This window comes from Mirounga angustirostris, unplaced genomic scaffold (assembly GCF_029215605.1).
Source record: "Mirounga angustirostris isolate CCGP_5_RB_7025 unplaced genomic scaffold, mMirAng1.0.hap1 SCAF_4, whole genome shotgun sequence".
In the NCBI taxonomy this organism is placed as follows: Eukaryota; Metazoa; Chordata; class Mammalia; order Carnivora; family Phocidae; genus Mirounga; species Mirounga angustirostris.
This window is the reverse complement of record NW_026991712.1, coordinates 236,060-503,985: the sequence shown is the minus strand read 5'-3', so window position 1 is coordinate 503,985 and position 267,926 is coordinate 236,060. Positions and strand designations below refer to the sequence as shown.

At 56.7% G+C, this 267,926-nt stretch overlaps 17 protein-coding genes across 70 annotated transcripts; 6 read left to right on the top strand and 11 right to left on the bottom strand.

Annotated features, from left to right (window-relative positions):
• The first annotated feature begins 1,088 nt into the window (after nt 1-1,088).
• ADCK5 (aarF domain containing kinase 5) lies at nt 1,089-23,247 on the top strand. 5 transcript variants are annotated; one of them, XM_064587676.1, is made up of 16 exons: nt 2,006-2,107; nt 8,770-8,831; nt 13,426-13,532; nt 14,439-14,588; nt 20,646-20,721; nt 20,855-21,055; nt 21,138-21,278; nt 21,365-21,478; nt 21,580-21,711; nt 21,780-21,863; nt 21,956-22,037; nt 22,111-22,189; nt 22,261-22,352; nt 22,426-22,678; nt 22,763-22,879; nt 22,996-23,247. In XM_064587676.1, the coding sequence occupies exons 2-16, from the start codon at nt 8,799-8,801 to the stop codon at nt 23,099-23,101; spliced, it is 1,767 nt and encodes a 588-aa protein (XP_064443746.1). In that variant the 5' UTR covers nt 2,006-2,107; nt 8,770-8,798; the 3' UTR covers nt 23,102-23,247. The 5 variants fall into 5 exon arrangements, with proteins under 5 accessions (XP_064443745.1, XP_064443748.1, XP_064443747.1 ...); XM_064587675.1 differs by lacking the exons at nt 2,006-2,107; nt 8,770-8,831 and adding an exon at nt 1,089-1,208; XM_045895678.3 differs by lacking the exon at nt 8,770-8,831 and having other exon boundaries at nt 1,842-2,107.
• Nucleotides 23,248-23,257: 10 nt separating this feature from the next.
• On the bottom strand, nt 23,258-37,668 carry CPSF1 (cleavage and polyadenylation specific factor 1). 6 transcript variants are annotated; one of them, XM_064587667.1, is made up of 38 exons: nt 37,512-37,668; nt 37,261-37,419; nt 31,325-31,352; nt 31,090-31,232; nt 30,925-31,005; nt 30,687-30,838; nt 30,461-30,607; nt 30,206-30,345; nt 30,025-30,150; nt 29,859-29,952; nt 29,684-29,771; nt 29,487-29,609; nt 29,345-29,396; nt 29,144-29,238; nt 29,004-29,078; nt 28,581-28,661; nt 28,417-28,506; nt 28,118-28,228; nt 27,842-27,983; nt 27,592-27,770; nt 27,374-27,510; nt 27,114-27,288; nt 26,822-27,028; nt 26,653-26,742; nt 26,419-26,562; nt 26,196-26,348; nt 25,405-25,521; nt 25,232-25,322; nt 25,077-25,161; nt 24,866-25,007; nt 24,629-24,781; nt 24,381-24,557; nt 24,237-24,303; nt 24,112-24,159; nt 23,884-24,039; nt 23,682-23,811; nt 23,471-23,609; nt 23,258-23,392 (listed from the first exon to the last, which is right to left on the bottom strand). In XM_064587667.1, the coding sequence occupies exons 2-38, from the start codon at nt 37,402-37,404 to the stop codon at nt 23,345-23,347; spliced, it is 4,350 nt and encodes a 1,449-aa protein (XP_064443737.1). In that variant the 5' UTR covers nt 37,405-37,419; nt 37,512-37,668; the 3' UTR covers nt 23,258-23,344. The 6 variants fall into 6 exon arrangements, with proteins under 6 accessions (XP_064443737.1, XP_064443738.1, XP_064443739.1 ...); XM_064587668.1 differs by having other exon boundaries at nt 30,025-30,135; XM_064587669.1 differs by lacking the exons at nt 37,261-37,419; nt 37,512-37,668 and adding an exon at nt 32,654-35,139 and having other exon boundaries at nt 31,090-31,147.
• Nucleotides 37,669-40,431: 2,763 nt separating this feature from the next.
• Nucleotides 40,432-44,895, bottom strand: SLC39A4 (solute carrier family 39 member 4). The gene is made up of 12 exons (XM_045895675.2): nt 44,704-44,895; nt 43,933-44,217; nt 43,294-43,489; nt 43,026-43,177; nt 42,765-42,936; nt 42,209-42,381; nt 41,893-42,030; nt 41,713-41,820; nt 41,465-41,519; nt 41,173-41,325; nt 40,870-41,057; nt 40,432-40,778 (listed from the first exon to the last, which is right to left on the bottom strand). The coding sequence occupies exons 1-12, from the start codon at nt 44,893-44,895 to the stop codon at nt 40,650-40,652; spliced, it is 1,941 nt and encodes a 646-aa protein (XP_045751631.1). The 3' UTR covers nt 40,432-40,649.
• Nucleotides 44,896-49,163: 4,268 nt separating this feature from the next.
• VPS28 (VPS28 subunit of ESCRT-I) lies at nt 49,164-54,728 on the bottom strand. 2 transcript variants are annotated; one of them, XM_045895673.3, is made up of 10 exons: nt 54,592-54,728; nt 52,071-52,137; nt 51,451-51,479; nt 51,312-51,349; nt 50,990-51,079; nt 50,536-50,641; nt 50,331-50,432; nt 49,770-49,823; nt 49,571-49,662; nt 49,164-49,482 (listed from the first exon to the last, which is right to left on the bottom strand). In XM_045895673.3, the coding sequence occupies exons 2-10, from the start codon at nt 52,105-52,107 to the stop codon at nt 49,365-49,367; spliced, it is 666 nt and encodes a 221-aa protein (XP_045751629.1). In that variant the 5' UTR covers nt 52,108-52,137; nt 54,592-54,728; the 3' UTR covers nt 49,164-49,364. The 2 variants fall into 2 exon arrangements, with proteins under 2 accessions (XP_045751629.1, XP_045751630.1); XM_045895674.3 differs by having other exon boundaries at nt 51,171-51,349; nt 54,592-54,698.
• A 220-nt stretch (nt 54,729-54,948) lies between these two features.
• Nucleotides 54,949-68,205, bottom strand: TONSL (tonsoku like, DNA repair protein). 4 transcript variants are annotated; one of them, XM_064587671.1, is made up of 26 exons: nt 68,129-68,205; nt 67,932-68,027; nt 67,571-67,713; nt 66,354-66,537; nt 65,865-65,994; nt 65,490-65,661; nt 65,288-65,402; nt 64,686-64,831; nt 64,438-64,590; nt 64,089-64,214; nt 63,787-63,967; nt 62,239-62,321; nt 62,048-62,137; nt 61,681-61,753; nt 61,441-61,604; nt 61,229-61,352; nt 60,362-61,086; nt 60,190-60,266; nt 59,635-59,788; nt 59,471-59,549; nt 58,632-58,933; nt 58,296-58,467; nt 57,401-57,576; nt 56,809-56,882; nt 56,201-56,334; nt 54,949-55,200 (listed from the first exon to the last, which is right to left on the bottom strand). In XM_064587671.1, the coding sequence occupies exons 1-26, from the start codon at nt 68,151-68,153 to the stop codon at nt 55,025-55,027; spliced, it is 4,074 nt and encodes a 1,357-aa protein (XP_064443741.1). In that variant the 5' UTR covers nt 68,154-68,205; the 3' UTR covers nt 54,949-55,024. The 4 variants fall into 4 exon arrangements, with proteins under 4 accessions (XP_064443741.1, XP_045751628.1, XP_064443742.1 ...); XM_045895672.3 differs by having other exon boundaries at nt 54,971-55,262; XM_064587672.1 differs by lacking the exon at nt 67,571-67,713 and having other exon boundaries at nt 54,971-55,262; nt 68,129-68,167.
• A 3,656-nt stretch (nt 68,206-71,861) lies between these two features.
• On the bottom strand, nt 71,862-84,185 carry ZFTRAF1 (zinc finger TRAF-type containing 1). The gene is made up of 4 exons (XM_045895664.2): nt 83,676-84,185; nt 75,149-75,387; nt 74,224-74,435; nt 71,862-72,628 (listed from the first exon to the last, which is right to left on the bottom strand). The coding sequence occupies exons 1-4, from the start codon at nt 84,033-84,035 to the stop codon at nt 72,237-72,239; spliced, it is 1,203 nt and encodes a 400-aa protein (XP_045751620.1). The 5' UTR covers nt 84,036-84,185; the 3' UTR covers nt 71,862-72,236.
• A 1,006-nt stretch (nt 84,186-85,191) lies between these two features.
• Nucleotides 85,192-88,357, bottom strand: TMEM276 (transmembrane protein 276). Of its 4 annotated transcripts, none has more exons than XM_045895671.3 (3): nt 88,226-88,357; nt 86,203-86,485; nt 85,192-85,997 (listed from the first exon to the last, which is right to left on the bottom strand). In XM_045895671.3, the coding sequence occupies exons 2-3, from the start codon at nt 86,293-86,295 to the stop codon at nt 85,512-85,514; spliced, it is 579 nt and encodes a 192-aa protein (XP_045751627.1). In that variant the 5' UTR covers nt 86,296-86,485; nt 88,226-88,357; the 3' UTR covers nt 85,192-85,511. The 4 variants fall into 4 exon arrangements, with proteins under 4 accessions (XP_045751627.1, XP_045751626.1, XP_045751625.1 ...); XM_045895670.3 differs by lacking the exon at nt 88,226-88,357 and adding an exon at nt 87,589-87,727; XM_045895669.3 differs by lacking the exon at nt 88,226-88,357 and adding an exon at nt 86,626-86,983.
• KIFC2 (kinesin family member C2) lies at nt 87,888-95,218 on the top strand. 4 transcript variants are annotated; one of them, XM_045895663.3, is made up of 18 exons: nt 87,888-88,022; nt 88,260-88,338; nt 88,513-88,673; nt 88,794-88,932; nt 89,097-89,221; nt 89,305-89,370; nt 89,459-89,587; nt 90,002-90,079; nt 90,196-90,310; nt 90,388-90,497; nt 90,911-91,019; nt 91,108-91,265; nt 93,060-93,164; nt 93,246-93,367; nt 93,460-93,583; nt 93,709-93,838; nt 93,940-94,196; nt 94,280-95,214. In XM_045895663.3, the coding sequence occupies exons 1-18, from the start codon at nt 87,924-87,926 to the stop codon at nt 94,532-94,534; spliced, it is 2,361 nt and encodes a 786-aa protein (XP_045751619.1). In that variant the 5' UTR covers nt 87,888-87,923; the 3' UTR covers nt 94,535-95,214. The 4 variants fall into 4 exon arrangements, 3 of the variants coding, with proteins under 3 accessions (XP_045751619.1, XP_064443714.1, XP_064443713.1); XR_010410464.1 differs by lacking the exon at nt 93,709-93,838 and having other exon boundaries at nt 93,460-93,682; nt 94,280-95,218; XM_064587644.1 differs by lacking the exons at nt 90,911-91,019; nt 91,108-91,265 and having other exon boundaries at nt 94,280-95,215.
• Nucleotides 95,219-98,981, bottom strand: FOXH1 (forkhead box H1). Its single transcript, XM_045895666.3, has 3 exons — nt 96,682-98,981; nt 96,248-96,352; nt 95,219-96,159 (listed from the first exon to the last, which is right to left on the bottom strand). The coding sequence occupies exons 1-3, from the start codon at nt 96,853-96,855 to the stop codon at nt 95,356-95,358; spliced, it is 1,083 nt and encodes a 360-aa protein (XP_045751622.1). The 5' UTR covers nt 96,856-98,981; the 3' UTR covers nt 95,219-95,355.
• Nucleotides 98,982-99,122: 141 nt separating this feature from the next.
• PPP1R16A (protein phosphatase 1 regulatory subunit 16A) lies at nt 99,123-135,089 on the top strand. 2 transcript variants are annotated; one of them, XM_045895654.3, is made up of 11 exons: nt 99,123-99,271; nt 128,954-130,024; nt 131,323-131,393; nt 131,476-131,621; nt 132,721-132,824; nt 132,890-133,014; nt 133,102-133,227; nt 133,325-133,400; nt 133,476-133,605; nt 133,769-133,934; nt 134,154-135,089. In XM_045895654.3, the coding sequence occupies exons 2-11, from the start codon at nt 129,766-129,768 to the stop codon at nt 134,529-134,531; spliced, it is 1,581 nt and encodes a 526-aa protein (XP_045751610.1). In that variant the 5' UTR covers nt 99,123-99,271; nt 128,954-129,765; the 3' UTR covers nt 134,532-135,089. The 2 variants fall into 2 exon arrangements, with proteins under 2 accessions (XP_045751610.1, XP_045751611.1); XM_045895655.3 differs by having other exon boundaries at nt 99,124-99,271; nt 134,157-135,080.
• Nucleotides 135,090-135,660: 571 nt separating this feature from the next.
• GPT (glutamic--pyruvic transaminase) lies at nt 135,661-139,920 on the top strand. 2 transcript variants are annotated; one of them, XM_045895657.3, is made up of 11 exons: nt 135,661-136,931; nt 137,071-137,160; nt 137,234-137,342; nt 137,514-137,647; nt 137,796-138,039; nt 138,192-138,271; nt 138,367-138,503; nt 138,604-138,778; nt 138,859-139,014; nt 139,175-139,287; nt 139,359-139,648. In XM_045895657.3, exons 1-11 carry the CDS (start codon nt 136,770-136,772, stop codon nt 139,447-139,449), a joined length of 1,491 nt encoding a protein of 496 aa, XP_045751613.1. In that variant the 5' UTR covers nt 135,661-136,769; the 3' UTR covers nt 139,450-139,648. The 2 variants fall into 2 exon arrangements, with proteins under 2 accessions (XP_045751613.1, XP_054368370.1); XM_054512395.2 differs by lacking the exon at nt 139,175-139,287 and having other exon boundaries at nt 136,654-136,931; nt 139,359-139,920.
• A 1,212-nt stretch (nt 139,921-141,132) lies between these two features.
• MFSD3 (major facilitator superfamily domain containing 3) lies at nt 141,133-143,370 on the top strand. Its single transcript, XM_045895659.3, has 5 exons — nt 141,133-142,216; nt 142,524-142,671; nt 142,756-142,880; nt 142,948-143,057; nt 143,155-143,370. The coding sequence occupies exons 1-5, from the start codon at nt 141,535-141,537 to the stop codon at nt 143,326-143,328; spliced, it is 1,239 nt and encodes a 412-aa protein (XP_045751615.1). The 5' UTR covers nt 141,133-141,534; the 3' UTR covers nt 143,329-143,370.
• A 60-nt stretch (nt 143,371-143,430) lies between these two features.
• Nucleotides 143,431-150,057, bottom strand: RECQL4 (RecQ like helicase 4). Of its 3 annotated transcripts, XM_064587635.1 has the most exons (21): nt 149,706-150,057; nt 149,608-149,641; nt 149,423-149,523; nt 149,111-149,254; nt 148,228-148,805; nt 148,037-148,136; nt 147,839-147,965; nt 147,600-147,710; nt 147,367-147,498; nt 147,190-147,282; nt 146,974-147,110; nt 146,441-146,524; nt 146,184-146,363; nt 145,928-146,107; nt 145,008-145,854; nt 144,798-144,927; nt 144,547-144,716; nt 144,287-144,467; nt 144,057-144,204; nt 143,861-143,969; nt 143,431-143,770 (listed from the first exon to the last, which is right to left on the bottom strand). In XM_064587635.1, exons 1-21 carry the CDS (start codon nt 149,787-149,789, stop codon nt 143,646-143,648), a joined length of 3,795 nt encoding a protein of 1,264 aa, XP_064443705.1. In that variant the 5' UTR covers nt 149,790-150,057; the 3' UTR covers nt 143,431-143,645. The 3 variants fall into 3 exon arrangements, with proteins under 3 accessions (XP_064443705.1, XP_064443706.1, XP_064443707.1); XM_064587636.1 differs by lacking the exons at nt 149,111-149,254; nt 149,423-149,523; nt 149,608-149,641; nt 149,706-150,057 and adding an exon at nt 148,951-149,091; XM_064587637.1 differs by lacking the exons at nt 147,600-147,710; nt 147,839-147,965; nt 148,037-148,136; ... (3 more) ...; nt 149,608-149,641; nt 149,706-150,057 and having other exon boundaries at nt 145,008-145,290; nt 145,372-145,634; nt 145,713-145,854; nt 147,367-147,494.
• On the top strand, nt 149,976-155,666 carry LRRC14 (leucine rich repeat containing 14). 24 transcript variants are annotated; one of them, XM_064587658.1, is made up of 6 exons: nt 149,976-150,041; nt 150,449-150,585; nt 150,701-150,746; nt 151,841-152,061; nt 152,253-152,837; nt 152,929-155,666. In XM_064587658.1, exons 4-6 carry the CDS (start codon nt 151,850-151,852, stop codon nt 153,494-153,496), a joined length of 1,365 nt encoding a protein of 454 aa, XP_064443728.1. In that variant the 5' UTR covers nt 149,976-150,041; nt 150,449-150,585; nt 150,701-150,746; nt 151,841-151,849; the 3' UTR covers nt 153,497-155,666. The 24 variants fall into 24 exon arrangements, with proteins under 24 accessions (XP_064443728.1, XP_045751604.1, XP_064443724.1 ...); XM_045895648.3 differs by having other exon boundaries at nt 152,236-152,837; XM_064587654.1 differs by having other exon boundaries at nt 151,708-152,061.
• Nucleotides 154,534-159,443, bottom strand: LRRC24 (leucine rich repeat containing 24). Of its 3 annotated transcripts, none has more exons than XM_064587647.1 (5): nt 159,133-159,269; nt 156,848-157,130; nt 156,409-156,687; nt 156,112-156,280; nt 154,534-155,462 (listed from the first exon to the last, which is right to left on the bottom strand). In XM_064587647.1, exons 2-5 carry the CDS (start codon nt 157,013-157,015, stop codon nt 154,534-154,536), a joined length of 1,545 nt encoding a protein of 514 aa, XP_064443717.1. In that variant the 5' UTR covers nt 157,016-157,130; nt 159,133-159,269. The 3 variants fall into 3 exon arrangements, with proteins under 3 accessions (XP_064443717.1, XP_064443716.1, XP_064443715.1); XM_064587646.1 differs by having other exon boundaries at nt 156,848-157,180; nt 159,133-159,267; XM_064587645.1 differs by having other exon boundaries at nt 156,409-157,096; nt 159,133-159,443.
• CUNH8orf82 (chromosome unknown C8orf82 homolog) lies at nt 159,406-161,114 on the bottom strand. Its single transcript, XM_045895660.3, has 3 exons — nt 160,913-161,114; nt 160,258-160,306; nt 159,406-159,994 (listed from the first exon to the last, which is right to left on the bottom strand). The coding sequence occupies exons 1-3, from the start codon at nt 161,072-161,074 to the stop codon at nt 159,552-159,554; spliced, it is 654 nt and encodes a 217-aa protein (XP_045751616.1). The 5' UTR covers nt 161,075-161,114; the 3' UTR covers nt 159,406-159,551.
• A 725-nt stretch (nt 161,115-161,839) lies between these two features.
• On the bottom strand, nt 161,840-254,153 carry ARHGAP39 (Rho GTPase activating protein 39). Of its 6 annotated transcripts, XM_064587639.1 has the most exons (13): nt 253,182-253,317; nt 241,634-241,710; nt 215,268-215,433; nt 197,962-198,396; nt 188,548-188,631; nt 180,138-181,491; nt 178,125-178,686; nt 169,741-169,833; nt 166,374-166,447; nt 164,896-165,095; nt 164,077-164,168; nt 163,472-163,641; nt 161,840-163,390 (listed from the first exon to the last, which is right to left on the bottom strand). In XM_064587639.1, exons 3-13 carry the CDS (start codon nt 215,345-215,347, stop codon nt 163,196-163,198), a joined length of 3,339 nt encoding a protein of 1,112 aa, XP_064443709.1. In that variant the 5' UTR covers nt 215,348-215,433; nt 241,634-241,710; nt 253,182-253,317; the 3' UTR covers nt 161,840-163,195. The 6 variants fall into 6 exon arrangements, 5 of the variants coding, with proteins under 5 accessions (XP_064443709.1, XP_045751592.1, XP_064443708.1 ...); XM_045895636.3 differs by lacking the exons at nt 241,634-241,710; nt 253,182-253,317 and adding an exon at nt 253,659-254,153; XM_064587638.1 differs by lacking the exon at nt 241,634-241,710 and having other exon boundaries at nt 253,182-253,321.
• Nucleotides 254,154-267,926: the final 13,773 nt, after the last annotated feature.

The window sequence follows — 267,926 nt, the reverse complement described above, 5'->3', positions numbered from 1 at the left end:
ATTTTATTTATTTATTTGAGAGAGACAGAGATAGCGAGAGCATGAATGCGGAGGAGAGGGAGAAGCAGTCTCTCTGCTGAGCAGGGAGCCCAACGCAGGGGTCGAGCCCAGGACCCTCAGGACACTTAATACTGAGCCACCCAGGCGCCCCACACTTCCTTTTTAAGAAACAACAGTTTAGTAGATTCATGGGCTTGGGAACACAGGGGTGCTGGGAGATTTGGGAGATGTACTTGGGAGTGGGGGACTGACTGGGCAGCACTGCAGTGGACTGTGTCTGGGGTTTGCATGGACCAGGAATAGTGGTCACTTGGGGGAAGGTTTTCTTGGTGCTCCTGGGGCCCGGCCATCTCAGTTTTGGGGAACTGACTTCACATAGCACCACCAGGGGTAGATGCCCCCCCTTCAGTCCAGGGGCCTGTACCTGGGACAGGAGCCCCAGTCAGTACTAGGGTCCTTTGATGTGGCAGTAGAACAGAGTCCATTCCTTTGTGAGTTTGGGGAGAGGGAACCGGCTGTACTTTTTCCCAAAAGTGGACAAGAAAGCCCCTCCCCCGTTCCCAGCCCCAGGCAGGTGGCCCAGGCTTTCAGCAGTGTCTGTGTCTGGGCTCATGCTGCCATTCTCAGCCTTGCTGGTGTCACCTCCCAGACACTTTAGAAGCATTGTTATGTGGCCTACACTATCTCCTGGACTGGTTTCAATAAACATTATGGGGCTAGGTGAGGAGGCTCAATGTATGCAACTGGGAACATTCCAGAAAGCCTGGCCTTGGGAGGGGCTCAAGGTCCACTGTCAGGCCCTAGCCCGGACTCCAGGGACAGGGCTGTGAAGATAAGGCAGGCAAAAAAACAGTGAGGACAGCCGTCTGCATTCAGCCAGAGTATGGAGCCCAGCTTCTGTTACAAGGCGGGTGATGGGAACAAGGTGATTCTGGGCACTGAGCTGTAGCCGAAGAGGCCTGGGGTGGTGCGTTTCACGACAGGAGACGCTGGCTTCACCTGGGCCCGGCGTAAGGGACAATCTGCAGGGACCACTGGGCTGCCCTTGCGGGAGCAGGAGAAACCACGTGGGCAGGGAGGAGCCGAGTGGGGGCGGGGGGGCCATGCGGGACCAAAGGAACCTGGAGGGAGGGTGGGGAGGAGCTGACAGGAGAGCTGCCGGGTGGGACCAGCCTGAGTGGAGAAAGCTCCTGGGGCAGCCCACGCAGGTGGGGGACTTGGCAAGTGCGGAGTGGGGGACACGAGGCCCAGGGCTGCCGCAAGAGGGCCCCTGCAGACCGCGGCCCGACCCCCAGGGGCGGGGCTCCTGGAGGGAGGGGCCCGCAGGGGCGCGGCGCCGAGCGAGCGCGGGGGCCGATGCCGGAAGGAGGCTGAGCAGGCTGGGGTTCCGGGGAGCGGAGAGAACCCGGAGCGGGCGGTGCTCCCCTGGCCGGTGAGAGAAGTAGAGACGGGGGCTTGGCGCGGGCGGGGAGGGCCTCCGAGAGGAGCGGACGGGTCCTGCCCTGCCGCCCGGGCGGGCTGGCAGGCCCGTGCGGGGGAGGAAGCCTTCCCGTGGGTCTCGCCGGCCCTGTGAGCACCACTCAGGGCGTCGCTCCCGACGGTCCGCCTTCCACGACGCCCGGCACACAGCAGGCCCACAGTATCCCCGGCTTCGACCCGGGAACAAGGAGCTCGGACCTCGTTTTGTAGCGCGGAAAGCGAGCCGCGAAGCAGGGAAAGAGATTCACCCTAGCCGGCGGCTCCTAAGTGTTGAGCCCCTCCCCGCCGCACCGGTCCGGCTCCAGCTCTCAGAGCAGTGTCCCGCCGGCCACCCTCCCTCCCGCGTCCGCCCATGCTCTGAGCTTGCATTCGGCGGGAGCAGCCCCGGAGTCGCCCGGCGGAGCCGACGCGGCGCGCTGCCCTAGCCCTAAAGCTAGGCTGCGGCGGCCGCCAGGGGGCGCTGCGCCAGCGCGGACGCGGGCACGCTCGGGCGTGGCCTCCGGGGGCGCGCGTGCGCACTGAGCCCCCGCCCCGCAGGGGCTGCTGGGCCGGGAGACGGGGGCGTGCGGCCGGCGGGCGCCGGAGCGGGAGCGGGAGCGGCGCGGCGGCCTGGAGGATGTGGCGGCCGGTGAGTTCGCAGCCCGGCGTGGCCGGGCGCCGCCCCCACGGCCCCGTCAGCGCCCGTCGGAGCCCCGGGGCCGCCCCGAGCCGCCCCGTCCGGGGCCGCGTCCGGGGCCGCGCCAGGGGCCGGCGGCGCTCTTGGGCGCGGGCGTCCGGTTCTTCGCGGAGGCGACCCAGGCCCTGACCGTCGAGCCTCCCTGCCGCACGCGTGCGGAGGCCCCTGCTGCCGGCTCGCTCTGCCCTGGTCTCCGGCGCGCCGCACGTCACCCTGGCGGACACCTGCGGCCGGGCGTCCGAGCCGAGGAAGGACTGGGGCGTGGGGGCGGCGGCCTGGGGCCGGGCTCCCGCCTGCGGCCCCGGAAACCTGCCCGATCCTGCGCTGTCCTCCCAGCCCCTGGAAGGGGTCCTGCTCCTCCCGTTGTTTCTCAGCGGGGCCTCCCGTGTTGGTGTATCTGCACTTAGGATCAGCGCTCTTTTTTTTTTAAGATTTTACCTATTTAGGGCGCCTGGGTGGCTCAGTCGGTTAAGCGACTGCCTTCGGCTCAGGTCATGATCCCGGAGCCCCGGGATCGAGTCCCGCGTCGGGCTCCCTGCTCGGCAGGGAGTCTGCTTCTCCCTCTGCCCCTCCTCCCTCTCATGCTCTCTATCTCATTCTCTCTCTCAAATAAATAAATAAAATCTTAAAAAAAAAAAAAAGATTTTACCTATTTATTTGACAGAGAGAGAGACACAGCAAGAGAGGGAACACAGGCAGGGGGGAATGGAAGAGGGCGACGCAGGCTTCCCGCCGAGCAGGGAGCCCGACGCGGGGCTCGATCCCGGGATCCTGGGACCATGACCCGAGCCGAAGGCAGACGCTTAACGACTGAGCCACCCGGGCGCCCCAGGATCAGACCCTTTTAAACCTGGGGTCATAACCACTGACCCCGCTCTCACCCACTCTGGCCCCAGGAATCCATCCTTTTCGTCATAGGGTTTAGAGCTGAAGAGACTGAGAGGGTTTATCAGCATTTTCAACTTGGAGCTTTCTACAGGGCTTGTATTTTTCTAGTAAGCCTAGCCTTGTAGGGTTAGATATGAACAATATGGATGCGTTTCTTTTTTTTTTTTTAATTTAGATTTAATTAACATATAGCATATTATTGGTTTCAGAGGTAGAGGTCAGTGATTCATCAGTCTTATACAACACTCGGTGCTGATTCCATCACGTGCCCTCCTTCATGCCCATCCCCCAGGTACCCCATCCCCTGGCCCCCCCTCCCCTCCAGCAACCCTGTTCGTTTCCTGAGATTAAGAGTCTCTTATGGTTTGTCTCCCTCTCTGGTTTTCTTGTTTCCTTTTTCCCTCCCTTCCCCTATGATCCTCTGTTTTGTTTCTTAAATTCCACATATTGGTGAGATCATATGATAATTGTCCTTCTCTGCTTGACTTATTTCACTTATCATAATACCCTCCAGTTCCATCCACATCGTTGCAAATGGTAGGTGTTCATCCTTTCTGACGGCTGCATAATACTCCATTGTATATATGGACCACATCTTCTTTATCCATTCATCTGTCGATGGACATCTTGGCTCTTTCCACAGTTTGGCTATTGTGGACATTGCTGCTATAAACATCGGGGTGCACGTACCCCTTCGGATCCCTACATTTGTATCTTTGGGGTAAATACCAAGTAGTGCAATTGCTGGGTTGTAGGGTAGCTCTATTTTCAACTTTCTGAGGCGCCTCCATACTGTTTTCCAGAGTGGCTGCACCAGCTTGCATTCCCACCAACAGTGTAGGAGGGTTCCCCTTTCTCCGCATCCTCGCCAACATCTGTCGTTTCCTGACTTGTTAATTTTAGCCATCCTGACTGGTGTGAGGTGGTATCTCATTGAGGTTTTGATTTGTATTTCCCTGATGGCAAGTGATGTGGAGCTCTTTTTCATGTGTCTGTTGTCCATTTGGATGTGTTCTTTGGAGAAGTATTTGTTCATGTCTTCTGCCTGTTTCTTCACTGGATTCTTTGTTCTTTGGGTGTTGAGTTTGAGAAGTTCTTTATAGATCTCGGATACTAGCCTTTTATCTGATAAGACATTTGCATAGGGGCACCTGGGTGGCCCAGTTAAGTGGCTGCCTTCGGCACAGGCATGATCCCAGGGTCCCGGGATCGAGCCCCATGTCAGGCTCCCTGCTCAGTGGGGAGCCTGCTTCTCTCTCTCTCTCCCTCTGCCTGCCTCTCTGCCTACTTGTGCTTTGTGCTCTGTATCAAAATAAATAAATAAATAAAATCTTCAAAAAAAAAAACTGGGGAAAAAAAAAGACACTTGCAAATATCTTCTCCCCTTCCGTGGGTTGCCTTTTAGTTTTGTCGACTGTTTCCTTTGCTGTGCAAAAGCTTTTTATCTTGATGAAGTCCCAGTAGTTCATTTTTGCCCTTGCTTCCCTTGCCTTTGGAGACGTGTCTAGCAAGAAGTGGCTGCGGCCAAGGCCAAAGAGGTTACTGCCTGTGTTCTGTAGGATTCATGGATTCCTGTCTCACATTGAGGTCTTTCATCCATTTTGAGTTTATTTTTGTGTGTGGTGTAAGGAAATGGTCCAGTTTCATTCTTCTGCATGTGGCTATCCAATGTTCCCAACACCATTTGTTGAAGACACTGTCTTTGTTCCATTGGACATTCTTTCCTGCTTTGCCAAAGATGAGTTGACCATAGAGTTGAGTGTCCATTTCTGGGCTCTCTAGTCTGTTCCATTGATCCATGTGCCTGTTTTTGTGCCAGTACCAGACTGTCTTGATGATGACAGCTTTGTAATAGAGCTGGAAGTCCGGAATTGTGATGCCGCCGGCTTTGCTTTTCTTTTTCAACATTCCTCTGGCTATTTGGGGTCTTTTCTGGTTCCATACAAATTTTAGGATTATTTGTTCCATTTCTTTGAAAAAAGGGGATGGTATTTTGATGGGAATTGCATTGAATGTGTAGATTGCTCTGGGTAGCATAGACATTTTCACAATCTTTGTTCTTCCAATCCAGGAGCATGGAACGTTTTTCCATTTCCTTGTGTCTTTCTCAATTTCTTTCATGAATGTTCTATAGTTTTCTGAGTACAGATTCTTTACGTCTTTGGTTAGATTTATTCTCAGGTATCTTATGGTTTGGGGTGCAATTGTAAATGGGATCGATTCCTTAATTTCTCTTTTTTCTGTGTCATTGTTAGTGTATAAAATGCAGCTGATTTCTGTGCATTGACTTAATATCCTGCTACGTTGCTGAATTCCTGTATGAGTTCTGGAAGTTCTGAGTGGAGTCTTTTGGGTTTTCAACTTAGGTGCAGATGCATTTCTGTTCATTTTTGTGACTTGCAATGAGCCTGCCTTCCACAAGGGTGTTTTATGGATCGAGATGCGGCAGAGGCAGTGTGAGAGCCAGGCAGACAGGCGCTGAATTGGCCTTTAGCTCAGCACTTTACAGCTCACAAAGTGTCTGCACATATTCGGGTCACTTAATCCTCCCAACCGCCCTAAGGAGTGGGCAGGCAGGTTTTAGCTTCTGATGAGGAGCTGCTCACATCTGGTAAGTGGAGCAGAGCCCAGTAAGCCTCTGAGACCTGACTGGTGCCAAGAGGGTCATAGACCCTTGGAAAAGAAAAGGGCAGGGTATTCATGGTCCTCTAGGCCACCTCTCGTGGGCCCAGATTCCTAGGCTCACTTCCTACCTGTGGGAACATTTCTGTGCCTTGGATTCCTCTCCTGTTTAAGTACACAGGGTGGTTGACCCTGCCAGGAAACAGGCGTGGTTCTTGTCACCTCTGTAGTTCTTCTGGCTTGGGCCTCATCATGAGATGCAGCGGGTGCTCCTTAGTGCTGTGGGCTGGGTTGCCTGCAATGACCTTTCAACCCCTAATGTGCTCTAGCTAATCGACAGGGTGGCAGGGAAGCGGGTAGCTCGGCCTGTTGGTGACCTTTGTAATGTCTATTTGAGTCTCACTACTCAGAGCCTTTTTTCCCTCCCTGCTTTATAGGTTGTTAGCTGAGTTCCAGATGAGCGCTCTGTTTCCGCAGGTGGGCTGTGCACACACTCTAAGAAAGCATGAGAAGGGGGCGCATGGGGGGCTCAGTCGTTAAGCGTCTGCCTTCGGCTCAGGTCATGATCCCGGAGTCCCGGGATGGAGCCCCGCATCGGGCTCCCTGCTCCGCGGGAAGCCTGCTTCTCCCTCCCCCACTCCCCCTGCTTGTGTTCCCTCTCTCGCTGTCTCTCTCTCTCTCTCAAATAAATAAATAAAATCTTAAAAAAAATAAAATATAGTGACTTGGGGCTCGTGGTTGGCTCAGTCGGTGAAGCATCTGCCTTCGGCTCAGGTCATGATCCCGGGGTCCTGGGATCGAGCCCCGCGTCGGGCTCCCTGCTCTGCGGGAAGCCTGCTTCTCCCTCTCCCACTCCCCCTGCTTGTGTTCCCTCTCTCGCTCTGTCTTTCTCTGTCAAATAAATAAAATCTTTTAAAAAAAAGCATGAGAGACTGGGGTAGAGAAGGCCCATTTCATCTCGTCCAAACTGGAAGGCTTTGAGGTGGTGGGTGCAGAGACAAGTGTAGGCTAGGGCTGTCCCAGGCAAGCCAGGGCATGTAGTCCTCCTGGTGAGAAGGCACTGGTGCCTGGGGGAGCAGCCTGGCGATCCACAGCTCTCTCTTTGCCTGTTTGCTGGCATGTTCTGGTGCTTAAGCTCTGGGTGTGATTTGAGTTATATGTAATGTGCTGGAAATTGCCCTGGACTGGTTCCTGGAAGATTTGGCTACAAGTTCTGTCCCATATTTATAGTCATCTGACTTCTTTGGGCCTCGGGGATGTCTCTTGGATGATGGGGATAGTTTGAGGAGCACTGGCCATCCCAGACTGGAAGGAGCCAGGTCTTGAATGGGCCTGTGGACTGTGGTGGGGGCTTTGGAGTTGTCAGCATGAGGCCTCATCCTTGGAGTCCTGTGCAGAGCCAGCCTGCTGCAAGGGCTGCTGCCATCTCTTACCTGACTGTGGCCTTCTTCATATTGCTCACCTAGCATCCAGGGTTGGGCCGTGTGGGGTTCTGGTTCATTCTGTCACCATTTATCTCAATTCAGCAAGCCTTCATGGAGTTCCTGCTTTATCTAACAAGCACCGCACTAGATCCTAGAAGCACAGAGATGATTGAGAGGTGGACCCTGCACAGTCTGGTGGGGGAGCAGAGACTAACAGTCACACTCCGGTGTGATAAGGATAGTGGGAGAGGCGTGTACCACTTGCAGAGGCGGATGGGGGGGTGAGAGACAGGACTGGGGGATTAGGGTCTGGCGAAGGGCATTGCAGGCACCTGGGCCTGGTGCTGTGTGGGCTGTCCAGGTTCTACCAGAGGGACCTTTGTTATGGGAGTGTGAGTGGAGAGTCACTCACCGCTGGGGAATGAATTGGGGAATGATGAGATGCAGCCCGAGTCCTTACTGCTGCAACGGCATCTGAGAAAGCAGAAACGTACTGGGGAGCTGCGGCCAGGGGCGGTTACCTTTCTGGCCTTGCCCCCTCTGAGGCTTGGGTACAGCCAGGGCCTTGTGCTTTAGTGTAAAATAATTCAGAGTTAGCATGCTCCTCTGTGAAAGAACACGAGTGTAGCCCCTCCTGCTCAGCCCTCATGGGCATCTGGAGGGTCTGGGGCTCTTGTGATGCTGGGTTTAGCCTGCAGTCTTGGGGCAGCCATGCCTGGGCTCTGATACTTACATTCCCTGCCATCCCTTGCTTTGGCCTTGGTGCTCGCAGGCTCCGATTCATGAGGCCTTTCTGCTCCTCCAGTTTATTGGCTAGAATAGCTCATAAATCTTTCCTTTCCTTTTTCCTTTCCATTTTCCTTTCCTTTTTCCTTTCCTTTCAATGCTAATGTCTCCGAATAATCATTGTCTGTCAGCTTTGGCCATTTTCCTTCTTTGTCTGCGGTGGTGGTGCTTCTGAATCCATGAACACCACTGGAACTTTGCAGCAAACCTTGCTGTCCTTTCACTCGCTCCTGCCCTTCTGCTCCTGTTAAGTGAAGCATTTCTTCATATTCTATATGTAACCTATCTCCAAGTTTTATGTTGGAATTAGTCTCTTTTATCTTCTGGACTAAGTGCTATTTTTTTTCTCCTGAAAAAGCTGTGGGAAGCTGATGATCTGTTAACATAAATAGTTCAATTTATCTAGCAAGTATGTACTTCTTCATGTTAGGTGGAGCGGACTCCTGGGGGCAGGGCTGTTGGCAGGAGAGTAAGGGCATGGGGACCAGCAGGTGGCATGGCACAGTGAGCAGGAGGGCTGTGGAGAGTAGCTGCTCCTTGACCCCAGAATGACCTCAGCATGCCCATCTGCCTGGTCTGTCGTGTGGGCTGGGCGCAGTGCGGAGGGCTTTGCAAATGTTCGCTTGACCCATACATGAACAGTACAGTGGTCCTTGTTTTATAGACAGTGAAACTGAGGTGCAGGGAGGGAGGTAGCTTGCTCTCACTGCACAGCTAGTACTTGCTGGAGCCTGCAATCCAATTCCAGGCTCAGCAGTCTGTGTTCATAGTCTGCCCCCTCTCAGCCTTGAGTCTACCTGAGTCTCTAGGGCAGGGCCATCCTGGGCACTGTCTGGTGTTGGGCAGTGTCCCTGACCTCCACCCGTTCAATGCTAAGAGCACCCCTTTTCCCAGGTTGTGACAACTAAGAGTGTCTCCAGACAATGCCAGATGTCCTGGGCACACGGTTGCCCCTGGTGAGTACCCCTGCCCTGCCCTGCCCTAGCTGCCTCATCTTCAAAATGCCACCTTCCTAGGATATGGAGAAGAAGGAACCCTCTTACACTGCTGGTGGGAATGCAAGCTGATGTAGCCACTCTGGAGAACAGTATGGAGGTTCCTCAAAAAGTTAAAAATAGAGCTGCCCTACGACCCAGCAATTGCACTACTAGCTATTTATCCAAAAAATAGAAAAACACTAATTCGAAGGGATACACGTACCTCTTGGTTTATAGCACCACTATCAACAAGAGCCCAACTATGGAAGCAGTCCAAGTGTCCATCTACTGATGATGGATGAAGAGGTGGTATATATACAATGGAATATTATTCAGCCATCAAAAGGAATGAAATCTTGGTATTTGCAACAACATGGATGGAGCTAAAAGAGTAATAATGCTAAGCAAAGCAAGTCAGAGAAAGACAAATACCATATGATGTTGCTCATATGTGGAATTTAAGAAACAAATGAGCAAAGGAAAAAACAAGAGACAAAGCAAGAAACAGACTCTTAAATATAGTGAATGGATGGTCCCCAGAGGGGAGGAGGATGGAAGGATGGGAAACAGGTGGTGGGGATCAAGGAGTGCACTTGTGATGAGCACCAGGGGATGTGTGTGAGTGTTGAATCACTGTATGTTAACTATGCTGGAAGTAAAATAAAAACTTAAAATAGGGGCGCCTGGGTGGCTCAGTTGGTTGACCATCTGACTTGATTTTGGCTCAGGTCATAATCTCAGAGTGGTGAGATCGAGCCCCATGTCAGGCTCTGTGCTGGGCATGGATCCTGCTTAAGATTCTTTCCCTCTCCCTCTGCCCCTTCCACACCCTCCCTCTTTCTCTCCCTCTCAAAAACAAACAAAAAACAACAAAAAACCAAAAACAACTTAAAAATGCATGACAATAATATAAAAGGAAGTAGTAAAGTATTTGCAGTAGTAAAGTGTAGTAAAGTGTAGTAAAGTATTTGCAACTGGGGGAGGCAGTAAAAGTAATTATCTATATTAAACTATATTAGGTAAGGGATTCACAGTTTAGTCATTTATGTAACTTTATAAAGCTTTGTATGTGATTGCAAATTTATAAAGGAAACAATAGGATAATAAAACAGCGCCACCTTCCTGACTGGGACTTGGAAGAGCATAGCAGATGCCTGCCACTCTGATCATGAGAACGTTCAAATACAGGGACAAGCTGACAGAATGGTCCTACATAGTTAACTGTCCCGATACCCACCACCTAGATCCACCCATTATGAATATCTGCTCTAGTTGTTCCTATTTCTGTTTGAAACCATGCATTTTGTTGTCATTGGACCATTTGAAAGTAAGTTGCAGACTTTTTTTTTAAAGATTTTTTATTTATTTATTTGACAGAGAGAGAGACAGCGAGAGAGGGAACACAAGCAGGGGGAGTGGGAGAGGGAGAAGCAGGCTTCCCGCGGAGCAGGGAGCCCGATGCGGGGCTAGATCCCAGGACCCTGGGATCATGACCTGAGCCGAAGGCAGACGTTTAACGACTGAGCACCCCAGGCGCCCATAAGTTGCAGACATTTTGACACAATCTCTAAACATGTCAACATGCATCCCCTAAACATCATTCTCACTTAACTTAATCGTGCCTAGGAGTGTGAACAGTAATTCCTGAATGTCTGTTGTATTCCGACTAGCTTGTTGTCCCAGGACTGTGTTTATAGGAGCTTTCCTGCCGCTTGAGGTGCGCCTGGGTGTCTTGTCTGTCTAGCCTCCCAGTCTACAACAGTCTTCCCACTTTTTTCCTGTGATTGTTTTTTAACTTATTGTTATAAAAAATTGCAAATATTGGAGTGCCTGGGTGGCTCAGTTGGCTAAGTGTCCGATTCTTTTTTTTTTTGAGAGAGAACTCGCACAAGTGGGGGGAGGGACAGAGGGAGCTGGAGAAGCAGACTCCCCGCTGAGCAGCGAGCCCGACTTGGGACTCATCCCAGGACTCCCGGGATCATGACCCGAGCTGAAGGTAGTAAGCGTCTAATTCTTGATTTCGGCTCAGGTCATGATCTAAGGGTCATGGGATCGAGTCCCATGTCGGGCTCCTCGCTCAGTGGGGAGTCTCCTTGTCTCCCTCTGCTTGCTCTCTCTCTCTCAAATAAATAAATCTTTAAAAAATTTTGCAAATATTTATTTTTAAAGGTTTTATTTATTGATTTGACAGAGACACAGCGAGAGAGGGAACACAAGCAGGGGGAGTGCGAGAGGGAGAAGCAGGCTTCCCGCGGAGCAGGGAGCCGATTCGGGGCTTGATCCTAGGACCCCAGGATCACGACCCGAGCTGAAGGCAGACGCTTAATGCCTGAGCCACCCAGGCATCCCTGCAAATATTTATAGAGCAGAGAATTGATTAACGGCTGTGCCCAGCACCAGTGTTCCCAACTCATGAATCCTAATGACTTTCCGAAGGGGCCAGGCTGTTTAGAGGATGCCCCGCACCCTGGAGCCACTTGTTGGACTTGCTCAGGGCCACTGACCGTGAGTGCTGAGCTCCACTGGCTGGCGGCTGGTGGCTGTTGTCAGTTCTTACTCAGCGGGCTTGCAGTCTCCTTGAGGTCAGAATCACAGCACAGCCCTCACTGGCCAGAGTTCCAGGCAGCCGGTGTGTGACGCATCGAAGCACTCCCTGGCTCTCAGGCACCAGCCTTGGGCCATCTTGCCAGTTCCTCACACTTGCCTTGAATCCACTGGGCTCCATCACCCAGCACCCTCCTCCTGGACTGACCTCCCCAGAGTAGTGCCCCCTCCCTGCAGGAAAACCCCAGGGCCCCTCGGGATGCTCTGCCTGACTCCAGCTCACTTCGCTGCCCACTCTTTTTGGACAACCCCCCACCTATGAGCATACAGTATGTTTTCCAGCCTTTCACATAGGCCTCTCCCCAGAAATGCCCTGTGCTCTCCTGGCTTCAGGCCTCTACTGAGTCCACATTCTCTGTATAGAAGACCCTCTCTGGTGTTCACGTGGAAGTCCTACTCCCTGCCAGGTGGCAGGATCCTCCCTCCCTCGTGCTCCATGCTGTCCCTGTGTCTTCTTGGCTTTGTCTGCATCTGTCTGTGGCCCCTGGTTGCATACACAGGGCATCTCTGGCAGCGTTTGTGTGATGGGTATGTGTGGTAGAAGGTTGGAATCGGGTGAGTACAGGAAGGGAGGGGGCTGAAGGCCTTGAAGAGAATAGGCAGGGGCCGGACGGAGCCTGGACAGAGATGCATCTGAGGCGAGTGTATGGTGTGGGCTGGGCTTTCCTTCCTGGCGCACCTGCTTGTTGTCACAAGCCCTTGGGATCCCAGTGTGGAACCAGCCGTGCTGCAGGCACTCTCTAATGTTCTGAGCAACTATCCCCCAGATACCTGTGGTCACAGATGCCCATCCTCTGGGCTTCCTCTTCTGCTGCTGAGCCTCAGCATAGCTGTGTGCATGTGGCCAAGTCAGGTTGCGCGGGCCAGAGGGCTGGGCCTGGGGGCGGGGGGGCTGTGCTATCCTGCTCTCTTGCACAGAAAGCCTAGGGGCTCTTCCTGCCACTGGTCCTCACCTCCTGTCTGCCTGCGCTGCCTTTCTCGCCTCTGGGGGGTTTCCTTGAGGATCTGTGCTCGCTGTGTGTGGCCTTGCTGAGCAGAGGTTTTCTGTCAGCCTGTGTTCTCCTCTTGGGACAATAGGTCATGGACCTTTTCCTTTGACTTTTGTGTTGTTTTGCAGTCCTTGAGATTGTCTTCAGGGCTGTGTGTTTTGGCCAGAAAATGATTGGAAAGTCAGTCCTTTATTTGGTCCAGGGTTCACGATAAAAATGTTAACATCTGTGCCATGGGTCATGACGAACTATGCATAACTTTTTTTTCCCTAAAAAGAGAGTTTGCAGTTGGCAGTTTGTGGTTGAGGAACTCTTAAGACCCCATAATTCAAATAAGATTGGGAGACCAGGGTCGTCAGTAAGTGTAGGAGAGCCATGATGTTTCTGTGGTCACTGGAGTGACCAGCGCGCTGTGCCGTCCCCGCGGTACGTCTTCCACTTGGCCTTCCCCGCCCTCCTCCAGGTCTCCGCCGCTGGGGTCCTAGCAGGCGTTCTCAGAACGACCACTGACACAGCGTCCCTTTTACTGCCTCTGGTCTTCCACCCGAGAGCGACATCTTTCTGATTGTGTGATTAAGCATTATTGATCATTCCTTTGGAAATTCAGAATGACTTCCTGAGGCTGCTGGTTAGTGGGCTGAGCAACAGACAAATAGTGAGAGGTCCCAGGGCCCGGAGGAGAGGGGCCGGAAGGGATGCACAGCGGTGGGCGCTTCTAATGACCTGTCGTGGTGCCTCGAGGCAGAAGCTCCTGCTGCAAACGGGGTAGGCTTGCCTTCTCTCGCGTCATTCTTGGATCTCGGCCTTGCTCTCCAGAGGTGGCATTGTCCCTGCGTTCCTGAACCAAACATGTAGGCCTGGCCCCGAGCACAGGCCTGCGAGTGCTGACAGGCGCTGATGGCATATTTGGGTACCGGGAGGTACGGCTTGCCCCTCGGCTCCGGGCCTGTGTGACCCTGTGCCTTTTGCTCCCTTTGCAGTCACAGCTCTGCAGCTTCCACTCTGCCCTGCTGCACAGCAGGCGGAACCCCTGGCGGTGCCCCCCTGCCCTCCCCAGGAGAAACCTCAGGGTCCTGCCCACAAATTGGTGAGTTCTCCACAGCCCCGGGTGCCCTGTAGGGCCCGTGCCTCCTGCCAGGCAGGGATGGAAGACCTCTCTTGTGGGGCGCAAGGCTGGACTTCCTGTGCTTCCACCCCCAAGACAGATGCATCTGCTCCTCCGTGTGGTGGCCTGGGGTTGGTAGCCCCCTGCCCCCGCCAGGGACTGGCGCCCCTGGGCCAGGACTCCCCGACAGCAGCAGCATGAGCACACCGAGGCTAGACCCGTGAAGAAGGGTGGGACCGCTGTGGATGGGGCCAAAACAAGGGGGGGAAGTAGCAAGACCTGGACGTAGGAGGGTTCCAGGCCTGAGGCCAGTGGGCAAGACAGCGAGGGAGTGAGGTGGGGAGCGTCAGGAGGCTCGACTCAGGCCTGGCGGGCCGCAGTGAGTTACCCAAGCATGCACTCGCTGCCTGGTGACCTTGGGGCAGGCGTGTGACTAGATGCCAGGCTCCCGTTGGGCTCTCCCTTCGTCCCCGTCACCTGTGCACCTTGCGCAGCTCTGCCGTCCTGGCCCTTGGCAGTTCACTTGGGTGACTGCTTGTAACTCCGTATGGCATAGGAGGCCCTCGTCCGGTGAGGGTCTCAGCTCTGCCCGTGAGCTGCTTCCCGTGAGGCCAAAGAGCTGCTTTCTTTGCTCACTGGCCCCTTGGAGCCTGGCATCCAAGGTATCTGTGGGGCCCGGGCAAGGTGACTTGGAACACGCTAGTGACCGCTCGGGCCTCTGGAACCGGTGTTGCCTGCAGGGGCTTCTGGTAGAGGTGCAGCTCCCTGGGGTGGGCCAGGTTCTGGCTGAGAGTGCCCCTCGGGCTGTGGGCAGCAGAGGCCCGCAGGGCCCCGGCCCGGTGGGCAGACGGGAAGTGACCCGCACCATCCACCTCTGTCTCCCTCCAGGTCCTTCAGATCCCGGCCCCTATGGAGGAAGGCGCTCTCTGCCACGGTGCTGGGGGTACCCCTGCTACTTGGGGCCCGCTATTTCACAGCAGAGCCTCAGGAGAAGAGAAGGATGAGGCTCGTAGTGGACGGCGTGGGGCGCTTCAGCAGGTAGAAGGAGCGGGGGCACGGTGCGCTTTCTCCCCTGCCCAGGCCTGTCCTGAGATGTGTGGAGCCGGAGCTGGGGCTGGGAGGGGCTGCGAGGGGCCGCAGGGTTTTGCTTGAAACTTCCAAGCTGCCTTCCAGACATTCCAGGACGGCCAGGTCCACGTAGTCGTAGTGCCAACGAGCACACCAGACGTGGCCTCTTAAAGACCCTTCAGATCACCCTCGGCCAGTGGAGGGAGGAGGGCTGGTCAGGCTTCTGCCAGCTGGTGGGCAGACGGGAAGCTGCTTCCTCCTCTTCCTCTTTCTTCTCGCCTCCACTCCCCCAAGGAGAGTTGGCATCCAGAGGGCTCTGGGGCTCAGAGGGGAGGGCTGCCATCCCTCCTCCAGTCCCAGTGGACTGGTCTAGAGATGGATAGTGTCTGGTCATTAATATTAAGGGTGCCTTAAACTGAAGGCCCTTTTCATACTCCCTTATCTACCAGTGCAAGATTCTGGGGGGTAGGGGTGATCTTCCTGTTGGAGGAATCCTACAGCCAAGAAATCCTGAGAACCAGCTCTTGGCTTTGAGTGAAACCTCAGTCTACCCAAACGCACTGTTGGGCTGGACTGGGGGGTGCACGTGGTTGCCCAGGGAGGTGGTTCAGCCTCCTGGCTTGAGGAGGCTGCGGGGTCAGGGGCTGCAGCTCCGAGCACCTGCAGCCTCTCAAACCTGGGTCCATCTCTCAGGGGGAGGCTTAGGACTACTAAGGCCTTCAGGCACTTAGCCAGAAACTTCCCTGAAATTTATGCTGGTGGAGGCCATGGTCGGGTGGATGGCTGAATGCTTGACCACTTCCTGCTATGAGGACACGACAGCCTGGTCACTTCTTAGCTCCTTGATGGCGGCCCCGCCCCTGCGCACCTGTCTCCCTCGGTGGTCAGGTTTGCCTAAAGCACCTCGTTGCCCTCCTGGGCAGGTTCTGGGTAGTGAGTTCTCTGTCCTGTAGGGTTGTCCAGTCTCCCAGTCCTGAGGTGGATGAAGGCAGAGCCTGGAGTGGGCTCTGTCTTTTCTTCTGTGGCTCTCCACTGTGTGGGACTGGTGGGGATGGTCCCCATGCGGCCTGCTTCCGAAATGCACACTTGGCATGTCTGGGCCTGTCTCGCTGTCCGCTTCACACGTGCTGCGGTCTCCCAGTGTCAGATGCCCCATCGCAGGCACGCCTGCCTTCTCGGCTTCCTTCCTGAGAAAATGTATTTTCACAGCTTGCTTTCGGAGGCTGAGCTGGGATTGGAGGGAGGCAGCTACAACTATTCTTTTCCCAACATGTTCTTGTCAGCTGTAAACCCCAGCCATTGCAGGACAGGCAGGCTGGGCACAGGGTGACCACAGGGCCTCCAGAGTCAGGGTCAGTGTATGTGCGGGAGCCCAAGGACGGAGCACAGGTGGGGAGCACGTCGGGGCTGGCTCTACCAAGGGAGTCGGGAGCTCGTTCTGTTGTAGGAGAGCGATCAGAACACATCACGTGTGTGTGAAGGCTCAGAGATGGGCGGTAGGAAGTCTGCATCAAGTCCTTGCTTTCTTACCCCGCCCCTTACTGAATTTTAACTTCTCAGAAACCTGTGGGCTTTTTTTTTTTTTTTTGAACACCGTTTCACATGTCCAGAAAAGTTGTAGGAATTAGACAAATGAGTTGTCAGTGTGTTCCATTGTCCCTGCAAACTGGGGTGTATTTCCTAAACAAGGACATCGTCCATAAGCACCATCAGGACATGGGTGTGTTATGAGCCTCTGACTACCTAAACTCATCCACCTGTCACCAAGCATCCCAGCAAATAACCTTTTTAGCACAAGGATCCCGTACCAGGCCCATCTCTAATTTCCTGCCACCTAGAACAGTGCCCCCGTGTCTCCTTGGCTCTTAGGGCTAAACTTGAGGTCAGGCATGGTCCCCAGACCCCCATGTCCGCCCAGGGCTATCAGTTTCAATGGTTCCCTAGGACAAATCACAGAACTCAGGAAAGTCCCGTACTCTGGATTAAGGTGTTATCATAGCAAAAAAGATACAAATCAGAATGAACCCAAGGAAGAGATGCACAGGGTGAGGCCCGGGAGAGCCCCAAATTCAGAGTTTCCATGCCCTCAGAGACCTGTGACACCCTTACTCCTGCCCTGTCGCTGACATGCCACGGTGCCGTCCGGGCATTCTGTGAGCTTCAGTGTGCACGGTTTCCACGGGAGTCTCCTTCTAGGCGTGATTGAATCGTTGGCCTCCGACTGAGCTGCCTCCAGTCTCCCTCCCTCCCCCGGCTGGGCTGACCTCTGGCGATCTGAGCACATCATCAGCATGCACTGCCCGGGCCCATCACCCATCCCAGACACTCCTGTCACTCGGGAGATCGCAGGCCTTCAGAGGCCACCTGCCGGGAGCTGGGGCAAAGGCTGGGCCTTTCTGGCTGAAGTTAATTCTTCACTACACGTGACCTTGACACACTGGGAGGCTTATAAACCGGCGAGGGTCAGCAGACTGTGGCCAAACGTGGCTGCTGCCCGTTTGATAAATAAGCTTTCTTGGACCTGGTCTTGTCCGTTGTGCACGTTACCTGGGCTGCTCTCACTGCGACAGCAGAGGGGAGGCCATATGGCTCAGAAAGCCCAAAATCTTTACCGTCTGGCTTCGTAAAGAAAAATGTTGCTGCCCCCTTTTGTAGAAGGCCCCCCATTTGGGTTTCTCTGAGGTTTGCTCGTGGTTGGATTCAGTTGGTGCATTTTGTCATGTTCTGCGCCCGCGGGGCGGTGCGCGGCTTGTCCGGGTCCCTTGTCTTGGAGTGACATTGGGGTCGGTTCCCGTTGCCCTTCTGCCCACTGGCTCAGCAGCCCCCAGGACTCCTTCGGTGAGTTAATTCTTACTGGGGCCCCACATGGTGGTTTTTCTAGTTCAGCTGTGCCACATCTGTTAGTTGCCCTTGTACTATAAGAAAACTTTCTCGGGGCGCCTGGGTGGCTCAGTGGTTAAGCGTCTGCCTTCGGCTCAGGTCATGATCCCAGGGTCCTGGGATCGAGCCCCAAGTTGGGCTCTCTGCTCAGCGGAAAACCTGCTTCTCCCTCTGCCTCTCTCTCTCTGTCTCTCATGAATAAATAAAATCTTTAAAAAAAAAAAAAAAGAAAACTTTCTCTTCTCCCCATTTATTTGTATCAGTCTCGACTTAAGGATTTATTATTTATTTATTTATTTATTTTTTTAAAAGATTTTATTTATTTATTTGACAGAGAGAGAGATAGTGAGAGCAGGAACACAGCAGGGGGAGCAGAAGAGGGAGAAGCAGGCTTCCCGCCGAGCAGGGAGCCCAATGAGGGGCTCTATCCCAGGACCCTGGGACCATGACCTGAGCCAAAGGCAGACGCTTAACGACTGAGCCACCCAGGCGCCCCTGGATTTTTTATTTGATTGTATGGATTGCTCTCTGTTGATGTCGGTTATTTTGTTGTTGTTTTTGTGGGTTTAGCCTTTGTGATCCTTTTTTTTATTTCCAAGATTTTATTTAAATTCCAGTTAACATACAATGTAATACTACTTTCAGGTGTAGATCCTTTTATCTCTAACATTTTATTGTAAAAAATTTCAAACAGCGGAGTTGGAAACACTGTATAGTGAACCTAGATTTTGCCATTACATCTTCAAATAGTTGTTTTAACTCCCACCCCGAGTCCTCTTGCAGTGTCTCCATCTCTGGAGCATTTTATTCCTTCTTTTTTTTTTTTTTTTTAAAGATTTTTTATTTATTTATTTTGACAGAGAGACACAGCGAGAGAGGGAGCACAAGCAGGGGGAGCGGGAGAGGGAGAGGCAGCCTTCCCGCGGAGCAGGGAGCCCGATGCGGGGCTCGATCCCAGGACCCTGGGATCATGACCTGAGCCGAAGGCAGACGCTTAACGACTGAGCCACCCAGGCGCCCCCATTTTATTCCTTCTTGCATGGAGATGCTCCAGGCTCATCTTGTTCTTTCCCAGGCCTGGATTCAGCCATTCTCCTGGGAGCCTGGTTCCTTGGAACATAGAAGGGTCTTTTTTTTTTTTTTTTTTTTTAAGATTTTTTATTTATTTGACAGAGACACAGCGAGAGAGGGAACACAAGCAGGGGGAATGGGAGAGGGAGAAGCAGGCTTCCCGCCGAGCAGGGAGCCCGATGCGGGGCTCGATCCCAGGACCCTGGGATCATGACCTGAGCTGAAGGCAGACGCTTAACGACTGAGCCACCCAGGTGCCCCAATCAATTGCATTTCCTTTTTTTTTTCTTTTTTTAAGATTTCATTTATTAGAGAGAGAGAGAGCACAAGCAGGGGAGGGAAGAGTAGAGGGAGAAACAGACTCTCCACTGCGCCAGGAGCCCGATGCAGGGCTCGATCTCAGGACCCCGGGATCATGACCTGAGCCGAAGGCAGACCCTTAACGACTGAGCCACTGCCCCCGGAGGAAGGGTCTTAAGGACCAGGGCGTGGATGTTGGTGTGCTCACTGCTCTGGGCGGTCTGCTCCCAGGCCCTTCCGTAGACTAGAGCGAGGGGCTGTTTGGACGTGTGGCTGTGCACACGCACACGCACACGTGTCCATCTCTGTGTCTAGCCGTACACACCACACCTTGTACACACAGATACTTCCCAGGACAGAGATCATTCTCATTTACTCTCTTCTCCAGCTGGAAGAATCTTGGCTTCCCTTGTCCATAATTTAGTGACTTATTTGATCAGTCACCGAGTGTAGCAACCACCCCCGCCCCTTTGCAGACCTTGCATTCCCTTTTGGACTGAATTATTCAGGAAGGAGGGAAGCCCCCCTCCCCCGCTTTGTATCTCTAGGGAGCTCAGAGAATTCCTGTGTCCTTGCTCACCCTGCCAACCATGCGCTCTGTTCTTCACAGAGTCCTGTCTGTTCCCTGGGTCCGGCTGGGGGTGAGTGGGACAGAGCCCTTCATTTGTGGAGTGCAGCGCGGCTCGCGTAAGGCGCGCTCGCGTAAGGCGCGCTCGCGTAAGGCGCGCTCGCGTAAGGCGCGCTCGCGTAAGGCGCGCTCGCGTAAGGCGCGCTCGCGTAAGGCGCGCTCGCGTAAGGCGCGCTCGCGTAAGGCGCGCTCGCGTAAGGCGCGCTCGCGTAAGGCGCGCTCGCGTAAGGCGCGCTCGCGTAAGGCGCGCTCGCGTAAGGCGCGCTCGCGTAAGGCGCAGGCCGCCCTCTGACTCTGCTCGGGCATGCTCGGTCACCGCGACTGCGGGGGTAGCATATACCCTAGCAGGGAGGCAAACCGGTCCAGAACCCAGCAGCCCTTTCCTTCCTGCCCTTCAACTCTGACCCTCCTGTGCCGGAGGTGGGAGGCAGAAGTTAGAGGTTTGGCTTGACCAGGGGCCCCAGTCCCCTCAGGGCTTCTTCCTTGAGGAACAGGAGCCCTACACCCCTCCCATGAAGGTTTGAGGGTCTGCGGTCTGTGATGCTGGAGGCTGGACTCAGCCCTGGTTCCTTCCCTCTCCAGACCCAGGGCGGCCTGTCCATAGCCTGGGCCACGGGGAGTGAGTACCCTTGCCAACGTAGGGAGGGGCCCGGGTCCCCAGGACCGTGGAGAGCACCAGGAGCCCTGCTGTCCACGGACACATGGAGAGCGCCTGGGGGCTCGGCGGGGCGCGCGGTGCAGAGGGGCCTGGGGCGAGGGCATGTCTGAGCATGGGAGCTGGTGACAGCCGCCCGCTCATTAGCCATCAGCGCTGCACAGGTCTCAGGTGCTATAAGAGCAGTGAGAAAGAAGCCCGGTCTTTCGGGCCGGAGCGCCCCCCCACCAGCTCCCGCCCCTCCCGTCTGTGCTGGGTGCTCGTTGGCGCACGTTCGGGCACAGGGGTGGCGTAGAGCGGGAGCTGAGACTGCCCTGCTGGCAGTGTTAAGAGCAAGGGGGCCACACCAGAGCCTGTCCTCTCCCTCCTGGTCCAGCCTGGGAGCCCAGCAGCCCCTGCCGCACGCTCGCTCCGGGCCGGTGGTTTGGCGCGGGGGTGGGACGGCTCTGAGGTGCCGTGCCTGCCAAGGGCTGAAGGCAGCCTCTGCCAACAGGTCTCTGAGGATAGGCCTACAGATCTCCCTGGACTACTGGTGGTGTGCAAACGTCGTCCTGCACGGGGTGGAAGAGGTTTGTCCCTGCATCCTAGCCACAGCGGGAGAAGAGGGGGGACGGTGACACGCTCGATGAGGGTGGGTGCTGGGGGCACTAAGGAGGTGCCTGCCCACCCGCCCCCATCCCTTCCCTCCATGCCTATGGTCAGAACAGCCCGGGGTACTTGGAGGTGATGTCTGCATGTCACCAGCGGGCGGCTGATGCCCTGGTCGCCGGGGCCATCAGCAATGGGGGCCTCTACGTGAAGCTGGGCCAGGGGCTGTGCTCCTTCAACCACCTGCTGCCCCCGGAGTATATCAGGACTCTGCGTGTGCTGGAGGACAGGGCCCTCACGCGCAGGTTCCAGGAGGTGAGCCCTGCACTTGGGCTGGGGGCTCTGGCAGCGCCTCCCCCCCTTCCCGCTCCCCGCTCCAAGAACCCTCTCCTGCCAGGTGGACGAGCTGTTCCTCGAGGACTTCCAGGCCCTGCCCCACAAGCTCTTTCAGGAGTTCGACTATCAGCCCATCGCCGCCGCGAGCCTGGCCCAGGTGCACCGAGCCAAGCTGCACGACGGCACGGAGGTGGCCGTCAAGGTGCGTGGGGGCCCACTCTGCACCGCAGCGGGGTCTGGGGCGGTGCTGGCAGCCCTGGGTCCTCCCTGCACCCTCGCCCAACGCAGGTGCAGTACATCGATCTGCGGGACCGCTTTCATGGCGACATCCACACCCTGGAGCTCCTGCTCCAGCTCATCGAGTTCATGCACCCCAGCTTCGGCTTCAGCTGGGTCCTCCAGGTAAGCGCTGCCCAGAGGCTGGAGCAAGCAGGGTCTGCATGTTATGAGCTGGGGTGGCCTGGTCCCCAACCTCGACCCCCAGCTGCCCGTGTGGCCCCCAGGACCTGAAGGGCACCCTGGCCCAGGAGCTGGACTTCGAGAACGAGGGCCGAAATGCCGAGCGCTGTGCCCGGGAGCTGCAGCACTTGCGCTATATCGTGGTCCCCCGCGTGCACTGGGACACGTCCAGCAAGGTGGGCTGGGCCCCCTCCTGGGTGGGAACGCGCAGCCCTGCTGAGCTCAGCCACTTGCTCTCTCCCAGCGTGTGCTGACGGCTGAATTCTGCGAGGGCTGCAAGGTCAGCGATGTGGAGGCCATCAAGTGCATGGGGCTGGCAGTGAAGGATGTGAGTGCCTGTGCATGAGTGTGTGGGCGTGGGCGGGCACGTGTGCGCCCCAAGCACAGGGTGACGGTGGCCCGGTCCCGTTCTCTCCGCAGATCGCAGAGAAGCTCATCCAGGCTTTTGCGGAGCAGATATTTTATACAGGCTTCATCCACTCAGACCCCCACCCTGGCAATGGTAGGAAAAGTCCCCGGGGGTGGGGGTGGGAGTCGGGGGACAGGGGACACGAGCCGACACGCTGTGTCCCTAGTTCTGGTGCGGAAAGGCCCTGACGGGAAGGCCCAGCTGGTGCTGCTGGACCACGGGCTCTACCAGTTTCTGGACAGGAAGTAAGCCGGGGAGCCTGGAGGGGCTGCGGGGCAGGGCCTGGTCCCTGGGCCTTATCGCCGGCCTCCCGCAGGGACCGCTCAGCCCTGTGCCAGCTGTGGAGGGCCATCGTTCTCAGGGACGACACCGCCATGAGGACACACGCAGAGGCGCTCGGGGTGCGAGGTGAGGCCGGGGTGTGCGGCGTGGGGGCTTGTGGGGCCCGCGGTCCTGGCTCACCGCCCGCCCCGCGCCCCAGACTACTTGCTCTTCTCCGAGGTGCTCATGCAGCGGCCCGTGCGCCTGGGGCAGCTGTGGGGCTCCCACCTGCTCAGCCGGGAGGAGGCGGCCTACATGCAGACCATGGCGCAGGAGCACTTTGAGGGCATCATGGGGGTGCTCAAGGCCCTGCCGCGGCCCATGCTGCTCGTGCTGCGCAATATCAACACCGTGCGTGCCATCAACGCCGCGCTGGGCACCCCCGTGGACCGCTACTTCCTCATGGCCAAGAGGTGGGTGCGGGCTGGCGGGATGCCGGGGGGTGGGAAGCGGCGGCGGGCGTGGGCCTGGGCCGGGCTGACCGTGTGTCTGTGCAGTGCGGTCAGGGGCTGGAGCCGCCTGGCAGGTGCCGCCTACCAGAGCCTCTACGGTGGCAGCCTCCTGCGCCACATCAGGGTCATCTGGGAGACGTTCAAGTTCGAAGTGGCCCTGAGGTGAGGGGAGGAGGGAGGGGAGGAGGGAGGGGAGGGGAGGGGGCGGGGCAGGCACCCAGCGCAGGCGGTTGAGACCTGCCCCGCACCAACCTGTGACCCCTCTGGCCTCCCACCAGGCTGGAGACCCTATCTATGCGGCTCACTGCCCTCCTGGTCCGGCTCTTGGTCCACCTGGGCCTCCTGCCTGAGACCCGGGGGCTCTCTGAGTACCTGGAGACCTAGGGAGCCCCGGGGGCAAGAGGACCTCCGAGCTCAGCTGCGTCGGACCCACAGAGCTGGCCAGGGCTGGAAGTGCACATGCCCCGGGACCTGGGGCGCGAAGCGGTTGGGGGCGGGGGGAAACCGTGGGGCTCTGAGGCCGACAATGACCACAAGCTCTTCTCAAAGCAAACATCTCCTCGTGTTTTGTACAAAAAGGGGTGGGGGCAGCGCACGGGGGGGGGGGCGGGGGGGGCATCCGGGAGCCTAGAAGTGGGCGGTGACGCGGTCAGTCTCCAACAGGTCGTCCAGGATCTGCAGGGGGAGGGGCTGGTGAGCGGGGGTAGGCCAGGTGGGAAGGGGTGGGCCCCGCGGGGCAGGCCGGGGGCTCACAATGTCTGGGGTGGTGCCGATCTTCTTGGCCAGTTCGCTGCGCTCCATGGTGCTCAGGTACAGATAGCGGTTGAGCAGCTCCCCATCCAGAACGTTCCGCACGGCGTTCTGCAGGATGCGCCGGTCCACGTGCAGCATCCTGGGGAGACACGCAGGCTGTGTAGGGCAGCGGGGGCGGGACGCGGGACGCGGGGCGGGGCCGCACACTCACCGGAAGGCCCTGGGGTTGAGGCCCGCATGGTGGGGCAGCATGGTGGTCAGCGCGTTCTGCAGCATCAGCAGCCGCCGGTACGTCTTCTCCTGCATGGGCAGCAGGAGCCCGATGCCACCGTCCAGCGTGGCTGCAGGAGGCACCGTGTAAGCGAGGCTGACCACCCCGCCCCGCATGCCCGCCCGTCCCGCCCGGGACTCACCAAACCAGGTGATGTGCTTGTTTTCCCACACCACCGACTTCTTGCTCGGTCCCTCCGCAGCGCCGCGGCACGGCGTCCTCCAGAACGTGTTCACGTGGGCACCCACGTGGAAGTCCGCCCGCCGGAGCAGGCGCATGCCCCCGAAGCTCTCTTTGGCTGGGCCAGAGGGAGCTCAAGTCATTGCCTGCCCGGCGCCAGCCCCCGCGCAGGGGAAGGGGGAACACTCACCTTCTGGCAGGTACATGTACACCATGAGGTTGCGGTCCCGGTCAGACACTGAGAAGCAGAGCCCAGGGTCAGCCGGGCCACCCCTCACGTCTCTGAGCCCCGGGACCCCCAGGCCCTGCGCTCACCCAGGAAGCCCAGCTGGGCGTTGTCCACCATGAAGTCCACGCTGTACACTTCCAGGGGCTTGGCATCCTGGGGACGGGGGACGGACGTCAAGGCCAGCCCGCGGCCAGCACCCACCCAGCACGGGGTCTAGGCTGCATGGGTACCCGGGACACGAGGCTCAGCGTCTTGCTCTCCTCCTGGTAGCGCAGCAGCGAGATGCTCTTCATGACGTCCGCCGCCAGGATGAAGTTCTTGACGCTAATCATCTGGTGGATGTAGAGCTGGGTGTCGATGAAGGCCATGCCCGTCAGCTCGCTGGCCCGCAGGCTCCACAGGAAGATCTAGGGGGACAGAAGCAGTGGGTGACAACGGGCAGGCAGGGGCAGGCCCCGGGGTGAGCAGGAGGGCTCACCTTCTGACCGATGGCGGACACCAGGTGGCCGTTGCAGTGGCAGAGGGCGGTCACAGGCCCCTTCTGCTCCTTCTCATACAGGACTTTGAACTTGTTCTTGGTCAGGGGCTGGCCAGGCTCAGGCACCACCTCGATCACATCCATGATCAGGATCTGCCGGGGAAGGAGGGTGGGTGATGTGCAGGGCAAGGGCCGGGGCGGCCGGGCACTGCCCATCCCCGCCAGCCGGCCCCTTACCCGCCCTCGGCACGTGACCTCCTCCCCCTGCATGAGGCAGGTCCCGGCAGCCACGTAGCCCTTGAGGCCTGACACCGTCTCCTCGCTGCGCAGCGACACGGTCTTCATGCAGGTCACGTGCTCCCACTCCTCCAGCTCGATCCTGCACGAGGCAGAGTGAGGATGCCGCCTCCTGGCTGGCCGCCAGTCCCCAGCCAGACCCCAGCCTCACCTGGCGTTGGGGATGGCCTCCCAGCTGACCGGGGAGATGAGCTGGATGGAGAAGGCCTCCTGCTGGGGGTGGATGTATCGGTCGTCTGCAAGGACACGGGCTGGTGGTCAGGGCGGGCAGCCTCGCCAGCAAGCCCCACTCTGGGCATCACGCACCTCTCTCGATGGTCTCGAACTCCTTCTCCTCGCCTGTCATGCGCGGGATGCGGGTGCACGGCATGTTGGTGCTGGTGGCCACCACATACACCTGGGGGAGAGGAGCGCGTCACGGGCGTGCGGGAGGCCACACCAGAGAGAGGGTCCCTGGCCCTGAAAGGACGGGGTCAGACCTTGGACTCCACGTGGTAAGCCACGTAGTGGGCAGTGCAGCGCAGGGGGATCTTCCTGACAGGCCACGGGGCATCGTAGGACAAGTAGGCAGGCAGGACACTGATCCTCAGCTCACCCTGGTGCGTGGGGGACAGGGGCCGGTGAGGCCTGGTATCCGCCAAGGGCAGGGCAGGCAAACCTGGGCTTCCGAGGGCTCCGCGAGGCCAGCCCTCAGCTCTACTGGAACCGGGGTGTGCAAGGGACTGAGCCGTGCAGTCCCGTGCTTCACGGCCTTCCCGTCCCTTCTCTCAGGCTCACCCGGGGCTGGCATGCTGGCCACAGACATGGTCTGGGCCCAGAGGAAGCTGGAGGCTGCAGGCGAAAAGTTACCCACACACTGACCAGGCCAGAGTCTGCAGACAGACGAGGGGACCCCTACTGGCCCCCCGGCTGCTGCCCTTCGCCCGTAGTTCTAAGAGCATCAGCACCTACAGAGCACTTGCCACATTCTCATCACGAGTCCTCACACTGACCTCACAGATGAGAAAACGGGGCTCAGAGAGGGTGAGCACCCGGCCCAGAGTCACACAGCTCCTGAAGGGCAGAGCAGTGACTGGAACCGGCCCCGCAAACAGGCGCCCTCAGGGGCTGCGGCCGCCACGCCCGCCTGCCCTGTCCTCCAAGCCTTCCCAGTGTCTCACCTCTTTGACCTTGGCCTCGTCCACCTGTTAGACACCCAGCAGGGTCCCCAGCGCCTCCTCCTGACCCAGGCAGGGCAACACGGGGCACATGAGCCTTGGGGTCTCCCTACCTGTCTGTTGAAATACAGGAAGCCACGGGGACAGTTGACATTGTGGAACGGGGCAAAGGAGTCAATGGGACCGTCGATGCCCATGGGGTGCAGCCGCAGGGCCCCCCGGCCAGTGACCAAGAGCCAGTGAGGCGAGGGGCCACAGATGAACACCTGAGGGCAGGCACTGTGAGGTGAGGCCCCATCTGCCCCACCCCGGGCCCCCCCAGAGCCGCCTGCCTACCCCCGAGTAGCCATAGATGTCCTCGAAGTACCGGAACCGGGCCACGCGGCCCCGGGCACCAGCCCCCTCCTCGGCACCGCTGCCTTCCGCTTTCTTCTTGGACGGCTTTGGCTTCTTCTCACGGAAGTTGATGTTGTGAGGAACCTGGAGGGGGGGGTGCGCCATGAGGGCCGGGTCTTGCCCCCAACCCCGTTCCACATCCACCCCACGCCCGGCTCAGCCCCGTCACTGCACCTTCTTGAAACGGACTTTGAGGTTTCCCTGGCCGAGCTGGGAGTCGTGCGGGAAGGCCTCGTAGATGAGCAGCTCCTGGTCCACGTGCACCTGGGGGGCAGCGCAGGGTCACCAGGGAAGTGGGGGCACCCGGCCGGGCCGCCGCGGGGAACAAAGGGTCCACACTCACCAGCAGGTAGGGCCTGCTCTGGCGGCTCCCCAGGGCCACCAGCAGCACCTCCTTGACAAGGGGCAGCTCCCCCTGGCGCGTGGCCTCCTCCTTTCGGGCCTCGCCCTGCGTGGTGGGCTGACCAAAGGAGCTGTCCACCAGGACCCGCTGCCCCACAGGAAAGTTCTTCACCAGGAACACCAGCCGCCAGTCAGGGAGCTGGTATATCTGTGTGGGGAGTGGGGTTAGCGGCTACAGGAGGCCACAGGAAGCCGGGGACAGGGAGCTGCACCGGGCACAGGGCCCCACGCACCTCCATGGTTCCGTTTTCCCGCACCAGCAGGCACCAGTGGGTGGGCTCGGCCCGGAACGGGGTGGGGTCCCGGTCCGCAGGGGGCTGGCTGTTCCTGCGGGCCTCCTCCTTGCTGGGGCTGAAGAGGGAGCCCGAGTCCCCATACAGCATCTCCTCCTCGTCATCCACGGTGGGGCTAGAGGCCGGGGCCGGCACACAGGTCATGCGGGGCCTGCCACAGGCCCCCTGGCCCAGCCCGTGCCCTGACTGCCCCCACGTACCTGGTCTCCGAGCCCTGGCCCTCCGCCTCGGAGCCACTGCGGCCCCCCAGCTCATCGCGGGCCCCGCCCAGGCGGCTCTCCGTAGTGAACATGCTGCTGACATCTCGGTACACACACAGTGTGATCACCTTGGACTGCTACAGGGACAGGGACGGGCTCAGCACCGGGCGGAGGGGAAGGGGGAGGGCCAGAGGCTGCGGGCACGGCCGGGTGCTCACATGGTGCAGCGGGGGCTTGTGCAGCGCCAGGCGGTGGTGACGGCCCCCATACGAATCGTTCTTGAGCAGGAACATGGTGACCTGGCCCTCGGCGCTCATAATGACCACGTAGGGGTCAGCCACGGCACACTGCACGATGGGGGAGCCCAGGTCCACGGGGATGAAGTGTAGCTGGTTCACTGTGGGCACAGGACGTCAGCACTGGGTGGTCAGCACCCACCACCCTTGCCCGCCCGCCGCCTGCGCCCACCTCCTTCCAGCAAGCGGATGCCGAGCGGCGACACCTGCACGATGTAGCGATTGTCCCCAATGTTGCCAGCAAAGACAGTGGGGCCCTGTGTGGCAAAGCCACTGGTGTCCAGCTCCATGATCTCCTGCCCTGTCTGCAGGATCTGCAGGCGATGGGAGAGTGAGGCACACCCCCCCGGCGGCAGGACCCCCCCCCCCCACCACGGCCAGACCACGCCCCCAGCGGCGGGACCCTCCCCCCCCCCCCCCCCCCCCCGGCCGGACCCCCGCCCCATACCATGGTGGAGTCTTCCCGGCTCAGGATGAGGAAGCCATGTCTTCGTCCATCATCGTCTGCCTCGAGGGCACTGGGCTCCTGCTCTGCCCCCTCCCCCTTGGTGGTCTCCTCCTGTGACAGGAGGAAGAGCAGTGATGACACCACCCAGGCGGGGGTGCCTGCCCCAAACAGCCCGGCCGAGCCCTGTCCTGGGCCCCACCACCTCCAGGCCACCCCCAAGCTCGGGCTGAGCCCACATGGAGGGCAGCACTGGTCACCGCCCCACTTGGGGCCTCCCGGCCAGTCTAGGCTCCACCTACTTGCTCCTTTCGCACGGGGGCAATGACTGTCCACATGTCGTAGCAGCCGGGAAGTTCAAAGGTCGTCACCACCTGGGGCCGGATGCTCTTCTGGAATGACAAGGGGGGTGTCCGTCCACCCAGGTCCCACCAGGAGGCACCCCCCCTCCCCCACCCCCACGTACCTGGAGCACCGACAGGGCCCCATTCTTCCCATAGCCAGAGCACACCACGATCTCCAGGTCTGGCTCGGGGCTGTTCTGAAACTGCCCGGGTCTGAGAGTAAGGGCAGGCCCCCGCGGCCGCCCGCCCCCCATCTCCCTGCCCGGGTCCGAGAGGAAGGGCAGGCCCCCGCGGCCCCCCGCCCCCCATCTCCCTGCCCGGGTCCGAGAGGAAGGGCAGGCCCCCGCGGCCCCCCGCCCCCCATCTCCCTGCCCGGGTCCGAGAGGAAGGGCAGGCCCCCGCGGCCGCCTGCCCCCCATCTCCCTGGCCGGGTCCAAGAGGAAGGGCAGGCCCCCGCGGCCCCCCGCCCCCCATCTCCCTGCCCGGGTCCAAGAGGAAGGGCAGGCTCCCGTGGCCCCTGCCCCCATCTCTCCACCCGAGGGCACCTCTTCAGAGAGGAAGGCAGGCTCGCCCATGGCAGCGTTGGCACAGGGTCCGATGTTGAGGATGCTGTCACAGACCTGCGGACAGCCGTGCTCAGGCAGGCCAGCCAGGGCGGGAGGCCCCCCCCGGGCCCCAACCTCACCTCAAAAGAGTAAGTGGCTAGCTGCGTGCCTGACTGGGCCTCGCTGCCGTATACTTCAATCTCGTCCACCTCGTCCTGCGGCACCGACTTGCCCCCTGCGGCAGACACAGACCTCGTGAGCCCCCCCCCAGCTGCCCGGCCCCCAGGCCTAACCCGACCAGCCCCTGCCTGCCCCCTCCGGCCCTGGTTCTCCGTCCTCACCTGACCAGCCCACTGTGGAGTCCACTCGCTTCTTCTTCGAGGGAGGCTCCTCCTGGGGGGAGGGGCGGGGGGGCAGTGAGCAGCCCTCCGAGGCAGCCCGCCGCACAAGGGGCTCGTGTCCCAACAGGCCCCAGGCACCCACCTTGTCGGCAGCCTCTCGGACGGCACTAGCTGGGGGCTCCTGCAGCTTCTCCGTGTACTTGAGGAGGAGCGAGTTGCCCAGGCGCGAGCCGAGGAACAGGTACCCGGGCTCCATGGTGACCATCTGAAGACGGTGGGTGCTGAGGGTGCAGCCAGGCCCACCCCCAGGCCGCTCCCCCCACCCCTCCTTCAACTCACGCTGGTGGTGAGGACGCTGGCGGCGGCCTTGTCGAAGTGGAAGGCGCGGACGCTGCGCATGCCGTCCGTGATGAGGGTCAGCACGTAGCTGCGGGAGGGGGAGCGCTGAGCTGGGGCGAGGCCGGGGGGCAAGGGGGGGAGGGCAGGGGGCTCACCGAAGGGGGGGGAGACGCACATCTCACCGCCCTTGAGGGAGATGACCATCTTGTCGTAGGAGATGAACGCCGCCTGTGCGCAGTCGAGGGTGATCCTCACGCCCTCCTGGGTGCCTGTGTGGGACACAGTCAGATCCACGGCCCCCACCGCCGCTGCCCCTCGGCCCCGCCCCTACCCACACTCACGGAGGGGAAAGGCGGTGGTGCCGGTGGTGAGGCCGTTGAGAGCCACACCATACGGGGGGACGCTCTGGTTCAGGTACAGCAGCGAGTTGACCGCGAAGACCACCACCCCACCTGGAGAGGGACAGGCTGGTGGGCGGGGCTCCGCAGCCTCGCACTGCGCCCCTCACCCCCACGGACTCACCTATGGGCTTGGGCACCGCGAGGGCCTGGGTGCAGTCGAAGGGGAGGCTGGTGAGGGACCAGATGACCGGGTGGACCTTCTGTGTGATGTTCAGGGAAATGGCCACGATGGAGCAGGTGTCCTGCCGCACAGCCACCCGTCTGGGGACAGACAGGCAGGTCAACCAGGGCTGGGTGGCCTGGTCCCTCCCCCACCCGCCCGCCGGAGCCCCAGCCCAGGCCTTGGCAGCTTCAGCCCACGGCACCGGGGCCTCACCCCGGCCAGGTCTGGTTGGGCTCGAAGAGGATGAGCAGGGTGGGCTCGTAGTAGCCATGCAGGAACTGCAGGTCCACGATGTTGAGCAGCTTCTCGTCCAAGCCCCGCACGTCGATGATGTAGCTGGGCAGGAAGCTGGACCTCTGCCTGGGGGCAACAGGCTTCAGTGGGCAGAGGAAGCAGGGAACTCCGGCTCAGAGAGCCCCTCCCCCGCCGCAGTACTCACCCCTCCCCCATTAGCCCCTCGTGCTCCTCGGCCAAGCTCTCCCTGCGGAAGGGCAGCACCACCAGGCGCGTGCCGTAGATGAGCATGGCTGCACAGCGTCCGTCGGGGTCCACCCGCACCCGCGGCGTGTGCACGTTCTGCACAAACCCATCCTGGGGGCAGAGGGCATCATTAGGCAGGCCTGGGGATGGGAGGCCCAAGGGGAGCAGGGGGGCTGGGGGGGGGGGCCTGGCCCTACCCGCAGCTCGGGCTCCTCAAAGTAGTGCAGAGACAGGGTCTTCAGGTCGTGGGTGCCCGGGTCATACTCCACCACCGACAGCTGGAAGGCAGCAGGTCAGAGCTGGGGCCCACCCACGGCCCGGCAGGCCCCCCACTGACTCCCACCTCCAGGCCCATCGCCTACCTTGGCGTCCTTAAAGCTCAGGAGCAGGGCATCCCGCTTGGCCCCCACCAGCTGCACACTGGCCATAGACATGACGTTGCCGAAGAAGGAGAAGGAAGCCACCAGCTCCAGCTTCTCCCGGTGTTCCCGGTGGGCCTTTCCCTCTGGGGAACAGGCCGGGGGGTCCAGGTTTGGGCCCACGCTCCAGCCCCCACAGTCCCAGGCCCATGGCCAGGGCAGCCACCCCTGTGCTCACCTGTGCTCCTGTCGTTCTTGCTTGGTGCCTGGGAGGAGAAGGGGAAGGTGAGCAGTGAAGCCACACACCTGGCAGCCCCACCTCACGGGGAGACAGGGAGAAAAGACCATGCAGGGCCGGCCCCGCCCAAACCCTCACTGCGGTGCAGACCACGCTTCCAGGACTTCTAGAGACAGCCGTGCACAGCCCAACCCAACGCACACAAACACGCTCGCACCCTGGGTCCCCAACGTGGCCACAGGGCTTCTCAGAGAGCCCCCGCTCATGGCTTCCCCAACAGTCCACCCACTAGCGCGCACGGGTAGGGAGGGGGCGCAGGGGGGCAGAGGGAGAGAGAATCTCAAGCAGACTCCGCACTGAGCACAGAGCCGACACGGGGCTCAATCTCAAGACCCTGAGATCATGACCTGAGCCGCAATCAGGAGTTGGACACTCAACCGACTGAGCCTCCCAGGTGCCCCGTAAGAGTTTTAATAATGAGAAAAAAGATCATTTTTAATAATACACTTGTGCTATGGGGAAAACATCTGAAAAGAGCTGCTTGAGAAAAGCCATATAATTAACTCATTACAGAAAAAGCATTTTATACGTCAATACCTACTTCACAACAACCACGGAAACTCCAGAGCCAGAGGACTTCACCAGGAAATTCTACCAGATGTTTCAGAAATGATGACTAACTTAAAAAACACCAAAGAAAACCAAAATGAAACAAAAAATCCCACTAGTCCCAGGCTGATGGCACCTCAGGAGGTGTAGGCCCCCGACACGGATCGTGCACGTGGGACAGGAAGTCGAAGCCGACAACTCGCGGTATCTGCAAATGAGCCGGCGACGTGTAAAAATGGTACTACATCACAAACCAAGTCATTCCAGGAATGCAAAATTAGTTTAGCACAAGGACACCCACATTATCAAGGCTAAGAACAAAAATATATTGTTTCGATAGATACAAAAAAGCATAGGATAGGGGCACCTGGGTGGCTCAGGTCATGGTCCCAGGGTCCTGGGATCGAGCCCCGCATCGGGCTCCCTGCTCGGCGGGGAGTCTGCTTCTCCCTCTGCTGCTCCCCCTGCTTGTGCGCTCTCTGTTAAATAAATAAATATCTTTGAAAAAGAAGAAAGTTGAGGTCACAACATTGATGTTGGAGAAACCAGATCTTAAAGCAAAAAGTACTGGAGATAAAATGGGACATTTCATGACAGAAATGTCAGTTCAAAAGTAAAACATTATTCTAAATTTGTCCTCTATATACTTAATAACACAGCTTTAAAATATGCACGTATACACAAAAAATTCTCGATAGTCCTATAGAGCAAGTGTCCTACCTTGTTCATCTTTAAAGTTACTGGGGATATGCTTCCTTTTGGGCTCTTCCATGTAAATTTGAGAATCAGATTATTAAATCTAATGGGAAACCTACTGCATCTTTGAAAGACCCGAGGAGAGTGGACATCTCTACAATATTGAGATTTTCCATCCATAACCATGATCTATTTTCTATTTACTTGGGATTTCCATTAATTTCAATGAAGTGCTATGTATTTTTCCTCCCAAAGGTCACAGGGCCTTTCCCACTGCCCAGCTGCCCCAGGCCACACAGCTTCTCTGCTCTGCAAACAGCACACCCTGCCTCTGACTGAGCTGCCCTTGCTGCCCACCTCACCCAGAGGACTGGGGTCCCAGGCACACTGCCCGGCCCCCACACATCCCCACCCGCTTCGTGCTCTATGCCTTCCCCACTCCTGTCACCAGAGGTGAGCTGTTCCCTACTGCAGCCACCCACACGGGATTCCACGGGGCGGATTCAAGACAGCCTCAAGACGGGGCCCGTCACCCCTCTCCTGGGTCGGAACCGCTGGCATGCGCCCAGGGCCTGGCCTTATGAGGACTGGCAGCTTTCCCCTTCGTCTCCAGAGCTGCCACATAAGAAGCCCAACTACTTCGAGGCCACCATGCTGCCAGGAAAACCAAGCCAGCCACGTGGGGAGAGGAGGGGAGAGGGATGGAGAGATGCCACCCAGCTGAAGCCCAGACCTCCCAGAGCACAGGCCAGGGACCTCCTCGGTCCATGGGGTGCCCTGTCCAAACTCCCAAAACACTCACAGACGCACGCACCCACAACACCAGGCTGCTGTTCTAGCAGGACCAGGCTGACCCCGAACGCCCTCCAGCTGCCCCCCATCAGCTCCATCTCCCGCCCCACATACTTCCTCTGACTCGAGAGTTGGTCAACTTTCCTACAATGAGCCAAAGAGCAAATATCTGACTTCAGCTCAGCAGCCACGTGCAGTCAGTTTGGAATTTTTACAACTCTCTGAAGATGTCCAAAGCCCCCTGGATTTCGGTGGGCTGGGAGGGGTTGTGACCACGCTGCTACCGTGCTCACATCTTTTAAGAATCCTGTTTTCCCGCCAGTTACCGCTCCATCTCTTTGATTCCCTTGGCACAAGTCTTTCTGGAGATGTTCACCGTTACCCATTCTCTTTCTCCAGTGGGCTCTCAACCCTGCAGGCCCCCGTCCCCACCCCCCAGTCAAGAGTCACCAGGGCCTCCAGGTCTTGTGCCTCACTTGAGGCTGAGCAGCCTGGGACGCAGCGTCAGGCCCCCAGTTCGCTGCCTTCCCTGGATCTGGGCTCTCCTCCCGCCTCCCTGGCCGTGCCTCCTACGACTCTTCTTGGCCTCTTCCCTTCTTCCCAACGTCTCAACGCTGGGGAACCCCACGCCCCAGGCGGCCATCTTCTGGGTGATCCCAACCAGCTTCAGAGTCTAAAGAGCCCAACTTCAGCTCCAGACCCTGCTCCTCAACACAACTCCTTCCGCAGCTCTCCCTCAACCTCACAGTGGGCTGTGGAATCAGCACCATGGTTAGGTCTGTGGCGGCTGGAGTCCAAGACCACCTCCCAGAATTCACGCCCCGTGCGGCCGCGCACACTGGGCCAGGGCTGGTCCAGATGAGCTGTACCAGGTGGCCGAAGTGGTAGAACGCCATGTCCACCTCGGGTGAGGAAGACACGTGGCTTCTTGGTGCCTTGTTCTTTCTCACTCAGCCTCCTTCCAACAGTGGTGAGAGCGAGAAGCAGAAACTCCAACCCCGACAGAGCCTTCGGAGGGTGGCAGCCCCACCAACCTCTAACTGCAACCTCCTGAGAGCTTGTGCAGAGCCACCCCACTAAACCACTCCTGGCTTCCCGACCCTCAGACCCTGGGAGATACATCTATTGTTTAGGCCTCTACGTTTTGGGACGCATGCCTGGGTGGCTCAGTCAGTCAAACGCCTGCTTTGGGCTCAGGTCATGATCCCAGGGTCCTGGGATCGCGCCCCGCATCGGGCTCCCTGCTTCTCCCTCTCCCTCTGCCCCCACCCTGTTCATTCCCTCTCTCTGACAAATAAAATTTAAAAAAGAATCTTTAAGAAAAAAAGCTTCTAAGTTTTGGGGTACCTTGTCATGCAGCAACAAAGTAACTAATATGATGTCCAAAAAGGAGCTCCTACTCCCATTCCCCTGTTCTACCTTCTCCATATCAGGTCACAGCAACTCCACCCCTCCTGGCTACTCAGACCCAAACCGGGCCCCAGCAAAACCTTGGCTCCTCCTGCCTTCGCGTCCCACATCCTGTCCATCCTGAACTTGACTGCTTCCCACCACCTCCACGGCCTGATGCTCCTGACTGGTCTCCCTTCAGGCCCCCCTCCCACCTCCCTACCGCTTCTTCCACACAGCAGCCAGAGAGACTGACCCTTGTGAAACGTAAGTCAGGTCACTCCTTAACTCCACCTCTGAGTTAGCATTCAATCCCTACAAGCCTAAGAGGTCACCAGGCTGATACCTGGCCCCCACCTCGTCACCCCTCTGACCTTCTGTCCTCTCCTCTCCCCCCCCTTTTTTTTAAGTAATCTCTACGATCAATGTGGGGCTTGAATCCACGACCCCAGATCAAGAGTCGCATGCTCTTCGGACTGAGACAGCCAGAAGCCCCTTGTCACTCCCCTCTTCCTCAGGGCCTGTTGGCTGATCCTTTCCTTTTTTTTTTTTTTTTTTTTGAAAGAGAGAGAAAGGGGGAGAGAGAGAGAGTGGGTGTTGGGAGGGGCAGAGGGAAAGAATCCCAAGCAGACTCCATACCCAGCACGGAGCCCGACAACGTGGGGCTACATCTCACGACCCTGAGATCATGACCTGAGCGGAGATCAAGAGTCTGGCTGCTCCACCGACTGAGCCACCAGCTTCTTGAGCTGGTTCTTGAGCACCAGCCCCGACTGCCCTAACACCTTCACCTGCCTGGAAGCTTCACCTGACCCCCACAAGCCTCTCTCCAGCACCTCGCCCTTGCCTGCTCAAAACTCAACTTTGCACGGAGGCAAGATCTAACAGCCTCCTGCTCCCCTCTTCCCCATTCTGCTCTGCTGGTTTCCACGGCACTTCGTGGCTGGCTGCGTCTGGTCTGTCACCCCTGGAACAGGGGCGCCGCGAGCGCAGCTCTCTCTGCCTGCAGTGCTCACCAGCATCTCCTCACGAGGCCCCTGCACGAACACACACGTCTGTGGAGAAAACGAGTGAGCGAACGCCAGTGTTCATGCGGACGCTGAGCTTCCGATCTGTCTCTTAAGGTTCCCTGGTATCGGCGGAGGAGGAACTTTAGAGGCAGACAGACTGAGAAACCAGCTGTCTACTGCATCCAGCAGAGATGCGCATACAAGGTGGAGACCGGTGCGTTCACTTAAGTAATCGCTCCCGCCAAGGCGGGGCTCAAACTCAGCCCGAGATCGAGAGTCGCACGCTCTTCCAAGTGAACCAGCCAGGCGCCCCCACTTTTATTTGCAAGCCCTCGTTTTCAGCTCTGGCTGAAAGTCTGACAAAAGCCAAACACCTCAGAACTGCATTATCACAGGGCGCCTGGGTGGCTCAGTCGGTTAAGCGACTGCCTTCGGCTCAGGTCATGATCCTGGAGCCCCGGGATCGAGTCCCGCATCGGGCTCCCTGCTCGGCAGGGAGTCTGCTTCTCCCTCTGACCCTCCTCCCTCTCATGCTATCCTTCTCTCTCCCTCTCAATAAATAAAATCTTTTAAAAAATAAATAAGGCGCCTGGGTGGCTCAGTCGGTTAAGCGACTGCCTTCGGCTCAGGTCATGATCCTGGAGTCCCGGGATCGAGTCCCGCATCGGGCTCCCTGCTCAGCGAGGAGCCTGCGTCTCCCTCTGACCCTCCCCCCTCTCATGTGCTCTCTCTCATTCTCTCTCTCAAATAAATAAATGAAATCTTTAAAAAAAAAAAAAGAACTGCATTATCACAAAAGCTCGCCAGGATTTTTTTAACGGCACACGTTCAGTCCCGAAGCTCTCGCCTACGACCCCAGCTTCTCCTGCTCTGCTTTCTTCACCGCGAATGGTCCGCACGGCAGTCGGCGCAGTTAACGCGCACACACGCACGTGTCCCGACGTCGGCGCCCCCGGCCCCGTCCGCCCGCGGCATCGCCCCCGCCCCCAGCGGTGGCGGCCCCCGCCGCACGCCCTCTCCGCCCTCTCCGCGTGCGGCCGCGCCGCGCCGGTCCTGCTCCCCCGGCGGCCTCCACGCCCGTCCTCGGGCCTGGAGCAGCCCCGCCCGCCCGCCCGGCTCTCGCACGAGGCCGTCCCGGACCCGTCATCGCCCGGGCAGCGCAAGCGCCCCTGCGTCTCCGCTGCGACGGGCTCGTCACGCGCCAGGGCCCCGCCCGCCCGGGCCGTCGTCCCGCCGACGGGCGGCCGCCCCACCCCGGAGCGGCCGCGCGGGGGCCCGCGGGAAAACGCCGCCTCCCGCCCCCACGTGCCCGGCGGCCGAGCCGCGCTCCACCCGCCGGCGGACAGGCGCGCTCCCCGCCTGGCGCTCCCGCATCCCCGCCCGCCGCCGCGCCGCTCCCAGCCGCGCACAGCAGGTGCCGGCCCGCCGGCGAGCGCCCACCTCGGCGTCGCGGTTGAGGCGGTACACGTAGAGCTGCGACGTGCCGGCCACCACGAGGTTGCGCTCGCTGTTGCTGAAGAAGTTGCAGTACATGGAGAACTCCAGGCCGGTGGGCGGATGCGCCTGCTTGTACACGGCGTACATGGCGCCGGGCCGGGGCTGCGGGGGCCGGCGGCCACAGGATGAGCGGGCCGCCGCGCACGACCCCGGCCCGGCGCCCCCTCCCCGGCCGTGCGCGCGCGCCCGCCCACCTGGCAGTTGGAGCGGCTCGCGGGGGGACGGGACGGCGGCGGACAAGGCCCGGGCGGCCCCGGAAGCTGCGCACCGGAGTTCCGGGCGCCCGCGCCCGCGCCTGCGCCGCGCCGCCTCGGCGGCGGCGGCGGGAGGGGCAACAGCGACCCCTGGTGGCCGGGGGTGGCGGGGCGGCCTCGCGGCTCTGCGTCCAGAGGCCCGAAATCCCGAGCTCCGTCGAAACCCAGGAACCCGGCAGCGGGTGGAGAGCGGGGCGGGGGGCCCGGGGCTTAGGGCCTCCGGGCCTGGGCTGGGCTGGGCTGGGCTGGGGGCCGCCGGTCCGGGGTGGGCGGGTCACAAGGAGGGTCTCGGCCGCAAGAAGAGGTGTCGTCCGCGCTCCAAACCCGCGTGGGCGAGGCGCCGTGCCGGATGCTGGCGGGCGCGGGGAGGGAACGGACGCCCCGGGGCGGACACGCGCCAGATGACGCTCCCGGCAAGGGCCGCTAGTGTGGAGGATTGCCCGGCGAGTCCGAGTCCGGGGTCGGGACAGCTTCCTGGGGAGCAGGTTTGCGGGTCGTCGTCCCTCTGGGACGTGAGCGCTGGCCCCAGGGACGCGATTTTGCCCTTCTCGACCCCTTTGCCCTCCCCAGGCCTAGCACAGCTGTCCACTTCGGAGATTGGAGCCAGGACCAAGCACGGCTAACAGACCTCTCCTCGCTTGGCAGGTATTTTTGCCCCAGGTACTCCCGCACAGACCTGGGACTTAGAAATGGAATCATAAGAAATAAAATAAGGGAGAAAGTGTAGTCACACCCAAGAAAATGGCACGGAAATACATGTTCATGTTGCATCCATATCTGCCCCCTTGCTCCTGTCAGCAACAAGGCTCCAAGTCTGGACCCTTGGGCAGTGGTCAAAGGAATCATTGGATGCCCAGGCAGGTGTGTGACCCCTGAGCCACACCACAGCCCTTTAAAGGTCAGAAAAACTGTGACCAGGACTATGAGAACCGGCTGGAGGGGACAGCAGGGACAGAGCTGGGGCCCCAGTCAGGACACTAACTCTTGGGGTCTCTCTCAGAGGGACACAGTCATGGTGTGCACATCATAGGGCATCTGTGATGATTGAAAAAATCGGTGCCCACAGAACCCTCGGACTGAAGCTTGGCACACGGCAAATGCCCTAACAAATGAACACGAGCTCGTCTGTGGGACAGAGGTGGTCAGTGCAGAGAGGGCTTTAGATACTGAGGGAGCACAGCCCTGGGGAGCATAGCAGTGGATAGGATGAGGGGGGAGGAGAAGGTGGGCAGAGGGGGCAGGAGGTTGCTAGGTCGGCAGGGGGAACACAGCGGTGAGCCTGCCTGGTAGATCTACTCTCTCAATGGGAGATGAAGGTGGGGGCCTGTCAGCAGAGGTAGAGGCTTGAAGTTGCTGGGGAGGGACAGTGATGGGCAAGAAGATGGTCCAAGGCTGGGGAGGAGGAGGTTGGGGAGTGCCGGTACACACCCTGGCAACTCAGGCTTTCAGTTCCTCCTCCAGAAAGGCCTGGGCCTCTTCTGACTCTCCCCCTCCTCCTTGCCCGCCAAAGGCCAGTGTTCTCCCTCATACCCTGAAGCTTGGGCCCTGTGGCTAGTGGACACTACAGTCCAGGCCACGCTCACACTCTTCATATTCCTCTGGGACAGCACCTTCCTTCTGTGCCAAGAGGCCATCTTTATGTGCTCAGTGTCATAGACCAGATTTAGGAGGGAGGTGGTAATTCTCACACCTCTCTCTTGTGGAGTTTGTGAAGCTTCTTGGAGAATCAGTACCTCTTGGAGAGGCTGGAGTATCTGTCTACCTGTGTCAGGACAGGGAGCTCTCAGATATGGCCCTTCCTGCCCAATTTGCCACAGATTACTGCATGCAGCACCCACCTCCCTCCAGCACAAGTGGACCCATGGAGCATAACATGGGGCTGACTTCCACTCTCCCACTTTTGTGTCTGTGTATTGGGTAAACGACAGGCTGAACCTGATATCCCCTGGAACCCTCCCTCTTTGTGCTCTTTCCTCTTACCTCTTTTCTGCTCCCTGGAGAATGCATTTAATGGCTGGAGCTCTGGCAGCCATTTTGGACCATGAAGGGTGTTATGGATTGAATTGTGTCCCCCAAAAAGATATGTTGGAAACCTAACCCCCAGTACCTCAGAATGTGACTTTTATTTGGAAATAGGATCATTACAGATGGTATTAGTTAAGATGAGGGCATACTGGATTAGGGTGAGCTGGTAATCCAGTAGGACTGGTGTCCTCATAAGAAGAGAAGAGACACACGAGAGAAGGTCATAAGACAGAGGGAGACACTGGACTTTTCCTGCCACAAGACACGGAACACTTGGGCCCAGTCAGTAAAGTCTCATGTGACAAATTCTGCCTACAGAGCTGAGAAGGAACACAGCTTACTGACACCTTGATTTCAGACTTCTGCCTCCAGAACTGTGAGAAAATTAATTTTTGTCATTTTAAGGCACCCAGTTTGTGGTGGGCTGTGCGACATCCCCAGGAGACTACCAGGGGACTCTGAGAATGAACACCTCTGGCAGGGACAGTGGAGGCCCAGGCCCCACGGACTGTGGGCTGCCACATACTCTGGTCTGACTGGCTCTAGGCCTGTTTTTCATGAGAGAGTAACAAGCCCTCATCTGTGTGAGCAGATTTTGGTCTGCCGTTGTGGTCTTTCTGCTAGGAGCAAGTCAGATTCCTGATTGGAGACCAGGTCCCACCTGCTATGTGCAGACCCTGCCCTATTTCCCTGACTCCACTCCCCAGGCAGGGATTCCAGCTTACAGAGGAGGGACTGGGGCTGGCTGCCTGCAGGTTCCTTAACACAGCTCTCCTGGCCCCTCATCAGAGCCCCAGGGGGAGAGAGAGAGACTGCCCCCCCTTTCTTGGTGGGAGACTCTTCCCTAACAGCAAGGAGAGCAGCTGGGCTCCAAGGACAAGAATGTCTTTATTGAAGCGGGATGCTGGGGCTTGTGGGAGGGAGACTCTCAAAGGCCTGGGGCTCTCTGGGTAGAGAGAGAGGCTGGCAGGTGCAAGGGGCTGAGAGAGCCCAGGGCCAGCAGCCAGCAGCCAGGGCCTGGCGGGCGGGCGGGCGGGCGGGGGGGGGGGGGCATCAGAGGGTGATGTTGTCCTCATACAGGGACAGCAGCAGCAGGACGGTCCAGCCGCCCAGCAGGCCCATGTTGTGCAGCAGGAAGAGAAGCCAGGGCCGCTGGTCCCGCACGTGCAGCATGGCCGGGAGCTGAGGAAGGGGTAGGCACTGGGTCAGCCGCCAGCTCCAGGCCCTGCTCAGCTCACCCCCAGGGCAGCCGACTCCTGCCCTCCGCCCTGACCATGTCGCAGAGCGCCACGTAGAGGAAGAGGCCGGTGGCCACCGCCAGGATCCAGGCCTCGCTGTCCTCGCCGACGTCGACGGCGAGCGCCACGTAGAGGCCGACGAAGGCCGTCAGCGCGGAGGCCAAGTTGAGCAGCAACGCCCGGCGCACCGACAGCCCCGCGTGCAGCAGGGCCGCGAAATCCCCTGGCGCGGGTGGGGCGGGCGGGGCGGGGTCAGGCCGAGCGCCCCGCCCACACCCGGGCAGGCCCCGCCCACACCCGGGCAGCCCCTGCGTCGGGCCGTAGCCCGCGCAGCTCACCTAGTTCGTGCGGCACCTCGTGGCAGAACACGGCCAGCGAGGTGGCCAGCCCGGTCTTCCAGGAGGACACGAAGGCGGCGCCCACGGCCAGCCCGTCGGCGAAGTTGTGCAGGGCGTCACCCAGCGTGATCACGTAGGGCAGCAGCCTCAGCTCTGCGGGCGCGGTGGCCGTGGGTCGGCGCCGGCCTTATCCCCCACCTAGGCGCCCCTGGCCCCCTGCCCCTGGCCCGCGCTGGCGCTCCGCACCTGATCCGTGGCCCCTAATTTTTCTGGGGCTTCCCTCAGGGCTCACCTCGGCTCAGTCTCCGGGGCTCCGAGCTCAGCAGCTCTGGGCTCTCCTCCGCCACCTGGAGAGGGGGTCCACGTGGATGAGCCCCTGGGCAGGGAGGTGAGGAGGGCGAGGAGGAACTGGGTCCCCTGACCAGCATCAGAGGCCAGGGACAAAAGCCCTGGGGTGGGGGCAGGGGGCAGGAAGGGGTCCTTGGGTTGGGTGGGGGGAGCTCCATGTGGGATGGGGACGTTGAGGAAGGGCCAGCTCACCAGGTCTGTGCGCGAGCCTTCGCGGGGCTGCTTAGGTGGCCGCAGCTCACTGGGCGCCAGCTGCAGGGACACCCCATGGCTGTGGCTGCAGGGCCCCTCCTTTGAGTCCTGTGGGGACAGTGGCTCAGGGCCCGCCACGCCTCTGCCCCATCCACCCACCACACCCAGCCCCCACCTGACCTCCGGGTCCAGGGGCAGCAAGAGATTAAAGATGTTCTCAAACAGGAAGAAGGTGTAGAGGCCACCCAACATGGCCACAAGGCGCCAGGTGGCCTGTGGGCCAAGGCCCTCCCCGCTGTGGGAGTGCAGCCCCAGCACCTGGGGGGACAAGGGGGCTGAAAAGGGTGCCTTAAGGCCTCCTCCCACCCTTTCATTCCCCACCCCCCCGGGGCCAGGAAGAGACGTTAGGGGGACAGGAGGGGCTCCGGGAGGAAGGGCCTGGAAGGACTGGGCAGGGAGCTCCTGGCTGGGGAGGGAGGGGAAGGCTGAGGCTGACTTTGGGTGTCAAGTGTAGGATAGCATCACCCGTGAGTGCGCCCACGGCCATGCTCAGGAAGGTCTGGATGATGTAGTGGGAGGCAGTGCTGTAGCTGGCACAGCCCAGAAGCAGGAGGCCGAAAATCGCACAGAGACAGATGAGCAGTGTGGCTAGCGAGCTGTAGAGATACCCTGGGGAGGAAGCCAGGTGACGAGCTGAGCTGAGAGCCTCTCTCTCAACCTCAGTCCCCGACCCCTGCCTCCCAGGGGAGGGAGTCCGGGGGGGGGGTCCAGGAGTGAGCAGAAGCTCCCCAGGGATGCAGGTGGCCAGGTTCGGGCCAGACCTCTGCTGACGCTAACCCTTGAGGCTCCATTCCCTTCCCACCTGGGCCCTCCCACCTCTACTCCCATGCCGCTCTCCCTTGCCAGCCCTGGTCCAGCTTTCCCCACCCCTGCCCTGGCCCACCCCTGCCCTGGCCCTGTGGCCATTCTCTCCTCCCTATGAGGTGCCACCTCTGTGCCACCGCACCCATGGGCACAGCTAGGCGGGCACTACTGGGGAGGCAGGCACTCACTCTCCGCCTGGCTGAGCTGGTCCTGCGTGGGGGGCCTGGGCCGGGGGCTGCAGGCCCCACTCAGTTGCTGCTGGAGCAGGGCAGGGCTCAGTTGAGCCCAGGACTCTGGAGTCACCCCGGCCTGCTCAGACAGCCCATACACGGCCATCACTTCCCCGGCACTCAGGCATACCTGGGGGGTGGTAGCACAGGGGTTCAGGGACCTGAGCAGATCCATGGGACCCCACCTCTCCCCAGGACTATGGTGCAGGGGCTGCTCACTGTGTCCCACAGGCTGGAGCTGCTGTTCGGGGTGGCAAGGGGCACAGGGCCCTGGTGGTTGGCCCTGTTTCTCAGATGACCGTGGTCACTGTGGTCACTGTGTGCCTCAGCCACTCTGCCTATCCCCAGGCGCCACATCAAGGCCTCCAGCTCTGGCAGGGAGGACAGAATCACAAAGTCTGTATGGGCTCCAGGCCTGCCTTCCCCAGGGACATGGAGGCTGGGGACTCAGGGCACTGCCCGCTCTCTGGCCCAGCCGAGGCCTCACCAGCCAGTGTGATGTTGGGAGTCTCGCCGCTGTGCTGCCGGAACACAAAGTCTACAAAGTACTGGGGGGTCGGCAGGGCACGGAAACAGGACCCACTGATGACATGGTCCAACAGGGCGGCCAGTACCGGGCCAGGGCTGCTGGGAGCTCCTGCCCCTTCTGCCTCCTCCAGCAGCTGAGGCAGGTCCACACAGGCCTGGGGGAGGAGCCAGGGCTCAGCCTTGCCGCAGTGTGGCCTTCCTGGTCTCCAGGTCTGCCATCACCCCTGGTGTCCCCTGAGTGCCACTGACCCCAAGACCTGCCCCAACCTGGCCGCAGACCAGCCTTCCCAGAACACCACCACCTACTTCTGCCAGCCCTAAGACCTGGGCCTGATCCCTCCCTGTGGTCCCAGGATTCTTCTCAGCCCCTGTCTGATGAGCCCCCCGCTCCCAAGTCCCTGCCCTAAGTGGTGGTGGACATCCATTTGTGATCCGTCAGCCTAGCCTAGCTTCCCGAGTATATCCGCAGACTCCCCCAGGTACCCCAGGAGACTTCAAGGGATGTCCTGCCCACTACAACCAGTCCCAGTCCACGAAGTGGTCTCCCTTCCCCACTGATCCCCTTAGGCCCTTCTGGCCAGCCTACCCAGCCCCTCACCTGCTGGGCAGCAGGCCAGCCAGCAGCCTGGGCCTGAATCCTTTGCAGCAGCCTGCTCAAGCCTGGTGTCAGGGCCTTGGGGCCCTCCAGCAGGGTCAAGAGATGGTCAGCACGAGTGGCCCAGCGGCCAGCCCGGACGTCCGTGCAGGTGCCCTTGGGGTCGCTGAGGTAGAGGGCAGCAGCAGCACTGAGGCGGGCGATGTATCTGTGCTCTAGGGCTGGCCCCCCAGGGAGCCCTGGCTTCTCGGGCCTGCCCAGGGCCAGGGCATCATCCACAGATGGGCACTGTGGGCAGAGACAGGTGGGCAGGAGCCAGGGACCGGCGGTCAGGAAGCTGCCTGCTTCCCTCTGGGGTCCACACACACCGGTCTTGCCCTCCCCCTCTCTCACCCACCCCTGCATCATCGCTCTCTCACATGCCCCCTCCCCCATTACACATGCACACAGAGAGCTCCGGGCAGTGGTCCCTCTATCCCAGGGTGGCTTCTTCCTGGAACCACTGCCAGTCTGATGGCCTGGGGGCTGCCGGGGGAGGGGGCTGCCCTGAGATCCTGGAGCTGTACGTGCCCAGCACAGCCCCCAACCCTGGGAGCGCAGGCCTGCCTGAATTCCAAGCGGAGGAGGGTGGGCTCAGGCCCGCAGGCAGGGCCTGGGTGCTTGGCCACCCAGCCTCACCTTGACCCGCCTCCTGGAGTTTGCCCAGGGCGCTTTGCTTCCAGCCCTGGGGTGGAGCGGGCCCAGGCTGGGGGACCCACCGGGTGGGGCAGTTACCTTTCCACACGGCCCATTGGCGCAGTGCACACGGTCCGCCAGTGTATTTAACAGGCTGCCCAGTGCCACACGGTCCAGAGCACCCTGGCCTGAGGACAGCAAGGTCAGCAGATGGGGAGGCTGAGCTGCCATCGCGGTCACCAGCAGCAAAGCCGGCAGCAGCCCCAGCTTGAGTCGGACCAGGACCGGCATGCTGAGCCCCCCCCACCGCGCGCACTCTGTGCCCTGGGGAGGCCGCTCGGCAGCCTAGGGCCAGACTGGGGCTGGGCTCTGACCCGCCCGCACAAAGAGGACCTCTCCCAGGTATTTCCTGCAGGGCTCTGTGATTGGCTGCCCGAGGCGCCTCAGGTTAACCATTCCAGCAGCAGATCCTCCCCGTGGTTGGAGCCGTTGCCTGTGGGGGGCGAGGACGGGGCCCCTTCTCCTGGAAGGGCGGCCTGGGCATCTGCTAGCTCGCCTGTGGCGCCCTAGAGCTGCGGGGCGGGGCCGCCTTCTCCACTCCCGAGGGGCGACCGTCTCTCTAGGGGCTGCTGCCAACAAGGGGGCCCTGGGGCAGACGTGCAGGGATACCACCCCAGCCCTACAAGGCCCCATCCCCAACATTCCGCCTGATAGGCCCTGAACACGCCCCTGTCCCACTGCCCTCCCAGCCCCTTCCCTGCTTGGCTTCCTTGGCTCAGGCAGCTTAGACACCTGCACCCCACCCCTAGCCTTTGAGGCTCCAGTTGGGGGTGGGGAGGTGGGGCCCTCTCCTCCCAGGCCCGGGCTGTGGTGTCCCATGTTGGGGATTGGATTCTGAGGGAACTGAAAAGGTGCTGGCTGAGTCACACTATCCTTCCCAAACCCCCCAGGGAAAATTCCTGAGGAAATGGCCAAAGCCCCATGACAAATGGGGAACCTGGGCCTTCTGCTTGCTGCCACTGGGCAAGGGTCTCTCAGGCTATCTGGGCAGGAGCCCAAGCTTTAGACCCAGAATCTTGAGGGAGGGCTGTGACTCCCAGTTCTGCACCTGCCCCTCCCTGTTGACTTCCTCTCTGGCCTTTGAACCCCTTGGCTTATCTCTGCCTAGTTGGCAGTTGGGGGGGGAGGGCCGACCCCTCCTGGAGGGAGTATGTGGGCGTCCCCTTCCCCACCTGGTGCAGCCGAACACTGACCCTGAGCCCTGTGAGGTGTGGTTGGGGTGGGAGAGAAGCTCCAGGGCCGCTGGGAGCCTAGACCTGAGGACTCTGTCCCCAGAGTCCTGTGGTGCCCAGGGCAGGGCATCATGCTGAGCACAGCGTCCTGTGTCTGAGGTCACCTCACCCACACACATGCTAGAGGGTGCCACAGCTGGACTGCGTGGCACTCTGATGTCCCTGGGTCCTAAGAGGGAGCTGGGCCAGAGGAGATAGGAACAGCCTGCCAGGGATTTAGAGGATTCTTGGAGCTCTGAGTCAACAAGGAGGGAAGCTGGAGAGTTTTGGGCACAGTTCTGAAGACTAGAGGCCCAAACTGGCCTCTTTCCTACCCCACCGCACAGGGACCGCTGGGCTGCCTGGAGCTCAGTCTGGACCTCGCTGCTGGCTCAGGCCACCCACTGCCCAGCCTGTTAGCTTCTGGGCAAAGATCTCAGACCAGCCATCCAGCCTGGCCTTCCTGGGTCCCTGGGCTGACTGGCAGACCTGCCTGAGCCCTTGAGGGCCTAGCATGCTGCTTGCACTCCCCTCGGCAGTCCCTTTGACCTCAGTAAGCGCAATGCTGGCCCCCATTCCTTTGCTTCCTGTCCCCCCCCCCCCCAGAGAGCGTGTCACCAGCTCCCCAACATCTGACTGCGTCCTACGTGGTGTTGCACCATCTCCTGTGTCCCTCGGCCCCTCCTGCATCGTCCTATCACCCAACCACACTGCAGTCACTCCTGTCTCCAAACACAGCCTCATCCACAGCAGCATTATTCACAACCTCTACAACACAGGAATACCCCAGGTGTCCACCGAAGGATGGATGGATAAACAAAATGTGGTCTCTGCATACAATGGGATATTATTCAGCCTTAAAAAGGAAGGAAATTTCTGGATGCCTGGCTGGCTCAGTTGGTAGAGCCTGTAATTCTTGATCTCAGAGTCATGAATTCAAGTTCCACGTTAGGCATGGCACTTAAAAAAAGGAAGGAAATTTTGATACATGCACAACATTGAGAAATATGCCAACCACAAAAAAGACAAATCCTGTATGATTCCACTCATATGAGGCACCTAGTCAAAACCTAGGGGCAGAAAGTAGGATGATGGTTGCCAGGGGCTGGGGGAGGGAGAATGGGGAGTCAGTGTTTACTGGGGACAGTTTCCGTTTGGGAGAACGGAAAGAGCTCTGGAGTTGGATGTGATGGTGGCCACATGACATTGTGAATGTACTTAATGCTGCTGAGCTTTAAAATGGTTAAAACAGGGCGCCTGGGTGGCTCAGTCGTTAAGCGTCTGCCTTAGGCTCGGGTCATGATCCTGGGATCCTGAGATGGGCTGCATCGGGCTCCCTGCTCTGTGGGGAGCCTGCTTCTCCCTCTCCCACTCCCCCTGCTTGTGTTCCCTCTCTCGCTTGTGTCTCTCTCTGTCAAATAAATAAATAAAATCTTTTTTAAAAAAAATGGTTAAAACAGTTGGGGCTCTTGGCTGGCTCTGTTGGTGGGCCTGCAGCTCTTGATCTCAGGGTTGTGAGTTCAAGCTCCACATTAGGCGTAGACATGACTTAAAAACAAAATCTTCCAAAAAAGTGTTTAAGATAGCAAATTTCATGTTACATTTTATTACAATTAAAAAAAAAATAGACCAAAAGAACCCTCCCTGCCCCTTCAGCTGCCACTGACAGCAGGATTTGGGGTGTCTAGTACTGGCAGTCTCTTCTAGGCTCCCCTGAAGCCTCCCCTCCTCGCCTCCAATCTGGTCAAGGTCCCCGAGAGCTCCACAGGCCAGACTCGGTGGAGCTCTTCCTCATCTCAGCTGGCCCTGGACCCCCTTGCTCCTCCACTGTCTAGGGTCTCTCTGGGTTTCCTGGGCCTTACCCACCCCTTCTTTGGCTCCTTTGCTGGTCTTTCTATTCCCAACCTGCAAGTGTGATGGTGCCGGTCCTTGGGCCTCTTGGCTAGAATTCCTGGAACCTATGATGGCGGTTTTTTGCCCTGGAGATGCCAAGCGTTTGTCTTCCCTCCAGAACTCCCGCCTCTGATGTCCAGCCACCCACCTGACAACTCCCCTTAACCAGCTGGCCCAAGTCAGACCAGGCCTATGCAAACAACTCTGGCCACTCCCTCACAGAGCCTGTTCCCTGCAGGTGTCCACATGTCAATAGGACCTCCCCCAGCGGCTGTTCTGGTGCTAGGCCGGGTATTCCCAGCCCAGTGCATTCAGCCCAGGGGCAAACGCCGTGGGTGCAACACGCCCCTCACAACAGTCCACACCCAGAACCCCAGGGCCCCTCTCCGCCTGTCGCTGACCCTGCCCCCCACGCCCACCAGTCGCCTGTCTCTGCTGTCTTTCTCTCATAAGACCCAAGGGACGTGCACACCTCTGCTCTGGGGCCCCTGCTGGCACCCGGGGCTCCAGGGACAAACCCAAGGCCTCCCCACCCCTCTCTTCCTGGCCTGATCTGCTGTCCTTGACCACCCCATGTGAAACAGCACCTCCCCACTGGCAGCCTCCAACCTTACCACCACCTGAAATACTACAATGTCACAGACATCTAGCAACGCTACTAGGAAAAGAAACGCTCCAACGGAGCTCCGGCAGGTTCCTCATCCCATGCCATGGCTGCTAAGACGTGAAACACGCATTTCAGAATCCGGAGCCTTGGTCTTGCGGTTTGCTGCCCGCCCATGAGGACGCGGACTGATGTGACACTGCGGGCGGCGGCTGCCTGCAGAGCAGGTAACCAGCTTTGGCCTTGGAACACCCATGTCCTCACCTGCAGACTGCACTTCCCCCGCCAGCCCCTGGGCAAGACTGGCCCAAGGGCTCCCGGGGAACCAGCATGGCCTTGCTCCCGAGGGAGGGACACCCTCTTCCGTGGGCAGGACGAACTGCCTCCCCCATCTGTTGTCTACTGGGGCCCTGGTGAGCCACCAGGAGGACCGGGCCCTGCGCTGGCCTGTGGTGCCCCCAGGGCAGGGAGAGGGAGGTGGGGCAGCAGAGCAGCCTCCCTATCCAGCCGGCTGGGCCCCTAGGTGCCTAGAGTTCTCAGACGAGGGGTGGGGAGGTGGATGTGATAGGCAGCTTCCTCTGTGGTCAGATTCAAGCCTTACCTGGCCCAGGTGAAGGCTTCAGTGCCCACCAGGGAGGCTGCTGGCCCTAAACCGGTGCTCAGACCCTGATGAATGGGCTGCGTGTTCAGGGCCTGTGTGCTCTGGTGAGGCAGGATCCCACCCGAGGCCCAGAAGGAAGGCAAACAGGCAGGGCGGGCCTAGCTGGGAGAAAGCAGCCCACAGCAGCAGGGGGGGTCAGAAAGTGTCTTTATTCCGGGGAGGGCAGGGAGGAGGCTCCAGGGTTGGGACACCATGGACAGACACACACGGAGCTGCTATGGACGGCGGGACACACGCAGACCGTCCGGGGGTCAGGCATGCAGCGCACCTGCAGCCTTCTACTGGGCCCGCCTGAGAGCCCTCCTCCCCAGACACCCGGGACAGGGAGGCCTCAGGCATGCAGGAAGCGGTTGAAGGCGTTGTAGGCCGACTCCAGGTCAAAGAGCATCTGGCGCACCTGGGAGTCATCCAGCTCATCAGAGGCCGACATGCCGCTCAGGGTCTGCAGCCTGTGGGAGCACGGTGCTGAGGTGTGCACAGGGGAAGGGCTTCTAGGTCCTTGACAGGGGAGTGAAGGATCAGGGCAGGGATACTCACCACTGGCTGACAGTCTGGCGGCCCTCGAAGTCAGGCGGCAGGTGACTCATGCGGTGCATCGTCTCCATCAGCTCCCGCAGGTCAGGCTGGATCTGTGGACAGGATGCTGGGCTTCCTACGCCAGGAGCCCTCCCCTCTCTATTGCTGCTCCCACCTCCGAGCCACCCTTCCATCCCTCTGTCCCCACCAGGAGCCACACCTCATCCATGGCACGGATCTCCAGGCGCAGTTTGTCCATCACTGTGATGAAGAGCTGGGGACGAGTGTGTGTGTGAGGTGCCACAGACAGAGCCCAGGGGCCAAGGGTGGGGAACCCTCGCAGCCCACAAGCCTGGTTCCTCTGCAGGCCCAGGCCCAGGCCGGCCCCCACCCAGTCCCCATCTGGCCTCAAGAACCCACTGCCTCCCTCCTCAGCCTCTCTCCTCAGCGGTCTGGTCACTTGGGTCCCTGCTGCACCCGTCCCCACAGCCTGTGAGGTCCTCCACATGCCCCCCGGCCCGCAGGGAGGCTGCTGGAGTCCTGCTTTTTGGCTCCGCCTCCTGGGGCTGTGTGAGCACGGGAGCCTCTCCTGGATGCTGCCCTGGGAGAAGGGCCTGCCCACCCCCTTCATTCCCAGCTATGGAGACCCCTGCCCGATGGGTCTGAGTGCTCTGCGGCTCTGGGAGCCCCAGGCTTCTGTGTACGCGTGTGGCCACAGCAGGGGGCATGGGCCCTCCTGGCCACCAACCCCCCACGGGTGCCCGGAGGCTGTGGGGCGCACCGAGACTACGTCGGCAATGCAGCGGTTCAGGTTGCCCTTGTCATCCTTAATGGTGATAGGTCGGTCCTCCTTGATCCTCTCCATGGCGAGTGGGCAGTCCAGCTGAGGGGGCGGAGATGCCGTGGGTACTGGGCCTCACAGGCCTGGCCCCTTCGCTACAGCACCCACCCCGCCCACCTCCTGCTCCCTCAGCCTGCTCACTCACACGGAACTTGCGGCAGAATTCATCAATGGAGCTGATTTCTGCGCCCTGAACCTGCCGGAAGGCGGCTTTGTACTGGACCAGGAGCCGGGAACAGGCTGCAGTGTACCTAGAGAGAGGGATGCCCTGCGCACCAGGCCAGCCCCGTCCACAGATCTGCTCTCCCACGGCCCACCCAGACACAGGCAGCCTCCTGGAGGGCCGAGTGGCAGACCAGAGATGGGCCACTGAAGGCTGAGGCTCCCCCAGGGGTCTCGGTAAGAGAGCTTGGGAGGAGAGCAAGCAGAAGGGAGAGGGGTGGCCAAAATATGGCTGCCACACTGACGTTGTCGAACCATGTGAGTCCCCAGGCCCCAGACCCCTGCTCTTGCTTCCTACTGAGCGCCCGGGCCCTGGAGGGCAGAAACAAGCCTCCAAGGACTGGTGCTTGTGACTGGTGCAAGGACGGAGGGCTCACTCGTTGGGGCTGACGCAGTCCTTGATATATGCCTTCTCCAGAGCCTGCATTGTCTTCACAACTGCAAACAGCTCCGCCATGTTGTCATACCTGAGGGTAGTGAGTCCATCAGGCCACGGCTGTGAGGGCCCCCGAAGCCCACGGTGCCCGCTGTCCCAGGGTGAGGCTATCTTTGACCTGCCTGGCAGAGGCTCCTTGGGAACTGTTTCCCCGGCCTGACCCCATGTCCTCCTGACCTCAGTGTGGGGGTGGTTTAGCGGCTGGGGGAAGCTACTCAGGGGGGGCTGGTGGGCACAGCGTGTGTGTTGGGGGCTGGACTCACTTCTCCCGCTCCCGGGCATTCTTGTACAGCTTCACTTCCTGTTGGAGACAGGGCAGTGTGTCAGCCAGCAGGAGCAGGGTGGGGCTCACACAGGGTTTGCTATCGGCCAGTGCTGGCCAGGTGGGCGTCCGCCACTCACCTCATAGAGCTCGGGCTTGTTTCCAGGTGCTGCAACAGAGCAGAGAGCTAGCAGGCTGGCCACAACAGCGACCCCAGGGGGCTTGTCCACTGGCCCCGGCCCCAGCCCCATTTCAGCAGCCCACCCAAGGCCTCACCCTGTGAAACATCCCAAAGAGCCCAGAGGGAGCTGGAGGATGGGGTTCTAATCTCGGCACCCCACCAATTTGTGGGCGGGGGACCCAAGCAGAAGATAAGCCTCTGAGGCCGGGAGGCCACACCTGGCTCCCCCATTCCACGGCTGCTCCTCAGCTATCTCACTCTACAGCAGGGTGACCACACCTTGCTTCGGGCACAGGTGACATCTGTCACATGCTTTGTGACCTTTCCCCTGGCTTGACTCCAGGATGCCCAGGACCCCCTGAGATTCCAACCACGCTAAAGTTGTTATCTCTGTGCCCAGCTGGCCCCACCTGGAGGTCCTCTCTGGGTCCCCTGGTGATGAAATGCACCAGACCCCAGCTGCCCACTGAGGCTGCACGGGGGAGACACTTACAGACTTCCCCACAACTCCTGGCCTCTGCAGCAGGGGCTGAAAGCTTGGCCCTTTGGGTCCCTGGGCCCACCTTGGGCCACACTCACCTCCCATGCCCGGAGTGGCTGGGATCCCGTGAAACATCCTGCAGGCTCAGGTGGCCACAGCAAAGACCTAAGGAGTAGAGCCAGCGCGAACTCAAAGGTGACCCTTAACACTCCTGGGCCTCACGAAGAGTTTCCCTGCCCTCAGCAGTCAGATGAGAAATACTTGAGATAGGGAAACAGAAGAATTCCATGAAGAACTGCTTTTCTGCTCCTTTTCCTGCTCTATTCTTTTTTTTTTTTAAGATTTTATTTATTTGAGAGAGAGGGAGAGCGAGAGAACATGAGCAAGGCAGAGAGTGAGAGAGAAGCAGACTCCCTGCTGAGCAGGGAGCCCAATGTGGGGCTCGATCCCAGGGCCCCAAGATCATGACCTGAGCCAAAGGCAGATGCTTAACTGACTAAGCCACCCAGGTGCCCAGTCCTGCTCTATTCTTGCTAGGATCTGCACCCGCACCTTGCACATACCTTATAGTACAAATAACGTATGTCCTCATTGTAAAGGTCAAGGAATTATTGATTTCTTTGCAGTCTTCCAGCACGGTAGATAATTCTAAGGAGTGGCTGGGTGAGGCTGTCCTGTGCATATCTCAGGCAACTGACTCTAGACATTTTGATGCCAAGACCCCCTGGTTCCAGGGTATAATTCATTTATGGAGAACACCTATCTTTGTTCTGACCAGTTCCTGGATACCTGAGAGGACACATACACCAGACCCCAATCCTCGATAAAAACCCCAGACCCCAAGCAAAGGAGAGACTCACTTTTCTTTCCTGAGTTTCCTAGATGCTCCATCTGCTATATTCTATTACTTATGCTATTCAATAAACTCTGCTCTCACTTCCTCCTGGCTCGTTTGATTTCCTAACCCATGTGAAGGCAAGGACCCTCTTGGCTGGTCGTGCAGGGCCCCCTCTGGGTCCTCAGACCTGGCTGGCCTGCATGCTAGTGATGAACACACAGGGCAGTATATGCAGCTCCGCCCTAGAGACTGTCAGGAGGAAGTGGGTCCCGCCGGGCATCTCAGGAGAACAGAGCAGCGGCAGTGAGGGGTCAGGGCTCCCTGAAGGCGCTGTGAGCCAGGAGAAAGGTGAGAAGGTGGCAGCTATCAGAAGAGCTGGGGAGGAGCACTTGGGCAGAGAGAAAAGCACACATAACTCAAGGCCTTTACAGAGAAACGCAGGGAGAGGAACAGACAAGTGGGGGAGAGGGCTTTCTGAACGAAGGTGGAGAGACTGGATCAAAGGACACAGCCCGTACAGGTCAGGAGAGGAAGTTTTATAGTAATACAGCAGAAACTACTGATGGCTAAAGACAAGCTCCTGAGGCTCCCAGCCAGGCAGTGGGCTGAGAAAGAACAGAAGGCATGAGGCCCCTGGGAGGGTCTTGCCCACTCAGGAAGCTGATGCACTGGCTGGAGCCAGTTCCAGACATGCTTTGGACATGAAACCACCAGACCCACTTAAGTATTTGAAACGGGACATTAATTAAAAAGGAATCAAGGGGCGCTTGGGTGACTCAGTTGTTGGGCGTCTCCCTTCGGCTCAGGTCATGATCCTGGGATCCTGAGATGGGCCGCATCGGGCTCCCTGCTCTGCGGGAAGCCTGCTTCTCCCTCTCCCACTCCCCCTGCTTGTGTTCCCTCTCTCGCTGTGTCTCTCTCTGTCAAATAAATAAAATCTTTAAAATTTTTAAAAAACTAAAAAGGAATCAAGAACAATACCCCTGTGTCTGGGCCAATGACCAGTAAGGGGGCCTGAGCTGGAGAAGAGGGAAGAGGAGCAGGCTAGTAAGAAAGCGCGCGCTGGTGCTGATGTGTGGGGTGGGAGCGGCTCCACAGACGTCCAGGGAGGTGTGCGGGGGCAGCTGAAGTTAGAGGGGCCCAGGCTAGCAGGGCTGAGCCATGACACTGGGGCTGGGCGGGTCACACACGGGACGGTTAATAGGGGAACGATGAGAAAACAGTCCGGGCGGGAGCCCTAGGATACCCAGGGAGCAGAGGCTGGGAAAGGGCAATGCGGTCCAAGCTAAGGAGCGCGTCTCCGCGAGGGAGGGACGCTGTCCGGGAAGGCAGATGAGGGACGAGAGCCCACCGGGTGGCGGCAGGTAGGCTGTTCGGCCACCCTCCCCGGGCTTCCAGGACCGGCCTGAAAAGAGCGGAGGCGCGGAGCAAGCGCTCGTAGTTGTACGGGGACTCCACTAGGTCGCGAAAACCAGTGTCCCCTGGCTGCATGTCACAAGCCGGACTCTGACCCGAAAAGTGAGCTTCTCGGCAACGCCCACGTTTGATCGTGTAGATGCCGCAGGCCCAAGCGGGCAAGGAGGCGCCCCGAGTGCGGCACACCCCGGGAGCCCGTCCTGCGCGGGACCCGGACGCCGGGGAGGACCCCCACATGAGGGACGCACAGGAAGGCCCTATGCGGCGCGAGGACGCCCGCGGACCGAACCCAGCGCCGCCTCTCCCCGTTCGGCTCGGCCGGCCCTTTCTCGGCCCCCCGCCCCACCCCCACCGACCCAGGGTACCTGGGCTGGCTCGGCCGGTCTGGGAGACGGCGCCGCGCTGCGGCGCTCCGGATCGACCGCTCGGCGCGCCCCTTCACGTCCTGCGCCTGCGCCCACACGCCCCGCTCCCGCAATCTGCGCTCGATCCCCAAGGTCTGCGTCTGAGCCCGCCTCGCCCCCAATCGACGGCCGCCGGACGTCCACGCCTGCGCGCGCCGGAAACGGCCGGGCCCCGCCCGTGGCCCCGCCCCCGAGCGGCGCCGGGGGCACAGCCCGCGAGGCGGGAAGACTCCGACGGGGAAGGCGTGGCCTCCTCCCACGGGGCCGCTAAGTGGCCGGAAGTGGCCTCCATTCCCGTGCGCGCTCAGCTTCCCACAGCAGGGCGACCCCCCGTTCCCCGCCTCCCACCCACCCTCCAGGCAGCAGCGGCGGCGGCGGCGGTGGCAGCGTCCATTTATTTGAGGCGGGGGGGGCGGGGGCCCGGGCAGCGCCGGCCGCTCACAGGCGCCTGAAGAAGAGCTTGGGCCCTCGGTCCAGGGTGCAGGCGCCGGGGCCCGGCCGGCCGGACAGCAGCCGGCGCAGGGCCGCCCGGTCCTCGGGGCAGAGGCGCCTGCTGCACAGCTGTAGCTCCTGCACGAGCGCCGCGATCCGGTCCCAGAGGCCCAGGCGCAGGGGGCCCTGCACCGCGCAGCCTGCGGAGGGAGGCGGGAGCGGGCCTCAGCGGCTGCAAGCCTCCAGGGCTCCCACGCCCGTGCCCGAGCTCTGCGCCGGGGCGGCCCTCGGGGGCCCCGCGGGCTACAGCGCGGTGCGAGGCCCACAGACGCTCCAGAAGGGGCCGGGGGCCCCCGTCGGAGCCGGCGGGCGGCAGGACGGACACTGGCCAGAACGCGCTGCAGTGCCCTCCGTGCCACTCTGTAGGACAGTGCCTGGGCCTCTCCATCCAGAGTGGACAGAGTAGGGGTGCCTGCGGGTCTCAAGAGGGCACTGAGCGGTCCCGGCCTGAGCTCCAGGGAGCCAGGGGAGGGGATGGGGACAGACGCAGCTGTGTGCAGGTCCCCCACCAGCCTGCCTTCACGGGTGGGGGGTGAGGAGCAGGAAGAACCCAGGGGTTCCCTGTGTGCACACCCACTCCCGGTCCTTGTCCTCCTGGAGGGCAGAGCCTGGTACTCCCCTGCCCCAGGCCCGAGCTGGATGTGCCAGGCTACTGGGTGGCCAGTTCACCGAATCAGTGTCTCCTGGGGTCATCCTCAAGACCGCTGTGCCTGGGTGTGGCCAGATGGGACCAAGCGAAGACACCACAGGCTGGGAGCTAGATCCCTTGGTGGCAAGCTTTTGGCATCCTGACCTTGAACTCCCTCCTCTCGCCAACGGTAATTAGGAAATCCTCGTGAAAGGGGGTCCCCAGCCACTATGGTCTCAGGGTCAGGCTGAACAGGTTAAAAGCAGAGATCCCATGTTCCTCCCGCCCCACTGTTTTAGGAGCTGGGCTCACACCCCTTCCAGTCACACTGGTCACTGTCCCCCACTGTGTCAACCTCAGGGGACCCAGCCCACCCTTGCCATCTGGCTGGTGGCAGTGACAGCCCGTACAAAGGAGGCACCTGGGCCTCAGGTAGGTACCCAAGCTCACCTGACAGGCCAAGGAAGCTGAGGCCTTGGGGCCGCATCTGGAGGGCAGACAGAAGCTCCTCCAGGCCAACACAACTAATCTCAGGGTTGGCAGACAGGTCCAGTGAAGTGAGTGAGGGGCAATAAGGAAGGCATCTGAAATAACAGGGGAAGAAGTGATCAGCCTCCAGGGAGGGAGGCCCCCAACACTAGAGAGAGCTGCCCCAGACAAACCACAGCTCTGGGAGCCATAGGCCAGGCCCCACAGCAACGCCCCACCCCGCCCCGGGACATGGGTACAAGTACTTCCCCAGGGCTAGCTGGACACTGCCAAGGCCCAGGCCTGGCATGCCCGCCTGGCTTGAGTGCCCAACACTCCCAAGAGCCAGGTGAGGCTGGAGGATCATGAGTGGCCCTTGTATGGGTTGTTGCACAAAGGGTGATGGGAAAGGCTCTCAGGAGCCTCAGGCGTGTGGGAAGAAGGACAGAAGGAGGCAGGGTTGAAGCTGGAAGGAGCTAGGTCCTGGGACACACTTGGGGGAGAAGCTGGTACTCCTGCCTGACCTAGCTCCCGCAGGGTGCTGAGCCTTGAGACCAGACCCCCTTCAGAATGGCGTAGGAATGGATTACCTGCTCAGGTCTCTCACTGCCTTGTCACCCAGGTGGTTTGCAGACAAGCTCAAGTGAGCTAGAGCACAGCCTTCCTAGACAGAGCAGAGGCCCAAGGGGGCCTGGGTTGAGTGGGGTGCCTGTCCTCCCTGCCTCCCAGCAGAGGCCCCATACCCAGGTCAGATACCTTCCTTCATCCTTGGGAACAAGAGGGCAAAGTTTGCCCGACCCCCAATGCACCAGAGGGGAGCAGTATCCCTTCAATTTGCAGATCAAAAGGAAACACCTCCCCTTCCAGGTATAAGTCACACTTGGCATGTGAAAATCACAGGGACCAGCCCCACATGGAAGAGCCAAGGGAGAGAGCCCTGGGAGCCCTGGCAAGACCTTGGGACCTGCCTGGGGCAGGGATGCTGCCCTGGGTCCCGGGCACTTTTGCTGCTGGCCAGGAATTCACAGCTTGCGGCAGGCAGCTCTCCCACAGCCGTTCTTTCTGAATGTGCAACCCCCTTCCTAGGCCACTCCCACCCCTGCCCGGTGTCAGCTGTGGGACTGGAGGCTGGATGGCCCGGGGTTGCTTTGCTTTGGCAACCCCCCTCAACCACAGACATACCTTGGTCAGGTATCTGACCACAGGCCCCACGAGGCCCAAGTCACTCTTGCTGGCTGCCACGGAGCTAAGCTCCAGGCGCTGGAGGGTGTGGGCAGGCAGGTTCTGTAGGGCGTGGGCCAGGGCAGCGGTGCCCAGGCTGTTGTAGGACAGGGACAGTGTCTTCAGGTGCCTGGCATCTGTACAGGGGACCAGAACCTCTGTCAGCCACACATGACCACCACCTCAGCCCAGCTGCAGTCCTAGGCCCAACACCCTCACAACCCCCCTGGGGAAGCTATCATCCCTGAGATTTTGTGCACGCGGAACTGGGGTAGCTCCTGCCCAGAGTGTCCCAGGCGAGGAGGGGGCAGGGCCAGACTTCTGAGCCCAACTACTCCCCACCATCCCTGGGCCACCTGCCTCTCCGCACCTGAGACAGGACGGGTAACCTGAGACAGGCCCTGGGCCGGGATGTCTGTGCACGATGGGGTGGGGGGTGGGGAATACCATCTGCTGCCCAACCCCAGCTTCTCCCCCACTGTGCGCTCACATCCCTGAGCTCCACTTCCTGGCCCACCACCTCTGCAGAAAGCCACCCTGGAGGACTCCCAGTTCCCAGTTTCTCAGTACTGGGGCTGAGGTTCTCTGCAGCCTCGGTGTGTCTATGGTGGAATCATCTAAGGCAAACAGAACACTCAGCTGGTGAGAACAGGGGTCCTGCGACAGTGGCCCACGGCACGTCCTAGGGGAATGCCCCTGAGCCCAGGCAGGCCCAGCACGTCCAGCAACGTGCTCCTAGACAGCAGGCCTGGTGCCCCGGGGACCCCTCTGGCACAAGGCTCTCTGTGCCCCTGGATGTGCCCTTCTGACAACTGGAACCCTGGGGGCTAGGATGTGGACATGTCCATCAGCTCACCTTGGAAGGCACTACCTAGGGCTCCCTGGTGGCTCAGGAAGAAGCTGGGGCCAAAGCCACAGGCTTGGAGATGCAAGGTACTGAGTGAGGGGCAGGCCTGCAGGATGAATGCCAGGGCCTGGCCACAGCCATCCCCGAGGGGGTTCATGCTTAAGTCCAGCTCCTGCAAGTTCTGTGGAAGACACGGGCCCCTCTGGAAGATCTGGTCTCCTTGCCGTCCCAGAGCTGGGCAGTGGCCAGCACTCCCAACTGCACCTTCCCACCCAATGATGGGCCAAATGTAAATGTTCTGATGCCGCCCTAGGGCCGGCCTGCTGCTCCCCATGCTTCTTCTACCTGCAAGATGGTCTGCCCCTGGAGGCCTGTGGCAAGCTGGCGCAGGCCTTCGGGGCCCAGGTGATTAGAAGAGAGATCTAGGAGGATCAGGCTGGGCATGGTGCCCAGAGCGGCCAGCAGCTCAGCAGCACATCCGTCCCCCAGCCGGTTCCCTGCCAGGTGCAGCTCCCGGAGTGCTTCGTGCAGCTTGAGGGCCCGCAGCAGTGGGGTGAGCTGGGTCTGACGCAGGGCCAGGGAGCAGGCACTGAACGAGGGGCCAGAGCCCTGGCAGTCCATGGCCTGCAGCACCTGCTGGTGCTCCTCTGGAGGGGGGATGGGTGTCACCAGAGCCAGAACCTGCTGTTCTGCCCTGTGAATCCTGGCGGTCCCACCAAACATGCCCCCCTCACTCCTGAGCCCTGGGACACCCACCAGAGGTGCTACAGAGCCCACTCCCACAAGCCTGGAGACCCAGCACTGTGGGAGGCCCAAGGCATGGCTGGTGGGTGGGGATGACCACTCTCTGCCTTGTCAGGCCCTCCTGGGCAGGGCCCAAACCTCTGCCAGCCACCCCCACATCCCACAGTGCCCACGTCAGGCTTCTCTGGAAAGCCACCCCAGGCCTAGCCTCCGGGGGCTCTGGTGATTACGCTGTCCCACCACCAACAGGACCAATCTTCCCCCCCCCCCGCCACCCACATGTGTGGGCACCGGGTAGAGGAGGAAAACCTGAGGCCAGCTGCAAAGGGAGCATGCCTCACTGGCTACCTGGGGCTCGGGGACGTGAGGCCCCAGACCCGAGAGTGGCACAGGAACATGCTCCTCTGCCCAGGCCACTTCGAGCTCTCTTGGGCCCCTACCTTGCTCCAGGCTCTGGCAGGCCCTGCGGTAGCGGTCAGTCAGTGGGGGGAGATCCCATGAAGTGACTTCAGCCAACACCTGCAAAGCACCACCAGTAAGCAGCCCAGGGGCACCCAGTGCTGGGGCACTCTCTGTGCTTGGGGCCCAGGCTCCTGCCGCTCACCTCCTCGTTGCTCTGCAGCACATCGGGAATGGGGTCCTGTGGAGCCAGCAAGGCCCCCTCCTTTCGCAAGACGAGCCTCGGCAACAGCCCACAGGCCTGACAGTAGCGCTCGGCAGCCTGCTCAGCTAGCCAGGCCACAGAGTGGGTCTCCCTGCTGCAGGGACAGAGGGCAAGCAGAGCTGGCCAGGACCTTGCCCACGCTGAAGAAAGGCCGCCCTCCTCCTGCCGTCCCTGCTCTGGGTCTACGGATCCTTTATCTGGCACCTCCCCTCCTCCTGCCCCTGCTCAGGACATGCCCACGCCCCCAGCAGCCTGACATACTTGCAGCTCTTCTAGGCTTTTCCTAGGGCCCACAGGGCCTGACCTAACCCCTCCAGGGCCCTGCCTATGCGTATGCAGGGCACCCTTACCCTGCTCTCTGACCTCCCCCAGCCAGCAGCGGTGACACATCCAGTCCGAGTGAGTCCTTGTTACCCATGCCAACTGATACGCAAACTCGAGGGTTCTCCCAGGGGCACAAGGGGAACGGGGACTTGGAGGGCAGGTGCTGCTTACCTGTGTGGGACGGGAATGAGGAAGAGACTATCCTGCACTCTCACTCGCACCCGGATGGGAGGAGGCAAAGACGGACCCTGGTGGGTGAGGGCAGGGGGGCGACAGGCTGAGTCAGAAAACGCAGTCGTCTGCCCTCACCACCCCACTGCTCCCACCTGAGGGGTGCACCCACCGAGGGCTGGCCTGCCGCTGGGCTGTCCCCACTGGGCCCCGAGGCCCTGGAGATGTCAGGGCTCCTTGGAGGGTCTGTGGCTGAGCTGCTGTCTCCCCCTGCCCTGCCCGGTGCATTCCAACTCCTGAGACGGGGCAGCTGGCTCTGCCTGGTCCGGGCCCGGAGCCGGCCGGGGCTCCTGCTGCTGCCTGACCCCGAGCCACCGTGACCGGTGCTGTCCCCACTGCCCTGGGGGTGGGGCAGATAGCCATCCTGGCGGCTGTGGGTCAATGGGGAGTCGTCCTCCAGCCAGTCCCCAACCAGACACTCCTCCTCGGGGATAAGCGCAGCTCGGTGCAGGGGGGGCTCACCCGAGCCCCAGGGCAGGCCGGGCCCAAGGCGGCTGATCTGGGCCCCACCCACACCTCGGATGGCCACCTCCCTGTTGCTGGTGGAGCCAGGCACCCTGGCTTTGGCCTGTTGTGCGGGGACACGATGCCGGGGCCTCTTGTGGGCGGGCTGGGGGGGGCCCGGGTAGTCCTCACCCTCTGAGCTGCTGCTGCTGGCCAGCTTGTGTCTGGTCCTCCGAGGCCTGGCCGCAGCTGGAACCGCCTGCCCTGGGGAGACGCCGGCACAGGCCTGAGAGGTCTCTGGGGGTCCTGGGCAGGGGCTCGAGGGAGGAGAGATCTCAGGGTCGAACAGATGGTCGCGTGGAAGGGTGTGGGAGGCCAGGGAGCTGTGGGGGGCTGTGGAGAGACGGAATCTAGCATGACGCAGCGCCCAGCACTGTCCCAGCCACCCATGCTAAAATGCCCCCGAGAAGCAGGGCCTAGGGCACTCTCAGGCCAGGGACAGGCGCCCCCAGGAGCAGAAGAGGCCTCCACTTGCCTTGGCCTGAGGCGGCCGCCCTGAGCAGCCTCTCCATGGCGCCAGCCTTCTCTCGGGTCTCGCTGTCCAGATCCTTGCCGTACAGCTTCACCCACTGCTGCAGCGTCTCCAGCGGGCTGTGCCCCTGTGTGGCCGCCAGCTGAGTGCGGCCGGCAGGGCACCGCACCCCCCGCCACAGCCTGAGCCCGCCTGGCCCTTGCCCCCCCACTCACCTTCATGGTGCGGAGCGTGACAGACGCTCCCCGTTCAATGAGCAGTTCAGCTACCTCAAAGTGACCACAGTGGAGGGCGTCGTGCAGGGGAGTGATGCCCTCACAGCCCTGGCCACCTGGGTCATCAACAGCAGCCCCGTGGTCCAGCAGGAAGCGCACAATGTCTGCGGGCCAGGGGACACAGACTAGCTCCCAGGCCTTGTCGGCCCTCTCCTTGGTGTGGCCCTGCCCTGTACTCACCCAGATGCCCATAGTTGCAGGCCTCATGCAGAGGCGTCCAGCCACAGTAGTCCCGAGGGTTCAGAGGGTGGCCCTGCGACCAAGGACGAGAAAGAGCCCAGCCTCACCGTGGGGCTGAGGCTCCAGGAGGACCAGGGCCTGGGTCTCAAAGCCCAGAATGGGCCCACAAGCCCAGGTCCCAGCAGAGAGAGAGATGGTCGGCACACAAGACGCATCATCTCAGGGAGGCCCCCGTAGGGGCTTGTGCAGGGCTGGTGCACCCTCCAGCCCCCATGCCCTGTGCTACCCCCTTGTGGGGGACCACATACCCCAGGACAAAGTCCCTGCTATGGCCCACACGGTACCTAGAATGAGACGGCAGGCCCACCTGTCTTACGAGGTCCCGGACACGACCCAGACGGCCCTCGATGCAAGCTCGGTGCAGCAGGGTCTCCCCAACGTCATTGCGCCGGTTCCACTGTGGATAGTTGCCCCAGGACAGGGAGCAGAGGTGTGAAGGGACCAGGCAGTCCCAGCAAGCATGGGGGGGCCCACACAATGCCCCCACACCGTCCTCACCTTATTTACCCTCTGCTGGCCTAGGCAGCCCTGCAGCTCCTCATCCTCCTCCAGCTGCTGGGACCAGGCCTCAGCATCACCCTCTGGAACAGAGCCGAGCCCACTCCAGGTAAGCCAAGCCCCGGTGCCCCCTGCCCCCAGGGTCCCCAACCTTCCAGACCTGGAGGATGGAGGTCCGGTGCCAATTGCCATCCCACTCCCTGCCCTGCCTGTGGCTGTCCCTGCCCGCAGTCCCTTTGCCCGCGGGGGATGCACCTGACCTTTCTGCCCACCTGACCCCTGTCCATCAAGCGCTGACCTCTCACCCCATGCTTAGACCCTGCTCTGGATCTTCCCACCCCGGACGTCTGTTCCCCTCGTGGGAAGCATCTTTGTCGGACTAAGTCATGGTCACATTACAAACAGTTCATCCTGTGAGCCCAGGTGCCTTCCACCTGTACGGCCCCGGCCTTCCCATCTGCACCTGCCTCCAGCTCACTCACTGCCTGACCCCAGTCCTTTCTCCTGTGCCTCTGGTCCTTGCTAGAACCTTCTTCTCCTTCGTGAACTCCTCTTACTGCGAGCGCCTGTTGAGTGGTGTCACCTGAAGCTCCTGCTTTGGTCCTGACTCTCCCGTGGCTCCCTACACCTGCTCACCAGTGACACCCAGCCTAACCCCCTCTCAGGTATGGCACAGACTGCCCACAGCCCTTGGCTTCTCCCAGAGAGGTTCTGGAAGCCGCCCGAGTTCAAAACTGAAATGATTCCTCCTGGCCTCAAGGACAGGTTTCCACCCCCCACCTCTCAGCCAGAAGCCAGCTGCCTGCCTGCACCACCACCTGGCCCGCCTCTGCCCCTAGGGTCCCAGCCCCAGCCTGCTCAAGCCTACCCCTCGCATCCACCTTCCACAGGGTGGACCACGAAGCCTGTGCGTGGCAGCCCACATGCTATCTGCACGCCCATCTTGCCTGCCCTGTGCCTCCCTCTCATGGTGCCATTTCTCCAGGTCTGACCCCGGGTCTCCTCCCCTCGCAGGTGCGCACTAGCCTTCCCATCACTTGCTCCTTCAGGAAGGTTCCAGGGCTGCCCCAGCCTCTCCACACACAGCCCTCTTGCATCTACCAGTACTGAACGCCCTCCCTGCGTGGGGCTGGATCCTCCTGTCACACGCCAGCGAGCAGCCCCCACGAGGGCTCCCCCCTTGCCTGCCCCAGCCAAGGGCTCAGCCCCAGCTGGCACCAGGGCGGAAGGGCCGGGGGGAAGGCGGGGGGGGGGGGGGGGAGGGGGGAAGGGCTAGTGGGGAAGGGCAGGAGGCAAAGGGGGGGAAGGGCGGGGGGGGGAAGGGGGGGAGGACCAGGGAGGAAGGGGGGGAAGGGCGGGGAGGGAAGGGGCAGGGGGAAGGGCCGGGGCGGGGGAGGACCAGGGGGGAAGAGGGGTAAGGGCGGGGAGGGGGAAGGGTGAGGGGGGAGGACCAGGGGGGAAGGGGGGAAGGGCAGGGGGGGAGGGCTAGTGGGGAAGGGCTGCAGGGGCGTCTGCTGGCGCAGCAGCCAAGGCAGCGATCGGCCTCACCACTCTCTGAGAGCTCCACATCGCTGGCCTCTGGAGTGTCCCCACCCCCCTCCTTCTCTTCCTCATCGTCCTCCTCCTGGTCTCTGGGCACACTCAGCTCCTGCAGTCGGGCCGCGGTGTCAGGAGCCTCCTGGGGCTGCAGCCTTAGTTGCACGGTGTGGAGGTGCTGTAAGACCTGCCTCTGAGGAGCAGGGGAACCCCGGCTCAGGGCCCCAGGGCCAGCAGACCCCCGAGTGGGGGAAGTTGGGGGTGGGCAGCGAGGACAGGAGGACTGCAGGGAATCGCCGCATGGGCTTTCGTACCTGCAGCTGGGGCCGCTGGGCCTGCTGGGCACAGCTGAGAGCCTTCTGGAAGCAGGGGGCCAGAAGCTCGTAGCCGTCACCGGCCTCCTCTCGGGACAGGGCGATGTTTAACCAGGTCTTGGCCTCCTGCAGCAAGAGGAGGAAGGATGAGCGTTGTGGCGACCGCCCACCCCACTGAACTGGCCCCAGCCAGGGCCAGGTCCCCACTGTCACCCACGTGGAACAGCCCTGCAAAGAGGATGCTTGTCCGTGCCCACCACTCGAGGGTGGCCGTCCTGAGGCAGAGCTGCGGGGACCTCCTTAGAGCCCCTCTGCACCCTGGGTAGGGCTGGGCACCATCACTGCTCACCTCCAGAGCGTCGCCACCACGCAGCCTCAGCTCCTGTTCATAGTGGGACACAGCCCGGCGGTGGTCCTTCATGTCTCCCCAGGTGGTGGCCAGGGACACGTGGATGACGGCCAGCTCGGGCCCTGGCCGGCCCAGCAGCTCTGCGAAATGCAGCTGTGGAGGCACACAGCGAGGCCAGCGCTGCCTTGCACCTTTGCCAGCCAGGGTGTCCCCGACCCTTTCCTCCCACCTTGGCAGGGGACGCACACCTGCTTCTGGTAGGCCTCAGCCGCCTTGGGGAAGTCGCCTGCCTTGGAGAACAGGTCCCCCAGCTGCTCACAGATGCCCATGGCAACCTGAGGGTCACTGCCCTCGGACTTCTGCAGCTCCTGCTGCAGCCGGACCACGGCCAGCACTGCAGACAAGGGCCTCACGTGAAGGCAGGCACAGCGCACTTCCAACCTGACTGCCCCTTAGGTGGGCCAGCCACCCTCTCCACGCCCCGCTTGTCCCTTGGTAAGAGGGGTTAGTAAGAAAATGCACCCCACAGGGTCGTGAGATCAGGAAAACGAATAAATGACAACTGAAAGCAGCGCCTGGCCTGCAAGGGAAGCTACATCTGGCGCCCCCTCTCTCACCCTCTTATGCAAGGCTGTTGTCTCCACTTTGCCAATGAAGATCCTGCTCACGTATAAATGCCCAGCTGGGCTCCTGACCACCTCGTGCCCCTCTGACACACTGTGCTGAAGCCTCACAGAAAAGTGGGGCTCACTTCCCAACAAGAAGGGGGGGCAGGAAAAGGCTCCACACTGATGCTGCCACCTCCCCACCCCTTCTGGGGGACTTTGGCCCCTCAGGTCCCCAGACTCACCGTATTTGAGGGTCCGGCAGACTGCCGCCTTCTGCAAAGGCTTTTGGAAGCCCAGCCGGTAGGCTTTCTTCAGGGCTCTTTTGGCAGCCAAAAAATCGCCCAGGTCTTGGAGGATCTGGGGGGGAAGGGAAGGTGAGACCTGCAGACTCCGCAGAGCCCGAGCCCCTCAGGGGATTAAGCCCAGAGCTGTGAGGGTGGGCACCTGTGAGATGAGCACGCAGCACTCGCTCTCCATCAGCTCCTTCCTCAGGAGGCGTGCACACTCTCGGGCCCCCTCCAGGCAGCGCATGGCTTGGGAGTGCTGCCCTCGGCGCCAGTGGATGGCACCCAGGTTGTAGCGGGCACGGAACAGGTCCTCGTAGAGGTGGTTCTGCCTGCGGGTGGTGACAGGTGCTCAGAGTGCCCCTGGGGTAGCACAGAGAGCACTGGAAGTGCTGACATGCAGCTGCTCCTTCCCCAACACCGACGTGCTCTAGCCCTGCAGGGGCGCCTCGCTGGAGGAGACTGACTGGGTGGGGGAGGGCAGATGGGTAGTGCACTCTCACGAGGCCCCTTCCTCTGGGGACGGAGGCCTTACTCGGCCAGGAAGATGCTCTTCCGGAAGTAGTCATTGCATGGCACCACCTGCCGCAGGCTTTCGAAAGTGAGGCCCAGGTTGAGGTAGAGTCTGGTCCTCATCTCGCTCAGTTCTCGCCGGGCCAATGTCCCTAGAAGATGGCCCCCCCACATCAGTGGCCTGGGGGGCATCACGCCCACTTGGGGTATCCAGCTCTGGGTCTGTGCAGCCTCTCCCCAACCTGTCTCACACTGCGGGGGCCCAGGGGTCCTGCTGTAGACAGAGCACAAACGGACACAGAGCAGACAACGCCCAGACCTGAGGTTGTGAGGAACACGGGCCACGCATCTCCTCACGGGAGGCTTTATGGACAGATTTCAGCCTTATAAAGGGAGGGCCCAGACCAGTGGAACCTGCCGTGCACACCGGACAGGCTGTGGGGCTACAGCCTCCTTGGCCAGCAGGTCTGGAACCAGAGGCTGGGGAAGGCAGGCCTCCACGACCACTCACCCTGCAGCTTCTCGTCCACAATAGCCAAGCTCTTCTCAAAGGCAGTCTGCGCCTGCAGCAAGCTGTCCTGCGACTGGCAGTGGTCATAGATGTCCAGGTAGGTGCGGCCAAGGGTGGCCCAGGCCCTCTGCACCTCAGTGTGATTGGACAGAGAATGGGCCTGCTCCAAGTAGCAATGCTGGTGCTAGGGCGCAAAGGAATGGCTACTGTGAGCCAACCTCCCCCACCGCAAGCCAATCTCTTACGTACCCCAACTCCAGGAGGTCCCTACCTTTGCCCAGGAGAGTCCCCTACTCCCCCAAGTCCCCACAGAGCAGGCCAAAGCCAGGCTGCACATGTCCCATCTCTTCCATGCCAAGGGCCGCCTGTGGGGATGGTGGTGCCCCACTCCAACCCACCAACATCATCATGAGAAAGAGACGAGTGGGAGATAGCTGGGCTGCTGCAGCCCCACTAGCCAGGGCCAGAGCAGGCCCTCTGTGGACAGTGGGCCCAACTCCCCAGCCGGCCCACAAACACAGCCCAAGTGTTGTGTTCACTAATGGTTGCTGGGCCCAGGCCCCTAGGACAGGCTATGATGTGCCTACCCAAGGACCAGACTACAATCCCCCGTCACAGGGCTGTCTGAAGAAGAGGCCATGTCCAGGCGTGTCCTCCTTTAGCCAGAGGTCAGACACTGAAGACTGGGCTTCCCTCCTCAAAAAGGGACCAGCAGGGGCGCCTGGGTGGCTCAGTTAGTTAAGCGACTGCCTTTGGCTCGGGTCATGATCCCAGAGTCCTGGGATCGAGTCCCGCATCGGGCTCCCGGCTCGCGGGGAGCCTGCTTCTCCCTCTGACCCTATCCCCTCTCACGCTGTTTCTCTCTCTCTCTGTCAAATAAATAAATAAACAAAATCTTTAAAAAAAAAAAAAAGAAAAAGGGACCAGCAGGGGCGCCTGGGTGGCTCAGTTAGTTAAGCGACTGCCTTTGGCTCGGGTCATGATCCCAGAGTCCTGGGATCGAGTCCCGCATCGGGCTCCCGGCTCGCGGGGAGCCTGCTTCTCCTTCTGACCCTATCCCCTCTCACGCTGTTTCTCTGTCTCTCTGTCAAATAAACAAACAAACAAAATCTTTAAAAAAAAAAGAAAGAAAGAAAAAGGGACCGGCAGGAGGCGTGGGCCCTGCAGGGCTGGATGTGGTTACAAGGGCGCTGGGGGTGGGGGTGGGCTCCGCCCACCTTCAGGGCGGCCGAGTAATCCTCCAGCTCAGCCAGTCGCTCTCCGATCTTGCGGTGGGCCACGGCACAGCCCAGGGGGTCGTCGACGCTCTCCAGCAGCTGGAGCTCATGCTGGTGCTCTCGCAGGGCCTCTGCGTAGCGACCTGGCCGGGCGGGCACGGCAGGCCTCAGCCCGGGCCGGGCAGGCAGCCGGGGGCTGCGCGGGAGAGCGCGGCTGTGCGCGGCCCTGGGCGGCTCGCTCAGCAAGGTTCCCGCCCCCTCCGCCGGTCCCCGTCCCTCCGCCCCCGAGTGCCCCCCGACCTCCAACACCCCAGCTCTCCCGGCCCTGGACCGCAGCCTGGACCAGGCGCGGGGCACGCACCATGGCTGGCCAGGAGCTCCCCCAGCTGGTGGCAGAGGACCGCCTCGTCGCGCAGCTGCCCGCTCCTCTGGGCCTTGGCCTTGGCCTTGCTCAGCTCTGCAGAGAGAGAGAGAGAGAGAGACGAAGCCGGAGGCTGAGCCCCTTCGCTCGGGCGGGCCAAACCCGCTCCCGGTCCCGCACGCGGCCGGGACACTCACGGCGAAGCTCGCGCTCCACGTTCATGCTCAAGCAGCCGCGCGCGGGGATCCGGACTTCCCGCGCTCCCGCCGCGGCCCCGCCCAGGCCCGCCCCTGCCGGGCGGAGCATCCCGGGACGTGTAGTCCAGCTGCCCGGAGCATCCTGGGAGCTGTAGTCCGGGTGGCGTTCAGTGGGGAAGGGCGGCGAGAGAGCGACGGGAGGACCCGCACCTCCCCAGACTCCTGGGGCCGCGTGGGAGTTGAGCCCCACCCCACGCTCCTCCCCGGCCCCGCAGCCGCCTTTGGGGTGGGGTCTCCTGGGCTTGTGCCCGCGTGCTGCCGCTAACCTCACACACACGCCCCCACACACACACATGCAAAACCTACCTACACCTGCGACTTTACCTGGGGGACGCACCGCCTCCGTATAAAAGGAGATGAACTCTTGAGTACTTGGCTGGGTGCACGGAATCAAATACGCCCCTTTCCACAGAGCCTGTGGAACAACCGCGAATGCAGCCACAGAGCCGTCACGCTCGCGGACACAAATCCGCAGTGCTTGGCGCGGGAGAAGGGGGTGGACGTGTTTTCCAAACCGAACAGAGCAAGGTACTTCTTCCTCACCTTGTGGGCTTGGTGCACCCAGGCCGCAGACCTCTACGTGCCTGTCGTGTCTCCACGGCTTCGAGAACCAAACACCTGCCATGCCTTGGAGATTTCAGTCCCCACTGGGTGCCAAGGCTGGTGTCCAAAGGCCCCAGAGGAGGGCCGGGAAGGGTGGGATGGTGGATGCATTTATTTTCTGTGGAAATCGAAACAAACCCAATAGGGTAGAAACCCTGAGGCAGTGCATGGACCGTAAGGCCTGTGGTGGAGGGAATGACGTAGAGGGTAGATGGGTCTCTGGGTCCAGGGAAGACTGCCCAGGGCCAGTGACCAGGCTTCAGGGATGGGGGCAAAGCCAAGCCTGAGGAAGTGCAGGAGATGGGAAGTTGGACCCAGGTAACCCTCTTCTCTTGGAAGGATAAAGTGCTCTGCGGGTCCCTAGTTTGGTCTGGGAGTGGGGAGCAGAACAGGAAGGCCCTGAAACCGAGAGGGCTGCTTGGAGGGCCTGCTGGTGGAGTGTGAAAAGCACAGTGAGGGGCAAGGTGGAGATGGGGCAGGGGTGGGAGAGCAAGGCCACAGAAGTAGAGACGGGCTCAGCTCAACAGGCCAAGGGCGGAGGGAGTCTCCCCAGAGCTGCTGGGAGCATTCGGCATTCACAAGACAGCCAGAGAGGACCCCACTTCGCTATGCCTCAGTCTTCGCACCGGTCAGGCAAGGATGTGTATATGGGGCATCCCGAGCAGGGGCTGTGGGGTGAGGGGCCCAGCCAGGGCAGCTCCTGACTCCTGTCCAGGATGCTAGCAGAGCCCAGGGAAACGCATCCATGAGGCTGGCTTCTCACATAAGGAAACACAGACAAAACATGGTTTGGAATTTTTTTGAAACTATAGTTACATACAGAAAATATCCAAAGAGAACACAGACCACAATAGTGACATGTAAGTCATTTCCCACGGTGATAAAAACACCTCTCACTTTACTCTTTAAAAAATTATTTTTATTATTTTTGTAAATGTCTCACTTGGGTGAACTGAGGGATGTAGTGCCCGTAGGGGAGTGGTAATGGCAGGGAGTAGAGGGGCCAGCTTGGTCTGTGCCCCCAGGACTCCCCCACATCTGTTGGGGTTCTTCCCCCACTCTCTCTAGGTCAGGATGCCAAGATGGCAAGGGGTCCTGGAGACAGACCATGGGTGTTTTCTCCTTTCTAGCAACGTGGATGGGATCAGGGGACGCCCCCGTGAGATGCCACAGGAGGTTTGTGGCACCAGCTCCCAGGAGTGGCTGAAACATACCACAATCTCCCAGGGTACCTGTCTCCACCAGGCTGTAAGACTCAGCTGCTGAGGTGACTGTCACGGGGTGGGGGCTGTGCTGGGGACAGCGATGCTGGGATGTGTTACCACTCCTCTTGGGCATCCCCAGACACATGCCCTTACAAGGAGGGCCTTGTGTGGGTGCCACCCTGCCCCCCCATGCCCTTGGGCTGCCAGAAATAGTGGGCTATATGCCCACAGCACCCAGGAACCCTTGGTGTGCAGAGCCCAGCCCATCTGCCACCCCCATCCGCAAGGACTGCTAGACCTAGGACTGCAGAGACAGGGCTGAGAAGGCCCAGCCACATACCTGACCTGCGTAGAGATCTGCTGCCTCCCACCCTGCCCCAGCTAGGAGAGCCTTTGGGCGCCACCCCTCTGCTGGCTCAAATCTCTCACACATGCACCCAAACACAGGCAAGCCTGCCCTGGCCTGGCTCCTCCACCACATGGTCCTCTGAAATCCAGACACTCTACAGAGACAGTGTCCATCCCCAAGAGATGCTGAGATGCAATGACGCAGCCCTATCCCCTCTACACACGAGACCTGGCACATGGCTATCTGAATGTCATCCTGTGCCTGCCGGGTGGGGGGCAGCCCTCGAGGGCAGTGGGACTCTTGCCAGGGTGTGCCCCCAAGGATGTGCTGGGGGCTGGGTGGCATCTTTGTGGAGGGTAGGAAAGCAAGCATAGCACCTCTGGGTGCCCTCAGTGGCCAGGCACAGATGGCCTTGCAGGAGGGGTTCCCCCATAAGCCCCGCACCCTAGGCTGGAAACAGGAAGCTAACCAGTCTTCTCAATATAACAAAGCCAGCTGCCCTGGGGGGAGAATTGGCTCAGACGGCTGCCTGGGCTCAGCACTGGGATGAGGCGTCACTCTACCCCAGGCCTCCCTGCCTCCATTTCTCAGCTCCCAGCTTGAGGGCTGGGAGAGGGAGGGACCACAGAGCAAGGCCAGGCCTGCAGCTCTGCACTCTTGCTGCCAGGGCTCCCCAGCATGCTGAGCCTACAGGGCCCGGGAAATGGGGGGCTAGGTCGGGAGGGGGGCGGGAGTGGCAGGGACTGCTCTGAAGCATCGGGTAGGCCAGGCCGGAGGCAAAGGAAACGGTTCTTTGGTATTTAAGGAACAGAAACCTATCGCAAAAGAGCCGTGTCTCCTAAGCAAAGTGGGGGGGGGGGGGGGGCGGCCAAGCTTTCCCCTTTCCAGCAGCTCTGAGGGTCCCAGGGGCCTCCAGGCAGGGCTCCTTCCCCAGCTGTGAGGCCCACACACTGAGGCCTGCTCACTGCAGGCCAGGGTCATGGAGGCAGCGAAGTTGAGGCTTGAAGAGCTCCCTCCAGCGAGAAACCAGGTTGCCCAAGGACTGACCTCTGTGGGGGGCCCCCCCAGACACAGGGCCAGCAGCATGGGGGATGGCCAGCCCACTCAAACCCTCCCCCAGCCAGGCTAGCTTATCACCAGCAGCCCCCACCCACAGCTTCCCTCACAGGCTGGGGATGCTGTGCCCTCAAGGCTGAATACACAAAATAGATTTTCTCTTGCTAAATTTCATAACTTATAGAAGAGCCTGTAAAGAGTTTAATTTTTTTCCTGGGAAGAGACAGAATTTCACCCTGCATTCCGAAGCATCTGCTGAGCCTGGGTGGCCAAGTCCTGCCCCTCTGGGGCAGCTGGTGGGGTGGGGGGTGCGCTGGGGCCGCTGCAAGACCCCGGCTCTGGTGGTGGGTGTACATGGAGGTGTAGTGACAAGGACCTTTGGGCTCTGACCCCCAGGCCAAATCAAAGCTCCCCCAATGTCCAATCGCAGCTACGCCTTTCCCTCAAACAAAACAGAAAGTAGGAAACAAGGGTGCCTTTTTAATTGCAATCAAATATGCCGTCTGAAGTCAGCGTGCTCCCCGAGCCCGGCCCAGGGGCCGAGCACGGCCCAGAGCAGACGGTGCGCCCCACTGCGCCACTGGGGGCCAGGGCGTGGCCACTGGGCTTAGCCCCATGGTGTCCCTGAGCCACCGTTTCCTCTGCAGGTGGCCCAGCCTCCGGTGTCTGGGACAGGGGAGGCGGGGCAGAGGGCGAGGCGTGAGCACTCACGCCTTCGCACACGCATGCAGACTTTCCCAACGTTCGCATTCACTCCTCCTCCTCCGTTGCTCAGATGGTCACACATCACGGCGAAGCCGCCGCTGGGCAGGCGTGGGCAGCACAGCAGAGCCGCCTACTTCTGTATCTGGAACAGGAAGAGCCGCAGGTTGATGTTCTTGGCGGCCAGCAGCTTGTTGCACTCCACGGAGTCGACGATGGGCAGTGGCACGTAGTCCGTCTCGTTGCTCTCGTTGGTGAAGACAAAGTGGTAGATGACCGGGCTGATCTTCACATCATCATAGGGACCCTTGAGCAGCAGGAAGGAGCACTCCAGGGGCGCCGTGACCTTGCTCTTGAGGAGAAGCTGGAAGGAGAGCGTGCGCTTGCATGACAGGTTGGGGTTACGCTCCGAGTCGTTCACGCGCGCCTTCAGGACCCACGTCTGGTTCAGCACCGTGAACCTCGGCGTCTCGTAGTACAGGCGTGTGATGAAGTCGTCCGTGCGGTACGGCCGAAACTGGACCTCTGTGGAGACAGACAGGCCGGGAAGAGCCGGCAGTCAGTGTGGGCGGGGCCGGGGGCGGCGCCTTCCAGAGGCCGAGCGAGGACAAAGGCTCAGCCGGGGAGGAAGGCAACTTACCAGGAGGACACAGCGTGCTCTACTGGTCACAAGGCTAATCAAACGCAATTATGGCAAATGGAGGCGTACTCAAGCTTGGGGGAAAGAACTACAAACAGAAGTAACACGCATTAGCTGCAGGGAGTCCGGAGGCTGAAGGAAGTGAGCGCCCGACCCTCGACCCTCGCTGGCCTCCCTCTTTGCCCCGCCCCCAGGGCCCAGCCCAGGCAGAGGGAGGCCCACCCAAGGGGCGTGGGTAAGCAGACACACAGACAGGATGCGTTCTGAGAACAAGTGCACTTTATTGGTTCTGATACAGAGCTGCCAGAAAAGCCGGCGGGCGGGCGGGCGGCACGTAGCCTGCGTGGGGCGCAAGGCAGAGCGCTGGCGTGTGGCCCAGTGCTGGGCTCCTGTCACACAGTTCTCTCAGCACAGCCCGGGGCCCACGGCCCCCGAGTCCCTCCACGGAGGTGGCCAGTCCTTCCTGCGTGGACGGGGGTCCCTGCCCGGCCACCGCCACCATCATGATGCCTCGGCCCGCCCAGACCCACGAGGCCTGGCCTGGACTGTTTGTGCCATGGCGCCCAGCAGGGCAGCTGAGGCTGCAACTAACCAGGGGCCACGACCTTCTGCTGCTGAGGCTGTGGGGCCCTTCGCTCTCAGGCCTGTGCAGGCCCACACCTAGCCAGGCCTAGTCCAGGCAGCATGGCGTGACTGGTTGCCTGTGACCGCCCTTGATGCTCTGAGCCGGCTGCCTGGTGTGGGCTGAGCAGTAGAGGGCCGTAGTCTCCCTGAGTGGCCCCAGTGTCAGCAGGTGCTTCTTGCTGTTCTCTGTATCTGGACCAGGCCCTGGCCTGGTTCCTGCTCCCCAGCATGTCCAAAAGCAGTGGCAGTGGCCAGGCGAGCCCATGAGATCCAGCGGGCCTGAGCGTGGTCCAGCCTGCCCGTCCCTGGGCGTCCACTCCCAGCTCTGCATTTTGAGCTGAGCACCCTCAGCTCATTCAGGAGCCCTGCCCCTGAGCATCTTCTTGATGGCCTCAGGAGACCCGTGGCCACTGCAGTAACTGCCTGCAGGCAGGACCGGATGTGCTGAGTGCTCTTCTTGCCTTTGGCTCCGCAGGGCAGGCCCCTAGCCGCTGGGCCCTCCAAGACACACCCACCTTCCGCTTAGACACTGACTGTCCCAAGGGCTGTGCAGCCCCACGCAGTAGGATGCCACCTTGTTAGGGTGGCAGGCCCAGGGAGGGGAGGACAGGTGAGAGGGCCTCTGAGAGCCATGCAGGTGCCCCCGGGGTCCTGCCCCGGCCCCTCCCCTGCTTGGCCTCTGGCACGTCTTCTCCCCCAAGGTGTCCTCCCATTCACCAAAAGCTTGTCCACAGCCTGGCCTTCCAGCATGGCCTGTGCCCACTGCTCAGAGCGCACTGCTCCCCAGGCTCCCAGCCGCCGCCCACCCCCCCGCCCCCAGCCTGTGTGGCATGCAGTGGGTGGCGGGGCGCCTCACCTGTGTAACCGATCTTCTCAAAGCTGAGCAGGCTAAAGATGCTGTTGTAGAGCTGCATCTCCTTGCGGTGGCTCTGGTCCATCTCGTCTAGGATCTCCATCAGCTCGTTGCCCGTCTTGGTTGGGTGGGCACACGCAGCCTCATGCACCGTCAGCTCGTGGAAGGGGCCATGCCACGGGCAGCCGATGCGCTTATATTTGCACTGGGTCACCCTGGGGAGGAGGCGAGCACCGTGGTCACAGCCTGCGCCCTGTGGGAGGTGGCTCTGCCCAGCCCTGCTCATACAAATTACACCTTGAAGGACATATCCACTTGTGCCAGCCCCCAGGAAGGGGTCGGAGTGTGTGGGAGAGACTGAGAAAAAAGGAGCACATGAGAGCTGTGAATATACATGCCACCTACACCCTTTGCTGGGAGGACTCTCTTGCTTGGCAACAGTGGCCACTGACCATGGTCTTGGACCCTATGCAGCTTCGCTCTGTGTGAGGTTCGCTGGCCTGACCACTGGCAGACAGCAGGGCCAGCCAGCAGGGACTGGGTTATTAGGGTGTCCATGCAGCTTCACGCTGAGCTCCCAGAGCTGGCCAAGGACAGAGAGCCTCTAAGAGGTCCCCATGCAGCCAGAGAACCTGGGAGAGCCAGGGTGATGTCCAAACAGCCAATGGGTCCAGATCACAGCCCCCTGCCCTCTGTGGGGCCCACCCCTGCTCCCCTCCAGGGCCTGGGCCCCGAGCAGCTTCACCCTGGCCCATTCCCTCCAGGTTGTCACTGGGCTATGTGTGCAGAACCCAGGGCCAGGGCAACAAAGACCAACCAGAATATCCCACATTCTGGGGCCTCGCCTGCACCAGGGTGGCCTCCACCCCATCCTGGGCCCCACACATGTGGCTGAACCTCCGGCGGGCAGGCCGGCCCAGGAGGTTACCTGTCCTGGCACTCCTCTTTCTGGTGCCTCTCCAGGAGGGAGCGGGGAAACTGGCGCAGGCAGAAGCCACACTCGGAGGGCAGCTCGCTCACGGCTTTCTCCACAGCCAGGTTGCGGCAGCAGAGGCTCTTACTGATCTCACAACGACAGTTAGGGCATGTGGCCTGCTCCTCCTTCAGCCGGGCATCTGCTAGTAGGTGGATAAAACAGCCAGCGCACATCAAGTGACCGTTAGTACACTGCGAAGAAGGAAAGGGAGATGAGCTCACAGACCTGCAGGACGTGCACACGCGCACCACCAGCCTGCCCCGCTGGCTCCAGCTGCAGAAGGGCCTGCTGGCCAGGAGAGGCAAACAGAGCCACTGCTCAGGAGGAACGGGCCTTTCCCGTGGAACATGGCAAAGACGTGGCCAATGGGGCTCCTGTGGAGAGGCAGGTGACTCCAAGGGAGCCCTTGGTGGCTTGCAGAGGTGACAGACCTCCACTGAGGGAGGCCCACAAGCGGTGACTGGTTCGGCCACGCTGGGGCTTGGAGCCTTTTCCCATCCCAGGGGCCAGGGACTGTGTCAGGGGTCCCCCAGAGGCCCTGACTTCGGGACACCTACAGGAACACAGACTCTTGTCTGAGTACGGCAGCAGCACTTAACCAGAAGCTGCTGAGTAGGAGCAGACACTGCTCCCCCGTGCTGGGGGCCTGGCCCCTCCACTCCAGCCCAGGTGAGAAGGCAGCTGCCACCACCCAGTGAGCCTGGCGTCGCATGGGGACCTTCCTGCAGGCTACTGGCATCGAGCTGGGGTGGGTAGGGAGACCCAGCTGGCCTGGGACAAGGGTGTGTGGGCATGGTGTACGCCTGGACGAGAGAACGGGGGCTACCGGCAGGACACACTGCTGACCTGGGTCAGTAGGAGGCAGGCCCCCTTCCTTTGGGAGCCTGCAGATCTGAGGCCCAGACACTGCCTGTGGGCAACGTGCCCATGCTGGGAGTCCATGCGCACGCAGACAGCGGGCCTCTGGTTCCACAGGCACATCCTGAGTGCCCTCGTGGTGCCGTTCAGGGAAGTACACAGGCTGTGGGCCCGGCCCTCCAGGGGTAGGAGAGACCCACCGAGATACAAGAGCAAAGACTTGAGCTGAGCGTCCCCTCGGGCAGACACAGATCCCCAGGCCTGGCCCTGGCTGGTAAGAACCTGCAGGGGCAGAGGTCAGGGAACGCTGTGGGGCGCATGTGGGGGTTCTGCTGAGGGTAGCTGGATTTCCACTTGGAGACTCTCCTGCAGCCAGCTGAGGGTGAGCGGGCAGATGACACTGTCACAGGCCTCGCCAGCAGCCGGCCTGGGCTCCCCAGCCGGGGCAAACCTCCAGAAAGCCACTGGGCCACAAGCTTCCCCCGAGGTCCAGGGCACTTCTGAGGGCGGCTGCAGTGCAGTAGAGGCCTGGCCACACCCACACACATGGGATCCTCGGTCAACACCAGCTGCCATCCCATCATTTCAGGGGTCTGTGCACCCTGAGCTGAGGAGCTATGGGAGGCCAAGGGAGCTCTTGGCACCTGTGTGCCGGGCCTGGGGGCTAGTGAGTGATGGGACTTACGTGCTAAGGACCAGTGCAGGTGGGAGGGCTGGGGACAAAGGCCTCATTTACAGAATCCATGTCCACACAAACACCACAGACTATCTGTGCTAAAAATCTCCATTTCTAAGTCAGGCCAAAAATTAAAATGTGCAAGAGGAGGAAGGGGAGCTGGCTGGGCTCAGGTTTGGAGGAAAAGGGCCTGGCAGGGGTGGGCCAGTGCCAGCTTTGGACACATGGGCTGGCAGGGGTGGGGACTCCCAGAAGCAGCTGGGATGAGCTGAGGCCTGCTCACAAGAACAGCAGGCTACCCTGTCCACCCCCAGGGGTCAATGGAGAAGCCAGAGATGCGGTGGGTGAAGGGGAGGGCAGGGGACACAGACACCACAGGCCCCCTCCACTCGGTGGGAGGCAGAGACCAAGGGCCCAGGGCATGTGTTTAATCACAGCCCCCGCCAGGGGCCTGAGCCCGGCAGAGACCTGGCTTCGCCAAACCACAGCCCCCAAGAGAAGACTGCTGCAGCTTGCAGAGGCATAGAAGGACGGTGCTCAGGCTCACTAACGACTGAGTCACGGGAGGAGGAAACTTCAGGGTGCCCCCTGGACCCCACAACTTCAGGGTGCCCCCACAACCACTGCCTGGCACCTCCAACGAGGATGCCTGGCTGGACACCAAGGCCCTTTACTTTCAGGGCCTGCAGGATGCCAACCCTGGGACCCAGGGCCTGGGGGCCCCACACCACAGACTCTGGTTCTCGATGCCTTCTGGTGAGAGGCTACCTGGGCAGGGCCCAGCTCTGCAGCCACCACTCGCCTGAGCAGAACAGCAACAGAACTCACCTGGCTTCTCTTCTATCTCAAGGTGGCCCAGCCAGGGTGTGGGGTTAAGGGTGAGAGACTTGGATGGAGTCCTAGAGCCCCCTGAGGAACACCAAGGTTGCCAAGTACATGACACCTACCTCCCAGCACTGCCCTGAAAGTCCACTACTCTGGTGCAGGGGGTGACCTGCATACCCTTCCCAGCAGGTCTCTTCTAGAGCCTGTGGGCTGCAGGAACATCCAAGCTAGCTCTCACCCCCTTCCTCCTGGAGCTTTTAGATGCAACACAGGCTTCGGTGATAGGACGCCATGGAGAAGCCGTACTGACCCTTGCCGTCCTCTGGGGAAAGGCAGGGTCACTGCCCCTTAGGCCCCAACAGCTCAGTTGTGAGACGGAAGACAGTGAGCCAGCAAGATGCTGCAGAGTGCTACAGGCCCAGCCAAGGGACAAGCGGACATCCACATGCGGCCAGCACCTCACCAGTTACCCGAGGGGTGTTCTTGGGTAAAAACCAGGTGCTGGTCTGGGCCCAGATGACATCCAGCCCAGGTGGTCTGTCCACAGCAGGGTGGATCACCATGCTCCAGAGCCCTCCCCGCTATCCAGGTCCTCCTCGACCTCCTGAGCAAGACTCCGACTCCACATGCAGGCCTGGCCAACTGGTAACGCAGACTTAGCCTCCTCAGCGGCCGGGCTGGACTGTACCTACCCTGACTTGCCCGGCCGGAACCTGGCTCCCAGAGGGCTCTACACAATGCCAGCTGCAGGCCAAGCCTCCAATGGACAGCTAGGGCAAGCCAGAATGCCCCACTCCACATGCTAGAGCCAAGCCCCCAAGAACCTGGGTACCCCAAGCAGCAGCTCCTGCAGCGCTCACCCAGGCTGCCAGGAAGATTCTGCTGGTAGGAGGAGCAGGAAGGAGGAGCAGGAAGAGGGGCACCCCAATTCAGAACATTGTAGGGCTTCCCAGGACAGATGCTGGCTCAATCTCTAGCCTACAGGTCACCAGCAGCATGACCCTGGGCTTCTTGCTTTCTTCTCTGGGCCTCACTTTCCTCAGGCACAGAAAGTGACAAAAGACAGGACTGGCCTCATCATGTGCTGAAGAGATGGGGTGGGACACGTATGACAGCATGGCTCAGCCCCCAGCACATGACAGGAACAGAAGAAACACCCACCATGGCTACCACACAGCAGAGCCTGGCCAGCCCCTCACATGGCCCCCACCTGCAGAGCCTCGGAAAGGACTCCTGGCACAAGCATGTGATTTCAGCAAAAGCTCCTCCCTCACCCCGGGAGGCCCCAGCCCCACCCAAGCCACAGCAATATCCCCCAAGCCCCTCCGCAAATGGCCCAGGAGCGGACATTTGTACCTGCCCTCTCAGGACACCACCCAGCAACCTCTCCCTCTACCTGGCCACAGGCAGCCCACGTGCACCCAGGCCAGCGTCCCGCCTGGGCTAAGGGGAAGCTGAATGTACCGTCCAAACTCATGGGGAGGAGCCCTGACTCCAGGCCTTGGGCTGTAAAAGCACCTTAGAAAATACCACCCCCCCCCAACTCCTGGAAACCAAGCCTTGGTCAATAGGCCTTTTAGGCCCTCTTTTAAGCCTGAAGTACATGGTCCCCTCAAACGCTGGGGGCTCCAGGAAGGCTTGGCACCTAGGCCCATGTGAGCAGCCCACCCTCCAAAGGACAGCTAGGGCACTAACCCCAAAACTGCTGCTCAGCCCAGCTGGAGGTCCCTCTCACCATGCTCATGAGAGCTGCAGGGCACCCCACGTCCCTGATGTTTGGCCTGAGGTCTCCTCAATCTCTTTATTCGAGGGAACTAAGAGATCTTGCCGTGTCCAAGAAATGCAGCTTTACAGCCAGGACTCTAACACGCCACCGGGTTTTGGGTTTGAAGTCCTGGACCAACAGCTCCTGATATCACACCTCAAGAGTCAGGACTCGGGGGGGAACCAGTCATTCCCATAGCCAGGTTCTTGTTCAGAATGTAGATACTCCGGATTGAAAGGCAACTCAAATGACAAGTAACCACCACAAAAAAATACAGCTTCTCATGTAGCCAGAGTTCAGAAACTTTCTCCTCTCTATGCTCTTGTTTTGGAGCTCTATTCTGCCACCTTTCTTACCTCAAAGCAAGAGCCAGGAGCTAGGGAAGAGGATCCCAGGCCAGCTGGGTGGGCAGCCTCATGGGGGATTCCCTAAACATCACTTTGAACAGAGCCTGCAGCACCAGGCATGCTGACAACCACTGGGGGCTCCCCAAGGCCTGCGACCACACTGGCTGGGGCCTGGGCAAAGATGGGCCCACCCCTGCTTCCTAGGCCTTTTACCAACATGACTGCCAATCACGTAACCAGTTTCCTGGGCCTCAGCCGAGTCCTGGTGGAGACAGGAGACCTCAGGGGTGAGAAGCACAGCAAGACATACCCAGCCCTCCCACAGGGCAGAAACTGGCAAGAGCCCCAGTCAAGTGAGGACAAACGTCCTGTCGCAGGGAGAGAGGATGGCCACAGCATGGGGCCACTGCCTCTGTGGGGCCTAGAAAAAAAGGAGGAGTAGGGAGAGGGCACCCTGGGAGGAGGGGGTGTGCTGCTGGCAGGCCACAAAGCCACTCAGGGGCAGCATCCTGTGACACCCCCCTGACTACTCCTTCCCGACGGGGGGGCGGGGGTCACAGGAACTCTTCTGGCTGAGTGTGGTGAGGGGTGGCGGAGCTAGGTCGCCCTCCCTCCAGACGCCGGTCCACAGCTCAGGGCCTCAGCTGACGTCAGCGGGGTCCTACCAGGTATATCACATGGACAACACATTGGGCCTTGTGTGAAAGGCTGGGGGAGAGCCCGGGAAGATCGGGCTGCAGTTTCAATGTTCCAGGCACCACCAAGGCTATTTCCTCCAGAAAAGGCACTCAGACACACAGGGCGGGAGGGAGTGGGGGGCAGGTCACACTGCCCTGGTGCGACAGTTCTGCATGTACGGCAGATGCCCTGTTGCCCACCCTGCATGAGTATCCCTGCTCCAACTCCAGCCCTCCTGCCCCCACCTGCCTGCCCCAGTGGCTGCCTGGGACTCTGGAAAGTGGCCCCATACCCTGCAGGGCCGGTCATCAAGGCCACACCCAACACCCGCACAAAGAACATCAAAGCTAGCACCTGCTGTACCCACTCCGTCCCTGACCTGACCTAACTTAAAGTAGGCCGTGGTGAAAACCATTTGCATGACTGCCTTGCTCTTACACAAAAGCAAGTCCCAGCCCAGGTGTGTGTGGCTTGACGAGCTAGATGTGTGGGAGAGCCAGCTATGTGGGGCCAGGGGCTCAGACTCAGAAACAGGTGGGTAAGTCTGTGCAAGTGAGCTCTGCCCGCCACCACCGCTCCCCTGGTGGCATGGAGGTGGGGTCTGGTGGCCAAAGGGCAAGCTCTCAAGTCACCATGAACTCAGCCAACTCCAGGGGCCCATGGAGCTGTCCCCCACAGCCTCAGCCAGGCACAGCGCACAGGGCTCACCATGGCCCCTGGCTATTCTCCTCACCCCAGAGCTGGGCACCATCTGAGACAATCCCCAGACACAAGCCGTGTGTCCTGGTGGGGTCAGGAGAAATGCTGCTGGTAGAAACAGAGAACGGAACACATCACAGGCCTGAGAGCAGCCCACCAGAAACGGCCAGTCAACACAGCTCACCAAAGAAGGCCCTCAAAAATGGAGGGGCTGAGCCCAGGCCAAGAGGTGATGGCCAGTAGTGGGCCCCAACCAGGGACACACAGAAAGCTGTGTGCCTGCCTGTTTCGAGACAGCGTGTGTAGGGCCTAGGCCATTCATCACCAAATCCTCCTGGGAGTAAACCCAGCTCAGATGGGACCAGGCAATGGCACAGGAAGGGCTCCAGGCCCATCCCAACCACTACCCTCAATGTCCCCATCCAGGGTGGTATGCAGTAGGGAGCCACCCAGAAACCGTCCCTCCTTTCTCCGGCTCATCCCTCGGGCCCTCCTGGGCACGGCTATGTATCCAAGCAAGGTATGCCCCCACCCACGGCACGGCTTCCAGCAGCCAAAGCAAGTGTTAACCCCTGGAAGGACTCTAGTCAAACTTTCTAGAGTCCAGAGCTCTGCTACTGATCACATGTTCTAGAGCTTTCTCCAGGCCTCCAGAGATGAGAGGGAAACAACTCCCTATCAAGGCCTGGCTGTCACTTTGGGAAGAATGGAGGTGGAGCAGGGGGGCCAGTACCAGAGCCTACAGCTTAGCATCATGGGCTCTCCTTGCTTAGCAGGCCTGTTTCCAGGGAGGCTGCTACGCACAGCCCATTAGGCAATGGGGAGGGCCACAGGTCAGGGCTGTCTCAGCTCCTTCACTGTCTCTGTCACAGCTGCTTAGCTGCCTGCCTCCAGCCCGCCTAGGACAGAGCTCAGCTCCCAGCGCAGTGTGGGCCGGTTTGAACCAGCCAGGCTCACAGGCCCCAGCACAGTGGTTCTGGCCAGAGGCAGAGCTTTGGGTCTGCGCTGAGTGGACCAGGAGGCAGCACCATGTGGTCTGTTATGTCATCATGCCAGGTCCAGGTCTAGCCCACTCACAGGAGAGACCCCCAAATTCCCCTGGGAACCTCCCCCCCACCCATTGGTGGCTTGGCTTTTTAGGGCTTTCATTTAAGACCCAAGGAAGGAAGAATTCCTCCACCTGAGAGGATCAAAAGATCATGGGCAAGGGAAAAAGGGGCTGGAAAGGGCCCAACTCTAAGGGGTACCCCCAAGGCTGAGGGGCTATGGGAAGCACTCCCCCAATTGGGTCAGAAGACCTATGGTATTCCTGAGCTAGGGCCTCTCGCCAGGATAGGCTGAGAGGCAGTACCCTCCACCCAAAGAACTCAACCCACTTCCCTGCCAATGCCTTCTCTTTCCTCTCTGCACAGCAGGGTCCTCCTAAGCTACCTCATGCCAAAGCAGGAAAAGACTTGGAGATCTAGAGGCTGGGGAAATGGCAACCCAGATTAGCCTCGTGCTGCTTACTACAAAAATGGCCCTCTCACCCATGGCCCCCAATTTGAGTAATAGCAGAAAAACAAGGCCCCATCAGCTATGACCAGCTCCTGTAAGTGCAAAGAAAGATGACAGAGAACCCGTTCCATTCCTCACAGGGCTTCTTGGAAGAAGGGGTATCAAAGTCAGAGTGGGGAGGAGGTACTGAGGTGGAGAGAGACAGGTGAACAAAGAAGGCAGCACACTGCAAACTGACCTGGGCCAGAGTGTGGCCCCTGCTGCTATGTGATGCACATGGAAGATCCACCTGGGCCAAGGACCCTCTCTGATGGCCGTGGCTGGCTAAGGACTGAGTCCAGCCACCACTCAGGATCCTCACATGGAAAAAGGAGGGTGGAGTGCTGGTAGCCTAAGAAGCCAGGCCTGGTGTGGGTAAGGTGGGATGGGGTGGGAGTCTAACTCAGGGCATAGCATGTCTAGAAAGCACAGCATGCGGTCAGGCTGGGAAGAGAGAAGGGAGCCAGACTGGGGCTTCATGCAGCTGGTTCATCCAGACCGGGAATGAGGGGAAGGGAGAGAGGAGGGAAAAGACGTGATCCCGTCCTTTCAGTGTTCTTCCAAAATAAAACGGAAAGAGAATTCTTTCAATTGGGAGATAGAAGATATACAAGAGAAGCTTGAAGACAGCTTTTGGGGGTGTGGCTGCTAAAAAAATAGAGAATAAGGGCTTGAGTGAATAGGAAACACCAGGGTCTCCGAGTCCAGGGAGCTCAAGAATGAGGGGAGCCGACTCTGAGGAGTGTGTGGGGGGGCATCTGTCACCAGCTTTCTTGGGGGTCAACTTGAAAGGGTGGGCTGGGGAGTGTTGAGGTCGGGCGGCGGGGAAGGCTGAAAAATAAAGAAGCGGAAAGATTCGGATCGAGAAACAAGGGAAGTCAGAACAAGAAACTGATTATGAGTAGGAAATAAAGTCCTGAGAGGAGGAGAATGAAAAGCTTCCGAACAGACGCCAGGAGTCCCGACTACTGGGCCCCGGAGCTCAGACCTGGCTTCCGAGGGCACGCGGTGCCCGAGGTGGGGGGGGGGGGGGAGGGGGGGCGGCCGCGGCGGGGCTGGAGCCGGGCTGGGTCGGGGTCGGGCCGGCGGCCCTACCTGGTACACGGAGGCCTTAGGCAGATCCAGGCAGACGGTGCAGCACAGCACCGAGTAGAGCCGCTCCTCCAGCTTCCCGCTGCCCGCCGCCGCCGCCGCCGCCGCCGCCTCGGCCGCCTCGGCCGCCCGCAGCCGCTTCTTGGGCGGCGCGTCTGGGTCGCCGGCCGCCTCCTGCAGCTGCCGGGCGCCGGCCAGGCCCGCCTCGTCCGGAAGCCCGGGCCCCGCCGCCTCGCCCAGCGCCGCTGCCGCCGCCGGCCCCGCGGCCGACCCCGGCCCGGCCCCGACCCCGGCCCCAGCCGGCACGGCGCCGGCGGGCCCTGCAGCCGGCCCGCCGCCGCCGGCCTCCTCCGCGCCGGACATCACGGCCGGTCGGCCCGGCGGGCGGGTGCCGGCGCGCACCCGCGGCTGGAGGTTAGGGGCGCCGCGCGCTCCCGCCGCCCTCTCGCTGCCGCCGCGACCCCGCAACCCCGCTCCCTGCGCCGCCGCCTCAGTGGGCCCGGCCCGCGCGTCGCCCCGAAGCTGCCGCGGCCACCGACCCCGGCGCGGCCGCCATCTTTGTTTTCGCTGCGCGCTCCCCCTGCCGCCGCCACCGCCCCCTCGGTCTCCCAGTCACGTGATCATGTGGGACCAATGGGAGCACCGCTCAGGACTAGACGGTACGTCCGTCAGACCCAATGGGCGCGCAAGGACGCCCAAGGGCCCGCCCCTGCAGGAAGTGGGCAGGAAGGGGGCGGGGCCCAGGGCAACCAGCGGAGGGGCGCGCGCCAGGGGCGGGGAAATCCTGGGGTTGGGGGCGTGCGCGCCGCTTCCGGTCCGTCAAGGGTGCGGCCCACAAGCTGAAGGCCACTCGGATGGTGGGCATTCCTGGGCGCCCCCACGTCGGGTGTGCTTGCGCCTTTGTCCTCCAACACAGGTTTGCGTGCACGCCAGGAGAGAAACCCTGCCGCCCACTCCTGTCCTCTTGCGTGGGACCAGGTGTGCTTCCACGGCACCCAAGCATAGCTACTCCCCGAGAAAGGGCTCCGGACCCCGAATTTAAACCACCGTCCTGCCTAATCCCGGGGTTGGAAACTGAAGAGGGGTCCACTGCGGAAAGTGAGGGTCTTGGAAAATCAGGACTTGCCTTGCATAGGCCTGAGGGCAAATGAGTACATGTCAAGTCAGCTCTGAGAGGGAATATTAATTTCTGAGGACAGCTGTAATACAGGTATAGTACAGTCCTCCTCTGTCTCCACCCCAACCGGCAGCCGGTGAAGGTCACTGTCCTGGAGGGCCACCTGCCAGGCTGTATAAGGATATTCAGAGCTCGACCATGTCACAGGGTCCAGGACTAGGTCTTCTCAGTCTAGGGGCCCTCCTGACAAGGGTGCCATTAGGCGGTCAGGCTGAGTGAGGCCCCAGGGCTAGTTTCAGGACATCCCTTTTTTTTGCACAAGGAAACCAGTTGCTGCGCTGGAGCTTTAGAAAGCTCAGTGGAGGACCCTTCGATCCCTTTCAAGAATGGGCAGATTCCATATTCCTGCTGTATCCCTAAGGTTTATTGGAGACCAAGCCTCTCTCTGGACCCAAAACCACAGCCCGACCAGCATCAGGCCCCAGCATGTGCCTGGGGCCCCATCTCCTTCATTCTGGTCTAGGCGAGTGCCCACACTCAGCCAGAGGGATAGTGCCCAGACTCAGGGACCTGAGCATCCTGACCAAGGCATCCATCACCCTGCAGCAAGCTCTCTTTGGGAGGCAAGAGAGTCCATCCTAGGGGAAGAGGCCCAAAGGAGCAGGCCTGTGGGAGTGGGACGTGTAGCCAGGGCAGAAGCCCCACCTTGCTGTCTCCAAACATCACTCCCACTGCAGGCGCTGTGTGTGCAGGGCTTGGTGGTAGGCCCAACTGCCTGCAGCCAGGGCCCAGCGACAGATGTCCTCCTTTGGTAGCAGCAGCAGTCTCTCTTCCTCTAGCCGGCTCAGGAGGCCTGCAGCACCCAACATCGCACCCCCCCACATTCCGTAAGTGTTGGCTGTGAAAACGGCCACAATGAGGATGGTTACTGCAACCACCAGCACCACTGCCTGACTAGCCACAGAGCGGCCCTCAGCACCAAGGTGGTCACCGGCCACTGCTAGCACCATCCCTCCTCCCAGGAGCAGGTTGGCAGAGGAGCGGTCCCCATTCACCCAGTGGAAATCGAAGGCCAGAAGGGGCAGGCCAATGACAGTGGCCACCCAGGCTCCAGCAAGACAGTCTTCATCTGTGCCCAGCCCTGGGGCCAGCATGGTGGCAGAGGCCAAGGCCTGGAGCAGGAAGCCAGCAGCGGCCCCTCGACTTGCCTGTCAGCACAAAGATAGGAGGAGGTGTGGGAAAAAAGAGGCCAGGACCTTCCTTTAAGCAGGGAAAGGTCTGGGGGTCTCATGCAACCCTGGCTCTCAGATTCAACCTCCCACCACCCTCTCTGTGATCCGGGGAACTGGACCCGATGCAGGTCCTTGCAGTTTGGAAGTGGGACACATCCCTGCCCCACCCCAGTGTACTCACCTGGGCAGTGCGCACGGCTGCATGCAGAGACACCACTCCCAGTGCCAGGTGGGACAGGGTCGTGCTCCACTCACTCCAAGGCTTGGGGGCCATGGCACCTCGGGTGGTAGTGAATGTGAAATTGGAAGGGGATCCAAAACGTTGGAGAGGAAGAAAACGCAGAAGCCGGCGACCAGGAGCCCTAAAGGCGACTCTCCTGGACTCCCAGGTTCCAGAACCCCATTTCTAAGTGTTGGGATAGGCTCATCGAAACTTTCCGGAGCCCTGGGACCACTAGACGCAACTGTGGGGAAGAAGAACCTAGTTAGGCCGGGAAAAGACAGGAGAAAGCGAACCTGACCTGGGTGGGCGTGAGTTCTGGGGCCCTGGAATCCAAGTGGGGGTGCCGGGCCTCGGGGAGAGTCGCGCGCAGGCCCACTCGACCTGGTTCCTGCGCTCGGGGAGGCGCCGTCTTCGGAACCTGGCCTGTTAGGAGCTACAGCGCAGGCCCTCAGCGGCGTCTGAGCTGCGAGACCCCGACGCAGCGGCGAGCTGTAGGCCGCAGTCGCCCACTCCGCCGCCCGCCGATCGCTCGCTCGCTCGCGGGCTGCGGCCGGGTCTCCAGCTTCAGCCCAGCGTTGGCCTGACGCGAACCAACGAGAGGAGCGGAGGCTAGAGCGGTAGGAGGGCGGGGCCTGGGGAAGGGGGCGTTCTAGGAGAGCCAGACGAGGTTGTGAGGGCGGAGAGGGTACTAGGAGGAGGGAGCTCTGTCCCACGATTGGGGTATGATACCCAAGTGGTTTGGAGGGATCTGTGGTGAGGGGAGGGGCTGTGAAGGGAAGGGCCAGTAAAAGGGGCGGGCTGAGGGCGGAGCTGTGAAGGGGAGAATGGGCTGTGAAGGGGTCTGGGCGGGGCTGAGAGGGGAGGGGCTGTTGCAGGGGGCGGGGCTGTGAAGGGGTCTGGGCGGGGCTATGAGGGGAGGGGGGGTCTGGGCGTAGCTGGGAGGGAAGGGGTTGTTACAGGCCGCGGGACTGGGCGGGGCTGTGATGGGAGGGGCTGCTGGGCGGGGCTGTGAAGGGGTCTGGGCGGGGCTGAGAGGGGAGTGGGTCTGGGCGGAGCTGGGAGGGAAGGGGCTGCTGCAGGGGGCGGGGCTGTGAAGGGGTCTGGGCGGGGCTATGAGGGGAGGGGGGGTCTGGGCGTAGCTGGGAGGGAAGGGGTTGTTACAGGCCGCGGGACTGGGCGGGGCTGTGATGGGAGGGGTTGCTGGGCGGGGCTCTGGGCGGGGCTGAGAGGGGAGGGGCTGTTGCAGGGGGCGGGGCAGGGCTGAGAGGGGAGGAGGGGTCTGGGTGGGACTGGTCGGGGCTATGAGGGGAGGGGTAATGTGGGGATGGGAGCTTGGTCTCCTACCAGCTGTGGGCTTTAAGGGGCGAGGGCGATAGGGTCCTCCGCGGAAGGCTGGGAAGGATTCCGAGGAGGTGGTGCGTGGAGGCCGTGGGCGTTCTCAGCCTGCGGTCTCAGTGAAGTAGGGGTGGGAGGCGCGGGGCAGGTGTCCGGGTGTGGCCCCGGGGGCTCCTGTTCCTGGCACCCCCTTTCCTCGGGCGCGCGGCCCCCACCCGCGGGAGCGGGGCCGTGGGGGCGGCCTCCCCGAGCATGCGCACCGGTTTTGCAGCGCGCGGGCGCGGAGTCGGGGCGCTGGGACGCGGGGCGGCGCGAAGCGGGGCCCTCTGCCGCCCCGCGCTCCCATGTACGCCTTCTACTCGCTGCTCATCTACATCTTCTACAGCCTGTTTCGTAGGGATGGCGGGGCTGCGGCGGCCGGCGACCCCGGGGACCCCGCCCAGGTGAGCAGAGCGGGCGCAGCACGTCCGGCGCCCACCTTCCTGAGAGCGGGTTTTGCGGGCCCGCGCAGCGCACGTTCCCAGGGCGCTGACGCTGGGGTGGGGGGGCGGTGCGGAGGACCCCGCCTCTGTTGTGCTGTTGGAAGCGGAGACCTCAACTCCCCTGGCCCGGGTCTCGGAGGGAGGGGGCCCCCCAGGCTGCTTACTGAACCCTCCGAGGTCCCGCTGCTCTCTCCCCAGAGTGCGGGTTGCCAGCGCGGTCGCCGCCGCCCCGACCAGCCCCCGGCAGAGCTGTGGACCGAGCTGACTGGCCTGGTCGGTAAGTGCTGTCGGTGAGCCGGGAGCGCTGCGTCCCCGGGGCCAGGAGGGAACCCCGCCGTCCGAGAGAGGAAGGGGTGCCCGTGACCTCTCTGGGAGGGAGGGGCCCAGGAGGTGCCTTCTGTTGGCCAGGCCTCCGACACGTGAGCCACAAGCCTCGCTTTCCCGCTACCAGGCCTCACTGGCTGCTCCGAATCTGAGGATGGGCCGGAAGAGGGAGCCGAAGGCCGCCCTACCGAGGTCTCCCTGGAAGAGGCTCTCGTGCGTCTTGCTGAGTTCCTCTCCGTCCAGCTGGGGGCGGAAGAGAGCTTCGGGAATCCTCCTGACCTGACCAAGGTGAGCGGGGCTGAGGGTCCTTCTCCAGCTGATCCATACTCTCTCCACAGTCCTTTTGGTCTCCCCGTGCGTGTCATCACCTCCGTCTCCTCTATTCTGGTTCTTCTATGTCCTTTACAGCCGAGCGATGTCCCCCCACTGTTGACGGTGACTGGTCAGCTCTTGGCCCTCCTGGCATGGATTCGGAGCCCCAGGGGAAGGCAGGCCCTGTCCCAGGGGACTCAGCCAGCCTCGGAGGGGCAGTGCCCCACTCCTGCTGGTGCGTAAGGAGTAGTGAATTGTAAAGGGAGTGTGTGGAAGGAGTGAAACGCACAGAAACTGAGTGGCCTGCAGTTCGGGGTCCCATGCCCAGCCTTGTTGCCGAGGTGTCCTCTCCTTCAGGTTGGGGGCCTCATCAGTCTTAACTGGTCCACCCCACCCCAGGATCCCCATCTCAAGAAGAGAGCCCTTCCCTTTCACTAAGGGATGAGGCCCAAGGGCAGAACCCTCCGCAGTTGGAGGAGGACCAGAGGGCTTGGCAGCGGCTGGAGCAGCTCATCCTCGGACAGGTAAGGGGTCCAGAAGGCAACAGGGACTGGGGTGGAGGGATTGGAAGGAGATGCTCCACCCTGTGCCCCTCCCTCCTTCCCAGCTAGAGGAGCTGAAGCAGCAACTAGAACTGCAGGAGGAGGAGCTGGGCCGGCTGCGCCTGGGAGTGGTAAGGTTGCGGGGTGGGGCTCCAGGAGGGTGACAAGAGAGGTGGCCCCAACTTTCAGGTGAGTCTTGAGGGCTTCTCTCTCCACCAGGGGGCAACAGACTCAGAGAAAAGGGTTCAGCATCTAACCCTGGAGAATGAGGCTCTGAAACAGAGCCTGAGCCTCACTCGGGACCTCCTGCTACACTGGGGCCCTGGCCCCTCCACCAGGGCCCCCCAGGTATTCTCCTTGGCTGCTACCTCTCCTGCAGTCTGGGGCTCCTGAACACCTGGCTACCTGCAACACTGCCCAGGATCTAATGCTGCTGGAACCCTCTCTGACCTTTCAGGACCAGAGCCTGGGATGGGGAGGGAGGGGGGTGGACAGGCCCTGGAATGGTCTTTGCAAGGAGACCAATGCTCATGGGAGAACAGCTCTGCCCTGTCCTGTGGCTTTCCAAGTGACTGACCCCAGGAGAGCAGAGGGACTTGGGGGAAGGAGTCCTGTATAAAGTTGGGAGACGTGGATTCATGATGAGCTGTGCCTGCCCCTCTCAACTTGATGTCCCCATCCAGCCCAATGGGGCTGCTGGCGTGCCCCTCCTTTAGTTCGCTCCTGGCTCCACAGCTGACCTGGCTCCCACCCTTCCTGCAGGAGGAGGCAGAGGCATTGGTGGAGCTCCAGAGCCGGCTTCAGGAAGCCCAGGACACCACAGAAGCACTTCAAGTCCAGGTGGGCACTGAGCCCAGGGGCCGGGAAGGCTGGGGCACTGGGAGGCAGGGTATCTGAGGCAGGGCCTGGTAAGTGCCCTGTTTCCTCAGTGACAAGGGTGGGGTTGGGTGGGACAGCTGGGGGTGCAGGAGGTGCAGCTGCAGGGCCTTCGGGGGGCCCTTCGGCAGCTCCAGCAGGACACTGAGCAGAACTGTAGAAGGGAGCTGCAGCAGATGCATGGGCGGCTGGCAGGTAAGGGCTGGGACCAGAGGGCTCACGGGAAGGCCATGGGGTCAGGGCTCTCCCTCACAACAAACTCTCCCTGCCAGGACTTCGGGCACGGATGGCCAGCCTGCGTCAGGGCTGTGGGGACCTCCGAGGACTGGTCAGCACATTTACCCAGAGCTGTCAGTGTTCGCTCAGTGAGGCCCGGGGTCAGGTCAGGACCATCTGCCCCCTCTCCAGAACATGGTCTCTGGGCAGCCTGGTCACTGTCCTTCTGTGGGGAACCCTCGTTTTCTCTTTCCACCCCGGGGAGCTGTCTGCTGTAATGGAGGTGGTAGGCTCTGGAATCAGAACAGCTTGTGATCTCACACGCCCTAGGTGTGATCTCATTTCTGGTCTCATTTTTGTCGGTGCAAACTGGGGTGACAGTAAACCCCTCACAGGATTGCCAACCCCGGAGGAGACAGATGTCTTTTTCCCTGATTCTCCTCAGGTTCTGGGTCTCCATCCTGGGCCCACGAATGATGCCCCTAGGGGCCCAAAGCCACTGAAAGTTATATCCTCAGCAGCCCCCCCCTCCTCAAGCTCCTCGACTGCACCCACTTCCTCACATCTCTATTCCACCAGGTGTCCTGGGCCCTGGGGGCACTGTCAGCTGGCGGGGCTGGGACTCAGCTCCCTGAGGAGCAGCAGGGGCCCCCAACTGGATGCCCAGGGCGGCTGCTGGAGCTCAAGGGTATGGCAGGCTTGGAAAGTGGAGGAAGTGGGGCCTCCCCATGCTTTAGGGCCCGGGAGGCAGCCCACTGATGTGATCTCCATCCCAGGAAATATCCGTGTGCTGTGTCGGCTGAGGCCAGGGACACCCTCCAGCCTGGTGAGCTCGGAGCCTGGGCCCAGTGGCACGGTCACCACCTGCTATCGAGGGCGCCAGCGTCGCTTCCGCCTGGACTGGGTCTTCTCTCCAGAGGCCAGCCAGGAGGAGGTGATGGTCTGCCCTTGCGCCTGTGTTGTCCTTCCCTCATACTGCCCCCAAGTCAGAAGAGGCTCTGGGTTCCCCTTCATCTGCCTTCCCGGTGGCTGAACTCCAGAGAAGGGAAGGGAGCAGGAGGTTCTGGGAGGCAGGAATGACAGCCTAGCTGGGCACCTCCTTTCTTTTCAGAATTTTCCCTTTACATTCTTTCACCAGGCTCTGCAGTTCTAGTGGAAATAAGCCTTCTGGTTTAACGGAAAGGTTAACATTTTAAAAACTAACTTTTTTACCAGGAAACTAAGGAAAATGAACTTGTCTGAGATGATAGCCACTGCTCAGAGAGCTGGCTGCAGAGCGTGGCTAGGGTGGGGACAGTGCTGTAACCACCTTCCTCCGGGCTTCCCGGCTGCTTACTCTTTCAGCCTTGGTGGAGTGGGCTGGCTGTGAGGGCAGGCTCCCCTCCATGCCTTGTGGCCAAGGAGGCAGTCGGGCGCAAGGGCGAGTGGGTGGTTTCCAGCCTCAGTGCTCTCCTGAGAGCCCACTACAGATCCCGCTCTCCTTCCCTCCTCCCCTTTCTTGCCAGGCCCAGCTCCCCACCTTGCTTCATATGCTCCCTGTCGCTGTCCACATAGACTTTGACATTAGAACTTCCAAAGCTCAGGAAATAGAGGCGATGGAGTAAGGGAGACGCCTAGCAGAGATTCTGACCTGTGTTGGCCTCACAGGGACACAGTGTGAGGAGTGCCTGGCAGGTGTCCAGGGCTCCCTCCCCCACTTCCTGGAGTACCACAGCTGTTTTTTACTTGTCTCTCTATCTCATACACTTCCCCTGGTCTCAGCCTGCATCCCAAACTTCAGCCCTGTGCAGGCCCCCCCATCTGCTGCCTTCCGGGCAGTCCTCTGACAGGGCCCTCCAATTCAGTGTGTCTGAATGAAGGAGCCAAAGGCATCTTTCACTGAGCCTGCTCACATGTGTTCCCCATCCGTGCAAGGGCTCCACAGTCCCCCATCAGTCACCCTCAGTGCTTCCTTCCAGTCATGGAACCTTGTGACCTCACAGGCAATTCTGATTCTGCCCTCATTGCTGGCAGGGAACACGTTAAGTAGAACTCGCAGGCTCCTCTGTTGGCAGCCACTTTCTGGCCACAAAAGCTGGCCATGTCATTGCTCAAAAGGCTGCTGCTGGGGTCCAGTTGCGCACAGGATATAAGTCCCAGCGCCATCTCCTCCTCAGCCGCCTCTCTGTGGACCCTCACAGGCCAGGGTTCCAGTGATCTTGACGAGCCCCCGAGGGCTGCTCACTTGTGCAGCCCTTCTGGGCTCATCCTTTGTGTGCCCGGTGCTGCTCTTCTGGGCTCATCCTTTGTGTGCCCGGTGCTGCTCTAGTCCTCTTGTACATGCTCCCCTTGAGCCCTTACAACAGGTGGCACTGTAGTCGTCCCCTCACAGAGGGAAAACCTTAACCCAGAAGGACGATAGATGCTTTGCTTGCCATCACACCTGGGGTCTGAACCTGGCAGCCAAGCCCAGCATCTGGGCTCTCAGCTGCTGCGCCCCTGGGCCTCCCAGGTGGTCCTCAGAATTCCGGCGCTCCGTGTTGCTTGCTCTTCCTTTCTGGCACATCCCTTCCCTCCTCTGCCTGGCAAATTCTTGCAAATGTCTCCTCCAGGGAGCCTGCTCAATTTGTTGGGAGGTCCTCCTTTCCACTGTGCCCTCCTAGAGCCGCCCTCCCTGGGGAATCAAGCTTCATTCGCACTGTGTCCCGGGTCCTGAGACTTAGGACCCTTCCCCCCCCTCCGGCCCTAGGTCTTCCGGGAGCTGGAGCCAGCTGTGTTGTCCTGCCTCCGAGGCTACAGTGTCTGCATTTTCACCTATGGTCAGACGGGCACGGGGAAGACCTACAGTATGGAGGTGGGAAGGGGAGACCTGGGGTGGCTCCTGGGGCCAGGGGCTGGGATGTGAGTCTGATGTGGCACCCCACCCCGTCCCCAGGGCCCGCCTGAGGACCCTGGCATAGCTCCTAGGGCACTGCAGTCACTGTTCCAGGAGATGGGGACCGGAGGGCAACACCGTGTGACTCTCAGCATGGTGGAGATCTACAATGAGGCTGTCAGGTCAGGGCTATGCTACAGCACCTTGTCCTCACCCTGTGCTCTTCCAGTTACCAGGGGAACCTCAGAAACCAAGCCCTTCCCTTTCTCACCAGGGACCTCCTTGCCCCAGGGCCTCCAGAGCGCCTGGCCGTGAGGCAGGGCCCAGCAGGCCAGGGGGGCATTCAGGTGGCTGGCCTCACCTACTGGGATGTGCCCAACCTGGAGACCCTGCACCAGGTAAGGCTGCCCAGCGGCAACGCAGCCCCTCCCCCTCCCAGGAGCTCTCCAAGGCACCGTCTGTGCTCCCACCTAGGGACGCAGACCCTGCAGCAGCAGGTAGGTCCTATTGCTCCGCCCTCCAGATGCTGAGCCTGGGGAGGAGCAACCGGGCCACCGCCGCCACCAGCAAGAATCGGCACAGCTCTCGGTCGCATGCCTTGGTCACGCTGACACTACGCACGGCGTCCCCACCTCGCGGGCCAGGCACTGCGGGTACCGAGGCGCGCACCTCAGCCCCGTGGGTGGGGGGTGGGGAGAGCTCGCAGCACCGGAGACCAGGGCTCCCTCCACGTCGGGCTTGCTCGCCCCTGCAGGCACCCTGCACCTGGTGGACCTGGCGGGATCCGAGCGTGCCTGGAAGGCGGGGGCGGCCAGCACGTCGCGGGGAGACCGAGACGGCGCCCAGCGTCTGCGGGAGGCCCGGACTATCAATCGCTCGCTGCTGGCCCTGGGGGGCGTGATGGCCGCGCTGCGGGCCCGCCGGCCACACGTGCCCTTCCGCGATTCGCAGCTCACGCGCCTTCTGCAGCCTGCGCTGGGACCTGGCGCCACCGCGGTTCTGCTGCTGCAGGTGGGCCTCGGGCTGCGGCAGGCACGGGGTGGTTTGCAAGCCAGGCGCCGCCCACTCAGGGCCCGCCCACCGCTTCCCCGCAGATTTCCACGCGGCCCGAGGATCTGGGCGAGACCGTGTGCTCGCTGAAGTTCGCCGAGCGAGTGGGCCAAGTGGAGCTGGGGCCAGCCCAGCGCTGCAGGGCCCCGCGCTCTGGGACGCCCTCTTCCCTCAGCACCGACACACCACTCACCGGGACCCCCTGCACTCCCACGCCGTCCCCCGGCAGCCCTCCAAGTCCCGGCCCAGCGAGCGACTCCAGCTCGGCCCTTGGGACCCAAAAGAACATGCCCTCGTAGTCTGGAGTCGCGCCTCTGCGGGCGGAGGCAGCAGAGCTCTTACACCCTCACAACCTCCTTGACCTCTGGGGGCCCACTGTCCCCCCCCCCCAGCCCAGAATTGGTTCCCTTGCCCCATGAGTATTTAGCGTAGGGACATGATTGCCTCTCCCTCCCCCAGGCCCTCAGCTCCCTCCTTATCACCATTTGCTGTTATCGCAGCACACAGCAGGGGATGCCAGAACTGTGGGAGGTAGACCCCGCCAAGTGGTTTTCTCAATCACCACCCCATCACCAAAAATCAGACTCGGCATTAAAATGTTGTCTACTCCTTTACTGTTATCTTCCCCACTACCACCACCAAAACCAAGCAGAATTTCGATTTCCTTTCCCCAAAAAGGTGCTGCTACCTCATTCCCAGGCACATGAGGGAGGACAGGACTTAAGGCTGGAGCCACCATTTAGGTTCTCCCTCCCCCAGCCCGGAGCCAGGGAGGGGAAGTGACACATGGTGATGGATGGATGGATGGAAAGAAGGATAGACCGACAGAGAAAGTGGAATCAGGAAGGGGCTGCTGCAAGGAAAGCCCCCACTCTTTCCAGGCTTGCCTCTGGGGGTAGGAGAGGCATGACTGACCATCAGGGCCAGGGTGGTGCCTAGCTAGACCACAGCCCTTTGGGGGTAGTCCAATAAACATCGTGGATTCTCAGCACCGCTGGTGCCTGGTGTTTCAAGGCTGCCGTGGCCACAGACACCTCTGGGACCTCTTGGCCTTCGTTCCCTAACAAGCCAGTGGTGGCAGGAAGGGATAGGAGAGGAAAGCGCCCCTGCCCTGGGAGCCTCACAGGCTGTACCAGGAGAGTAGCCAGCCTGGGGTGGAGGCAGCTGGATCTCGGGAGTGGCTAACCCACACATCATAGATGCTCTTGTTGGGTGGCACCCCCTGGAAGAGGGCATCTAGATCCCAGAGCAGCCCTGGGGGGCCATGAGTTTCAGGGGCCACCCCCCAGTAGGCTGAGCTGGTTGAAGGTGGGCACTGGGGACAGGATGTGGGTGGTAGTGGAGCTAAGGGCATTACCACATTGGGAGTGTAGATAGGCAAGTAAGAGGTGGGCAGCTGCCCCCAAAGTGAGGCCCTGTGACTCCCACCGGACAGTCCTCCGGGATCTGGAGAACCCTGCAGTAAGTGGAGGGGCCAGGCTCTGTGCTCAGGGGAGAGGGGCGAGGGCCTGCTGGTTCCGCCCTGGGAAGTCTCCGCATCTGCTCTCCTGGGCCCGGGAAGGGGGCAGAGGGGCCACAGAGGCCTCTCGGAGGGCAAGGGTGGAGTGGGCATCACCTTCTCCCCACTGTGCCCAGAGCCTGCTGGACCTGGGCTGCTTCGTGGTGCCCCCTCCCTGGGGTCCCCTAACAAAGACTTTATGCTGAAGCCCTCACTGGGCGGCGGCTGGGGACTGGGCGGCCGGTAGGGCCAGCCATGCAACACGTAGGGGCCCAGGTCCTTGGCGAAGGCTCCCCGCTCGCCCCCGCTCTGCCAGCGCCGGCACAGGGCCGTGTTCTGCAGCCGCAGCGCCTCGGCCGGGATCAGGCTCACGTCGACTGCCCAGAAGTTGCCCTTGGCCTGGGGCTTCGCTGGATCTTTAGGCACCTGGAGGGGGTGGGGAGGCTTGGGTGGGGCCGTCCGACCCCAGACACTCGGGATTTCCGCCCCAGCTCCGACCCTCGCCCTACCCCACCTTGCGGAAGCATCGGTTGGAGGAGAGGTTGTGGCGGATGGAATCCTTCCAGCCCTCGTAGTCTTCCTTGAAGAAGGGGAACGCGGCCTGGACCTGACGGATGATCTGAAACCACCGACCCGGCGCGGCACTGTGAGCCGGGACGCAGAGGGGAGCAGCGCCGCCCCTCCCCCACAGCCGGGCTGAGGGGCGTCGCCCCCCCCCCCAAAGAACACCTCTGCGCCCGAGCGAAAAAAAAAAGCCCCGAGGGAAGGTTCCTGCCTGAGCACCTCGGCTCTTGCCCCTGGTGCCCAGGCCTGGACTGGCCCCACTGGCTCAGCTGGGTAGGGCCAGGTGGGGATGGAAGCCGGAGTCTGAGCCTAGGAGTAGGTGGGGGACGGGTCTGGCGAAAGGTCCGATTACCGAGTGTGAGGGAAAATGGGGGTCCCTCTCACCTGGGCCAGCTTCAGCCTGCGGGAGGGTGCGGCCTGGATCACCAAGGCAATCATGGCCAAGTAGGTGTAGGGGGGCTTGTCATGGCGCAGGTATCTCTTCTTCCTTCTCTTGGGGGGCTGGGAGGACGACTCCGACCCAGGAAGCCCCAGGTGTGGGTTGCTGCAGGGTCCCATGCAGGGGGAGGCACGCACCGTGGGCAGGGGTCTGGCCCCGTGGAGGCAAGGCAATGGGGCAGTGCGCTGAGGCAAGGCTGGGGGCCTGAGGCCGGCGGGCCTGGCGGGCCAGACCCTTTATCATTCGGATGGAAGGGGGAGGGGAGGGGAGGCAAAGGGAGGGAGGAATCGGCGGTGGGGGAGGGGAGCGTGCAGAGGACTGCCACAATTAGCAGGTTTCAGTTAATCTGGAAGGGAGGGGCAGGGAGGATTCCAGTGGGGGCTGCAGGCGGCCACCCAGGCCTCATTCCTCACCCCTGGGCTGCCTTCAGCACCCCCTACAAGCTGGAAGGAAAAGCCTTTGGAAGGGGCCTGTGACCTATGGTTATTTTATCCTGTCTGGGCTGGGCTTCAGGCTCCCATTTAATAGCTGAGGGAGTTGATTTACCCAAAGTTGACCTGCCAAGAATGGGTGGGGCCTGCCCAGAGTTCAAGGCTGAGCAGCTTCCGGACCTAGATGGTGGTCAGAGGGCTTCCTGGAGGAAACTTCAGGAACAAAATAGGGACACAGTTAATTCAAGGAATTCTCCCAGGGGCTGCTGCAGGGCCCCAGTGGATTCCAAAGGCGTTGGAGGCCACTTTCCTCCCCTCCCTGGTGCCTGTTAACAGTGGGAGCTGACCAGCTCTCGTTATTCATTGTGCACCTCACTGGCTCTAGGTGAGCTGGACCTCCTTGGCCCCACAGGACTTTTTGGAGGCAGAGTTGCCTCCCTTCTCTCTTGGTCCACTGAGTCCAAAGCTCTGAAGGTTGCTACCCAGGAGGATGCCCCTTGTTCTGGGGCACTTGGGCAGTGCTCCTGGGTGTTTGTGTGTGTGGAGGAAGAGGTCTCTTAGCTGGAGGGGTTTACTGGACATCTCTTGGGGCCAGGCCTTGAGGATACAGCTTTATGGGTCATAGTTCCTGCCCAGGGGAGCATGCGAGGACCACCTGGTTTCACCCTGGACAGGAGTGAGAGCACAGGTGTGTCGTGTGAGTATGCAGGAAGGCTTCCCAGGCAGCCACAGGACCCTGAGGATTAGTCTAGATAGAAGGAGATATTCCCCAGGCAGGTGGGGGTTGGCCTGAATGGAGGAGAGGCACTCTAGGAAAGTGAGTGGAGGCTCAGGCTGGGGACGCCTGAGGGGCCAGAACCCCCTGCTCAGGCCTGGCTATAGTGTCTGAGGGTTTTAGCAGGCACAGGACCTGCCCCAGATGCGTGGTCCCAGAAAAATGCCTCTGGCAGGTGCCCTGAGACTCACTGGTCCTCTCAATTCCCAGACCCTATTCTGTCCCCTCACCTTCTCTCTGGCCATCTGAGCTGTCAAGGCCTATGGTCTGTACCATGACCCAAAGCCCAGCCCTGCCCCTCACCAGCAGTTTGCCCAAGGGGGTATTGGGCCCAGGACACCAGCAGTGGCTGGTGCTGGAATCAAGGCCCCTAGACCCAAGGGAAACCACAGGAGCACACTTTAGATCACTCTACTCCAAGGATTCAACTTTTCTTGGGTAGCCTCCTCCCCCAACATTATACTCTTAAGTGGTTTAAAATCCACAGCATACAGCAGGTAGCCAACCGGCGTGAAGGCGCTGAGGGAAGGCATGAGTGCGGGAGGTGCACTGGGGCAGAAAGTGTGGGGGCGGGAACGGATGAGGTAATGCGCAGTACCGCACTGCCCCCTCCACTCTCAGACGTCCCGTGCATTCCTCGGAACTCCTCTGTCACCCCTTTCCGTTCCCGGAGCTCTGGTTGACGGGGTCCTCGTGCCTCCCCGTGCTCTCACTGTCTGCGGCCTCCTAACCCCACTCCATTAGCAAAGAGGGCCTTGCCTCCAAGTCTTCAGCCACCACGTCCCCTCCACGGGTCCTCCCTCGCCTGGTTTGACGTTCGAGGCTCCTTGAGTCCGCACTATTCCTATGTGACCACTCTCCCCCGCCCTCCTAAACCGCCACCTCGGTTCCTTGCCATGGCCCCAAGGCACCGGGTCCTTCACTTAGGTATGCTTTTCCCTCCGTCCGTGATGACTCTGTCCGCTGAACTCCGACTGTTCTTTAGAAGCCCAGCACACACAGATGGCCACCCTCCCGAAAGCCTTTTGACTGCCTGCCCCTCCCGCCCCGTCCGCGCCGCGGACCCGCGGCCACCGAGACGCTCACACAGCCCCGCGGGCAGCCGTGCTCTCGGGGAAGGCCCCGCCCCCTGGCCGATCGGCCCCGCCCCCGGGCTTCCGTGGGCGCCGCGGCTTCCGGCTGTGGGCCGCGCGGGCCGGAAGTGTAGCGTTGCCATGGCGAGAGCCGGGCGCGGGGCCCGCCCCCGCGGCGCCCAGAGGAGCGCGGGGCCGCCGGAGCGGTGGCCCGCATCTGAGCGGCTGCGCTGCGGCGCTGTGCGCGAGGCGGAAGGTGAGGCGCGGACTTCCGGGGCCTGCGGCGGGAGCGGAGGCGGGCGCAGGAGGGAGAGGCCGCGCGGGGCGCGGGGGCGCGGGGGGCGCCGAGCAGAGCGGGGCCTCCTCGGGAGCCCTGCCCGGCCAGCCCTCGGGGAGGCGGGCGCGGGGCGCGCGAGTCTCTGCAGGCCCCTCCTGGGCGCAGGGTGCTCGGGTCGGGAGCGGCTTCTCGGGCGGCAGCCTGTGAAGCGAAGGCCGCCTGTGGGGCTTTTCACCTTGATCTGCGTGTGGAGCTGTTTTCGTTTTGCAACCTGTGGGTCGGGTCGGCAGCGCTAGACGTCTCTGCATTTGCGGCCGGGAAATTCGGGCCGGCGGAGCAGGGACATGCCCAGGCTTTGTGTGGGCTTTGGAGCGAGGCCAGACGAGAAACTGGAGCCGCTCCGGGGTTCCGGTGACCTCCCGTGTGAGGATCCCGGGCGCCGCCTCGCAGACCAGGGTCAAAGGGAGAAGCACCAGCGTGTCCCACTGCCTGGACCGGCGCTCCAGGCCAGTGGGGGAGGATCCGGGGCCGGTTGGGGCCCCTCAAGGCCCCGGAGCAGGGGCTCAGGCAGCCGTGGGATTACTCTCCATGGGTGCAGAGAGCCGAGGCACGTGTGGAGTCATTCCAGGTTGAGGGACGCCGGAGACAGGCTAGCCCTCCTCGGAGCCCTGGCCTTTTTTCCTGATCTTTAACTTGGGGTGGAGCTGGCCGTGGGAGCAGCAGTTGCTCTTCTCATCCCCGTCTTGGCCCAGCAGTGAGCCCTCATGGGTGTCTTTGCTCCCCCGTGTTCTCCGGGCGGCACTGGGGTTGTCCTGAATCCCAGAAATGTAAAGAGGCCTCTGCTCCTGGCTGTGCTGCCTAGTTCACTTCAGGGGTGGTGAGGAGAGCCCCTCCCCCCGGGGCCCTGGGGCCAAGTTCTCTAAGGGGCTAGTGGCTGCCTGAAGGAGACTGCACAAAGGCTAGCTCTGGGCTCCTCATTGTGATGGGTGTGTCGCCCTTTCCCTGCTCCCCAAGCTCTTGATCAAAGCTGGGATGGGGAAGCTTTAGAAGGTGCTTCCTTCCTTCCCTCCCCGTGCGTGGGCTGGATTTCCTCCCTGTTGGCTGGAGCCTCCTCCCCGGGCTCTGCTGTTCGGTCCTAGCCTCCTCTCTCACCTGCTTGGGGTGTGCCTGGACTTTGGTCTCCCCTGACAGCAAAGGGCTGGCAGGTACCTGGGAAGAGGGTTCCTGATTCTGTGGACTCAGCATTGGGATCTGTGTTCTAGGGATTTCTGTCTTTGGTCTCTATCAGCAGCCTGTGTCCATTCTGTGCAGTTTTGGTACTTCAATGTGAGGTGAACCCCCTGACCTCCGGTGACCTAACACACCTAACCCAGGCAGGTATCTGGCTGGGTGGACTTTGGCGGCAATGGTAGCAGTTCATGTGTCCCCACTCTTCCTGGTCATCGGAAGACACGCAAGATTAGCGGTTAATGTTGTTGGCTTCTTAGGGGGAAACACCACAACTATCACAATCACTTCCGGGAGTGCCCCGCCGAGAGCACCTGTCCTGAACACGCTGTGAAGGTGCACACACGAGCTGTGTCTTTCCCCAGTGTCCGCTTTATTCAATCAGAAAGCAAGGTTAATATAAAGCAGGTTTAGGATTCCAGCCTCAGTGATACTTCACCATGTGATTAACTTGGCTTCTTATACGGCACACAACAAACAAGATAACAAGGGGGTAGGGAGTTCACAAACCAAACACGAAGTCAGTCTGTGGGCGGCGGCTGAGATGAGGTCTCAGTCAGGTCCGGATCAGCTCTCGGCACTGACTGCTCCTTATGTTCGAGCAGGGAAGCATCTCAGTCCTGTTGGGAGATCAACCGGGCAGAGCCTTGGGCAGCAACTGCCTTTCTTTTTTTTTTTTTTTTTAAGATTTTATTTATTTATTTGAGAGAGAGAATGAGAGAGAGAGCACGAGAGGGGGGAGGGTCAGAGGGAGAAGCAGGCTCCCCGCTGAGCAGGGAGCCCGATGCGGGACTCGATCCCGGGACTCCAGGATCATGACCTGAGCCGAAGGCAGTCGCTTAACCAACTGAGCCACCCAGGTGCCCAGCAACTGCCTTTCTGAAGTGGTCACACTGAGGGGGTCTGTCTGTCTAGAGGGGTCAGGTCTGAGGAGACTGATAGTTTGCTGCAAAAATCCTCCCCTTTTAAAGGGATCTATCGGGTCTGGGGCCCTGCAGACATCCTCTGCTTCTGTTGGTTATCAGTGCTGGGGTGTGAGCTGATGCTGGACGTGGCAGGATCTCGTGGCTGCGGTACCTTTACCTGCTTGTGTCCCTGCTTGACACAGGCTCCTGCTCGAGTGAGTCCCTACAGCCCCCCACTCCAGTGCCTCTGCTCGGTTACTCGTTAGCCCAAGCAAGACATCTGGGAGGCTGTTCCCTCACCTCCAGGCTCTCTTAGAACTTCATCCTAAATATCCTTGATTCTGGCCCTTCCTGTCCATCCCTTCCACCAAATAAATAACCTGCCTCTGTGGCATTACCCTCGGATTACAGCACTTTCCCCTGACTGGTCTTGGCTCTGTCTTAGCCCCTTGCCCCCATCCTTCTCCTTGATCTGAAATGCAAATCTAATTCTTGTACTTTCCTTCTTGAAATACTTCCTCACAGACTTCCGAATAACACTCATCTGCCTTTACCGACTAGCCGCCATCCTCTGTCCCCCTCACCCGCCCCCTGAGCACTTTTCTATGTGTGTGTCGTGCTGCCACCATACTGAACCCGTGTGGTGGTGGAAGGGAGAGAGCAAACCTCCCCCCACCCCTTCCAAGCTCTGTGGCCTTGGGTAAGGCTTCATCAGCACTACAGGCTGAGAGGAAGACAGAGATATGGGGCTCGTTAGCTCTACAGATGCCCAGGGTGAGGGTCCTACAGAGGAGGAGGAGCTCAACTGCTAGGAGCCCTGTGAGGGCAGTTATGATAAGGTCTGATGGTGGATGTTGGATTCTGGGCTGTGTGCTTTCTTGGCAGCTATGACGAACCCAAAGAGTGAACAGATTTGTACTGGCAGAGGGGCACCTGGGAGCTGAGGCCACGGGGATGGAGCCTGCAGACTAGTCTTCAAAGAAGTTTCACTGTGAAGGAGAGGAGTGTGTGGGGGAGTGGAGGGTTGGAGTTGGCTTGAATGAGGAGGTCCATGGAGATCCAGAAAGATCATGGAGATTGTGGCCTTGGGCAGAGGAGTGACTGACATCTTCAAGATCCCAGGCCGATAGAAGGGGCTGGGCTGCAGAGTGGAGGTGGGGGGTTGGGTGGTTGTACTGTGAAGTGGCTTGAAGAGCCCCATGCTCAGCCCTGTCTTGCCATGCCGGGATTCCCTGAGACCTGGGTCATTCTTTGATGTGACCATTGTGGTTTTGTTGATTTTGGGTGATACGCTATGTAAGCTTCACACCCCGGCCCTTCCCCCCCCCCTCCGAAACCTTTTCCTGTTTTGGAAGGAAGGGAGGATGGTGTGAATGCAAGTGACCCTTTGGGAGCCTCCAGGCCTCAGATGAAGGGTCAGTCTCCTGCTGAGCCCTCCCACTGTCCAGTAGGTTTGAATGTCCCTCCCTGTGCAACAGGGCACAGGGCAGAGCCTTGCCATTGCTGATGGGCCTCTCATTTTTCCAGCCCTGACTTACCTGTAGGCACAACTGAGTGATGGTCTTTTTCATCGGACCAGCTCACCCACAAGCTCAGAGGCTCCTGGGTTATAGTCTAGACTAGCCCCCCAGTGCCAGGAACCCAGTTATTGAGCACTTCCTACAAGTCATGCACTAGGCTCAGCTCTGAGGACACAGCAAGACACAGTAAAGGGCATGTCAAAAACTAGAACAGTGTGGGGACCCTGGGTAGCTCCGTCTGTTAAGCTGCAGACTCTTGATTTCGGCTCAGGTCCTGATCTCAGGGTGGTGAGATCAAGCTCTGCATCAGGCTCCATGCTCAGCGAGGATTCTGCTTGAGATTCTCTCTCTCCCCCTCTGCCCCTCCCCCACACGCAGGTGTGCGTGTGCACGCACGCTCTCTCTCTCTCTCAAATGAATAAATTTTTTTTTAAAGATTTTATTTATTTATTCATGACAGACAGAGAGAGAGAGAGAGGCAGAGGGAGAAGCAGGCTCCCGAGGAGCAGGGAGCCCGATGCGGGACTCGATCCCAGGACGCTGGGATCATGACCTGAGCCGAAGGCAGACGCTTAACCATCTGAGCCACCCAGGTGCCCTCAAATAAATAAATCTTAAAAAAAATTAGAGGGACGCCTGGGTGGATCAGATGGTTAAGCATCTGCCTTTGGCTTAGGTCATGATCTTAGGGTCCTGGGATCGAGTCCTGCATCAGGGAGCCTGCTTCTCCCTCTCCTTCTGTCCCCCCAACACCCCCCCCCCCCGCTTGTGCTGTCTCTCTCTCTCTCTCTCTCTCTCTCTCTCGATCTCTGTCAAATAAGTAAATCTAAAAAAAAAATGTACAAGCCATTCTTAGCTCATGGGCCATACAAAACCAGATGGCAGGCAGTAGTATGCCAAGCCCTGCGCTAGATACCAGAATTACTGTTAACTCGTTGAATCCTCATAAGAACCTTATAAAGAAAGTATGATTATCATTCCATTTACAGATAAGGAAACTGAGGAAAAGAGGTCAAGAGACTTGACCGATCTCAGCTTCCTTCCATTTCAAACCCAAGTCTGGTTCCAAGCTCAGCTCCCAGCCACTGTGGTACCTGGAGCTGGAGGCTTCCAAGGTGTAGAAGCAGGAAGCAGGCCAGTGTTGAGTGGGAAGTGGAGAGGAGGTGTGCAAGGAGATGGCAAGGTGAGCAGGGGCCAGACCATGCAAGCTGTGGAGGCCAGGATAAAACTTTCGGAATGTGTACTTTTTTTTACACCAAACTTTATTTTATTTTTTTTTTAAGATTTTATTTATTTGAGAGAGAGAGAATGAGAGACAGAGAGCATGAGAGGGAGAAGCAGACTCCCTGCCGAGCAGGGAGCTATTTTATTTTTTAAAGATTTTATTTATTTGACAGAGAGCGAGAGAGGTAACACAAGCAGGGGAAGCGGGAGAGGGAGAAGCAGGCTTCCCACGGAGCAGGGAGCCCGATGCGGGGCTCGATCCCAGGGCCCCGGGATCAGGACCTGAGCCGAAGGCACAACCGACTGAGCCCCCAGGTACCCTGCGTGTTTACTTTAATGGAAGCAATTAGACCTTTATGATATTGAAACATACTTCCTTTTATCAACTGTGGGTCAAAGGAGGGAGAAGCCAAGTGCATTGACGTCTTGTGACTGCCTCAAAGGGTGAGAATCTATAAGTTCCCAAGGGGGTGGGTCTGAGTTTTAGAAGGATGGATGGCAGTGCTTTTAGCCAAGGTATTTGGAGGGTCTCTGTGGATGGTGCCAGTTGAGTCTTTTTTTTTTTTTTTTTTAATTTGAGAGAGAGAGAATGAGAGACAGAGAGCATGAGAGGGAGGAGGGTCAGAGGGAGAAGCAGACTCCCTGCCGAGCAGGGAGCCCGATGCGGGACTCGATCCCGGGACTCCAGGATCATGACCCGAGCCGAAGGCAGTCGCTTAACCAACTGAGCCACCCAGGCGCCCCCAGTTGAGTCTTAATAGTGTCATTAGTACATCCAGCTAAGCCCGAGGACTGAGGATGGTGCGCGCAGCGGAAGTGTCGTAAAGCTGGCTGTCACAGCACCTGGCCAGTAAAATGAGTTCCCTGATCACTCTGAAGTTCAGGGGGCTCCCTGGATGGGAGTAATCTTTTCTAACAGAATTTTAGCCACAGAGGAAGCATTGGCCTGTCTGAAAGAGCAAGCTTCAGTCAAGTGAGAAAACATACAAACCATAAGTAAAACATATTTATACCCATGAGATGGGAAAAGCTGTCTGAAATCCGCTTGTGTAAATAAGTTTCCCTGGATTATACTTTGGACAGGTGGGAAAAACAAGGTGGGCACTTTTCTGCATCCTTTTCCCCACCAATATTGGTTCATGAACGCTGTCATTCTGTCAGGAGACCAATAGTTAACTGCATGTACAGAGGGAAGTAGTGCGCATTTTAGAATTTCTGGTGGGGCTGGATTGTTATTTGGTCCAAACCAGAATTCTCTTCTTATTGAGCCAATAATAATTACTAGATTTCTAAGACTGCTTTTCATCTCTGGGGCCAGTTCTTGGACTCTCTTGTCAACTTTTCCAAATTATCATTTGGGAGAACCTCCCTCTGGACCATGACAGAAGTCTGGCTGTTGGTTTCCTTGAAAGCAGCATTTTTTGGCAGAAAAAGCAGTGAGGTGGTTTCCTTCTGGCCTCCGGGGAGTCAAGTCTGGAATGCCCAGGAACCTTATAATAGCGGGAGCAGCCAGCAAAGTATAGCATGTAATACGTTTTGGACATAGGAGCCATTTTAAATTTTATGCCCATTGTAGGTGAGGAAACCTGTCTGTTTCCATAACATTCCGAAGTCATGAACTATCCCAAAGGCTCACCAACCACTGGTATAAATGTTTATGGTTTTACTGTTGGCTGAGGTGCAGGCTAGAGTAAGGGCATGGAACAGCTTGTGTGGTGAAGTAGCCAGAGGTCAACGTGCCCTCTCAGTGACTTCAAAAGGACTTGCAATAGCGTGCCCAGCACCATACTTATCATTTTCGTCCTTTATTTTTTTTTAAGATTTTTTTATTTTTTAAGTGATCTCTGCACCCAATGTGGGGCCCAAACCTGTGACCCTGAGGTCATGAGTCTTGTGCTTCACCGAAGATCATGGGGCGAAGATCATGACCTGAGCGGAAGGCAGATTACTTAACCCACTGAGCCACCCAGACACCCCAGGGTTTAATTTAGAGCCTCAGAAGACTTAACTTTATTTGTTTTTTAATTAATTAAGTAATCTCTCTGCTCAACGTGGTGTTCCAACTCCCAAGCCCTGAGTCCAACTCACAAGCCCTGAGATCAAGAGTCGTTCTACCAACTGAGCCAGCCAGGTGCCACAGAAGAGTTAACTTTAAATTTTTATTTATATTTATTTTTTTAGCAAGAGAGTGTGCTTGTGGGTGGGGAGGGGTAGGGGCAGAGGGAGAGGGAGAGAGAATCCTTTTTTTTTTTTTTTTAAAGATTTATGTATTTATTTGAGAGAGAGAGAGAGAGAGAGCAGGAGACAGGGCAGGGGTAGAGGGAGAAGCAGACCCCCCGCCGAGCAGGGAGCCCAATGCGGGACTCGATCCTGGGACTCCAGGATCAGGACCTGAGCCGAAGGCAGTCGCTTAACCAACTGAGCCACCCAGTCGCCCTGGTAGAGAGAATTCCTAAGCAGTCTCCATCTCCCAACCCTGAAATCATGACTTGAACCAAAATCAAGAGTCCGACACTCAACTGAGTGCGCCACCCGGGCTCCGAGGAAGACCTAAGTGTAAAGGGGCAGGTTTTAATGGGTTCAGGAGAGGAGCCAATGGGGAGAGGTTCAGAGGAAATGGAAGTCTGGCAGAGAGGACAGAGGAAAACAGCAGAGGTGGGCCTGAGCACTAGTAGTCGCTGTGTGTGTGCAGATAAAGAAGATGGGGAAGGGGAAAAGAGGCCTCAGAAACCATTTTGACTCCTTTCAATTGTTTATTTGCCTCAGTTAATTCAGAAATAGTATTTTTCAAGGAGGCATACTTACTTAGATTCCTGAAAACATTTAGCAGCCTCAAGATACCATTTAAAATACACGTCCCATTCAGGTTTTTCCCCTTTTTCTTCCTCCCTTCCTCCCTCCCTCCCTTTTCTCCCCATAATGGCCATTAATGCTCTAAATTACTTTTGGGTAAGTCAGTCCATTTGCTTATAAATGAGCATGTGGAGAGACCATAGTTATTTATTTTATTTGTTTTTAAAGATTTTATTTATTGGGGCACCTGGGTGGCTCAGCCGGTTGGGTGTCTGCCTTCGGCTCAGGTCATGATCCCGGGGTGCTGGGATTGAGCCCCGCATCGGGCTCCCTGCTTGGCGGGCAGCCTGCTTCTCCCTCTCCCTCTGCCTTTCTCTCTGCCTACTTGTTCTCTCTCTGTCAGAGAGAGAGAGAGATAGCAAGAGCAGGAACACAAGCAGGAGGAGTGGGAGAGGGAGAAGCAGGCTTCCCGTCGAGCAGGGTGCCCGATGCGGGGCTCGATCCCAGGACCCCAGGACCATGACCTGAGCCGAAGGCAGACGCTTAACGACTGAGCCCCCCAGGCGCCCGAGACCATAGTTACTTAAATGTAAAACGGGCAGAGTCCCAGTAGGAAGGACACCCTCAAAGCATTTTGATCATTGGGATCCAGTTTCTTAGGGGTTTTTCTATAGAGCAAAGAGAAGAATCCCTCCACGGTGCAGTTTCAACGGGAACAGCCTGGCTCCAGGAGTCAGACCAGAGGCCAGCACGGTTCCAGTAGGAACAGTCCAGTTCCTTCAGTTGGACTGAAGACCAAATGGGTATTCTCAGGAAAAAACAAGGTTTTAAAACAGATCTTGAATAAGGCATGGAGAGCAGAACTTGAAATCTAGGAGAAAACTTACCCTCAAACTCCAGGGTGGGTAGGAAAGCAGTACGCTCAGTTGGCTCTGTGGGTCCAGCAGCCTCGGAGTTGTTGGGAGTCTTCTGGATCTCACTTCTGATCACAAGTAATGTTAAAAATAAAACTGCGGGCTATTTTGCCAGCGGAAGTGGGTTTATTCGGGAACAGCAGGGAATGGCAACCTGGAACAGGCCAGCTCTGGCAAATCCACAGGCAGGTCTGCAGAGCAAAGGCGAGCAGAGCTCTTTTGCAGAGGGGAGGGGGAGCTGGGAGGGGCTGCTGTCGGTCAACAGTCCGGGCGTCAACGGGGAGCCGGCAGCGCAGCGGCTTCTCCGCCTTGGCCCCGCGGCTGCCGGGGGAGCAGGAGCGCTTGCTCCTGCCGGGCGGGGCGGGTGCGGTGGTAGCTCGAGCAGCCGCCGCTCGGAAGGCCCCCTGGGGTGTAGTTACGGGAGAGCGCCCCCTGCTGGCCGCCCCGCGACTGCGTTCTAAGTGAGGTCTCCTCCTACTGATTTTCACATTGTATTGTCTATTGCTGTGTATCCCATTACTTAAAATATAGTGACTTGGGGGCCGCCTGGGTGGCTCAGTCGTTAAGCATCTGCCTTTGGCTCAGGTCATGATCCTAGGGTCCTGGGATCAAGCCCCGCATCGGGCTCCCTTCTCTGCCGGAGCCTGCTTCTCCCTCTCCCACCCCCCCCTGCTTGTGTTCCCTCTCTCGCTCTCTCTCTCTGTCAAATAAATAAATAAAATCTTTAAAAAAAATAAAATATAGTGACTTGGGGCTCGTGGTTGGCTCAGTCGGTGAAGCATCTGCCTTCGGCTCAGGTCATGATCCCGGGGTCCTGGGATCGAGTCCCACATCTGACTGCCTGCTCCGCGGGGAGTCGGCTTCTCCCTCTCCCCCTGCTTGTGCTCTCTCTCTCTGTCAAATAAATAAATAAAATCTTAAGAAAAAAAAATATAGTGACTTGAAACAATAAACATTTATTATCTCACAATTGCTGTAGGTCAGGAATTAAAAAATGGCTTAGCTGGGTGGTTCTTGTTCAAGGTCTCCTGTGGTTGCAGTTAGGATACTCAGGGCTGCATTGTTTGAGGGCTAGACTGGGGCTGGAGGGTCTGCTTATAAGGTGGTGCCCTCACCTGGCTGTTGGCAGGAGGCCTCAGCTCTTCACATGTGGGCCTTTCTGTAGACTGCTTACGTGTTTCCCAGCATACCAGCTAAGTTCCTCCAGCACCAGAGATCCAACAGAGGGCAAGCAAGAGGCTGCATTACCTTTTATGACCTAACTTCAGAAGTTATACATTGCCCATTTCTGTTGGCTTGTTTTCTGTTTGTTCAGTTTCTGCCATTTTTTGGGTTTGTTTTCTGTTTGTTAGGGGTAACTAAGTCCAACCCATACTGAAGGAAAAGTGGATTAGACTCTACCTTTTGAAGGGGGTGTCAAAGCATTCTATACTTTGTGATACTAATTTTGTAAATGATAATGAACATTTTACATTTTCCAATTGTTTGTTGGCAATACAGAGACATACAGTTAATTTTGACATATTGTCCTTGTATTTCACAACCTTGCTAAATATATTTATTCTAGTATCCCAATTGTAGATTGCTAAGGATTTTTTTTTAAAGATTTTATTTATTTATTTGTCAGAGAGCGCAAGCAGGGGGAGCGGCAGGCAGAGGGGCAGTCAGAGGGAGAAGCAGACTCCTTGCTCAGCAAGGAGCCTGATGTGGGACTCAATCCCAGGATCCTGGGATCATGACCTGAGCCGAAGGCAGACACAACCTACTGAGCCACCCAGGCAGCCCTCTTTCTTTCTTTCTTTCTTTTTTTTTTTTTAAGATTTTATGTATTTATATTTATTTATTGGGGGGGTGGAGCAGAAAGAGAGGGGGAGAGAGAATGCCAAGAAGACTCCATGTGAAGTGCAGAGCCCAATGTGGGGCTTGATTTCACGACCCTGAGATCATGACCTGAGCTGAAATCAAGAGTCAGACACTCATCTGACTGAGCCACCCAGACACCCCCTAAGGATTTCCTACATGTCTTCTACATACCTATCTACATGCTTTCTAAATCTAAAGAATTTTACATCTTCCTTTCCAATCTGCATGCTTTTTGTGTCTTGACTTAGTGCCCTGGCTAGGACCTCTAGTATAATGTTGAACGGGATTGGTGTCCCCAATCCTAGGAGGAAAGTATTCACTCTTTTCCCATAGGCATGATTTAGCTGAGGAAGTTTCCTTTTATTCCTAGTTTTCTAAATTTGTTTGTTTTTTTATTATGACCAGATGTTGAATTTTGCCAAATGCTTTTTCTGGTTTTATTGATTTGATTGTATTTTTTAAAATAGTAAACTATTTTGATTTTTAAAATGTTAAACCAACTTTTTGTTCTTGTAATATATCCCACTTGGTCATGATATGTTATCCTTTTTATATATTACTGGATTCAATTTGGCAATAATTTTAAGGGATTTTTGAAGCTATTCATAAATAAATTGGCATGTAATATTCTTAACTTGTTATGTCTTTGGTTTTAGAGTCAGGGTAATGCTGGCCTTATAAAATGAGTAGGGATGTGTTCCTTTCTCTTCTATTTTTAGAAAGGGCTTTTGTAGATTTGGTATTATTTCTTCCTTAAATGTTTGATGTACTTTACCAGTGAAACTATCTGGGCCTGGAGTTTCTTTTTGGGAAAGTTTTTAACTGCAAATTTAATTTCTTTACTAGATAATAGGGCTATTCAGGTTTTCTGTTTCTTCTTGAGTTCATTTTGGTAATTTGCTTCATTCAGGTAATTTGCCCATTTATCTAAGTCAAACATGGCAATTTTTTTCTAAAAAGGGCCAAATGGTAAATATTTTAGGCTTTTTAGGCCATGTGGTGTTGTAGCACAAAGCAGCCATAGACAATACATAAACAAATGAGTACTGCTAAATTCTCATAAAACTTCAGTTACAGTAACAGATGCCAGACCAGATTTGGTCTGTGGGCTCTAGTTCATTGACCCTTGACCTAAGTTGTTGAGTTTATTGTCATAAATTGTTCAGAACATTACCATTTTAATCTGTTCATGGTCTGTGAGGTCTGTAGTGATGCCGCCTTTATCATTCATGATATTGGTAATTTTGTCTTTTATTTTTTTTTAAAGATTTATTTATTTTAGAGAGAGAGAGCACGTGTGCATGAGCAGGGGTAGGGGCAGAGTGGGAGGGAAAGAATCTCAAGCAGACTCCCTGCTGAGCGTGGAGCCCATTATGGGGCTTGATCTCACAACCCCGAGATTATGACCTGAGCCAAAACCAAGAATCAGACGCTCCACTGACTGAGCCATCCAGGCACCCCTGTTTTCTTTCTTGATTAGTTATCAATTTTATTGTGATTTTCAAAGGAACAGTTTGTTTTTTTTAAGATTTTATTTATTTGAGAGAGAGAGCGCGTGCGCACACGAGCACGAGTTGGAGGAGGGGCAGAGAGAGAAGGAGAAACAGGCTCCCCACTGAGCACGGAGCCCAATGTGGGGCTCTATCCCAGGATCCCGAGATCAAGACCTGAGCCAAAGTATGATGCTTAACTAACTGACTGAGCCACCCAGGTGCCCCTGAAAGGAACAGCTTTTAGTTTCAATATTTTCCTCTATTTGTCTGTTTTGTATTTCATCATTTTTTGTTCTTATTAGTTTTTTTTTTTACTTACTTTGGGTTTAATTTTCCCCTCGTTTTCTAGCTTCTTAAAGTGGAAGCTTAGGTCATTGATTTGACCTTCTTATTTAAGCAATCAAAGGTAAACATTTCCTTCTAAGCACTGCTTTAACTGTATCTCACATATTTTGACATGTATGTTTTCATTTTCATTCAGCTCAAAATATGTTATAATTTCCATTTTGATTCCTACCTTAGCCTGTAGGCTATTTAGAAGTATGCTTTTAAGCTTCCAAATATTTGGGAATTTTTCCAGATATATTTTTGTTACTGATTTCTAATGTAATTGAATGATAACATGAATGAATGAAAACAGTTTTCATTCCTTATAAAGTTGCTGAATCTTGGATTATGTTCCAGCACATGGTCTACTCTAGTGAAATCAACTTTTTTTTAGCTTTTATTAATGGAGAATTTCAAACATCTATACAAGTAGGTATAATACAATGGTCCTCATATATTCATCATCCAACTTCAACAATTACCAACTCATGTCAGTTTTGTTTCACCTATATCTTTTATATTATTTTGAAGCAAATCTCAAATATATTATTCACTCTGTAAATATTTTTGTATCTATTTCTAGAAGGAATGCTTTTTTTTTTTAAAGTAAATTCTACACTTAGCATGGCGCTTGAACTCATGACCTTGAGATCAAGAGTACCCTGAGATCAAGAGTCGGAGGCTCTACCAACTGAGCCAGCCAGGCGCCCCTAGAAAGACTACTTTAAAAAATACCACAACACCTAGGGCGCCTGGCTGGCTCAGTCAGTTAAGCGTCTGCCTTCGGCTCAGGTCATGATCCCAGGATCCTGGGATCAAGCCCCGCATCGGGCTCCCTGCTCAGCGGGAAGCCTGCTTCTCCCTCTGCCTGCCACTTCCCCTGCTTGTGCTGTCTCTCTCTGACAAATAAATAAATAAAGTCCTTATTTTTTTTTAAGATTTTATTTATTTATTTGAGAGAGGGTGAGAGCTAGAGAAAGAGAGCACACACAGAGGGAGACAACTAGACAAATCTCTATTTGTCTCATAAATGTCATCGTTATACATTTCTTTTCATCGTTATACATTTTATGATTTGTTTGAATTTGGATCCAAAAAAGGTACATATGTTGCACATGTCTCTTAAGCTTCTTTAAGTATATAGGTTCCCTGACCATCATCTTTTTCTTGCTCAGTTTATTTGTTGAAGAAACGTGGTCACTTGTTTTTATAGTTTCCCGCGTCATCGATCTTTCTGATCGTGCTCTGTGGTGCCCTCTGACATGTCGTTCTCTGTCTCTCACATTTCCTAGAAACTGGTATTCGTATCAAACCTTAATCAGATTCTATTTAGTTTTTTATTGTTTGAGAAGACTGCTGTATACAAGATGGTTGCTCTTCCATTGTGTCGCACAATTGTCCAGTTGTCTTTTTTGTGATTGATAAAAATTTTCCTACATCAGGTATTGGTAGGGTTCATATAGGAGAAAAGAACAAACAGATGGTCACCAGAGGGAGTCTGGGGGGAGGATGGGTGAACTAGGTGATGGGATTTAGGAGTGCACTTGCAGTCATGAGAAAAACAAAACACAAAAAAACAAAACAAACTGACCAATTCTCTCTTATTTTACGGTTTTCAAAATACTGAGTTAGAATTCTCTGACAATGAGTTTGTTTTGTTTTCAGTGTGGATTTCAGTGTCTGGGTTTGATAAGGTTTCAGCCCATCCCACTTATTCTTCTGGCCACATCAGTACACGTTCGTCCCGTGTTTGGCAGTGGGAGTGTCTGATGTGGGCCCCAGAGTCTGACCGCTCCCTTATTGCTTGCTGTGACAAGATGTTGCACGTTCAGCTCGGACGTCTCCAGCCCCAGGCCTGGAATCAGCCATTTCTACAAAGACATTTTTAAGGAAAATGGAGATTTCAGGCTGGGTTTTTGGAGTGTTCCTTGCTGCTGGGCTGCTCACTGTTTCTGGGTCTTTTCAGTGGACAGAAGTAGGAAGTTTGTTTTAAATTAAATAACATGGGGCGCCCGGGTGGCTCAGTCGTTAAGCGTCTGCCTTCTGCTCAGGTCATGATCCCAGGGTCCTGGGATCGAGCCCCGCATCGGGCTCCCTGCTCTGCGGGAAGCCTGCTTTTCCCTCTCCCACTCCCCCTGCTTGTGTTCCCTCTCTCGCTGGGTCTCTCTCTGTCAAATAAATAAATAAAATCTTTAAAAAAAAAATAAAGTAATTAAATAACATTACAAGTTTTATTGATACTTCCAGGTCATATTTAAGATACAGGAATTTTATTTTACCTCCTTGCTCTTGCTCTTGTATTTGTATCTTGGTTCTCAGTGACCCAGGATGACAGAATTGTGATATTACAAGTGCTAAGTATGAACTACTTATCTGCTGCATCCCACAATAATCCGAGAACAGTCTTAGGGTAAAAATACGAGCTTCATGGCTGGTCACAGGATTATTGAAAATAGGTCATTTGGGCAATTTCCCACCACCTGGGCGAACCTCCGTCCCTGCTTATGCAGCCTCGTGTGAGGGCAGGGCTGGTACCCGGCTCCTTTTCCTCCCCTTCCTCTAGTCACCTGTGCCTTTGCTTTTTTTTTTTGTAATTGTGATAAAATGTACATGACATAAAATCTACTATTGTTTTTTTTTTAGGATTCTTTATTTTTTCTTTTATTTTTGAAGATTTTATTTATTTGTTAGAGAGAGAGGGAGAGAGAGACAGAGAGCAAGCACAAGCAGGGGAGCAGCAGGCTCCCCGCGTAACAAGGAGCCCGATGTGGGACTCGATCTCAGGACCCTGGGATCATGACCTGAGCCGAAGGCAGCCGCTTAACTGACTGAGCCCCCCAGGCATCCCTAAAATCTACTATTGTAACCATTTCTAGGTACAATTCAGTGGCACTAAGTACATCTTCCGTATTGTGTAGTCATCATTTGTATCCGTTACCAGAACCTTTTAGCCACCTGAAGCAGAAACTCTGTCCCCTTTATTTTTTTAAGGACACTTTATTTTTTTAAAGATTTTATTTATATATTTTTGAGAGAGAGAGAGAAGGAGCGGGGGAGAGGGGCAGAGGGAGAGGGAGAAGCAGACTCCCTGCTCAGCAGGGAGCCCAGTGCGGGACTTGATCCCAGGACCCTGAGATCATGATCAGAGCTGAAGGTAGATGCTTTACCAACTGAACCACCCAGGCGCCCCAACTCTGTCCCCTTTAAACAATTCCCGCCCCAGTCCCCCAAACCCGGACAGCCTGCATTCTGTGTCTGTGAATTTACCTATTCTTGATCCTCCTCCAAGTGGAATCACATACTGTGTGTCCTTTTGTCAATACGTTTGGGGGATGTGTCAGAACTAACTTCTTTTTTATGGCTGAATATTCCACCGTGTGGATGGACCAAGTTTATCTTTTCATTTGCTGATGGACATTTGAGTTTCTGCTTTCTAGCTATTGTGAATCATGTTGAACATTGGCGCACAGATATCTGAGTTCCTGTTTTCAGTTCATTTGTGCATAGATCCTGAAGTCGTCAGGATGTTTTTCCCATATGCCGTCACTTTACACTGCCAGGTTGATGGAAATTATATTCTGTCCTGTACCGTAGTTCCTAATTCTGTGTTGCAAAAGTTGGAAATGACGTCAGTCAGTCTCTCTGTCTCCATAGCCGGGTGGGATGCACAAATTATGCTTTCTCATCTATGTGTCCTGTCCCCCATCTCCTGCACCCCTAGAGGAATGGTGTTCTTGGCTGGCTTTAGGTCCATGGGGATTCTGCTGGCTTATGTGTTACCAGTCCCCTTTATCATGTCCTTGAGTTTTTCTGACCTCCATCATTCCCTGGACACCTCCCCTTTGCTCCTCCCCGTCCAGTGGCTCCCACCTTTCTTCCCTCCAGCTTCAGGAATTTGTGTACTAACATGAATTCCCTTCCTCTCTGTTGGCCCTCTAGTTCTACTAGGCTCATGGGGGGGCGGGGTCTCACTGTGGGTACATGTGTGTACTCAGTTGGTCATCTACACCTGCACATCTCTTGTTCTAAGGCTGTTTGGCCCATGTGTCTTTTTTTTTTTTTTTTTTTTAAGATTTTATTTATTTGACAGAGAGGGACACAGCGAGAGAGGGAACACAAGCAGGGAGAGCGGGAGAGGGAGAAGCAGGCTTCCCGCCGAGCAGGGAGCCCAATGAGGGGCTCGATCCCAGGACCCTGGGATCATGACCTGAGCCTAAGGCAGACACTTAATGACTGAGCCACCCAGGCGCCCCTGGCCCATGTGTCTTGTCTACAACACCCCCTTCAGCTTCCCTCACCACTGTTCCATGCCCAAGGGTCATTGTTGGGGTGTGCATTCTGAGTCAGAGCAGACCCAGGGTTACAACTTTGTGGTTTTGACCTTTTTGTACCTGACAGACCTTAATTTCCAAATCTACACGATGGGGTCCTGGCCCGTTGGAGTGATTAGGCCGAGACTAAATGGGACAGTGTGGCTGCCAAGGGACGGGCCTGTGCTGGCCTCCAGGTGACCAGGGGCCTCCGGAAGCCCTCTGTTCTTAATCTCTCCTAGCCAAGGGCTGGCTTTTCTCTTTGCTCAGTGAGCCTCTTTTCAAATGGAGATGCCTCCAGCCAGACTTCTTTCATGAGGTTGGCTAGGCCCCTGACACCTTGCCGTAAGTTTATTAGCTTTATTTTGGAAAGAATATGGGGAAAGAAAATGGGGGAGCGAGGCCTCCCAATTCTGGGGAGCCTCCCAATTTTGGGGGAGCCTCCTGATGTTTGGGGAGAGGCCTTCCCAGATTCTGGCCCCTCGCAGGCACTGCTGCCCAAGCTCGCTGTGGTCCCTGCCTCGTGTGGTCCACACATGTGTAGTGACTAGTCTGGTCACCGCGGCCTCACAGATCCCCTCACGGGCTTGTCACCTGGCAGTTGTAACCGAGCCAAATGAAATTTCATTTTTGCAGGACAGAAACCAGGATAACTTCAATTTCATCTGGCTCTACGGCTCTATGGTAGGGGAGTCTGAGGAGCACCAAGATCCCTGAGAAAGGACGCAGGCCTCCTGCGAGGGTCTGAGAGGAAGCTGAGGCCTGGCGAGTTGGTCCTTGACAGAGGGCTGGGGAGCTCGAGGGGAGACCGGTCATAGAGCCGCAGCAGGCAGGGCGACCTCTCCTACAGGCCCAGGGGTCAGCAGATGGGCCAGTGGAACAGAGTCGAGAATCTAGAGCAGGCTCAGCCATGTGGGAACTTTCTTTTTTTTTTTTTTTTTTTAAAGATTTTATTTATTTGACAGAGAGAGACACAGCGAGAGAGGGAACACAAGCAGGGGGAGTGGGAGAGGGAGAAGCAGGCTTCCCGCTGAGCAGGGAGCCCGACGCGGGGCTCGATCCCAGGACCCTGGGATCATGACCCGAGCCAAAGGCAGACGCTTAATGACTGAGCCACCCAGGCGCCCCCATGTGGGAACTTTCTGACCAGGGCGGCGCTGCAGAACCATGGGGAGAAGCAGCTGTTGGACCAATGGTGCTGGGCAGCTGGGTGACTCTGGGTGACCTGAGTGACTCGGAACCACACACCTGGAGTGCACGCATCCCACACTTCCGTGTTCCGAAGGTGTGCATGACGCATAGGTAGAAAACCTGACGAAAACTGAGGGGTGAGGGGAAGGCTCCGGCGCCTGCTCATTGTCCTGACGGGTGGGGCTCACATGGTCTCATGTGTCCAGTTTACGTGTGCTTTCTGCACTTTTGTATTTGTATCACACTTCACAGTAAAAAAGAGTTCTCAAAGAGGACCCCAACATACTGGGGGAAATGTGAGGAAGCCTGTCCATCCTCGGCACAAGGCTCGCAGGACTGACAGGAGATCCAGCCTGGCTGGACGGTGCTGGGATGGTGTCCTGGGTGGGGGATGAACAGGGCTGCTGACTGCTCAGGTGGAAACCCATGCAGGCCCAGGTCCCAGGACATCCTTGGGCTGCGTGAGAAGCTCTAGCCTTCCATAGGGCTGTCAGGACCCTGTGAGCATTTTCAGTGCCCTGGGGCTACAGGACGGAGACAGGCTGGGGCCCCAGCTGGACGCAGAACAGCAGGTGGGAGATGCAGACTGAGTGGGAACCAGGGCCTGGCCATGCTGCTGCTGCCTGCTTCCTGGTTCTCAGACTCTCGAGGTGTCTTCCTTCTGGGTCTTTACACTGACCCTTCACTTGGACTGGATGCTCCTTCCTGCCCACGAGATGGCACCTTGTAGGTGCGTCGATCATCCACCACCCTTCCCTTGAGTGCCAGCCCTGGAGGAGCAGGAGTGGTGACCGCTGCTTGTGGAAGAAATGAATAAAAGCTGGAGTGAGCAGGAGATGCAGGCCTTCCGGAGCTGAGGTCTGCCTTGGTGACAATTGTGGTGTCAAGGTTATTGAACCGCGGTACCGGGTGGCCAGTTCCAAGGGTGTTCCCAGAGCAGGCACTCACTTCCCAGGAGTGTGGAGTCTGGGTGGTGGAGGCTGGACCCAGGGGAGTCACAGGGACCACAGGAGGCCGCAGGCCGCAGTGCACGATTGGAGTCAGGTGCACCAAAGGGCTGCCCGTAGTCGGTCCTTGAGACCCGGTGGTGGGAGGCTGGCAGAAGGACCGAGGGACAGCCATATGCCACTCTGAGTGATTAGGGCGTGGAGGAAGGACCCTTTTGGGGTAGGAGCCTGTTAACTCCATTCCTGTGTTGGCTTTGAGATGCTTGTGAGCCTAGAATGACAGGTGAGCATGTTGAGCCAGCTGTAGAACAGGGTAGTGTGGCTCCTCCCTCAAGAATCCTGCCGCCCTGGGCCGTAAGCAAGAGTAATAATCTCTCCAGCCTCGTAGGGCTGGTCTCTGAAAGTGCATTCTGATGCTGGGCCAGGTGGGAGTTATGTGACAGCCGATCCCTCCCATTCTGCTGCTGGAATGATCCTGGTGGTTCCCTGCTGCCGATGAGGCCAGGTGCTTGGGAAGCCATTCGTGCCCATCATCCTTGAGCACGCATTTCCTGAAGGTGCAGGGAGCTGGACGTCGGTACAGCACTCGAGCTTACAGCCTGGGTCCCAGTTGGCCAACTGTCCTGGGAATGTCCGAACTAGCCGTGGCCCTGGAGACGTTTCCACTGGGGCAGTGCCTGCAGCGGAGGACGTGTAGACCGGGACACCCTGTTGGTGGTCCGGGACAATCACCGTTCCTCTGTGCCTTCCCCACCACTGGTCTCTGCTCCGGGGGAGGGACTGCCTGATGGCCGGAGGCACCTTGCGTGGCTGAGGTGAGGTTCTAGTGGAAGGTCTTGGCCCATCTCCCTATTGGGTGGAAAGGTTCCTTTTGCTGTTTAGTAGCGCTAACCATGTATCACCAATGCCATTTCCTACTCCAGGCCTTCCTTTTCCACTCCCTTTACTTTTACATTTTCTCCTGAGATCACTGCAGCTTTACATACAGTTGTGAGAAGTAGTTCAGAGAGACAGACCCCTGGCACGCATTCCCCCCGCCACGCAGTCCCCTGAGGGCACCTAGGACACTGACGTCCACACGCTCCACGGACCTTTCCAGATTTACCAGTGTTCCGTGCATCTGCGTGTGCGCATACCATGTGCATGTACTTCTGGGCAGTCTTGTTAACTGTGTAGGTTTGTGTGACCACCAGAGTCAAGTGCAGAACAGCTCCGTGACCAGGACCCTGCCTGCCCTGTGTAGCCATGGCCACCGTCTTCTCCTGCCCCCACCTCCCACCCTAAGATCTTACCAGATCAAGGATTTTTTATAAATGGAATCATGCAGGGTGTGGCTGTCAGGGAGGAGCCCAGTGCCCTCGAGATCCATGCAGGCTGTGCGCATCCAAAGTCGGACCCTTCTGATTGCTGAGGAGTGTTCCATGATGGGGGAGGACCAGAGTTAGGTTAAACATTTGCCCATTGAAGGCGTGGGATGTTTCCAGTTGGGGGCTGTTATGAATAAATTTGCTGTGAAGTTCATGTCCACGTTTATGTGTGAACTTGAATGTCCATTTATGTGGGACAAATGCCTGAGAGTGCAGCTGTTGGGTCATATGGTGAGCACATGCCTAGCGTTTTAAAGAAACTGCAGGTCAGACTGTTGAATCTCAGATCTGTACCTCTGAAACAAATAATGCAATATATGTTAAGAAAAAAAAAAAGAAGAAGAAGGTAGCGGGAGAGGAAGAATGAAGGGGGGGAAATCGGAGGGGTAGACGAACCATGAGAGACGATGGACTCTGAAAAACAAACTGAGGGTTCTAGAGGGGAGGGGGGTGGGAGGATGGGTTAGCCTGGTGGTGGGTATTGAGGAGGGCACATTCTGCATGGAGCACTGGGTGTTATGCACAAACAATGAATCATGGAACACTTCATCTAAAACTAATGATGTAATGTATGGGGATTAACATAAGAATAAAAAAAATAATAAAAATAAAGAAACTGTAGGTCTGTTTTCCAGAGTGGCTGCACCATTTTATGTGACCACCAGCAAGGTGGGAGACCCTTGCCATTCTGATGGGTATGCAGGGACACCTCACATGGTTTTAATCTTCGTTTTCCTCATGGCTAATGCTGTCGAAGATCTTTCCATGGGCTTTTTTTGCCATCTTTATATCCTCTTCCGTGAAATGTCTGATCACACATTTTGCCCATTTTCTAATTGGATTATTTTGTTTTTACTGCTGAGTTTTGAGTCCTTTATGTGAGCCAGAGAGAAGTCCTTTGGTCTGTGATTTGCAGACATGCTCTCCAGTCAGTAGCTTGGCTTTTCACCCTCTTCACAGGGTTTTCGTGGAGCAAAAGTTCTTTTTTTTTTTTTTAAGATTTTATTTATTTATTCATGAGAGACAGAGAGAGAGAGAGAGAGGCAGAGGGAGAAGCAGGCTCCCAAGGAGCAGGGAGCCCGATGCGGGACTCGATCCCAGAACCCTGAGATCATGACCCGAGCCGAAGGCAGACGCTTAACCATCTGAGCCACCCAGGCGCCCGAGCAAAAGTTCTTAATTGCGGTGTGGTTGTCATTTAGGGACAGCGCTTTTGGTGTCCAGTCTGTAGAAACCGTGTGGCTTCACCTTTACCACTGAGATGCACAGTGCAGCTGGGGTAGCGATAAAGATGAGTTTTTTTCACCTGTGCCTGTCCAGTTGACCCAGCTCCATTGTTGGAAAGGTTCTTTTTCTGCTGCTCTGCACGGTCATAAATTGAGTGTCTACACTTAGTGGATTTGTTTCTGGACTCTCTTCTATTCCATGGTCTGTTTACCCCCAAGCCAATACCTCAGAGTCTTACTTACCAATCTTTATATTAAGTTCTGTTATGGAATAGTGTGAGTACTTCAGATTTGTTCTTTTTTAGGATTGTCCTGACTGTTCTTGGCCTTTTGCATTTCACCTAAAATGGAGAATAAGTTTTGTGAGTTTCAAATACAGCTACTGTGTTTTGGTTGGGATTGCATTGGACCTTCGATAAGCTGGGGAGAAATGACATTCTGCCAGTTCTGAGGCTTGTGGCCCATGAGCATGGTGGATCCTGTTATTCGCCAGGTCTTCCCTCATGCTTTTAAAAAAGGTTTTGTGGTTTTCTGTGCATAGGTCTTGTGCCTCTTTTGTTAGACTTATAACTAGACATTAATGATTTTGGATACTATTGTATTTCTATAAACAGCATAGTAATGTTTCATTGTCTAGTTGTTGCTAGTATTTGTAAATACAATTATTGTTTACGTTGACCTTGTATCTGCCAGTATTGCTCTGTTTTAATTAATCCTAATAGCTTTTCTATAGGGTCATTCAGGTTTTTATCATACACAATGTCATTTGCAAATAATGAATTTTTTATACCCTTCCTATCCTTATTCCACTTATTTCTTTTTCTTGCCCAGTTGCATTGGCTAGAACCTTAGTACAAATATGAATAGAAGTAGTGATAGCAAACGTCCTTGTCTCATCCAGTACCATTTGTTGTTTTTCAGATTAGGTTGGGATAATCATTGTGCTGATGGGAAGTACCCAGAGGCAGGAGAGAGCTGATGCTGGGAGACAGGGGTTCTGGAGGGGTCCTGGGGACATGGGTCCGGGTCCTTGCAGTGGGATGAAGCATTGTGGGGGAGGTGGGGAGTAGTGGCAGATGGATTGTTCGAGTAGGTGGATATCCTTGTCTGATGTCTTCTGTCTTCTCATGAAACATGTCAGCAGCTGAGCATGAAAATAAGGGAGAAGAGGCAAAGGAAGCTGTAAGATTTCTCAAAGAATTAGTGCCATTGAGTGTGTGGGGTATCCTGATTGGATGGGGGCCACCAAATGTGCGGTGACCGAATCCGGTGGAGGCCGGCCCCATGGGTGAGGCAGAACAAAGGAGAGTTTATTGAATACACCGCAGGGGAGCAGTGGGTGGGCAGGACAGCACGAGGGACAGGGAGGGAGAGACTATCTGCCAGGAGGCGGGCGTGCGGGGCTGCAATTAAAGGGGGAAAGTGAGGAGGTATGGGAATGTAGGGAATTTTCCTTTTTTGGTACCCATGTCCGGGTGTAAGTGGCCCATTGGGCAGCTAGGGCTTATGGCTCTTTTGGGGTGGGTCACCTGATCGGCCTGTTTGTATTCAGCCAGGGGGCTGGGGGTGACTGTGGGCCCTCTACCTTCTCCAGGTTTCCATGGCTCAAGTTGGCTGCCTAAAAGCGGCCTCTACAGAGTGGGCCCCGCACTTCTCTGAGGTGTGGTCTTTAGTCTGTGGCTCTGCTGGTTCATTCAGAGTTGGGGCAGTCGTGCTGGACAGGCTGGGGTTCCCACCTGCGCACAGTAAAGCAGGAGCGGAGAGCACAGCTTGAAGCTGAAGGTGAGGGCATGACGGTGTGGGGGCTCCGGAGTGCTGGGGTCAGCATCTGCAGGACTGAGCTGGGGGGTAGGTGATGATCTGAGAATGGGGTGTTGAGAGGAAATGCCAGAGTGGGGGTGAAGGGGGACAGTTACAGATGGTGACAGGGTCAAGGGCATAACTGGGGCAGAGGACGAGGTCATTGGCAGGAAGGAGAGGTCAAGACTGAGGAGCAGGGAGTTGAAGGGTGGTCACAGGAAATTGAGACCACCAGGAATTCAGACCTGGCGCAGCGATGGGGCGATGCCCACAGCAAGGGCTGGTGTTGGTGGTGGGCACAGCGGATGGCTGGTGTCAGCTGGGACTCCTGCAAAGAGGAGTGGGGAAGGGGCTGCAGGCCACAGTGAGGAACAGGGCAGGTGGGTACTCCCTTCCAGGCCAGGGGGCTGAGGTAGTTTCAGAATTGGGGAATCGAGAGCAGGGTCAGAAGTCCTCTTGTTGCTGCTTCTCTGATCAAGCCTGTCTCTTCCTTCCTTCCCAGCTCAGCCAGGTTCTCAGGAGGTGGGGCCCCCACAGTGTCCTTGCCAATTCTCCATGGGGGGACCTCTGCTGAGCTCGCAGTGGTCTCTGTATCCTTCTCTTTTAAAAACACAGGAAGGGGGCGCCTGGGTGGTTCAGTCATTGGGCATCTGCCTTCGGCTCAGGTCATGATCCCGGGGTCGTGGGGTCGAGGGCCCCCCCACCCCGAATTGGGCTCCCTGCTCCTCGGGAAGCCTGCTTCTCCCTCTCCCACTCCCCCTGCTTGTGTCCCTCTCTCGGTGTGTCTCTCTCTGTCAAATAAATAAATAAAATAAAATCTTAAAACACACACACACACAGAGGAGGGCTCGTTCTTTGAGAAGGGTCACCTGGGCACTGGGAGGTACACCCGCGAGGCGGTGTCTTGACACTGTACTTAGTTCAAGGCCTTTTCCATTTCCCTGGATGCCCAGGTGCATCCTCAAGGCTGGCGCCCTGGGCCTCTCTGGCCCAGCCACGTGTGCCGTCCAGGCTCGTGTCCTGCTAATTATTAGGGACTTGGTATCTAACTGGATGTTTTCAGTGGGATCTGTGTCCTTTGTCCCGTGAGCTGTTGCATGGCCCCATCATGATTGACCTCAGGACCACTTTGTCGTGTTTATCGTACATGTTTTGCCCAGCTGATCATCTGTTTTCTGGTTTTGTAGGCTTTGTTTTGTTTTGCCCCTCAGTGCAGACATTTTGAAGATCTAGTGCAACTGGATTTGTCAGTTTTCCTTTTCGTTTCTGGATTTTGTGTCACGTTTAGAAAGGCTTTCCCCTGTGCTGGGATCAGACAGATATTTTTCCCTTCTTCCTGATATCCCTGCGGCTTTATTCTTCCTTATGGCTGTGTCTCTGATGAGTCTGGAGTGGGATTTTTTTTTTTTTTTTTAAGATTTTATTTATTTTGGTGGGGGAGCAGAGGGTGAGGGAGAGAATCTCCAGCAGACTCCACGCCAAGCACAGAGCTCCACGTGGGGCTCGATCCACAACCCTGAGATCATGACCTCAGCTGAAATCAAGAGTCGGATGCTTCGCCAGCGGAGCCACCCAGGCGCCCCTGGAGTTGATTTTGGGGTGAGGAGAGAGGTAGATCCTGTCCTGTTTTTCTAGGCGCTTACTGCCATCTGTAGCCACGCGTTGAAGTGGTGCTCCCTGGTGGCCCTGTGTGGCCCCACTGAGCCCCCTACAGTGGCCACCCTAGTCCTCCCACGTGCATCTCTGTTGGCCCCTCTCCTGGATGCTCTGTCCTGGGCTTCCTGGTGCCAGTTTGCCCAGGGCACTGCTCAGACCTACTTCCAAGGGCCCTCCTTCGTCTCTCTTCTGCTCACTTGCCCTTTCCCTGCATCTGACAACCTGTCCCATCCTCATCCTGTTACTCTTGTCTTCTCCTATCCACTCCCTCCTGGGTAGGTGTGTGGGTCCCTGTGCCTCTTCTGTGAAGTTGCTTTCACCCCCCATCTGATCACATCAGTCATTGTCTGAAAGCTTCTGTGGCTCCCACAGCCTGTGGGTAGAGTCCAGCTCCTCAGCTGGGCACAGAAGATGCTCCTGGAGCTGACTGTGGCTCATGCTGTCCTTGCTGGTTCGGACCTGATAGCCAACAGGAGTGCTGACACCTGTTCTCCCAGAACAGAGAGCGCTTACAGGTGCCTAGAGGAGGGTTACCTTGCATGGCTCCCAAATCCAACAGAAGTGACCCAAAGTGTGCATTCCCCATCCGTCTGCCTCTCTGAACCCCACTGTGACCGCTTCTGGTCTTTTTGTGTGTCTTTCTTGTGTTTCTTAGGTACAAAAAAATGTATGTACACAAAAGGTAGTGTACCATAAACAGACTTTATATCTTTTTTCTTCACTGAACAGCACTTTTTTTTTTTTAAGATTTATTTATTTGGGTGGCTGGGTGGCTTAGTCAGTGAAGCGTCTGCCTTCAGGTCAGGTCATGATCCCAGGGTCCTGGCATTGAGCCCCACATTGGGCTCCCTGCTCAGCGAGGAGTCTGTTTCTCCCTCTGCTCCTCACCCCTGCTCATGCTCTGTCTCTCTCAAATAAATAAATAAAATCTTTTTTCTTTTAAAGATTTTCTTCATTTATTTGACAGAGGGGGGGAGAGCAGGAACAGAGATAGAGGGAGCAGGGGGAGAGGGAGAGGGAGAAGCAGGCTTTCCGCAGAGCAGGGAGCCCGATGCGGGGCTCGATCCCAGGAACCTGGGATCATGACCTGAGCCGAAGGCAGATGCTTAACGACTGAGCCACCCAGACGCCCCTCAAATAAATAAATAAAATCTTTAAAAAAAAGACAACCAAGATTTATTTATCTGAGAAAGAGAGAGAGCGCACGTGTGAGTGGGAGGAGGGGCGGAGGGAGAGGGGGAATCCCAAGCCAAATCTGCACTGAGCGTGGAGCCCGATGTAGGGCTCAATCCCACAGCCCCGAGATTGTGATCCGAGCTGAAATCAAGAGTCAGGTGCAACCAACTGAGCCTCCCAGGTGCCCCTGAACAAACACGATTTCTTAGCGACCATTCCATGATGGTGCACAGGAAGCTCTTCATAAACCCCTCAGGGTCTTACTTAGTTAGGCCCTGTGACAGACAGAAAGGTCATTTGCAGTGTTTTCTGTCATAAAGGCTGTTGGAACAGGGGCCAGCCCTAGGGGACTGCTGGTGAGCGCGCCCGGGGGGATGGCCGCTCTGTGCTGCGTCGCTGCCCCCGTGGGGGGTGCCCGTGGTAGCACCCGCAGGTCCGCACCTGCTGCTCTCAGAGCGTGCCCTGGGCGGCCCGGCTGTGGGCTTGCAGCTCCAGTGCCTCCTTCCTTCTCCTCACGGGTGCCGGGCCTGGCCTCGCTCACTGATGCACATCCTGCTCCTCGGCGGATGGTAGGGCCTGTCCTCAGTCCCCTCCCGTCCCCCGTCCCTGCCCCCAGTGCAGAGCCGAGTAGAGCAAGGGAGCTGGGAGGGAGGAGAGCTTGTTGAGTGACCAGAGCAGGCACGCCAGTCAAGTGGGTGGGGCTGCCTCTTCACAGCCTGGCGCTGTCGTGTCTTAGGGTCTCTGGGCATCTGGTCCTTCCCTGACTGGATGGTGCGGGCCATGGGGCACCTCGGGCCTGAGCTTGTCCACTCCACAGCTGCACCGAGCTGTGCCAGGCCGTCCCTGCCCCCAGTGCAGAGCCGAGTAGAGCAAGGGAGCTGGGAGGGAGGAGAGCTTGTTGAGTGACCAGAGCAGGCACGCCAGTCAAGTGGGTGGGGCTGCCTCTTCACAGCCTGGCGCTGTCGTGTCTTAGGGTCTCTGGGCATCTGGTCCTTCCCTGACTGGATGGTGCGGGCCATGGGGCACCTCGGGCCTGAGCTTGTCCACTCCACAGCTGCACCGAGCTGTGCCAGGCCTGGCCCCCCTGACCAGAGGCTCCTCTTGCAGGGGCCAGCACGTGGTTAGGACAGGGACTGTGCCCTTAACAAGCTTGTCCTCTAGTGGAAGAGACAGGCCAGGACAGATAGTGCCCTTGTGCCTGGTGTCCAGTGCCCAGCCTCCGCTGCTCGGGAAGCTGCCGTGGGGCACGTGTGCCCGCGGGGGTCTGGGTCCTTGGTGGGATGGGAGTCTTCCAAGGTGAGCCAGTCAGGAGTGGGGGAGGGTGAGCACATGGGATGGGTGCTAGGGGTGAGCCCTGGAATGGGGGCCGGGCTCCGGGGGCCCTTGCTGCGTGTGAGTCCTGCATCACCCTCTGTTTGCACTGATGGATAAACCTATGTCTCTGGGACGCCCGCCCTAACTTGGGCAGTGTCAGCTCTGCATCAGGTTTCAGGGAGGGGTCACAGCACCTCACCCACAGCATTCAGATGACCTGACCTTGTTACTCTCTAGAATGGCAATATGTACTTTCCCAGAGTGAGGGGTGTCTAGAGATTTTCTCATTCTTTGCTATTGTAGATAATGCTGCAAATAAAACCAGCTCTTTTGATTGCAAGTTATAGGAGCCTACTCCAAAAAGCCAAGCACAGCTTCACATCTGGGGGGTGGGAAGTCCCCAGAACCAGAGGGAAGGCGGGGGGTGGGCCTGCTTGGGCCTGATGCAGCCTGGGCTGCCCCAGGTTCCATCCTCAATCTTTTCCTCTCTCTGAACAAGGCCATGGGTGAGTAAAGCGACACCGCCCCTCCCAGGCTCCGGGTTCTCGTTACACCATCACTAATCCTCACACAGGGGATACTAGGGTGGGCATGAGGGGTGATGTGGTGGAGTGGTTAACAGGGGACTTTGGATGTAGGCATGGCTTCAGTTTCCCTGTGTAGCAAATGGGATAATGACAGAGACCTGCTGGGAGGCTGTGACGTTGGGTGTCGCAGGAGCATGGATCTGTTCCTGCTGGGCTGGGGTCTGGGGACTGGGCCTGCGTCCCAGAAGCCAGGGAGCTTGTGCAGCTTACATGGGCTCGGAGCTGAAACCTGGAAAAAATTGGCCAGATTTTCTGTTTGACATTCCAGCCAGACTTGGGGGAAGGATTTGTGAACAAGGTGGGAGAGGCCCTGCTTACCACCCCCCTGCCCCTCTGTGGCCTGGGTGTGGTGCACTGGCCATTCCGTGGGACCCCACTATGTCATCTTGGCCTTGGTGGCTCAGTTGAGGGTTGAGTCTTTCACTTCTGGTGGGCTTTTCCTGGACTGTGGCTGGGAGGAGGCAGCTGAGTGAGGCCTGGGGAAGGATGTCAGCTGGGGTCCAGGGGCCTGGGGCCCAGAAGGCTTAGGGCTGAGCCTGGAGGGGCCACCCCTCAATGGAGACTGTCCTGGGATCGGGCGTCCACTGCGGTGTTTCCCTGGCACTCCCAGGGTTACCTTAGGGTCACCTTGGGCTCAGAGAAGGTCATCAGCAGCCCAAGGACCTGCCCAAAGTTACAGGGAGACTGCCCTTAGGCATTTTCCAGCAAGGAGCACTGTTACAGGGGCCCAAAGCAGACCCAGGGCTTCAGGATGGTGGGCTCACCAGAGTCAGGGGCTGAGGGCCCGAGTAAGCTGCCACAGCCCAAACCAGGAGACCAGCGTCTCTACTGTGGGCTGGCCAGGATTCTTCCCATTGTGGCTGGGTTGGGGGAGGGGATGCTGAGGCTCTCCAGATCCTGCTTTGTGATGAATTTTCACGGATGGCCTTCAAAATGAGTAAACCAAAAGGCACGTAGAGCTGCTTGCTCTTTTTGGTTGTTTTCTGGAGGACATGGGCATCAGAACCTCTTTCAATCCATAAAGTGCTGTGGACGACACCTTCTAAATCTGGCTGAACTTAACACAGTCAGGTAGGGCTTTGCTGCCGGCGCCCGACTTTAAGAAGTGAAACATCCTGTGACCCTGTGAGCCCACTCTGCTGGGGAGCCTGGGCCTGGGGGTCCCCTCCCCTTGCCACGGCTGGAGACGGAGTGCCTTGCTCCTTGCTTATGGTCCCTTGGGGTGGGTTGTTCAGGTCAGCTCTCCTGGAAGGCCCGGAGAGGTGAAGGTCACACCTCGTGTGTGGGGTTGCCTGCTCCCTGTGGGTGGAGAGGGGCTGGAGGGGAGGGGGCAGTGAGCAGCTAGGAGGGAAGGAGAGGCTTGCAGAGTGGGTGAGGCTCTGCCATGCCCTGTGTTTGCAGTTTGTAGCCTGCACAGCCCTCAGGGCAGTTCCGGGAGTGCCCAAGGAGAAGGTGACCTTGTGCAGTGCATCCTGGGGGCAGGCGGGTCAGCGATGCCGTGGAGGACCAGGGCCTTGAGAGGCTTGCAGAAAACAGCTCCCAGAGGCTGGCACCTGGGCCCTGGAGAGGCAGCCTCATGGGGAAGGCCCGCAGCCCGCGCAGCCCTCCTTGCTCCCTGCTCTGAGCCGCGCTGCCCTTTCTGGGAACCCTGAGTGTGTGAGCCAGAGCGGGGGTGGGGCAAGCGCCCCTGCCAGGAATGTTGTCCAGCAGGGCTGACTGTGGGCTGGAGATGGGCCTTGTTGGGGTGGGGCTAGCCATCTCACCTGCTGGCCTGCCCCACCTGGGGCTGGCCTTGACAAGCTTCCCATTCCTCCTCCACAGGCTAGTGGGAGCCACTTGCTGTCTGCAGCCCGACCAACTGCTCTTCAGAAGGAGGCACTCCGGAGACACAGCTGCCAGGCCTGCTGTGCCCTTGGCACCCTGGCTGCTCAGACAGTCTCACTGCTGGGCACTGGGGGCCGAGACCGCAGGACTCTGAGGGCACACCCTGCCCTGGCGTCTGTGTGGCTAGGGGGCCGCCCTCTGGCCACACCTCCCTGTTAGCACTGATGCACTGACCCTGGAAGACTGATGAGAGAGGGGAGGGAAGGCCAGGCCATGGCTGCTCCCAGACCCCACCCAGGATCCTGAGGTCTGGGAGGGGAGGGGGCTTCTAGAACTCCCAAGGGCTCCCAGGGGCCTCTGCTCATTGCCTTGCCCTCCCTTCACCCTCACTGAAGTGCTGGGACACGGCAACGTTGTTATCTGGGTAATTAGCTTCAGACCCTGGACTGAGGCTGGCCAGGTCCTGGGCTGCTTCCCACAGGCTGTGCACCCTGACCGCAAGAGGGAGGTGAGGCCCTGCCCGCTGAGCAGCCGAGGTGTCAGGGCTCTTGAGAGGCAGGCTGCGGGCACTCTCCCACCCTGCCCTTTTTGCCTGGGGCCCGTGTCCCTCAGGACTGCCTGGGCCTGGTCGCGGCGTGGGGCCTTGTGACCTAGCCTTGCCCGGGGCAGAGGGCACCACTGAGCCTCAGGGAGGGGATGCCCCCACGGGTGCTGGTCCAGCCTGCTGCCCCACTCCTGAGGCCCAGTCTGGCCCCTGTGCTCCCCGGTCTGGTGCCCCGAGCCGCCCCCCCCGGCAGGTAGCCCCCGCCATGGCCGAGCACCTGGATCTGCTGGCAGAGATGCCCATGGTGGGCAGGATGAGCACGCAGGAGCGGCTCAAGCATGCGCAGAAGCGGCGTGCCCAGCAGGTGAAGATGTGGGCCCAGGCTGAGAAGGAGGCCCAGGGCAAGAAGGGCCACCGGGAGCGGCCATGGAAGGAGGCAGCCCGTGGCAGGCCACAGAAGCGGGTCCTCTTCCCTCCCAGTGTCACCCTTCTAGAGGCTGCTGCCCGAAATGATCTGGAAGAAGGTGAGCGTGGCTGAGCCCCGGGGCACAGTGCCATCCTGTGGAGGCCTAGGGGCTGGCCTGGCATCCTCAGTGGCATGCTCTAAGTGGTAGGCCACCTGAGGCTAGCCCGTGATGGGGCGGCACACACAGGGTGCTGCTGCAGGGATGAGGCTGACGGGGGGTTGTGCAGGGGCATCGGGCAAGCCCACAGGAGCCTGGACAAGTGCCCAGGGCTTCGCTCAGGTGGGCTGGGAGTGGCCCATAGTCTTCGCGCCTCTTGCCAGGGTGCTGGGCGATAATCAGGAGAGTCCTGGCCACCACCTGCTTGGGTCCTCAGTCTCCACCTCTGTAAAGGAGGACGGTAACGCCCCACCTCAGCAGGTTAGAGCGCGGGGGCAGGGGCCCCCCACAGGCCAGCCCCCTTGACACCTGCCTCAGGCCCCCTCTTTGACTTCTTCCTCCCCATCAAGACCTTCCTGGCTAGATGACAGGCCTGAGCTTTTGGCAGGCTCCTCATTCCTCCCCGGCAACCCTGTGTGCTCACAGCCCCTCTCTCTCCAGGAGAGGCTCTGGAGGGCTCTTCCTGCTTTCCTCCAGGGCAGAGGCTGGGGTGCAGAGGGCAAGGAGGGGCGGGCACTGCCTCAGGGCAGGGAAAGTAGAGGAGGGTGTGGTGGGCGTGCCGCAGGCCATGGCTGTGGGAAGGAGGGTGAGTCCTCCTGTTGCCTGTGGGGCACAGTCTGAGAGGGCCAGGCCGTCAAGGAGGTCCACGGTGACCTTGGCGACAGCCTGGGCCCACTGAACGATGAGGACAGGGACTAGCTCTGCTGAGGGGAGACCCTGGAGGGGACAGGCCTGGATGCCTTGGGCCCACACTGCGGGCCTGCTCTGGGCTGGGGCATGTGTAGGGTTCAAACGCTCTGCTAGTGGAAAAGGCTTGGGGGAGCATGGGACCCAGTGAGGGTATTGTTGGGGGAGGGTGCCAGAACCCCGGCCGGGGACTGTCCTCAGGAGCCTGAGGCTTGGAGTGTCGGGATTCAGGGGGATGGGTCCTGCTTGGTGCTGGAGGCAGGAGCATGCTGTGTATGCGGACTTGGGGCAGACAGAGACCCAGTGCCCGGCTCTTGAGCCCTCAGCCTGGGCTCGGGGGTCCCTCTGGCCCCCTGCACCTCTGTCCTCCTCGGCATTCCCTGCTCCCAGCTGCAGCACAGCGGTCAGCCCGGGTACCCTCAGGTACCCTGCACCCCGACTAGAACAGTGTTGGCCTGTGGCCGGACCTCTCTCTGCGCTCTTACCACACTCCCTCCTCCCCCTTCTCACAGTCCGCCAGCTCCTTGAGAGTGGGGTCAGCCCCGACCTGGCCAATGAGGATGGCCTGACGGCCCTGCACCAGGTCAGCCCTGCCGGGCGGGGAGCGGGTGGGAGAGGAGGGGGCGCTGGCCTGGGCTCTGGCACTCAGGCTCTGTGGTTCGTAGAGCTGCATCGATGACTTCCGGGAGATGGTGCGGCAGCTCCTAGAGGCTGGGGCCAAGGTCAATGCCTGCGACAGTGAGAGCTGGACACCCCTGCATGCTGCGGCCACCTGCGGCCACCTGCACCTGGTAGAGCTGCTCATTGCCCGGTAGGGCCCCGTCAGTGTGGCCAGAGTGGGCGTTTGTATCAGGAAGGGGCTGCAGTTGGGTCAGGAGAGGCAGGACCTTCCTTGCAGACAGGAGTTCATCCTGAGACACAGCCCAGGTGTCTCCTCTGCAGGAAGCATGCTTGGCCCTTGCTTCGTGGGTTTCCACTCACCTTTGCTTACCCTGACTTCACCCTGGCATGGAGATCAGGGCCTGGGCAGAGGCTGCAGACACAAGGGAATGAGCATGTACTCGGAGAAGTGTGGTGGTTCTCCTGGGCGCATCCTCCTGCCAAGCCCCCTTAGGAGTTTGGGAACTCCTCGAGGGTGGGCCTTGGCCTCTAGCTCTGGTCTCCCTGGGGTCTGACAGACATGCCCTTCTGGCCAGAGTGATGAGGGCAGCACTGGCAAAGACGGAGGGGGCACCTGGCCATGGACGGGGCCTTTGACAAGGAGGCTGGAGCAGGGCAGGGCTTCTTGGTGAACGGGAGGGCGGTCGGCTTTACCGGCGTCCAGGAACTCCCCCCACTGCCACGGCCCCTCAACTCTGACCCCCACAGCAGAACGGATGGTCAGGGGCTCAGGCTCTCCTTGGCGTGGTCTAGGTGCTGATGGTGGGTGTGTGGGTGGTTGGCAGTCTCTTCCCTTCACACACACATGCTGTAGAGTGGGCACCCACCTTTGTGTTCTGCGCTCCTCTGCAGCTCCCTGTCCTCCCCCTGGCCGTGCCTCTGCTTGAGCCTTGTTCCCTGCAGCTCTCTCCTGGCATCCAGGCGCTCCTCCTTCCTCTACTTTTTGCTCCCTGAGGCTCCTAGAGTCCTGGCACCCCCTCCTGGCTGGTGGGCCCACTGTGTGGGTTGACAGGGGTGCATGGGTGTGGAACCTGGAGCTCAGACACGGGTGGAGACTGTGGGGGTGGCCTAACTGGCTTGAGGGCAGGATCCAGAGCTGAGGGGCATCAGGGGCCTGGGCCGCCTCCATCTGTGACCCACACTGTCCTGGAGAGCAGCCCCAGGCTGAGGGCCTCCGCAGAGGGTGGACTAGAGGTCTCCCTGGGAGAGAAAGGCTCTGTGGCCAAAGCCCCTGTCCATTCTTCTTGCAGTGGTGCCGACCTCCTGGCCGTCAACACTGATGGGAACATGCCTTACGACCTCTGTGAGGATGAGCAGACGCTGGACTGCCTGGAGACAGCCATGGCCAGCAGCGGTGAGTGGGACCCCACTCGCCCACGTAGGGTGCCTGGGGCACCAGCTGAGCTCGCTGCCCTTCAGGCGTCACCCAGGACCGCATTGAGGGGGCCCGGGCGTTGCCAGAGCTGTGCATGCTGGACGACATCCGCAGCCTGCTGCAGGCGGGAGCCGACATCGATGTCCCCCAGGACCATGGGGCCACACTGGTGAGGATGGGGCCACGTGAGGTGCAGGTGGGGAGGTTGCTGCTGGAGGGCACGGCAGGGACTCAGGGCTGAGCGCTTTGCCCGTAGCTACACATCGCGGCCGCCAATGGGTTTGGCGAGGCAGCTGGCCTGCTGCTGGAACACCGGGCCAGCCTGAGCGCCAAGGACCAGGATGGCTGGGAGCCGCTGCACGCTGCAGCCTACTGGGGCCAGGTGAGTGCGGGGTGGGGGGTGACCGCCCGGCGGGGGCGGGGGCTGCCCTGGCTCCTGGCCCCGGGCCCTTCAGCAGCCCGGGCTCGCCGGCCCTCAGGTACATCTGGTGGAGCTGCTCGTGGCGCACGGGGCCGACCTGAACGGGAAGTCTCTGATGGGCGAGACGCCTCTCGGTGAGCTGGGGCCGCCTCTGCCAGTGTAGAGGGTGGGTGAGAGGGCACCGCTGACCCCCCGCCCACTTCTCCTAGACGTGTGCGGGGACGAGGAGGTGCGGACCAAGTTGCTGGAGCTGAAGCACAAGCATGACGCGCTCCTGCGCGCCCAGGGCCACCGGCGCTCTCTGCTGCGCCGCCGCACCTCGAGCGCGGGCAGTCGGGGGTGAGCGCCCGTGGTCGACCTTAGCGTCCCGCCCTGGCCGGCAGGCAGCCCGTCCACACCCCCACCTCCCCCACTCTGCCCAGCCCTGGCCCCTGCTGACGTGGCTGCAGGGTCCGCAGGGCGAGTGGCACCCGCCCCCCACCCTCACCGTGCCCTCCTGCAGGAAGGTGGTGAGGAGGGTGAGCCTGACCCAGCGCACCAGCCTGTACCGCAGGGAGCATGCCCAGGAGGCCATCGTGTGGCAGCAGCCGCCGCCCACTAGCCCAGAGCCGCCCGAGGAGGACGAGGATGGCCAGACGGACGCGGAGCTGCGACCCATGCCCAACGAGGTGAGCCCCCCGCCGTCCACCTCCAGCATGGTGGCTGTGGGCCTGGGCGCTACCCTCTGTGTGTGGCCTGACCTCGGCGTCTCATTTCTCCCACCACCCTGGGCCCAGTGCAGCAAGCTCATTTCTGCCCCCTGACTCCCATGCAGCCAGGGGCCCACGGCGGCCAAGGGAGGCCGGAGAAGGCCTTCCTGATGGCCTCTGAGGCCCATGCTTCCCCAGCAGGACGACGACCCCGAGTCGGCCAGGCCGCACAATGGCCGAGTTGGAGGCACCCCAGGGCAGCACTTGCACTCCAAGCGGCTGGACCGGAGCATCTCCTACCAGCTGAGCCCCCTGGAGAGCAGCACCCCCGATGCCCTGGTCCGGGCCAAGGCCCACCACACGCTGGCAGAGCTGAAACGCCAACGAGCCGCTGCTAAGGTGCAGCATCCCCTGCCTGAGGGACGTGAGGCCCCTGAGCCTGGCTTGCCTGCGGACGCCGAGAGCCCCCAGCCGGAGTGCAGCTCTGGGGCTGGTGGAGACCCGCCCCTGCTGAAGCTCACAGCACCCTCCGAGGAGGCCCCCATGGAGAAGAGGCCCTGCTGCCTGCTCATGTGAGGGGCTGGCACCCAGAGTCACAAAGTCCTGTTGTCAGGCCCCGCTGGAGGCTGCCGCGGGGCCCCTGCTCTGGAGACCCGGTGCTGCTGCTGGGGGATAGCGCCTGCAGGGCCTCCCCTGTTCCCCTCACCCGAGGGTGCCAGCTTCCTTGCTCAGGGACGAACCCCTGGCAGAAGCCCTCCTGGGGGGGGTTACCTGGCTGCAGAGACCTAGTTTCATCGTATGACTCTTGATAAAGGGCTGTTCTGCCACCTGCCTTGTGTGTGTGTCAGCAGGGCCCCTGTCCTGAGTGGGGAGCTGTTGTGTTGCTGCTTCTGGATGTGCCTGTCCCTGTTTGGGGGCCTGTAGGGGGGCTTGCTTGTGGCTGCCTGGCCCTGCGTGGGAGTGAGGCCCCCGGCCACGGGGCAAGAAGCCTGGCCTGCACTGCAGCCTGCCTCCCTGCCTTCCCAGCCTCCTGGAGGCTCCTCTGTAACTCCTTCCTTTCCTGGGAGGAGCCGGGAGCTCCGGAAGGACATTCCTTGGGGGTCAGGGCTGGGGGTATCCATGCCAGAGGGGCAGGGATCCTGGCTTGGAAGGGGAGGGGGCTTTCCACAAGACTCTTGAGCCGCAGAGGGGAGAATCCGTACAAGGCTGGAGTCAGGAACCTCCCTGGGGGAAGAGTCCCCCGTTGCTGGCATGTAGCCCTGGTCCTGGGGCCTGGCTGCCAGCCTCCAACTGGGCTGGCAAAGGGGGCCAGTGGTTGGCAGCCCAGATTCTGAGCCGGCTGGGCACAATGTGTCAGGGTGACAGGGGCCCCTTAGGGGCCTCAAGTGGGAGGGCTGGGGGCACTGCTAGCTCATTTGTCCATAGTGGGCAGCTCTGCATGGCCACCAGTGCTGGTCACCTTCCCCTCCCCAGTGGGTACTGACCCAGCCAGCCCCGTGTCTGCAGGGCCCACCCTTTCCTGAGCATCATTGGTTGGAGGGGTGTTCTCAGCAGGGCTGGGGAGGGCCAGGGGATGGGCCGCAGGTTAAATTTAGTGTGTGGGGCGGTGCAGCTGCCAAGGTCCACCTGTTAACACTTGGGCCTTGCTGCCAGGGGTGGGAGGGGGCTGACTCTGCCTGGGGCTGGGACCGTATAAACCTGTGCTCTGGCCTGGGCGTGGCATAGGTCGCCCTCAGGCCTGACCAGCTGCCCACAGCCTCTCTGAGGGCTGGCTCCTTGACCTTCCGCTCAGAGTCAGATGTCAGCAGCTGGGGTAGCCACCCCTGGGCATGGCCTATCAGCTCCCTTCAGGGCCTGGGGAGGTGGGGCCCCGAGGGCCTATCACAGCTCGCTTCCCACTATCTCCACCAATCAGGAGCAACAGGGGAGGGGAGCTTAGGTCACCCTGCCTGTGGTGTGGCCCCAAGGGCAGCTCCAGGCTGGCGCATGGTGAAAGGGCACAACGGCAGCCCAGAGCAGCCGAGGTGTCCGAGGGCCCAGAGCCACCCTACCCTGTCATGCAACAACCCAACCCAGAGACTCCGGCCTCCACCAATTGCTGATCTGGGACCAAGGTCCAACCGCAGGGCTCCTGCAGCCTGTGGGCCATGGTTGCCAGCCCAGGAGGGGCTGGCCAGATGGAACCCCGCATCTGAGCTTTCGCTCCCTTCTCCCAGTAACGCCAGGATTCTGTAGAGGCCTGACTCAGTTACCTGGGAGACAGGCCTGCTGGCCCAAGCAAAGATGGGGGGCCTGAGAGGGCTAGGCCTTGGCAGAGCCGTGCTGGGGTAAATCTCCAGGGGCCCCAGCTCCATCTCCCCTGGGGGTTTAGCTCTGCCCAGCTTTGCCAACCCCTCCGGGCACTCAGCGCACTTCCCCTCCCCCAGGCCCAGTCCCTCAGAGCTTCTTGAACCTTCTGTCTGTCCCTACCCCCCATGTAGGTCTCCTGCTCCCCGGTCATGGGGACACTGGGCGGGCACTGGGCCTCGCCCCAAGCCCCGCCTGCCTCCTCATGCCCTCCCTATGGCTCCCTGGGGCAGAGCTGTGCCCAGATGGGTGGGGCGGGGCCCAGCGGCCCCGACTTCTTCTTCAGCCTTTTCTGTCCCTTTCAGTGGGGCCAGCAGGCTGCAGCGAAGAGGGTGCCCTTTACCTTGAGCCCCTCTACCCAGGCTCCCTCTTCCCAGCCCTGGCCCACTGAGTCTGGACCCGGCTTCCCTTATCCCCACTTCTGAATCCTGCCGTGTCCTGACCTTCCTGCCTGGTCTGAGTAGGGTCATGGCCTTGAGGGCAGGTGACCGCAGCCAGGTTGCAATGAACGGGCTGAAGGAGAAGGTACTGACGCTGGACACCATGAACCCGTGTGTCCGGAGGGTGGAGTACGCAGTGCGCGGTCCCATTGTGCTGCGTGCCCTGGAGCTGGAGCAGGAACTGCGCCAGGTATGGCCCTGGGCCCCGCCACTGCCCTCCAGCTGCACCTGGACAGCTGAGTCAGACCCATTCCCACAGTCACACGGGACAAAGACCTGTCAGAGTGATAGACGGCCCATTCTCACTGCCTGTGCCCCCTCCCTCCCAGGGGGTAAAGAAGCCCTTCACTGAGGTCATCCGTGCCAACATCGGGGATGCACAGGCCATGGGGCAGAAGCCCATCACCTTCCTGCGTCAGGTGAGGCTCAGCATGGCTCTGGGCTCCTCCCCAGTCAGCCCAAGTGCTCTGGCTCAGTGTCCAATGCTCCCAGGTCCTGGCCCTCTGTGTCCACCCTGATCTCCTGAACAGCCCCGACTTCCCAGAGGATGCCAAGAGAAAGGCTGAGCGCATCTTGCAGGCGTGTGGGGGACACAGCCTGGGTAAGTGCCAGTGCCCAAACCGGCCAAAGCCCCAGAGAGGAGCAGGCAGGAGGCCCTCCCAGGGGAGGGGTGGGCTCTGCTGCTGGAAGGGGGCGGAGGTACTCTGGAGGACTGCTAAGGAACCTCTCGGGTCCTCTTCTCCTCCCCGTCCCGCCTCGCCCCCTGGCCCAGGGGCCTACAGCGTCAGCTCCGGCATCCAGCTGATCCGCGAGGATGTAGCTCGGTACATCGAGCGTCGCGACGGAGGCATTCCCTCAGACCCCAACAACATCTACCTGTCCACCGGGGCCAGCGACGCCATCGTGGTAGGCCAGGGCCAGGGCAGGAGGACACCAGGGCTCTTTTTGTGCGGCTGGGCGGACCTTGCTCCTCCTGGCACTGTGGTTCCGGGCGGGGCGGGGAACAGGTGCAATCCCTGTGGGCCCCACCAACCTTGCTTCCCCATCCCTACAGACGGTGCTGAAGTTGCTGGTGGCCGGAGAGGGCCCCACCCGCACAGGTGTGCTCATCCCCATCCCTCAGTACCCGCTGTACTCAGCGGCGCTGGCCGAGCTCAACGCTGTGCAGGTGGACTACTACTTGGACGAAGAACGCGCTTGGGCACTCGACGTGGCCGAGCTGCGGCGGGCCCTGTGCCAGGCGCGTGGTCATTGCTGCCCACGCGCACTCTGCATTATCAACCCTGGCAACCCCACTGGTGCGCCGCCCATCCCCCCAGCCTTGCCGCTTCCCCCTCCCAGCCGGGGTCATTGCGCTCTCCCTCCCCGCCGCCCCCCCCCCCCCCATGCTGCCTCTCGGCGCAGAGCGCAAGAGTCTGACCCTGGAAATGCTGCATCCTCCGCGCTCCAGGGCAGGTGCAAGCCCGCGAGTGCATCGAGGCCGTGATTCGCTTTGCCTTCGAGGAGCGCCTCTTCCTGATGGCTGATGAGGTGCTGGCAGAGGCTCGCCTGCGGCTTGGGGTTGGAGGGCAACAGTGGCAGCCCCCCCGCCCCCCGCGCACCGTGACGCCAGTCCTCCCATCCAGGTGTACCAGGACAACGTGTATGCGGAGGGCTCTCAGTTCCACTCGTTCAAGAAGGTGCTCACGGAGATGGGGCCGCCTTACGCGACGCAGCAGGAGCTCGCCTCCTTCCACTCCGTATCCAAGGGCTACATGGGAGAGTGCGTGCAGGCTGAGCGGGCGGGGTCTCGCGGACTCCACCCCCCGGCTTGGTTCCCCCTCGCTGGCCCTGCCTTGACACCTGCCCTCGCCGCCCCGCAGGTGCGGGTTCCGCGGCGGCTACGTGGAGGTGGTGAACATGGACCCCGCCGTACAACAACAGATGCAGAAGCTGATGAGTGTGCGGCTGTGCCCGCCTGTGCCGGGCCAGGTCCTGCTCAGCATGGTGGTCAGCCCGCCGGCGCCCTCCGACCCCTCCTTCGCGCAGTTCCAGGCGGTGAGCGGGCGGGGGGGGGAGGGGGGGTTCGATCATGCGACACGGCGCCAGGTCTGATCAGCCGACCTCCGCGGCCGCAGGAGAGGCAGGTGGTGCTGGCCGAGCTGGCGGCGAAGGCGAAGCTCACGGAGCAGGTTTTCAACGAGGCTCCCGGCATTCGCTGCAACCCGGTGCAGGGTGCCATGTACTCCTTCCCTCGTGTGCAGTTGCCCCCGCGCGCCGTGCAGCGCGCTCAGGTAGGTCGGGCCCAGGTAGGTCGGGCCGACTGGCGACTGGCGTGAGGGCAGGCGAGCTAGGCCCGAGGGCGGGGCGGGGCGGGGGGCGGGGATAGGGGGGCGTGGGCGCGGAGGCTGGGCGCCCAGTCCTGACCGCCCCGCCCGGTCCGACCGCCCCCAGGAGCTGGGCCTGGCTCCAGACATGTTCTTCTGCATGAGCCTTCTGGAGGAGACCGGCATCTGCGTGGTGCCCGGGAGTGGCTTTGGGCAGAGGGAAGGCACCTACCACTTTCGGTGAGGCCCAGCACCGCATGGTTTAGCCCGGCAGCCCCCAACACATTTGCTTACCTCCCTCTCCCTTTTAGGATGACCATTCTGCCCCCCATGGAGAAGCTGCGGCCTCTGCTGGAGAAGCTGAGCCAGTTCCATGCCAAGTTCACGCGAGAGTACTCCTGAGGCGCCCCCCCTCCCCTCCCTCTTCCCGGACAGGGTGGGCAGGCAGGTCCGACCCTGGACTTACCATGGCCAGGGCCCTGGGGGGCTCTGGAGCCCTCTGGACTTGCTCCTGCTGCCTGTGGGGCTGGGCCCCTGCCTTTCTGCAGGCCCCTAATAAAGCTGTGAAGCAGCCTGACGACATGGAAGCGGGCTGTGTGCACACCTGTATGAGCCTCCCCTGCCTTTGTCCACTCCTGACTTCCTTTCTGAGCTGGGGCTCCTTGCAGGCCTGGAGACCCAGCCCAGCAGGACATTTGTCCGCCTCCAGGAGGAGCAGTCAAGGAGGGCTCCCAGAGGAGGCGACCTTACTGCAGATGCAGCACCTCTCACGGGCTGGGTCTCCGCTGTGGTCTCTGGTCTTGGGGCCGACACTGGCAAACGTCACATAAAAATTAGGAAGAGCACGAGGTGTGAAGGAAGCCACTAGGTTGGGAATGAAGCTGGACAAAGAAACATGGGAGCTGAGTTCCAGGGGTGGCCACATCCGAAAAAGTAGTCTAAGGAAGACACAGAGCCAGGTGGCCTGGCTCCCCTTCCTGTACCGCTGGCCTCTCCCCTGCCGGGCAGCACAGGGATCACACTGAGCTGTGAGATGGAGCTGGCTGGGTGGGTGAGCAGCCGGAAGTGGAGTCACAGTGACGACTCAAGGAGGGAGTCTTGGTTTTCCTCCTAAATGGGCAGATGGCACGGTGCTGCTACCTGAGGCTGCTGGAGGAACAGCCGTGCCAAGAGTGGGGACGGAGAACGAACAAATAGGTCTTGCTTTGTTTGTATTGGGTTTGAAGTGCATGACATCCTAGTGCAAACGCAGTCCTTGGGCTGGGAGGCAGTGAGGGGCGGCCCTCCCACGCTGGAGCACCTGAGGGCAGGTGCCAGGGAGGAGAGTATGTAAAATGCTGACGAAGGGGCACCCTGGGGAGACTGAGGCTGGGGTGGGTGTGCAGCCCTATGTCCTTGCCATGGGAACAGGGATGAGCGCCTACTGTGGGCAAGATAGACACGGTTGTGACTCACTGCAGTCTTCTTAGGTAGGGATGGTAGTCCCCATTTTACAGACGAGGAGACTTGTCGAAGTGACAGGAAACCCACTCGAGGTGGCTTCACCAGCTGTTGTTCTAGGGGTTGGGTTGGCTTCAGGGGGTCAAGGGTTTGGAGACTAAGGCTCTAGCTCTGTCCGCTCCGGAGGTGGTTCTTAACCATGGGCCATACTCACTACCCCCTCTGGGCCTCGGGAACCCTGCGGGGTGCAGCTCTGAGCAGGAGAGACCACATGAGACCCCCACATTCAGCTGCTCCTGGGACAGGCCTCTCCCTCCACAGAGCTGCCCTGGAGCGAGGCAGGGCTTGGGCCCGCCCCACCTGCCTCTCCTGGCCTTGTCGCTGGACACTAGAGGGCGTCCCCGGCAGCAGCGGGCTGCACCCCCCTGGCTGAGACCTTTCACACCGACATGGCTTTCAGGGCCCCCGGCTGGGCCAGGGCCGCAGGGGCGGGAGGAAGCCGTAGTAGACGGGCACTTAAGAGGCCGACTCCTCCCTGGGGGCCGCTGGGAGGACCCGGTGGACGCTGCAGCAGCCAGGCTCCAGGTGAGACACCAAGTCAGGGTGTGGGTCCAGGGGTGTCTGGGAGCCGGATCTGATACCCTTGGGAGGGTCCAAGGTGGGCCGCGGGCTCGACCCCAGCTAGGCGAGCGGCCGTCGTGCCCGCGGCTCCCCGGCCGCACCCAGGTTGGCCACTGGGGGCGCCCGAGGGCGGCGGGCGCTCTGGCCGGCTCGCGTGCTCTGTGGCCGCCGCGTCCCGCGGCTGCGTAGTGCGCACGCCCCCAGGACCCGCGGGCGCCGGCCTGTCCCACCCTGACCTGGCCGAGCTCCGGAGCCATGCTGTCGTGTGGCCCCTGACCTCATCCTGACCGGACCAAACACCGTCCGGAACCGCTCCGCCCGGCTCCAGGCTCTGGTCCGGCCTTGAACGCAGCCCCCGTCCCCGCCCGGTCACGGGCCGGATCCCCGCCCCCCAGCGCTAGCCCCCGGGCGCCCCGCGTCCCGGCCATGCACGGGAAGCTGCTGCCGCTGGCCGGCCTCTACCTGGTGCAAGGCCTGCCCTATGGGCTGCAGTCTGGCCTGCTGCCTGTGCTGCTGCGGGCGCGTGGCCTCTCCCTGACGCGCGTGGGCCTGGCCAAGGTGCTGTACCTGCCCTGGCTGTTTAAACTCGTGTGGGCCCCGCTGGTGGACACGCGGGGCTCCCTGAGGGCCTGGCTGATGCTCAGCACGGCTGCTCTGGGCCTGGTGTGCGGGCTGCTTGCAGCCTCGCCTCCCGCGGAAGCCGGCCCGGCGGGCCTGCAGGTCCGTGTGGTGGGGCTGCTTCTGTTGTTGAACCTGGGTGCTGCTGTGCAGGATGTGGCCCTGGACACGCTGGCCGTCCAGCTCCTGGAGCCAGCTGAGCTAGGGCCTGGTAACACAGTGCAGGTGGTCGCTTACAAGCTGGGGGCAGTGCTGGCGGGAGGGGGCCTGCTGGCCCTTGTGCCTACCCTCTCCTGGCCCGGGCTCTTCCTGCTCCTGGCGGCTACCTATTGGTTGGCTGCTGCCCTCGTCTGGGCGGCGCCGGCCCTGCAACAGCCGCCCTCGTCTGGGCCGTCGGAACCCGCCCTCCGCAGCCTGTGCCTTCTGCAGCACCTGCTGGCCATGCCCGGTACTCTGTGGACAGCAGGCTTTGTGCTCACTTACAAGTTGGGTAAGCGAGGCCGTGAGCAGGCAACAGCAGGGGTGGGAGCCTGGGGCCCTGGAGCCCGTTTTGTGGCCACCTTCTGGGGGATTAACTGCAGGCTGGAGCCCAGGCTGGCTCTGCAGCTTCTCCAGCTCTAGCTGCACGGCTTCCGTGAGCTCCAGCCGCACCCCCTCGGGTCTCTGACGCTGCTTCATGCTGACCTAAGCTTGGCTGATGCCCCAGGACGGAGGCAGGGCAGGGGCCTGGCTAGGGGAGTGCACCTGAAGCCCCAGCTGAAGGGAGGCGGGAGCCCCTGCTCACATTCTCCCCACAGGTGAGCAGGGTGCCAGCAGCTTGTTTCCGCTGCTCCTGCTGGACCACGGCATCTCCACGCCAGAGCTGGGGCTGTGGAACGGCGTGGGCGCTGTGCTCTGCTCCATTGTAGGCTCATCCCTGGGCGGGGCCCTGCTGGCCAGGCACAGGTGAGCCCTCCCCGCCTGCTCCACCCCCCTGCTGCCACCTGACCCGCGCCACCCTCCCTGACCCGCCCCCTCTCCCCACCTCAGGCAACCAGTGCCCCTGCTGAGGTCGGTGCTTGGGTTCCGGCTCGGGGGTCTGGCCTGCCAGACCACCCTGCTCTTCCACCTGGACACCCCAGGGGTCAGGCTGGGCTCCAGTACAGTCCTGAGAGGTGAGGGGCTGGCCACGGGAGGGGAGGAGTCCAGTGTCCTGGGCCCCGCTGACCTCGGCCCTCCCAGGGGCAGCCTTGCTGAGCCTGTGCGTGCAGCACTTCCTGGGGGGCCTGGTCACAACCACCACGTTCACCCTGATGATGCACTGTAGCCGGTTGGCGCCCAGTGCCCTGCAGGTAAGAGGGTGCGGCTGGGATATCCGGGGGGCTGCAGGGCTGGGATCCAAGCAGGCCCTCACCTGAGCTCACACCTCGTCCCACCTCGCCCCTGCAGGCCACACACTACAGCCTCCTGGCCACTCTGGAGCTGCTGGGCAAGCTGTTCCTGGGCACGCTGGCCGGGGCCCTGGCTGACAGCCTGGGGCCGCATCTCTGCTTTGCCCTCTTCCTTGCTCTCTCAGGCATGCCCATTCTGTATCTGAGCCTGGCGCCCAGCACCCTGGCCTGAGCTGGGTGGCTGGCCTGCCTAATAAAGCTGAGCGTGCCTGTGGCCTGGCTGTTTGGGGTGTGTGATGGGCAAGGCTGTCCTCAGAAAAGAAGGCCCCTAAGAGTGACTTGAGCATTTTTTATTCTGCATTTGGGGGCTTCCTTGCCCCCACATTTCCGGTGGTGGGCCGTGCCCAGGGTAGTCAGTCGTCATGGCCATCGATGTCCCTTTTCCCTGACGCAATGCCACACCTGATTCCCTCCGTACTGTGGCCACGCGGCCCCCTGTGCATGCCTGTCCGTGATGTGGGGGAGCAGGGCCCGCCCACGGCAGGGTGGTCAGTGGCCCCACCGCAGGATCTCCTCTGTGGCTAAGCGCATCAGGGCAGGGAAGCTCAGATGCAGGTATCTTCTCCAGAAGCGCCGGTCCCGCCCATACACCTGCGCTGGGTAGCAGGGGCTTCCTGGGGTGGAATGGGACACATGGGCCCTGAGGACTCTGGGCCAGGCCCGGCCCCCGCCCGTTGTCAGAGCCCAGCCTCCTAGGCCCTCACCGATGCCGTGGAAGATACGGGCCACAGCCCTGCCCGAGAACTGCTGGTCTGGCCATGAGGACAGAAGGTGGCGGACGTCCTGGCGAATCTGGTCCTCCCAGTCCTGGATCTGTGGGTGGCGGGCACGTCGTGGAGTGTGAGCGTGTGTGCGCCCTGCAGCCTGACCTCACTGCAGGCCGGGGGGGCTAGCACTCACCCCAGCCTGTCCTGGCTCTGGGCCCCGCTGCTCTTCTATGCTCCCTGAACCCTCTTCCTCGAAGTAGCAGCTGAGCAGGGCCTTGAGCCTCGCGCTGCGCTCCTCATCAGGCTGCTCCAAGCAGGGCCCGCAGCTGGGGAAGGCGACGCTGGGGTGACAGTGATCTGTCAGCGCTGCTCACCTGAGGGGAGGGGTGCAGGTGGCCCAGGCCCCGCCCACCCCTCCTGCACCTGTGAAAGGCCTGGAAGGTGTGGCGCAGGCGGGCCAGAGCCTCCTGCTCTCGGGCTTGTACTTGGCGGTACAGGAAGTCACAGATCTGGTCCCGCTCATGGGCCGTCAGGTCTCCAGGACTGCGCAGACAGAAGACAAGCTCCCGGAACTCCACCAGCACCCCCGTGCCCCGAGGTGCACCTGCCAGAGAGCTTGTCACGCACGGGCGAGCGGGCGGCAAGCAGGGCTGCGGCCGAGCGGGGCTGGGGGCAGGGCGCACCTGTCGCGGGCTCTGGCTCCCACTGCAGCTGGCGGAGAGCGTGCTCTACAGAGGCCAGCTTCCAGCCCGCTGAGCCGGCCAGCTGCAGCACGTCGACCTCGACGGAACAGCTTCCCCCTCCTGTGTTCTGCGGTGGCTGCTGGGCCAGACACACAGCCAGGAGGGGACACCTGCACCAGCGGAAGGGACACGGGATGAGCAGTCCTGGCTCCGCGTCCCTGGCCGCCCCCCGGGCCGGGACGTGTGCTCACCTGTGGGCCAGGGCCTGGAGCTGGGGGGGGCCCCCAGGGCAGTGCAGGCGACAGCGGGCGCAGGTGGGCGTCAGCAGTTCCAGCCAACGCCGTGGGTGGAGCTCCAGGTAGCACAGCAGGGTCTCGATGGCTGGGGGGCAGGGCCGGGCTTAGGCGACGTGGGGACGTGGGCATGTGGGGACGTGCCCACCGCCGCCCCCAGTTCCTCACCCTCCTCAGGCATGTCCAGGGCCTGCACCAACGGCTGCACTGGGAGCGCCCGCTCGTGGCCCGGGCACCGGGCTGTGCACTCGATGTTGGGTTGCTCGGCCTCCCTCAGGGACGTGGCCACGGGCCTGTCCTGGCTCTCGGCTCCGTCCTGCTCTGGGGGCCGCTGGGCGTGGGCACTGGTGCAGGTACAGGGTGGGAACGAGCACTGGACCAGTTTCTTCACGGCGAGAAAGTCGGTGGCGTCGGCATGCACGTGTCTCCGCAGCTCCCGCAGGTCCTGGCCCTGCGACACGGCGGCCGTGAAGGAGCGGCTGGGGTGTGTGTGGTGGGGGGAGGGGTGGGCTCGAGCGGGGCAGGGAAGAACCTGGGCTTGTAGGAAGAGGTGGCAGTGCGCCGGCTGGCCGTCACGCCCGGCCCGGCCCACAGCCTGCACGTAGCTCTCGAAGCTCGCGGGCAGCCCCAGGTGCAGCACGGCCCGCACGTCTGGCCGGTCCAGCCCCATCCCGAAGGCCACCGTGGCCACCACCACCCGCAGCTGGCCGTCCATGAAGGCCTGCTGCACCCGCCGCCGCTCCCGGCCACACATGCCGGCGTGGTAGGCTTCGGCTACAGCCTTGGGGGCCCGGCCTGCGGGGAAGACACAGATGGTTGGGTAGACTGTGTTCCTGAGGCAGCTCCCGCGGGGCACGACCCCGCTGACCTCACCTTGGGGCCCCAGGTCCCGGGCCTCAGGCAGGCAGGTGCGGAGCAGGGCGGCGACACGCTCTGTGTCCTCGCGTCTGTTGCAGTACACGATGACGGAGCTCAGAGCACGGAAACGATCACTCCGCAGCAGTGTCACCAAAGCCTGGTGGGTGACGGTGGTCAGTGGGGTCTGTCGGAGGCCGTGCCTCTGCCCTGGCCCAGGTGTGCACACCTACCTGGTCTGGGTCCCTGTCCATGGACACAGAGAGGTGCAGGTTGGTGGGGATGGTGACCGGCCCTCTGAGGACAAGCTCCTCGGCCACGCCTAGATGCCGGGCCACATCCCTCGAGGTGCTGCGTGTGGCCGTGGCCGTGAGGCCCAGGAAGCAGCGCACGCCCATGTGTTCCCGCAGCACCTGTGTGGGAGCGGAGCTGGTGAAGATGCCCAAGCCGCCCCCCCGGCCTGCTTGCTCGTACCCGAATAAGGCTCACCTTGCAGACGCGCAAGTAGCAGGGCCGGAAGTTGTGGGACCACTGGGAAAGGCAGTGGGCCTCATCGACACAGGCAAAGGCGACCGGAGGCAGCTGAGGGAGGCGGCCAGGGGTCCCTGCCCCAGCCCCAACCAGCGCCTCGGGTGACAGCATCAGCACATGCACCTGGGCCGCCTGAACCTGAGGATGCAAGGTCAGGAGCATCATCCAGGGGCCCGTCTGCCCCCCTGCCCGTCTTGCCACGTAAGGCCCCTCACCTTCTTCAAGGCAGACTCCCGCTGCTTCCTGGTCATGCCTGAATGGATGCACACTGCCTTCAGGCACGGGGGCAGGCCAGACACCTGCAGGTCCAGGAGGACGACCAGTTACAGGCCACCCTTCCCTGGCCCTCCCTCCAGCGGCTCTCAGCTGCTCAGCCTGATTGCGACCACCATCTCTGCCTCGGGCTCTCTAGGGAGAACGAGCCCAGACTGTGGAGCCTAGGACTAAGGATTCAGAGCCACCCAGAGCCTTGGCTCAGAAGCGCCGGGAACAGACAGGCCCTACTGGGGATGTACCCCCTCCCCAGCGCCGCTCCTCCTAGGGGTCGACCCATGTCTGGCCAGCTGCCACGTCCCTGCTGTCCTCGGGCCACTATGAGGCCTGGAGTTGTCGACACAGCCGATGGGGTGAGAACAGCTGAGCTCTTTACAGCTCTGATTAGGTAACAGGCAGCAGCCCAAAAGAGCCAGAGGACCCACAGGCACTGGTTCCTGCCTTCTGCCTGGGCCCCAGGTTCCTGTCAGTGTACCTGGTCGTCCATGAGAGACAGGAGGGGAGAGATGACCAGCGTGAGGCAGGGGCTCCGCCGGGCGTAAAGCAGCGCAGGGAGCTGGTAGCAAAGGGACTTGCCAGCACCTGTGGGCAACACCAGCAGCGTGGACATGCCTGGTGGGAGCAAGGGTCAATAGTGCCAGTCCGTGGCCAGGCCTTGGCCCTCCCTCGTCTCCCCGGCAGCCAAGCTCACCAGAAAGGATCCGCATGACTACACGCTCCTGCCCGGGGCGGAAGGCTCGGTGCCCCAGCTGCTCTAGGGCCTGGAACACCTCAGCTGGTGTCTCTGTGGACACGGGTGTTGGTCAGCATGGCCCCAAGTCGCCCCCATCTCCCAGTAAAGGCTCTGGCCTGGTAGGCTTCTGCTCACCTGCCACCTGCCCCGAGGGCCCTGGTGGGTAGAGTGGTGGCACACAGGGGGGTGGGCAGTGCGCCTGGGGCACAGACCGCTCCATGGTCACCAACAGCTCAGGCCCAGTGGGCTCTGTATCTTTCTCACTTACTAGAAACGGACACAAAAAGGTGGTGTGGGACTCAAGACTAGACTGGGATCTTCCCAGCAAAAACAGGTAGCTGCAGCCTGCCCTCTGTCCCTTCATTCACCAGGGAGCTGAGAACTGGCAGTGCCTGTCCTCTGGACTACTTCCTCCAAGGTGAGCTGGGTCTGCACGTCCTCTTCGTTCTTACTGCTCTTCCGGGGGCCCGGAGTAGGCTCTGCGTCAGGTATAAGGAGCTGCTAGGTTCTTTTGTTCGAGCTAGATGTGCTTCCCCCCACTCCCCCCGAGAGTACAAGTGTGCTCTGAACAGTATTAGGAACCCATCACCCACAGTAGAAGTTTCACCTGGTTGGGGGCACTGGGATGACGAGCGGCCTAGCTGCCCACACCGGAAGCAAGAGTTCCTGACTGTGGCTCTGGGCTGACCACCTCCAAAATGCTCCCCTTTCTTCTGCCACTTCTGCTTCCACATCTGGGGGCCGCAAAAGAAGGTCACGAGGCAAAAAGTGGTAGGGATGAAGGGAGTGCCTGCTGCCACCTCACCTGCTTGCGGAGCAGCCTGCCACGGAGCGCTGGGCCCCGCACGTAGCGTTTCTGCTTCATGTTCAGTCGTACGTAATTACCTCCGCTTTGGTTAGCTGGTCTAGAAAGGATGTACAAGCAGGCCATGCCCAAAGCCTGCCCCACCCTGGCTCATCTCAAGGCGACCCTACCGGGAGGCTGAAGCTCTGTACCTGGGGGCTGTGGGGCCACTGGCGGGCTGTACCCACAGGGGTTCTCCTGGACCGTCTTCTGCATGTCCCGCAGCGCCAGCTTCTTCAGGCAGAGGTCCTGCTTGGCCACTGTCCTGCTGGGCCTGTGCAGGGTTCCCTTCTGGTTCCCTCCCGCATCTCCACTTCTTGCCTCGACTGTTGCCGGGTTGGGGGCTCCCTGTAACTCCACCCGTCTGTAGGGCTCGAGTCTCAGGGCCAGTGTTGTGACCAAGGACTGATGGCACACCTGAAGTCAAAGGCTGTGACCCCTCTACGCCCAGGTTAGGCTGGCAGGCCTGGGCAGCCCCCAGGAAATCTGGGGCCCCGCTGTGACATCTCTGTAGCCAGTCAGGATCTAGGGAGCTCAGTCGTAGACTCAGGGATGCCCGTAGCTGCTGGAGGCGGCCTGGCCTCAGCCGGGGCCCACGAGGCTGCAGGGGCACCTCACTGACTTCTTCTGGAGAGATGGGGGCAGCCCCTGCACCTGGTGGCCCCGGGGAGGGCGTCTTGGAGGAGGGTCTTCGTGGAGGCCGGGGTATGCGGCCCAGGGCTGGCCCAGCCTGAGAGAGGGAAGACAGACCGGGAAGCAGGAACTCAGGTGTCTGGGCTGCTACAGACTCTGAAACCTGCCAGAACGTCCACCCTGAAGCCCCAGGCAAGGTGAGAAGCCTGAGGTTGGCTCTGAACCCGTCTCAGGAATCTTACCCTGATTAATGCTAGAAGAGCACGGATGACCACATAGGTACAGTGGCGTAAGCGTGAAGGATTGACGAGAGAGGCTATACGGTGACTCTGTTCCTGGGCGGACACTAGCTCTGCATCCAGGACAGACACACTGCCTGCTTGGCCTACCGGTAACTCTCACCTGCAGGGTGGCCTTTAGGTTGGTCTTAAGCCTCTTCCCGTAGTCTGGCACAGACCCCACAGGACTTGGCCCAGAAAGACTAGAATGTGGACTCTGGGTCGCAGCTCGATTCAAGTGCGGCCCCCAGCAGCTGGGCTCCGGCCTCTGCAGGAAGAGAGGGTGGAGGTCCGAGCCCTCCTCCAGCCCCCCAGCCCCCCCCCAGGTCCGGTCCTCCCCCGACGTTCTGTGCCCCACAGAGGCCTGATCACGACTCCTCCTGGCTCTGCCATACAGGAGCCTGACCCGCAGGCCAGGACGTCCAGGCCTGGGTACCTCCTCCGCCGTCGCGAGAAGCGACTGCTTGGGGCTGCGAGGTCCGATGCCGCCGGCCCGGCCCAGGGCCCCCTTCAGGGCGCGATACTCCCGGTAGAGCGCTGGGGGTGGGATCAAGGGTCATCGGGGGCCGCCGGGCTCCTTCCCCGCGCGTCCCTCCTTCCGCCCCACGTCCGCGCGCTCACCGCGGGTCTCCTCCGGCGCCGCCTCCACGTCCTCCTGCGGAGGGAACGCGTCAGCCCGCGGCCGAACCCTCAGCCCCCCGCCCCCGGGCAGCCCGCACCTGGCCCGGCCGCCGCCCGCACCGCCTCCGGAACGCGCGCTCCCAATCCTGCAGCCGCTCCCGCACGTCCCGCAGCCGCTCCATGGCGCTGGCCCGGGGTTCCGGGCCCCGTGAATCTCCCGCCGCGAGGGCGACGCCGGCTGCCGGCCAATGGGGGCACACGGCAGGGTCGGAGGCGGGGCGGCTCGGCAGCCGCCAGCAGGACAGCCAATCAGTGGGGCTCTAGTGGGGCGGCCAATGGGTGGCGTCTACGTCATCGCGGCGCGCGGAGGCGCCGGGCGGGGCGCCGCGGGCGGTGAGGCGGGGCCGGTGGCGGTGGCAGCGGCTGTGGGGCTGGTGAGCGCGGGCCGCCGGCCGGAGATGCAGCGGGGCGGCGTGCGCCCCTGGCCCTGCCTGGCCGCACGAAGCAGGCACGGGCGCTTGGGGCGCCGCCGCCCGGGAGGCGGGAGCGGGAACCGGGCGGTTCGTCCGCGGGGTGGGGGAAGGACCTGGAGCCCTGCGTCGGGCAGAGCGACCTCGGGCCCCGGGGGGACGACGCACCGGCTTCGAGGGGCACATCACGTCCGGGAGGCGGAGGGCGTCGCATTGAGGGTCTCCCGCGGCTCGAGGCGGGGAGGAGCCGGGCGGGGGCGTCTTCGGGGAAACGCCGGGAGCCGCGCGCCGGCGGGAGGGGGCGGCGGCCACTGCCCAGAGGCTCCTCCCACGGTGACCACACTGGCTGCTTTCGTTTTCTCTCGTGACAGGTGCTGGGTTGGTCTGTCCTGTCACAGCGAGGTATGAATCGCCCTCGCGAGATTTGTCTCCAGGCAGAGCAAGGCCGAGGGTTGGCGTTCGGGGCTTCTCAAGAACCAGTGCCCTAAGGACTTACGTTGTGCATGAGGTCCGGAAGAGCAGGGTTCCTGGGGCCAGACTGCTCCCCCTTCCCCGAGCTCATCGCCCAGGCTGTGACCTTGGCCTGGCAAGGCTTAGATCTTAGTTTTCTAATCTGTTTCCAGGGGTATGACTGGGAAGCAGTTTTGAGGATGAGGTGTGTGGCCCCAAGTAAGTCCACTGATTGTTGCTGCTGCTGAAGTCAATAGTAGAGCTGATGTCCAAGGACTTCATAGTCTCAGGCATTTACTGTAAGCCCCTTGTTAGCTTGGATGCCCGTTCTACTGCGGACTCTGTCCACCTGAGCAGTTCCTGGCCTGGGGCCTACCGGATCCCATGGGTTTGAGAGTTGGTCTCTCACTGCGGTTCTCTCTAGGGGAAAAGAGGACGTTTGGACAGGTGGCAAGGACCTTGGCGGGTGAGGTTTGCTTTCTGTCTTTCTGTGAATCTGCAGGGACCTCCGTGCTTGGCAGTACTCCTGGACGGGAGTAGTTAAGACCTGAGGGTCAGGCCTGTCTGGACTCAAGGTTCCCTGGGTCCCAGCCCTTTTTATCTTTGCTGGTATTTATTAAGCTGCATCAGTGCTTCCACTTCCTGTCCAAGGACCACCCGCAAGAGCTGGAGGAGGGTGGGAAGGCGGATTGTGATGCGGCTTCTAGCCCCCTAGGAGTGTCCTACCTCCTCTGGTGCTTGTATGTGTGTGGGGGAAGGGCCTGAGCTCTATTCTGCTTTTGAAGAAGAGAAGGTCTCTTGATAAACAGCTTTGTAATTTGGGAGGCCTCAAGTACAGGTGTGTGGGGGGGAGGTCCTGCAGAGCAGTAGCCGTCAAAAGCACATCTGGGCAAGCGGGTCACGTCTGATGCTGTGCTATTTATGTACCGTTTGATGGCTACATTTCCCTAAAGAGGCCCCATGCTTCTGGAGGGAGGGAAGTGGGGGGTGGTCTTGTCCCTGTTCCCACTTAGCCCAGTGCTAGGCACTTAGCACTTGCTCTTTGGTGCCACGGTCCTCCACTGAGTGTCAGCGCTGTGCCAAGTGTCATGCTGGGCTTGCTAACTACCAGTGATGGAGGAGGCTATGGCCGGTGGTGGCCTGGGGTCTGTCCTCCCCGCTGAAGGGCCCTTCCCTGCAGGTGGCTTCTTGCCTGGCCCAGCGCCATGCACACGCTTGTGTTCCTGAGCACACGGCAGGTGCTCCAGTGCCAGCCAGCTGCCTGCCAGGCCCTGCCCCTGCTGCCTCGAGAGCTCTTCCCCCTGCTGTTCAAGGTGGCCTTCATGGACAAGAAGACTGTTGTGCTTCGAGAGCTGGTGCACACGTGGCCCTTCCCACTGCTCAGCTTCCAGCAGCTGTTGCAGGAATGTGCCCACTGCAGCCGGGCCTTGCTGCAAGAGCGCCCCAGCACAGAGAGCATGCAGGCTGTGATCCTGGGGCTGACGGCCCGGCTCCACACCCCAGAGACAGAGGCTGGCACACAGCCTCTCTGCAGGTATGGGCTCACCCGAGGGCCCCGAGGGCCTGGGGTGGGGGGTGGTGGTGCAGAGAGTGTCCCCTGTGAGGTTCCAGGCGACTGCAAGGGCTCAGTGCAGGAACAGGCATGTTGCTCCTGTCCCAAGATGGCTGGGAGTGGGTGTGGGCTCTGCTCCCTTGTCTCCTGCTTCAGCCTACCCGTGCTCCCAGGAAGCATGCCCTGCGAGTGCTGGATATGACAGGCCTCCTGGACGATGGCGTGGAGCAGGACCCTGGCACCATGAGCATGTGGGACTGCACAGCGGCGGTGGCCCGCACCTGCATAGCACAGCAGCAGGGTGGGCCTGCGGAGCCTGGGCTGGCCCCCGTTCCTGTGGAGGTTCGTGTGGACCTGCGGGTGAACCGGGCCTCGTATGCGTTTCTGCGGGAGGCACTGCGAAGCAGCGTAGGCAGTCCCCTGCGGCTCTGCTGCCGGGACCTGCGGGCTGAGGACCTGCCCATGCGCAACACTGTGGCTTTGCTGCAGCTGCTGGATGCGGGCTGCTTGCGCCGTGTGGACCTGCGCTTTAACAACTTGGGTCTGCGTGGCCTGTCTGTTATCATCCCACATGTGGCCCGCTTCCAGCACCTGGCCAGCCTGCGGCTGCACTATGTGCACGGGGACTCCAGGCAGCCTTCTGTGGATGGTGAGGACAACTTTCGTTACTTCCTGGCCCAGATGGGCCGCTTCACTTGTCTGCGGGAGCTCAGCATGGGCTCCTCTCTCCTCTCGGGACGGTTGGACCAGCTGCTCAGGTGAGCAAGCCCCACTACTGCCCTGCCCTTCCTCCTCTCCCGAGACCCTCCCCTGGTCCGGCCTGTTTGTGACCTCCTGTGTCCCCTATAGCACCCTGCAGAGCCCCCTGGAGAGCCTGGAGCTGGCCTTCTGTGCCCTGCTGCCCGAGGATCTGCGCTTTCTGGCACGGAGCCCCCATGCTGTCCATCTCAAGAAGTTGGACCTTAGTGGCAATGACCTGTCCGGCAGCCAACTAGAGCCTTTCCAGGGTCTGCTGCGGGCGGCTGCGGCCACACTGCTGCACCTGGAGCTGACTGAGTGCCAGCTTGCCGATACCCAGCTGCTGGCCACGCTCCCTGTGCTGACGCGCTGCACCAGCCTCCGCTACCTCGGCCTCTATGGCAACCCGCTGTCCATGGCGGGCCTCAAGGAGCTCCTCCGGGATTCAGTGGTGCAGGCTGAGCTACGCACAGTGGTGCACCCCTTCCCTGTGGACTGTTACGAAGGCCTGCCCTGGCCACCGCCTGCTTCTGTTCTGCTGGAGGCTTCCATCAACGAGGAGAAGTTTGCTCGTGTGGAGGCCGAGCTGCACCAGCTGCTCCTGGCCTCAGGCCGTGCTCATGTGCTGTGGACCACAGACATTTATGGGCGCCTGGCTGCAGACTACTTCAGCCTATGACCTCCGGGCTGTCCTGGTGTTCAGGGCTGATGGAGATCCCTCCCTGCCTTAGGTAGACAGAGCCTTCACGGGGCCCTGTTGGAGGCCTGACACAGATGCACTGGTCTCGGGTTTCCTTGCTCCTGGGCATTTTGAGCCTTCCTATGCTTTGTGCAGCACCATGCGCAGTTTGCCCTGTACCCATTCCCCTGACTGGCTTGGGCTTCAGGGCTGGATTCCAGGCCTGCACGGCCAGGTTTGGTTTGGGTGCACTTGGCTACCCTCTGGTGTTGTGGTCCTTTCTCTGGAATGTTTGTGGGGTCCCAGCTGTGAGCTGAGAGAGGGTGTTCTCTCTAGGCCCTTCCCAAGAGCAGACTGCCCTGGGGTTGAAGTTGGAACAGGGACCTGCTTCGAGGAGAGCTGGGTCTCCCTACCCTGGCACCCAGGAGACCACCTGGCTGGGCTTTGGAGCCAGAAGGTGTCATTAAGGTACAAACGTGCAGTGTGTTTGGAACTTAAATTTGTGGTGGTTTTTTCTGTCCTAACTGGTCAGAATGGCTTGTCTCTGGCTCTGCTGTCACCCCCAACCTGGCCGCTGGGTAACTAACAGCTGTTTTCCAGTCCGCTGCCCGCCTCCCCTTCCCTGGGCGTCCCACCCGCCTCACAGCCAGTCTGGGCGCCTCCACGGCCCGTCGCCCCTCCCGCCTCGGGGACGCCCCAGGTCCTCCAGCAGGCTGGCGAGCCGGTGTCAGCCCCTGCGGAGCTAGAAGTGACGGTGGTCCTGGGAGGGGTCTTTTCTGGAGGGCCTCGGTAGGGGCGTGGGGGGCCTCCTTGGCCACCGTCCGTTCGCACGTTAGGACTTCCGCCTGCAGAGCTGGGGGTCCGCAGGTGCCTGCGCCGCGCCCTCGGGGCCCCAGACCCCACACACGGCTCGCCGCACACCGCGCAGCTTCTAGCCTTTACTGACTGCGCTGGAGCATGCGCGGGCGAGCCCGCGGGCCGGTCAGTCCGCGAGGCCACGTCATCCGCACGCGCCCGCCCCTCCCTCTGGGCCCCGCTCAGCAGTGAATTTCATAGGCCGCGGGCGGCTGCAGCGGGAGGCCCTGCCCCGGCCCGGCGGCCGCCCCGGCGGCCGCCTCCGTCGGGCCCTCGGCGAAGAGCGGCTTGGAGCGGTCGATGACGAACATCTCGTGGCCTCGCTCGTCGCGGAGCTCCTCGAGCTGCGCGAAGGTGCAGGGCCCGTCCGAGTAGTCGTTGACGAACAGCGCGCCCTCCCCCGGCGGCCCCGGCGCCTTTTTCCGCTTGCGCCGCCGGCGGCAGATCAGGGTCGCCAGCAGCAGCGCCGTGAGCGCGAGGAGCGCGATGGCGGCTGCGATGGCCGTCTGCGTGGCCAGGCCCAGGGCGCGGAAGGCCATGCTGCCCGCCTCCTGCAGGGGCTCGTGGCTGGCGGGGCCGGCGTGCGGGGGCGGCGGGGGCGCCAGCGGCAGCTGCTGCTGCCGGGACAGGTTGACCAGGAGCTGGAAGGGCACGCGGACGGCGCCGCCGGCGTTGGAGGCCTCGCACTCGTACTTGCCCGCGTGGGCCAGGGTGATGTTGGTGAGGAAGAGCATGCCGCTGCCCGTGTCAGAGGCGCCGGGCCCGGCTGGGCGCGGCGCCCCGCCGTCTGGCTGGACCTGAGCCCGTGGCTGCCCTTCGCGAGGCTGGGCCACCTTTCTCCAGGTCACCAGGGGCTGCGGGTAGCCGGAAGCTTGGCAGGCAACCCGCAGGTCGTCCCCTAAGTTGGCTGTCACCTCCAGCGGCTCCACGTGTACAGAGGGCGGGATGCAGATGAGGCTACTGCCGGATACGTCCAGGAGACTTTGAAGTGCCAGGCGCGGGGGCTCTGCACACATTATCTTCCTGTCCCTGGAGCTGAGCAGCCGCTGGCCGCCCTCCTTGATCCATGCGCCCAGCCAATGCAGGGCACAGTCACAGCGCCATGGGTTCTCTGTGGGCAGAGCAGTGGTGGGTTGGTAGCTCAGGGGTGGTTGGCCAGAACAGGAGCCCCCTTCCTACCTCCCCCGGGGCGCCCCTGCAGCCTCTTCTCTGACCCCAAGCTCCTTGGAGTGTGGGCAGGCTCTTCCCTCCCCCTTCAGTTCTGTGATGCATGTTCCAGGTCCCTAATTTCTAAGAAAGCCTCTACTCCTCTGAAGTCTCTGCAACAAGTCCCATTATTTTGGGGGAACCTTGGTGTCCACATAGACATCCTATAGCACCGAGACCTTGCAGGTCCTGTCAGCCTTGTCTTCAGGTGCTGTGTCCTGGAATGCCAGCCCTAGTTTCATCCTTCCAGTTTCTGCCTGGAAGCCCCTAAGTGTGCAAGTGCAAGCCCCTCAACTCTTCCAAAGGGTTTCTACCTTTTCTGTCTTCATTAGGCAAGTTCCCTGAGCTGTGTCCCTTCCAGCACCCCCATTCCTATCAGACTTCTACCATGGTGCAGGTGGTGGCATGACCCTCCAGAGTGCTCCTGGATGGTCTGCAGTTCAGAGCCACTGAAATCAAAGTCCACTCCACACCTGCGCCTGTTTCCTACTGCCACCCCTGTGGCCAGGGAATAAACCTTCGCATGAGATCCCTTCCCCCGGGGAAGGAGGTACCTGTGAGGCGCAGGACCTGCAGGCTGGCCAGGGGCTGTAGGGCCTCACGGCTGATGGTGCCCAGTTGATTCCTGCTGAGGTCCAGCAGTGCCAATGAGGAGAGCCCGGCCAGGGCCTGGTCCTCCAGCAGCTCAATGCTGTTTTCCTGCAGGTGCAGCTCCTGCAGTCGCTGAAGGAAGGACAGCAGATCATCAGGGAAAGGGGCCCTGGGACCCAGGATCCCTTCCTAGCAGGCTAGACTGGGTTGACTTTTCTCCCTTTCACTACCCCTTGCCCTTGCCCACCTAAGCCGCTCACCGGTAGGTGCAGGAAGGTGAAATCCAGCAGCTGCACTAGCTGGTTGCCGGCCAGGTAGAGTGCACGGAGCTGGGCCAGGCCGGCGAAAGCGCCAACTCGCAAGCCGCGTAGCCGGTTGCCGGTGAGCGCTAGCTCCAGCAGGCGCGACTGCGCGCGGAAGGCGCCTGGCTCCAGGGCGCGCAGGCTGTTATTGTGCACGTAGAGCCGGCGCAGGGCTGCGAGAGGCGCCAATACGCCCGGTTCCAGGCGCGCGATGCTGTTGTCCTGCAGGAACAGCGTCTGCGGGCCGGACGGAGGGAGGGAAGGAGGGGGTTCACGCCGCTGAGGGAGTCTCCCTCTTCCCTGGGGCGCTCCAGCACCCACGGGACGCTCACACAGCCCTCCCTCCGTGTCGCGGGCGCCTCTGCTCCGCGGCCCAGCGGCCCCACGCGGTGCCCACCTGCGTCCCGGGTGGAATTCCGGGCGGGACGACGCGCAGCCGCAGGGCGCCGCACTCCACCGTGACGCTGTAGCAGCGGCAAGCGGCCGGGCAGCCGGCGGCGCGGGCCGGGAAGTCGGGGAACCGCAGCAGCCACAGCAGCAGCAGCGTGGGCGCGCCCGGGGCCATCTCCCGCGGGACTGGCCGCGGGCCACGAAGCCGCGGCCTCCCGACGGGCTTCTTACAGTCCACCCGGATGTGATGTGCCTCCTGAAACACAGGTTGGCAGGCCTCTCCCTAACACCTGAGAGCCAGAGAAGGACGTGATGGAGGCCCACACCTTGTGTCTAGTTTCTGAAAAGTTATAAATCAGTGCAAGCAACCGATTAAACAAAAAAAAAAGTTGGTTTCCCTCCTTTATAAAAACAGTCATGAAGATCTGGGGCATCAGGTTTCAGTTTGGAATTTCCACCGTTCTTAGTCTTACTACACAGGCCATGTGGGGAGAGTCAACCCTGCCCGAGCTCTCTTCTCTTCCCATCTATCTCCGTCTGGCACTGTAAGGGGCTTCCTGCTCGTGCGTGTGGACGTCTGGATCCGGCTTCCTTCTACATTCTAGCAACTGGCCACTCCTTGAATCTAAGGTGCAAGAGGCTAGTGCAAGGTGAGGTGGTGAAGCCCAGCGCCCAAGCACAGGCTAGAAGGGGAAGAACAGGCTCTGGGAAGACATCTCCCCTTGTCCACATGGACTCCTCTCTGTGAGACCTCCAAAAGCCGAGTCCATAACAGAAGTCTTGTGCCCCCAACACAAGGCCCAAGGCCCCACACTGCCAGTGTCCTTGTCTTCGCCCGACCCTGACCCAGCATTGTCTAGTCCTTTTCTCCCTAGAATTCATGCTGTGTTCCCCGACCCTGGGATCCACCTGATGTATCTTGATGGGTCACAGGGGCAGAACTGATCTGGGAGCCACCAGCCACAGGAAAATGCAAACACAGCTTTATCCAGCCCCTGCCCCTGCCCTCCTGGGGGTGAGAGTGGGTGGAACAGCTTGCAGAGAATTAGGGGTATTTCTCAGGGAACTTGTTAGAGAATTGGGGGATGTGGCACACAATAGGAAATGACCTATGTTCTCCCTGCTGGCTCCCAGCAAGTTGCTTCTGTTTTTTTGGGCTCTGGAACAGCGGGGTTGTAAAAGAGGGGCCTTGGGCCACCAACTGGGATTCTAGGGCAGTTTCCCAAGTGGGCTGTGGGAGCAATGACCTCCTAAACTGTGAAGGAATATATAGTGTGTTTGGGATTTATGCAGATGCATAAATCTGTGATCCTAGAGAGATGGGGAGGCCTGGGACTAGTTCCAGGCACAGTAAGTCCAGTTTTAAAGGTGGGGACTTGGGCCGAGAAGCCAGCTAGTCTGGAACTAGGGATAGCAAAGCTGAGGGTGTGCTGTTATCCAGCCTCCAGCCCTTCCTCAAAGGGTCCCGCTCTGAACACCTGCCTGTTTACCAAGTCTCCCTGCTAGCAAGAGGGAGTCATGTGGAAAGGGACCAAGTGGCCTTGGTGTCTGTTCATATCTTCCTCTAACTTGTAACTCACATGATTATTTAAAGTCACTAGAAATGAGGTAGGCACAGCAGAAGTTTTAATGGAATATAGCTCTGGCCCAGGCAGAGGCAGTTCCCAGGTGTCTCCGGATATGTGTGAACGCCAAGGACCTGAAGGCATACTCTGGGCTCCTGGGATCCATTTCCCTGAGCCAAAGCGCTGGCCCAGGGCTTGCCCACCCAGCCTCCAGCGGCAAGTCCTCAAGTAGAGGAGCTTCTTGGCTTCCTCCTTAGGATTCAAGGCACTGCGGTTCACAGGGACACCCCCTAGACACTGACTGGAATAAAAGGGCCGGCCTGAGCAGGGATGAGGGCCCAGGCGGGAAGAGCAGAGGAGGCCAGCCCAGAAAGCCTTTTACCCAGCGGACAGCCCTCTAATCCGGTTGGGCAGGGGGCGGGGCGTCACACACAGGATTCTGCGTTGGCTGTCACCGTCTCCAGGGCGCCCATCTGTGCGGGGACTGGAGGGGCGAGGAAGCCCTGCGACCCCCTCGGGCTCAGGGCGAAGCCAGAGCCGCATGCCTCGATTACCCCCACGATGTCACCTGCACCCCCTCCAGCGCGGGTCTGTTCTGGGCCAGTTCAGGGCAGGGCGTGGTCCCTGCCAGGTCTCCTCCCCTTCTCGGTCCGCGTGGGGTACAGAGCCGGAACGGCCCCCGATCCCGCCCCCATGCCCGCTGACCTCGGGTCGGGCGCCCCCTCACCTGACACTCCCGCGGCGCGGCTCCCCCGCCGAGCCCGCGGCGCCGCGGCCCACCGAGCAGCGCCGGGCGGGGGAGGGGCGGGCGCCGCTCGCGCACGCGCACTGGAGCCCCCGCGCCTCCGGCCCGGCCTCCCCGGCCAGCCCCAGTGAGCGATGGCCAAACCAAAGGACGCCCCAGGCCCGAGGTGTGGGGAGGTAGCAGAAGGGCCCGCGACCCCACCCCTCCTCGCGGTCGAGGCCACGGACGCGGCAGCACCTCGGACAGCGCCGAGCAGGCCGCGGCCGCGGTGCACCTGTGCCGCGCACGCGCATTCGGCCGGCGCGCTCTTTGGGTGCGCGTGCGCAGCGATGCGCGGCCGGGACCTGGCGGGGAGGGGGGCGGGACCGCGGGGTTGGGGGGCGGCCAGGGGCACCTGCGGCTCAGGGCCGCGGGGTGAGCAGCAGCGGGGCCAGGTCCATGGTGAGGGCGAGGCGGCGGCCTTGCCAGCGCACGTGCGAGGGCAGCGCGGACGCGCCGGGCGGATACTCGAAGCAGGCGCTAAGCTCGAAGGCCAGGGCTGAGCGCACCAGGCCCACGCCGCCCGCACGCTCCGGCGCCGGGTGGTAGAGGCGCCCATTGGCTGCCAGGGGCAGCAGACGCGCCGGCTCGAAGGGCACGGCCAGGGCCTCACCGCCGCCGCAGTAGGAGAGACGCGGGGGCTCGGGGCCCGAGGCCAGCAGGTGCGTGAAGACCACGGGTCGGTCTTCGCAGCGCAGGAAATTGCGCTCCCTGCCGCAGGGCGAGAGGAAGGGGAAGGAGGCCTCGTAGCGACCGCTGCGGTTGGGTCTCAGGCGGGAGAAGAAGGCGACCAGGAACTGTGGGTCTGGAGGTGAAGGGGCGCGGTTGCTTACCATGCCAGTCTACACGGGGCCCCACTCCCCCAGGCAAACGGCTTGCCCTGGGCAACGCCAAGGGCTGGCACCGCTTGTCGGCCCACCACTTTGGCCTCAGTCTAGACAGCAGGGCTCTTGTGCGCAGGATGCCCAGTCCTCTGCTTCGGGCGGGCCAGTGGGGAGGCTGGGGAGCAGAGCCCATCAGGGCCTTGCTGAAGGGAGATGGAAGGTGGGTAAGAGGGTGCAGCAGTACCTTTGAAGCAGGTGATGAAGTTCTTCATTTTGGAGTCATCCAGGAAAAGCTGTGGACAGAGGGGCAGGCCATTGCCCATGAGTCCCAGCTGGGAGCCAGACAGAGTCGGGCCCAGGGCGGGGTTGGCATTGGGCAGGCCTGAGCTGAGGCTAGTGTCCGCTTCCCTTGCTCGTGTGTACACACCGTGTGCAGAGAGACGAGTGCAAAGTAAACCGGGGGCCCTACCAACATTCCCGCATCTACGCCGCACTCCGGGCCGTGCAGGTGCCTGAGCTGCCATGCTTTCCCCGTACCTCTCCCTTCCTCAAGTTTCTAATTAAGTGTGCCACCTCCTCCGCGGAGGCTCCCGGACTTGCTTCCACCCCCCAGGGCTTGCAAATCAGGCAGGGCGGCCCCGAGGGCCGGGGACCGCAGGGAGGGGCAGGATCTGGGGATGCAGAGCGCGCGAGACGCAGCTGCAGCTGCGTGTGGCAGGTTGGCTGCTGGGGGTCCGACCCCTCTGGGGCTGAGGCCCGACGCCCCAATCTCTCCAGCTCGTTGGCCCAGCTCAGCAGTCACGTTCACTTACCTCAGAGACCCCGCCCCTCGCAGGGGCCCTCCCGTCGACCCCACCTCTCTTACAGGTGCGCCCCCCCAGGCCCCGCTCCAGGCCCACCTGGCCCTGATGATCCACGTAATAAAAATACTCTCGCGTCCGGGGCTCTGGGGCCTGGCCCTGCGTGTAGGAGATGTCCCCGCCTCCACCGCAGGCCCGGGTCCCTGGGGACCGCGCCAAGGCCAGGGCGCCGGTCCGGAGCGCTCCGCATGCCTGCCACATCTTCCCCCGGCGCCGGAAGCGGCGGGCCGGTCACGCGGGGCTGGCGCTGCGTGAACACGCATCCCCCGGCGACTGCGGCCTCACACTTCGGGTTCCGGGGACTGGCGCGGAGCTCGCTTTCCCTGGGCGCACGGGACTCCGGGACGGCGGGAGCGGCCCGCCCTGCTGTCCCGCTGGGGAAGGGACAGCGGACGAGACCTCCAGACAGCGCGGTGTGGATGTGATACGGCGGTGCAGGCGGATTCAGGAGCGAGGGGACGGGCTGGGAGCGGGGCGCCGGCAGGAATGCAGGCTCTGTCCCTCCGCCGTCGGAGGCTGGCCGCCGGCAAGTGGGCGAGGTACCCCTCAGAGAAAGCCAGTTTGGCTGGGCTGTCTGCATTTTCAACTAGTTACTGAATAAACACTCTGCCTAGAACTTATGGCAGGTTGGGGGTAGGACGCGTCACAAAAAGCCCACTCCCTGCGCAAACGGGCAGGGACTTAGGGGTCGACCCATACCCCAGGTGGCCGCAGATGGCGCAGAGGGGGCCCAACAGCCAGCTGGTGCCCCCTCCCTGGCTCATCACCTCTCCCCCATTCCCAGGAAACAGCCTTGCTTACAGCCCAACCCCCTACGCCCTCTCTCCATTCCCCCACTCTCCCCTGGCCTGTCCACTTAGGTGACCATACTAGCAACAGGCTGGCTGCAGTAGTGGGCTGCCCAGCCCCCAACCCAGACCCCTGCAGCGACTGGAAGAGCACCAGGCGACAGGCATTGACCGTGGCTCGCAAGTGTCCATATGTATTTTATTCACATAAAGTGTTGTCACCTCTTGAGTCCATGCGTCAGAGCGAGAGTCTGTGGCCGGGCCGTCCACTTCAGGCCCGGGGTCCACCCGACTTAGGACGCTACCTCAGGGGACACCCGGGCAGCGGCAGGGCTGGGCTTTTTTGTTTTTAATAATAAATAAAAACTCAACTCTAAAAAATATATATATATATATATATATATATATATAAACTGGGGAGAAATTAAGTTTAACAATTGGAACTCAAAATTCCAAAATGGAAAATGTACAAATTGAGAGTCTAGGTACCTCCTATCCCCAGCTCTGGCCTTGAGGAATCCTGGGCGTTCCCTGGTTCCCCAGCTTGGGGTCCCTTCCCTCTCTTCAACTGCAGGTCCCACATGGGGATGGGGCAGGGTTTGGTTTTTGGTCAGAAGCCAAGAAAGTGGGGAAGAAAATGATGGAGTGATATCAACTTGCTCTGCACAGAGGACAGGCTAGGACGGCTCAGAGATAAATAGCATTTGGGTTAAAACTATGTCATTAGCAAATTTAGTTCTTATATCTTTCCCTCTATATCTTTATACACAGGCGGGTTGGTGTGCTGGATAGAATCTGAATTTATAGTTACACGAAGAAAAAATACTCTTGCCCCTCCCCCACCCTGCCCCAAGAATGCCTGCCCAACCCTGCCCCCACCCAGAGGACTTTGGTTTGGGGGCCCCTCCCCACCCAGAGACAGCCTGCCGGGCCCTGCTCTGGTGATGGACAGCCCAGTGCCCTGGGGCCCCCAACTCCCGTGCGGTCTCCACGATGGAGGCCACAGGTGGCGGGGTGGGGGTGGGGGGTGCGGGGTGTTGAAAGCTACAGGCCAGGAAGGAGACCGAGGGCAAGTGCGGGGCAGAGGAAAGAGGGGCAGCCGGGCAAGGGCCAGGCCAGGGCCTGGCTGAGCGCAGGAGCCCCCGCGAGGCAGCTCACCCCGGGGGAGGGCGGCGTGTGCTCTCAGGCCGGCCGGGAGGGGCAGTGTCACTTGGCTCCAGGAAACAGAAGGCACTTTCTCGGGGCTGGCCGGCCGGCGGTGGGCGGGGCGGTGCCCAAGGAACTGGGCACTAGGCGGCGGGGTGGGAGGGGGCCCAGAGGCGCTCTTCCCACTCGCCCTCTGCCCCGGCTGCGTCCTCAGGCCAAGGGCCTGGGAGGGAGAGTTGGGGGCTTCCAGGGCTGGAGCGGGCATGGGCGGGGCCTGGCATGCTGCCTCCGCGGCTGGGGCGTTCCCTCCCCCCTCCCCGCGTGCTCCCCTGCCCGGGCGCACCCGAGCTTGGCTCTGTCCCCACCCTCGGTCCTTGGGGCCCGCGTGCTATAGCACGCCCTCCATGAAGCTGGTGTCCAGGTGCTGGATGAGCACGCGCAGGAACGACATCTCCTTGCGAGTGTTCTCGAAGATGACGCGCGGGTCGTCCGATCGGCAGCGCAGGCAGTTGGGCGCCATCACCATGGCCAGGTTGCTGACGTCCATCTTGGTGATGGCCACGTTGGCGGGCTGCACGAACACCTGCGCAGGGGGGACAGGAGGGTGGGCCGGGCCCCGCGCGCGGGCGTGCCCCGGGGGGGTGGGGGCGGGCCCGCCGCGTACCTGAAGGAAGCGGATGAGGTAGCACAGCACCAGGCGGTTGATGCGGGGCAGCGCGTGCACCACGGCCACGGCGGCCTCGGGGTTCTCGTAGTGCGCGATGCACTGCTCGTAGAACTCGTGCGGGATCAGGGGCTCCTCCAGCTCCCGATACCACAGCTTCAGCAGCGAAGCTGCGGACACAGCGCGGGCGGGTGCTCAGCACAGCCTGCTGGGCGGGCTCCCCTGGGCGGGGCGGGGCGGGAGCCGTGGAGCGGTCAGCGGGTTGGGGCGACACAGGGTAGGGACAGCGTGCGGCGTGAGCGCGGGAGTGTCGGGCCCGACTGGAAAGGCCCAGCCCCTGGCGCGTCGGTGCTCCTGAGGGCCTGGATTGACCGGGGGGCGGGGGGGGGGGGGACACACACACGACTGGGGGCTGATGCAGGGAGTGCAGGAGAGCGGCAGGCTAAGCCGGAAGGAGGGCCCCCAGGAGACTGCAGGATAGGAGGGGGTGTCTGTGCTAGAAACGGACCGGGAGCCATGACATCACTGGCGGAATAAGGGGGAGCCCAAGTGTTTCAACTGCCTGGAGCAGGCCTGCTTCAGCTCCTAGGGGAATGGAGGCTCACCAGGGACGTGGGGGTCCTCCAGGCCTGTCGGCACCTTCCACTGGTCTACCTGCAGCTTCAAGGCGTTCACCTCATCAATGTCCCCAGGGACTCTGTGGAGCACAGGGTGGGTCTCACCCAGGAGGACTCTGTCTTGCCCTGGTCAGACCCCGCCCCCACGCATCCTCGGCCAGACCCCGCCCCCACGCCGTCCCTCTTCCCTCTGCTGGCCACCCCCAGGCAGACGCCATTATCAGCAGGGCCACTGAGCCTTAGACCCCCAAGCCTGTTTCCCCAGCTCTCCTCCCGGGGCTTGGGTAGGTGAATCTTGGCAGCAGGCCTTGTGCTACGCCCCATGGGGCAGGGACTACCATCCCTATTCACAGGTGAGCGGCATCTGCTGGCTGCTGCTGGGGTGTCTTTCCAGGCTCACGCCTCAGGCCCTGCCTGTGGCTGCTGTCCAAGTGCCCTCTGGGACCCTGGTGGCCATTTTTACAGAGGCACTGTCCCTGGCTGACCCTCCTGCCTAAGTTCAGGCATGCTGCCATTCGGGGGGATGATTCTCTGACTTGCCTCCTGAGGATGGGGCCCTGCCCTGCCCTTCCCGGTTGATAGTGGCCCTTCCATTTGCTCCAGGGTGTCCCTCCCCGCCCACATGATGGCTTCTTGTCGGGGGGCCTCTGGCTGTTCCCAGACAGGGGCATGGGTCTCCTGGCCACAGAACCCAAGGCTGGGGCGCGGAAGTCGGCCCAGTGGTCCTGGTGCCTGATGGCTCCTGCCTGCCTGAGAATGGTGGAGACACCCGAGGCCCCCACACCCAGGGCCCGGGCTGCGGGGCACCTGAAGATGCCTTCTGTCTGGTCGCCGTTGAGTGCTAGCACCTCCTCAGAGAGACGTGTCTGCACCCAGGGCAGCTGCCGATCGGGGTACCGCTCCTTCTGCATGCTCATGACCTCCTGCAGGGCACTGCCAAACATGGACGGGCTGAACACAGCATTCTTGGCATGCCGGATCTCCTCCACGTTGGGCTTCTTCAGCCCCTGCAAAGACAGCCCAGCTCTCTGTCCTGGTGTGGTCCCGCCGCCCTGCTCCCAGCCTTCCCTCCCCCACCCCCGCCAGGGCTGTCCCTGGCTTGGCCACCCTCCCCCTCTCCCCTTGTCCTCTCACCCCTGGTAACTCCAGGCGCCTGCCTAGAAAGAGCCAGGGGCACCCCAACTCCCTGGTCCCACATCACCGGGGGAGGGGCACCCTGTTGGGCCACCTACAATGTCCTAAATCTTCAGGTGGCCCCACTGGTCACACAGGAGGAAGGTGGGAGTGACTCCTGGCATGAGAGCTGCCTGGGGCCATAGAGGGACCAGGCTGGCTGATCTGGACCATGTGAGACCACCTGGGCTGGAGGTGAGGGGAGAAGCCTGAGGTGGGCACAGGCAGCAGCTCCCAGTGGCAGAGCTAGAGCAGTGAATTGGGGGGGAGGGGGACGAGGGGAGGGGCAGCCAGGCTCTGGGACGGTGGGGGAAGGGTCAGACCCAGGAGGGCCTGAGGGGCTTCCTGGGTGGGGTGGGGGGGCTGAAAGGGAGCAGGGGACAGAGGGGAAGATGGCCAAGAGCCACACATCCTAAGACCAGGGAACAAGGTGCAGCTGTCTGGTGTGACAGGCCTGTTCTCTAGAGGGGCTGTGGGACCAAGCTCTGGTGGGCACTAAGAAGGCCCAGGGCAGAATGGGTGTCAGAGAGGACCACCTGCCCGTCTGCCCCACCCTGGTTGCCAGTGTGGGAGGGGCCCTGTGATGGGTCTGGGCTCTTGGCCAGGTGGGTGGCCCAGTGTGAGTGAAGAGGCACGTCGCGGTCTCCTGAGCCTGCCCTGCAGTCCAAGGCTTGGCGTCCCCTGGGTCCAGGGGCAGCCTGCCAGGGTGAGGGTCCCCGCTGAGAAGCGCTGTCTCTAGGCCTGCTCACGGGCTCTGCCTCTCCTTTGTACCTCACTGCACCAGCCCGACAGCGGCAGGCCTGGCACCCTCACTTGGTTACACCCTGGGGCCCCGGCCTAGCCACATGCCCCTTTGTCTGCACTGGCTCCTGAACTTGGGGCGCAGCCCCTGCCCGAGGCCTTCCCTGGCTGCCTGCCTCGGTGGGCTCTCTGGAGCACCTTCTGTACTGTGAGCCGCCACCTCCCCCAGCCCCAGCCGGCTGGACTCAAGGAGGGCAGGGCATTCCCCAGGATGTGAGGGCTGCCTGTCCAGGCCTCCCTCCGAACCCCGTCTGGGTGTCACCAGCACAGCCTGCCCACCCACGCCCGGCTGTCCTGGGGGAAGCTCGTACCTTCTTGGCCCCAGTCAGGGCCGCCTTCTGCAGCTTGTGGTAACAGTACTTGGCATACGTGCTTATCGCCACCCCTGGAAGAGAATGGGTGCTGATTGGCGTGGTGTGGACATGTGGCTGAGAGAAGCAGCAGGAGGGGTGAGGACAGGCAGCTCCTGCAAGAGCTGTGGGGGCCTGGGCTGGCCTGGCCAGGCTCCCGCCTACCACTTGCCTGGGGGCAGTGGGTCCTCACCGTCCTGGGCTAAGTCCTTTAGAGCAGAAACCCACACGGAAAGGCAAGGGGCACTTCCTCACCTCAAGGAGCCAGGCTTGGGAAGGAACTCCTCTGTCAGCCCACCCACGCTTCCCCACCGCCAGGAAGGGCAGGCTGGGAAGGATCAGAGGCGGGACAGGGCAGGACATGGGCCCCAGGGCCTCCAAACCCCATGCTCCCCTTGCAGACTAGCCCTGGGGAGTCCCTAAGAAGGGTCATTTCCACAGGCAACAGGGCTAGAGGTGCTCAGTGCCCTCTGCCTTGGGCCAGTACTGAGGAGTGGGCTTTGGGCTAGCTGGACAGCAGCCCCAACACTCTTGTGGCCCTGCCCCCAGCCAGCTGCGGGAGAGGGCCTCAGCCTGCAGAGCCCCATCCCTCTTAGTTGAGGGCTGCCTGGGCAGCAGTTATGGAAGGGGAGGCCGAGGGGATGGTGGCATGTGGAAGGACAATGAGCATGGAGGGGATGCCCCACGTCCTAAGCCTGGGGGTCACTGGAAGGCCCACTACACAGAAAGACACCTTTGGGTTCTGCCCGAGGGCTGAAGGCGGCTGGGAGAGGACTGGTCTCCTTTCTCAAGGGAGGGGCTTTTTCTAAAACTCGGCCCCTGGTAGAAGTTGTGGCTGGTGGTCATGGGGGGATGCCTCCAGGAGGGCAAGGACCTCGGCCAGGAGCTTCTCCAGATACAGAAATGAGGGGAAGGAGAGAGAAGTGAGAGGGGGTGGGGGAGAGGCAGTGGAGGAGGAGATCCCACACAGGGTGGGTCTGAAATGTGTGTGGCATCTTTCCCGGCCCAGGCAAGGGAAGGGAAGTGAAGGAGAGGCAGCAAGAAGACCAAGAACACACAATGAGGCGAAGCCCAGAGGAGCCACCCAGCCCAAGGTGTCAAGGACCAACAGAGACAGAAAAGCCAGAATGTGTGTCTCCAAGCTCAGAACTGGCACCCTCTCTGGAAGGCTCTGGCCTTGCTGGGCCCACCTGCCCCAGTGCCTGCCTGCCAGAGGGAGGCCTCTAGACCCAACTCACAAATCCAAATACCCCAGTCTTCTTTTAGAGGAAGCAGTTTCTTGTGGACGTCTGAGCACGTGGGGGTCCTTGGACCCCAGTGTGAAAAACATAAGCATGGCTTAGCCCATGAAAAGCTTTTCATTTTGAACAATCACGGAACAGTATTATTATTCTAAGTGGCAAGGGGATTCTTTTTTAAAGTAATCAAAGTGAAAACCAACATTTCCCATTCTCCCTGGAGAATCTGTTTCAGGTCCCTGGGGGATCTGCAGATCCCTGGCAGAGAGTCCTAGCTGCAGCCTCTGCTAGGCCAGCTCAGGACACAGCACCTGGACCTGTCTGCCACAGGCCGACGTGGCCTTCCTTGGCAGGCTCCCGGGGACCTGGAAGGCAAAGGGGGCCTTGGGCTGCCCACTGGCCACTAGGGGCCCAGGGAGCACCTTGCAGCAAGGAGCAGGCTGCAGACTGGGAGTGTGCCTACCCCTCCCTTGGGTGAGTGAGATACGCCCTGACCTCCCGTCTCGGGGGGCCTCTCCAACAGACTGTGATCTGAAGATCCTGGGGCTGCCACCTCTCGGTTGGTGAACCTGGTCACGAGGCAGCCTTTCTGGGCCTTAGCTTCCTCCCCTGTAGGATGGGGACGGGGACAACACCGACCACAAGTGCTCGTGAAGGGCTGACCTTGGAGTCTGGTGCACAGCTCAGCAGATGGCAGCTGCTGGTATCGGCTTTTGTGGGCAGACCAGGACTGAGGCTGTGTGCGCCCCAAGTCCCAGGAGCTCCCCTGCACCCCATACTGCCGCGGGTGTGGCTTCCCGGGCCTGACTGTGGGATGTCCGCTGCGTGCCTGGGAGGGTGTGCCGTGCCCATGCCCAGCCCAGGGAGATGTTCACGATGGTGTGGGGGCACTCTGCCTCGGGCCCACTGGCCTGTCCCGGCCTCGCCTGGGCATACCCATACCCAGTCTTATAGGTGAGGAGACAGAGGCCTGCAGAGGGACCGACGGAAGCAGCTCTCCCAGAGGCTGCTGTACAGGAGTCCAGGCCTGCCCCGGGGCCTCAGTGCCCCGACCCCTGGTTTTAAGCCTGAAAAGTTGCTGGGTGTGGCTAGAAGCTGCCACTGCCACCTCCTGGCGCGGACACTGTGGGGTCCTGGGGCTTCGAGCTCCCTCCTCACTACCCAACACTGTCTTGGGCCACGGTGTCCTGCTCGGCCCCACCAGGCCCACCTCCCTGCTGCAACCCGACTCCTGGACAGGCTCCAGCAGGAGCTCAGATCCCCTGCCACTCCTGTTCCAGATGGGTGTGGCCCAAGGGCAGCTGGGAATCCTGGACAGCAGCTGCCCCCTCTTGCCAAGGGTGGTGTGCAGCCAGATAGCTTCCCAGAGGAAGGGGCATCGCGGTTGAGTTACGGTATTAAGAGGAGGAGAAGTGGGGCATGTTTGGAGAATGGGGATGTGGTCCAAGGCTGGGGGAAGTGCTAGAGGTGGGGCTGGGGCTGGTCCCAGAGCCCTGGTGCCAGGAGGGAATGCTGCCATGACAGCAGTGAGACCGACAGCTCTCTCAGCAGGGAGGGCATAGTCCTGGGTTAACAGGGCTTCCCTGGAGCTTGGACAGTGGTGGGATGGGGGTGTGGGTCTTGAGCCAGGGCCCAGGAGAAGGGCGGGGCTGGTGGAAGAAGTTGGGGAATCCTGGGCTCCCTCCAAGGAAGCCATGCCAGGCTCCACGCCCTGCCCCCGGGTGGCCTGGGCCAGAGGCCAGGGCTGGGGAGGCACTTGCCCACAGGGCACTTCCTCAGCAAACTCACCTAGGGGTGTTTCCAGCAGGCCTTGCCCAGTTTGTCCTCATGCCCTGCCCCACCGAGAGCCCAGCGTGCAAGCTGGAAATTGTTCTTGAGAAAGGCACAGGGCAGGTGTGGCCTCCCGTGGAAGCCCCTTCAGTGACCTGGGCCCCTGGCCAGCACAGAAGCCCACAAGTCTGATGGTTAGTGCTACCCCATCAACACGCCTTCCAGCCCAGAAGCGGTTAGAGAAAGGAGGCCAGGCGGCCGAGGCCGGAGAGCAGAGCTGTGCAGACACAGCGCAGAGGGGCTGTGGGGAGAGGCCCTACCATCCGGTTCCTCAACATAAGGCTTGGGTTTCTTTCTCAACTTGGACTTCTTCTTAGTGTTCCTTTCCAGGAGTGCTTTCATGTGCTGCGTCACTGGGGAGCAAACAGAGCCATGAGGACCACAGAACACAATGCCAGAATGCATGCCCACACAGGTCCCGATGTGGCTGGCAAGGAGGCCCCTGGGCCTGCGTGGGGCTGACCCCAGTTGGCTGGGAAGGTATTGCCCCCTGCTGGGTTCCTCAGAGGGAAGCAGGACTGTGGCCAATGCCCAGCTGGGGCTGAGGAGAACCCAGCCCAGGAGCGCTGTGGCGTGTGTACCCACACGGATGTGTGGCTGTGTCTGGGAGCAGGTCTGGACCACGGGGCTGGGGTAGGTACTGTCGACCAGAAAGCTGGCTCCCCTCATGCGGGAGGCGGGCAGGAAGATGCAGGGAAGGGCAATAGGGAGGAGATGCTTCTGATCCTCTGGCGGGCTTGAGAAGCCCCCAGCCCAGCCATCTGGCTCCTGCACGGCTGCACTCAGGGGTCCCAGGCTGCTGAGCTGGTGCCGGAGGAGGAGCAGAGACACAGCCAGGGGTCTCACACTGATCCGGGCATGCCTCCCACTCTGCACAGAATAACTTTGCCCTGTTGACAGGGAGCCCTTCGTCCCCCGGCCATCCTGTGCTCTCTGGAAGTGAGTCTCCACACACAGACCACGCTAAGGTTGGGAGTTAGGCTCTTCTCTGACCGTGGACCATCTATACAAGTTATTTGTTATTCTTCTGCACGGAGATCCTTGTCTTATCTACTGGGTCATTTACTTTTATCAGTACGGACTTGTGGATGCATCATTTTACGCTGTGGGTTATAATCCAATACAACTGCGTTTTTTGCTCAAATGGCTCCAGTTTTGGCCCTTTCGGTTGGCTCCTGTGTCCTGTGACACACTCTGCCACCCCCGCCCCCAGCCTAGACGCAGCTGTTTCTCCAAGGAACCCTGGTTCCTTGAATGGAAAAGAGTAGTAGAAACCAAGATCTGGGGGTGAGGTGTGCCATGTTACAGGGTGCTGAAGAGCTGGAGACACATTTGTATGCTGCCCCTGCATATACACATCCCCCAAAGATCCCCCCCCGATGCCCCACTCTGATTCGCCACCACAGGACACGCTAGCCTCTTCTTGCTTGTCTGTGACTGCTGGGTCTTTTCCTTCTCTTAACAGAGAGGTGAAGAGCAGGAGATGTAACTGTTCACAGAGTCCGAGGTACCAAAGCTTCTCCCTTGTACATGGTGCTTTTAGCATCACACCCAAAAACCTTTGCCTAACTCAAGAAAAAATTTGTTTTTTTCTAGTTTTAGAGTTCTAGGTTTTATATTTTGGTTTATGATCTATTTTGAGCTAGTTTTTGCATACAGTACAAAGTATGGTGTGAGGCTCATCTTTTTTTGCATTTGGACATACAGCTGCCAAAGGCACTGCCCTTTCTTCACTGAAGTGCTTTCACATCTCTGTGTAAAACTAATGGACTACAGGGCGCCTGGGTGGCTCAGATGGTTAAGCGTCTGCCTTCGGCTCAGGTCATGATCCCAGGGTCCTGGGATCGAGTCCCGCATCGGGCTCCCTGCTCCGCGGGAAGCCTGCTTCTCCCTCTGCCTCTCTGTCTCTCATGAATAAATAAATAAAATCTTAAAAAAAAAAAAAACAACTAATGGACTACATATGTCTGGGTCTAATTCTGGGCTCTCTTCTGTCCACGGAGCTACTGTCTACCTTCACGCCAACAGCGTATTCTCCTGGCTTCTGTAGGTTTATGACAAGACTTGAAGTAAGGTAGGGTCAGTCCTCCAACTTCGCTCTTCTTATTCAAAGGGTATTTTGGCTAATCTAGGTCCTCTGCATTTTTATGGATTTTAGAATCAGCCTATTAATTTCTAAATTAAAAAAAACCTATTAAGATTTTGGTTAGGATTGAATCTATACATCAGTTTGGGTGGAAGTAACATCTTGACACTATTGAGTCTTCGGATTCATAAACACGGTATTTCTCTCCATTAACTTGGGCCTTTTTTCAGTAACGTTTGGGAGTTTTTAGCGTAGAAGTCTTAGACATCTTTTGTCAGATTTATCTCTAAGTATCCTATTTTTAAATGCTACTTTGGATTTTTTTCTTTAAGATTTTATTTCAAAGTAATCTTACACCCTACGTGGGGCTCGAACCCAGGACCCCAAGATCAAGAGTCTCATGCTCCGCCTGCTGAGCCAGCCAGGCACCCCAGATGTATTTTTAAAATTTCAATTTCCAGTAGTTTGTTGCTATTATGTGGAAACATGATTAACTTTTATATATTGGTCTTGCATCCTGCAAACTTGCTAAACTCACTTATAGTATTTTTATACATCCCATAGAAGATTGTGTTGTCTGAATAAAGACAATTGCACACTTCCTTTCCAATCTGGATGCCTTTTATCCCTCTTCCATGACTTTGCATTGGCTGGCCTCTAGCATGACATGGAGTTGATGCAGTGGGGCTGGAAGTCCTTGTTCTTGACCTTGGGGGAAAGCATTCAGTCCTTCCCCATTAAGTGTGATGCTGGCTAGAGGTGTTTTTTGCTTTAATTGTGGTAAAACATAAACATAAACATGTAGCCATTTAGCCATTTTTAAGTGTACAATTTCGTGGCATCTAGTACATTCACAATGTCATGCAGCCACCACCGCATTTATTTCTAAAATTCTTACATCACCATAAACAGAAACCCTGTACCCATTGTGCCCTTGTTCCCCCTCCCCCGGGTCCTGGTAACCTCTGATCTTTCTGTCTCTATGAATTTGCTTATTTTAGATATTTCATATAAGTTGTATAGTTTTTGCCCTTTTGTATCTGGCTTCTTTCACTTAGAATAACTTTTCAAGGTTCTTCCATGTTATAACATGTATCAAACTTTGTCCCTTTTTATGGCTGCAAAATATTCACTGTACTGAGAGCCCACATTCTGCTTATTCATGCACCTGCTAGACACCTGGGTTGTTTGCACTTTTTGGCTATTGTGAGTAATGCTGCACATGGGTGTATAAGTATCTGCTTGAGTTCTAGCTTTCCATTCTTTTGGGTACTGTAGGGTTTAAAAAAATATTTGCTTTTTGTCAGGTTGAAGAGATTCCCTTCTGTTCCTAGTTTGTTTAGAATTTTTATCAGGAATAGAAATGTTGGATTTTTGCCAGATGCTTTTTCTATGCTTATTGGGATGATCACATGGTCTTTCTTCTTTACTCTGTTGCTATGGCAAATTACCATTTGCCATTTTTTCATGTTAAACCAACCTTTCATTCTTCAGATAAACTTCACTTATTCAAGATGCATTATCTTTTTTATATATTGTTGGACTCAATTTGCTAAAATACTGTTAAAAATTTCTGCTCTATGTTCAGAAGGGATACTACTATCTGCACTTTTCTTTTTTTTGTGACGTCCTTTTATAATTTTGGTATGGAATGAATGGGAGATATTCCCTCCACTACAATTTTCTCAATGAGTTTGTAAAGAATCGCTATACAAACAATGAACTGTTCAGTAAAATTGACCAGTGAAGCCATTTGGGCCTTTAATTTTCTTTGTGGGAAGGTTTTAAGTACCAATTAAATTCCCTTAATAGCTACATGGTTTTTTGGTTGTCTGTTTCTTACTGAGAGATCTTTGGTAGTTTGTGTCTTTTTTTTTTTTTTTTAAAGATTTTATTTATTTGACAGAGAGAGACACAGTAAGAGAGGGAACACAAGCAGGGGGAGAGGGAGAGGGAGAAGCAGGCTTCCCGCAGAGCAGGGAGCCCGATGTGGGGCTCAATCCCAGGACCCTGGGATCATGACCTGAGCCGAAGGCAGACGCCCAATGACTAAGCCACCCAGGCATCCCCATAGTAGTTTGTGTCTTTCAAGGAATCTGTCCATTTCCTCTAAACTGTCAAATTTACTGGCATAAAGTTGTTCATCTTATTATCCTTTGACATGTTGAATCTGTAGTGACATCATCTCTCATTCATGATATTGGTAATTTATGTTTTTTGTCCTGATCAGTCTGATAAATCTAGAGATTTATTGATTTTATCAATCTTCTCAAAGACTTAGCTTTTTGTTTCATTGATTTTCTGCAGTTTTTCTGTTTCCACTTTCACTGATTTCTACTCTGATCTTCAGTATTTTCTTTCTTCTGCTTGCTTTTAGTATAATTTATTTTTTAAGGCACAGAGGCCACTGATTTGAGGCCTTATTTTAGAGTAAAGGTATTTAGATGCTATGAATCTCCCTCTTGCAACTGCTGTGGCTGCATCCCACAATTAATATGTTTTGTTGTCATTTTCTTTCGGTTCAAAATACTTTCTAATTTCCCCGTAGGTTTTTATTTGACCCATGGGCTATTCAGTAGTACGCTCTTTAGTTTCCAGGTATTTGGGTATTTTCCAGAGATCTTAGTGTTACTGATCATTAATTCTGTCATGACTAAAAAACACACTTTCTATGATTTGTCTTCTTTAGCATTTATTGAGACTTGTTTTATTGCCTATCTTGAAAATGTGGCTGGGATCTGAGTCTAAATGCTCTGGGTCCAAAACCTATGCTCTCACCTACTCTATGGTAGCTGCTTGTTTCTTAAACAGACTCTCAACTAGTCCTTTTCTTTCAGCTTCAAGATCACGCGCTTCCCGAACCACTGCTAGAGGAAGCTGGCTCCACCCACTATGGAGTTTTAAGGCTTTGCTACCTGCTTCAGCTTCTTAGCTCTGTCACTGTCTGCTTGGGATCCACCTTTCGTGGTCTGCCAAGTCAGCTTCCTGCCACCTGTTCATGTACTTTTCAGCTTCCCAAACATAGTGTTCATTCTCTTTGTCCTTGTGGACTTTCTTATTTTTATTGTGGTAAATTATACATAAGATAAAATATACCATTATAACTAACCACTTTTCATTGTACAGTTCAATGACATTAAGTACACTTACTGTTATGTACTATCACCACCCTCCATCTCCAGAACTTTTCATCAGTCAAACAGAAACTCCACAGCCATTAAACAAGTCTCCAGCTGTCCCTCCCCTAGCCCCTGGCACCCACCATTCTTTCTGTTTCTAGGAATATGAATATCCTAGGGGCCTCTTAAGAGTGGACTCATACAGTATTTTTTTGAATTGGCTTATTTCACAGAGCGTAATGTTCTCCAGTTTCATCCATGTTGTACATGTGTCAGAATTCCCTGCATTTTTTAGGCTGAATAATAGTCCACTGTATGGATGGACCACATTTTATGTCTCTGCTCATCCCCTGACAAACACTTGAGCTGCTTCCACCTCTTTGCTGTTGTGACTATCAGGAACAGGCGTGCTGGCTGGTGGTCAGGAAGGCAGACCCCACCAGCCCACAAGGATGGAGCCTGTGCTTGGAGAAAGGAAGCTGCAGCCTGTCTCAGGTCTGCCAGGGATCTGAGTGCACACGTACCCATCTGTTCATGTCTCTGCTTTCAATTCTTTTTGGTATATACGCACAAGTGGAATCGATGGATCCTACAGTAATTCTATTTTTAATTGTTTGGGGAACGGCCAAACTGTTTTCCACAGTGGCTGCACCAGTTTACATTCCCTTGTTGTTGTTGGTGGTGGTTTCCCCTCTCCTTTAAAAAATTCCTTCCCTGTTCATTTAGCAGGACTTCAAGGTAGAGTCCAGGTAAATGTATGTGTTCCATCTGACACCTTTACATGGAAACCCTGAGTCTTAGTGAACACGTGAGCGGTGAAGGGAACTGTCCTCGGCAGGAAGTGCTGCTGCATGGGGCACACGGGAGGGCTGCAGTCTGATGTCTGCTGGAAGCCTGCGAGGGAGGTCCTGAGGACCCCAGGTGTGACAGCACCCTGCTGCTGGCTGGCACAAACGTGTGGCCATGTATGAGACAAGGCTGAGCAGGGGTCCGCAGACATGTGAACTGGGGTTCACTGCATTGGTGCCTCAGTCCCCCGCAGTGGTGACCACACCGTAGACGTCACACATGTGCTGTGGCAGATGAAATCCAAGATCCCTGAAGCCCAGGCAGGCAGCATGGTTCAGGGTGCAGCGCCACTCGGGAGCTGGGCTCAGCTCTGCCCTTGCCAGTGACCCTGAGACAGGCTGCAGCTTCCTTTCTCCAAGCACAGGCTCCATCCTTGTGGGCTGGTGGGGTCTGCCTTCCTGACCACCAGCCAGCACGCCTGTTCCTGATGTGCGGGTGGGAGGGAGCACAAGGCCTCTCCTCTGGCTCAGCACTGAGCAGGGCCTACAGCAGATGCCTACCCAGGAATGGTCCTGGGGTTGGTTTCTGGCAGGAAGGCAGCCCTGTGTCATACATGTGAGATTGGATCCCACAGCCTAGAAGCAGGCTCCTGTTGGTGGGACCACACAGACCCAATCTCCCTCTGAGGGCCGAGAACATGTGGCGCTCTGAGACCAGCTGGGCCTCCCTCAGGGTGGGCAGATGTTCAAAGCCACAATGTCCAGGCTGACCACCAATTGCCTCACATACTCCAGCCCCATCCCCATGGTGCAGACTAGACACTGGGACAAAGGCCCATAAAGCTCTGTGCCATAAGGAGTGTCCTGCTGGGCCCAGCATGGGGCCTGGAGCTCAAGCTCTCCACAGGAGCCCCAGCTGGCTGGCAGGAGTAGTCCCAAGAGTCTGTGGCCTCTGTCCATTCATTGCTCACTCACCTTTTTACTTAGCAAGTGCTCCCTGAGGCCCCAAGGGCCATGTGTTGAGCAGTGGACACACACTTTAAGGCCTCTGAGGAGTAGGCTGAAGTGAACCAGGAAGCGAATGGGGGCCCACCTTCTCCTGGAAAGGCCTGAGAAGAGTGGCAGACAAGGCAGACTCAGGCTGCCCATCAGGCTGCATGTTTTGCATGTTGGGGGGAACTACCTGGGGAGACCCATATGCTGTGTTCAGTGACCCTGCTTCAAAAACCACATGCCACAGTTAGGAGTGCCTGGTTGGTTCAGTTGGTTGAGCATCCAACTTTCCTGGTTTTGGCTCAGGTCATGATCTCATGGATCGTGAGATCGTCCCATGTTGGGCTCCTCACTCAGCGGGGAGTCTGCTTGAGGCTTGAGGGCTTGAGGACTCTGGCCCTCTGCCGCTCCCCCAATCTGGGCACTTTCTCTCAAAATAAATATATCTTAAAAACCAACCAACCAACCAACCAACGCCCAAAACCACATGCCCCAGTGAAAATCCCACGGCTTCCAGATCTGTGGCCCAACGGCTGATGTGCTGGATGGTGCTGTGCCTGATGCACCTTCCCGAGGACCCACCACTGCCCTGGAAGCTGCAGCCCCCATCACTGGGTGCACACTCCCTGGCCCCACACACCTGCGCTGGGGCAAGGCCCTGGCCAGATCAAGGTGGACAGTCACTCCCAAAGAGGAGCTTGGAGGGCGTGTGAGTGTGTGCATGCATTTGCACACGTGTGTGTCCAGCTGCCGGTGCCATAGCCATGCCTCGTGGATACCCACGACTGTCTGGGTGGTGGGCAGCCTGCTGCAGATGCAGCTATTGCCCACGGCCCTGTCCCCACGCTCTCTCTGCGCGCACAGGACTTGTGCTGGCCACACGGGCATTGTCTGGTTAGGAGGACCGTGGCCCTGAGTCCTCCCCAGAGCAGGCCAGGTCTGGGACCAGACAAACCTGATGCATGGCTTTCAGGAGCCCTTGGCAGGATCTGGCCCCACACTTGGCCCCAGGCAGCCATCAGCAGGTGGCTACCCATGCTGGTCCAACCTCTGACTCCTTGGGGTGGCTCAGGGCCAGGTCAGCTTGCAGTGCCCCAATGGCCAGATGCACTTGCCAGACCTGGTGCTGGGCTGATGCATGCCCGGCTCACCATGCTCCTCCCTGCTCTCAGGAGCCCTGCTCCAGGAACCCCCATCTCTTCCCCACCCACAACAGATGGCCCGAGCCTGGCTGGGGTGGCTACCTCTCCAGGCCACAGTATGGCTGAAAGCCAATATAGTAAGTACACAGGCACAGCAGGTACCCTCATCAAGCAGAGTGACCAGGTACGGAGGCCTCAGCAGAGTGGGGGCCAGCTGGCTGAGACATGGAGGCCAGTCCTCATCTGCACCCCTCCTCTCTGACCTGTTGGCCTGTGGCTGGGGACCCTGTTCCAGGATTGCCTGTCGTTCTTCTTGGGGCCTCAGTGGCGGGGGGGCTCCCTGAGGACCCCACGTCCCAGTGGGAACCTAGGACATGGTCCTCAGAGGACACGTGTGTCTGCTTGGAGGTGCTGTGCCTGCCTCCACATACCGGCTGCCAGTGTAGACCGGGCAGTTCTTGCCACAGCCCTTCCCTGAGCTGTGGGTGCCAAGGGGTCTCGCGCACTGGGCCTTACCTTTGGTGTCATTGACGGGGTCCATGTGCCGGTAAATGTAGCCCTCCAGGTAGGAGTGGAACTTGGGTGTGGGTGGGAAGAAGGCCAAGCAGATGGCCATGAGCTCCCAGCCGCGGGCCAGGCTCTCGAGGCGGAAGTTCTCAGTGGTCTGCCGGCACAGCTGGATGTAGAGCTCGTCCCGCAGGCCCTGCACGCTCCAGCCCTTGGTGGCTATCTCCAGGGCCACGTGCAGTGGGTCAGCCTTGGCGCGCCGGTCACCCATGTACATCTGGATCAGTTTGAAGATCTCACAGGCCTCCTTCTTCACGTGGCGGTCGCTGGTTACAATCATGGGCTTCTTGATGGACTCACTGCTCCAGGCCAGCATGTTGGCGATGGACACCTTCCGCCGGAAGAGGCCCTGTGTGTGCGTGTTGAAGTGCTTGGAGGCCCAGTTCTCAATGTCGGTCTCCGAGGACGGCTTGCGCAGAGTGAAGGTGGGGAACACACAGCTAGCGCTGGGCATGACGCTGCGGGCCTGCCGGCTACTCTCAAACTGGGCACAGGAGCCGAGGTCCTCAGACTAGGAAGGACAGAGGGGCCATGAGGGGGTGTGGCCTCCCCTGCTGCCGTGAGGCTGCTGGAGGAGCTTTGTGCCTCATCTTGTTCTACCCACTGCATAAACACATGCCAGATCCTCGCACAAGGCTGGGAAGGGACCCACAGAGGCCCTTCTTCCAACCTTTACCCTGAGGGGTGAAGAAGTGCCCTCCCTATTCCTGCAACTGAGGGTTGGTAGTGGGGGTGGGGGGGCGTCCAGTGCATGTCTGGGGGCGGGAGGAAGCCACACATGTGTTTCATTGGCTTTCTGGGCTGACTAGCCCCTGGTGGGAGGATGCTAGGGGATGCTGCCCTCTCCATGCAGAGGCCGAGACCCCGTGCACGGTGAAGGGCACTGCCTCCTGCTGGCCTTGCTTCTGCTAGTTCACTGAGCTCTGAGGTTGAGAAACAGATGAAAAGGGCAGCCCCGCCAAAATGAGAAAAACCCGAGTCGCAAAGTTCCATAGAGAGACACAGATGTCTCTCCCGGTCCACTACACTGGCCGCCCCTCCCGTCACAGAGCCTTACCCTTCCAACAAAGATCCCCACATGGGACTGGGGGCAGAGTGAGGCCGGGCAGTGGCAGGGCCAGCCTGCAAGGGGGCTAGGATGCTTCCCACAATGCTGGGAAGGGAAGGTTTGTCCCAAGCCCCCTCCCTGCCTCCCTAATGGCCTCAGCATGACCGTACAGGGCATCACTGGGGTAACAGCCCTTTGTTTTCTTGGCTTAGACAGAAACACTGCTCTGAGCTCTCTAGCCTGGAGGGGCACTAAAGCAGCCCTGCCCAGGGACACTGGCCTCCCAAGGTTACCGGGTCCTTGGGCACGTCTTCCCTGGTGGGGTTGAGAGCCCAACACCAGGAGGCCCTCTGGCCATTGCCAGCTCTTGGCAGATGCCAGGGCAGACCCTCAGCCTTGGCTTCATGCAGCAGACTGGTGTGAAATGTCAGGGGTCAGGAGGTGAGAACTAGGACACTGGCCCACACAAAGTTCTGGGGCATCAAGCTCCAGCACATGACCTAGACAGAATACGCACATGGGTTCAGAGAGCCTGACCAGAGAGGACAAGCCAGGCCAGGCTTCTGCTTTGGCTCCAGAGGCAGCACAAGGACCAGGTGTCTGGTCTCCCCTCCTTGCTGCAGAAGAGCTCTAAGCAAGGGCACCTGACACTCCACCTGCATAGCTCCTCACCTGAGAGCCCGTTCACAGATGGGAGAAAAGAGGCTCAGGGGCTCAGCGGTTGGGTGGCTGCCCACCTGTTTCCCCTGACTACCCTGCATCCACGGGCTGGATGGAGTCAGGGCACGGCCTCTTGACCCGCAGGTGACTTGCCAGGACCTGGCCAGGCCTTACCAGGAGCTGAGTGCCGCACCATGCCTTGGGACCACCACCTGCCCCACCTCTGCCCAGAGACCCTGGCAGCGCCTCCCTACCTGTGAGGGGTGAAGGTAGGGCTCTGGCGAGGCCAGGTTGGTCTGCACGGAGACGCTTTTCTCGAGCAGGATTTGGGGGAAAGCAAGCCTCTCCAAGGCGCCCCTCTGCCAGTGCTTGCTCTCCTGCTGGGCCAGTGCCTCGTCCTCACTGAAGGCACGCACCACAGGCCCGGGCATGGGCAGTGGCACGGCCCCGTCGCTCTCGTAGCCCGAGCCATCCTGCTGGGAGTCCCAGCTGCCCCTCTGCTTCATGTGAAAGTGGGCCTGCTGCGCCTCCCAGGCCAGCCGTGCCTGCGCCAGGAAAGGCTCAGCCTCGCCTGTCTTGCCCTCTGCACGCTTCACTGGGGCCAGGCTGGGCCCACACAGAGGCCGCTCCTCAGCCAGGGGCTGCTCACCGAGGAGGTCACGGTCCCCGGGGCCTTCAGTGGACGAGGTGCTGGGGGCGTGGCACAGAGAAGGGTTCCTGCTCTTCCTCTTCCGTGTGCCTGGGGAGTAGCCTGTTGAGGACATGGTGTCCTGCTGGCTGGACCAGGACATAGCGTCGTCTTGGGCCTGGGGCAGCTGCACCCGTGGCTGGGCGTGCTGAAGCTCAGGCCCCCCCATGCTGCTGTAGTCCCCAGAGGAGACCCCCAGGCGCTGATCCCGCAGCAGGCAGGGGCTGGGCTGCAGGGGGAGTGAGCCACCTCCAGGATTGGGTGCATACTTGTGCCTTGGGCCTGCACGCAGCTTGGGACTGGAGCCTGCCTGCTCCACATACACCAGCTGCCGCACGTACTCCTTGCCTGCAGGGCTGTACTCCAGGCTCAGGAAGCGCTCGGGGCACTTCTGCCTGGTCAGCACCAGCTGCTGGTAGGGCGAGGCAGAGCCCTGCTTGGGAGACTGTGGGAAGGGGGGTGGCTTGCGGCCCGGAGACCGCTGGGGTGAGCCTGCCTGGTAGCCCCCGCCAGGCTCGTACTGGACGTCCATGGGGGGCTCGTCGTAGATGGGGGCCTGGTACTCCACAGGGGGCTCCTCATAGAGTGGGGGCTCATAGGCGTAGCGTGGGGAGGAGGGCTGTGAGTCGCTGGTGGGCTTGCGTGGCTGGGCCAGCAGTGGGGAGCAGCTACCGAGCTCAGCCCTCTTCAGGAAGGGCGAAGGCCGACGCTCAGGGAAGAAGACAGGGCCATCAGAGTCCGAGGCGAACGTCTGTAGGCTGGGCGAGTGCTGCCCACCTGAGGGTCTGCGGGAGCGGCTGCCAGGCTGGCCATCTAGGGCATAGCCATTGCCCTGGGAGGAGAGGAAGCTGGGCTCCCGGTCTGCAACTTTGATGAGCATGCGCTCCTTGGTGCCCGAATTCCACCGAAGCGAGGAGGTCCTGGGGGGAGGGGGGACAGGCACAGGTTACCTGGGGGAGGTTCTCGGGGGGGGGGGCGGCAGGAACAGGTTACTTGTTGGTGGGGAGGCGGAAGTCTGGCCCAGCTACCAGCCTGAACACATTACTCACTGGCCTGGGCCTCACAGGTGTCTGAAGTCAGGGCCCAAGAGGCCTGGGTCATTTCTCAGTGTTGTCCTCACCTCCCAAATGGGGGCTGCAGGCTTCAGCGGCCTGATACTTGCTGGGGGGCTCCCTGTAAATGGCCTGTCCACCTTTCATTGCTGGCACCCAACCCCTGGGAAGCGCAGCCTAGAGTAGCTGCCCTCCTGTCCTCACACAGTTCCCTCTCCTCTGGGGCCCATCATGACACTCCCTGCAAGGAACGGTGTGTGTGTGTGTGTGTTCTGGTCACACCCCAGCACCAGGCACAGAACTATTTCTACAACAGCTGGGGGTGGCCCTCCCAGAGGCCTAACTCTGATTTGATATGGTTATTTCTCTGCAGGCCTCACTCCTGGATCTAGCACCTGCCTGTGCTCCTACAGGGTGGTGGGCCACCTCTCACCCCTCAGCATCTCAGGTCCTGTTTTTCAACAACAGAGTGTCCTGTGAGCTCCAAAAAGGCTGACTCCCCCGTGACTCTGCCCTCATACATACACACAACACTGCACCCGGGCACAGACAGAAAAACTGCTTTTTTGAGCAAAATTCAGGGGAAGGTACAGAGATTTCCCATACACCCCCTACCCCTGCTCATGTACAATCTCCCCAATTATCATCATCCCCACTAGTGGTGCATTTGTTACGGTCGATGAACCTACACGGGGACATGATCATGAAGCATCATCATCACCCAGCGTCTAGTTGACCTCAGGTCTCACTCCAGGTGCTGGACCTTCCGTGGGTTTGGACAAACGTGTCATGACGTGCGTCCACCAGTAGGGTGTCATACAGAGTAGACTCCCTGCCCTAAATCCTCTGGGCTCTGACTGTCCCTCCCTCCCCCCAACCCCTGGCGACCACTCATCTGTCTCCATGGTTCTGCCTTTTCCAGAGTGTCAGAGACCTGGAATCACACAGTATGGAGCCTTTTCCAACTGGCTTCTCTCACTTAGCAATATGCATTTAAGGTCCCTCCGTGTCTTTCCATGGCTCGAGAGCTCATTTCTATGTAGCGCTGAATGACATCCCATCGTCCAGATGGACTGCGGGTCACGTATCTGTTCACCTACCGAAGGACGTCTCGGTTGCTTCCAGGTTTTGGTGACTCTGAATAAAGCTGTTACATACATCCATGCACAGGTCTTGATGTGGCTGTAAGTTTTCAACTCTTTGGGGTAAATACCAAGGGCCATGGTTGCTGGATCACATGGTAAGAGCATGTTTAATTTTGTAAGAAATCTCTAAACCGTCCTGCAAAGTGGCTGCACCGTTCTGCTCTCCCACCAGCCATGAGTGAGCGTTCCTGTTGCTCCGCGTCCTCACCAGCATCTGGTGTCATCGGTGCTCTGGATTTTGGCCATTCCAGCAGGTGTGTCGTGGGATCTCGTCGTTTTGTGTTTCCCTGATGACGTATGATGTGGAGCATCTTTTATATGCTTATTCGCCATCTGTGTATCTTCTTTGATGAGGTGTCTGTTAAGGTCGCTGGCCCATTTTTAACTGTGTTGTTTCCTCACTGCCAAGTGTTCTTGGTATTTCAGATAACAGTCCTTTATCACATGTAGCTTTTGCAAATACTTTGTCCCAGGCTGTGACTTGTCTTCTCATTCTCTTGCCACTGTCTTTTGAAGAGCAGAAATTTTTAATTTTTTTTTAAAAGATTTTATTTATTTATTTGACAAAGAGAGGTAGAGGCACAGCGAGAGAGGGAACACAAGCAGGGGGAGTAGGAAAGAGAGAAGCAGGCTTCCCGCCGAGCAGGGAGCCCGATGAGGGGCTCGATCCCAGGACCCTGAGATCACGACCGGAGCCGAAGGCAGTCGCTCAACCAACTGAGCCACCCAGGCGCCCCGAAATTTTTAATTTTATTTAATTTAATTTTTTTTTAAGATTTTATTTATTTATTTGACAGAGAGACACAGCGAGAGAGGGAACACAAGCAGGGGGAGGGGGAGAGGGAGAAGCAGGCTTCCCACAGATCAGGGAGCCCGATGCGGGGCTCAATCCCAGGACCCTGAGATCATGACCTGAGCCGAAGGCAGATGCTTAACGACTGAGCCACCCAGGCGCCCCCCGAAATTTTTAATTTTAATGAAGTCCAGCTGATCAATTATTTCTTTCATGGATGGTGCCTTTAATGTTGCATCTAAAAATCATCGCCACACCCAAGATCACCTAGGTTTTCTCCTACGTCATCTTCTAGGAGTTTTGTGTTTTAACATTTGGTCTGTGATCCATTTTCAGCTCATTTTTGTGAGGGGTGTAAAATCAGTGTCTACATTCATTTTTTTACAAGCGGATGTTCAGTTGCTCCAGCACCATTCATTGGAAAGACTATCCTTAGTCCACTGAATTTCCTTTGCCCCCTTGTCAAAATCAGTTGCCTATATTTTTATAGATCTAGTTCTTGGCTCTCTACTTTGTTCCATTGATCTATTTGTCTATTCTTTACCAATACCACATTGTCTTCACTATGGTAGCTTTACAGTAAGGTTTGTTGTTTTTTTTTTAAGATTTTGTTTATTTATTTTTCAGAGAGAGAGAGCTAGCGAGAGCCACACAGCAAGGGGAGCGGCAGGCAGAGGGAGAAGCAGACTCTCTGCTGAGCAGGGAGCCCGATGTGGGGCTCGATCCCAGGACTCTGGGATCACGACCTGAGCCGAAGGCAGAGGCTTCACCAACTGAGCCACCCAGGCGCCCCTAGTAAGTCTTAAAATTGAGTAGTATTAGTCCTCCAACTTTGTTCTCCTTGAATACTGTGTTGGGTATTCTGGATCTTTTGCTTTTCTATGTAAGTTTTAGAATGAGTTTGTTGATATCCACAAAATAACTTGCTGGGATTTTGATTGAGGTTGTACTGAATGTATAGAGTAAGTTGGGAAGAACTGACATTTTGACAGTATTGAATCTTCCTGTCCATGAACATGGGATATCTCTCCATTTATTTAGTTCTTTATCTTTTGTTAGAGTTTCGTAGCTTTCCTCATATAGATTTTGTAAATATTTTGTTAGATTTATACCTATGTATTTCATTTTTGGGGGGTGCTAATGTAAACGGTATTAATTTCAAATTCCACTTGTTCATTGCTAGTATATAGGAAAGCAACTGATTTTGTAAACTTACCTTGTATCCTGCAAACTTGCCATAATCACTTATCAGTTCTAGTTTTTTTTTTTTTTTGGTCAATTCTTTAGGATTTAATACATAATTTTAGACCGAAATTCTGATGAAAAACTGTAGGGATCATCTGAGGCTCTGGATTTATTTTTGTTTCTGACAGGCAGCTGGGGAAAGGTCAGATAACCTGAATTCCATCTGGGACTGAGCTGACTGGAAATCAGGCTTAGGTTTGAGAGCTGGTCTACTTATGGCTCATCCTACTCCTGGGTACAGCCTTTCAGGAGTCCAAGTGGAAACATGGAATGTTAACTAGGGCTCATTTTTGTGGCCTCTGGACTCTGATGTCTGGAGCCATGAAACCACCCAATGGTCAGCTCAGCTTCTTAGCCTCACTGTCCCGAGGAAGAGGAAGTGCCATCCGTGTGCCAGGCTGCACTGATGCCTCCTCAGCCCTCAAGTCTCCACTCCCTAGTAGATCCCTGATGACTTCAGGGCAATTCTGTCTATTTTGTTCTCTGTGTGCAGGCTGGTCTTGTAAGTTAATGCAGTAGTGACTGCAAAAGTGGAAATCAGAGTTTTAAGAAACCAGCTGTATAGTTTGCCACCTCTGCCCCTGACCTCTGGTTGTTGCCGGACCTTTCTGGGCAAGGTCATGACTGCCAATTACTGGGACTGGGAGAAGCAGGCCTTGGAGAACACGGGCCAGTGATGCGAGACTGGATGAGAGCATGGAGGCCCATGCCAGCTGGGAGGCAGCCTACTCCAACATGCCAGGTGCGGGGCCCCCTGAGCGCAGCCAGGATCCAACTCTACCAGTTGACAGCGATGACCAGCAGCTCAGTCTCACTGTCCTGAGGAGAAGTCAGAGAGTGGCAGGACTCGGGATGCAGGCTCCCACTCCTGGGAAGTCTGCTCCTGGCTGCTGGAGGCAGAGTGAAGGGCGGCAGGTAATGTGTCAGGGACCAGCAAACCCTGAGGACTGGGCTGGGAATCCAGAAATCTGGGACTGGACTTCAGCCTGTTGCTCCCTGGCTGTGGGGCTTGGGAAAAATCACTTACCATCTCTGACTCAGTGTCCTCATTTATTCTTATGAGGACTAAGGCACATAATGTGCCTACGATAAAGTCCTTAGCTCAGTACTGACATAGAGGAAACACTCAGCAAGTGTGAAGCATTATTTCTGCACTTTTTTCCACCACTCAGCAGACAGTGACCCAGCCCTGGTGCCAGGGCCCCCACAGGGGCTATGAGGTAAAGAATGATCCTCGCCTGCTGAAGCGTGCTGAGGGCTGTTGCCCAAGGAGGCACCTTGTGGCCTGTCAGTTGTGGGCCATCAAAATCGTGCTATACGATGATGAGGGTGGGAAAGAGCGTCAGGGTCAAGAGCACATGAGAGGCAGCTGGTCAGATGACACATCTGTCCCAGGACTCTAGAGTGGTTTCATCTAGTCAGGGTGGAAATGAGAGAGACTGAGGCAGGAGAAAGGCAGACCAATGGCCTTGCCCTCCACCATGAAAACAATGTCCCTGAGCTGAGGGGCAATGCCCAGCACTGCAGCATACGTGGGCACTGAGCACCCCTGCAGAAGTCAAGGCAGGCCTGAGGCCCATGTAGGAACCTCTGAGTCATGGACTCCAAGTCACAGTTGGGAAAATGGGCCCCTAGGGCCCAGAGATGGCCCTTGGTCACGGAGAGTAGGAGCCCAGCAGCCAAGGGGGGCCTACCCCCCGACAGGCTTCACTGCACGGCGGCTTCAGCTCTCATCCTCAGGCCAGGCCTTTCCACAGCCCCATACTCTGTGTTCCCACCTGACCCCACTTCTCTGCTCTTCTTCTGGAAGCGCTCTTTGAAGCCCTACATCCAGTTTCCATGCCCTGCTGTCTGCCTCTTGTGCACCCCTCCACCTCTGACCACTGAGCGGCCAGATGGCCCAGCTGCCTGTGGCCACCCTTTCTACCCAGTCCGACCTCCCTGGCCTGCCCTCAGACCTGTCTCCTCATGGTTCCCCAAACCCAGGAAGCCTGTCCTCACCCATGCCTTAATCCCCCATCAACTCTACTAGGGCGGAGGCACCCAGGCAGAGAGTCACACTTGTCTCTACATAAAATGGGACGATTGCTTGATCTGGTTGTTCAGTGACTCTCTAAAACCATGAGAGAAGACGGAACCTTCCATGCGCTGGAAATGCTGGTGACAGGCAAGCAGGGCAGAGGCGGGTGTTGAAAGGGCAGGAGCAGGAAGAGAGGGCTCCATTCAGCTCAGAGTACTTCTCCATGGCCTCTTTCCAAAAGGAGAATGGACAGCACCTCACAAGACCAAAGCCGGAGGAACTGCTCTGCTGCTGCCTCCTCAGGAGGTGGCCGCCGTGTACGCGGATGCCCGGACCTCCGTAACAAAGTTGGTGAGTGAAACTCACAGAGCCTTGATCATGTGGACAAGAAATTGTACATCTGAAGTTCTGTTTGAAAAACAACTTGAACCACACAGCTCTCCAACTGCCCCGTAAACCTTCAGGCTCACCAATTCACCTCCGTGCCTGGAGTGGATGAGCTGTCTACCAGGCGTCCCATCGTTGCCCCTGCCCTGCTCAGGGACCTGACCAGCACACAGCCTTGGGTAGGCAGCACAAGCCACCCTGGACAAGCTCCTTCCTGCTCCCCTGCTCCTCACAGACCCTGCTCACAGTGTGGTAGGGAGGGGGAGTCTCTCCCCCAGTCTGTCCCTACACTTTACCTTCCCGTTCTTCCTACCCTGGCTGGGTGAGTGCCTTCATTCCTAAAACTACACCATGTCATTCTCAGATCCAACTCAGAGGGCACCCAGGACAGCAGGACCAGGGCTGCAACAGGCCACCAAAGACCAGGTGGGCACACGCACCCTACAGGAAACACCAAGTCTGAGGGCCTGCCCTGACCTACCCTCACCTGCAGCAGGTGCACTGAGGGCCCACCCAGTCAGCCCTCTGCATCCCGCTTTCCTGGGGAGGACACGGGAGCACAGGGAGGCTACAAAACACACCCACGGTCACACACCCACACTGGCCGACCCAGGTAGCCTCAGATTCATTCCATATCAACAAACCGACTTAGCCCTTCCAAGATCGATCTTTACACTGTCTGAGCAAACCACCAAAGGCCCGCTCCTCAGGTCTTCAAATGCCTTCCCAACACTGGTATCACTCCTGTTGGTCTGTGTTGAGGGCACTTAGGCCACCCAGAGGCACAGCACCCCACCTGGACCTATGAGTTGGCTGAGGATGGCCCCCGCCCAGTCTGACAGATGCTGTGCCCTGGGGTCCCGAGGGTCATCTCTGGAACCTTGCAATACCCTGCAAGGCCAACCCAGGACCAAGAGAAGCCAATGTCCACTTCCTTCCTTATGATGAACATCAATCTTCCCAACTTCACCTGGGAAGCACTCTGATGCATGGCCTGGAGCTCCAGGGGAGAATGCATGCTGAGGATCCCCCAAGGACTCACTCCTCTGTTAGGAGCAATGGGCTCCATGGCTCCCCAAACCGGGCAGTGACAAGCTTCTTCCAGCTTCCTGAAAGCTGCCACATGAACCTGGGGGCCACTCCAAAAGGCCTCTGCCCAGGTGCTGGTGGCTCCAGAGCCTCTCATCATGTTCCTCTGGCCAGTACAGGACCCCTCATGCTGTATACATCCAGCTTCTTGTTGAGCCAGATTCTTCTCCAGCTCACCCAAGAGCTGCCAGGAAAACCACCCTCAGGTCAGGAGACAGGACCAAGTGTGAGCCAGTGGGTTCTACCTGTAGTGAAGAAGTTGGCCATCCACATTATAATCCCGGTAAATCTCATAGTCCTTCTCAAGGAACACTCCTGGTGGTGAAGAACTAGAACATAGCAAAATGAAAAAAGACATGCGCATGAGTGCAATAATTTAAAAATATGGTACATTCAAAATAAACCTTTCACTTTTAAGAATGTAAGTGTTGGGGCGCCTGGGTGGCTTAGTCGTTAAGCGTCTGCCTTCGGCTCAGGTCATGATCCCGGGGTCGTGGGATCGAGCCCCGCATCGGGCTCCCCCCTAGCAGGGAGTCGGCTTGAGACTCTCCCTCTCCCTCTGCCCCTCCCCCTGTTCTCTTTCTCTCTCAAATAAATAAGTCTTAAAAAAAAAAAAGAAACACTCTCATGGGGATGAGAAGTTTTTTGTTTTTTTTTTTACTATTTTATTTATTTTATTGACAGAGAGAGAGCGAGCACAAGTAGGGGGAGCAGCAGCAGAGGGAGAGGGAGAAGCAGGCTGCCCGCTGAGCAGGGAGCCCAACGTGAGGCTCGATCCCAGGACCCTGGGATCACGACCTGAGCCGAAGGCAGATGCTTAACCATCTGAGCCACCCAGGCGACCCAGGGAGGGTAAGCTTCTTAAGAGCTGGGGTGTGGAGCATAACAGGCACTCGGTATCTGGGAAATAAATTAGTGGGTGGTTATCTTGGCAGATGTTCAAAGATGTGATCAAATTAATGTCTATTTATTCATTTATTTATTTTTAAAGATTTTATTTATTTATTTGTCAGAGAAAGAGAGCACAAGCAGAGGGAGCAGCAGAGGTAGAGGGAGAGGGAGAAGCAGGCTCCCCACTGAGCAAGGAGCCCGATGTGGGACTTGATCCCAGGACCCTGGGATCATGACCTGAGCCGAAGGCAGTCGCTTAACCGACTGAGCCACTCAGACATCCCATTAATGTCTATTTATGATTTAAGAACTCTCAGTAATCCAAATAAAAGAAAATTTACTTAACTTGATCAAGAATACCTATATTAAACTCAAGGCCTTCATAATATTTAGTAGTAAAAGGCTGAAAGCATACTCATTAAAGTCAGAATGAGAACACATACTCTCACCACCAGTATGTCATACTTTTGGAAATGTTAGTCAATGCAATAAGACAATGAAAAAAAAAAAGGGAAGAGATTTAAATATTTGAAAGAGATAAAACTGTCATTAGTTGTGAACCTAGAAAAAGTAAAGGAATCAATGGAACAACTTCTACTAAAGGCATTAGGGAGACTTGTAATGTTGTACCACTTGAGTGACAGACCAACAACTCTTCTGTGCATTAGCAGAAACGAAGTTCACTTCGTCACAGCAATAACAACCATGGAAATATCATAAAAGTTCAGGCATAAGTTAAAAAGGAGTATGTTAGATCAGTATGAATAAAACTATAAATTTTTACTAAGGTATATAGAGGAATCTGAACACATACAAGGTTCCTTGGACAGGAGAACTCAATAATAGTGAAGATATAACTTCAAAATTGGTTAATACACTTAATGTAATTCTAATATTTCCAATAGGAAGGAATGTTTTTAGAACTTAGAGTGTTTGGAAACTTAACCCCCAAAAATAAACACGTAAGAATAACTAAGAAAAAGTTCAGAAATTATAATGGGAGAGATCATTTTTACCATTCGATACTTAGCAATTACACTGGAAACAAATCACGTGTCTAGCAATGGGAGCTCATATTCACACAGCATTGTTCATACCAAGAAACAGAACGCTTCTGGAAATACTGTTGTGGTATTTTAATTTAATTTTATTTATTTATTTGAGAGAGAGAGGGAAGGAGGGAGAGCGTGAGCAGGGGGAGGGGTAGAGGGAGAAGCAGACTCCCCGCTGAGCAGGGAGCCCGATGCGGGGCTCGATCCCAGGATCTGGGATCATGACCTGAGCTGAAGGCAGATGCTCGACCTACTGAGCCACCCAGGCGTCCCCGCTGTAGTATTTTCAAAACTGCAAAAGTAAATGCCAGGAAACTGAGAGAGAGCATTTAGTGGGTTTCAAACTTTTTCTTCCATGTAACTATGTGTACTACAAAGTACAACTAATGAGCATTGCTTCTCTAATAAAAGTGTTTTTTTAAAAGTTGAATAAATGAATGGCTAATGTTAACACTGGCTGGTGGTCAGTGTGCTCTAACACATAATCACGCTACAGAACAAACAGCTAGAAACGTGAAAAATGATGTATTATGCAATCACATCTGTATGATAGCTATATGTACATCTCCATCAGTTGGTGCATCCCTCCTCCTCCTGGCTGGCCACCAAAGATGACAGGGGTCCTGCAGATCTGGGAGCACCTGGCTGTTGGCTAGGGCTGCAGCCACATCCCCGTACGTCCCCTCTGCTCACAGTGGCTTTGTTACGTGTGCCCAGGCCAGGCTGGTACAGTTTTTTCTTCAAAGCCAAAACCAACAGAGTTTTTCCACCACCACATTGCCACCTTCACCTCCTGGAGGCACTCCTTTTGAATTCTATGCTATCACAGTCCCCTGGGTCCTCAGGGGCCCTGACACTTCCCTCTCTATATCCAACTCCAGCCACCAGTGCCTAAGGCTGTCACCTCCCCTCCAGACTGCTGCCACCCCACTGAAGCACCCAGTTCATGCTGGGTGCATGAAGGGGATTATGTCCTTTTTTTGATGACAAAGGGCGTATTTCAAGTTGTTTATGTTTCCTGTTGCTGAGTGAATAGTTCCTAATTTGTGTCAGCTCATGATTGGCTGCTAGTATTATGGAGAAATATTGGACTGCCTTTCTCTTTGCTGTTGCTTTTTACTAGATTAAGTAGGTTTGGTTTTATTTTCCCTCTTCTGGTCAGAAAGTTGTATGTGTTATTGTTCTGTGGGACTTTTCTTCAGTGGTTGTACTTAAAACGTTTGTGGGTATGTGTGACTTACACTCACTCAGCAACAAGGAACACAGACGGCTGGGAACTATGACTGCAGACCACTCACAGGGGACAAGCTACCTGACACAGGGTGAGCACGCCTCAAAATGCAAGTCAATGGATCCAAAGAAAATGCCGCTTGGATCTTCTGTAGCATTTCCATGATGGAAGGAAGGCACACAACCAGTGAAGACAGTCTTAAAGACCAAGGGGAAAAGCGGGGTCCCAGGGGTCGGGGTGCTAACGCAAGCAGATACACAGGCACCAGTGTGGCCTAGGGCAGAGGTTGGCAGTTTAGGAGATGAAAAGCGAATCCTTCCTAGCCCCCCGAGGAAGTAGCTCCAGACAGAATCAGGCCTCAATGTAAAAATAAAACTGTAAGGTGAATGCAAGACATGTAAAGGAATATCTCTGGATTTTGGCCAAGGAAGAACTTTTTAGAGAAAACATTAAAAGCATAAACCATGAGGACAAAAGACTGATAAATGTGGTTGCATCAAAATCAAGGACAAAGGGACCAGTCAGCAGGCAGGTGACAGAGGACAGGATACTCATAACATCTACTAAGAGCAATGAGGAATTGATATTAGGAACATATAAGGAACTCCTGCAAACTAACACAGAAAGTAAACCAGCAACCCCAGTGCAAAAATGAGTAAAAAAATATAAGCAACAAATATAAGAGAAATCTCAAATGGCGAATTAGCTCATGAAGAGAGAATAAGAATCAGTGGCAAAGAAGAAATGAAAATGAATGCGCCAGGGCACCTGGGTGGCTCAGTCGGTTGGGCGACTGCCTTCGGCTCAGGTCATGATCCTGGAGTCCCGGGATTGAGTCCCGCATCGGGCTCCCTGCTCGGCGGGGAGTCTGCTTCTCCCTCTAACCCTCCCCCCTCTCACGTGCTCTCTCTTTCTCATTCTCTCTCTCAAATAAATAAATTTAAAAAAAATCTTTAAAAAAAAAAAGAAAGAAAGAAGCACATAGGGTGCCTGGGTGGCTCAGTTGGTTAAGCGACTGCCTTCGGCTCAGGTCATGATCCTGGAGTCCCGGGATCGAGTCCCGCATCGGGCTCCCTGCTCGGCGGGCGGCGGGGAGTCTGCTTCTCCCTCTAACCCTCCCCCCTCTCACGTGCTCTCTCTTTCTCATTCTCTCTCTCAAATAAATAAATTTTAAAAAAATCTTTAAAAAAAAAAAGAAAGAAAGAAGCACATAGGGTGCCTGGGTGGCTCAGTTGGTTAAGCGACTGCCTTCGGCTCAGGTCATGATCCTGGAGTCCCGGGATCGAGTCCCGCATCGGGCTCCCTGCTCGGCAGGGAGTCTGCTCCTCCCTTTGACCGTCCCCCTCTCTCTCTCATGCTCTCAAATAAATAAAATAAAATCTTTTTTTTTTAAAGATTTTATTTATTTATTTGAGAGAGAGAGAATGAGAGACAGAGAGCACGAGAGGGAAGAGGGCAGAGGGAGAAGCAGACCCCCCACCGAGCAGGGAGCCCGATGCGGGACTCGATCCCGGGACTCCAGGATCATGACCTGAGCCGAAGGCAGTCGCCCAACCGACTGAGCCACCCAGGTGCCCCTAAAATAAAATCTTTAAAAAAACAAAAAGAAAACGAATGCGCCAGTAAGACCCCCCCGCAAAGCCCAGTGCTGGGACCCTCCAGCAGCCACGCAGCACAGACCCCAGGACCACCCCTCCCGGGGCAGGTGCAGCGCCCAGCTTGGAGCTGTAGGGCCATCCCACAGGTGGAAGAGCAGCAACCCCCGAAGAAGGCACCCAGCCTAGGGCCCATGCATCATGAGAGCACATGTGAACCGCAAGACACATGCCAGGTGCATGGGGGGGAGCGGCGTGGAGACAACCAAAGGAGAGGGCGGCAGTGAAGAGCATGTACCTCAAAGGACACAAAGATGATAAACTAAACCCTTTGCTGTGTCAGTGGTCTAAGGAAACAGAATGGCAATCATCCTGCCAAACCAAAGACAGGTGTTCAGAATTGGCAACAAGTAAACCCAAGAGCTATACATTATTTATAAGAAACACACCCAGGACGCCTGGGTGGCTCAGTCAGTTAGGCGGCTGCCCTAAGCTCAGGTCATGATCCCAGGGTGCTGGGATTGAGTCCTGCATCGGGCTCCTTGCTCAGGAGCCTGCTTCTCCCTCTGCCTGCCACTCCTCCTGCTTGTGCGAGCACTGGCTCTCTCTCGCTCACAAATAAATAAATAAAATCTTTAAAAAAAGAAAGAAACGCGCTCAAAATATAAGGAAAGGACTGTAGTTTGGGGAAAGACGTTAAGAGGCCAATACCAACCAAAGAGAAATAGCATTACTACATGAATATCAAACAAGCCAACTTCAAGACAAAAACGCGGGGATAAACAGGACGACTACACGATGACAAAAGCAGTAATTCTCAAGGAAAACATAACAGCTCTAAATTCACATGCAACCAACCCACAGTTTCAACCCAGAGGAAGCAGTGACGGACAGATTAAAAGGAGAAACAGACACATTCCACCAATATAGGAGGAGACTCTACCTCTTCAGAAGTGATACATCAAGCAGACAAAAAATCAGTAAGAAACTTGACTGATACAACAGATTTGATCTAACGAACACACAGAGAACCTTAGACCTAACAAACAGGGAAAAGAAATTATTTTTTTAATAGTCATAAAATCATTTAAAAAATTCAGGATTTAAACAATAACAACAAAAACCAACTCCCCCCCATGCTTTCTGACCAAAATGAAATTAAGTTGGCAATGAAGAACAGGAATGAAAAATAACCTATAGTTTTGGAAATTAAGACATTTCTAAGTTACAAATAAATCAAAGAAGAAACCATAATTAAAATCAGAAAATATGGGGCGCCTGGGTGGCTCAGTCGTTAAGCGTCTGCCTTCGGCTCAGGTCATGGTCCCAGGGTCCTGGGATCGAGCCCCGCATTGGGCTCCCTGCTCTGCGGGAAGCCTGCTTCTCCCTCTTCCTCCCCCCCCCCCCGCTTGTGTTCCCTCTCTCGCTATGTCTCCCTCTGTCAAATAAATAAATTAAAGGAAAAAAATCAGAAAATATTTGGGGAGGCTGGGTGGCTCAGTCAGTTAAGCGTCCAACTCTTGGTTTTGGCTCAGGTCACGATCTCAGGGTCCTGAGATCGAGCCCTGCACAGGGCTCTCTGCACAGTGGGGAGCCTGCTTCTCCGTCTCCCTCTGCCCCTCCCCTACGTGTGCGGGCGGGCACTCTCCCCCCTTCTCTGCCCCTCCCTCACACTCAGGCGCGCTCTCTCACAAATAAATAAATAAATAAAATCTTTTTAAAAAATGTTAGCAATCTGAATCTATTTTGAAAATTGTATAGAGCGAGTATTTCAGGAATGCGAGCAACACAGACTCAAATGCCAGATGAATGTCCCAGGGCTGCTGTCACAAAGTGCCACAAACCGGCAGCTTCAAGCAACAGGGACCCACGTTCTCCCTGCTCTGGGGCCCGGAAGCCCAAGCTCCAGCTGTGGGCGGGGCGGCTCCTTCTGGAGGCTCCGGGGGACACGTCCCAGGCCTGTCTCCAGCGGCTGGTGGAGCCGCGATCCTGGGCGTCCCTGGGCGTGTGGACGCATCGCTCTGTCTCCGCCTCCGTTGTCATGGGCCTTCTTTTTAGGTGTGTGGTTTTTTAAAGATTCTATTTATTTGACAGAGACACAGTGAGAGAGGGAGCACAAGCAGGGGGAGTGGGAGAGGGAGAAACAGGCTTCCCGTGGAGCAGGGAGCCCAACGCGGGGCTCGATCCCAGGACCCCGGGATCATGACCTGAGCCGAAGGCAGATGCTTCACCGACTGAGCCACCCAGGCGCCCCTGTCATGGGCCTTCTTGTGTCTCTGTTCTTACCAGGACACCAGTCCTACCTGGTTTAGGCCCACCCCACTCCAGGGTGACCTCATCGCAACCTCACTGATCACATCTGCAAGAGCCCTATTTCCTAAGAAGTTCCCATCCTGAGCTCCTGGGGGTTAGGGCTTCAACATATCTTTGTGGGGGACACAGTTCAACCTACAACACTGATCTCAATAGACTCAGCAAATACTTGATAAAACGGTACCTCCATTCACAGTAAAAAGCCTGACAGTGTCATAGCATTACAAGGACAGCAGGCCTGCAGCCTGAGCACCTGGACAAGGCCAGGAGCTGGGGCTAGATCAGCAAGAGCCCAGCAAACGTGGGAGAAACAAGACTGACACATAAGAACAGGAATGATCAGAAGACAGGACTTTAGGGGCACCTGGGTGGCTCAGTCGTTAAGTGTCTGCCTTCGGCTCAGGTCATGATCCCGGGGTCCTGGGATCGAGCCCCACATTGGGCTCCCTGCTCCACAGGAAGCCTGCTTCTCCCTCTCCCACTCCCCCTGCTTGCGTTCCCTCTCTCGCTGTGTCTCTATCTGTCAAATAAATAAATAAAATCTTAAAAAAAAAGAAGAAGAAGAAGACAGGACTTTAAAAAGAGATATAAAGTAGATAAAGCACCTGGAAATAAACCTTAAAAAATAAGCCAGTCCTTCATGGAGAGAAGGGTTAACAGACACCATCTTTACGTGGGAGAAGACAATATAACAAAGACACCCATTTCCTCCAAACTGATCTATAAACTCAGTACAGTTCTAATCCAAATCCAAACAGGGCTTCTTGTGGAAATCCTGACCCCAAACTGATGCAGTAACCCCCACCACCCCAGAGAATATCCGAGGCACCCGAGGAGGACACTCCCACCCCTGGGCAGCATGGCACAGGGCAGAGAAGGGCAGCCCGAGAACGGGCGTGACAGACACATCTGCCAACAGAACCCGAAACAGAATCCAGTCTCTCCACCTAATTACAGAGATGAGTCAGCAACCAATAGGATAAGACTTCCAAATCATCACGATCCAACAGAACGGAGACTGTGTGATGAGCCCAGAGGCTGTAGCAGCTGATGGGCGTAGCAGCTGATGGGCAGAGGGAGGGCCGGGAGGGCCTCCCGGCAGCAGCACAGCGTGGGCCCCACAGGAGGCCCGAGGCAGAGCCCACACACCCGTTTGCTTTCTCCTGGGTGCTCACCCCTGGGGCCCCCAACCTCACCAAGGGCGGTGCCACTTTCTGGGGGCGACGCCCAAAGGTCCCCGAGTCTCCTCAGGCCTGCCCAGCCACCACCTCTTTGGCCTCTAACCTCTGGTGTGTGTCCAATGTAGGGGCCCAGGGCAGGCCACCCCAAAATGTGCCACCATGGCAAACTGATTATTCTGCACGGAAGCCACTTGGGAATGCAGTGGTGCAAGGTCATCAGACTCCGCTCTGTCCCCTGAATGCTGAAGTAACCCTTCCATGGGGAAACACTGTCCCTGTAGGAAGAAGTAAAAAGGCACCATTCTCACCAGCGGTAGGAGCTTCCTTGCTGAGAGAGCTGGAGAAACAGACCTTGTCAACGTTACCTCAGTCCAGACTCTGCTTAGAATTCCTCTCTAAGTAAAGCTCCCAAACGTCTGTTTTCTTTATCCTGTCAATTCCTCACAAATTTACTGTGTCTTTGTCTAAAAAATATAAAAACTACCTGCCTTGGCCATTTCTTGGGGTCTCGATTTCATTAATGGACCTCTGTGCATGAAACAAAACTGCTTTTTCCCTCCTGTTAATCTGCCTTATGACGATTTAATTCCGAACCCAGCTGGAAGAGTCCTGGGAGGAGAGAAGGAAATTTCTGCCTTCCCAGCACCAGCATGCACACTGATCTGACCCCTGTATGTGCCTCATCTTCCCTGCCCCATTTGGGAGCGCCACAGCCAGCTGCCCAGCCCCCCACAGCACCCCAAATCTGCCAGCACGCCCACCCAACTGCGCCACGTAGAACAGCATTTCCAGCTCCTACCGATGGCTGCCAGCCACCTGTTTCCATCCCGGGCCCCTTGGACATCCCTTTCACAGGAGCAAAATGGACCCTCAGCATACAGCAGGTTTGATCACTTTGTGGTTTCCACCGTCCCTGAGTGAAATCCAGCCCGCCTCACCCCAGCCCCACTCACCCCATCCCTACCACCCTGCCCCTGCCTGGCCTCCGAGGCCAATTATCGTGTCCCTCCATCCTCCCTGGCTCCTTTCACCACCTGTTCCCAGGGCATACCGTCCCAGCACCTTCCTGACCAGCCATTCCTGCTGGACTCGGCTCCCCGAGCGCTGGGCCCTGCAGCGTGCCTGCCAGGTGTGGGCACTGGGATACAGGGCACCTTTGGGGGTGTGCCTCTGGTTGGTCCTAACACCACATTCCCGCTTCCCACAGTGGACAGAACCAAACGATTTCATGGTCATAAGCCAGAAAACCTCCGTAAGGACAGACCAGGCCCTCCTCGTCACCAACAGAGGCTCCTGCCAAATGGCAACGAGAGCATCTGTGGGCAAGGGTGGGAGGCAACCGCTGGTATGAGGTTCGGGCCTCACCCAGCCACCCGGGCCCGCCCGCCCGCCTCACCTGCCGCTCTCGTCCTTCAGAGCCCCAAAAGTGGCCTGCCGGCTAGTCCTCCCCAAAGGCTCCTGCGCCTTCTCGCCGGCATCCGGCTCGGGCTCCAGGGAGGAGCTGGTGCTGCCCTCGCGGCTGACGCCGCTGCCCCTCCCAGGGCTGTTCTCCGCCGAGGCGCGGGGTGACTCAGTGTTCTGCTTCAGGGTCTGCAGCTTGGCCAGGGGGATGATGTCGCAGTCCTGCGGCCGGTGCCACACAGTGCGCTGTGTGCTAGCATTGTAATAATAGAAGCGGGATGTGTTGGGGTCAAACAGCTCCCACCACTGGTTCTCGCTGGTGCGCTTGATGCGGACGCCGGCAGGAGGGTCCCACACGCACTCGCCCGTGACCAGGTTGGCATACATACGCTCGCGGGTGCGTGGCTCGATGATCTCCACCCACTCCAGCCTGAGAAAGAGCAAGAGGAGAGTTAGCAGGGTCGGGTGCTGGCCTCTGGGAACAAGGGGCTCCTGCAGCCTGGCCCAGAGCGAGGGCGCTGGCGGGGCTGGAGACGCAGCTGACTCCAACCGCGGGCCCACTGCCCACCCCAGGGAATGGGTCCTGCCCATCAAGTGGTGTGCCCTTTGTCCCCCAGCTGCTGTGCAGGCCACCTGCTTGCGGAGGGTGGGGTTTGTAGACCTGCCTACAACAGCAGACCCTTTCCCACATCTGCCAGCCCCAGAGGCAAGAAATCCTGTCACTTATACAATAAAACCAAGCCAAACTGAAGTCCCATCCCTGATCTTCTACATGCTCATTACTGCCCAGGAGCTCTCTAGGGAGACTTGGTCCAAGCGCCTCTCCACTGGGCTCCACAGGCTCTAGCTCCCTGTCCTCAGAAGAACCTGGACACAGCCTGGCTGCGTCCTGCAGGATGCCCTGGCTACTCAGTCGGCCTGGCCACCATGGGCCACCACTGCCCGTCCATCTGCAGCAGGAATGGATGCCACCATCTTTACATTGGGCCTCTTGAGAAGGGGCTTCCAGCTCAGCTGGGATGGGACTTGGTGCTCTGGAGCCATTTCCTCCCTGGGGCTCCCAGAGTGTCCCCACCTCAAGGACACAGCTTCCATCACACTAAGTTTTTTGGGTTTTTTTTTAAGATTTTATTCATTTAATTAATTAATTAGTTGATTTGTTTATTATTATTTTTTTAAAGATTTTATTTATTTGACAAAGACACAGCGAGACAGGGAACACAAGCAGGGGCAGAGGGAGAGGGAGAAGCAGGCTTCCTGCTGAGCAGGGAGCCCGATGTGGGGCTCGATCCCAGGACCCTGGGACCATGACCTGAGCCGAAGGCAGACGCTTAACGACTGAGCCACCCAGGCGCCCTATTCATTTATTTTAGAGAGAGATACAGAAAGAGCATGAGCGGACGGGAGGGATAGAAGGAGAGGGAGACTCCAAGCAGGCTCCCTGCTGAGCGTGGACCCCAACGCGGGGCTCAATCTCACGACACTGAGACCACGACCCAACGCCCAACCAAGTCACCCAGGCACCCCCATCCCACTAAGTTTTTTAATGAAAACTAAAGCTATTTAGAACAAGGCAATTTTAATGTCGGTATGTCGATATCGGTGTGTCTGGCTGACATCTGGCATATTTTTATTCTGCTTCCAAGTTTCCACACAAATAACAACCCTTTAAATGCCACAGACTGCTGTGTCTGTAGGTCCTCCTGCTGTTCTGGAACCTCACAGTGGGCACGCTCCTCAGCACCACAGCCCTGCCCTTGGAGACCAGACCCACTCAAGGCCAGATACCCCTTGCTGGAAGGAGAAGGACCAGCCCACTCACTGTCCACTCCCAGCAGCTCAGGGACTCTGGGGCCTCCGTCGGGATCCGCAGATGCTTCCGGAAGCCCGTGGCGAGGACCAGGTGCGTCCTGGGTCCCCATCTCAGCCAGCGCCTGGGCGTGGGCACCCAGCACAGCACAGTGAGGCCAGGTAGAGGACACAAAGTGGAGCCAGTCTGCGGGGAAGGCTGCTCTGCGGGATGGGGTGCCACTGTGGGGCAGAGAGCGCAGGGGGTGGGGGACACAGAGAGAAGGGAGCACCGCAGGACCAAATGCATGACCAGCCCGTGGGGCTCCACAGGCCCTGAGAAGAGCTAGACAGTGCAGGCCAAGTCTGGAGCAGCAGGGTTTGTGAGAGAAAGGGTGGGGAGGAGTGAGTGGACATCCCTCCTGACCCAACTTCGCCTGAGAAGCCAAGAGGAGCCAGGAGCAGGCAGGGAAAGTGGTGAGGCCACCGTGTGGGCCGTCCTGTTTGACACAAGGATAAAGAGCAGCCATCTGAATGCTGGCAGAGCCGTCCCGTGGGTATCAGGTGGGGGGGGGGTCGGGGTCAGGGGGTTGGGAGGAAGCCAGGTGTCCTAGGACCACGAGCAGAGCAGCACCCAGAGCAAGAGGGGCTCTACCTTAGGCTGCTACCCCAGGGAAGGAGGAAGCCAGCAGACGCAGGGTGAGTCCCATCCCACACCCCCCCCAGGACCCAGCACAGGGCAACCCCCTTCCCCTCCACCACTGCCCTCCCCACCTGCCTGGTCCACAGACCACACACCCCACTTCTCCGAGGGAGACCAGCAGGGGCCTCTGCAACTGCACTTTCCAGTCTTAATGGAACTGGGCCACTGGATACTACAGATCACTCCCTTTCACCTTCAAATTTTTAACATTTTGTTTTCAAACTGTCTCAGGCCATTGAAGCTGCTCTAACAAAACACGGCAGACCGGGCAGTTTACAAACAACAGACATTCCTTGTTTGCAGTCTGAACTCCTGGATGCAGGAGTTCACGGTGCCGGCACGCCGGGTTCTGGTGAGAACCCTTCCGACTGCAGATGAAGCTCCTCACTGTGCCCTCACACAGCAGAGAGGGGCAGTGTGCCCTCTCAGGGCACGAAGCCCATCATGGGGCTGCCACCTTCAAGACCTAGCCCCCCCAAAGGCCTCGCCTCCAAATACCACCAACACGCACAACACGGGGGACACGGGCCTCCAAATACCAACATGCACAGTCCGTCCAGAACAGAAACAATTTCAGACTTACGGAACAGTAAGGCGACGGACGGCCTTCCGGATTCCCCACATTACCGCCCCACAGCACACACGCGGGGATTTAGTCAGGAAGCTGTGCTCGAGCCTGGCAGGAGCGTGTGGCCACGGCCACGGCAGCACCCCCACTCTGCCCCCTCTCCTCGTGGTGGGGACAGGCCTCGTGGGGAGACGCTTTATGCATCCGGCTGACGTCTCACCAGACTCTCCCACTGATGACCCGCCATTCCCTCTGCGTGTGTTCGTCTGTCAGCAGCGGCCACTGTGGTGGCAGGAGGACAAAACCTTTTCTCCTTCCCACTTTCTGTTTTCCAAGCTTTTACAACGTGTTCTCACTCCATGGTGCCTTTTGCTTTTTTGGTGGAAAGTCTTGATTTTAATGTAGTTTAATTCGTACATCTTTTCTTCCCTGATTTCTCCTCCTTTACCTTGTTTAAGAAATCTTCCCTACTTCTAGGTCAAAACTCTTCTCTCTGAAATCGACTGTCAGAGTTTTATAGCTTTGCCTCCTATTGAAGTCGTTTCTGTATCTGGCCTTCTGCTGTGTGACATTTCACTTTCCCCACGCAGACAACTGGGCCTCTGAGGACGGTCGGCGCACAGCACCCTTCTCTCCACGACAGCCCCGCGTCTGAGCGTGCCGCCCGCTCTGTGGGTCAGTCTGAACCTGACCAGCACTCTGTTGTCCTCACCATGCCAGCTGCGAGCAGTGTGCATTTCCAGAGTCCCCGCTCGGCGTCCTCCTCAGGCCCGTCTTGACTACTCCCAGCCCTCGCTCTTTCCTACAAACTCTGCTGGCCCACCCAGGAGGATCAGACACGTGCTCCACCCAAACCATGGTGTACCCACTCAGCTAGGTCTTCTTTAAAGGCTGTGTACGTCTTCTGTCAGATTTACTCCCAGGCTTCATACACACACACTATTGTAAATGGTATGTTTATTCTTTTTAAAAATAAAATCATGACCTATAACATATACAGAGAAATGTATAGAATACAGGAATAAGTTTAATGAGCAGTTATGACTTAACACTGGTGTAGCCATCGCTCCCCAAGAAATAAAACAAGGCAGTGTTGGACACACACCCACAACACCTCTGTTCACCCTGAAGACACCACTGTCCCGAGCTTCAGACTGCTTCCTTGCCTTTACAGTTAGTTCTACCATCTTTGAAGATAACCCTAAACCAATTGATTTAGGTGTGTCTACTTTTTAATCGTATATTCCCCCAATAAAACTAATTTTTTTGTGCATTTCGTTTCTTTCACTTGCAACTGAAACTCACTGATGCTGTCTGCCCAGCTGCTGCCCACTCGAGCTCCCGGCCCACCGCACTGCCTGGGTGAATCCTTTACACGGTGTTTTGTTTGGGTTTACTTTTAGTTTGTGTGTGTATGTATGTAATCTCTACACCCAACATGGGGCTCAAACTCATGACCCCAAGATCAAGAGTTTCATGCTCCAGCGATGGAGCCACCCAGGCTCCCCGGTCACACGTTCTTGATCAATTCTGCTGCTGATGGACGTGTGGGTTGTTTGCCATCTGGAACTATCTCTCTCAGCCCCGCTGTGCACATCCTTATCCATGAGCCCTGGCAGGGGATGCAGAAGCCTGCAGAGATGGGAATGCTGCATCCCAGGTTGCACACCAACTGTCCAGAAGACCCCAGCTTGCTCTCCCCTGAGCTATGCACAGCAACGTTGCTGACTCCTCACCCCGGCCTGCCTGGTAGTGTTCACTTTTTGCATTGTTAACTTTATAAATAATTTTTTGATTGTTGCTGGTGGACAGAAACACAGTTTATTTTGCATATTACTTTTTAAGATTTAAAAAAAAAAGATTACTTATTGGAGAGAAAAGAGACAGAGAGAGAGAGGGAACATAAGCAGGGGGAGCAGCAGAGGCAGAGGGAGAAGCGGACTCCCCGCTGAGCAGGGAGCCTGAAGCGGCCCAGGACCCCGAGATCATGGCCTGAGCCGAAGGCAGACGCTTAACCGACTGAGCCCCCCAGGTGCCCCAGTATATTATTTTTATAAGTAATCTTCCTAAATTTTCTTATTGACTCTAACAACTTACTATGGATTCACCTGTGAATAAACAAGGAAAAGACCTCTCATCTTTTGTGTGTAATATAATTGTCTATGTAGAAAATATAAATAATTTGGCCAATAAACAGAACAAATAATTCTCCTTTTCTGTGTTCTGCAGATTCTCTGGGACATACACCCAGGTGTGGGTTTACTTTTCACTACTGAAATGAAGGATCTGGGGGACTCCTGGATCTGAGGGTGGGTATCTTTAAACAATTCTGGAAAATTTTCAATTTCCATCTTTTCAACACCCTCCCAAGCCCCCTGCCTCCTCCTGGAATGCTACACAGGGACCGTCACACACGTCATGGAGCATGTGTGTACCTGTTCTGTCTTGCCTGCCACACACCAGATCACTTTTTCAGTTTCTCTCTCCATTTTGTTAATTCTCTCTTCAGCTGTGTTGAGCCTGTTGGTTCTTTTCCAGATTCCCACTGTCATTCTTCAGGGTCTCCTATTCTCTGTTCACATGTGCAAGCTTCTCACAGTTTTGTTTTGTTTTTTTTAAGATTTTACTTTATTTTTTTAAACATTTCATACTTTATTTATTTATTTATTTACGATTTTATTTATTTAACAGAGAGAGACACAGAGAGAGAGGGAACACAAGCAGGGGGAGTGGGAGAGGGAGAAGCAAGGCTTCCTGCTGAGCAGAGAGCCCGATGCGGGGCTCGATCCCAGGACCCCGGGATCATGACCTGAGCCGAAGGCAGATGCTTTCTTTTAAATTTTATTTATTTATTTATTTGTTTTTAAGATTTTATTTATTTATTTGCGAGAGAGAGAATGAGAGACAGAGAGCACGAGAGGGAGGAGGGTCAGAGGGAGAAGCAGACTCCCTGCAGAGCAGGGAGCCCGATGCGGGACTCGATCCCGGGACTCCAGGATCATGACCTGAGCCAAAGGCAGTCGCTTAACCGACTGAGCCACCCAGGTGCCCCTGAAGGCAGATATTTAATGACTGAGCCACCCAGGCGCCCCACAATTCATACTTTTTTTTTTTTTAAGATTTTATTTATTTGTCAGAGACAGAGAGAGCATAAGCAGGGGGAGTGGCAGGCAGAGGGAGAAGGAGGCTCCCCGCTGAGCAGGGAGCCTGATGTGGGGCTCCATCCCAGGACCCTGGGAACATGACCTGAGCCAAAGGCAAATGCTTAACCAACTGAGCCACCCAGGCGCCCCAAGATTTTTTTTTAAGTAATCTCTACACCCAACGTAAGGCTTGAACTCACAACCCCGAGATCAGAAGTCTCACGCTCCACCGATGGAGCCAGCCAGGCACCCCGTCTCATGGTTCTTTAAACATAGATAATTCCAATGTTGGCATATTTTAGGGGCCTCTCTCTGCCGGGTCTCACTCCTGATGCCCTGTTTCCTTATGTGTTTATCCTCTAGGTCCAACTCGCTTGAGGTCCCTCTCTGGTACTGCAATAGGACTGCTAAGTGTTACTGGAAGAAACCCAACAATGGGGAGGGTGGGCACCACGGTGCGAAGCTCTACAGGGTCCACCCCGGCCCTCACCATACTGTCCATGGGACATGGCAAAATGCTCAGAATGCTTCCAGGCCTCACCTCACCCTCTTGCCTCTTCTCCACGGATGTCCCACAAACGGCCTCACAGAGAACCCTGAGGGTGGAGCTCCCCCTTACGTGCAGCTTCCCCTTGCGACCCTCCATGAGCACACGATTCACCCCTCACCCAATCCCACTCCGTCTGCCACACTCCCACCCTTTCACACCGCAGGAGACTGGCCAGTGCCCCAGCCACAGGCCTGCAGAACCCAAAGCCCCCTCAGGGGATCACTGCTTCTGTGGCTGTCACTGCCTGAGCCTCAGCCCCCGACCATGACATCCTGAGCACCTGGCCCAGGGAGAAGCTGCACATCGTGTGGCAACGGAGTACACTCCCTCTGCAAGCCACACCCTTCCCACCTCCCTCCACCTGCAGTCAAACTGGGCTGCTCTTGGGGGAGGCCACGGGGACTTCGTGGCTCCACCACCCACCATGCGCCAGTCATCCTGTGGAAGGAAGAACAGGGTGTTCTGGGGACAAGATAGCATGAGGGAACAAGGCAGAAGTGTGAGGACAGGAAGCAGGCCTGTCAGCAGTGTGTCTGGGGTGCAGCCATCCCTGGGGCCTCTTAGGTCCCATGCAGCTTCTGATCACGAGCCACCGTGCAAGGCCAGTGCCTGCAGAAGGTGGGGTAGGAGTCCCCTCTTCATCTCCAGGGCTGCCCCTCCCAGGACCATCCTCCACAACCATCGCCTCGCTGCTCACATGGAAATCTGCTTTCCAACTGCCCCACGGCACCAAGTGGAACCACACGAGCCCTGCTCCCCACCCAGATGCAAATGCACAGGGCGACCCTCTTCCCTGCCGTGAGGTATGTCTTGACCTAGCATGGAGCCCCTCACCTCTGCCCCCACTGCCTTCACCTACTTGGATCACCCGGCTGGCTGCCAGCTGGCCAGTCCCCTCCCTGAGGATGGAGCAAGTCCTAAACCTGTGAATTGGGTCATTCTACCCGTGAAACCCATGCCAGCCTGAGTCGTCCCAGGAACGGCATGCACTCTCAGCAAACTCAGAGCCTCCACTCTCAGCTTCCTGATCTGGCCAGGCTCTCCTCACAGGCCAGCCAGCCGCTCGCACCTCCACCCACAGAGCCCCTTACATGGGGACCTCTTCTCTCCCTCCTGGCAAATACTGGGATGCCAGCGGACGGCACCCCATACTCAGGCAATCACTGATGCACATGGGCCACAGAATAGGAAAGGGACCTGTGGAAACTTCGAAGACAGGCTGGATGACCACAGGCTCTCTCTGCCTGAGGCAGAGAAGGAAGTGAAGGACAGAGAGGGGGACCCCCAAAAAGGTGCCTGGAGGCAGAAGCCTGGAGGCCAGGGCAGCTGTGGGTCTTGCTCAAGTGAAGAGAGAAGGCCCAAGCACGGCTCTGGACAGGGCTGATATGATCTCACTCAAGCTGATCTACAGGTTACAAGGATGGAGACTTCTGGAAGGCCAGGCAGGAGTCTGCCCCAAGGTCAAGTGGGTGTTCCCTGGGGGCTGACACAGCAAGACAAGAGGGAAGGGGGACCTGAGAAGTCAGGAGAGGGGCAGGCCCAGAGGGGACAGGGCGCAGACCCCCAGGTGGGTGGGATGCTGCTGGAGGTGGGAATGGAAGGTCGGCCGTGTGCTCAGGGCTGGCGCTCTCTGCACGGATAAAGCGTGGCATCCTCGCGCCCACAGGAAGCTGCCCCACAGTGGGGCATCTGCGAGGCCGAGTGTAGTCTCCGCATCCCACCTCCTCACACAGCTGTGCTGGATTTGACCAGAACGAAAGTCCAGACACTCCCAAAGGAAGGACTGTTCTGGCATAGAAGCTGAGAAAGCACTGAACTGAACATTCTAAGCCCTAAAGAAGCACTTTCAAGCGAATTTAATAGCTCTAATTCTTTCTAAACAGAGAATAGCATCTGTTCCCTTTTTGGCGCACTCCTGTGGGTGCGTGGGTAGAATCCCCGCTTTTTCAGAAGAATGTTCTGGTCACCCCTGGGGTGCAGCATTGAGCCAAGACCCTTGGGGAACCAAGGGACAGAGAATGCACAGAGGACGTGGGTCCCTGCACAGAGCAAGGAGGAGACACAGCGGAGCTGGGCTGGGCCTGTGGTCATCTCCCCCATCCAGACCCTCTCCAGGCAGGTTGGGGAGAGGGCACTTGGTGTGGACTGGAGAAAATGCACCTCATCCCTGGGGTTAGTGCTGCCTATACCCAGCACTCGGACAGAGGGCCTGCACAGTGCAAGGACGCTCTGCCACCAGGCATGTGATGAGAAACCGTTCCAACTGCCCCTGTGGGGTTCTGCTGCCAGGAGGGGCTGGAACGCTGCAGGTGACAGACTGGCAGCAGTATTTGAGGTGAATTAGTGAAAAGGAGCTGCTCGGTGGCAGACGCAGAAGAGCATGAGATCGGGACTAAGATGACTGTGCAGACACCTAAGGGCGGCAGGCTGGCCCGAGGCCCCCTCGGAGTGCTGGGTGTGGCCTGAACCAAAGTCAACATGAAGGGCCCTTCCAGCCTTCCCCAGTTCTTGGAGAGGTTCACCTGCAGACAATGATGTGTTCAAAGAAGTATTTCCTGAAAGAACCTAATGAGTGTCAAATATGTGCCAGGCAATTTACCAGGTGAAAGGGACATAAGAGTGACCAGGCACATCTCTGCCCTCCAGATTCTTATAACAAGGGTACCAGACCCATTCACTGGGGAGAGGGGAGTCTTTCCAGCAAACGGGGCTGGGACAACTGCATGACCACATGCGAAAGAAGGAAGCTCGATCCTTACCTCACACCACATACAAGAGTTAACTCAGTATGGATCAAAGGCCTAAATGTAAGAGCTAAAGCTATAAAACTGAGAAGAAAACATAGGGGTATATCTTCATGACCCTGGATTTGGCCATGGATTCTTAGATCTGACCCTAAAAACATGAGCAACAAAAGAAAAACAGATAAACTGGACTTGATAAAAATTGGAAACTTCTGGGACATCTGGGTGGCTCAGTTGGTTAAGCGTCTGCCTTCGGCTCAGGTCATGATCTCGAGGTCCTGGGATCGAGCCCCACGTCAGGTTCCCTGGTCAGTGGGGAGTCAGCTTCTCCCCCACTCTGCCTCTGTGCGCTCTCTCTCTCAAATAAGTAACCTAAAATCTTAAAAAGAAATTAAAAACTTCTGGGCTACAAACGATACCATCAAGAAAGTGAAAAGACAACCACAGAATAGGAGAATACATTTGCGAATCAAGGATCTGATCAAGAACTTGTATCTAGAATATATAAAGAACTCTTACAAGATAAATACCCAATTAAAAAATGGGCAAAAAATCTGAATAGGCATTTCTCCAAAGAAGATAAACAAAGAGCCAACACACACATAAAAAGGTGCTCAACATCATCAGTCGTCAGGGAAATGCAAATCAAACCACGATGAGACTCCACTCCACACCAACTAGGATGGCTATGAGCCTGGGGGGCTCAGTCGTTAAGCATCTGCCTTCGGCTCAGGTCATGATCCCAGGGTCCTGGGATCGAGCCCCGCATCGGGCACCCTGCTCGGCAGGAAGCCTGCTTCTCCCTCTCCCACTCCCCCTGCTTGTGTTCCCTCTCTCGCTGTGTCTCTCTCTGTCAAAATAAATAAATAAAATCTTAAAAAAAAATTAAGATTAGGGGCTCCTGGGTGGCTCAGTTGTTAAGCGTCTGCCTTCAGCTCAGGTCATGATCCCAGGTCCTGGGATCGAGCCCCACATCGGGTTCCCTGCTCCGCGGGAAGCCTGCTTTTCCCTCTCTCACTCTCCCTGCTTGTGTTCCCTCTCTTGCTGTGTCTCTCTGTCAAATAAATAAATAAGATCTTAAAAAAAAAAAAACATAGCAAGTATTGGAGAGGATGTGGAGAAACTGCAACCTTTATACTCTGCTGGTGGGAATCCACTCTAGGAAAGAGTCTGTCAGCTCTTCAGAAATTCCCAGCGTTTCTCTGACCCAAGAGAAACAGAGACATGTCTACACAGAAACCTGTGCACAATGTTCACAGAAGCACGAATCACAACAGACAAAGAGTGGAAACAGCCCAAACGTCTGTCACCCGACGAACGGATAAACAACATGCATGTGGTATGTGTATACAATGGAATAAGCCCCGAAACGTGCTACAGCGTGGATGAACCTTGAAAACACTACCTGAGGAAAGGAAGCCAATCATAAAAGACCACCTGTTGTGTGATCTCATTTATGTCAGGTGTCAGGAACAGAAAAATCCAGAGAGAGAGATGGTAGATTAGTGGTTGCCAGGCTGGGACAGGGGGTGGGGGCGGCTGCTGATGACACAGGGCTCCTTTTGGGCAGGGGGGACAATGTTCCAGATGCACAGTGCTGACAGCCGCGCAACCTTGCGAATACACGAAGAACACTGACTACACACTGTTTAAGGGTAAATTTTACGTGAACTGTATCTCATTTAGAAAAAGGACTGCCACTTCCGGGGAGCCCAGCAGGTCCGCGTCGGGGCTGCAAAGTGGGATGCTCCCCAGGGAAGGCAGAGGGGAGACAGGGTGGGGTGTGGAGGAGCAGAGACTTCCTGCAGGGTGGCTGGTGTTGAGGACAGAGCACGTCCTCCAGAGCCGGTGCCACCTGGAGAAGCTCACAGGCCGGAATGGCCCTGGGCTCCCATGCGAGTTGGCCATGGCCTGAGCAGGGAGCAGGGCTCTGCCAGTGCCCAGCCCCTGGTCGTCCCCACTGGCTCCTTGCACGCCTGGGTCCCTGGGGCCCCCTCCAGGCCTCTGGCCCTCCCAGCATCAGCGCCCACCCCAGGGACTGCCCCTGCCCCATGCAGCCGTCCTGCTGCGAAGCCTGCAGTGGCGGGGACCTCACGCCTCTCCCACCCTTCTACATTGTTGGCATCTAGTAGAGACCTCACCTGTCCTGTCCTCAGACTTCACATCAACGCTCTGTCCTAAACTCCCAGCACCCCATCATCTGACTGGCCACTGTGTTTCCTTCTGTGCAGCTGCTGTCTAGTCACTCTCCTGCTTCCTACAGACAGCCGGTGTGGCCATGAAGACTCCAAGTCCCAGACCCCGGCAGGCACCAAACCCACTCTCACTGCTAAATGAATTCATCAATGCAGGCAGCAGCCTGAGAGCAAAACCATGGGATGGGCTGCAGAGACCCCAGAGCCCCCCAGAAAGAAACGGCTGGGCCTGCTGTGCCCTCCTGTCCTCTCACTGCCCCGAGGGCCACAGGGTGCTGAGCCGTCCCCTGCCCGTAAACCCTGCCTGAAGGGCAAACCCCTTTGCTCTCCCTGACCAGGGGCCCTGACCAATGCTGTGCCCCAGCTCTTGAACTGCGGCCGGGGCTCGGTCATCCCTCAAGGAGGGAGCGGGGTGCACGTGTGGAACCCAGGTGGGGCCACGAGCACCACCTGGGAAGGTGAAGGCGGCAAGCACGCCGGCCTGCCCACATCCAGGTGCCGCTGTGCACGCAGCGGGCATTTCAGGCTCAGGAAGCCTCACACCTACTCAGGCACACCGGAGGGCACAGCTCCACAACCCACGGGCCTCATCGCTCAGCTGGCAGCGTCCTAGGCGCTGGGCAGACACCACTGGACCCACCATGATGTCCGATCCCACTTCCGGGCCGGCAGGTTCGGCCTGAGTCGGCTCGGCCGCCTGCTTACCGCGGGCACAGGGAGAGGCGCGCGTGCCCTCCCTCACATGGTCTTCCCCTCTGGCCTCGGTCCAAGGGATACCAGGTAAACTGCCTCGTCAAGGCCCAGAGGGCCAGGACACCTGCAGGTGTGCATTCCCGAGCCTGCCCACGGCATCGGCCCCAGCAGCTCCTCTCTGACCGTGCCGGAGCCACCAGAAGGTGAAGCGCCGGGCGGACACAGCGCCGTGGGGAGACTGGTGTGTGAGCCTGGGGTGCTCAGCATCCCCACGGCAGCCAGTCTTTCCCTCAGAGCGACAGCAGAGCCCGACGCCTCTCACGCCTCGGTGCGCGGTCACACCCCCGAAGGGAACCGAGAAGCGACTGGACGGAGGAGACTCAACCACGACACCACTTGCCACACCTGGCAGGACCAGCACTCTGAGCACCGAGGACATTGGGAGCATTAGGGCCTTGGGAAGGGACGGGAGAAAACAGGGACAAGAGACACGGAGGAAGGACGGCCGCAAGAACACGGTCCTGGGAACACGTCTAGCAGGGCACTCGATCTTCATAGGCATTTCCCCCAAATCAGCGTGTGGTCTTGATACACTGCCAGTCAGCATCCCAACAGGACACGTCTTCTGGGTGGGGGACAGACTGACTATCATTTATACAGAGCCACGGCATTCTGAAAAGGGCGGGAGGGGGCGCACGAAGGCCTGCCAGGAAGCCAAGCAGGCGGTATGCTCCAGTGTGCACACAGACACATGGACGGAAGAAAAGAAAGCCCCTCACCGATCTCCCCCTTGGGGGAAAGGTGGCATTCACAGCCCAGGTCAACTGTCTCTACAGAAAACCGTCCAGTGAGAACCCACCGATTCAAACCTTAAAACACCTAGAAGAGCTTCAGGACCTCAGTCAGGAAAGGGTTTATTAAATCAGACAGAAAAGACATGAAAGCAGAGAAAAGCAGTGAGACAGACCATGTTGGAATTTAAAATGTTTGTTCATCAAAAACCAACCAAACAGGGCACCTGGGCGGCTGAGTCGGTGAAGCGTCTGCCTTCGGCTCAGCGGGGGGCCTGCTTCTCCCTCTCCCTCTGCCGCTGCCCCTGCTCATGCTCGCTCGCTCTCCCTAGTAAGTAAGTAACATCTTAAAAAAAAAGACAAATGATTCACAGAAAAAACGATGAGAGATTATTCCCAGAGGAAGAAAAGTGAGGAGACAAGAACACACAGACCCCCAGGCTCCCTGGGTGTCAGTACAGAAGCTGAAGCTGCACACCAGCCACCAGCCAACACGAAAACTCTGGGGGAGCAGGCCCACGGGGCAGGGGCCTACGGGGCGGGGGCACACGGGGCGGGGGCACATGGGGCGGGGGCCCACGGGGCCGGGCTCACGGGGCGGGGGCCCACGGGGCCGGGGCTCATGGTGTGGAGGCCCACGGGGCGGGGGCCCACGGGGCCGGGGCCCACGGGGCCGGGCTCACGGGGCGGGGGCCTACGGGGCCGGGGCACACGGGGCAGGGGCCTACGGGGTGGGGGCTCAGGGGGCGGGGGCACACGGGCTGGGCTCACGGGGCAGGAGCACATGGGGCGGGGGCCTACGGGGCCGGGCTCATGGGGCCGGGGCTCATGGGGCCGGGGCACACGGGGCGGGGGCACACGGGCCGGGGCTCACGGGGCCGGGCTCACGGGGCGGGGGCCCACGGTGCTGGGGCAGAGAGGGCCTGGCATCTACCCTGCCAGAGATCAGCCCAACAGCTGCCATGGGCCTCCAGGGCCCTGTGTGTAAGAAGACAACCTGGGCCCCGGTGGCATGGGCGCTGTGGGAGGCTGAGCTGGCTGCCATGTGTTCTGCCAGGTGCTGACTGTGCCCTGGGAGGTACGCAAACCGCAGGAAGTCAGCTGTGAGGAGAGCGGGCCAGAAAGCAGCAGACCCACGCAGCCTCAGTTAAGTCAGAATGTGGCCAGGCCAGGACATGCAGGACGTGTGCAGAGGTCAACGGGGCCAACTGAAGGGCAGAAGCAGACCCAGCGCCTTATGAAACCAGGACACACACTGCAGAGTAGGGTAAAGGTGCTAGACCACTGGATGGCATCTGGAGAGCGAAAAAGGCACATCCACACTGTACGTAAGAAGGAGCTCCATAAGCACAAGAGCCAAACTGAACCAGCACAGCGAGGAAACTTTGTCTTTCCCCACAACCACAGTGAACGGGAAGATCTTCTGATGGCGACTAAAACTCCAGATGCACTAAAAGAAAAGATCAATAAAGTGTAAAGTAAAAAATAGTTTGTTTTTTTGGACACATTTAGTGAAAATATTAAATATTTGCAATATAAATTACAGATAAGAGGCTCATATGCTTCATATACAAATTTGAGCAAAAAACGAAACAAAAGTACTATAAAAAAATGGGAAAAAGAGATGTCCCACGAGTCCTGGCATCAGACATAAAACCCAAGCTGTACTGAGAGCCGTGTCCCCCACCCCAAGCGCTGTCCCAGGGAGGCTGTGGGCGGCTGGGCACAGCAAACGGGGCTCCGTGGAGGGCATGTGGCAGCCAATACCTACGACCCTGTGGCCCCTCGCCTGAATTTACCTGAAGACACACCTCCAACAACACAAAATCACAAAGCACAGGCTTTCTGCTGTAGCGTCCCTCGTAACTGTACAATACTGGAAACTACCAACACGTCCAACACGAGACTGGCCGAATACCATGGCATCCATGCTGTCAAGGGGGTGGTCTCTGAGGGGACCCTCACAAACCAACACAGGAGGGAGGCCAGAAAAACTACCTGCAAGAGGCGTGTGGGGGCACAGAGGTCTGAATGTACCTGATGCAACTGTGCGTTTTGGAAGCATGTTAATGGTCGACATGTTTAAAAACAAATGAAGTGAGTAAGGAAAGGGAGAATGAATGGAACAGATGACCCTACTGTATTTCAATGACCAGCATGACCCCAACAAAGGGGAGAAGGAGCCACACCAGGTGAGAGCGGGACTAGACTCCATACTCCTGTTCTTGAGCAGAGTGCACATGGCAGCTGGGGTCCAAGGAAATCCTGAACGTTTTTTAGCATTATATATGCATTTTTGTAACGGAATGGATGAAGCAACTCTAAAACAGTTTTTGGGTATGTTATCAGATGAGCAAACGAGTAAATGTGCCAATGCTCTTGGGAGCAGGGTCTCCCTGATCAAAAGAGGGTAAGGCTGTGGAACAGGAGAAGGAAGTGCAGGCCTGCTGGGAATGGGCTGGAGCTGGAGACACTGGTGTGAACTCAGCGTGTGTACTGGGTACAGGCGTGTGGTCACATGCACACTCGTGCACGCCTTTTCTAGCCTGCCTACAGGGCCAAGAGTCAAACAACGCCAGAGTCTCGAGCATGCCGAGCCCCCGCACAGGCCCTCCAGTGCCTGTCTTCCCCGGGGGGCGGAGGAGGTAGGGACCAGGGCTGCTTAGAGAAACAGCTGCCTCTAAGCGGGGCTGCAGCACAAGATACGCCTGGAACCAGAAGGAAGGGGCATCCAAGAGTCATGGGCACACAGGGGAAGGAACCCCTCACCAGCCCAATCTGGGACAATGCCACACCAAAGTAATTAGGAGCAGGAATTAACTACAAACCATGTAAAGCAGAAAGGAATTTATGAGTATGCACTGAGAAGGAGCAGATGCCAGCATGAGCAGGGAGAAGGGGGCTCTAGTTCCCGCGGGGTGCTGTGTGCCGACTGGTGGGTGCGGAAGGGATGCTGTAGTTGGGAAGCCTGGGTGCTCCCAGGAAAGACCGGACTGTGTCAGAAACAAGCAGAATGCCCAAACCAGTGAAGAGCAGGTAGGTGGACGTGCACCTGCAGAGGGGAGACTCTGAGAAGGGTAAGACACACTGTGCAGCATTCTGCTAAGAAACCCTCAAATCCAAACCAAGTTCTCCATTTAAAAAAGGGTCACTGTTGGGGTGCCTGGGTGGCTCAGTGGGTGGAGTGTCTGCCTTTGGCTCCGGTCATGATCTCAGGGTCCTGGGATCGAGCCCTGCATCGGGCTCCCTGCTCCGCGGGAAGCCTCCTTCTCCCTCTGCTGCTCCCCCTGCTTGTGTTCCCTCTCTCGTTGTGTCTCTCTCTGTCAAATAAATAAAATTGTTAAAAAATAAAAAAAATAATAATAAAAAGGGCCACTATTGCCTTAAAGAGTGTCAATGTTGCAAAAGGCAGAGAGAGGACGGCTGTGGGAGGAGCGTGGAAGAGCGTGGGCTGGGTGGCGTGAGCATGTGCAGGAGGGCTGGGAGACGTGGGGACGGCTGACAGGAAGCGGCGGCCGAAGCAGGACTGTGAGGCAGACGAGACAGGAGACTTGCCCCCGCCCAGATTTACTCACAGCGACGTCTCTCCTGGGCAAGCCCCCGGAGACTCGGAGAGACAGCCCTGTGTGAAGGGAGGGGAGGTACACACAGAGGCCACGAGGGTGAATCAGGGCAAGGGGACGCAAGTGTTCAGTGCAGCGTTTCTGCTCTTGCAAGTTTCCTATAAATATGGAATTATTTCCAAGTAGAGCTAAAACTATGAAAAATAAAAATGATGAACTACGGCCACCTGCCTTGCTGCGGATTGATGCCCAGAGCAGGCATGTGGAGTTGGGTCCAGCCACGGGCCTGCAGGGTATCCAAGGCCACCTGCATGAGGAGAAGCCCCTCCTCTGTGGTGCGTCTGTGGCAGGAAGCAGGGCCACCCCTGGGGACGGGGCTTCCACAGGAGGACATCCAATTCAGAAGCAAGCACAGATCACGCCTGAAAGCTGCCAGTCCTGTTGGGTGCAGGTGGGACAACGACTCACCCCCACCCCATAGGTGATGAACAGCCGCCATTCCTCCTCTGAAAGGGAGGCAGCCAGTCCTTTGCTAACTCAGCCACACAGACGCCTCTCCTCACCTCGTGCTTGATCCTGAAATCCGGGGCTCTTGCACACCAGCGTCATGGCTCTCACATTCATAATCCCGTGTCTGGGACATTGCAGTCTTTTCCTGAGGACCCAGGTGGACAGAAGTCAGCGGCTCATCGGGACTCTCCCTCCAGTGTCAGTCAGGAAGGCACCGCCCTGTGAGAGAGCAAACACCTCTAAGCATATACATTCAGGAAACATCTTCTCCAGTACAGCCCCGTGCGTTGGTGAGAACAAGGAACACCCAGGCCCGAGCACAGTTTCTGTGCCCCCTGTGCCCGGCCCCCGAGCCCCGGCCCATGGAGAGCACCCACGCCCCTCACCGGCCAGCCCTGGGCAAGCGGCCCGCCACCTCTCACACACAGTGTCCTCGGTTCTCTGACGGGGACAGCACCACCCACCTGGCACTGCTGTGGTAACGAGCCCCAGGAGCATGGCGGGGCCCACACAAGGACATGCTCACAGATAACTGACCACACCTAGGCTCACCTGATCTGTGACAATGAGTGGACTTTTCAAACATGGTGGTGTGCTGACTGCATGTACTCATGGAAGAAGATGACCCTGACCCCTGCCTCAGCCAGCCCACAGAACTCTGCTCTAGATGAACATCTAGACGAACGTCTGAAGAGTAAGACAACTAGGCTTTTAGAAAAAATGTAGAAGAAAATGTCTGTAGTCTTACAGTAGGTTCAGGTATCTTAATCAGACATAAAAAACCTCTGACCACAAAGAAAAATAAATTGACCATAATAAAATTAAGAGCCCCTGTTTATCAAGACACCATTGAGTAAAAAGGCAAGTCCAGAATGGGAAATACCTGTTCTAAATTTTTTTTTTTTAAAGATTTTATTTATTTATTTGACAGAGAGAGAGATAGCGAGAGCAGGAACACAGCAGGGGGAGCGGGAGAGGGAGAAGCAGGCTTCCCGCGGAGCAGGGAGCCCGATGTGGGACTCGATCCCAGGACCCTGGGATCATGACCTGAGCCGAAGGCAGACGTTCAACGACTGAGCCACCCAGGCGCCCGGGAAATACCTGTTCTAGAGAACATGCACAATCCAGTACACATGCACACTTATCTCATCTGACAAAGGTAGCCCAGGACTATGCCCAGGACTCATACAAAATTCCTAGAAAAAGGCAGAAAATCCAGTAGAAAAATGGAGAAAAAAGACTTGAAAACACACTTTACAAAAAAACCGGTATTTACGTGGCTAATAAACACATGGAAACATGCTCAACCTCTTTAGTCATCAGGGAAATGTTACGCAATGCAGAGCATAATGGCTAATTATATTTTAGTTGCACTGACCAAAATGGCTAAAATGGGAAAGAAAACCCACCACGTGCTGGCAAGGGTATGGAGGCTCACCAGGGCTTCGGGAGATGGGTTAACCTGCTCAGGACCACAGCAGGCAGTACTCGCTAAAGCCGCACATACCCCGGCCCCCACGGAGGGCTTCCCCTGACAGCGATTCAGTCTGGCAGAGACCTGCACACAGCATGCCCAGCAGCCCTGGTCACAACAGCCCGCACGGGAAACTGCCCAACGCTCATCACGGCAGAATGGACCACCCAAGCTCATGCAGGAGTCTCTCAGCAGAGCGTGAGAGTGCGAGGCCGAACACAATCAGATGCACATGAAGTTCACGATCAGGCAGTCAGCTCTGCTGTCAGAAATCAGGAGCCTCCAGGCCAGGTACTGAGGGGAGGGGCCCAAGTGGCAGTGCCATTCGGGGTTCAGCTTGGCACCATTTATGCAAGTGGTTTATGAAAGCTCAGGAGCTTCCCACCCAGGCTCTCACGTTTTTTTTTTTTTTTTAAGACTTTATTGATTTGTCAGAGAGAGAGAGAGAGCACAAGCAGGGGGAGGGGCAGAGGCAAAGGGAGAAGCAGACTCCCCGCTGAGCAGGGAGCCCGACTTGAGGCTCCATCCCATGACCCTGGGCTCATGACCGGAGCCGAAGGCAGATGCTTAACCAACTGAGCCACCCAGGCACCCCGTTCACACTTTTCTGTACACATGTGTCTCTTCAGGAGAAAGCCTGCAGAAATGAGCAAGAGAGTCACTGGGGACACTGTCCCAGGACAGTACCAGGACAGGACCCTCCCCAGCAGAGACTGACCCACAGATCCCAACTATACTAGTCAAGGGGAAATAAAACAGATTCAAAGCCCCAGGTAGGGCACAGCTGGCCAGGGGCCCAAGGTGGGACACTGCAGGCCAATTACACGCTTTCTCCAAGGCCCAGAGAGATGGTGACACCAGAGGTCAACCTGACTGTGCTTGGCTCATGAGCTGGAGGAGATGCTCCCAGCCTTCTCCTTTCTGCCACTTGAATATCCACACAACTTTCATTTAAATGCTTAAAACTACTGGGAATGCCGTTAAGAAAAAAAAAAAAGAAGAAGAAGAAAGAAACTCTAAGTCCTTGTCTCTCTGAGTGAAAACAGGGGACCTTCTTATATGGCTTCGACATTTAATACTGAGCAGTGTTAGTAAAATTTTGAAAAACTAAAAACTATCTACCATATTTTGAAAGCAACTCATATCAACCACCTCCAGGTGTGTACCCCTTTCAGTCCTTGTCCCATCCTCCAAGGCTGGTCCAGAGCAGAAGGCACAGCGGTTACCTCTGTGGCATCTGACTGGTCTTCCATGCTCCCGAGTCTACCCTTGCATCATTTCCTCCAGAAAGCCCTCTCCAATCTGGGACAGACACCATGTCTCTGACTCCAAATGCCCTGGGTCTGAAATCAGACAGTGCTATGTCCTCCCAATTTTGCTCATTTCTGAAATTGTTTTATTCTAGCTCCTTTGCATTTCCTTATCAATTTCTTCTTGTACCATCTTTGTCTGGTTTCACTATCAGGATAATACTATAACAAAATGAATCCTCTCAATTTTCTGGGAGTTTATGTAGACTTGATGTTATCTGTTCCTCAATGTTTGGCAGGATACTACTGCAGGGCCATCTGGACACGTAGTTCTCTTTGTGGGAAGGTTTTTAATTACAATTTTAACTTGTTTGGTAGATTCAGAGCTAACGAGGTCTTCAACTCCTTCTTGAGTCACCTTCACTGGTTTTCTCTTTCAAGGAATTTGTCCATTTCATGCAAGTTGTCCGATTTATTGACACAAAGTTGTTACGCCATTCTCTTATTACCCTTTTAAGATCAGAATAATATGTAGTAATGCCACCTCTTTCATTCCTGATACTGGTAATTTATGCTCTTTTCACTCTTTCACCTTATCTGGCTGGCCAGAGTTTGTCAATTTTACTGATCTTGTTAAAAAAAAAAAAAGTTTGGCTTCATCAGTTTTGTCTTTTCTGCTTTAATTTCCAGTTTGATCTGAATTATTTCCTTTCTTTCAGTCTTCTGGATTTATTTTGTGCTCCTTTTTTTTAGTTTAAGGTAGGAATTGAGTGTTTTGCAACTTTTTAAAAAATTTCATTCTGAGTCAGGCATTTAGTGTTGTAAAGTCTACCTCCGAGCACAGCTTCTCTGGCATCCCGTAAATTTTGACTGTTTTCAATTTCATCCAATGCGAAAGATTTCCAATTTCCCTTTTGATTTGTCCTTTGACTCATGGATTACAAGGAAGTATATGATTTACTTTGCCAATATTTTTATTGGTTTCTAACTTAATTCCATTTTTTTAAAAGATTTTATTTATTTATTTGAGAGAGAGAATGAGACAGAGAGAGAGCACATGAGAGGGGGGAGGATCAGAGGGAGAAGTAGACTCCCAGCTGAGCAGGGAGCCCGATGCGGGACTCGATCCCGGGACTCCGGAATCATGACCTGGGCCGAAGGCAGTCGCTCAACCAACTGAGCCACCCAGGCGCCCTAACTTAATTCCATTTTTGTCAGAAAAACTTAGGACGCAGACAAATGATTTATCTTGGTAAACATTTCAAATGCATTGGAAAAGCGTGCTGTTGGGTGGAGTCCTCTATGAACGGGCTGACTGTGCCGGTACTAATTTTCTGTTTACCTAGTTGCCCAATTACTAAGGGTACTGACAGCAGCAACTAGAATTGCAGATTTGTCGATTTCTCTTTGCAGTTCTATCAGTTTTTCTTTCATGTGTTTTGTAGCTCTGCCATTAGGTGAAGAAAGTTTATGTTGTCTTCTTGGTCAAGTAACCTCTTTATCATTATGAAACATCTTCTCTGAAATCAGTATATCTGATATTATTACAGCAACTCTGCTTTCTTTCCATTAGTGTTAGAATTGTACATCTTTTTGGGGCGCCTGGGTGGTTCAGTGGTTAAGCGTCTGCCTTCGGCTCAGGTCATGATCCCAGGGTCCTGGGATCGAGCCCCGCATCGGGCTCCCTGCTCAGCGGGAAGCCTGCTTCTCCCTCTCCCCCTCCCCCTGCTTGTGTTCCCTCTCTCGCTGTATCTATCTCTGTCCAATGAATAAATAAAATCTTTAAAAAAAATTATATATAAAAAAAAGAATTGTACATCTTTTGCCTTCCTTTTACTTTTAACCTATTTGTGTCTTTGTATTTAAAGTGGGTTTCTTGTAGCCAGCATATATTTGGGTACTGCTTTTTCATGCTGACAAATTCTGCCTTTTATAATGATTTACTTGAGAGAGAGAGAGAGAGAGCACACGAGTGGGGGGAGGTGCAGAGGGAGAGAATCTCAAGCAGACTCCCCGGTGACTGTGGAGCCCAACGTAGGGCTCGATCTCACGACCCTGAGATCAGTAACTGAGCCGAAATCAAGACTCGGACTCAACCGACTGAGCCTCCAAGGCACCCCAACTTCTGCCTTTTAATTGGGTGTTTAAACCATCTAGATTTGTGATTGTTGACATGGTTAGGTTGAAATCTACCATTTTGTTACTTTTTAAAGTTTGTCCCATCTGTCCTTTGTTCCCCCTTTCCTCTTTTTTGCCTCCTTTTGGATTAAGTATTTTATGTGATTCAATTTTATCTTGACTGTTAATTTATCAGCTGTATGTAATTTATTGTTTTGCTATTTTAGTAGATGTTTTGGGGTTCATAGTGTCCATATTTAATTTACCATAATCTGCCTTCAAGGGAAGTCATACCACTTGAAGTACATGAGTTTGCCATTTCTCCTGTCCTGGGCCTCCTGCCATTCTTGTCATATTTTTTACTCTATATATGTTATAACCACCCCCCCCTTACAACTTTTATTTAAATAATTATCTTTTAGAGATTTGAGTAGTAAGACAGTATATATGTATCTATATTTAGCCATGTGGCTAGTTTCCAAGGATCTTCATTCTTTTGGGTAGATCCAGATTTCCACATGGTTTCATTTCTCTGCAGCCTGAAGCCTTTACTGCAGTTCCTGCCACATTGCTTGCATTGAAGGTCTGCTGGTGATGAATTCTTTCAGCTTCTGTACACCTGAGATAGCTTCATTTCACAATGTATTTACACTGGTACAGAGTTCCAGGCTGGCTGCTCCCGGCCTCCTCACCCACACTTAACAAAGAGAAATCTGCCATCATCTGCCACGTTGCCCCTCTGTATGTAACAGGTCTTGTTTTTCTGGCTGCTTTTAAGAGTTTTCTCTTCATCACTGGTTTTGAGCAATTTGATTATGATGTACCTTGTGTAACTGTATCTGTGTTTCTTGTGTTTAGGGTTTGTTAAGATTGTTTAGGTTTATAGTTTTCATCAAATTGGAAAGCATTTCAGCCATTATTATTCAGATAGTTTTTCTGCACCCTTTCCTTCCCATTGGGAACTACAATTATACAAGTACTAGTCTCTGTCAGGTGTCCCACAGCTCAGTCCTGCTCTTCTGTTTATTTAAGAGTACTTTTCCTCTCCTTGTTTCAGTTTGGATAGTTCTTACTGCTCTGTCTTCAAGTTCACTGAGCTTTTCTTCTGCAATGTCTAATCTGCTTTAATCCCAGCCAGTATGTTTTGCATTCAGACATTTTAGGTTTTTTTTTTTTTTTTTTTTAAGATTTTATTTATTTGTCAGGGGGAAAGAGAGAGGGTGCACAAGCAGGGGGAGTGGGAGAGGGAGAAGCAGGCTCCCTGCTGAGCAAGGACCCCGAAGCGGGGCTGGATCCCAGCACCCTGGGATCATGACCCAAGCCGAATGCAGACGCTTAACTGACTGAGCCACCCAGGTATCAACACCCTCATTTTAGTTTCAACTCTGTAAGTTTAATTTAGATCTTTTTGCAGTTCACTCTCTTTACCATGTCTCTCAATGTGTTCAGTGTTTTTCCTTTAGCTTTTTGAACACATGGAATATATTATAATAATGTTTGAATTCCTCTAAGTATTCTGGAGCTTTGTCTTGGGATATGGTTACTTGGAAACTGTGTGAAACCTTTGGTTCTTGCTTCTAGCATTGGGTAGGGGCACCAGAGCAGTAGTTATTTTATAGCTAATTACTCACCACTGAGTAGTCTACCCAGTGCCCTGTGAATTATGAAGGTTTGGTCAGCCTCATGACATGGCACCCCTCGCAGTGTTCTTGTGAGTTCTGAGCACCATTCCCTCTAACACTTCTGTGGGACTCTCCCTGTCTCTGATAGCTTCTTCAAGCCCACGTGCTGACCGGCACTCCGTAGGAAACTAATGGTACTGTCCCACCCACAAGCCCCTGCTTGCAGCATTCTATTCTGCTGCTCTCCCCTGCAAACCCCATCGCCCTGGCCAACCCAGACTCTAAGCTCCATCTCCCCAACTCAGGGGCTCTGCCAGACCCTGCAACACAACCTGGAAACTCCCCACAGGCAGGGAGCTGGGAAATTATGGACTCACCCGGTTTGATTCTCATCTAACAAGAATCAGTGTACTTTGTCATCTCATACCCCAAATTTAGAAAACCAGGGTCTCATTATTATTGTCCAGCTTTTTATTAGTTCCTTGTGAGAGCGTAAATATGATCGCTGTTACTCTATCTTGTGAACAGGAGGAAGTCCAAGTACTTTTGCTTATTGCATAATTACACAAATAAAGCATTACAACTGTGATATTTAATTTCCCTCTCTCACCAGAGGGTAAGCAACATGAGGGCAGAGGTATGTTTTGTTAACCACTGCATCCTCGACACAGATTAATCAAACATTTACTGAATAAACACACTCCTTAATCACTTGGAATTTATCTTGGCATAGTGTATAACTAAGGACTTAAAATGTTTGTTCTAGGCTATGCAATGCAGGATTCCAAATATATGGTAGTCCTGAAAACACAAAACTATAAAAATGGTACAAAGACTGTGGCTACCAGTGATTCAGGGGAGGGAGGAAGGTTGAATGGGTGGCCACAGGGGATTTTTTTAGGGTGGTGAAACTATTCAGTATGATACTGCCATTATGGATATCTGATACTATGCATTTGTCAAAGCCATGGAAATTTACAGCAAAAAGAGTGAACTTCAATGTATGCATGTTTAAAAGAAAATAATTTAGGAGGTCAAGGGTTCTCCAGACGCAGTGCAGCACAGGACAAAACAATTTACCTGTATTGCAAAGGAGAGACTGGAGGGAAAGATGCTGACCTGAATAACTTCATTTTTTAAAAAGATTTATCTTTTTGAGAGAGAGCACACACAAGTGGGGGGAGGGGCAGGGGAGAGACTCTTCAAGCAGACTCCCCACTGAGTGTGGAGCCTGTCATGGAGGCTGGTCCCACGACCCTGAGATCATGACCTGAGCCAAAACCAGGAGTCGGATGCTCAACTGACTGAGCCACCCAGGCGCCCCTGACCTGAGTAACTCTAGAAATAAAAGCTAGGATATAAGAGTCGTGGAAAAGGAACTGCATACAGGCATTATCGCTAGTTGACAGAGTCACTTCCCAGGAGTATGAGTCTCCAGTTTTTTTTTTTTTTAAGATTTTATTTATTTATTTGAGAGAGAGAATGAGAGAGAGCATGAGAAGGGGGAGGGTCAGAGGGAGAAGCAGACCCCCCCGCCGAGCAGGGAGCCCGATGCGGGACTCGATCCCGGGACGCCAGGATCACGACCTGAGCCGAAGGCAGTCGCCCAACCAACTGAGCCACCCAGGCGCCCATGAGTCTCCAGTTTTGATACCACCACACGCGTACACGGGAGCTGAACATTTCAGCAAAGCACGAAGAGGAGGCTGGGATGACCCATGTGGTGACGAAGGAGGGGAGACAAGAGTCAGAACTCACGTTCAGTGTACAACACAGACAGACAGCTACACTCAGAGAGGTCTGTGCGTGTGGCGTGAGGGGGTGTGTCCACACACAGGTCAGCGTGCACACAGCTGTGCCTGGAGAGGTCTCTGCTGTGGCGTGTGTGCGTGCACCTCAGGGCGGTACGCACGCGCGGACGGCTCTGCCTGGAGAGCTGTGTGCACCCACGTACGCTGGTCAGTGCATTGCCTGGAGAGGTGTGGTCTGTACACACACAGACGTCCGGCTCTGTCAGCTGGGAGGACTAGAAGCAACAACAGCCCACAGCGAGGATCATAGCCAGTGCCCAGCTCTTGGCTCTAACAGCATTCTCCAATAAAAGGACCCAGGGATCCTTGGAGAATGGCTGAAATCACTGGGGCAGGAAAAGGACAAGATGAGTCTGTAGGATCCCACTGAGGCAATAAAGAACAAAGAGCTAAAACAAAAAGCCCACAATGATGGAGTCTGTCAAAGGGCCGACAGAGCTCTCAATGACCAAAGCTGAAGCAATGGGGGGGGGGGGGGGGCATTCCTATTAGATGATAAGCCAAAGTATAAAATAAATATCCGTAAGTCCAGACTGATATAAATAAATGACCAAATAAATAAGTGGGGAAAATGGACAAATCTCCCCTGCAAAAGAAGTCTGGGTAGATACTCTGCCTCCAGGTACAGGACCTTCCTTCCAAAGGTGGAAGGCAGACACACCTCCGCCAGGTGGGGCGCCCATCCTGAAGCCAAGCTGGCTCAGAACAAAGTCCTGGAGAGCATTTCTTCACCCCTCACCTTGCTGCCTTCCTGCATTGCCTTCCAGAGCAGAGGACGAGGCGGGCGGGACAATGGACTCCGTTCATTCACCAGGTCCTCTTCTGCCGCTGGTCATTTCACGTCCACTTTGTCCAGAAACGTGATGCGCCCTCTCCATGTAAAAAGCCAGCCTTCCTTTCCTCCCAGGAGGCCTTGCCTCGCTTGTCCCGTGTACCCTGGATGCCATCGCTCCTCGGGACTCCCCACATGGAGCCTCCCTGCAGCCTTCTGGTACCTTCTCTCTGACCACTTTTCTGTTTAGTTCTCTCTACGCAGCACAATCTTTCCAAGCAGCCTGTCCTCTGGAGGACGAATTCTTCTTTAGCAGAGTCCAACCCATCATCTGCTGTTGTTGCTAATGGGGCCGTCGTGTTGATGATGGATGGGTTGTCTTTAACTTCCTTTCTCAGCTCTGCCAGCCCACTTCCCGTCCTGCTATCTTTTCTTTGAGCTCTTTTCTTTTTATGTATTTTAAATTTTCTATTTTTTAGTATACAGAAAATACTCTGTCTAAACTTTCTATCTGCTAATCTTTCTGTTTTCTTCACCCACAATTTAACTGTGCTTGTTCCCTCCTTTCTTTCCTTCCTTCATCTCTACATAAAGGTCCATGTTGTTTCCTGATTATTGCTCATCTTTAAACAAGGAAAGGAACAGCCTCAAGCCTGCGTGTCATTCCAGAATGTTCTATTGCCAATTTTTTTTTACAGGCTCTGCCCTGGAAATGAGTTTCTGGTATTAGGACATTTTTTGTTTGCAAGTGACAGAAATCTAACTCAAACTAAAAGCAGAGAGATCCGCACCCTTGCCCAATAGGGCTGTCTGCGTTGAGACCCTACAAATGCAGGGTTCCCAAGATGGCCTTGGGGCCAGCTCCTCTCAGCGCTCTGCTCAGGCTGGTCACCCTTTTGGGCACATACCACACAGCAGCACCCCCTACCAGAAGTTTCTTCCCTGTGGTCCAACAAGAGAGTCTCCTGAAGGTTTCTGAGTGGCCAGTGGGGCCCTCGTTGTGCCCGGTGCCATGGGCGGGCTGCACACGGAAGGCCCGCCTGCACTCCTTCAGGGCTCAGGGCAACAGCGTGTGCCTGTGAGGCTACTTCGTGGGCAGCCGAGGCCCAGGGGAGCCGAGGTCTCTCCCTGGTCCACAGTCGGTGGGAAACAAGACCTGAGGAGCCACGAGTGGTCAGCAGCCCCATGGTGAGCTGCAACGTGCCCTCTTCTTCCCCACTTCACCCCTGAAGAGTCTGGATCTTGTAGAAAATGCCAGCCGAACACCTGTGTCTGCGTCAGCTCACCTCCCTCAGCATACGCTCCCACGTGGGGCCCCCCCGCGGCCCACCAAACCACGGTCCCTGTCCTGTCGCGTCAATGCCGTCAGCGGTGTCCCTCAAACCCTCTTTGTGAAGGACGAGCTGTAAGCTGATCAGAGCTTTGGCTTTCACTCCTCTTCCCTGTCTGGCAACATCCTCCTCCGGCTATGGCTATTGCTTGGATTCATTGTAGATTAAATCTGGTTCTCTATCTTTCATTCTTTTTGTTCATTTCAGAGAGTTTCAGGGAGGGAAGTAGGATAAATAAGTCTTTAGTCAGCCATTGTCTTCAGAAGGCCCGAGTTCCATTCTCAATGCCGTTTTTAAGAAGTTTTCCAAGTTCTGAACAATGAGCGCGTCTCAGTTCATGTTCCGAGAGCTTGGCTCCAGGCTGGAGGCACGACAACCCACTCTCCACACACAGTGACCAGGACAGGCCGGCATTTCCCGCTTGCGCCTCCCGCATGGCTCTTCTCATCGACCCCCACCAACAGAGGGGCCGCCCTGTCACTGCTAAGAAACCGTGACCCGACCTGCCAGTCACGGCATCAACTTGTGGGTCAGGACCAGCTTTTCAAGCTTTTCTGGGAAAGGATGTCGGACCGCAGCCCACACAGAAAGGACACTTGTATGGAGCCACTTGGCTGCAACACAGAATGAGTCTCTGAGGGTGGTGCTGCTGTCTAAGTACTTGGAAAGCTGCCTCCCGGGGGACAGCACTTGGCTCCCGGCTGTGGGAGGCCACGTGACTGGCAGGCAGGACACACGGACACCCCTGCCCCTGCAGTCCTTGCCGTCCTGGGCTTGTCTCACCAACAAAACTGCACTGGGGCCCCTGGAGGACCGTTTAGAGAGAACAAAATGCCTATCACGCATACACGTGCCAGCAGTCAGAGCAGAGAAGCTGGCCTGTGACCACAGCCCAACACCCCGGTCCTGCTTGCTCCCCAAGCCCTCCATGCGCAGGGACGACCCCACTGGGCTCTGACAGGAATGAGGACAGATGTGAGAGGGCTTTGTGACAAATGGGGTGGTAGCTCTGGGTCCCACGGTCATCCCGCCAGAGCCCACGAGCTGGGGTGGCCACCGGTCACCAGGTGGTGGGAGACTCCACCCAACGGCCTCAGCGCCCTCCTGGCAGCTCAGGGACAGCACCAGGATGGAGGATGTAGAAGATGTCTTTCTTATTACTTAAATCTTGATTGTTTAGGGGCACCTGGGTGGCTCAGTCATTAAGCATCTGCCTTCGGCTCAGGTCATGACCCCAGGGTCCTGGGATCAAGCCCCGCATCGGGCTCCCTGCTCCGCGGGAAGCCTGCTCCTCCCTCTCCCACTCCCCCTGCTTGTGTTCCCTCCCACGCTGTGTCTCTGTCAAATAAATAAATAAAATCTTTAAAAAAAAAATCTTGATTGTTTAAAAATACACTAAACTAGGGGGTGCCTGGGTGGCTCAGTGGGGTACGCATCTGACTCTTGGTCTCAGCTCAGGTCTCAGTCTCAGGGTCGTGAGTTCAGGCCCCACGTCGGGCTCCTTGCTGGACGTAGCGCCTACTGGACGCACACCAGCCAGCAGGGCCGACCTCGGGAGGCCAGACTCGCCTCGGACCACAGGCCCCTAGAAAACAGAGGAGCCGTGCAGGAAATAAACCCCTACAAATACTGTGGGACAACTGGAAGCAGAGAAGGGCAGCCAGCCGCCTGGCCCTCCGTGTGCGTGGGCACCTCTGCGCCGGGTCCCAGACCCGAAGCGGGCCTCGCCTCGCAGCGGCGCCGTAAGAAAACGTCTTCTCGCGCAGGCTGTTTCTCCACCTGCTTTTGTGTGTTCCATTTCTCCAGTTTTATGCTTCTGTCATCTGCACTTATTTTTAAAATAGTACTTCCAACAGAACAGAATGCTTTCGTTTCTATTAGTGGTCACAGCGGCGTTCCTCAGAAAGTCCTGACATCTGTGCAGTTGCAGACCCCTGCTGCTTCCTGGGGCGACACTGGGCCTGTGCACCGGGGGGCAGCCAGGGCCCAGCCCGGCGGCCCTGCTCCTCTCCTCTGCCTGGGGACTCCGAGGGCCCTTAGGAGAGAGCTGACTTCTCAACTTATTCATGTGCATTCAGGAGTATGTAGGGGCAGCTGGAAAAGGGGGCTCCCAGCCCTGGGTCAGGGTGCTGTCCTAGTCCTACGTGTGAGCTCCCTACATGCTGTCCTGAGGCGCCCCCCACCTGCAGCAGGTCCATGACCTCGAGAACGTCAGAGCAAGCGCACCTCCCAACAGGCCCCTGGGCCTCCAGTTGGTACAGATGGAAAGCCAGCTCTCTCCCCTCTGCAGATGGCTGCCCCCTGCTCAGCCTGTCCCGGGAGCCAGACGGGGCAGGTCGCAGTCTGGTGACATGCTCTCCACGCGGAGAAATGGTGCCTGGTACTCACTGAGGGTGCCAGCGAGGCCTGTGTTTCCAGGGCCGCCCCCCACAGCCTGGACGATTGGGTCCTGCTCCTACTCGGTGCCTCGCAGCCTCGCCTCTGGAAGAGCCCCAGCACGGTGGGGACGGGGAGTATGTGCGGAAGACTCACGGTGATGGGACAGCAGATGTCCTTGGCTGAGTTCTGGGCAGCTGCACGCACGTCCGCCCCCTGCGGACCCTTAACCACGTGGGGCTTGGCTGTCCTCCCCTCCACCTCAGGAGTCAGGTCCCGCCCAGTCCTTGCCCCATAGACGAGCCTGCGCAGATGCTTAGAGCCGTGGGTGGGGCAGCTAGACGGCTGGTGGGCAGGGGCATGCCCAGAACAGGACAAGATGCCAGCACCCACACACCGTGTTGTGGGGGCGCCCCAAATCGCGCTGCAGGCCTCCAGCCATCCCCCCACCCCCAAGGGCAGCTGCTCGCTCCTCTCCACCCCATGCTGTGGGGAAAGTTCCAGGCATGAGTGGGCGACGAGGTTCTTGATTCCAACTTCCTACACAAGCCCTGGAACAGAAGACGCTCTGTGCCGGCTCCTGCTGGGGGCTGTTTGGAGAATGAGCCCCAGGAAGCTGCAATCTGCTCCTGGTGCCCAGCAACACTCCTCACTCCCGGCTCGGACACCCCCGCCTGGCGTTCATGGGGCGGCCCCACACACGGGACGGCGGGGCTGGGGGCAAGGTGGACCCACCCACACGTTGCTCCTCCCTCCCTCGGGCACCCCTGCACCTGGCCCTGCCCCCAACCTTTCCAGGAATGACACGCCTACGTCGTGGAGGGGACGGTGACTGCGGAAGGCAGAGGCCATGGAAGTGATGGGGGTCCTGAGGCTTCCCACAGCCACAGCCACCAGAGGCGCCCTCGGGTTGCGGACAGCACCCTCCATTCACTGGTTCTCGTCCAGACAGAAAATGCCAGACAGGGGCCACCTCCCAGGACGCTGCCCTGCCCCCGCCTGGCCTGTCACCCTGGCGAGGGCACCCGGACGGCACTCAGAACCAAGCAGCCTGCACAGGGGACCCTGTCCCGCTCCGTGAGTCTGTGCCCTAGAACATAAGCCTGCCACCTCGTGCTTTCCCCATCCCCTGGCTGAAAGGCCAGCAGACATTCCTGAATGCCAAGTTTGCCAATTCCCACGAACAGATAAACCCACGCACAGATAAACCCACGCAGCTGAACAGAGCCCAGCAAAGAGGCAATTCACTTGGTGAAACAGAGCATTTCGCGAGTGGCCACAACGGGCCTGCATCTGTGGTGGGAAGGTTCCCACAGAACTGGGAGAACGATGAGCAGCATCAAGTTCTCAGGTCAGCTAAATCACATTTCAGAAATGGGAGTAAAATCAAGTCCTTTTCAGACACAGAAACAAGAGCAAGCCTGCCCACCCACAGGCCCCACAAGCATTAACTGCTGAAGAATGTTCCGGGGGGGGGGGGCAGGAAGGCACTCGGAGACACTGACCACTGGCTAAAACATCTTCAAGGTGATAAAATGACATCCTGTCAAAACCATGACAGTTGATTCGGTGAACGAGAGTCATTCTGAGGCCCAAAAGGAGACCAGAGGTGCTGAGTGACCATGGACTTCCTTATTAGGAGGACTCAGAGTCAGTGTACGATAAAATGTTAATCAAACGCCAGAGAAAACTTTTAATCTATCCAACAGAAAGCAGGACAGACAAACTCTAGGAAAAGGACGTAAGCAAGGAAGAGGACTTGAGCCCTGTAGAGCTGCACATGGTGCCAGCCGCCACCGGTAGCAGATCCCGCTGGGCGCGGCAGGGCCCGGCCACACCCTCCAGCACGAGTGGGCTCTCTGGGGCTCCTGCTGCCTCGGAGGGGGTCCCTTCCAGTTACTTGCTGGACGTTCCAGAAAACCGCAGATAAACTCGAGAAACATTTCACCAACTGTGACCATCAGAGGCTCCTTTCTGCCCAGTCCCAGTAACAGAAGCGAAAGCGACATCCTGGAAGCAGAGGGGCCACACTGAGCACCGGGGAGAGGGAGTCGTGCTCTTGGCCCGGCACAGGAGAACCACTTGCAGCACCTACTGGAAATGCTTCCAGAGCGAAGACTTCCATTCTTGTCAGAATAATGAGCCAGACCGCTTGCTCAACACTCTGAGACCAAACAAACAATAGTATGAGGGTTTTAAATGAGGTGAGTCACCTGCGTTCAGTTTTTAAGATGCCGGTATCCTTCCATCCAACGAAGGAAGAGCATTCGGTGGCCAAAACTTTTGCCGAGAACAACTTGAAAAGCAAAATAAATTTTTTTTCAAAGATCTATTTATTTGAGAGAGAGCATGTGGGGGTTGGGGGGGGGCGGAAGAGGGAGAGAGGGAATCCCAAGCAGACTCCCTGCTGAGCGAGGAGCCCGACTTGGGGCCGGGGGGGGGGGCGCTCAATCTCACGACCCTGAGATCATGACCTGAGCCAAAACCAAGAGTTGGATGCTCAATCGACTGTGCCACCCAGGCGCCCCTAAAATTTTTGTTAAGAAATCTATTTGAAGGCAAGGAAATGCTCCAGTGCAGGCAGAAGCCAAGGGGCCAAGAGCAAAGGAGACCATGGCGGGGAAAGGGAGCCTGCTCAAGGGGGCCTGGGCATCGAGGGTGGAGGCAAGCAGGAGCCGAGCGCCGGGAGCCTGTCCGGGCCACGCTGCTGTGCTGCTGGGACTCACAGGGCTGACCGTGAGCTTTAAGGTAACTGTGACTAATGGATTCAGGAAAATAGATCACAAGATTTAGAATTTCACCAAAGAAATGGAATCCAAAGGAAGGGCTCAAAGGCAAATTTGAGAGCTGGAAAATACAGAAACGGAGGCCGGCCCCACTAGCCAGTTTAATGGTGGATGGACACAGCAGAGACAGCCCTGGTCCCCTGGAAGAAAGGCCACACACTGGATCCACACAGAAGCACAGAGAGAAAGGGAAAGCTGAAGAGAAACAGAGACGCATGGAAAGACACCACAGCCCCAGCAGGAGGTGCACAAAAAGACAGAAGCAATACCCGAAAACATGACAGCTGAGAACTTCCCCAAAATGACAAGAGACATGGAGCTGCCGTGAGCACCACAGAGCACACACAAAGAGCCACACCTCAAAAGCAGCCAGACAAGAGCCACAGAGGCCCCCGAGTCTGCATCCAGGAGGCTGGCCACACTCAACCAGGGCGATCCCACCTCTCCTGGAACAGCAAGCCTAAGGACAAGCTGACAGACTACGTTACGATTGTTCTACCTGCTGCTCAGCTAAGCTTTCCAACCTTCCGTTTAAAAGGCGGCCAGTCCTTCTAGGGAGATCCAAGTGCCCCCAGCCTCTCCCAGAAATCCACTCTCACTACCCTCCCATGGACACTGTCCTTAGCCCATTTCCTTTTCATTCTGCACCCACAGCACCACCCCTGATTCCTTTCTCCCATCTCTCCCAGCATCTGGCTGCTCACCAAAAATCTGAAGTTCCTTCTGTCTCCCCACCCCTACCACACCAACCCCAAACTGCGAAAACGCCAGCTGATTTTAGTGGAGAATTCGCAATAATATGGGAAAGGGCTGGGAAATGCAAAGGAAAGAGGGAGGACCTGCAGCCAGATTACCTGGGCAGGTATGCACCGTAAGCTGCAGGGGTGGGGGGTGGGACACATTAGGAAGAAACAGGAGACTGAGTGAAGGGGGCAGGGAGCTGCAGCCCAGACCCACCCAGCTAGCTCCTCATGTCCGCACACGATGCAGATGATGTGGAGGCTCCCAAATGGCAGGCACGGCAACAACATCAGAGAATTGGCAAAAAGGAGGCCATAAGAACAGGCACGGGTCTGGGCGCCTGGGTGGCTCAGTTGGTTAAGCGACTGCCTTCGGCTCAGGTCATGATCCTGGAGTCCCGGGATCGAGTCCCGCATCGGGCTCCCTGCTCAGCGGGGAGTCTGCTTCTCCCTGTCCCACTCCCCCTGCTTGTGTTCCTGCTCTCACTGTCTCTGTCTCTGTCAAATAAATAAATAAATAAATAAATCTTTAAAAAAAAAAAAAAAAAAGAACAGGCACGGGTCACCTCAGGTCCCACCCATACTTCGGTGCACAATGCACTGTGCATAATGCCTGCCAGCCCTCTGCACCACCATCTTTAACCGTACTGCCCACGCCGACGGTTCGGAGGACCTAGCTGTCACACATCACAGTGCTAGTCCACACCCCAGGGATTAGCTTTCCCTATGTACTACCTTGTTTTGGTAAAGAACATCTCAGTCATTTCCAGAGAAAGGAGAATAGGGCAAATTCTTCATTGGAAATCACCTTCCAGCATAGTTTTTAACAGCGCTTCTTGGACTTCTAAATTCCAGAATTGCTACTAAGAAGGCCAAGTCATCCTGATTCTTGATTCCCAAAGCGGCCTGTTTCTCTCTGAAAGCGTCGAGAGTCTTCTGTTTGTCCTCAGTGTTCTAGAATTTCAGGGTGATGGGTCTGATTCCATACCCTGTGTTGGACGTCTGATGGCTCTGCAGCGTTTTCTTCTGACCTCGTTGGTAACTTTCTGTCATGGGTGGTTCCTCTCTCCCGTCTCTGAAACCTCTGTTATCCAGGTGCTGGAATTCCCAGGCTGGCCCTTCAAGTATTCTTCTGTCCTATCTCCCAGCTCTGTGTTCTACTCTCTGAGAGACTTCCAACTTCACCTTGCAAACCTATGATGCTGTTGCTCGGTCTCCCTGTTTCTGAAAAAAGGGTCATTATTTCATGCAATGCTTGGATTTAGAGACACGGTTATCACTTTTCACATCTCATTCCTTTTAAAATCATTTTCCCGGGGCGCCTGGGTGGCACAGTCCGTTGAGTGTCCAACTCTTGATTTTGGCTCAGGTCATGGTCTCAGCGTCGTGGGATCGAGTCCCATGTCACGCTCTGCACTGAGCACAGAGTCTCCTGGAGGATTCTCTCCATCCACTTCTGCCCCTCCCCCTGCTCATGCGCTCTCTCCCCAATAAATAAAATCTTCCAAAAAATAAATCATTTTCCTCCTTCTTGCAGTCAAATCTTTTAGAAGCATCTTTAATGAAGTTCTGTGGATAGTAAACTCACCATTTTGGCTTATCTGAAAAAGTCTTCATCTTTGTTCTTAAAAGATTCCCCATGTGCGTGGGCACCTCAAGAGACCTTTATGTAGGGGTCATTTATCTCTGGGGTTTCTTTGGGCACAGCTCTCACAGAAATAATCTGGGAGGTGGTATCTGAGAGGTTCCTAGCCACAGGATTGCGGGGACCGGACTCTATCCCAGGACCCTGGGATCATGACCCAAGGGGAAGGCAGATGCTTAACGGACTGAGCCACCCAGGCGCCCCGAGTTAGCCTGTGGCATGGGGCTCCCCAAGCGGTAAGCACTGGTCCCCAGGCCCTGCAGGCAGCAGAAACGAGAGGTGATGCCAACAAACACATCAAAGGCACCTTCCGGGAGGAAACACCGCGTGGCCTCTGTGCTCTGCGGGCACCCACAGGGACAAAGGCCCGGCCTGCACAGACAGCCATTCGGTCCCTTCACCTGCAGCACAGGAATAGCTGACCTCCGCCATGCACACGTGCGCACATTCCCTGACCTCACTGCTGCCCAACCCCGCACCACTCACCTTCCCCTTAAACATGGCCTTGGTCTGTTCCCCCGAAAGCAGGTTTCGGAGGGCTCGTTTAGGAAGCGAGCCCAGGAACCAAGCTCCCGCCACAGATGGAGGCTGACTCCACGAGGACCCCAGAGGCAGGGGCTGGCTGTGCCCAGGAGGCGCCTGTGGCAGGACAACAGAGGCCTGGGGACGCCCCATCAGCCGCAGCTGCAGTCTGCGGCCTGGAGGGGCACAGCCTCCCACGCGTCACCATGACACCGGCAGCCGCCCAATGCCCTTGCCCTCCCCAGTGTGTCCTCCACACCACCAAGCAGCTCTCCAATTCTTGCAGACCAGTGCCCCACCAATCTAACGCGACTCTGACTCCATCAACCTGCAGTGGGCATCAGATCCCACAGGTTAAGGGCTCAGTCCCACGAGACGGCCCCCACTTCAGATGCCGGCTGCAAGTCCAGGTTGTCACTGGCGCTTCTGACCAACTGGCTCTAAATTGGAGGCTCCCATGACCCCTCCTCAGGTTCCAAAAATTTGCTAGAGGGGCTCACAGAATGCAGGAAACCAGTTTACTCGCTAGATTACCAGTTTATTACAACGGATATGAATCAACAGTCAGATGAAGAGATAAACAGGGCAAGGTCCCAAACAAAGAAGCTCTGTCCCCATGGAGTCTGGGGTGTGCCACCCTCCCAGCACCCAGATGCATCCGGGCTCACCAACTCAGAAGCTCTCCAAAGCCTGTCCTTTTGTGCTTTTAATAAGGCATCATTAGCAGGCATGACTGATGAAGTCACTGGCCATTGGTGACTGGACTCCATCTCCAGCCCCTCTCCCCTCCCCTGGTCAGGGGCTCAGAATGAAAGTTCCAACCCTCTGATCCCATGGTTGGTTCCCTGGCCACCAGCCTCCATCTTTAGGGGCTTCCAAAAGTTACCTCCTTAATGCAAGACGCCCACTTCACCTTGATGGCTGTGAGGCAATTTCAAGAACGGAGGACAAAAAGACCAAACACGTAACAAAAGATTCTCCCACTACTCTTTTTTTTTTTTTTAAAGATTTTATTTATTTATTTGAGAGAGAGAATGAGACAGAGAGAGAGAGCATGAGATGGGGGAGGATCAGAGGGAGAAACAGACTCCCTGCTGAGCAGGAAGCCCGATGCGGGACTCGATCCCGGGACTCCAGGATCATGACCTGAGCCGAAGGCAGTCGCTTAACCAACTGAGCCACCCAGGCGCCCTCTCCCGCTACTCTTATTGCTTAGGAGATTCCAAGGGTTTTGGGAACTGTGAGTCAGAACCCTATGGAGACTAAACTTTTATCGATTGTAAGTCACAATATCAACACTGGGTCCCTCAGCACGTTCACCCACACACCCACCCACCCCCTCAGGGACTGAACTCCCTCAGCACAGACCTGGAATGGCAGCTCAGTGCTGTCTCCGGCTGCCAAGTCTGCGCTAACTTGTTACAGCAGCAACTGACCCAGGGAGCAAGCCCCCCTCCTCGGGAAGTTCTGCTATTGTCATTCCCTGTCTCTCCTGCGTGCTATCCCTCTCCCTCCACTACCCCTCCCCTTCAGATTGCAGTCACGTCCTAATATCCCCATATTAAAAACCGCGACTTGGAGAGCCTGCCCCTCTGTCCTGGCCAATGCACTTCCCACATGTGCCACGACCCTGGGCTCCACGTCTTCACTTTCCACGATCCCAAAACCCTCACCTTGTCACCACCACTCTGCAGGCCCAACAACTTCCAAGCCACTGGCGCTAATATTGCTGAAAGACCAAGACCTCTTAGATGTGATGCTCTGCGCACTGACAGAAGAGAAAACTGACAAAATGGACTCTACCCAAGTGTGGGGATGCCTGGTGGCTCAGTAGGTTGGGCGTCTGCCTTCGGCTCAGGTCATGATCTTGGGGTCCTGGGATGGAGCCCTGTGTCCGGCTCCCTGCTCAGCAGGGAGTCTGCTTCTCCCTCTGCCTCTTGCCTCTTGCCCCCACCCCCTCCCTAAAAAAAATTCAAAACTGTGCTTCAGCTAACATCATTGAGACAGTGAAAAGACAAGCCACAGACAGAAAAGTACCTGCAAATCATGTATCTGATGAGGAACTTGTATCCACAATGTATTAAAAAACTCAGTAACAAGAAGAAAGAGGAAGAGGAGGAGGAGAAGGAGAAGAAGGAGAAGGAGAAGAAGGACAACCTGATTAAAAACCAAGCAAAGAATCTGAACAGACATTTCTCAAAGAAGACATACGAATGGCCAGAAAGCAAATAAAGATGCTCATCATCACTGGTCATCAGAAAAATGCAAATCAAAGCCACAGTGTGATGTGACTTCATGCACACTAGGACGGCTATGACCAAGAAGGTGGACAATAACAAGAGTTGGGGGATGTGGAGAAATGGCAGCTCCCATTCACAGCTGGTGGGCATGCAAGATGATGCAGCCTCTTTGGAAAACAATTTGGTAGTTTCTTAAAAAGTTAAAACATAAATTCACCACACAACCCAGCAATTGCACCCCCAGGACTGTACCCAAGACAAATGAAAACAGGAGTTCATACAAAGACTGGTGTGTGAGCACTCATAGTAACACTACTCCTAAGAGCCAAAGCCTGAAAAACCCAGTCGTCCACCCCCACAGAGAGGGACAACCAAAATGTGGGTATCATTACAACAGGATGCTCGAGCAATAAAGTAACCCTTTAGCAAAAAAGTCCCATGTGGTGTGACCGCACTTAGAGAAAATGTCCAGAACAAAGAGTCCACAGACACAGAGAGCAGGTGAGTTCCTAGCTGGCTGGTAGCAGGGACGAGAATCGCAGGATCATTTTGGGGTCACGCAGATGCTCTGAAACTGGATACGGTGCTGGCTGCGCAGCCCTGTAAATGTACTAAAACCACTGAATTGCATACTTTAAACAGGCGAATTTTGTGGTATGTAAATTATACCTCAATAAAGCTGTTAAAAACCTTACAGACGAACGCTGGCTCCCGGCAGCTTCCCTCCCTGCTTTCACGCACACTTCAGGACCCCACACCACTCTGCTGGCATCTGAGGCCTTCTCTCTCTGCAAGCACCGCAAGGAGGCTACCAAGCCTGCCCCATCTACGACTTCACACCTGGCTTTTCTGTGGGAGCCGCCTGCACGCTCAGCTCTCCACCAGCAGCCCCATCCTACACCCGCCCTCTCTGCACCCAGGCCACAGCGGAGATAATCTAGACGCTCCTCACAACTCAACTCCGCGTCATCAGACTCTGTCTCTCACAGGTCCCTTGTCATAGCTGCCACCTTGCCCAGGGACCCAGAACAGGCCCTGGGTACAGCATGTCCTCTGAGCCTCCTCCACGAAGAGCCAACGGTAACCCCACTTCACCGGTAAGGAAGCAGAGGCAACGGCCAGCTGGCCCAGCTCGTCGACTGGGAGCAGGATGCCACTCCGCTCAGCAGCAGCTGTGTCAGCCTCCCACTGTAAACACCTGTGCCAGGACAGGGACCAGCAAGACGGAGGGCACACGGCGGCGTCCGCCCTGGAAGCCTGGGGACCCCGCCTCCGTCTAGGCGTGAGGACCATCGTTTCCAGGCCAGTCCTGAGGTCAGAGACCTGGGCTGGAAACTTGCCAGGCGGGCATACTCGTCACTGCTCTGACTTGGTGTCTACGTCTGCACTGCAAGAGCAGTTCTGCTCCTCTTGAGCACCTGTCACAGCAGCCCTCAGGGCCTTGGCACGTGTTGTCCTTCCTACCCAGAACACTGTCCCATGTTCGGGGCACAGCGTCACGTCTTCAAAAAGCCTTCCCTGGAAACACACGCCCTGGCTTCCTACGAGTCACAGCCGCCGCGGACGCACATCGCCAGGACCAGGCGTGCCCAAAGCATCCCAGCACCCCTGGCCAGGATGGCAGTGTTCATCTGTCTCCCTCTTGACAGAGCAGAGTCTGGAAGCATTTGTGCTGATCCTTCTTAAAATGTGAAAATTATGCATCCGTATGGGGAGGGGAGGGAAGCAGTCTGTCCATGTGTTAAATTTCACAGTCACCACGCTGAGGGTGGCCGTGTGCCAAGCACTATCACCTGTCCTCATTTTGACTGCTACAGACCCCCAGGGATGCCTCTCCCCCAGTGCCACCGTGCTCAGGAGCTCCGTGCTCGCTGTTCCCACTGGACCTAGGATGTTGGCTCTCAGCAGCCTACAGTCACCCACTACTAGCCCGTAACTGTCTCTAGGCGACGTACGCGAGCGTGGAGGGAAGTGTTCTTCATAAAACAAAACAGCAACCTGGAAACAACTTTAAACTCGGCCAGGTTAGGAACTTCAATGGATGCGGGAAAAAATAACACCTCAAAGACTATGAGAACTTAGGTGAACTCGAGGACAGAGTGCATGACCAACAGAGGGAGGCACTCACCAGAGAGGACATCCAGCCAGCTGCTGTACAGCCCAGAGGACGCCAGAGGACACAGCCGAAGCAGTGCTGCCCAGCAATCGTACAAAGTAGGGAGAACAGGGGCGCCTGGGTGGCTCAGTTGGTTGGGCGACTGCCTTCAGCCCAGGTCATGATCCTGGAGTCCCGGGATCGAGTCCCGCATCGGGCTTCCTGCTCGGCGAGGAGCCTGCTTCTCCCTCTAACCCTCCTCCCTCTCATGTACTCTCTCTCTCATTCTCGCTCTCTCAAATAAATAAATAAAATCTTTAAAAAAAAAAAAAGTAGGGAGAATAAACATAAATCCTCCTCTAGCCTCACTACTGTGAAGGACTAAACACCCTAAAAGCTACCAGAGAGACAAGACTTGTAGTCTGAAAGCATGCTGGAGGGTTCCTGGATACCAGCCTTGGCCACAGCCGGCCTTACCAACTGCCTCCTAGTGGATACAACAAGGAAGAAGGGACACCGTGACCACTGAGGGGGGCTGCAGAAGGCACCGCAGTCCCACCACACGCCCCCACGACACGTGCTTTAGCTGCTGAGTAAGACGGCCCATTTCAAGACGGGATGCCGCAGAGGCCACAGGGGGACGGCCAGCATCAGCTGCTCCTCCGACCTGGCCCCGTCCCTCCTCCAGCCTGGTTCCAGGTACAAGTAAGGAAGCCTGGAGGTGACCCAGCCCCAGGTGATCATACACGATTGCTACAGGCCCTTAAGTTGTGGGGTGATTTGTTATAACTGGAAACAATAATCTACAAAGAAATACCAAGGTTATATCAGATTTTGGCACTCAAAGACCTTCAGTGTAAAAACTACTGAAGGATTCATTTTGGAAAGAAAACAGGCTGGAGAGAAACAATGCTTCGCAGGGAAAACATAAGATAAATTCAATGACTGACTGTTTAAAATGCTCTCCATGCTTTCAGCCTCCTCTCCCCCAGTCCATCTCACCCCCACTGCCCACACTCAAGAATCTCCCAAAAGGCCAGCCAACATCACCTCAAATGGTATCCCCAAAATAAAGGGCTGCTCCTTACACAAACACCTTCTGGAACCGGGCCGTACAGAGCAGTTGCTACCGGCCACTGCGGCTATTTACATTTACATTCATCAAGATTAAATAACCTTACTATTCCATCCCACAAGCCACGTTTCAGCACTCGATAGGCATGCGCGGCTCGTGATTGTTGTGTTCCTGGACACACTCTTAAGCACAACTTAAGAGTGCCTGTCTTGGGGCGCCTGGGTGGCTCAGTTGTTGAGTGTCTGCCTTCGGCTCAGGTCATGATCCCAGGGTCCTGGGATCAAGTCCCACATCGGGCTCCCTGCTCACCGGGAGGCCTGCTTCTCCCTCTCCCACTCCCCCTGCTTATGTTCCCTCTCTTGCTGTCTCTCTCTGTCAAATAAATAAATAAAATCTTTAAAAAAAAAAGAGTGCCTGTCTTACCATCTTGGTCCAGAATCATTTCCCACTACTCTGTTCCAGTATAAACATTTTGCCAATTGCTCCTCAATTTGCTTCCCACTTGCCCAGCCTCACTCTTACCTGAGGAACACTGCTGTCCCTCACAATGTTCCCAGGGGTGATCACCAGTCACCACCCCCCCATTTCCAGACACCACAGTGCAGCCAGGCTTCAGGGAGCCCTCACAACTTCACCTCCAGAACGCACCCAGTTCAAACACAGGCATCCTGCCCCTTCATGCACAGAGATGCACACACACGCACACCCTATCTTCCTACAGTAGCCAGAAAGAGGTCTGTTTTGTTTTTTTCCCTAAGTGTCTACTAAATGAAGTTGCTGTGATACAATGATTTATAAGAATGTATTTTTGGTCTTCATCCACAGTTCCTAAAAAACCGCTTCAGAGCAAAGGTGAAATGGGTGTCTTACTATTAATGAAGGTGACTTTTGGGCCCCACCCAAGGGGAGGGGTATTGGTTGCCAAGAGGACCAACCAGGTGATAAGAGGGTTAGAACTTTGAGTTCTACCACCTGACCTCCAGAGGAGGGAGAGGGGCTGGGACTGAGCCCCTTTCACACCTTCTCCTCTCCCAAACCTCCAGCAGCTCCTCCCCCATCCTCACCAGAGAGCCTGCTTCCTACTCCTCTAAGAAAAGCATCAGAAGAGGCTTACACAGGCCACCATGGACCACCACACCTCTAGGCCCTCTTGCCAACCACCACCCAACACGCACAGCAACCCTAACACACTCCAACAAGTCTCTCTTCTACAGCCTTCTTCCTAAGGTGTCAGGACCATCAGCACATAATTGGCTATAATTTCTTGCATCTTAAAAATTGTGAATAACCTTCTGTTGCCCCTTTGCAGCAAAAACTTTTGAAAAAGATGTCTGTACTCAGGACCTCCAATTTCTTGTCCCATTTTTCTCTTAAGCCCACTCTTTGCTCCCCACCACACATAAACCCTAGAATCTGCTCTTCCAAATCACCAAGAACCTTGACCTTGAGCCCAGGGTACTGAAAACCACTCCTTCCTCCCCACTATCCACCTGGATCACCCCCTCCTCCCCACTGTCCACCTGGATCACCTCCTCCTCCCCATTATCCACCTGGATCACCTCCTCCTTCCCACTGTCCACCTGGATCACCTCCTTCTCCCCACTGTCTACCTGCATCACCCCTTCCACCCTCCTCCCCACTGTCCACCTGGATCACCTCCTCCTCCTCCCCATTATCCACCTGGATCACCCCCTCCTCCCCACTGTCCACCTGGATCACCTCCTCCTCCCCATTATCCACCTGGATCACCCCCTCTCCCCATTATCCACCTGGATCACCCCCTCCTCCCCACTGTCCACCTGGATCACCTCCTCCTCCCCATTATCCACCCTGTTCACCCCCTCCTCCCCACTGTCCACTCCAATCACCCCCTCCTCCCCAATATCTTCCCTTCACTTGTCCCACCTGCACTGCTACCCCCTCAGGGCTCCCCAGGCTCAACACCTGCACCGCATCTCCATGCCTATGATTTTCCTCCGAGGTCAAACTCCCAAATGTAGCACACCCAAACTAAACTCCTGAGCTGCCCCCTGTGATTCCACCAAGAGATCTTAGTGGTTAACCTCAAAACATGTCCAGAACCTCAATAAAGAAGACAAAAATGATTAATTACAAAAATACATCTCCAAAATATACATATACTGCGCCAGATTCCAAGATCCCATCACCACCACTGTTGCCGCCTCATGCCCGGCTTGTTGCGATCGGGTGCTCCTACCCAGTCTCCTCTCTGGTCCCCAACAGTCTGTGCTCAACTGCCCCAAACTCCCCACAGGCTCCTCCCTCTTTGCTCACCTCCCCTGGTCCCCTCCACACACTCTGGCCCGGCCTTCTTGGCAGGCTCCCTCCGACTCCCCTCAGGCCTCTGTACTGGCTATGCTCTTAGCCTGGAATCCTTCTTCCCCCACATGCAATTTACCTCTGTCACCTGCTCCAACTCTGCTCAGATTCATCGTCTGCGAATGAGGCCCACCTGACCCCTAAGGAGGCTTGCACCCCAGCTCTGAGTCTCCCTGGCCACCCCCCTTGTTTCTCTGTGGCACTGACATAGGACGGAGTCACCTGTTTACGTGTGCTGCTTGCTACTGCGTCCCTGAGGGCAAGGATGACCCATGTTCCTCACTGCAGTGTCCCAGCACCTACAACAGCATCCAGACATAATTCAGTAAGTACTGTGTTCACACCCTGAGATCAGGGAAGCCACACAACATGAACAGAAGTACACCTTTATGGTTAAGAAAGAAATTCTGGAGTCAAGACACCTGGACTTGCACACGGGCTCTGCCTACCACCTATGTAACCTGCTGGATTCAGTTTCCTTGTCTGTTAAGTAGAACCAAGAGCACCCACCACGGATGGTTCAGATGCATAAATTATACAAAGCACAGAATGTGTTCAGAACAGTAGCTAGACCATAAGCATCAAATTACAACAATGATAACACGTAACATGTAGCTTAAAAAATATTTTTCCAGGCGCCTGCGTGGCTCAGTTGGTTAAGTGTCTGTCTTTGGCTCAGGTCACGATCCCAGGTCCTAGGATCGAGTCCCGTGTCAGGCTCCCCGCTGAGTGGGGAGTCTGCTTCTCCCTCTGCCTCTGCCTGCCTCTCTGCCTACTTGTGCTCTATCTCTCTGTCAAATAAATAAATAAAATCTTTTAAAAATATATTTTTTTTTCCTAGGGGCGCCTGTGTGGCTCAGTCAGTTGAGCATCCAACTCTTGGTTTTGGCTCAGGTCATGATCTCAGGGTCATGGGATCAGGCCTGCATTGGGCTCCCCAGCCTCCCCACTTGGTGACAAGTCTGCTTCTCTCCCTCTCTCTCTACATATATATTAAATAAATAAATAAATAAATCTTTTAAAAATATTTTTCCTAGACTTGTCAGTAACAGCTTCTTACATGGGCAATGTTCAAACCACTGAGCAAGCTGAAAACACCAGCTAGGTGCATCAGAAGAAATCACATTTGTAGCCTTTTTGAATGTTTTTCTTTAACCTACTCCCAGAACTCAAAAAAGCTAGTGAATTGTCAGTCCCCTGAAAACCGACAAACTAGAGGATGGAATTTGTTCACTCACCGTTGTTTTCAGAAAGACTTTTGTAAAATAAATGCACTAAAAGTTTTTAAGTATATAATTTTTATCGCTTATTTAGAACTATCAACCCAGCAGGGCAAAGGAGAGCATGTATATGCATTACTCATCCATGCACTGACTACCTCTGCTGGAGGGACAAACGAGACTGAGGTAGCAGCTGCCTTCAGGAAGGGAACCTGGGTAGCGGAAGGGTGAGGGTGGGAGAGCCTTTCACTCTGCACTCTTTAATACCTTTTAAGTTTTGAACATTTGTTCAAATAGAAAAAAAAAAACGGAAGACTCATTAGCAATGAAAAACCCGAAAATACAATTAACAAAGCAATTCCATCGATAATAACTCTTCAAAGAATAAAGTATTTAGTAATAAATTTAACAAAAGAAATGCAAGACTTATACACTGAAAACTACACAATATTGTTGAAAGAAATTAAAGACCTAAGGGTAAGATATCCCATGTTCATGTAATGTTCCTCTTAACATTGTTAAAACGGCAAACACTCCAAACTGATCTACAGACTCAACAGATCCTTATCAAAATCGAGCTTTCTTTTTTGCAGAAACTGATAGGCTGAACATGAAATTCATATGGAAGTTCAAGGGACCCAGAAAAAAAACCCAAAACAATCTTGAAAAGGAAGATCAAGTGGAAGACTCACACTTTCTGACTTCAATACTTACTACAAAACTACAGTAATCAAGACAGGATGGTACTTGCGTTAAGTACAGACAGACCAACGGAACAGAGTTAAGAGTCAAGAAATAAACCCCCAAATTTACAGACAAGTGATCTCTGACAAGGGTGCCAAGCTGATTCAATAGGGAAAGAATGAGCTGTCTTTTCAACAAATGGTGCTGGGATAACTGGATATCCACAGCGAAAGAACGAAGCTGGACCTTTACTTCATACCTTACACAAAAATTAACTATAAAATTCTTAGAACACAACACAGGAGTAAATCTTCATGACTTTGGATTAGGTATTGGTTTTTTAGCTACAACACCAAAATACAAGCAACGAAAGAAAAAGTAAATTGGAATTCATCAAAATTTAAAACTTTTGCACTGCTAACAATACCAACAAGAAAGTGAAAAGACAACCACTGAATGGGAGAATACATTTGCAAATCATGGATCTGATCAGGGACTTGTATCCACAATATATAAAGAACACTTATAGCACAGTAACAAAAAGATAAATAACCCTATTTAAAAAATAAAAAACAAGCAAAAGGGGGCACCTGGGTGGCTCAGTTGGTTAAGAATCTGACTTCGGCTCAGGTCATGATCTCAGGGTCCTGGGATTGAGCCTGTTGGCAGACTTTCAGTGGGACTTGTCCCTCTGCCCCTCTCCCTGCTTGTGCATGCACGCACTCCCTCTCAAATAAATAAAATCTTTTAAAAAAAATTAGCAAAGGATCTGAAAAGACATTTCTCCAAAGCTGACATATAAATTGCCAAGAAGCACATGAAAAGATACTCAACATCATTAGCTATCAGAAATGCAAATCAAAACCACAATGAGATACTACTTCACACCCACTAGGTTGGCTACAATAAAAAGACACACAGGGGCGGCTGGTTGGCTCAGAGGGTTAAGTGGTAAGCGTCTGACTCTTGACTTCCGCTCAGGTCATGATCTCAGGGTCCTGGGATCGAGCCCCGCATCAGGCTCCCTGCTCAGCGGGGAGCCTGCTTCTCCCTCTCCCTCTGCCTGCCGCTCCACCTGCCTGTGCACTTGCTTTCTCTCTCCCTCTCTCTCTGTCAAATAAATAAAATCTTTTTTTTTAATCAGTGATCACTGATAAGATTTATTATTTAATTTATTTTTTAAAGATTTTATCCATTCATTTGAGACACAGAGATAGAGAGAGAGCACGAGCAGGGAGAGAGGCGGAGGGAGAAGCAGGCTCCCCAGTGAGCCAGGAGCCCGATGTGGGGCTCAATCCCAGGACCCTGGGACCATGACCCAAGCCAAAGGCAGACGCCCAACCATCTGAGCCACCCAGGTGCCCCATAAATAAAATCTTTTAAAAAAATAAATAGAAATTAAAAGAAAAGACATACAATAACAAGTGTTGGAGAGGATGTGGCAAAACCAGAACATTTACACGTTGGTGGCAGGAATGTAAACTACTACATCCACTTTGGCACTTCAAAAATAAACTTAGAGCTACTGTAAGATGCAGCAATTTCACCCCTAGGTAAATACCCCAAAGAAATGAAAACATATGTCCAAACACTGGTTCTCGAATATGTACAGACATTTGTTCACAAACATGTACAAACTGCAGCATTATTCATACTAGCCGAAAAGTGGAAACAACTCAAATGTCCATAACAGGTGAACAGAAAAACAAAATGTGGAAGAGTCATAGAATGGAATATTATCCAGCCATAAAAAGAGTGAAATCCTGCTATGTGCTACCACCCACCTAGAAGAACAGTGGCAGCAGAGACCAGTGGCCCATGTCAATCCCTCCTATCACCCTCCACATCTAACCCATCAAGCCCAATCAACTCGACACCTCTGCTGCCCTCCCAGCCTCCACCCCACATTCACTCACCTGAACCTGTTTCTGTATTTTTTTCTCCTCCAATTCACTCCTGATAGGACAGCCAGGGTGATGCTTTGGGAAGACTAGCTGTTCAGGTCAGTCTTTCGACATCTCCTTTAGTTGGTGGGGTCTGGTTGGCCGCCTGCCTTGCCACATCTCCTAACCTACTCCAGGCTCCCAATCCATGGGGCCCTGCTGCCCCAAGGGTGCCACATGAGCTGATCCTCCTCCCCACTCTCCATCCATGCTGTGGCCTCAAACTCGATTTCACTCCCAGAGGTGTTTTCCCTGACCCATCATCTGAACAGGGTGCCCTAGGTTTGCTCTCAGAGTCCCACCCCCCCATCCTTCAGGGGACACCCTGCAGTTGTCAAATGCATGCCTGTTCCCTGCACTGGACTCTGAGCTTTAGGAGGCAGGGGCCTCACCCTGGCATTACCAGCCCTGGTGGAATGGATGAAGGGAGAGGCACGACCACCCCTCCCAATTCCAACACTGCTGCCAGTTAGTGCTCCTTCCTGCCACACCAGAGACCGTGACCACCCACCTGTCTCACACTCAGGAGGAAGTGTGGAGGGCTGTGAAGCGTTGGGGCAGCCAAGCTTCTCCAAATACCCACTGGGGTCCTCTACATACTGAATGCATGCCAATTCCAGTTTGTAAAAAAATTTTTTGAAGATTTTATTTTTAAGTGATTTCTACATCCAATGTGGGGCTTGAACTCACAACCCCAAGATCAAGAGTCACATGCTCCACCAACAGAGCTCACCGGGCACCCCTGGTTTGTCCATTCTTAACGCTGGCATTCTTTAGGGACTTCACAGTTAATATGAAATGAAGCCCATGTCATGTGTCTTTCCTCCATAAGGGCCACCACACCAGGCTCAGAGGGGCCATGACGGAGCCCCTGCCCCACAGCATTTCTCAGCCAGCTGTGTAGTGTCACCAACAGGCACGTCGTCCAACTCTCACAAGTGATTTTATCATGCAAAATACATTAGAATGGATCAAAGGTACATAATATCTGCTTTTAAGTCTGACGTGTTCTGGAAAGGAAGTGAATGGGTAAAGCCAGAGCTAAAAAAGACTCTTGCAAATCCCCTTGCTGGACTTACCTGCATCCTGACTATGGCAGGCGGGACTCTGGATGACGGGGTACCCCTTCAGGAGGTACTCCGAGCTCTCAGCTTTGCAAACATGCCCTCACTGGCTGGCCTGCTGCTCTGCCCAGCCACAGAACACTCCCCATGCACCTGAGGTTCCCTGCCTCGTGCTGCCCCTTCCACCTGAGGGGCACTGTTCCTAAGCCCGGTTAATACCCTCGAAGGCACGGTTGCAGAGTCCCCTTCTTTCTAGATGAGACACCCTTTCTTCCAGAAAGCCTACCTAAACGCTGTTCACACCAGGCTAGGCTAGCAGCCACCGCAGGGGTCTCCCAAAGACCCTACACTCGCCTCCATCACTGCTGTCGACATGAGGTTATCACAATCCAGTCCCACGTGTCCCCTACCAGGAGTCTGGTCTGTCTCCATCTTGGGGCACCTGACTGACAAGTGGCTGGCACACAGCAGGTGACAGGAGAGACCAGGAACAGGATAAACGTGGGTGGGCCTGGTAGACACAAAACCAGATGTCAAGTCTTGACAAACCAATGGAGAAGGGGTCTATCTGCCAGCAATGCCCATCCTGGGCCCCAGTGGCCATAGGCAGGAAGGCCCACACTGTTCCTAGACAGCCACCTGTGGTTTCCAAACATCCCTGCGAATGAAGGTCCTGGGACCCACAGTGTTACTCCCTTCCAGCTTTTAGGAACCAGAGGCTACTTCTTGGGTTTCCCAGAGTTGGAAGAAATAGGAATCTTAATAGCATAGCTGAATTTGAATACAAAATATAACGGCCAACACCACAATTAAACAGAAAAACAACGGAGTCCAGAAGCTGCTTCACCTTTATTAGTGACATATGCAATCTGATGCACAATGTGAGAACTGTGGATTGGGGGAATTTATATTGTATATGCTTCATCACAATCCTAACTGCAAGGAAGAACATGCTGGCCACCACAGAAATCCCAGGGAATGGTTGAAGGGACTGTAACAGAAAACCACCTGCAGCATCGTAGGGACAGTATTACTATAAAGCTCAACCATGGAGGAAGCATCAGCCACTCCGGTTAGTGCTGGGGCCTCTCGGATCTCCAAGAAAAGACCAAGAGAGATACTCGTGCCCAGTCTGCTGACTGGAAGGGGTACATCCAGTTTTGTCATCTGTAAAATGGGGGTGATGAGGAGGGCCTCGGTGGACTGCTGTGAGGACGGGGGAACTGATACATGCAAAGGGCTTGGGATGATGCGTGCTGGTCACTGTACCACTGTAAGGGTTACAGGCATCCCCCCTTATCCACGGAGACATGCTCCAGACCCCCAGCAGATGTCTGAAACCCCAGATAATACCCAACTCTATATATGCCATGTTTTCTCCTATACATACGTACCGGTGATAAAGTTTAATCCATAAACTGGGCACAGTAAGAGATTAACAACAACAATAATAAACTAGAGTAATTCTTAATAATACACTATAAAAAAGTTATGTGAATGTGGGGGAAAAAAAAAGACCAAGAGAGGAAGCAAGATAGACAAAGACACACAGTCAAAAAGGAACATCAGCTGCAACACCAGAAGCCAGACGAGGGCTTTCAGGCCTGGCTGTCAGTGAGGGTTTCAAGCTGGGGTGACTGGTCAACCCTGCAGCCAGAACACTTGGGGTCTGGCTTGTCTTCAGCCAGTGTACCCGAGGACAGAACACAGGCTCTGCTGACTCATCAGCCTCTTGGTGTTAAAATGAATTTTTTCTTTTCTTTTTTTTTTTAATTTTATTTATTTATTTATTTTTAAAGATTTTATTTACTCATTTGACAGAGAGACACAGAGAGAGAGGGAACACAGGCAAGGGGAACGGGAGAGGGAGAAGCAGGCTTCCCGCAGAGCAGGGAGCCCGATGTGGGGCTGGATCCCAGGACCCTGGGACCATGACCTGAGCCGAAGGCAGACGCTTAACGACTGAGCCACCCAGGCGCCCCAAAACGAATTTTTTAAAACCTTATACACATATAACACTCAGTAATTTACAGGACCCTCCAGGACTCAGTCATGCTGCAGCAGGACAGACATCATCTAATCTGCACACAAAAGCCCAGGCTTAGATGTTAAGCAAGTTATCTGTGATCAGTTGTACTGGTCAGGGATTGAGTCAAAGCCCAGAGCTGCTCCAGCTATGCCAGGCAGTTCAGACACCCAGCAGGGATTTATCACTCCCCGTGCTGCCCACTGGACTGCTCCCCACAACCCCAGGACTGTGTCTACACCAAGATTCTCTGGGGGCTCCCACCCTGGAATGCTCCCGCCTGAAAAATCCTAGTCACCCTTGTGTGTAACAACTTTATTGAGATATAATTCACATACCATACAATTCACCCATTTAAAGCATACAATCTACTGATATTAATATATTCACAGACATCCACAGCCTTCTCCACAGGCATTTACAGGTTATTTTCCTTATCCCCCAAATAACCCCGTATCTCTCATCTGTAACCCCCAGGCTCTGGTAACCACTAATCTACTTTCTACCTATGGATTTGCTTATTCGGGACACTTCATAGAAATGAAATCATACAACATGTGGACTTCTGTGTCTGGCTTCTTTCACTTAGCACAATGTTTCAAGATCCATCCATGTTGTAGCATGAATCAGTACTTCATTTATTTTTATTGCCAAATAATATTCCATTGCATGGCCAGACCATATTTTGTTTATCCATTCATGTGTTGATGGACATGTGGGTTGTTTCCAGTTTTTGGCTATCATGAATAGCTGCTGCTGTGAACATCTGTGTCCAGGTGCTTGCATGAAGGTGTTCTAGTCACTCTAACCCATAAAAACACACGAAAAATAAGCCAATTACCAATTGAGAAACTCATTTAATCTGATCATACCATATTATTTAAGATATAGGTAATTGGGAGAAATAAATGACCAAAGGAAGTGCAGAGTTAAAAACATGAAAAAGCAAGAGCAAAACCTGATCTAATGGAATAAATAGTGATTGGGGAAAGAAGTGCTATTTCCAGGGATAGGCCCTACAGGCACATTCTCACATCACCAAACTCTGTACCTGCAAACCTATTTGTAACCACACAAAGCACGGTATTCAGCAGTAGGGGCTAGTTAGATAAATCATAGCACCTCTAGAGAGCCAAACACGAACGCAGCCATGAAAAGGAATGAACTAGGAAATGCACTGATATGGGATGACTTCCCAAACATGTTTAGTTAAAAAAAGGCAAGGTTCGGGAATTTTGAAAAGGGTAGGAAAAAAATAAATTGCTTACAAAGTATTTCTAGAAGGAGATACAGTATGTGCCTCCGGGGAACCAGGCTCCTGGGGGTAAAAACAGGACAGAAGCCACACAATGCACTGTTCTCCAACTGTGAATGTGACTATGTTGTATTCCAAAAGAAATTTTTTTAACCCTTTAGGAAGCAAAAATAAAGAGAATCTGTGAGAATAAAAAATTATACTTAAGAAAGCAAGAGACAAGAGAGGCCCTGGGTAGTTGTAAGCAGCCAAAATGGAGGAAACAAATAAGGGAGCTGCTCCCACTGCTGTGTTAATCCTCCTCTGGGGTGAAACCTACCCAAATCCAACATCTCTACTGAGGTCAATGCCCTAAGAAAATGTTGCAAACAGACACTGAGAATACAAAGGTCTCTTTTGCCCTCAAAGACCTCCCGGTGCAGAGGGGAGACAACTCTCGCTTGTGCAGTGACCAAAGGCACGGCTCAGAAACACCATTTGGGCGCAGAAGTTGCTGTGAACACCGTGGGGCGCAGAAGTTGCTGTGTGAAGGGAGAGATCAGGACAGGATCCTCCTGGGGCAAGCCCCACTGAGGGTAAAGGAGATGAAGGGGCCACTCAAGCTCTGCTTGTTTTGGGCGGAGCGGGGAACGCGGAGCAGGTCTTGGCCTTTGTACCAAGGGCTTGGCTGGTGTCACCGGAGAGCAGAGTGCTAGTCAAGCACACAGGGAAGAGCGGTCTAAGGGGCATGTGAGGCCAGGGAGGAGTGCAGGGCAGGGGAGCAACCAGCTGGACATGCTCTGGGCCTGCTCTTAAGCCTGGCATAGTGGCCGTGGGACTGTCCGGTACATCACAGGATGCTGAGCAGCATCCCCAGCCTCCACACTTCCAGGGCCAGTAGCACCCACCCCCTCCAAGTTGGAACAACCAAAAACTTCTCCAGATGAATGACCTCTGGGTGGTTCTCTGCACTACACCACCTGAGCAGCTATGTGGAAGACAGAAGGGAGGGAGCCCACCCAGAAGGCACAGCTTAATGCAAAAGGGCACAGGCCCTGGACCATAAATTTGAGGAAGGATAAATTCGGTAACTACTCAGGAGGTACAATGAGTAGGATCTGCAGCGAACAGATGTAGCTGGGGGAGGACCTAGGGCACCAAGCTCTTCCAGGTAGCAAACACCAGATGATGGTCCTCAAGCACCAAGGGGCTGAGGTCAGAAATAGAGGAGGCAGGGTCTGAGAAGCCTAATCCGGAGGCTGGCTGCAAAGTCTGAGGCGGAGGGAAGAAGTCTGGCTGGCACCCTTGCCCTGGGTGAGACCATCCAGACAGAGCATGAGGCAGGCTCTTTTTTCCCCCGGGGCTGGGGGGGGGGGCAGCCCACCCCAGCACACATGCAGGAGAAAAGGCTGGGATGGACATTTTTAAATCTATCTTTAGATATTTTAAATTTTGCTCACATAAGCTGTTTCATCACCATCTGTTCTGAACATTAAACCTTCTCACCTTAAACTCCACAAATGCCCAAAGACTCTACTTTAAAGGAGAAGGATTCCCCCCAAGTCTTAGTGTCACAGATTTAAAGGAGATGAGATGTAGTTATCTAGGGTAAGTCTAAGATACTCTCCCTAAATCTGAAAAAGAGAATCATCTCCTTGGAAAATGAGGACTCTTCCTGCTTTGCTCTGAAGCAAGTTAAATCTTATTTCTCCCCACAGCTTAGCAAGACAGCATGTTACAGAACTGGTAATTCCAAGTTCTCACTCTGTTGCTTAGGTCTTCACCATCGTTTACGTTTGTTAATAACTTATCTTTCCTATTCCAAGGATAACACTGTGAAGTGAAGTATAACAACAATAGCTTCAGTGGTTTAATTTGGAGAATTACCGAAGAACTGCTCTAAATCTCATTGCTGTCTGTAACAATCCTACCCACCCCCAAGGACAATAAGTACTACAGGATTCTAGAGTGGCTCATTAGCAGCTTTCTTCTTCTAAATATATTTTATGTAACAACTTATATATTACAAATCCCTAATAGTTGATATATAATGTATCTAAGTACGTCAGATCTGTTCCTCATTTGCCTTTATAAAAAGACTTGGTTTTTCCCTGTATGATCCCAGCTTGCTTGTGTAAGAAAACAGAGTCAAAGACTTGAGGTTAATGTCAACCCAGGACGGTGACTCTGGTAGAAAACTGCAGAGCCAGCAGACAAGCGGCGGGGGCCCTGGAATCCAGATCTGGCAGTGGTGACCCCCAACACTTACACTGCACCTGACACGATGTCTGAGTGTTCACGCACTGAGTCCTCACAAGCCACCCTAGGAAGCCAGTATTACGGGTTCCCATTTTACAGGTGAGAAACCAAAGGCAGCGAGTACAAAGCCATAAGCAGAGGAGTCAGGACTCAGAGGCAGGCAGTCTGGCTCCAGGACCCGCCCTCTTCACTCTGTTCTCCAGCTTCTAGGCAAGACAGCTCACTGGACAACGTGCAGGGAGACCGACTGGCCTCTGCTCACGCAGCGAGCAAGCCTTTGAGGGTCACCAAGTCTGCGCCCAGGACGCCTGACGAAACGAGTCTCCCTGTTTTACAGTCACGCCTCCTATCAAATCTCCTTCCCCTCCCCCAGCGAGGAGAACACACCTAGCTCATTGTGAAAGGGGAGCCGCTGACCGGGAACCACCTGCTGTTTACAGAGGCACCCCGGACCCACGGGGTTTAAGTCCTCTCACTGGCTTCAAAGACAGATCTCCTATTGTCTACCCCCGGGGAGGAACGCGAAGCCTTGCAACTGCAGGTTTCTGCAGAGGTCACTGCAGGTTTGGCTAAACCCAACCACAGCGAACGGAGGCCGCGGCGGGGCGGGGGGAGGGCGCTGCATTTTCGCTGGTGAAGGCTGCGCAGCGCCCACAGCAGCTGCGGGTGCGAGCAGCACGGAACGCACCCACAGCTGCCGCGCCACGCAGCCCGCCGCACGTTTTAAAATAAAGGACGTCCTGACCCGCAAGAGGCACAGCCGGCCTCACTGCGCCCTCGGCACGGAACACTGTCTCCACCCGCACCACTCCCGCAACCGGGAAGCGGCAGAGGGAATCCCAGCTCCCGGGGGGCTGCGCCCCCGAGCGCCCCAGCCCGCGGCGCTGCAGAGGCCCGGTCCGCGCGGCCCTGCGGCCACGGCGCGACCCAGAGACGCGCGTCCGCACTCCCCGCGCCGGACAAAGCGCCCCGCGCCCCGCCCCGGCCGAGCCCCGCAAACCGCGCCGACGCCCCACGCTCAGCCCTTGCCCTCCGCTCACGCCCACCCAGCCACGGCCGCGGACGCTCACGCGCACCCGCAGCGGGGCATCCTCACAGCCACCCTCGGGCCGGGCACACTCGCACGCACGCCCACCTCACAGCCCGCCCCGCGCGGCCTTGGCCCCCCGCGCCCCCGCCGCCCCGCCCCGCCCCGCCGCGGCCCGGCCGCCCCCTCGGTCCCCGCGGACACGGATCTCCGCACGGCCGGCCCGGGGCCCTCCTCGCGGCCGGGCGGGGGCCGCAGAGCCGGCCTCTCCGCCATCTTCCCGGCCCGCACCGCCCACCGCCCGCGCTCTCACCCGCCGGCTGCTCGCGGGCCGCGCCACCACAGCCCCTCATGTCGGCCCGCGCGCCGCGCCCGAGCTCTCTGCGGCTCTCCCGCGGCCGCCGCCGCCGCCCGCTCCGTCCGCGTCCTGCCGCCGCCGCCGCCGCCGCCAGCCCAGGGCGCCGCAGCCGCGCGTCCTCCCGTCACCAGCGCAACCCCCCGCCTCCGGCCCCGGCCCCGCCCCTCGCCGCTCCCGCCGCCAGGGGGCGCCCCCAAGAACCCGGTGCGCCTGCGCCGGCCTGTGGCATGCCGGGAGCCGGAATCCGGCCCGGGCGCGCGCGGCCTGCCGGGAGCCGGGAGCGCGGTCCTGGGGCTCCGCCCACGAGGCGGAGGGCGCGGGACCGCGCGCGGTCTCGGAGAGCAGCCCGGGGGCGGGTGGCCGGGGCGGGCGTCCACGCCGCGGGTGCCGCCGAAGCTCTCCTGCCCGTCCCTCGGTCCGCAGCGGGCCGACCTGTCCTGTCCGATCGCTCTGGACTTCCTCGTCTCCCTCCGGTGGTGCAGTCCCCGTCCAGACGTCCCAGTGTGGGGTTGGCGTCACTTGGCCCCCGAACCTCGGATTCCCCTCTTCCTGGAAAGCGATCGGCCCCGGTCTCCCGAAACACTGGCGCGCCGTTCTCGTGGCCTCTCTCACACTCTGCCGATCGGGTTGGACACTGTTTTCTCCCATCGCGTCACTGTCGTTCTTGACGCGGGCGGGGCTCAGCCTCAGCTTCGGCCGCCTCCGGGCTGGCTTGTGCTTCGAGCCTTCGGAAAGCAGGCTGACCCACGCCCATTCCTCAGAGCTGCGTTCGGCTTCCCTTTCGGAGCCGAACAGCCCGAAGCCCGCGCCGCGCAGCCCGCGCCGCGCAGCCCGCGCCCCGCCCTGCGTCCCGCGCCCAGGACCCGCGGGGGCTCACGCTCCGCGCGAGCGCCTCGCCCGGCCGCCCGGCCGCCCGCCGCCGCGCCCGGGCCGGGGCTAGCTCGCCACTCTGGCTCGCGTCGGGCCGGCCCCCCTCTGCACGCCCACGCGCGGACGGGCGGCCTCCGCTGCTCTGCCTCCAAGCCGCCTCTCCGGCGCGGATGGACTCAGCCCCGCCGCGTCACGGCCGCCGCGGGCAGGAAGCTCGCACAAGCGGGCTGGCCGGCTTCACCCGAAGCGGAGGACGAGTACCTCACGCTTCCTTGCGACGCTGTGACTCTCCGGTAGCGTAGGTGTCTCTCTGTCCAGGTGGCCAACAGAATTTCTCAGGCCTCTCTCGCTAGCCGCCCGGACGGACCAAAACTCTTCTTACCGCCGAACCGAAGGACCGCACGCGTCCATCCCCGCCCTCCACCTTCCCCCCTGATCATGTACAAGCGTTATTTCCCTGCTCCCACCTAAGGCAGTCCCTCCCCTGGTAAGCTGGAACCCACTCCCTCCTGAATTCCCGAAGATTCTGCTTTGCTCTCTCCTCTCTTAATCATGTTTGTCTTTCTCGATTTAATTATTTCCATGAGCATACAAATGCACTCTGATATTTTTCATTACAAAAGAAAAAAAAAGATTCCTTTAACCCCGCATCCCCCTCGGACTCCTGCTGACTCTGCTGCTCGAAAGGCTTGCCTGCACCTTCTATCTCCTTCTCTTCTCATCCTCCAATTCCGTGGAACACATCGCTGTTTAGGTCACTGGTTGCAGACTCCAGTGTACTTTTTTCTGTTGTCACCTGGTTGCCCTGTGAGGATCATCCAATCCAACATGTTGAGTCTGAGTTGCTTTTATTGATGGGAGCACTGGATGTGCAACTTTGGGCTCAGAGGATGTGACTTCGCTTGTCATCTGCATGTAACACAATAGGATGTCAGTATTTTGGCTAAGGACAGCAGATATTACATGTCCACATATACTAGAAAGATGCAAACACCTGTTTTCAGGGCTTCTAGGAGGTGGCCAAAGACTGCTCCATAATCCTTTGCCCTTCACCATTCTAGGTAAGTGTAAGCTAGGAAGTGAGAGGGTGAATGAAAGTTTCCTGGAAAAAGATGTAGACCTACTAGTGTGTTTCCATTCTCCTTCCCAACATAGGTGAAAGTATTTATATAATGGATGGATAAAATTAAAGTATGGAAAAATATGTTAGAGATAGAAATGATCCAAAATAAAACCAAGGTGGAAATTTAACATCAGATGAAACCATTGGAATGCAAATCATTACCAAGGCAAAAAGGAAATTACATTCTGTTAAGTAAGAGATTACAAATAATTAACAATACTGTTAACCTTAAAAATAAAACTGCCAGTTATTTTGCCAGCAAAATGGGTTTATTTAGTAATAGCAGAGAACTGTAGTTCAGGATAAGCAAGCTAAAGCAAAACTATAGGTAAGTCCGCAGAGCAAAGGAAAGCAAAGCTCTTTTATAGAGGAAAGGGGATAGAAAGTGGTATCTACTTGCAAGGTGTAATCTCTCTTTTGCTGGGTCTCCAGACGGCGGCAAGGAGTGGTGAGCTCCCTCTGCTGGCCTCCGAACGCCATCTTCTTGGAGTCTCCTTTATTCAGTTTCACAATATATATACAGTTGACCCCTAAACAACACCAGCGTGAACTGTGCGGGTCTACTTATACACGGATTTTTTTTTTTTCAATAGATGTATTAGAAAATTTTTTGGAGATCTGTGACAATTGGGAAAAACTTGGCAAATTGTGTAGCCTAGAAATATCAAAAAATTTTAAATGTTAGGTATGTCAGGAATGTATAAAATATATGTAAGTACTAGTCTATTTTATCATTTGCTACCATAAAATATACACGAATCTATTATAAAAAGTTAAAATTTGTGAAAACCTACGCACACAAATACTCACAGACCGTACATGGTGCCATTTGTAGTCAGGAGAAATGTAAGCAATCTAAAGATGCAGTATTAAGTCATAACTGCATAAGATTTACTGCAGTACTAATAAAAAGAAAGCTACAGGCCCAAAATGACATCTTAGGCCCAGTCCCCAAACTGGGGTTCAATACCTAACCTAACTGCATTGTCACCCTGTCACAGGAATCTAGTCTAACTCAGAAATTTTCTGGTCAGCACCAGTAAGGTAATCTGTCACATGGGTCTTTCCATCCCCCAAAGGAAGGTGAGATAATCCACATACTAAGGACTTTTTGTCCCCAAATGAAGGTGACCTAACCTAAAATAATCCTTTTTTCCTGTTCATGACTTCCCTGTTCTGCTTTCAAAATCTTCTCCCTTTCTGTAACCCTTTGGAACTTCGCTCTACTTGCTGCATGCTTGATTCATGAATCACCTAATAAAGCCAATTAGATCTTCAAATTTACTTGGTTGAATTTTATTTTTTAACAGTACCTACCGTACTACTCTGATAAATATTGGCCACCTCCTGTTGCTGTTGTGGTAAGCTTGTGTTTCCAGGACCCGTTGAAAACACCATGCGACATTAATCACCCTATATCAGCATATCGTCTCTCTAGTAAATTATGTATCACAACAAAAGGTGATCTCTCATGGTTCTCATGTATTTCTCATTGTATTTAGTGTAACACGATAAACCTTCAACAACACTATGGGACCCATATGAACTGCCACTAATGAATGATGCTAAATGTGCTCCCAAGAAGCGGAGAAAAGAAAATCACGATGTTACAAGAAAAAGTTGAATTGCTTGATATGTGCTGTAGATTGAGGTCTGCAGCTGCAGTTGCCCACCATTTCAAAGTCCACCTTACGCTGGACTCAAATAAATGAGTCATTCAAATAAATGAGCCCAGCCTAAGGACCACATTAAAAAGAGAAAAGGGGGGGCGGTGCCTGGCTGGCCCAGTCAGTAGAGCATGTGACTCTTGATCGTAGGGTTGTGTGTTCAAGCCCCACACTGGACATAGTGCTTACTTTAAAAAGAGAGAGAGAGGGGCGCCTGGGTGGCTCAGATGGTTAAGTGTCTGCCTTCGGCTCAGGCCATGATCCCAGGGTCCTGGGATCGAGCCCCATGTCGGGCTCTCTGCTCGGTGGGAAGCCTGTTTCTCCCTCTCCCCCTGGTTGTGTTCTGTCTCTCTCTTTCAAATAAATAAATAAAATATTTTTAAAAAGAGAGAGAGAGATGGAAATTCATGGAGCTGTTGCTGCAACTATGCCAGAAGGAGTGAAAATCTTGCAATTTTTATGAAATATCTTTATTTATTTTAAAGATTTTATTTATTTATTTGACAGAGAGAGACACAGCGAGAGAGGGAATATAAGCAGGGGGAGTGGGAGAGGGAGAAGCAGGCTTCCCGCAGAGCAGGGAGCCCGATGCGGGGCTCGATCCCAGGACCCTGGGATCATGACCTGAGCCGAAGGCAGACGCTTAACAACTGAGCCACCCAGGCGCCCCTGAAATACCTTTTTTTTAAATGTCATATTGAAAATGCAGCTTTTATGTGGGTGCAAGATTGCTGTAAGTCATACCTATAGACTCTGATATAATTTGAGAAAAAACCACGTCACTCTGTGACAACTTAATGTAAAAGGAAGCTGAAGGATCTAAAGCTGGAGAATTTAATGCCAGCAAAGGGTGGTTTGACAATTTTAGAAGGAGGTTTGGCATAAAAAATGTCAAGATAACAGGAGAAGCAGCTTCTGCAAAGGAAGCAGCAGATGGTTCTTAGATGCCATTAAGAAAATCATTGAGAGGGCCGCCCGGGTAGCTCAGTCGGTTGAGAGTCTGCCTTCGGCTCAGGTCATGATCCCAGGGTCCTGGGATTGAGCCCTGCATCGGGCTCTCTGCTCAGCAGAGAGCCCGCTTCTCCCTCTCCCTCTGCTACTCCCCCTGCTTGTTCTCTCTCTCTGTCAAATAAATAAATAAATAAAAATCTCCTAAAAAATCATTGAGAAAGGATATCTGCCTGAACAGGTTTTTCATGCAGATGAAAGAATCCTATCCTGGAAAAGAGAAATGCCACAAAGAACATTTATTGGTAAGGAAAAGAAGCAAGCACCAGGATTTAAGGCAGGAAGGGCAAGGCTAACTCTACCGCTTTGTGCAAATCCAATCTGGTTTAAGATCAGGATTGTCCTGATCTATAAATCTGCTAACTCCCAAGCCTTGAGGGGAAAAGATAATCACCAGCTCCCAGTCTTTGTTGTACAAGAAGGCCTGGATGAGAACCCATTTTGTGGATTGGTTCCATCCATGCTTTGTCTGTGAAGTCAGTAAATACCTTGCCAGTAAGCAACTGCTTACTACTGTGGAGCCCAATGTAGGACCTGAAATCAGGACCCGGAGATCAAGACCTGAGCTGAGATCAAGAGTCGTATCTTTTTTTTTTTTTTTTAAGATTTTATTTATTTATTTTAGAGACAGAGGACAAGAGAGGGGAGCAGGAGAGGGAGAAGCAGACTCCCTGCCGAGCAGGGAGCCTGATGCGGGACCCGATCCTGGGACTCCAGGATCATGACCTGAGCCGAAGGCAGTTGCTTAACCAACTGAGCCACCCAGGCTCCCCAAGAGTCGTATCTTTAACCAACTGAGCCACCCAGGCGCCCCAAGCAACTGCCTCTTAAAGTTCTTTTCATATCGGACCATGCCCCTGGCCACCCAGAACCCCATGAGTTCAACACTGAAGGTATCAAAGTGGTCTACTTGCCCCCAAACACAGTGTCTCTAACATAGGCTCTAGATCAGGGGGTCATGAGGACCTTTAAGGCTCATTATACATGGTACTCTATGGCAAGGATTGTCAACACTATGGAAGAGAACCCCAATATGAACTCAACGTGAAAACCTGGAAGGATTATACCATTGAAGATGCCATCATTGTTTTTTGTTTTTTAAGATTTTATTTATTTGACAGAGACACAGCGAGAGAGGGAACACAAGCAGGGGGAGTGGGAGAGGGAGGAGCAGGCTTCCCGCGGAGCAGGGAGCCCGATGCGGGGCTCGATCCCAGGACCCTGGGACCATGACCTGAGCCGAAGGCAGACGCTTCACGACTGAGCCACCCAGGCGCCCCTGAAGATGCCATCATTGTTATAGAAAAGGCTGTGAAAACCATCAAGCCCCAAACAATAAATTATTTCCAAAGAAAACTATCCACATGTTATACCTGACTTCACAGGATTTCCAACAGAGCCAGTCAAGGAAATCATGAAACTGTGGATATAGCAAAAAAGGTGAGGGGTGAAGGGTTTCAAGATATGGGTCTTGCAGAAATTCAAGAGCTAATAGACACCACCCCAGAGGACCTAACAGAAGACAACTCGATGGAGATGAGTGCTTCTGAACCAGTGCCAGATGATGAGGAAGAAGATGTCCCAGAAGCAGAGCAGAAAACAAACTGACATTAGGCAATCTAGCAGAAGGATTCTGATTATTCAAGACTGCTTTCGACTTCTTTTACAACATGGACCCTTCTGTGATATGAGCACTGAAATTAAACAGTGGAGGAAAGATTAGCACTTATACAAAACACTTGAGAGAAATGAAAAAGCCAAAAAGTCAGACAGAAATGACGATGTATTTCTGGAGGGTTACACTGAGTGTGCCTCCCTCCCCTGCCTCCCCTTCTACTTCCTCCACCTCTACCACCCTGAGACAGCACGCCAAGCCTTCCCTCCTTCTCAGCCCACTCAATGTGAAGTCAAGGAAGATCAAGAATTTTAGGATGATCGCTTCCAGTTAATGAAGAGTAAATCATCATCATGCAGTATGGTTAACAAAACTTGCTTGTTGTGCGTGTGTGTGTCCTCCTGTGAAAATCTAGTAACTGTACAGCAAGAACTGCATGAGATGTTTTGTGTCATCATCATCAACTAGGTGTTCATCAGGTAGAAGACCATAGGCAAGACTCATATGGAAGTAGGTATCCAATCCTTGCAGAGGCATAAAGTGAGTGATATTTAATATAAAATTAATGTGTCAGTTTTCTGTTTTATAATATTGCTTTCAAAGAATTACATTACTGTACGGTACTCCTCTCTCTCCCCTAATTGGAGAAAATGCGTATCAGCCTATCATCACAGGTAAGTGTTTCTTTTAAAGTAACAGTTTCCAATATTGTATTACGAATATGACTATAATACTGTATGCCATACAAATTTTATAACAATTCACTTATTGGTGTATAGGCTGGGCTAATGTGAAGCAATCGTATCAGTTACACTGGGCTACCATAAAGCAATCACATTATCAATGCATAGATTGTTAAGCCTGTAAATAAATCATGAATTTCTTTTTCACGTTATCTTTTTATTTTTGATGTCTAGTATTAGTAATACCTATAATATCTACAGTGTTTTGTATCATATACAAAATATTGATGTAGGTACTGACAGACGACTCATCTTGCTACTGGACAATGTAAACACAATATCAATACAGTAGAGTAACATAAATTTATTTTCTCTTCCTTATGATTTTTTTTCTTTTAAAAATTAACATACAGGGGCGCCAGGGTGGCTCAGTCGTCAAGCGTCTGCCTTCGGCTCAGGTCATGGTCCCGGGGTCCTGGGATCGAGCCCCACATCGGGCTCCCCGCTCAGCGGGGAGCCTGCTTCTCCCTCTCCCACTCCCCCTGCTTGTGTTCCTGCTCTCATTCTCTATCAAATAAATAAATAAAAACTTAGAAAAATAAATAAAATTAACATACAGTGTTGTATTATTTTCAGGTGTACAATATAGCAATCTGACAATTCTATACATTACTCGGTGCTTATCATGATAAGTGTACTCTTAATCCCCTTCATCTATTTCATTCATCTCCCCACCCACCTCCCCTCTGGCAACCACCAGCTCCTTCTCTGTATTTTAGAGTCTGTTTTTTGTCTTATTTTGCTTTGTTTGCTCATTTATTTTGTTTCTTAAATTCCACATTTAAGGGACACCTGGGTGGCTCAGTCGTTAAGCGTCTGCCTTCAGCTCAGGTCATGATCCCAGGGTCCTGGGATCGAACCCCACATTGGGCTCCCTGCTCGGCGGGAAGCCTGCTTCTCCCTCTCTCACTCCCCCTGCTTGTGTTCCCTCTCTCGCTGTGTCTCTCTCTGTCAAATAAATAAATAAAATCTTTAAAAAAAATTCCACATTTAAGTGAAATTATATAGTATTTGTCTTTCTCTGATATTTCACTTAGAATTATACCCTCTAGGTCTATCCATGTTATTGCAAATGGCAAGATCTCATTCTTTTTTATGTCTAAGTAATATTCCATTCTGTATATACACCATATCTTCTTCATCCACTTACCTATTGATGGACACTTGGATTGCTTCCATATCTTGACTATTGTAAATAGTGCTGCAATAAACATAGGGGTGAATATATCTTTTCAAATTAGTGTTTTTGTTTTCTTTGAGCAAATACGTAGTGAAATTACTGGGTCATATAATAATTCTATTTTTAAGTTTTTGAGGAATCTCCATACTGTTTTCCACAGTGGCAACGCCAATTTACATTCCTGCCAACAGTGCACAAGGGTTCCTTTTTTCCCACATCCTCGCCAACACTTGTTATTTATTGTTTTTTCTTGTGTTTTTGATTTTAGCCATTCTGACAGGTACTAGGTGGTATTTCATTGTCATTTTGATTTGCATTCCCCTGATGATTAGTGATGTTAAGCATCTCTTCATACGTCTATTTGCTATCTGTATGTCTTCTTTGGAAAATTGTCTATTCAGGTCCTCTGCCCATTTTTTTAATTGCATTGTTTTGGGGGCTTTTTTGGTGTTGTACTGTGTAAGTTTTTAAAATATATTTTGGATAGTGACCCCTTACCAGATATAGCATTTGCAAATATCTTCTCCCATTCAGTGGGTTGCCTTTTGTTTTGCTGATGGTTTCCTTCACTGAGCAAAAGCTTTTTATTTTGGTGCAGTCCCAATAGTTTAACCTTATGACTTTCTTAATGCCATTTTATTTTCTCTAGCTTACTTTATTGTAAGAATACAGAAAATAATAATATAACATACAAAATATGTGTTAACTGATTGCTTATGTTATAGGTAAGGCTTAAAGTCAGCAGCAGGCCATTAGAAGTTAAGTTTCTAGGGAGTCAAAAGTTGTATGTGGATTTCCAACTGCACAGGGAGTTGTTCAAGGGTCGGCTGTATGAACAGAACTCTGCATTGTGTTTACATTTGGAACATGCCTCCCATCCCTTCACTCATTCATGCAACAGACGCTTTCTGTGTGCTGTGTGCAGGCATTCTTTTAGGTGCTGGGGTTAAGAGCAAGCAAATCCAAGTCCTTGTCTTCGTCACATTACGTTCGGGTTTGGAAGAACATTTCAGTTTTCAAAGGAATTCTCTGTCCCTAACTGATCTGCTGTCATATATTTATTTGTTTATTGTCAGTCTCCTCATTAGAATGTCAGTTCCAGGGGCAGGGTCTTCACTCATCACCAAATCCCAGCACTAGAGCTGCCTGGCGTGTGGAAGGCACTCAGCAAGCAGCTGTTGAAATGCATTCGCCTGCTTCTTTGGAGTCAGCGCCTGCTTTGTGGCACAGGGTCACTGAGGTGCTTTGGAGACCAGTATGAGAAAGCACCTCCCCTTAGAATCTCAGGTCCAGCTAGAGTGATGGACACAAACAACTAACTGTGATTCAAGATAAAATGGAGTAAAGTCTTTAACAGAAGGGATAAAGCTCTGATCAGGCTGACGTACAAGCTACATGAAAATTTGATTTGGCTTAATCATAAGAGTAACTACTTTCTTTCTCCTTTCACAAGGAAGCTTTAACTTTTCATTCTTTGTTTCAGATTCTCAGGTCAAGACAAAGCACAGTCAACTCCAAAGGAGAAATCTTCTGAAGAATTATAAGAAGTAACTCACAAAATTTTCCTAATGTTCAACCCAGAGGTGTTTGAGTTTCAGCAAGCTTGTGGGACTGAGACAAGAGCAGAACACTTGTGGAAAAAAAAAAATCACAGTAAAGTCAAGGAGGAAGCTCTTTTCCCAAAAGAGAGGTTCTGGGCACATGTTCAGCTTCCCTGTCAAAACTAATAGACCAGGGGTGCCTGGGTGATTCAGTCACGTGAGTGTCTTCCTTTGGCTCAGGTCATGATCCCAGGGGCCTGGGATGGAGTCCCGTATCGGGCTCCCTGCTCAGCAGGGAGTCAGCTTCTCCCTTCACCCCTTCCCCTGCTTATGTTCCCTCTCTCGCTGTGTCTCAAATAAATAAAATCTTAAAAAGACAAAACAAAACAAACAAATAAAAACTAATAGACCAGAGAAATACCAGGAATGTAGCAAATTTGGGGAAAATTTGACTCTGGGCACAAACCTGTTGTACCTTAGAGGGACACAGCAGGAGAGAGAGCTGGTCAACAGGGGATATATGGCAGATGCTTTCCACATGATTCAAGCCAGAATGCACACCAAACAGGTCCCAGTGGGTTAAAGTTCAGTGGATGTAATCTGTGTGGGAAGTCTTTCAGCAAGTACCCACAACTTATTCAGCATCAGAAAATTTATCCTAGGAAAAAGCCCACGGATGTATGCAGTATGGGGGGAAATTAATCAAGACTCAATCCTCATACAACATCAGAAAATTCACAGTGGAGAGAAACTGTGTAATCAATGTGACAGGGGCTTTAGAGAGACATCAAAGCTTGTTAAACATCAGAGAATTCACACTGGGAAAAAACCCCATATAGGTGTACCAGATGTACCAGATGTGGCAAGGCCTTCAGTGGGGATTCAAACTGTATTAAACTGTTACTGGAGAGAAACCCTGTAACTATAATGAATGTGGGAATGCCTTTAACCAGAGAGCAAATAGCATTAAAATCAGTAAATTCACACAAGAGAGAACACTCTTGAATGTAAAGAGTGTGGGAAAAGCTTTGGTCAACCACTGCACTTCTGGAGGGAAGGCCTGTAAGTGTCATAGGTATGGAAAAGGCTTTAGTCAAACCTCATACCTGGTCACTCATCAAAGAATACACACTGGAGAGAAACCTTATATGTGTTCCATATGCAGGAGAGGTTTCGTTCAAATGTCACACTTGATTCACCAGCACAGAACACATTTTGGAGAGAAGCGAATGTAGTGAATGTGGGAAATCCTTCAGTCAGAGCTCAATACTTACCAGACGTCAGGTCATTCATACCATGGAGAATACATGTGAATTCAATAAATGTGTCAAGCTCTCAGTAAGTTGGCTTCAGGCACTACCACATGATTCCTCCTAGAGGGAAACGCTTCACACGGGAAGAAGACACATCCAGGAATACAGCAAAGGCAAGAAAGCCTTTCACTGTTGCTTGTAATACGACATCTGAGAGCTCCTATTGGAGAGAACTCTATGGATGTAATGAACGCCAGGAAAGCATTTACTTGGAACTCACACCTTATTTGCAATCAGATAATTCATAGAGGATGTGATGGATATGAGAGGCTTTTCTTGCTTTTGTTTTGTTTTCAAGATAGTTTTGGTGTTGTGGGCACAAGGTGAAACTCTGGGTGCCCACCACTGTCAACCTCTCCCTTTGAACAAATGCCCAGCAGTTCTCATCCATGGGGTACCATGCTCCGTAGGTGGCCTGTTGCCTTTAGACCAGGGTGTGGGATGGAGACAAGGATAGCCTTATTCGCATGTTAACCTTAAAAATAAAACTGCGGGCTATTTTGCCAGCGGAAGTGGGTTTATTCGGGAACAGCAGGGAATGGCAACCTGGAACAGGCCAGCTCTGGCAAATCCACAGGCAGGTCTGCAGAGCAAAGGCGAGCAGAGCTCTTTTGCAGAGGGGAGGGGGAGCTGGGAGGGGCTGCTGTCGGTCAACAGTCCGGGCGTCAACGGGGAGCCGGCAGCGCAGCGGCTTCTCCGCCTTGGCCCCGCGGCTGCCGGGGGAGCAGGAGCGCTTGCTCCTGCCGGGCGGGGCGGGTGCGGTGGTAGCTCGAGCAGCCGCCGCTCGGAAGGCCCCCTGGGGTGTAGTTACGGGAGAGCGCCCCCTGCTGGCCGCCCCGCGACTGCGTTCTAAGTGAGGTCTCCTCCTACTGATTTTCACACCCTCTACAGGGGAGGCGAGTAATCTAGGATGTGGCTGATCCCAAACAGCAGAAGAATACAACGTGCAGAGAAAAGCAGATAGAGAAACAAGCCTCCAAGGGGATTCATAGAAAAGGGCGAAATCGTTGGAGTTAGCGTTGGGTCCCTGGAGCTGCTTTTTCATCCTGAATAATGAGGAGCAGTGAGTCAGGGTCTTCATGAAACCTACTGAGGACTGCCTGGGACAGTCTCCCACATTTCTGCACTAAGTTTCTTAAACCTGAAAGCATGTAGAGCGGGTGTTAACCCCACTCCCATGTAGCACCTGGGTTTTCGTCAGAGTGATCCAATGAAGTACTGGCTGCAGTGAACACTTCCTTCCAAATCAAGCGTCTGTGAAAAGCTGATTCTCACACCTCCCAAAAACAAGCTGAATTAAATGATATATACAATAAAGTCATTAAAGTAGAAAGTAATGGTTATAAAGCCATCGTGAACTTCAAATTATACTAAACGGTTGTTTATACGAAATGGCTTTTGAAAAGTTTCAGACTTTTTCCGCAATGAGTTTGCTTCCAGAACACAGGCATCACGAAAACCACTCTTAAGGGCGCCTGGGTGGCTCAGACGGTTAAGCGTCTGCCTTCGGCTCAGGTCATGATCTCAGCGTTCTGTGATCGAGCCCCGCATCGGGCTCCCTGCTCCGACAGGGAGTCTGCTTCTCCCTCTCTCTCTGCTGTTCCCCCTGCTTGTGCTCTCTCTCTCTGTCAAAAATAAATAAAATCTTTAAAGAAAAAAAAAGAAAACCACTCTTAAATCTAAGCCAAAATGGGAAAAGGAAAGACTACTACAAAAATCGTTGTCTTTGCATGTGTAGCTTTAGGCAAGTCCACCACTCTTGGCCATCTATCTGCAAAGTGATCTGAACAACAAAAGAACCGTAAAAAAATCTGAATCTGCTGAAGTGGGAAAGGGCTCATTGAGGATGCCTGGGTCTCAGACAAACTGAAGGCTGAATGTGAGTGTGGTATCACCATGGATATCTCCCTCTGGAAACTTGAGACCAGCAAGTATTATATGACCATCACTGGTGGGCCAGGACAGAGACTTTACCAAAAACACGATTTCAGGAACATCTCAGGCTGACTGTGCTTCCTGTTGCTGCTGCAGGTGATGAACTTGAAGCAGGTATCTCCAAGAATGCGCAGACCTATGAGCATACCCCTCCGGCTTATACGCCGGGTGTGAAACAACGAATTGTTGCTGTTTACAAAATGGATTCTGCTGAGCCACCCTACAGCCAGAAGGGATAGAAAGTCACCTATAATGATGGCAATGCCGGTGGAACCACATTGCTTGAAGCTCAGGATTGCATCGACCACCAACTTGTCCAACCAACAATGTGTCTGCCCCTCCAGGATGTTAAAAAATAGGTGTATTGCTACTCCCCCTGTGAGTTGAGTGGAGACTGGTGTTCTCAAACCTGGCATGGTGGTGACCTTTCCTCCAGTCGATGTTACAACTGAAGTCAAGTCTGTGGAACTGCACCACGGGGCTTTGAGTGAAGCTCTTCCTGGGGACAGTGTGGGCTTCCATGTGAAGAACCTGTTAAAGATGTTCATCATGGCAGAATGGCTGGGGACAGCAAAAATGATCCACCAATGGAAGCAGCTGGCTTTATGGCTCCAGTAACAACCGTGAACCATCTGGGCCAAGTCAGTGCTGGGGATGCACTTGCGCAAGGCGGTCAGTCACACGGCTTACCACTTGCAGGTGTGCTGAGCTGAAGAAGATCGCTCACCATTCTGGGAAAAAGCTGAAAGGTTCCTCCAAATTCTTGAAATCTGCTGATGCTGCCATCATTGATATGGCTCCTGGCAAGCCCGTGTGTGTTGAGAACTTCTCCGACTATCCTCAAGTTGTTCTGCCATTCTTGACATGGAACAGACAGTTGCTTTGCGTGTCATCAAAGCAGTGGACAAGAAGGCTGCTGGAGCTGGCAAGGTCACCCTGTCTTCTCAGAAAGCACGGTAGGCTAGATAAATATTGTCCCTAATACCCGCAAATCCACTCTTAACCAGTAGTGGAAGAATGTCTCAGAACTGCCTCAATTGGCCATTTAATAGTAAAATACTGGTTCATAATTAGAATGATTCATAAAACCTTAAGAAGGGAAGGAGAATGTTTTGTGGACCTTTTTTTTCAGTACTTTTTAATGGAAGAAGTTGACCAAAAATCTGTCACAGAATTTTGAGACCCATGAAGATAAAGTTTAATGAGAGAAAAAATAGTTTCTCTTTTTTGTTGTTGTTCGTCTATTTATTTATTTAAGTAATCTCTACCCCCACCATGGGGCTCGAGCTCATGACCCCAAGATCAAGAGTCGCATGCTCTCCTGACTGAGCCAGCCAGGTGTCCTGAGAAAAAATAGTTTCAGATTAGATTTCCCCCTTTAGGCCCAATCCCAGGAGAAAGGAGGAGAGCCTTTAGAGGGGAACCTAGTTGTGAAGTGCATGTGCCCAGCCCTCCTTCACCCCCAGGCAGTGGCACAGACTGACCCAAGTGCACCTGTCTTCAGAGGCCTCATCTTGAGGAGCCCAGTAAGAGCAAGCAGGCCCAACTCACATGCTCAAGGGCTCCAACATGCCCAGTCCTGGGTGGAAAGAGCAAGCTGTTGCCTTACACTTGTCAAAAAGGAAGGAGGGGGGGGATTTCTGAGTCTTGTCCTCAATTCCAGGTTCCTCACAGGGAAAGAGAGAAGCAGGAGACGTTGTCACAG

Coding starts and splice junctions, on each gene's coding strand:
- ADCK5 (XM_064587675.1), top strand. CDS start 1,104: ATGCGGGACCAAAGGAACCTGGAGGGAGGGTGGGGAGGAGCTGACAGG. Junction 13,533..14,438: donor AGGGTCCTGCCCACAAATTG/GTGAGTTCTCCA, acceptor GTCTCCCTCCAG/GTCCTTCAGATCCCGGCCCC. Junction 22,880..22,995: donor AAGTTCGAAGTGGCCCTGAG/GTGAGGGGAGGA, acceptor GCCTCCCACCAG/GCTGGAGACCCTATCTATGC.
- LRRC14 (XM_064587648.1), top strand. CDS start 150,066: ATGCAGCGGGGCGGCGTGCGCCCCTGGCCCTGCCTGGCCGCACGAAGC. Junction 150,116..150,448: donor TGCCTGGCCGCACGAAGCAG/GCACGGGCGCTT, acceptor CTCTCGTGACAG/GTGCTGGGTTGGTCTGTCCT. Junction 152,838..152,928: donor CGGTTGGACCAGCTGCTCAG/GTGAGCAAGCCC, acceptor TGTCCCCTATAG/CACCCTGCAGAGCCCCCTGG.
- LRRC24 (XM_064587645.1), bottom strand. CDS start 159,443: ATGCGCGTGCGCGGCACAGGTGCACCGCGGCCGCGGCCTGCTCGGCGC. Junction 157,097..159,132: donor CCGCGCCGCGGGAGTGTCAG/GTGAGGGGGCGC, acceptor CCTGTGTTTCAG/GAGGCACATCACATCCGGGT. Junction 156,281..156,408: donor TCACCTTCCTGCACCTACCG/GTGAGCGGCTTA, acceptor TCCTTCCTTCAG/CGACTGCAGGAGCTGCACCT.
- ARHGAP39 (XM_045895636.3), bottom strand. CDS start 215,347: ATGTCCCAGACACGGGATTATGAATGTGAGAGCCATGACGCTGGTGTG. Junction 181,492..188,547: donor GGCCAACTTCTTCACTACAG/GTAGAACCCACT, acceptor CCCTCCCCCCAG/GACCTCCTCGCTTCGGTGGA. Junction 169,834..178,124: donor CCCCGTCAATGACACCAAAG/GTAAGGCCCAGT, acceptor TTTGCTCCCCAG/TGACGCAGCACATGAAAGCA.
- FOXH1 (XM_045895666.3), bottom strand. CDS start 96,855: ATGGGACCCTGCAGCAACCCACACCTGGGGCTTCCTGGGTCGGAGTCG. Junction 96,353..96,681: donor GCAGGCTGAAGCTGGCCCAG/GTGAGAGGGACC, acceptor CGGTGGTTTCAG/ATCATCCGTCAGGTCCAGGC. Junction 96,160..96,247: donor CCAACCGATGCTTCCGCAAG/GTGGGGTAGGGC, acceptor CACCCCCTCCAG/GTGCCTAAAGATCCAGCGAA.
- ZFTRAF1 (XM_045895664.2), bottom strand. CDS start 84,035: ATGTCCGGCGCGGAGGAGGCCGGCGGCGGCGGGCCGGCTGCAGGGCCC. Junction 75,388..83,675: donor CTAAGGCCTCCGTGTACCAG/GTAGGGCCGCCG, acceptor CCTTCTTCGCAG/TGTACTAACGGTCACTTGAT. Junction 74,436..75,148: donor AAAGAGGAGTGCCAGGACAG/GTAACCTCCTGG, acceptor CCTCCTCCCCAG/GGTGACCCAGTGCAAATATA.
- VPS28 (XM_045895673.3), bottom strand. CDS start 52,107: ATGTTTCACGGGATCCCAGCCACTCCGGGCATGGGAG. Junction 51,480..52,070: donor AGCCACTCCGGGCATGGGAG/GTGAGTGTGGCC, acceptor GCTCTGTTGCAG/CACCTGGAAACAAGCCCGAG. Junction 50,433..50,535: donor AATTCTGCCGCAAGTTCCGT/GTGAGTGAGCAG, acceptor CCGCCCCCTCAG/CTGGACTGCCCACTCGCCAT.
- GPT (XM_054512395.2), top strand. CDS start 136,770: ATGGCCTTGAGGGCAGGTGACCGCAGCCAGGTTGCAATGAACGGGCTG. Junction 137,161..137,233: donor CCATCACCTTCCTGCGTCAG/GTGAGGCTCAGC, acceptor CAATGCTCCCAG/GTCCTGGCCCTCTGTGTCCA. Junction 138,779..138,858: donor CCTTCGCGCAGTTCCAGGCG/GTGAGCGGGCGG, acceptor CCGCGGCCGCAG/GAGAGGCAGGTGGTGCTGGC.
- CUNH8orf82 (XM_045895660.3), bottom strand. CDS start 161,074: ATGTGGCAGGCATGCGGAGCGCTCCGGACCGGCGCCCTGGCCTTGGCG. Junction 160,307..160,912: donor ACGTGGATCATCAGGGCCAG/GTGGGCCTGGAG, acceptor CTCTGTCCACAG/CTTTTCCTGGATGACTCCAA. Junction 159,995..160,257: donor CTTCATCACCTGCTTCAAAG/GTACTGCTGCAC, acceptor CTTCACCTCCAG/ACCCACAGTTCCTGGTCGCC.
- SLC39A4 (XM_045895675.2), bottom strand. CDS start 44,895: ATGCCGGTCCTGGTCCGACTCAAGCTGGGGCTGCTGCCGGCTTTGCTG. Junction 43,490..43,932: donor GCTGGCCTGCTGCCCAGCAG/GTGAGGGGCTGG, acceptor CTCCTCCCCCAG/GCCTGTGTGGACCTGCCTCA. Junction 41,326..41,464: donor GCCCCGGAGACTGAGCCGAG/GTGAGCCCTGAG, acceptor CCGCGCCCGCAG/AGCTGAGGCTGCTGCCCTAC.
- RECQL4 (XM_064587635.1), bottom strand. CDS start 149,789: ATGGAGCGGCTGCGGGACGTGCGGGAGCGGCTGCAGGATTGGGAGCGC. Junction 149,255..149,422: donor TTCTCGCGACGGCGGAGGAG/GTACCCAGGCCT, acceptor CTCTTCCTGCAG/AGGCCGGAGCCCAGCTGCTG. Junction 146,108..146,183: donor GCTACTTGCGCGTCTGCAAG/GTGAGCCTTATT, acceptor GCTCCCACACAG/GTGCTGCGGGAACACATGGG.
- PPP1R16A (XM_045895654.3), top strand. CDS start 129,766: ATGGCCGAGCACCTGGATCTGCTGGCAGAGATGCCCATGGTGGGCAGG. Junction 131,622..132,720: donor GTAGAGCTGCTCATTGCCCG/GTAGGGCCCCGT, acceptor TTCTTCTTGCAG/TGGTGCCGACCTCCTGGCCG. Junction 133,228..133,324: donor CTGCAGCCTACTGGGGCCAG/GTGAGTGCGGGG, acceptor GCCGGCCCTCAG/GTACATCTGGTGGAGCTGCT.
- TMEM276 (XM_045895671.3), bottom strand. CDS start 86,295: ATGGCCCCCAAGCCTTGGAGTGAGTGGAGCACGACCCTGTCCCACCTG. Junction 85,998..86,202: donor CAGCCGTGCGCACTGCCCAG/GTGAGTACACTG, acceptor TTGTGCTGACAG/GCAAGTCGAGGGGCCGCTGC.
- CPSF1 (XM_064587667.1), bottom strand. CDS start 37,404: ATGTACGCCGTGTACAAGCAGGCGCATCCGCCCACCGGCCTGGAGTTC. Junction 29,079..29,143: donor TAGCCACTTACTCTTTTGAG/GTGAGGTTGGGG, acceptor GGCTGTCCGCAG/GTCTGTGACAGCATCCTCAA. Junction 25,522..26,195: donor TCCTGTATTTCAACAGACAG/GTAGGGAGACCC, acceptor CCCACGCACCAG/GGTGAGCTGAGGATCAGTGT.
- TONSL (XM_045895672.3), bottom strand. CDS start 68,153: ATGAACGTGGAGCGCGAGCTTCGCC. Junction 63,968..64,088: donor CCCAGCGGCCCCAGCTGCAG/GTACGAAAGCCC, acceptor CCTGCTCCTCAG/AGGCAGGTCTTACAGCACCT. Junction 58,468..58,631: donor AGGGGCAGACCATCTTGCAG/GTAGAAGAAGCA, acceptor TGTCTTCCACAG/AACTTGCAGGAGCTGGACTT.
- KIFC2 (XM_045895663.3), top strand. CDS start 87,924: ATGTACGCCTTCTACTCGCTGCTCATCTACATCTTCTACAGCCTGTTT. Junction 89,588..90,001: donor CCTCCACCAGGGCCCCCCAG/GTATTCTCCTTG, acceptor CCCTTCCTGCAG/GAGGAGGCAGAGGCATTGGT. Junction 90,311..90,387: donor GATGCATGGGCGGCTGGCAG/GTAAGGGCTGGG, acceptor TCTCCCTGCCAG/GACTTCGGGCACGGATGGCC.
- MFSD3 (XM_045895659.3), top strand. CDS start 141,535: ATGCACGGGAAGCTGCTGCCGCTGGCCGGCCTCTACCTGGTGCAAGGC. Junction 142,672..142,755: donor GCCCTGCTGGCCAGGCACAG/GTGAGCCCTCCC, acceptor TCCCCACCTCAG/GCAACCAGTGCCCCTGCTGA. Junction 143,058..143,154: donor TGGCGCCCAGTGCCCTGCAG/GTAAGAGGGTGC, acceptor TCGCCCCTGCAG/GCCACACACTACAGCCTCCT.